We start from the raw sequence: 243,793 nt of genomic DNA, 5'->3' as shown, positions 1-243,793 counted from the left end.
TCTGGCTGAGCCCGGGCTCTTTCTGCCCAGCTCCTTGCCTGAGTCCTCACAAAAGCCCCCCACAGCCCCCATCGACAGGAAGGCCACTGGGACACTGGGTGGGGTCTCAGAGCCAGGACACGGAACCAGGGCCCAGGAGGGGGTTGGAGGGTGGGAAGGGAGGAAGGGGTGCTCTCTCTCTGTCCAGCAAGCCATCGGGCAAACACAAGTGGGCGCCGCTGTGCCCGAGGTTCTGGGGTACGTGCAGGTACAGGCACCCAGAGGCGGGGGGGCGGGGGGGCGGGAGGGTGGCCCTGAGGAAGCGGGGGGGGACCCATGGGAGCCCACAGGCCCCCACACCCGGGGGAGAGCAGCCGCCCAAGACAAGCGAGCACCCAGACCGAGGTTCAGCCACACAGCAGCTTTATTAGTGATGCTGGACTCTTTCCATACCGTACAGCGCGCGCCCCAGTATTCCCCAGGGTTTCCAGGGAATGCCTTGGGGCGTCGGGACAATACTGTGTAGCATTTACACTGGGATGATATAAATAAAGCTTTGGTGTATAGGTTTCCAGGAGAGGTTAACACAGGTTAACACTGCGAGACGAATACTTCACACAACACCAGCCGTCAACGTGAACTGGGTTTTTGGCCAAGGGGTAACTTCTAAATGATGAGACGCTGGGGGCTGCTCCAGGCCCCAGCGGTGGGAGGGGGCATCTAGGGCTGAGGCTCCGCTTGACCCTGTCGTTTTGCCTTCATCTGCAGGTACCGCCCTTTGCCTTCCTCAAAGCGCTTCTTCTCCTCCTCAGTCTCGGGCTGCGGACCACACACAGAGAAGCAGGCAGGTTAGAGAACCTGTGACTGCAGGCATAGCCTGGGCCCAGCCCGGCCCGCCCCGCCCGAGGGCACGGAGAAGCCGGCCCAGGCCCCATCTCCCTGACAGCCCACAGCGAGCCTCCCTCCCCGTGTCACCTTCCACAGCAGGCCGAAGCCTGAGCCCAGCGCCACTTTGGTAATGAACTTCAGCTGAAAACGCAGTTGGTGAAGAAACGCGGGAGGGGAGGCCTGAAGCAGAGCCGAGCCAGAGCGAGGAAGAGGGGGAGCCCCACGTTTGCACCACCCCCAGGGAATGCCAGCTGCTCCCCGTCTCTGCCGCGAAGGGAAGTGGGGGCAAACACCGTGCCGGCTGGGGGACCTTGAGAGGCCACTTCATCGCACCAGGAGTGCACGACCACGCTGTGGGCAGCGCGCCCTGGCCAGCACAGACGCCCAGGAAGTGGCCCCTGGCGTCCTCCTCACCTCTTCTCTGCTGCTTCCTTCCTCTGAGCAGCCCAAGGAGCCAGGTCCCCGAGTGACCAGCGGGACGTGGCCAAGGGCAGGATGGCGAACGGTGCCCCCTCTCGCTCTTGAGAGGGGCCTGGCCTGGCCGCTAAGTGGGGCGGCCCTGACCAGAGAGGTCCACTGCGGCAGCATCGGGGGGCCGCTTCCCAAGGCCCCATCTGTCCCACTGCAAAGTTCTCTCTCGCCGCCCGGGGCCAGGGATCCGGGCTTCAAGAGCTGTGCTGATTCCTCTGCGACGACACTGCCTTGCGACACTTTGCGGGTGTCTTGAAAGCCAAAGAAATGGCGCGGTCGCCCTTCACCCACAAGGACGCCAAGCCCTAGCAGCTATTTTCGGCCCAAGGGTTTTACAGACAAGTGGTACATTGGCAAAAGAGAGGACGACCAGCCAGAGGATGGAACGTCAGGTCGTACCAAACACTTCCTCCCCTTCGGCCTTCTCAGAAATTGTTCTCTAAATGCCACCGGGTGTAAACTGTCAGACCTCGCGGCTCAGAGCCAGCAGAATGTCGGGGTATCTGAAGCACTGGGGCTGTGGTCCTCATGGTGGTTCCGGCTCCTGTCCGAAGAGTCTCAGGGCACACGTGGAAAATGGTGGCTTTTCCAAGACACTTTATTGAGGCCCTGCTCTGGTTTTACCTCTGGCTGACTTTTTAAAAATAAAATTTGAGGCTACTCAATTTGACTTGAAACAGCACAGGGAGATAAACTGTTCTATCTCAGTGTCAGCAGGCAGTTCTAAGCGGGCAAGACCCCCGAGTCCTCCAGCCCCTGCTGCCCAAGGCACCCCACGAACACAAGTGCACATCCTGCTGGGCCCGGCCCAAGGTTTCTGCACACATCCAGGCAGAATGTGCTAGATTGGGGCCTCTCAAATGTTCATGTACGCACGAATCACTTGAGGATCTTGTAAATGTGGATTCTGACCCGGTGGGTCTGGGGGTCAGAGGCTAAGACCCGTTTCTTTGTTCTTTTTCATAAATTTATTTATTTATTTTTGGCTGAGTTGGGTCTTCGTTGCTGCACACAGGCTTTTCTCTAGTTGCGGTGAGCGGGGGCTACTCTTCGTTGCGGTGCGCAGGCTTCTCGTTGTGGTGGCTTCTCCTGTTGCGGAGCACGGGCTCTAGGCGCGCAGGCTTCAGTAGTTGTGGCACACGGGCTCAGCAGTTGTGGCTCGCGGGCTCTAGAGCACGGGCTCCGTAGTTGTGGCGCACAGGCTTAGTTGCTCCGCAGCATGTGGGATCTTCCCGGACCAGGGCTCGAACCTGTGCCCCTTGCACTGGCAGGCGGATTCTTAACCACTGCGCCACCAGGGAAGTCCTGAGACCTGTTTCTAACACGAGTCCAGGTGATGCAATGCTGCTGCCCGCAGAGCACTTTGGGTAGCAGGACCCTGGCCCCTCCCCATCTCCATCCCTGTTCCAAATGGGGGACAGCCAAAGCGGCCAAGAATGCAAGGTCAAGGCCACCAGGCTAGAACAGTGGGGGCTTTTTCCTCCCCCTCCCCTATATGGAACTTGCTTGGCATGGCTGAGGAGACATGTGGCTCCCATCCACCTGCAGCCCGAAGGCACAGCCCTTCCTTAGTGGGAGGAGGGCTGTAGCCGGGCTTCCTGCCTGCCTCACAGACGACCCCATCAGTGCCTATGGGGTCCCAGAGCTGGGAACCGGGGAGTCGGGGCCGGGTGGGGCTGGCTGAGAGGAGAGCTGGAGGAGGGCAGTGGGGGGTCTGGACCACGTTCCAAGGTTCCTGCCAGCTCTAAAAACCCGCCCCTCTCCGCTGGGGTTCTGGAGCCAGCCCTCCTTCTAGGTGGTGGAGTTGCCATCTCGGGGGCAGGGGAAAGAAGGCAAGGGCTTATTAGAAAGAAAAAGATTTCTCAGAAGCAAGAGAGTGTGAGCTTGGCCTGGGTAAGGCAGCAGGACCAAGAGGGGGCGGCTACCAGGCCCACTGCAGAGCCCCCCGGAGCCAGGGCCTGCCTCGCGAGACAGGCTTCCAGTTTCCCCAGCCCATCAGTGGTCTTGGAAACCAGCAGATGTGGGATTCGGGTGAGAACTGGCTCCCTAAGTGCCACGGTCATCAGCCAAGTGCTCTTGGGGCTCCAGGGAGCAGGGAGGGGACCCGGGGAGGGTGGCCAACGGCCCCGTGGAGCTGCTGGCGTGAGCTCAGGAGCTGGCGTCCCATCTGTCAAGCAAGGATGGCCCACGTGAGGCCAGGGCCTGGCGGTGGGGGGCTGGCGCTGGGACTGAGGAAGGGCTGCTGGGCCCGGGAGACGCCCGGGGTGCAGCCCACCCTCTGCGGGCACCTAGCCATTGACCCCTCGGGGCCGCCCACACTGTGCACTCGGGTTCTTTCCCTCGAGGACGCACACCACTGTTCCGTTTGCGTTGACACCACTGCCTGCGAACTTGCGGCCGGAGTGCGGGCTCTGTGGCCTCCTGCATCCCGGGTCTCTGTCTCCCAGCTCCAAAAGGGAGATGAAGCCTTCTTGATGATCTGTGGCCAAACGGGTCTGGAAACCTGAATGCTAATTAGCCTCTCCCACCTAATGATGCACACAGGTCAAAATCTTGAAGTCAAATAAACCTGTTCAACGGTGTTTAATGAGGGCTGTCCCACAATGATCTAGCCAGGGACCCCTTTTCCTAAGGAACCTCACTCTCCTCTTGGGGGGGTGGCCGAATGGGGAGCGCTGCCCACCCTCTCCTGAGGTCAGCTTGCGGTATACCCTCAGAGCTGGCCAACAGCCGGGCACAAAGGCCCACCTCACGTGTGAGCCCAGTTACACAAACGTCCAGAACAGGCAACTCAACAGAGAACACAGATTAGTGGTGGCCACGGGTTGGGGGAGGGATGAAGACTGGCGGTGCGCTGTGTCTTTTGGTTTTTTTTTTTTTTTTAAGTAATGCAAGCATTTCTTTCTTGCTTTTTCTTTTTAAATAATTTATTTGTGTATTTATTTTTGGCTGCGTTGGGTCTTCATTGCTGCGTGCGGGCTTTCTCTAGTTGTGGTGAGTGGGGGCCACTCCTCGTTGCGGCGCATGGGCTTCTCATTGCAGCGGCTTCTCTTGTTGCAGAGCACGGGCTCTAGGAGTGCGGGCTTCCGTAGTTGTGGCTCGTGGGCTTCAGTAGTTGCGGCTCGTGGGCTCTAGAGCGCAGGCTCAGTAGTTTTGGCGCACGGGCTTCATTGCTCCGCGGCATGTGGTAATCTTCCCTGACCAGGGCTCGGACCCGTGTCCCCTGCATTGGCAGGCGGATTCTTAACCACTGCACCACCAGGGAAGTCCCTCCTTTTTTAAAAAAAATTAACAAACTAATTAATTAATTAATTAATGGCTGCATTGGGTCTTGATGCTGTGCGCGGGTTCTCTCTAGTCGCGGCGAGCGGGGGCTACTCTTCGTTGCGGTGCGTGGACCTCACATTGCGGTGGCTTCTCTTGTTGAGGAGCACGGGCTCTAGGCGCGCGGGCTCAGTAGCTGTGGCGCACGGGGCTTAGTTGCTCTGCGGCACGTGGGATCTTCCCGGACCAGGGCTCGAACCCGTGTCCCCTGCATTGGCAGGCGGGTTCTTAACCACTGTGCCACCAGGGAAGCCCAGATTGTACATTTTAAGCAGGGGAAGTGTACGGCGTGTAATTATATCTGAAAAGCACCCCAGAGGTACAAGTGCCGTCCTCGTTTACAGAAAGTCAAAGGGAAGGTTCAGCGGGGCGGTGCCCCACCCAAATCCGGGCACATGAGGGAGGGGCACCAGGGCGGGGGTGGTGCTCACTGAATTAAACCAGGCACCTTCCCTGCCACGGCGCCCAGGCCTGGATGCACGCACTCCCCACAAGCACACAGCCCACCCCCTGCGGGACCCTGCCTTGGGGAGCTGACCCGCTAGCTGACAACACACGGGAACAGAGGTAGCCGACGCAGCACTAGGAACGGGACAAGGGCAGGGACCAAAGACAAAGGAGAGCAGAACCAGGTGTCTCGAGGGCCAGGTCCTGGGGAGGGTTCCTGGGAAGGCTTGCGGGCACCACCCAGCCCGTGAGAGTCTGTGCAACAACCCAGGAGGGGTCCAGAGCTGTCACGCTCCCCTGCCACCAGTGAGGACGCGGGGCAGAGGCTGAGCGAGCGGCCCAAGCGACAGGCGCCGAGTGGCAGAGCCTCGGTTTGAGCTGCTGCCGCCCTCCACACCAGCCTGTGCTGACGGGCTCTCGGGGCAAGCCTGTCGGTGGGCAGCGGGGCACACAGTGGCCCTCCCGTGTCACCCTGGTGACCCTCCAGAATGAGCCTGGAGCCCCCTGGGCCTGCAGCGGCCCAGCCCCCGTGGCTCTTCTCCATCCGGGAGGAGACAGGCCGGGGCAGGGCTGCGCTCCTGTCCCAGCCTTGGAGCCAGGCGCCTCCCCGAGGGGCTGCCCGGGCACTAGAGGCAGAGGGCAGACGGGCGCTCGCCTTCCCCTTCTGCCAGGTCCTGTGAGTGCCAGCGGGCCAGAGGCGGCTGCCCGACCGTGCCCCAGACCTCCACACACACGAACAAGAATGCCGGCCCTGCCGTCACATTTGGGGCCACGACCCCCATGCTCTCCACACGCTCAGGAAGAATGCCCTCTCGAGGTCATAAGCTCTGGGAGTGAGGGGCGAATGTCTGGGGGGAGCGCAGCATCTAGAAGCCAGGGGGAGGACCATACTGGGTCCTCATCAGGGCCACAGCTCTGGGGCAGCGGGCGGGGTGTCCCCTTCCGGGCCGTGCCCGCACAGGGTGGGCGCCTCGCCTGCCTCCCCTTGTCCCGCCGGGCCCTGATGTGCAGCTGTGACGAGCCCAGCCCTCTACCGGGTCGACCCCAGACGCCTGCAGCTACTCACCCCCTCGGCAGCCAACGGGCCACCACGTGTCCAGAGCGGGTGCACCAAAGGCTCTGGATTCTTCTCTCAAAGCATGACCTGAGGAGGGGCCGAGGCCGAGGTGCAGGTACAAGACAGGGTACGTTCTAGTCTCTGCTCAGTGGAGGGAGGGGCCCGCGCCCAGCACTGGGCCTCAGAGCTGCTGCCCCGAGTCTCTGACGTTCAATGTTCTGCGGCTAACTCGTCAGCCAGGAGCTGCCCTCGGACAGACCTCCCGCCGCCTGATGATGGATGTACAGGCAGCTGGCCCGCTGCAGGGCGTGGCCAAGCCATTTGCAAGGCCTGGGAGGAAGGAGCCAGACGAGGGCTCATCCCTCTTCTCGCCTCTGGGGACGGTGGCCTGTGCTGCACGTTCCAGGCTCTGACGACTCGGTGCTGCCACCCCAAATGCTGACGGCCCTCCTCACTGGCCTGCCCTGGAAGGTGCCCAGCGAGGGCACACGTTTATGAAGACAGGTCCTGGCCGCCACCCCAGGGGGAAACAGAGCCCCCGGTGAGCAGAGCAGCCTCTCTGCTCTCTGTGGAGGTGGGCGCCCTGCCCTGCTGGCTGGTGGACACTCAGCCTCCCCAGGGCCACGAGCTCTGATAAACAGCTCTCCGGGCCAAGTGACTAAGGGGGGCCACCACTTCCTGGCTGGGCACGGAGCTGACAGAACGAGACAGATGGCTCCCCGCCCACGGCCCCGCCCACGGCCCCGCTGCCACCTCCTCACCTCCTCGCAGCCCTCCTGCCTGCGTCCGGCAAAGTAAATAAATACATAAGTTGTTGGCTGTTGCTGTTTTTAATGGGGAGAAGGACAAAGCTCCTCCATGGGAAATCACAGTTTCCCCCAAGAGCCTGAAGCTGTCGGCAGGGAGGAGGACTCACGACCCCCCCGCAAGTGGCTCTCGGCAGCCATGCCCTCAGCCTTGGGGGGCCCCCTGTGGGTATGGAAAAGGAGAGGTGACAGCAAAGGGGCCCACAGGCTGCTCGAGGCATGGTGACCCCTGTTTACCTGCCTGGTGGAAGGGACAGTGGAGGGGTGGTGAGGACCACAGGGTCACAGGGACCTGCTGTGTGGCCTCAGGAGACGCTGCCCACCTCCCCAGGGCCAGGTCGTCCCACCTGTAAAATGGGTTCTCAAGGAGGTGACGTGGCAAAGGGTTTCCTGCAGTGCCAGCGCGGGCCGCTCTCCGCGCACGGCAGTGACACCGCGTGCGTGCGCGCGCAGACGCGCACGCTCGTGAACTACTGCCCTGGGAGGAGGGCGAATGGCCCTGGGGGTCACCTTAAGGCAGCTGGGCCTTTGGAACGTCACACAGCCCCAGGGACGTGGGGGTGAGGGGAGGGTCCCAGGGCCGGCCCCTCTGTGCTCCGGGCACCCCGCTGGCTCCCGCCAGCCCGCTGGCTCCGGGCCTCCGGTGTGCATCTTCTCCCCCTCCCGCGCTTCCTGCCAACGCTGTCTTCCGGGCTCCCGTCAGTGCAAACCAAATGTTTTCCATTTTGCATTTTCTGTGCTTCCAGAACACACATTTGGAACTTGGCAGAGAGGGTGAGTGACTAAGTTCCACCCTCAGTAAAATCAAGAGCTTGTCCTTTTTGTAATTAACGAACGTCTGGTGCGAAGAGGTTTCCCAGTGGTGATATAACAACTTCCTGTGAGCCTGAGGGACGCAGACCTTCTTAATTAGGAAGCCAGGCGGCACAGCCTCTCTGGTCTTCATAACAGGAGACAAGAGGGATCTCGGGACAATCATGAAGGCAATTAAGACATCCTCCAACTACTGGGGCCCTTCGGCGTGGCGTGGCGCGGCGCGGCGTGGTGAGGCGTGGCGTGGCGCGGCGAGGGGTTCTGTGCATGGTGGTGTCCAGGAGCCCCCAGCCCCGCAGGCAGCTGTGTCCCCCCAGTGCAGCTCCACCTGCATACCCCGACCCCAGGGGTGCTGGGCTGGGCACCCGGGAAGCCGCTTTCCGGGGGCCTAGTTCCCAGCGGCCGCAGGCTGAGTCTCACCACCACCGCCGCCAGCACAGGCAGCCCCAAGCTTCCAGTGATGGGACCGCCATGGGGAGTTGTAGACACCCTCGCCGGGGGCTCCCCTCACCCCACAGCACCAGCTCAGCCCCTGAAATCACTGGCCTCGTGTGCGGTCACGAAATTCCCCCGCGGAAGGGCCAAGCGGAGGCCATGGAAGAGGCAGGGAGCTCGGGCGCTGCCTGGGAGAGGGCAGCGACGGGTGCCAGTCTCCGCTGGGAGAGAGGACACAGGCCCTGCTCACAGCACTGGCCCCTGTACCAGCTGTGTGGACACGGCTGTCCCCACCAGACGACAGCTGTAAGGTCCTCAGCGCCTTTTTCTGAGCCCGTCCCCCCCGCTGGGCTCCGGGCAGGGGCAGCGTCCTCACTGCGAAGCCTCTGGCCCGGCGTGTGCTTGCTCGTGTCGGCGCCTTCCCTGCTGTCTGTCTGAGGCCAGCGCAGGGCCTGGGACACGGCGGGGCCCAGGAGGCGTTTGCTGAGTGAACGGGCAAACCAACGAAGGCCGCAGCAAGAAGGCCTTAATCCCAGACCCGTGCGGCTGCGTGTGTGCAAGGGTCTGCTCAATGGACACGTTCAGGCAACCTCTGTCCCCAGGCAACTCCAGAAGGCTCAGACCGCCCAGGGGCTCCGCAGGGGCCTGCGCTGGTGACAGAGACACGGGGTGGGGCGTCCGGCACACCTAGGGGTGGACAACCGCCTCCCGCCCCCAAGGAAGCATCTCCTCTCCCGCTGGCAGGGCCGGCGTGCTGCTCTCCGATTCCGTGTATGCCCGCGAGCGGGGAGATCCTTCTGCGTTCTTCCTCCCACTGCGGGGTCCCGGGGTCTGTTTCCTCCTTGCACCTTTGAGCACGGGGTCCAGAAGTGTCCCTGTCCCTGGCAGGCCTTTGCCAGGGGACTCCACGCCACCTCACAGAGAAAAGCACAAGGCCGCCAAGAAGCGACGGTTCTCACGTGGGGGGGCGGCCTTGTGGTCCACCCCAGGATGCACCGGGCATGAGCTCACAACCCTCTCAGGTCCTGCGGCCGCGGCCCTTGCCTGGGCCCCATGACCTTCAGTCCTCTCCCCAGCTTCGAAGTCACCTTCCAGGGGGGCCACAGTGAATCAAGGCTGTCCCGACTCCAGCAGCTGGGGTTCTCCTCTCTCCGCTGCACCCTCTGCCCACGGGCCTCTCTTCCTGCAGTCGTGTTTCCGGCACCATCCGGGGTCAGGCCTAACGGTGCCCCCGAGAGCCTGCCTCGGGCTTTCGCCTTTATAGAAATCACAACAGCTGGGCTCACCTGGATTTGGAGACACAGCACTGAAGTAACAAGAAGCTGATGTTCCAGAGGTAGAACCTACCAACGTTTTAACGAGAAGAAGTGTGTCTTCGGTGCACTGGGCCCCCTTCTGGGGAGCTGACTGTTGAACGTGAACTGAGTGCTCTCCAGAGCGCTGCTGTTCCACAGAGGCCGGCCCAGAGCCGTCAGGGACACAGGATCCTCGGGAGACGTGGAAACTGGGCGGGTTAAGATGGTCAGAGGAAGAGTCTGGGCTCACAGCAGAGCAGAGGTGAGAGCCGGGCTGGCAGGGGGCCGCACCCTCTCATCCACGCCCCCTGTGGTACCCACAACCCTGGTTCCAGGGGCAGGTGGGACTCGCAGGCCACTACAAGTTCCCACACACCACCCATTCAGGGGACAGGAGCACCTTCAGGATTCTGGCATTTTCCCAGGACAAGGCAGACTCCCTGCTAAGCATCCAAAGCCAAGGGAGAGAGAGAGAGAGGACACGGCGTCAGGAAGCTTCGTGAATATTCTAGTCCCCGCCTCGCTCCTGTGGACGGGCACAAGGGCACCGCCTCCCTCACTGATGTGGCTCCCGGACCCTTCCAGGAGCAGACGAGTCAATCCCGCTGTGCTCCAGTACGTCTGAGTTTCTTAAATCAGGGAGCAAGTAGAAATCTTTCCAGCACACCGATGTCTGGGACAGAGGTGTCTCTCCAGGCCGTAGGGCCACCTGGGGCCCCCCGCCCAAAACAAGCCCCGTGTGAGGGCCCCCTTCCCTTCCCTGGGGGTGGGATGTATGTTCCCTCCGCCGTATCAGGCTGTAAAGGGCAGGCCTGGCGATGGCTTGGGGGAGGTGGCAGCCGCCTCTGTTGCCGATGCTGCATCTCAAGGACCGGGCCCTGGGGAGCATTCGAGGCCCCTTCACCTCCAGGCTCGGCTCCTAGGATCGAGGAGCTGCCCTCTGCCGGAAGCCTTGGCCCCGTGCTTCCTCTTTGGTGCAAAGTAGCGAGGAGCTCTCTGGTTCGATCACGGAGATGGTGCCGAGACCACAGAGGACCTGCCGGCCCGGGGTGGCTCCAGTGGGGAAACGGAGGCTCAGAGGCCGGAAGGGGCTGCCATGGCCAAGGGGCTCAGGGTCCGCTCCAGGTCGACGCCACGTCAGGCCCGGCCACTGGACTCCGGGTGAGTCCCTGCCAATCACTGTCACTGTGGCCTGTCTGTGGGCTCGGACAACCCACCCTGACACCCACCGGGGAGGCAGGCTGGCGTCTCGTGAACGCTCGGCTGCCTCCCATGGGACCATCATTGCTGTGGGCGCCGGGGGCATCCACCCTGCCGGCCCCCTCCCAGGAGGCAGAGCATGGCCTCGCGGGCACCTGGCCCTAGGGAGTGGGCGCTCAGGAAACCTGGCGGCGACTGGCCCCCGAGGGTGCCCTGAGGTCCGGGTGCGACGTACAGCGGAAGCACCCACAGCCACGAAAGCGCAGGACGCACGTTTCGCCGCGTTCTTGGCGGAGCTCCACGGGCTGCGAGAGGGAAGGCCGGCCGCCTCCCCGATTTCCTCCCTGCCGCCGCTTTCATCCCGACTTGTCACTTCAGTGGCTGACGACGGAGGCCCCAGGGTCCAGGCCCCTGTCCTCTGCACGCCAGCTGTCCGCGTGGACCGGGAGGCGAGGGTCTACAAGCAGCGGCCAAGACCCCCGTGCCGCAGGCCACTCTGTGGTTTGGGTTTTCCGGGAGCCAAGCAAACCGGCTTCGGCAAGACCCTGCTCCGCTCGCGGCCTCCGCGTGCCGTGGCCGTGCCGCTTGGCTCTCTGAGGAAAGCATTCCGATTCCAAATGACCCACAGAAGCAGCTGTGAACGTGCTCTCTCAAAACCCACATCGCCTCCGTGCCTGCGATGGAGCCCAGGCCTCTCCCTTGGAGAGGGCGCGACCTCTCCCTCACGCCAGTCTCCTGGGGCCTCGGGGGCTGCAGCGCCCACGTGCGAACCAGAGAGAACGGAGGCCGGCCTTGCGCCCAGGATGGGCTTGCTCTGGCTTCAACACAGAGTCTGTCCATCGGGTTCTCACGCTTCTGGGAGGCTGAAAAGGCTTCCCACACCCGGGCTGGAAAGTCGCCCATGGGAGGTGCTGGGAGGTGCTGGGGCCAGTCTGGGGCCGGGTCCCAGGGAGCCACCTCGGGGCGTTCCCCCACGTCCCTCCGTACCACCTCTCCAGCGCTGGAAGGTGGTGTGGGTCTGTCCGCCACCCCCGAGGTCAGAGGGCACGGCCACAGGGAGGCCTTTAGAGGGAGGCAGGGCCTGGGCCTGGCTGGTTCCGAACCCCGCGCTTGCCTCCTCTAATAAGCAGCCTGGAAGTGCCCGCAGCTGCTGGGCGGGGAGCGGTGCAGCAGGCCCTCCCCGGCATAAAATATTCATCAAGAAGAACTCCAACAGCCACGCTGCCGCTGCGCTGCCTTCCGTGTCAGCCGGGCCCTGGGGATGGGAGCTATAAATAGACAGGAGGATAAGTGCTGACAGCAGGGGTGGGGAGGGCTGAGCCCCGACGCAGGCACACGCACACGTGGGCTGAGAGGCAGACAACGTGGTGTCAGTGGTTTCCAAGTGAGCGCCGCGGAGGATGGGCTGGAGGCTAGGGAGTCTGCCCCCCCACCCCGAGAGGCTATTTTCATCCACATCGGTGGGCCCCAGGACACCTCAGCGAAGAATCAAAGCCCATCTTTAATTAGCAACAATAGCCTGGATCGACACGCAGCCGGCCAGCAGGAAGACGTGGCCACTGCCGACCACCGGCCCCTCAGACCTGGGAATTCGGTCCCCCTCCCCCGTCCCCTTCCTTCGAGCAGGCGACTTTCCCTAACCCCCTGAAGCACCTCCTGCACCGACCCCCCGACCCCCAGGTCCCTAGGTTTCTGCAAAGGGCACAGACAGCCCCCAGGGTTCACAGACCAGCCCGGCCCCAGGAGAGCGTCCCAGCTCTGGGAAGCTCATGGGCTCCTCCACAAAGGGCTCTCTCTCCGTGTGGACTGGAGCCCAGGGCCGGAGGCTCTCTCCTCCCTGAGCCCGGACTGCTGCCCCTCTACCCTGGCTGCGGCACTGGTCTCCCCAGCAGCCCGAGCTCTGGGGTGCGGGCAGGGCAGAAGGGTAGCCATAGAGAGCTCCAATCAGGCCCGAGGCAGCTCCTGGGCTCCTGGGCGGGTGCACACTACAGCCGGCTATGGCCGGAATGCAGACCTTGCTGGGACACCCTGTCCACCGGCATGTGCTCTGTGGGAGCCTTTTCAAAATGAAGATGGTCCCGACTCCTTGGCTATCCTTGGTCTCAGGGCCAGTTGGGGTGTCCTGCAGGCCCCACTCTGCCTCAGCTGACAGTAGAGGAAAGGGCTCGGATGGCCGGAAGGCTGGTCTTGGGCCGGGCCTGCCCTCTAGCAGCTGGGGGGCCTCGGGTGTGTCCCTGCCACTCCTCTCCCGCTACAAGAGGCCAGCTCGGCCCCCAGCCCTCTGAGTTCCTTTTGCTCTCTCTTCCACCAACTCCAGGCCGGTTTCCAGGCCACGGCAAAGAGTCTCTGGGTGACGGAGTGGGCGTGGCGAGGAAGGCTTTATCCAGAGAGGGGAGGGAAGGTCACCAAAGGAGGAGATATCTGAGCAACGGCGGAAGGAGCTGCTGTCGTGACCATCTGAGGTAAGGTGTCCAGGCAGAGGAACAGCAAGTGCAAAGGCCCTGAGGTGGGACTGAGTTTGGGATTTGAGGAACAGAGGCGGCCGGCCGGGCTGGACCCCGTGCCGAGGGCACCGAGGAGCTGCTGGGCCACTGAGCAGTTCAGGCAGGAGAGGCGGCCAACGCAATTCTGTTCTGAAAAACTTGCCGGGATGCAATGCAGAGTCGGGGTGAGGGCAGCAGGAACGGGGGAGGGCGTGCAGCTTGGGGCTGAGCGGGAGGGAGGGGCCAGCCCGGTTCCCAGGCTCACCGGGAGGGAACCCACCAGGAGGAGTGGGAGGTTTTTTTTGTAGGGAGGCGGCTGGGAGACAACGGTTCGGATTTGAAATGGTTGCTGAGACCCTGTGGAGAGAGGCAGCCGTGGCAGCCCATGTGGCAGAGTAAAGCCAGGAGGCCCGGGCCGGTCCCAACCACCCAAGGAGGGCAAGGTGCAGGTTGGGATCTGTCAGAGCCCCGTGTTTCGGGGCCCTGGGGTGGCCATCTGGACACTCAGCAGAGGCCCCCTCAATGAGGCGTGCCAACGCCAGGGAGAGGCCAGTGAGATAAAGACGGAGAGTGTCCTTGGATCTGGCCACCCTGCTGGAGCCTGGAGGCTGGGGAGGCGGGTAGGACAGAGGTCAAGGGCTCGCCTGTGTGGGGCAGAAATTCAGCATCCAGGAGGGAGATGCTGTGGGCAGCCGTGCCGACAGGTGTCCCCCAGGGGCCCTGTGGCAATATGGAGAGAGATGGAACAAGGGTCTGGGGGAGAACAAGGGCGAGCCTGCACCTGGGGGGCCAAGACGAGCAGGTAAGGCTCCCAGAGGAAGGGGTCTGAGACCCAGAGACACGTGGTCGCGAAGGTCAAGGCGGGAGGAGGTCAGGCCTGTGGACAGAGGTTGGGGGGACGTGCGTGCATCAGCTGAGGGGCCGAGGCGGGGTGGAAGCCACCCCGCTAAGCCATCAGGACGGAGGGCGGGACGGGCAGCCCGGTCCTCCTGCTCCGACGAGGCGGCCCAGGGCCCTGCCTGGGGGGCAGCGGTGGGAGGTGGGGAGGAGGAGGGATGCGAAGCTGGTGCCACAGCGCTGGGGACTCGGGAGGGAGAGGCCGAGGCTGCCAGACCCTCCACCCCTCCCCAGCAGCCTGGGGTCGCACGTGGGGAGCTGACGGTGCAGAGCCTGCCTGAGGACAGTGCCCACCCTGGCTCCCCTTTCCTTCCTTCCACACGGTGGAGTCCCCCATCCTTTAAGGCCAGGTTCACCAACCCTGCCCTGTGCAGCCTCCCCCCACGCCCCCCCCCGACTCACTGGAGCCCCAGGGTGGGGACCCAATGCCAGCGAAGAGCGAGTGGGGGGCGGGGGTGGCCCGCAGAGGATGGGGGAGCGACAGGAGAGGGCCCGGCGGGCAGCCGAGGCTCCTCTGGACACGGCAGGGGCCTCGACGAGGCCAGACGGCTCCCCCACCAAACCTAGGCGCTGCCCCTGTGGGCCTGCGAGGCCCCAGAGAGGAGCGGGGCTGGGGCTTAGCATCTCCGCGGCAGGCCAGGCGGCCATGCTCAGCCACAGCAAGGAGCGAGCGGGGGCCTCACGCCCGCCTGGATGAGGAAGTGCTCCAAAGCGCGGTATGCTTCTCCTTACGGAGGCTTCCAGTACGTGCTCTTTGCCAGGAGGCACAGGAGCTGCGTGGGAGCAGATGCTGCAGGGGCCCCGGGAGGCTGGCGGGAGGCCAGAGTCGCCTGCCAGTCGCTTCCACACAAGCATCAGGCGCTCGAGACCCTAACCCCCGGCCCCTCCCCTGGCTTCTCGGCTCCGCACCCGCACCCGCACCCGCACCCGCACCCGCACCTCAACCACCGGCCACTGGCCTCCTCCTGGGCCCCTAGTGACAGACGCAGGGTCTGGCTCGAGACGAACCAGGAGCAGCCTGAACGGAGGCTTTCTCTACACCCAGGCTCCCGCGGACCAGCAGGGTGACCTTCCCCAAGCGCCTCAGCCTGGCTGGGCCGAGGGTGGCCAAGAGAAGCAGGCAGAGGACTCAGAACCTGCGGACACAGGGCCGCCCTCCAGGCGGGGGCACTTACCCTGACCGGCACAGGTAAGGAATGTGTGAGGCTCATGAAGCCTCAAGTCTTTACAAATAAATATAAATATAAATATAAATAAATATAAACATAAACATGAACGTGTGAGGCTGTCATGAGCCTCAAGGGGAATCTGGAGCCATCGTTCATTCGTTCACTCGTTCATTCCTGCATCCGACACACGGCCGCCCAGTGCCTCTGAGCTGGGCCTCCTCGCCACCCTGCGCCCCCCGCCGCGCCCCGCCCTGACGCTGGCCGCCTCGGGCTCCCCGACCCCCGGGCTCCCCGACAGCTAGCACGCGCCAAGGTGCTGGGATTACAGCTCCCACGACCGCCCAACACGGCCCCCTGCCCCACTGGCCTTCCTGGGGGCCCCTGCCCACTCCCCGGGCACCACTCCACGTCCACCCCAGGTGGAGGTCACCGGCCCAGCGCGCTCCCTGGCTCCCGCGAGCGTCCACGCCGCCTGTCTCTCCTCCTGGGATCGGCTTCAGGCCTCGCACACAGCAGGGTTCACGTATTTTCCCAACCGCACCCACTAAGTGCCGAGAATGCTCCAGCCCCAGGGAGCCACTAGGAGCACGTGTGTTCCAGTTCGTGAAGCTCAGTCCAGTGCGGGAGGGACAGCCGGCAAATGAGCAGCTCCCGCAAGCCGGGGCGCTGGTGCTTTGGAGAAAGGCGGCGCAGGGATGAGGCCAGACCGTGGATGGGGGTCTGGCGTGGGGCGGGCGTGAGGGGGTGGGAGCCCCAGAAGTCTCCGGGGATTGTGGCCTTGAGCGCATGGGGGCCTGTGGGCGCCGAGAGCTGAGGAGGGGGCCAGGGGCGAGAGGGAGGGAAACTCTTACATGTTCAGTGAATCCAACCTTCTCTTTTCCGAATTAAGAAAATGCTAGTGACTCACCTGTGCCCCCCCGCGCCCCCCTACCCCACAGCTCCAAAAGCAGCAGCCTCTTGGGTTGTGCAGCCCAGGACGGCAGCCGAGCAAACGCTGCTGGTGGCTGAGACCCGCCAGGACCCGTGCCTGGGCCAGAGCCCCCAGAGCTGCTCCAGGTGGCGGCTGCCCACCTGCCGCTGCTCTCTGCACAGCCAGGGCAAAGCCCGGCTGGGGAGCCAGGGCAAGGAAAGGCCGCGAGGCCCAGGCGCCCAGCCCCGAGGTGCAGGGCTCTGACTTGGCCCCATGATGCAGGACACGCAGACCAGGGCCTCCTCGAGAGCCCATCCTGGGAGGGTCCTCACCCCCACTCTAGCGCCTGTACACGGTGCCAGGACCCGCAAGGCGGTGTGCGTATCCCAAGGAAGGAGCTCATAAGGGGCGCCTCTCACCTCGTCTGCCCAGTCCCTCCCCCACAGTCCGCAGGGACGGGGCCTCACGTTTGACCTGCTCCGCAGCCAGGGTCGCTGGCCCCTCAGGAGCGGAGCGGACCCAGCTGCCCAGGATGGATTCATGTAGCTCGGTTTCCCCTGGAAGCCCAGCGAGTGCCGAGGGGGCCGGCCCAGCGGCGGGGGCAGCTGCCCCCAGGGACACACGGGCCGGAGGGGCCACTCACCACGAGCTGGGGCACAGGCAGAGACTTGCCCTCCTGGCTCAGGGACACATAGGTGAAGAAGGCACTGGCGGCCCGGTAGCGCTTCTGGGAGTTGTCCACCACGGGGTCGGAATCCACCAAGACCTCGATCTCCATGGACTTATTGCTGGTGAAGGTCACGCGCCCAGAGATGGTGATGACACAGCCTGCAGAGCACAGACAGAGGGTCAGGGAAGCCTCGACCCAGACCCAGGGCGGCCAGGCGGCCGGGTCGGGCTGGGCAGGGAGGGGTGCAGAAATCAGCAGTACCGAGGATGCTGGAAGCCACTTGGTTAGACAGCACAGACCAGCCTGCTCACTGCCAGGGCATCAGAACGCCGGCACATCAGAGCCCCCTCCCTGACTGTCCACCTTTCTAGTTAGTGAGAGGGCGTTTCCTTCGCTTACGGACGAAGGGATCTTGGTGGCCACCCAAGCGTGGGTCTCTATTCCCCAGAGAGGCAGCGTCTGCTGGAAGGATGCTTGCAGTCAGTCCTGCCCCTCCCCCGCGCAGCTTAAGGACAAATCTGCACTGTCCGTGCTTCGGCCTTACTTGTGCCACTGGAGCCACACGGCTGCCCCACCAAGTTGCTCTGAGCGCCACGAAAGAACCTTCCTCCACCTTCCCCGCCGCCCCCCACCCCAGCTCCCTGGCTCCAGCGTTCCCGACGCTGGTCTGAGGGCAGCGTCACATGCGCCGTCAGGCCGAGCTGCCACGCCGACGGTGGTCCTAAGTCCGCCTGGAGCCACTGTCTGCACTTCAGCCCACGTCCTCCTACCCTCTGCGCAGGTGGGACTGCGTCTGTCCCGTCAGGCCCCCTTCCCCGTCAGTCTTGCCCACCGGACCAGCGCTCTCCTCTGAGCTGCGGGTCTGCCCTCCGACAGCCCCCCGCGGCCCTGCTCACGGTCAGAGTGTCCAGGCGCTCCACACCAGCAGTTTCCCTTGTAGACAGTCACACGTTCCTGTAACACTGTCCTGGGGGTCCCGCTCTCCCTCCACCCTGCCCCAACCTCTCTGCACTTCCCCTGCCCCTGGGTCCTGAACATCTACCCTAGAGCATCTCCTCTGCCCCCGCCCTCCTGGTCACGGGCTCCCAACTACCACTGGCCTTGCCCTCCCATCCCTCGACTTCATCTCAGGGAGCCCAGCTTTCCTCGTATAAACAGAAACAAGTTGCCTCACGGGGTAACTACAGGGCTGGCGTGAAACGAGCCAGGTGCCGAGGCTCCTGCCTGGTGGTAGGAGGCATGCAGTGCGGTCATTACCGCCAACAGGGCCGTTCTGGACCCAGACGCGGCACTAATCCTCTCCACTGACATGTGGTCAGGACCACCATCCCAAATGCAGCCTGGTTCTGGGCTGGGCTCAAGGAAATCCCTGGCCAGGTCTGACCGGTGCTGACTGAAGGGACCTTTTAACACCCCGGAACCCCAATGTCCCAGCTCCATGGAGACAGGCCCCCACAAAACATGTTTAGAGACCAAGAGGACAGAGAAGTCGGGGCAGCGGGTGGCTCTTAGGGTGGGGAGCGCGTGGGCAGCCAGAAGCGGGAGTGGTTACCCGTGGCACACGAAGCACCTGGGCCCACCCTGGGAACAGCCCCCATACGGCCCACACGGGCCGCTTCCAGGGCAGCAGGAAGGGGAGGTGGGCATCCCCGAGGGTCTCCAGGCATCCCTGCCTGTCCCTATGGTACCAGTGCCAGCCAGCACCCTCTCACCCACGACCAGACAGAAGACTTGGGGCCCATGAGCCGAGAGGCAGGGATGCGGGGGCAGTGAATTCGGGGCATTTCAACACTGACCGTTTGTTCAAAGAACAAATGGAAACACATCCTTGCTTTGTCTCCTGTGCAAGCCCCCCTACCAACCACGTGGCTAATCACGTCTCATTTCGCGTAGAAATCCGAAGGCACTTCTAATCAAAAGTGATTTCAAAGAACGAAGAAGTTGATTATGAGCATTAGACACAAGAGGACGCCATCTTGAGTGTCACTCATGGTAGGAGACACAGCGATCACTTCTTTTTTAAAATTTAAACATTTTTTTGCATGCGTTGGGTTTTTGTTGCTGCGCGCGGGCTTTCTCTAGTTGCAGCGAGCAGGGGCTACTCTTCGTTGCGGTGCATGGGCTTCTCACTGCGGTGGCTTCTCTCATTGCGGAGCTCGGGCTCTAGGCGCGCGGGCTTCAGTAGTTGTGGCGCATGGGCTCAGCAGTTGCGGCGCACGGGCTTAGCTGCCCCACAGCAGGTGGGAGCTTCCCAGACCAGGGATCGAACCTCTGTCCCCTGCATTGGCAGGTGGTTTCTGAACCACTGGATCACCAGGGAAGTCCCTGATTACTTCTTAAAAGTCAGGAAAACTTCAATTATAGCCAAAACACCAGCCTCTTCACCTCTCAGAGATGGTGACATGTTTATTCTCACAGGCCACAGGCTTTATTTACCACAGGCTGGCCACCATGGGAAGGTGCTTGAAAGTTGAAAGACGGACTAGGTCGTTGAGGGGCTGGGACCTAATTTGAAACTGATAAGGAGAGACCCCCGTGCTGCTGAGGGCCTCCCCTTCCCTGACCCTCGGCTCAGAAAGTGCACTCTGGGGTCTGTGGTCACTCGCTGGGGATGGGGTGGTCAGAAGCACCTCAGGGCAGCTCCGGCCACGTCCATGGTTCGTCACCTCCCAGATGCTGGGAAGGCTCCCACCGAATCGCTCACCTCCTGCTTCCTCCTCTCCCACCGTCCACTGCAATATCACTAGGCTCCCCCAGCACCCAAGAGTGTACAGCGGCCAGCCCACAGTGGTGGAGGGTCCCCAGCAATGGGTCCCAGCTTTGTGGGAACAGACACCTCCACCCCACAGACCCCATGCCGCCCCTGCCCCATTGCCCGGCCCGGGCCACCCTCTCACGGCAGCTCGGGCACCCCCCTGTCACTCTCTTTCTAGAACAGAGCTCCTCTCCTTCAGGGTATCCAACCCGTTTGATGGCCTGTCTGATGTGTGCCTCCCTCCCAGCCTGGGAACCCCACGAGAGTGGGCGCCCCATCACGCCTGAACCAACACGTAGCCCTGTGCAGACAGCGGGCCACTGCAGACTCCAGCCGGACGGGGACACTTCTGTAGACGCTTCGCCTCAGCTAGCATCGTGGCCGCCCTCAGCCCGAGCAGCCCAGCAAGGCCGGGCTCCTTCCACCCTCCCCCAGGCACAGAGGTCAGAGCCGGGGACACTGGGGGCCCATCTGAGCAGGGGGCGACCCCAGCCCGAGTCTAGCTTGCTGGCTGCTCACTTTGCCTCAGAAACTGCCAGAGCAGGCACGACCTGCCACGTGCTCAAGGGCGCTCCGTGGGGTGGCGGTGAGATGCGTTCCGCCCTGACTGCGTGGTCTGAAGTGCTGAGACACTGCCTGGGGACTTTTCCACTAGGTCACGCGTCCAAATCCGCCCAGAGGACGACTAGTTTATTTAAGAGTGGGGTGGCTGGGGCTTCCCTGGTGGCGCAGTGGTTAAGAATCCGCCTGCCAATGCAGGGGACACGGGTTCAAGCCCTGGGCCGGGAAGATCCTGCATGCCGCGGAGCCACTAAGCCCGTGAGCCACAGCTACTGAGCCTGCGAGCCACAACTACTGAAGCCTGCACGCCTAGAGCCCGTTCCCCACAGCAAGAGAAGCCACCGCAAGGAGGAGCCCCACGCGCTGCAATGAAGAGAGGCCCCGCTCACCGCAACTAGAGAAAGCCCGCGGGCAGCAACGAAGACCCATCGCAGCCAAAAATAAATAAATTAATTAAATAAATAAATAAATAAATAAATTTATATATATATATATATATATATATATATATATATATATATATATATATATAAAAGAGTGGGGTGACTGGGGCTTCCCTGGTGGTGCAGTGGTTGAGAGTCCGCCTGCCAATGCAGGGGACACAGGTCCGAGCCCTGGTCTGGGAAGATCCCACGTGCCGCGGAGCAACTAAGCCCGTGCGCCATGACTACGGAGACTGCGCTCTAGAGCCCGCGAGCCACAACTACTGAGCCCGCGTGCCACAACTTCTGAAGCCTGTGCACCTAGAGCCTGTGTTCCACAACAGGAGAAGCCACTGCAATGAGAAGAAGCCCATGCACCACAACGAAGAGTAGCCCCCACTGGCCACAACTAGAGAAGGCCCGCGTGCAGCAATGAAGACCCAACGCAGCCAAAAATAAATAAATTAAACAAATAAATAAATAAAGAGCTTATGCTTTCTTTGTCAATATAAGCCTAATAAATTAAAAGTGGAAATATTAAAAAAAAAAAAAAGAATCATTCCAAGAAGGTAATACTAAGCAGTGACATTTAAAACAAAGCCCTCCCTTCCTTTCTCTTGTTCTGCAGCAAGCACCTTTACACTGGGCGAGAAGCTGCTTCTGACGCTGTCTAAATGAATAAAATGGGCGACTGTCTGCGCAAGGGAGTTCCAGCTCTTCAGCCGGTGAAGAACACAGCAACACACCCCCACCCCTCCTCCCTGGGCCCCCAGGACGTTAGCAGTTGTGCGGATCTGACACTGAGGTGTGACCACAGCCGTGGCGGGCCAGCAGGGGAAGAAGGCCTGGGTCACAGCTCAGCATCCCCAGCATGTGAGCCTGCCTGAGAGGCGGGTACTCAGCTGCGCTCACGGGGACCCCAGCTCCAGCGCAAATGCTCTACGAGGGGTGGGGACGGGCCTGCTGCCTCCACGCTCACCCCTAATGCCCGAACCTCAGAGGTGCCATGTCCTCGGCTGGGAGGCTTGGGAGAGAGGTGGGGTACTTCTTTTCATGCTGCCTTGAAACCCCAAGAGCCGAGGAGCCCCTTGCTCTCAGGGTAAGACACAGGGCAGGGAGAAGGCAAAGCGCAGAAGTGGGCTGGAGCCCTACCTGCCACTGTGTGTCAGCTGGAATTTACTGTGGCAGGTGGAACGAGGGCCCCCAAACATGTCCATATCCTAATCCAGAACCTGTGAAACTGTTACCTCACACGCAGAGGGACCTCACAGGTGTGATGAGGTTAAAGATTTTGCGGTGGGAGCTTAGCCTGGATCACCAGGTGGGCCCCGGCTCATCACAGTGGTCCTCACAAGAGGACGGGAGGGCCAGGAGCCGTGCTAGCAGACGCAGGGTCAGAGAGAGGCTGCCTGCTTCGAGGATGGAGGACGGGCCACAAGCCAGCGGACGCACATTGCCTCTAGAAGCTGGAAAAGGCAAAACACGGTTCTCTCCTAGAGCCTCCAGAAGGAACGCAGCCCTGCTGACCAAGGAACAGCACTTTTGATTTTATTTACTTTTAATTATAATGGAAACAGCCACGTGTGGCTACTGACCGCCGTGGGAGGCGGCCCTGGCATTGAGGGGCTCTTGCAGGCAAATGTGACGTAATCAGAGGACGGAGCTGCTGGGAGCGGAGACTGAACTGTCTGCCTCTGGCTGTCCGAATTCAGCAGGAAAGGGGGCCCTTGGGCTGAGGCCGACGAGGGGGGCGCTAGCAGAGCCGGGCCTTCCTTGGACTGGGCGCCCCGACTGCGAGAACCCTCAGCCCTGTTTCAAGCTGCTTGACGAAGGCAGGAGTTTCACACACAACTGCGGGCGGGGGCGGGGGGGTGGTGGGACGGCGGCGGCTCTGGCGGTCCAGTGCGGGCATCTAAGATGGATGGCAGTGCACTGATCAGCGTCACCCACCGAGGCTGACGTCCCCGGGCCCTCGCAGTGGACGCCATGTGGTTCAAGCCCGGTCGGTGGTGGGAAGGCACCAGGGCTTGGGGCTGAGAGCTCTGGCCCTGCAGCCGACTGTCCGGCCTCCCTGCCAGGCTCCCCCATGGACTGGCCCTGCGGCCGTGGGCAGCTCCCTAAACCCCTCCATCGGCAGTTTCCAGATCGGAAAAACGAGGATAACAAGAGCTCTTGTCTCACACCCCCAAGTGAGGGGTAATCGTAAAAAGCACTTTACTAGCACAAGGTCTGGCACTCGACAATGAGCCACGTTTGCCAGGGTTAAATTTAAATAGCTGGAGCGCCTGCAGTAAGCAGAGCTGCGAGCTCATCTGTTTCTAAATCACGGCCGAGCTGCCTGCAGGGGCACAACCCAGGAGGGCTGGCAGGTGCCCCACCGACTCCCCCAGCGCCCGGGACCTCTGCCAGGGCGGATTTCAGCAAGAGGACAGGGATTTGGAAAAGAAAACAGAAAAAGAAAACACTGTTCTTCCCAAGGCCACGTTGTCAAGTGTTGCAAACTTTAAGAACAGCTCAGCGTTTAAACTCCAGAGAGCTGGGGCACTGAATGTCCTTAAGAAAAGCACGTAATCAGCAAAGTAACTTTGGTATTTCTTTTTAAATTTTTATTTATTAAAAAAATTTGGGGGGGGGGCTTCCCTGGTGGCGCAGTGGTTGAGAGTCCGCCTGCAGAGGCGGGGGACGCGGGTTCGTGCCCCGGTCCAGGAAGATCCCACGTGCCGCGGAGCAGCTGGGCCCGTGAGCCGTGGCCGCTGAGCCTGCGCGTCCGGAGCCTGTGCTCCGCAGCGGGAGAGGCCACAGCAGTGAGAGGCCCGCATACCGCAAAAAAAAAAAAAAAAAAAGTTTTTTGTAGTTATTTCTGATATACTTTTAAAGTAATACCTAGAATTATGACTTATAACATTAAATCAGAACATATAAGCTTTTTAGAAATTTAATGTAATGTCTGAAACATTTATATTAACATATTTCCATACAAATAACCCAAAGAAAGTTTAGTATTAGTTGTTTTTTGTTTGTTTTTTTATACTGCAGTTTCTTTTTGAAAAATTTTTTTAAAAATTAATTAATTTTATTTTATTTATTTATTTTTTTATTTTTGGCTGTGTTGGGTCTTCCTTGCTGTGTGTGTGCTTTCTCTAGTTGTGGCGAGCGGGGGCTACTCTTCGTTGTGGTGCGTGGGCTTCTCATTGCGGTGTCTTCTCTTGTTGCAGAGCACGGGCTCTAGGCGCGCAGGCATCCGTAGTTGTGGCTCGCGGGCTCTAGAGCACAGGCTCAGCAGTTGTGGCGCACGGGCTTCGTTCTCCGCAGCGTGCGGGAACTTCCCAGACCAGGGCTTGAACCCTTGTCCCCTGCATTGGCACGCGGATTCTTAACAATTGTGCCACCAGGGAAGCCCCTGCAGGTTCTTATTAGTCATCAATTTTATACACATCAGTGTATACATGTCAATCCCAATCACCCACTTCAGCACACCACCATCCCTACCCCACCACGGTTTTCCCCCCCTCGGTGTCCATACGTTTGTTCTCTACATCTGTGTCTCAACTTCTGCCCGGCAAACAGGTTCATCTGTACCATTTTTCTAGGTTCCACATACATGCGTTAATATATGATAATTGTTTTTCTCTTTCTGACTTACTTCACTCTGTATGACAGTCTCTAGATCCATCCACGTCTCAACAAATGACTCAATTTCATTCCTTTTTATTGCTGAGTAATATTCCATTGTATATATGTACCACTTCTTCTTTATCCATTCGTTTGTCGAAGGGCATTTAGGTTGCTTCCATGACCTGGCTATTGTAAGTAGTGCTGCAATGAACACTGAGGTGCATGTGTCTTTTTGAATTATGGTTTTCTCTGGGTATATGCCCAGTTGTGGGATTGCTGGATCATATGGTAATTCTATTTTTAGTTTTTTAAGGAACCTCCATACCATTCTCCATCGGGGCTGGATCAATGTACATTCCCACCAACAGTGCAAGAGGGTTCCCTTTTCTCCACACCCTCTCCAGCATTTATTGTTTGTAGATTTTTTGATGATGGCCATTCTGACTGGGGTGAGGTGATACCTCATTGTAGTTTTGATTTGCATTTCTCTAATAATTAGTGATGTTGAGCAGCTTTTCATGTGCTTCTCGGCCATCTGTATGTCTTATTTGGAGAAAAGTCTATTTAGGTCTTCTGCCCATTTTTGGATTGGGTTGTTTGTTTCTTAAATATTGAGCTGCATGAGCTGTTTATATATTTTGGAGATTAATCCTTTGTCTGTTGATTCATTTGCAAATATTTTCTCCCATTCTGAGGGTTGTCTTTTCGTCTTGCTTATGGTGTCCTTTGCTGTGCAAAAGCTTTGAAGTTTCATTAGGTCCCATTTGTTTATTTTAGTTTTTATTCCCATTACTCTAGGAGGTGGATCAAAAAAGATCTTGCTGTGATTTACGTCAAAGAGTGTTCTTCCTATGTTTTCCTCTAAGAGTTTTATAGTGTCCGGTCTTACATTTAGGTCTCAAATCCATTCTGAGTCTATTTTTGTGTATGGTGTTAGGGAGTGTTCTAATTTCATTCTTTTACATGTAGCTGTCCAGTTTTCCCAGCACCACTTATTGAAGAGACTGCCTTTTCTCCATTGTATATCTTTGCCTCCTTTGTCATAGAGTAGTTGACCATAGGTGCGTGGGTATATCTCTGGACTTTCTATCTTGTTCCATTGATCTATGTTTCTGTTTTTGCACCAGTACCATACTGTCTTGATTACTGTAGCTTTGTAGTATAGTCTGAAGTCAGGGAGTCTGATTCCTCCAGCTCTGTTTTTTTCCCTCAAGACTGCTTTGGCCATTTTGTGTCTCCATACAAATTTTAAGATGATCTGTTCTAGTTCCATAAAAAATGCCATTGGTAATTTGAAAGGGATTGCATTGAATCTGTAGATTGCTTTGGGTAGTATAGTCATTTTCACAATATTGATTCTTCCAATCCAAGAACATGGTATATCTCTCCATCTGTTGGCATCTCTTTAATTTCTTTCATCAGTGCCTTATAGTTTTCTGCATACAGGTCTTTTGTCTCCCTAGGTAGGTTTATTCCTAGGTATTTTATTCTTTTTGTTGCAATGGTAAATGGGAGTGTTTGTCTCCATAATTTCTCTTTCAGATTTTTCATCATTAGTGTATAGGAATGCAAGAGATTTCTGTGTGCATTAATTTTGTATCCTGCAACTTTACCAAATTCATTGATTACCTCTAGTAGTTTTCTGGTGGCATTTTTAGGATTCTCTATGTATAGTATCATGTCATCCGCAAACAGTGACAGTTTTACTTCTTCTTTTCCAATTTGTATTCCTTTTATTTCTTTTTCTTCTCTGATTGCCGTGGCTAGGACTTCCAAAACTATGCTGAATAATAGTGGCGAGAGTGGACATCCTTGTCTCATTCCTGATCTTAGAGGAAATGCTTTCAGTTTTTCACCATTGAGAATGATGTTTGCTGTGGGTTTGTCGTATATGGCCTTTATTATGTTGAGGTAGTTTCCCTCTATGCCCACTTTCTGGAGAGTTTTTATCATAAATGGGTGTTGAATTTTGTCAAAAGCTTTTTCTTCATCTACTGAGATGATCATATGGTTTTTATTATTCAGTTTGTTAATATGGTGTCTCACATTGATTGATTTGCATATATTGAAGAATCCTTGCATCCCTGGGATAAATCCCACTTGATCGTGGTGTATGATCCTTTTAGCGTGTTGTTGGATTCTGTTTGCTAGTATTTTGTTGAGGATTTTTGCATCTATAATCATCAGTGATATTGGTCTGTAACTTTCTTTTTTTGTAGTATCTTTGTCTGGTTTTGGTATCAGGGTGATGGTGGCCTCATAGAATGAGTTTGGGAGTGTTCCTTCCTCTGCAATTTTTTGGAAGAGTTTGAGAAGGATGGGTGTTAGCTCTTCTCTAAATGTTTGATAGAATTTATCTGTGAAGCCATCTGGTCCTGGACTTTTGTTTGTTGGAAGATTTTTAATCACAGTTTCAATTTCACTGCTTGTGATTGGTCTGTTCATATTTTCTGTTTCTTCCTGGTTCACTCTTGGAAGGTTATACCTTTGCAAGAATTTGTCCATTTCTTCCAGGTTGTCCATTTTCTTGGCATAGAGTTGCTTGTGGTAGTCTCTTAGGATGCTTTGTATTTCTGTGGTGTCTGTTGTAACTTCTCCTTTTTCATTTCTAATTTTTTTTTGGTTTTCCAGTAAGCGGGCCTCTCACTGCTGTGGCCTCTTCCGTTGTGGAGCACAGGCTCCGGACCCGCAGGCTCAGCGGCCACGGCTCACAGGCCTAGCCGCTCCGCGGCATGTGGGATCTTCCCAGACTGGGGCACGAACCCGCGTCCCCTGCATCGGCAGGTGGACTCTCAACCATTGTGCCACCAGGGAAGCCCAATTTCTAATTTTATTGATTTGAGTCCTCTCCCTCTTTTTCTTGATGAGTCTGACTAATCGTTTATCAATTTTGTTTATCTTCTCAAAGAACCAGCTTTTAGTTTTATTGATCTTTGCTATTGTTTTCTTTGTTTGTATTTCATTTATTTCTGCTCTGACCTTTATGATTTCTTTCCTTCTGCTAACTTTGGGTTTTGTTTGTTCTTCTTTCTCTAGCTCCCTTAGGTGTAAGGTTAGATTGTTTACTTGAGATTTTTCTTGTTTCTTGAGGTAGTATTGTATTGCTGTAAACTTTTCTCTTAGAACTGCTTTTGCTGCATCCCATAGGTTTTGGATCATCGTGTTTTCATTGTCATTTGTCTCTAGGTATTTTTTTGATTTCCTCTTTGATTTCTTCAGTGATCTCTTGGTTATTTAGTAACGTATTGTTTAGCCTCCGTGTGTTTGTGTTTTTTACGTTTTTATCCCCTGTAATTCATTTCTAATCTCATAGCGTTGTGGTCAGAAAAGATACTTGATACGATTGCAATTTTCTTAAATTTACTGAGGCTTGATTTGTGACCCAAGATGTGATCTAGCCTGGAGAATGTTCCATGTGCACTTGAGAGGAAAGTGTAATCTGCTGTATTTGGATGCAATGTCCTATAAATATCAATTAAATCTATCTGGTCTATTGTGTCATTTAAAGCTTGTGTTTCCTTGTTTATTTTCATTTTGGATGATCTGTCCATTGGTGTAAGTGAGGTGTTAAAGTCCCCCACTATTACTGTGTTACTGTCGATTTTCTCTTTTATATCTGTTAGCAGTTGCCTTATGTACTGAGGTGCTCCTATGTTTGGTGCATATATATGTATAATTGTTATATCTTCTTGGATTGATCTCTTGATCATTATGTAGTGTCCTTCCTTGTCTCTTGTAACATTCTTTATTTTAAAGTCTATTTTACCTGATATGAGTATAGCTACGCCAGCTTTCTTTTGATTTCCATCTGCATGGAATATCTTTTTCCATCCCCTCAGTTTCAGTCTGTATGTGTCCCTAGGTCTGAAGTGGATCTCTTGTAGACAGCATATATATGGGTCTTGTTTTCATATCCATTCAGCAAGCCTGTGTCTTTTGGTTGGAGCATTTAATCCATTCACGTTTAAGGTAATTATCGATATGTATGTTCCTATGACCATTTTCTTCATTATTTTAGGTTTGTTTTTGTAGGTCCTTTTCTTCTCTTGTGTTTCCCACGTAGAGAAGTTCCTGTAGCATTTGTTGTAGAGCTGGTTTGCTGGTGCTGAATTCTCTTAGCTTTTGCTTGTTTGTAAAGCTTTTGATTTCTCCGTTGAATCTGAATGAGATCCTTGCCGGGTAGAGTAATCTTGGTTGTAGGTTCTTCCCTTTCATCTCTTTAAGTATATCATGCCACTCCCTTCTGGCTTGTAGAGTTTCTGCTGAGAAATCAGCTGTTAACCTTATGGGAGTTCCCTTGTATGTTATTTGTCATTTTTCCCTTGCTGCTTTCAATAATTTTTCTTTGTCTTTAATTTTTGCCAGTTTGATTACTGTGTGTCTCGGTGTGTTTCTCCTTGGGTTTATCCTGTATGGGACTCGCTGCGCTTCCTGGACTTGGTGGTTATTTCCTTTCCCGTGTTAGGGAAGTTTTCGACTATTATCTCTTCACATATTTTCTCTGGTCCTTTCTCTCTCTCTTCTCCTTCTGGGACCCCTATAATGTGAATGTTGTTGCACTTAATGTTGTCCCAGAGGTCTCTTAGGCTGTCTTCTTTTCTTTTCATTCTTTTTCCTTTAGTCTGTTCCGCAGCAGTGAATGCCACCATTCTGTCTTCCAGGCCACTTATCCATTCTTCTGCCTCAGTTATTCTGCTATTGATTCCTTCTAGTGTAGTTTTCATTTCAGTTATTGTATTGTTCATCTCTGTTTGTTTGTTCTTTAATTCTTCTAGGTCTTTGTGAAACATTTCTTGCATCTTCTCGATCTTTGCCTCCATTCTTTTTCCGAGGTCCTGGATCATCTTCACTATCGTTATTTTGAATTCTTTTTCTGGAAGGTTGCCTATCTCCACTTCATTTAGTTGCTTTTCTGGGGTTTTATCTTGTGCCTTCATCTGGTATATAGCCCTCTGCCTTTTCATCTTGTCTATCTTTCTGCTAGTGCTGGAGGGTCTCCTGCAGAGGCCGGGGGTGGCTGTGGCTCACCGTGTGGACCTAACTTCAGTATTTCTGACATGACACACCCAAAGCATCTTCTAGAGACTCCTCCCTTCCCACCCTGATAGTCTGGGGAGATTAGTTCTCCACAAGAGGACTAGGTCAGTTTTAGGTTTTCCTACCCAAGGCCTCCAAAACCACTATATCAAAGGCAACTATTTTCCCTTTTTAACTTTTCTTAGCATTTTAGCATCTCAGTTAAAAAACAGTTCAGAAATGGAGCAAGTGGAAGTAGGTTCAGGTCTTTGGGCTTCATCAGCTTGCCCTGAGTGACGCTGGCAGCCCCGTTATAAGGCGGGCACCTGGGGCCCCCCTTCCCCCCCCAACCCCCCCCCCCGCCCGCACAGGGTGCTCAGAACACTGCTGGCCGTGGACCAGTGAGGCAGGCGGCCTCACGCCATTACCCATCTTCTGATGGGTCACAGGGCCTGTGATGCTGGGATCCCACACAATCCCGGCTCGTGGACAAAGCGCTCCTCCTTCACCTCAACTGCCCAGCTTGAGTTTGATTCTGTGCACTACCGCCGAGGTCCCCGAACCTGCTGGCCCCTGGCGGGAAGTGGGGGGCGAGTCCTGGCGAACTTCCAGTGCCGGCGGAGGGGCTGGGCTCAACCTGGTGTGTCACGGGCAGCCATCGAGGCCGTGATGAGAAGGACAGGTCGCCAGCGTCAGAGACCGTGGACATGGGCTGGCCTGGGGGCAGGGGCCTGCCATGGTTCAGGCCGGCAGTGACGGCGTCCTAGAGGAATCTGATCGGTAACAGCAAACCTGCCACCCTGTGAGAGGGCACAGTCCCCACCCCTGCGGGCTGCCCCCACTGTGTCGTAAGTGCGGGTGCGGTAGGCCCCCCTTCTCAGCGCACACCCTTCGTGGCTGAAATTCAAAGTCATCTTCCGACCTTCTGGGGCTATGTTTTCAGGCTGCTAAGCTGCAGGCATGGCTTCCTGACAGACACCCCACCCGAGTGACAGGTGAGGCCACAGCCAGGCTGGCGTTTGGCCGAAAGCATACAAAGGACTGTCCTCCTGAGTGAGAAGTTTCACCAGAGGCTGAACGGAGATACAGCAAAGCATTTCCTGCCTTAGACCTGAAGAAGCTGGTCAACCTAAGGGCCTGGCTTCCTCTCCATTCCAGCTGTTTTTCTAATGAAATATGCTGAAATGGGTAAGTCATAAAGTCATATCCCATCTGCCAAGACACCACTGATGGTCATCAGAAGAATGGCCCCCAAAGATGCCCACGCCCTACCCCAGGGGACCTGTGAATACCTTACTTCACATGGCCAAAGGGACTTTGCAGATGGGATTAAGTTAAGGACCTGGAGATGGGGAGAGGATCCCAGATTATCCGGGCAGGCCCCCTGTCACCAAGCGTCCTTATAAGAAGGAGCCAGGAGGTCAGAGCAAGGGGAAGGAGATGGGGTGATGGAAGCAGAGGCTGGAGGAAGGGGACCCAAGTCAACGAATGCAGGTGTTGCTGGAAGCTGGGAAAGCAAGAAACAGACCCTCCCCTAGAGCCTCCAGAAGGATCACAGCCTGTGGACCTCTTTGAGACACCTGACCTTGGGAGCCATGAAAGAATGCTTTTTGTTTTTAACTCACTGGTGTGTGAAAATTCAAACAACAGCGATGATGGGAAACCCATACGGACGGCTTGTGCGGCTGGCAACGCATAGTAACTTCTGGGCTTTCCCCCACTGTGTCACAGCAGCCTTAGGGGGTGGGGGGCACCGCTCCCAGGACGACCAGGAGGAGGCTGCTCATGAGTGGGGGGGTGGGGGAAAGGAGGGGATCCCTGGGTGTGTGTCTGAGAGGTGGGATGTGACCAGGGTGACACTCAAGGATTTCCCCAACAGGACGGGTGGGCCCTGCCCGATGGGGCCGGGCGCTGGCACGGACAGCTGCTGTACGATGGCCACGTCCCTGGGTGCCCACCTGCTCAGCCACCTGCGTGTGCCCAGGACCACCTGCTGGCACCTTTTCCATGAAAATAACATGACTTAAAAAATAGTCCTCGCGCTAAGTTCTACCCTCGACCTAGGGACAAGTTAATCCTACGCCCCCAGAAGTGTGACCTCTTTTGGTGCACGCCATTGTGCTTTCCTGTCGTCACTATAAACACTTGCTTCTCGGCTCCTTCTTCTGCCATCTGGAGGAAAGCCGCCGGTCCCCTTCAGTGTCCCCGTGCCGGGAGCACACGGCCTCTCGATTTTGCCCTAGGGGGGCTGTTCTCTGGAGTCAGGTCCCAGGGCTGCCCCCCGTCCAGCTGTGCAACTGCCTGTCTCAGGACTGGGGCACCTCCCTCTGGACCCCTCAGAGCTGCTCCTCCTCTGGGCTGGCGCTGACCTGACCGCTGGCTCTCACCAGCGCAGGACCCACATCCATGTAGGCAACGGGACGGGGAAAGGGCGGTTTGGGGCACAGAAGAGACTTTACCCGCCTACAGTTTTGCAGAAGAGAAAGTGAGCTTGTGTCTACAAGAAGTAAACTGTAAGAAAAGAAAGCATCTGTAGCGAGTTGACGGTGGCCTCCCAAGAGATCAGTCCATTCAGCACCCGAGAATGTGACCTTATTCGGAATAAGCGTCTCTGCAGGTGTCATTAAGGACATGACACGAGCGCCTCCTGGATCACCCAGGTGGGCCCTAGATCCTCTGTAGGCAACCTCGTAGGTCACAGAGGAAGAGCAGAGAGGCAGGATGCGGCCCCGGGAGGGAGACGGAGGAAGGGCCACAGCCCAGGGATGCAGGAGGCATCCTCCCTGGAGCCTCTGGAGGGTGCGGACGCCTGGCCTCCAGAACCAGGAGGGAGCACACACTGCTGTGCTCCGAGCCCCCAGGGGGTGGTCGCGGCTGGGCCGCCCGGGGACCCCCCCACACACTCTCACTGCCCCGCACGCTCGCCAGCAGGACTGGGCGCAGCCAGGCGGCCTCACCTCTCGGCCCCTTCACGCTGGACCAGGACCACGAGGCCAGGGGCCAGCCCAGCTTGCAGGCTGCGCCCCGGAGAGCCCCGCGGGCTCACAGCCGTCTCAGCAGATTGGCGTCAGAAACTCAAAGCAGAGCCGCCAGGAGTGTCAACCCCACCCCTTCACCAGGTGTCGGACACTCTTCCAATGCCCAGGGCCAAGTACCCGGAGCCCACGGGGTCACCCCAGGCGCAGCCGGCCTCGCCCCGTGCTTCCCCAGAAAGGAGAGGACAGCGTGGGGGGAACAGGCGCCTCTGCTCCTCGGCGTCGAACACGGCATGTGACGTGGTGTGTGAGGCGGCCAGAACAGAGACCTCAGCCTGGCAGTGCCCGGCCGGGCTCCTCGCTGGAGCCGCAGCGCAGGGCGGAGAGGGGAGGAGCGGGGACACTCCTTGGAAAACAACAAATAAGGTGTGACACTGTCCACCGGCCCCAGGGGACTCCATAACTGCTACTTCAGTTTGGCCCGAATTCCTCTATACACAAAACAAGACGTGACCTGAGGAAGCAGAAGCAAGCTCTCTGCTCCCTGGGGGGCTCCCCGGGCCAGGAGGCCCAGCTCTGGGGCCCCGGGCCGCACAGGCCCAAGGCCAAGGCTGTGACGGCACGAGGCGCGTGGGGGCCTGCGGAGGGCTCGGCGCCATAGGCGGTAGCCGCTGAGCCCACAGCCCGCCCCCGCGCTCCCACTCCATCCACGGTGGAACGTTCCGCCAGAAGGTACGGCTGGTGAAAATGGAGGTCCCTTTCTGTGCTTTGGAATATGAGTAACGTTTTAGAAACAAAGTCCTCTCTGCACCCACGTAGCCCTGACGTCCCCCAGGCCCCTCAACGTACCCCTAGAAAAAGCGCTCTCCTCCAGCCGGGGTTCACTGTCTCCGCTCCAAACGAACCAACGCGACCCCTCCTTGACCTCTTTGAAAGGTAATTCTGGTCACACGAGGGACTGAGGGTGAAGTGTCGGGGGTGAGGGCTCTTCCATCGGCTCCTGTTCTCTAACGAAGGAAGGTTGACTTTCGCTCTTTGGGAGCTTCCCTCAACTGCAAAGCACCTTCGCCAACAGGGCTGACCTGGAGGAGTCTGGCGGGCCCTCGAGGAAGGCCCACTTTGTTTCTCAGCTGCTGGTGCTCAAAGGGCACCCGGGAGACACTGAACAAGCGAGCTCTGTGGTACGAAAGCGCATTTTGCACCGTGGGTTTTGAAGTCATGTTTAACAGTGGAGCTGTGATCACAGTAATTTACCCAGGGAGCAGTTCCAGAAAAGGAGAGGCCAGGAATCGTGGCACGACAGGAGTCTTCGTTTCCCAAACGTCCACACCACCACCACCACACACGGCACCGAGGCCCGGGGAGGACCAGCCAAAACAGACAAGGCCCACTTGTTCTGGGCAAATCCTAAAATGACACCGTGCTCTGTGTCTGAGGCAATCGCCTAACTAGCTGGGAAGGGATTCTGCAAAGCAGAGGAAAGCAGTGCTGCAGACCACCCTTGCCCTAAAAGCACCCCAATTCCAGTGTGGGTCAGACTGACGTGCTCTGTTAGGCCAGGAAGGGGAGGCACCCCTTCACCCTTCCGGTCTCAGGACGCTCTGTCCCAGCACTCAGGCGTTCAACTGACAGGCGTGTCTGCCTGCAGGAGAGAGCGCACAGCCGGGCTGGGACCAGGCCGGGGCCTCGGAGCCAGGACGGGGCCTCTGTGGCTCTGGACCCAGCACTGCTCCGCTCAGCGGCGCCCCTCGAGGCCGGTGGCTAGGAGTCAGCCTCCCTTCCTTCTCCTCTGTCCCCGTTACGGCCTGGGGACGGGTCTGACTCAGCTTTTCCAACGGCTGCCTTCCTGGTGAGCCTCCTTCAGAACCAGTCAGGCTCTCGCAGCCCGGACACCCCCGACCCCACGGTGAAGGGCTGCTTTCCGGGAGCGCACGGCCTCATCTCAGAAGACACGACAGACAGAAATCACCAGTGCCAGGAGGGGACAGTCACTGTACCTCTTCAGAGGAGCGTTAATGTGAAACAAGCACGGGAACCGTCCTGTTTCCGGGCGGGGCTGGGACTGGACCTCGGTGTCGGGAAAACCACCACCACCAGCGCTGCCCTGGATGGTGCAGGCGGGCTGGCCGAGGAGAGGGCCGGAGGCTTCTCTGCTCTGCCCCCGCCGCTGCGTACGGCACGGGTGACCTGTGCCCCCTCCAGAGAGGTTACGTGCCGCCCCGGGATCTGGTGGCAGTGGTCGCAGCAACTGTGCGCGTAGGGTCTTCGCAGGGCTCCACGCCTGGGGCAGTTTAAGAGGACGAGTTTACGCGGCTCCTCAGCAGGATAAAGGCCCCGATCACATCTGAGTTACAGAATTTACCAGACTGAAAAGTCAGTCAACCCGGCAAACCGTAACTTCACAGATGCATCACCCAAGGCAGACTCGAGGCTCTGGCTCCTGTGTCCTGGCAGATGGGCAGAGGCCAGGGCCCGGGAGAGGCAGGGTGAACCGAAAGCCAACCGTACACGGGACCCAAGCAGCCACGGCAGCGCCCCTCTTTGTGGGCGGAGTTCTCTTACCTTTTCGGATCTTGTCGTAGAAGTTAATGGCGTCCACGGAAGCCGTGACGATGTTGGTCTTGCAGTGACGCGCGGCCACAATCCCGGCGACCTCGTCCATGAGCTTCATGGTGACCCCTGCGGAGAAGCGCAGGCGGCAGGTTAGACGTGGGGAAGTGGAGCCTACTGGCCGTCCTGGAAACAAGTTACGGGAAACAACGCGCCCGTCCCCACCCGCAGGGCCGCAAAGCTGGCTTCCCTGAGAGCTCTGGAAGACGGCCGTGGCTGAGGTTCGAGGCCACTGACAAAGTGGCGACCGCTCTCCTCACCGCTACAGGCGCCCCCACCCTGCCAGGAAAGCCCTGTCACACCTCCACCAGGATGGCCGCAGCAGGGAGCCAGATGCCGGGCGCCGGTGAGAATGTGGAGAAATCGGAACCCTCTACACGGCTGCGGGGGATGGAAACGGTGCAGCCGCTTTGGAAGCAGTTGGGAGGGTCTCGCAAGGCTAAACGCAGAGCTGCCGCGTGACCCAGCAGTTCCACTCCTAGGTGTGCGCCGGAGAGAAATAAAAACGTGCGTTCACGCAAAGACTCGTACATGAGTTTTTGATCCCGTGAGAGCCTTACTCATAATAGCCCCAGAATGGAAATAACCCAAATGTGCACCAACCAATAAATGCACAAGGAAAATGTGGCATAGCCATACGATGGGATATTACTTATCAGCAGAAAGAAACAAAGCACTGGCGCAGGCTACAACATGGAGGGGCTGTAACAGCGAGACACACTGGGTAAAGGAGGCCAGAGACACCACAGACCACACATTGGAGGATTCCACTTATACAGAATATCCAGAAGAGGCAAATCCATAGATACAGAAAGTAGATTAATGGCTGCCTAGGGATCGGGGATTCGGGAGGAGTGGGGAACGGCTGCTAATGTGGTTACGAGGCTTCTCTTTGGGGTGATGAAAATGTTCTAAAACCGATCGTGGCGACGGCTGTGTACCTCTGAATATACACTAAACATCAATGACTTGTGACGCGAGCTGTACGGCATGTGAATTACATCTCAATAAAGCTGTTATACAAGAAAACAAACAAAACGAGACAAGCGGGCTGACGGAAAGAGCGCTGTCAGCCAAGGTGTCTAAAACCTCAGGCCGCAGACGTTTTCTTCCGCTCACGCCCCCTGAATTGACGGGATCAGGACGGCATACCTGCTGCTAACCCCCCACCCCCCGGTTCCTGCCCCGCCAAGGGCAACACAATATTCTTCTTATCTCATATTTAAAACCTTAAACCGTATCTTTTATTAGGTCAAACTACATGAAATGGCCAATATTCAACCGTTTTGACCTATAAAAGCAGCAAAATGATATTGATCTACCTGATAACTATCAGAAATCTTAAAAGTTATGGGGACTTCCCTGGTGGCGCAGTCGTTAAGAATCTGCCTACCGATGCAGGGGACACGGGTTCGAGCCCTGGTCCAGGAAGATCCCACGTGCCGCGGAGCAACTCGGCCCGTGCGCCACAGCTACTGAGCCTGCGCTCTAGAGCCCGTGAGCCACAACTACAGAAGCCCGCGCGCCTAGAGCCCGTGCTGCTCCGCAACAAGAAAAGCCACCACAATGAGAAGCCCGCGCACCGCAACAAAGAGTAGCCCCCGCTCGCCACAACTAGAGAAAGCCCGCGCGCAGCAACAAAGACCCAACACAGACAAAAAAAAAAAAAAAAGTTATGTACATTCACCCACGGATACAGAATGATTTCTAAAAATGCAGAGAGAGGCAGGCTCATAAAACCCTGGCTCCCAGGGAGTCATGTTTCAGGTGGGGCTCGTGGACTTCAGTGCCTGCAGGGCCAGGCAGGTGACGCCGGACAGCTGCTGGCGAGGAGAGCTGGCGGGGCCCCTTCTACAGGACAGCTGCTGCTCGGCCCCTCCTGCTGTGCCTCACCCCCAAGAACAAGGGCCCAGCTCGACCAGACTAATGATATTTCCAGAGAAGCCTGGAACCTACGAGTTTACGAGGCATCTACCAATTTTTAAACATTGGTGATTAATTAAAACTCTCTTTCCTGTGAAGGGGAAACAAAATACAATAAACTAAAAACGGGACAGAAGCCCCTTCTGTAATGGACCAGAGGCCTCGTACAGATACTACCTCAGAAGACACTACTTAAAAGGAACGTGGGAGACAGGGAGGGGCCCTCTGTCGGCAAGAGGCATACCTGGGGGGTTGGTATACTCTTCTCTCTATGTTTGTGTATATTTGAGCATGTCCATAATAAAAAAAGTTTTTAGAAGAAAGAATCTGGGTTGTTGATTTTAAAGTCATGTTTCTGTTACATGACCTTCCTCACGCAAGATCCTGACGATGACGGTGAAGCATGGAGACGATGGGGCAGAGCTGGCCGGCGCCTGCCGCCCTCAAAGCATTTTCCAAGATACTGCGTCATTTGGAGGCTCAGAGTCGCACAAGGTCCAATTCTAAAGAGAGTGCAAGTGAGAGGCTGGGGAAAGGCCCTTCGGCAGAAAACAGAACCACCGGTGCCAGGTTTTAACCCTGGGCGGCTGGCAGGGCGGGGAGGCTCCGGGTTTCAGGCAGCTTGGCGCTCAAGGTCTGAGACAAAGGGTAACACCCGGCTTTGCGAGGAGCCTCTGGTGGGCTATTTTACGTCACATTGGAAATGGCCCCCGGGAAGCCATGCCTAAGCCCAGCACGGGTACTTCCTGGCCTTTCCGCCCACAGTGAGGGAGGGGCCTTGATGAAGGCGGGGCAAGTGCTGTGGCAGCCAAGTCCCTCACCGACCTGGGGCTCCAAAGAGGTGAAAACACAGGCCAGCATACAGGTCACCTGGCGGGGGAGGGCACTGTCCCTCCCACGTGGTGGTGCAGAGCTGGGACGGCCTGGGCCTGAGTGCCCCCTGCCCCCGCCTGGCTGGGGACCCTGAGCGGGCATATCATCGTCCGAGCTTCGGGCTCCGGGTTCTGCAGCTGCAAATTAGAAGAGGTGGCAGCAGGGACACGCAGGTGACTGAGGGGCGAACAGGAGGAGCTGAGCGGCTACAGCTCAGAGACTCAGGGGCTAGTGAGCGTCACCGAACGCCACCCTGATTTAACTCGGGGCTTTGGGTAGAGAGCTGCTGCGGTCTAGGGGATTAAAAATCAACAGAAAAAGAAAGACAAGGGAAACGTCTCAGAAGACCAGGAAACACAGGGGCGACACACCCCACCTGCGGATGGGGCCGTGGGCCAGCGTGCGTGTTTGCGCCTGCGTGTGTGGGCGCGTGCGTGTGTGTTTGTTTCCTAGGGGAAGGGAGAGAGCCCAGACTGAGTGCTTGCTCCTAGGCTGACCTGCCTCATAAAGTTCACGTCGTTAGAGCAGCTGGACAAGTGGTTCTACTCTCGAAAGGACTCGGTGTGAGCTGAGGCTTGAATTCAGAAGGTGTTTCCCGTAGACTTACTCCAAGTGCGATAAGTGACCAACAAAGCTCATTAGGTGTCTGGGGTCGGCTGCATTTGCCATGAAACACAGCTGCAAACACGATAATTTATTACATTAAGAAAAGGCCGATCCAGAGTCTTGAAACAGTTGAAGGCAAGAAGGATGAAGAAACAGAGGAGATTCTGGTAGAAACTGTGTGCCTGTGTCACGGGGGAGGGGGCTTTGCGGGCATTTTAACCAGAGGATGTTAGAAATTTATGACGGAATGTGTATTACGTGCGGCTGTCCTGTTTTTCGACGGAGACACCGGCGAACTCAGCCACATCAGGGTCCTTCTGGGAACAGATGAGACAGAGATAGCCAGAGATTTTTTTCGAGAGAAAAACAAAGAAAGGCGACACTGGAGTCTGGTGCGGGATGGTGGTGGGAGCAGAGAACTAGACGAAAAACGGCGGGCGTTTACGGAGATCCAGGCGCAGGCGACGCCCCAGCGCGTGGCTCAGAGCCCCTCGGGCTGGAAGGACACTGTGCTTGTTCACTGATGCCCCCCAGGGCCGGCCCCATGGTCGGCTCTTAACACATACTGCGTGTAAGAACCAATGAATGAACGAACGAATGAATGAGTGCTGGCCCGCCCTGGACAGCAGCCTCGGAGGGGGAGGGGCCCTTACTGTCTCCGTTTTACAAAGCAGGAAGCAGAGGCTCAGAGAGGCATGTGGCCGTGGCTCACGCCCTCGGGCAGAGGCGGGGACCAGCCCCTGACCACAGGCCACCAGAGGCCACGCCACCTCTCGACCCAGATTCCCCCGGTACCGAGACTAAGACAGGACTGTGGAGAAGAGAGCTCAAGTTCCTGCAGCAACATCCGTGTGTGCAGGGTGGGGGGTGTCCCAGACCCAGAGCTCCCAAGTCACCGGGCGGTGTCTTCGGGGAGGGGTGGCTTGGAGGTCGGAAAGAAAGAATTTATATTGGGATTAATGTTTAGAACACAGAAAGTACCTACAATTAATCCCTTATTTGTAGGTCCTGAAAAGCAGAAGCTAAGAATGGAAGACTAAATGGAACGAGTAATAATCAGCTCCTTCAACCAACGTTTTGCCCCATTTATCCAAAATGCAGGGACTTCCCTGGTGGCACAGTGGTTAAGAAACCACCTGGCAATGCAGAGGACCCGGGTTCGATCGCCGGTCCAGGAAGATCCCACGTGCCGCGGAGCAACTAAGCCCGTGAGCTGCAACTACTGAGCCCGCGCGCCTAGAGCCCGTGCTCTGCAACAAGAGAAGCCACCGAGACGAAAAGCCCGTGCACCGCAGTCAAGACCCAATGCAGCCAAAAATAAAAAATAAAAAAAAAATTTTAAATGCAGGTAGAGGTTCCACGAGGGACTTCACTGTTACTAAATATACTGCAAGATCCAAAGCGTGTGCTAGCCAGGATGAGCTCTGAGCCCAGGGCACACGGGGTGGGGTGGGGGAACATGAACAGCTGGCTGAGCTCCTGGTGCCTGATGCCCCATCAGCCCGGTGTGGCACCCCCAGACCATCACATCACGTGACACGGAAGCTGCCACAGGGTGGGGACACGCCTTATTGTCCCCGTGTCCTGACCAATTCAGCACCTGACACACAGCGTTCAGAAAGGGCTGCAAGTGAGTTAGTGAATCAGGGACCAAAGGAACGCTGAATCGACCCCAGGAAGCAGCTCCAATAGCGAGTCACAGGGCCCAAACTCGGGTAACAATCACAGTTAGTCCAGGTGAGGCCAGGAAAAGCCAGGTGAGCTGCTAGGGGACGTGTCTGATGACAAAATCACTATTCATCTCACACTTGAAGAGACAGCCCCCTGCCGACCCCAAGAGCCAGCACACAAATCTGAGCTAGCAGACCAGGGAGAGAACTGCGATTGGCTTGAGACCCACAGGAAAGAAGTGGTTACAGTGACGGCTCCTGGACTGAGGCCCTGGCCTGCCAGTGCCCAGGTCAGGGGGCAGACATGACCCCACCACACGAGTCTACTATCAGATGATACTCCAAATCGGGGTTGATCCCGGGTACCGGGACAGCGATATACGGGCAGCTGGTGACAAGGCTGAGGAGGAATCCCAGCACTGAGGGACAGGAGGTCTGTTCCACAAGGAGAGGAGCTCCAGACGGGTCTCACCTGGACCATCTCGGCCCACCTCCGTTATCTCCACCTCCCGGGGACCACGGTGGGGTCAGTGGGAAGTGACAGCAAGGTAGATTTTAGGGCTCACTACACGGAAAAACTTTCTGGGGGAAAAACTTAGACTTGTGCAGAACTCAAGTGTTTGGCCTTCTACAGGCGGGGCTCCCGGCCCCCCGCTTTGCATGTGGGTAGCACAGGGTCAGCGCTGGAAGCAGAAACCTTTGCCCGCGGCTCCCGGTGGCCCCGAGTCTGTTCTCACAAACGCGACGGAGAAGCGTGAGGCATAACGGGGCCCTCTGGGGTCCTGTGTGCAAAGTGGACTCTGGCGGCTACTTGGAGGGAAGGGAACTGATCTCGTAAAACCGAGACTACAGGCACCTCGGAGACATTGCGGGCTCGGTTCCAGACCCCTGCAATACGGGGAAGTTAGAAATAGAGTTGGTCAAACAAATTTTTTGGTTTCCCAGTGCATATAAAAGTTATGTGTCTACTACACTGTAGTCTATTAAGTGTGCAGTAGCATTGTGTCTAAAAAAGCAATGTACATAACCTTAAATAAAAAAGAAATTATTGCTAAAAAATGCTAACCATCATCTGGGCTTTCAGCGAGTTGTAATCTTTTTGCAAAAGCAACTGTTGCAACCAAAGTCACTGACAACGGATCACCGTAACAAATAGAAGAATAATGAAAAAATTTGAAACAGTCCAAGAATTACCAAAATGTGACACGGAGACAGGAAGGGAGCAAATGCTGTTGGAGAACGGCTGCTGGACAGAGTTGCTCAACGCAGAGCTGCCACAAGCCTTCAATTTGTTAAAAAAAAAAAAAAAAAAAAAATCTGTGAAGCACAATAAAGTGAAGCTCAATAAAACAAGGTCTGCCTGTATAATAAAATGTTGATTACGGGCCCCTCTCTCCTCTTCCCGGTGAGGAACAACCCTGGACCCCTCGCGGCACGGGTCTGGGCTGAGACATTCCTGTTCTCTGTTGCTAAGAGAAAACGGCCCTTGCAGAAAGCAGACGATAACCTCCACATAATCTCATCCCGTTATGACATTTGTAAAGAAAGACTGTTATCACAAAATACCCTTACCTATGATTGCGGACACAAGACATTACAATCAAGGTGTCCACTGAGAAAAGTAAATTTTGCTTAAAAACAAAAACAACCAGAAACCCAGCTGCCCGGTTTGTAACTGCCCTTCCTCTTACTTTGCCCAGCCGGGCCCTCTGTCCTGCCAGAGGGAGCCACCAGCCCGCTTTGACACTGGAAGTCACCTTCTCCCCTTCACTTTTTTACGCTTTAATTTAAAATATCAAGTATCCGAGTTTTCGCAAAAATGCCCCTTTCCAGGTTCCCACTGAAAAACCTCATTAATTCCTTCCCATTTAGATATGAGAGGTGCCACCGACGACGGGAAGAGTACTTTGGCAAATGAGTCTGTCGTGAGCTGCTCTTATCGCCCGAGATTCGCCATATAAAAGATGACAACAAACCCGGAGGATTTGCTGCCCTTGGATACTGCGTTCATTTCAGGAATTACGGGAAGGAAAAAAGTAAGACTTGCGTGGCCACCAACATACCGATAAACGTCGGGTACCAGAGACATTTTGGAATCTAACACTTAACTGCTTACAGGTTTGCTTTGCTTCTGTTTTTAAAGTACTGACAACATGTTGACTGGCTTAAAAATAGAGGCTGAATTTTCTTTCCCCGGGCCTGCCTGGCTGCCTGGGTCGCGCCTGCTGCAAACCCAAAGCAGCCGTTAGCAGCTCAGAGTCCGCCCGGCGCCACCGACTGCGCTGTGGGGGGGCCAATCGTGATGCCCCCGTTTCTATATTTAATCCCAGCTGAAGGAGTGTGGGTGCCGGCCTCCTATATTAAGAAAACGGTAGTAAGTTCACCTTACTTTAACTAGCCCACCGTTTGGAAATTGCAGGGGGAGTTACTCGAAGAGCCGGTGGAGCGACAGCCCCCCGAGACTGTCTGGCTTCTCCCCCCTTCAGGTTCCAAAAGTACTTGCAGGTCTCTGGGAACCAGGACCAAGGGCAGAGGACTATTAATTAAGGTAGCTAATAAAGGTTGTTTTTGGAAATGAATGCACAGTGGGTGAAGATGATTGGTTTCTAATGACAAATGTCAAAGGTGGGATCTGGCAGAGGCCTCAGGCACAGCTGGGTGCGGCTCCCCCGCCCCCCGCCCCGGGGCGGCGCTGCCTGGCCATGAGGCCTCGTCTTACTTCTGCACGAGGGAACTGGAGAAGGTCACAACTAAGTTTGCTTACTGCTGTTTGAGAATCAATGCCTTCCCTGTTTTGAACAGGCAACAGGGCAAGTAGGGCACACGCGTTCCTGCCCCAAATGCCATGGAGAGCAGGGAAAGGTGGCAGTGGTTACGCGCGAGCCCCTCCCAGTGGGACGCGGTGGCCTCGCCGGCGTCCACACGAGGCAAGGTCACGCCTTTGACGGCCCACAACCGCTCTGGAGGGCGTCAGTTTCCTCCCCGGAGTCCAGGCTGCAGGCAGGGGTGAAGGCTAACGCAGAAGAATTCACGCTCCCGACGCTGAACGGGAAAGACACCGTTAGGGGACATCTGCCGTGCGTGCCCCAATGATCGCAAGCAAAGGGGAAGCAAAAGCTGATAAACGGGGCACCAAAGCCCCAAGCACCGGTCCGTCAGTAGGGAAGGCCGTGCGCAGGCTGTGGAGCTGACTGGGTTTCTCCAGCGAGATGCTTTGCAGTTCAGCAAGAAGCGGGGGCAGCAGCCGCGCGTGGCGACCAGCGCGGGCGGGAGGAAACCAGCTCCGGGGTGGGCGCCAGCAGGTCCTTTGAGCGGGGAGCCAGGAAGCTCAGGGGCAGCTCACAGCGCCCGGGGTTTCAGGGCTGTAACCAGCCCCCAGCCCCCGCCCTTCCATCCAGAGGGACAGGAAGCTGCTCTCTGGAGCCCTAGCGGCAGAGAATGGTATTTGCAGAAACAAGGATTCTTGGAAAGTGAGACCTGGAAGGAACGGGGGCCATTGCCTAACACAACTCGGCCTCACGATGAAGAAACCGGGGCCCACACCGGCCTTCACGCCCTCACCTCTCGACCCCGGGAGACCAGAAGCTCCTCAAAAGGAGGAAACGGGCCTTCCTGGCCTCCTTGCTTCCTCCCCGGCCACAGGGTGGACACCCACTGCAGCCCACAGCAGGGGCTCCGACGAAACGAGGTCACAGAGCTGGAGAGGAGCATCTGTGCCTCCTTCTGCATTCTTCCGTGAAATCGGATCCTCTTCCGGGTGCGGAGGACCGCCTTTGCGTAACGGCCCCATGAAACCCGAGCAGACACGAGCGTGGGTACAGGGGTCGCACGCCTCGCCTCGCCTCGCCTCCCAGGCCTCCTCCTCTTGGCAGGGGCTCCTCTCGGCCCGCGTGCCCCCTGCCACCCCCGGGCTGCCGTTTCTGCCTCCCCCTCTTCCTTCAGGTCCCGCGAGGTCACCCGGCCCCGGGATCCTGGGGCAGCTGTGTGTGTCCCCTTGGCGGCTGGACGCTCGTGTGCAGGACGTGTTGCGGGAGCAGTTCTGCCTCTGGACGTCTCGGGCGGGGCAGTGCCTGCGTCCCCGGGCCCCACACGGGGCTGGCACGCGGGAGGAGCTGCCCGTTGTTCACCCAGGCAGGGGCCGTCATCACGCGTCCTCTCGGGGGCTGGGGGGGCTGACCTGCCATTGCCCGTCAGTTCTGGGGCCCCTCGGCCCACTCAGGGACCGTCTTCTCTCTCTCATCGTCTCTTTCTCTGGTCCCTTCACTCAGCACATGGCCCGTCTACACCGCAGGGGAGGGATCCGTCCAGGCCCGGGGAGCGAGCAGGCCGGGGTGGGGCCCGTTTTACATGGGGTGGTCAGGAAAGCCCTCTCCTTTTCTCCAGAGATCTGAAGACAGAGAGAGGTATCTGCGCAGCTGTTTGGGGGCCACCACCTAGGCAGAGGGACGAGCTGGTGCAAAGCCCGCGGGTGGAGGTGCCCCCCCGCTGCGTGTCCCGGGAACCCAAGGGGTAGGGCCCACGAGCTGACACGGTGGGGCGGGAGGCGTGTGGGGAGACACGTCCCGGAGGCCTTGCGAGCGGAGAGAGAGGCGGCACAAACGGAAGGCCGGGCTTCTACCTGGACCCAGACGGGAGCCGCTGAGGGGGCCGAGCAGGACCGCCTGACCTGCCTTTGGCTCTGAGTGGACCAGAGCACGGAACTCGGACCAGGTGTGAGGCCATCTCCACGGTAACGCGCATGTCCCAGAGGTGATGGTGGAGGTGGCGAGAACTGAGGTTCTGATGTTTTGAACGTAGAGTCCGAAGGACTGGCTGACAGATGAGACAGAGAGCCCTGAAGAGAGACCGAGCCCCGCAGGGCCGTGGGGGTTCTGGCGTGACAACAGGAGGGTGGCCTGGCTGCCACCACAGGGGTAGCAGGGGGGCTCCGTGCCTGACGTCAAATCGGAGAGGCCCGTCCCGAAGAAGCAGCTAGAGTCCGGGGCCGCTGGCCTAGGCTGGTGTGGGACAGAGGAGTCCTGGGGGTGCGGGGGGTGGGGGTGCAGGGGCAAGGATGCGGCCCCGGGACCCGATGCCGGGCAGGACAGGAGGGAAGGCGGAACGGCACAGGGACTGAAGGGGTGGCAGCGGGCGGAGGAAAGCAGGGAAGGGCGATCCCGGGCCTTGGGAAGGAGGTGGCAGGGTGGAGGGGAGCTGGGAGAACTGTGAGGGCCAGGCCCGCCCGCCGGCTTGGGCAACGGCAGGCCAGAAATGACCTTGACAGGGGGCACGGGCCGGAGCGGGCTCCCGGGAGGACCATGAGAGGGACTGGACCCGGGGGACGGGAGGCACGGGGTGCAGACACCCCAGGGCGCCGCGCGGAAAGCGCCGGTGCTGGGCATGGGGTGGGGGCTCGGGCAGACAGACAGGCGTCCCCTGCGGGAGCGTGGGCACCCAGCGCACTGTGAAGCACGGGCAGAGCCTGTCCTCAGTCTGAGGACATGGGAGCCACGTGCCCAGGTGGATTTACGGCCCGCGATTCTAACAGAGAACAGCTGCCAGTGGCTCAGGACACGGCCACCGGGCAGCGTCCACTCAAACCGTCTTTCCAAAAGATTTCTTTGGTTCACTCCGTGGCCGTTCACCAAGCTCCTTCTCTGCAGAGCAGCACGGGAGACAGGCAAGGGAGACGGGGACCTCCGGGAGACGAGCACCGGAGAAAACCACAACCGGCACAGGGGGCGGGGGGGGGGGGCAGGACGAGAGAGGCCGTGGCGTGGCGGTGGCGAGGGGCGTGCAGCTGCCCGGGAGGAAGGGGCTCAGGGGGCACCAGGGGGGCGCGGGACGGGGGAGGGGCAGGCAGACGGCGCCCGGTGGGAAGCACAGGGTGAACAGAGGCACCGACCGAAGCAGGAGAGCAAGAGGCGCCCTGAGGGAAAGCAAGCCGGGAGCCGGGAGGCAGCAGGGGCCCACGGCTAAGAGCCACACGCGCCGCCGGCAGAGCTGTGGCGCCGCCACCTCTGGGGTCTCCCCTCTCCGATCCGGCCCTCACGGCCAGATGGGCCTCGGCGAAGCGCAGCGGTCCCGGCTTTGGGGAGCACGCCTCCTTTCGCACCCGGCCAGTTGTGGCAGCAACACCCCCTCCGGGCTGGGAAACCCGCGTGGAAACAGCCGACAGAGGGCCGGGCGAGGAGAGTCCCCCAGGGAGGAAATCAGAGCAAAGGACATCTCAGGAACCAACACGGGAGAAGGGAACGCATCTTCAAGAAGACGAATCAAAGGTGCAGACGCAAAACCAACGCCCCCTTTTCGTCACATCATGAAAAAGTCCTGTTTCATGATCCGAGTGAAAATTCACTGACACAAAACACACCTTAGAAAACAAACAGACCTGCAAACAAAAACAATGAAAAGCAGTTTTTCTATTTCAGGCGAGCCCTTTTTATTATTATTCATTTTATATGCTGCTACCTTACTGAATTTTTAATTGAGTTACTTTTATCACTGAATCTCTTGGGCTCTCCAGGTATGTTACTGCGCCATCTGCAAAGCCAGGGAGCTTTCCTTCTTTTCTGCCACTTCCTGTGCCTTTATTGTTTTCCTCCTGTTTCACTGCAGTGGCTGAAATCTCCAAAACAACGTGAACTAGGGTCCCTCTTAGTCCTAACCTCAGGGGACGGTCCTCCGAAGAGCTCCCCTCTGAGTAAGATGGTCACTTTAGGGCTTTTATCACCTTCGGGAAGTAAAATCAATTCCTGCTCCGAGTGTTTTTGTCGAGGATGGGTGTGTGGGTGAGTTTATAAAAAAGGTCCTGCCTGTGGCAAGAACCTAAACACCCCCGCAGATAGCTGCTGGGTCACCCCTTTCAGCCGACCATGGGGGAGGGGAGAGAGGAGGGGAAATGGCCTTTTCCGGGCTGAGATCCCGGAACTACCAAGAGGAGAAAGACAGGACTGCACCTTGATCCATGCAGGACTCAGAAGGCAGAAGCCAAAAGCCCGGCCGGCGCTTCTGCACGGAGGCCCTGAGATTCCGAACCACGGAGGAGCAGCCAGCCCGCCTTCCCACACAGCAAAACAAGCATCCTCTGCTCACTCCCTGCATCTTTTCTATCCCCTCGATGCATTATCGGAGGCTCTGTCCCTGCAGCCAGGAAAGGAGGGAAGGCCCAGCATCTGACAGGAGTCCTGGATTCCATCTGTGATTTCCAACCCTTCCTACTACTTCTCTCACCAGTTCAGCATTGCCAAGATCTGTGTTGTGTGTGTCTTTCTTAAGCGGCAGGGTAGGAGCCAGTCCTCAAGATGAAGACTATCCATAATGTGTGAAAATCACAGAAAACAGGACGGGGAGGAGGTTTTCAAAGACCCACACCCAGCGCGGAATTACTGAATAAAAGCCAAGTTAGCGTCCACCTCAGTTCACCGTTTCCGCCTGCGAGTGGCATCTACGGAATGACAGTTTACAGGAGACTCTCACTCAAATGACGTGGACGCCATTCTTGCCCACAGTACTCTCTCTGTAGGAAAGTACGATACAGTCACAGTGCTCAGCGTCTTCAGTACGGTACTTATTTTGTTCCTTCATTGCCTGGTGGGTTATGAGGCACTATAAGAAGTGATAAGAGGGACGTACCTGGTGGCGCAGTGGTTAAGAACCCGCCCGCCAACGCGGGGGACACGGGTTCGAGCCCTGGTCCAGGAAGATCCCACGTGCCGCGGAGCGACTCAGCCCGTGCGCCACAACCACTGAGCCTGCGCTCTAGGAGCCCGCGAGCCACAACCACTGAGCCCATGCGCTACAACTACTGAAGCCCGCGCACCTAGAGCCCGTGCTCCGCAATGAGACAAGCCACCGCAACGAGAAGCCTGTGCATCGCAACGAAGAGTAGCTCCCGCTCGCCGCAACTAGAGAAAGCCTGCGCGCAGCAAAGAAAACCGAACGCTGCCAAAACTAAATAAATAATAACATAAATAAATTTTAAAAATAAATAAAGATGAAAAAAAGAAGTGATTAGGTCTGGTAAAATTATTAGGCATGGTGTTTAAATCATGAGCACAAAACCCCTACTAAAATGGGCACTAAATATTGTAAAGCCATTGTAAACACTTCTTTAACACACGTGAAAAAACACACTTGCTTTAAATGCAGTCGCACAGGCTCCGTAAATGAGCACGGTGTGCTGTAGGTTTCTAGGGAGTCCAACAATTCCCTCGCCTCCTGCATTTCACGGACGCCTCTCAGCATGTGAGGAAGGATCGGACAGAAGAGTATAAACTTTTTGCCAAGGAGACAGTGATGATGGCAACGCCACATTTAGTGAACTTCCAACATCCGGATGAAATAAGCAAAAATTCTAGCACAGAGTTTCACAAATTTCAGGTAGAGCGGAGCTCTATGAGGCTCAAAGACAGTTCTTAGCAGTTACAGGAGCCCGGCCTTTGGCTGGCAAGGGCTGGCGAAGAACAAGAAGGCTGGTAAGGCCACGGCTGCTCTCAGAGAAGAAAGATACCCTGCTTGTCACGACATTCACGGGGCTGGAAAGCACCCTTTGTTGTAAAGTAGAGCTTCCCTTAGGTAGGACTAAGTTAATCATATCTAAGGGCATCGTGAGCCGTGTTTAGTCGAAAGAGGAAAATAATCATGAAATTGAAAAAAAGAAATACACAGAAGAGGATTAGTTGAAAAAAGAAACAAACTTGAAAAATACGTCTCAGATCAGGGCCCATTCTCTGATTCTGACAGGTCCAGGGCCCCTCATCCCAAGCTTTTCAACCCAAGCCTGACCTGTGCCTCTTGTTCACGGAACAACCTTCTGCAAAGCACCTCTCTGGCTCTGTGTGAAACCCTGGAGCCAACACAAAGAATAAGGCTGAGCCCTGCTCCTGAGGCATCCCCTGGTAGAAGTATCAATGTAATCCTGCACAGAGTGGTACCGCTGGGACTGGGTTTTGAAGGATGAATAGGAGTTTTCAAGAGTGGAGAAGAAAGGAGAACTTGGCATTCCAGGTCACTGGAAATGAAGAGTGCAGAAGAATGGCATGTGCAAGTGCCAGTCACGCCTGGGGGACGATGAATTGCTCGGTACCCCCAGAGGAGCGGTGCCCAGACTCCACCACCCACACAACTTCTGCTAACGTCTACACCACTTTAAAACATTTCCCCTTATGTTTTTCTTTAGACTGACTGGTTTTTTAAAGTTTACTTTGATCTCACCTGAGATGATAATCTCCATTAAATTATGGGTTTGATGTGTTACTTATATTTTCCCTAAATCACACAAAAAAATAATTACACACTGTTAAAGTAAAAAGTGTCCCTCTGTGAGCCGGGAGCTAAGCCCCCTTGTGTTCCAGCCGTGGTTCCCAAGCTGGGAACTTCAAGGCCTGTATCGTCTGAGGTGGAATCTGATTAAAGGAAGAAACACATGCAAACGCCAGAGGCAAAAACGTGCTGAATTAAGCCCTCTTTCTCAGCGGGTCACACCGTCACTCCCTGGTGACTTCACTTCCCTGCCCTGACCCACGGGGCAGCCACTAAACATCTCGTGGCCATGGGCCCCCAGGGCTGCGTGTGACCCTCCCTTAGGACAGTCACCCATCTGACCTTCATTCCCAACTTTGAACACAAGCGCCGACAGTATTTCAGCAATTTGTTATGCAACCTCTCAAAAGTTTAAATTCACACTTCATTAAACACAAGAGCCTAAACTGGGTCAGATGGTGGCAGCATGGCCTCCTGGGGGGATAACGAGGAGCCGGGAGCAGGCAGGGGACAGCGGGAGTCAGGGGTCCTTACCTCCGTGCACGAAGCCGTGCAGGGTGCAGTCGGAAGGCCCCACCAGGTGGATCAAGCTGGACTGGCTGTAGCTGACCGTGTTCGGCTCTGGAACCACAAAGGAGAGACATTAGGCCACGGGAGGGACCGCTCAATTCCCGCAGCCACAGGGCCCAACAGCGGCGACAGCGCCCTGATGTTCGCATGGTCACCGCGGGCTTCCCACTGCCATCACCTTAGGCGGGATTTCTCTCAGGAAAACCATGGTCTCAAAATGCCCCGGTCCGTGGGAGGGCAAGGCTTTCGAGGATTAATTAGCCACTCTGCTAGTGGGTCATGACACTACTCCCCGGGGACACCAGTGTCCCCAGCGAGGCCCTGCCCTGACTCCCCGAGCAGCCACCGAGCACCTCCTGCCTATAAGCCCCCAGGGTTGGTATGACCCTCGGTTAGGAGACAGTCACCCGTCTGACTTTCGTTCTCAAGTTTGTAAACAGGCACTGACAATGTTTTAGCAATTTATTATGCAGCTTCTCAAAAGTTTAAACTTCAACTTCATTAGACACAACGGTAGGTGGAAACTGGGAACTGGACGGAGACGGCACAGACGTGCATCCCTAGATCTCACCCTGGGACTCCTGCCGGCCCTCGGTCCCCACCCGGCCCCGGAGACACAGCACTGGAAGGTGTGCTGGCCTTCCCTCCAGTGTCCCCGGTTCATCTTCCCAGAGCACCAAGTCTCTGGGGGCCTCCCTCACCCACGCGGCACGGCTGCTGCTGAAATATCTGTAAGAGGCTGCACTTCAAAGACAGATGAAATAAAGCCCCGTCTCCCTCCAGAAATCGATACTCTCCCTCGACACACTCTTCCAACGGGGCGGGTCACACCCACGCAGGGTCTTCGCAGCAGACCCCACTGCTGCGCCCGCTTCCACCTCCCCAAAGCCTTCCGGGAGGGGTGACGCCCGTGTTTCCTGCCCGGACAGCTGGTGCTCAGAAAGGGCGGCCCCTTCCTGCCCCAGCAAGACCAAGCTGCCGAGGAAGCCAGCCTGCCGGGCCCCCGAACGGCTGGGACACCCTGCAGGTGAAGAAAGGTCCTTCCTGTATTTGGCGGTAGACAGAGAAGTCTGTGCAGGAAGTAACGCTGCTCAGGAGCCAGGAGGGGCGCCAACCCAGAGGCCGGGGCCTGGGTCTCTTAAGCATCGACAGTTGCCTCCGAGACTTTTTCTAACGCTCCTCCACGTGGGATCTCAGACCGTGTGGTTGCCTGAAGGGGTCACGAAGCAGGAAAACTTGAGTTCCGGTGAGCCGGGGCCTTAAGGATTGACTTCCAAACTCAAGATATTTTCTATCTGTTCTCAAGCCTCACGGCTTAGAGAGATTTAGACTCAAGTTGTGAGCTCCTGTGTGAAGCGCCACCCGCTCTGAGAGGTCCCTACGGGAAGGCCTCAGGCATCTTGGGATGCTCCCAGCCGGAAGGGTCCTCGGCTGTGTCAGAAGCAATGAAGCGGCTCCAGCCTGGGGGGAGGGGTGGGATGGGGGGAGGGGTCTCTCATTATTATCCACAGTCAGTGCCCACCTCCGGGGGTTCTGGCGACCGGCCTGCTCCCTCTCCGCCTGCCTCCCTGGCTCAGTGTGATTGGCAGAGGCGAGCGCCAGCCACCATGGGAGGACCCAGCCCCTGCCTCGGGTGAACCCTCAAGCCGGGGACTTCGGCAGCCGCAGCCTTTCGTGGCGTCGGGAGCTGGTGGTCAGCAGCCGAGCGGAGAACTCTGGCCCGAGAGGCCGCAGTCTGAGGACTCCGCCATCCAGCCCAGCCGCCTGCGCGTGGGCCCCGCGGGAGCAGGGGCGCAAAGATGCTGTCTAAAGCCAGCCAGCAGATGACACCGACGACTCCAAAGGCTCTGGGAGGGGAGCTCCAGGGTCCCCGGGCATCCCTGGGGGCCTCGGTCAGTGCAGACGACCGGAGGGGGGAGACGCTTCCTCTCGCAGCTGCCTCCCAGGCCCCGGGACGTCCAGAATGGCCTGGATCATCCGAGACCACACTGGGCCTCGGGTAATGTCGCCCGACACGCTGCGCGGGATGAGAAGGGAGGCCCTGAGAAGGCGCCCAGAACTCCGCCCTGCCCGGTTCCTCATTTCACCCCAAGTGGAGAAGATGCACCCGAAACCCTCCTTGCGCTCGGGAAGTGCGGGTAACGGCCCCGGACGGTCAGGATGCACCCAGGGCCACGCCTATTGTGGCCTCGGGGGCATCTGAAGATGGCCTGGGGAGACTAGGGGGAGGGGCACAGCCCAAGGGCCACAGAGGATGCGGGCCAAGTCCCTCTCTGCCACCAGAGCCATCAGAGAGACACTCCAGGCAGCGCTGCCAGCCCACGACACCCCTGACCTCCAAGGACCGTCTCCCTTGGGCCTCTCTCTTCAAAGAACACAAAGGCCCCGAGAGCCACGGGGTGCCCTACTATGCTTTCTCTGCTTTGGGTCCCACTCATAAAAGACATCAAAGTGGCTGTTTTACAGCATGAATGGAAATGAAAAGCCTCGAGTTTGGCCTGCTCTCAGGAACTGCTCTGACCAGCTGATAGGTTTGCGCGTGCACAATGGCAAAAGAATTTTTTTTAATTTCAAACAACGGAAACAGCATACAAAAACCTTTGTCACGTCAACTATCTACTTATTCAAATGACAAGCCGCTTGAAATGACTATTACAACCTAGTCAAAGAGACGCCCCCGCTGCTCTGCAGTCATGTTGAAAATATCAATTAAGCCGCGTCTAATGATTTAGTGTTCCTGGAACTGGCACTGATGAGCTCTCAACGAGAGAAAACACCAAAATTCTGATGGGAATAAAAAATACACCCAACACCCAACACCCAGGTCCCTCCTTCCCTGGGCCGCGGCCCGTAACTCATGGGGCTCTGCAGGGTGGGACCGTGCGTCTGTGGGTTCACAGCCCCTGGATCAGGCGCTTCCCGTCCTCAGTGGCCTTTCCCCGGTTCTCCACGTCCTGTTTCTTAGGGGAGCTACAGGGAAATGCGAAGAGGATCTTCGAAGTTCAAGGTTGAGGAACAGACATCTGGGGGTTACCCGTGATCGCTGCCAGTGCCGCCTTAACAAATAGATGGTGGGGCTGGACAGGATTCCGCGTCGCTGTCTTTGAGGGTGAGGTATACCACGCGTGACCAGAAGGCAGGACTGGCAGCCCCTCTCCTCGCCCTCGCCCGTGCACGGCTGGACCACGTTTCCCAGCCTCCGCTGCACGGCTGCTCTCCTGCCACAGGAGAGTGAGTGGAAGTGCTGCATCCAGGCCCAAGCTGTCAAAACCCCCGAGAGGTGAGCCTCCCTGCTCTCTCCCCTCCCGACGTGCCCCGAGAGCTACCTGATAAAAGGTGCGGAGCTACGAGACCAAAGGGCCTGAGTCCCGAGTCCCCACCTCCTGGAGGAGATCCCCCAATTAGGAGTTTACAGGAAATAAACCTCTACTGAGCTAGGAGCTAGGATTTTAGGGTGTAAGCAGCTACAATGACCTTGACTAATGCAGTGCCTAATCTTTGAACCTGCGATTTCAAAATGAGGTCCAGAAGCTGAGTTAGGTCCCCAGGGCAGCCGGAGACGAGCACAAGAACCCCCTCTTCTGTGCTTGCAGCCGACGAACGTGGGGCACAGAGGGGCTAAGTCCCCACGGAGGAGAGCGGGGAGCCAAGCCCAGAGGTCCGGCTCCAGACGCTGTGCTCCTCCTCCTGCCCCCCCTACCTCTGCCCTCCCCCCCAGGCCAGGTGCTGCTGGGAGCGGGGTGACGGGGCCCGGCCAGACCCTGGGGAGAAGGCTCTCCCACCCAGCACAAGCCCCTAACGGGCACAAGCCCTCTTAGGGGCGGCTCAGGGCTGATCAGCCTGCGGCGGTGGCCGGGCACTGGCTGACCTCAGGGCGGCAGGGTGCAGGGCCTGAGCGGGAACGAGGGGCGGGTGTGACTCACCAGGACCCCGGCTGTCCTGGTCGTGGGGACCGGACTTAGAGGTGAACACTGCTTCAAACACAAAGGCCGGGGGAAGAGGCAGGGCTGATTTTTAAGATTTATTTATTATTTATTTATTTATTTTATTTACTTTTGGCTGCATCGGGTCTTAGCTGCAGCACGCAGGACCTTCGTTGAGGCACGCGGGATCTTTCGTTGTGACGCGCAGGCTCTTCGTTGTGGTGCACGGGCTTCTCTCTAGTTGTGGCGTGCGGGTTTTCTCTTCTCTGGGTAACGGCACGTGGGTCCAAGAGTGCGTGGGCTCTGTAGTTTACGGGACGCGGGCCCTAGTTGAGGCGTGTGAGCTCAGTGGTTGTGGCGCGCGGGCTTAGTTGCCCCGTGGCATGTCGGATCTTAGTTCCCTGACCAGGGATCAAACCTGCATCCCCTGCATTGGAAGGTGGATTCTTTACCACTGGACCACCAGGGAAGTCCCAGGGCTGATTTTCTCATAAACCCAACAGCTCCCAGAAAGGATGGTGGGTCACGTGGCCAAATAGTCCCTACACAGTTAAAGCTGAACAACTAATGGCCATGGGTTGAAGAATTCAGGGTGATTGTATTTTGTCTCATCAGATGGAGAAAACAATAAGAAAAACTGGGCCTCTGAAGAACTCCCAGACTCTCTGAAAAGACACCTGAAAGAGGAGGTCAGCCCCTCACAGGGATTGCTAAGCAACAGCCACAGAGGCTGAAATGTGACTCTGGTTTCAAAAGTAACAGAGAGCGGCAGGTCCAGAGGGCCTTGCAGGCGCGGGGCGGGGGGGGTGGCAACGCTCGGGCCAAGCCTGCCTCATCAGGGCGGGGTGGGGGTCCTCCCAGGAAGGGGGAGAGTGTTAGAAGACCCCAGTGACAAGCACACACTACAGTAGTACTCAAAAAGACCGGAGAATGGATATGTGACTTCCTTAAGAAGTGGTTAAAAGCCAGTCCCTATTGCTGAGAAAGGTGTGTTTTTATTAGGGCCAGAAAGGGAAAAAATAAAAGCTTGTAAAAATCTATCAAGAAATCTTGAGATTTAGAATGCCACTTTCCATTAATATCATTAGAGAATAACAGATCCTGAAAAATATCATGGATCAGATTTACAATCAGAGGACGGCAAACAGAAAATTATCTCATGAGTGAAGGAACTTAAACTGACTGAAAACCCTGAATAATCTTAGTTCCCCAGACAGTCAGTCAAAGGAGTAAACCAGGATGAACCTCATGGCTCTCAAAGCTCAAGACTGAGCCTTCGGCCCCGGCCTCCATCCAGCACCGGCCAGTAACCGCCCAAGGACAGGTGGGTCCGGCCCCCAGATGCCAGCCAGCGCCTCTTCCGAGCTCCCCTCTTTGATGCTTTTGGGCTGACACTGTCTCTACCCTTCTGTCTCTTACAAGTACATTGCTCGTTGGATTTGGGGCCCTCCCATGTTTGTGGGTGACACAGGACCACCTCATCTTGAGGTCCTTAACTTGATTCCACCTGCAAAGGCCCCTTCTGCAAAGAAGGTCACAGTCACAGGGCCCAGGGACTGGGCGTGGACCTGTCTTCCAGGGTGAGGAGCACTGCCTTTGGGCCCGCTCCAGCCTCTCTCCCAGGAACACCCCCCGCACCGAGTCTGTGCCTTTCCCGAGACCCCTCGGCCCCTCTGCTTCCCTCTGCAGTCCTCCGTGCCTTTGCCTGACCCGCCTCCAGAAAGCAGAGGCTGGGACTGAGGTCGCTGCCTGATGGTAGCATGTGCCCCAGGGCCTGGATACACTCGAGTCATCACAAGAGCTCACAGGTCTGTGGATTACCGTCTATTTACATTTTATTGTTCAAAGATACAACTTTATCAGGTTTCATCAAAACAGCAACATTCTATTTATACTGATAGGTTTTCCTTTTCTTCCTTTCTTTTTTTTTCTTTTTGGTGTTTGTTGAAAATGCAGAACAGTGCACTTCCTTGGTGGTGCAGTGGTTAAGAATTGGCCCGGGAAGATCCCACATGCCGCGGAGCAACTAAGGCCCTGCGCCACAACTACTGAGCCTGCGCTCTACAGCCCGCGAGCCACAACTACTGAGCCCGCGTGCCACAACTACTGAAGCCCACGTGCCTAGAGCCCGTGCTCTGCAGCAAGAGAAGCCACTGCAATGAGAAGCCCGCGCACCATGACAAAGAGTAGCCCCCGCTGGCCGCAACTAGAGAAAGCCCACATGCATCAGCGAAGACCCAATGCAGCCAAAAATAAATAAATTAAATAAATTAAAAAGCAGAACAGTAAAGACACCAACGTCCGGTGCCCTGGCCTTCACTGTGGGCAGGTGAGGGTGGAACTCAGGAAGGATGAGTATGAGGAGAGCCCCACACAAGCTGCACAGACACTGCCAGGGGCGTCAAGTGCACCCCCGATAAACGACAGAATTCGAAACCAGAAAGTCCTGTCCTAGTCTGCACGCCTGCGAGGTGTTCACCAGTCTCAGCCTCCTACACCCACCCTGATGCCAAAGGTGGGCCGCAGTCAGGAAGGCAGGTGGGCGGGCAGGCGGAGTTTCTCCAGCCCCTGCGCTAGAGCCCACCGCACTCCTCCCAGCGGTAAGGGCGCAGAGCCCGCGGCACGTGGAGAGGCGGCACCAAGAGAGGAGCGGGACGCCCTGGGGCCAGTGCTCGGGCGGCAGTGCAGGACCAGATCAGGGCCACAGCACCCGCGGGCCGGGCCCCCGAGGAGTCGCTCCGGGACCCAGCATGGAACGTGGACGCTCACCACAGGAGCCCGGCCCACGTGGGGAGGCTGAGGGCGCGCAGCCCGCTCTCCACACGGTAAGGCGTGGTCACTGTGTGCGCAGGGGAGGGTGATGAGCGTCACCAGGCCCCGCGGCCCCCAGGCCCAGCCCTGCACGGTGTCCTGGCAGGGACTCGGGAAGCCTCCCTCACCTATCTGGACTGTGGCGGCGCGTCTCGTTAAAGCCGACAGCCCAGACTTACAGGCACAAGGATGAAGGCTGGAAGGCAGCGGCCCCGCGGCCGGCCGGGCGCTCAGAGCCCGTCTAACTTGAGGCCGCGTCTGGGCGGCGGGCCGCGGAACAACAATGCGGGAAACGCTGCTGCCGTTCTGTCTTTTTCATGAACTGGAAATCCCGGCCAGAACACACTCTTGGGCGAGCTTGGGGGACAAGTTCTCCGTGGCCAGGAGTGTGTCCCTCTGCCTGGGCAGCGGGGCCTCTCCCCACGGGGGCCTCCAGGTCAGCGCTCTATGGGAGCGGACGCACCGAGGCCTGCGGGTTGTCCCCCCGTCCCCATGGTCGGCTGTGCGACTGGGAAGGGGCTTGCAAGGTGCAGGGCCAAGGGGACAGCGCTCCCGGGACCCCAGAGCCTGCCCCAGGAGACAGCGCCAGGGGGCGCACCGGCCCAGAAGAGGACGCTCGTGAAGTGGCCGCGCCGCCCCGGCCCCAGCCCACAGCCCAGCTCCTACCTGGGTTCAGGACGGGCTGGACGATGTCCCCATTCCGCCACGCGGTCTCCATGCGCTCCAGCTTCTGGGCCTCATAGCGCTTGCGGCCCTCCTCCTCCTGCTCCTGCCGGGAATACTGCGGGGGGCACGGGCGAGGGTCAGGTCTGGCCCGCAGGCTCGGCTCCTGCGCGCGCGGCCTTTCTGCGACCGGAACTATCTATTCTTTCTCTGACAGTGTATGCTCAATACAAATAACGAAAACACAGAGAAGGGGAAAACATCATGTATCCTTCCCCCTGCAAGAGTGCCTGGGTGACATGTCTGCGTTACGTCCTCCCTAGAATTATTTTCATGCCCGCGTATAAATAAAAGGTTCTGCCACGCTGTATGTGAAGTTCAAAGTCATGGGATTTCCTCCTCTCGCTGCATCCTCCTACCATAATTTATGTGATGGATCCATCATATCTGCGCCTTTAGTTTGCTCCCAATTTTTCACCATTAAAACAATATCAGGGCTTCCCTGGTGGTGCAGTCGTTAAGAATCCGCCTGCCAATGCAGGGGACACGGCTTCGAGCCCTGGTCCGGGAAGATCCCACATGCCGTGGAGCAACTAAGCCCGTGCGCCACAACTACTGAGCCTGTGCTCTAGAGGCTGAGAACCACAGCTACTGGGCCCGCGAGCCACAGCTACTGAGCCTGCGTGCCACAACTACTGAAGCCCACGCGCCTAGAGCCCGTGCTTCGCAACAAGAGAAACCACTGCAATGAGAAGCCCGCGCACCGCGATGAAGAGTGGCCCCCGCCTGCCACACCTAGGCAAAGTCCTCGCACAGAAACGAAGACCCAACACAGCAAAAATAATTAGTTAATAAACTCCTACCCCCAACATCTAAAAAAAATTAAAATCATACTGACAACCTCAGCCACTTACCATGTTATACCTACCCCATTCCTTCCTGGGATTCTTTCCTGGACATAGAACTACAGAGTCAGGGAGCCCCAGGAAGGCTGCACCCCCTCTCCCACAAACAGGGAGAGGAGGGAGCAGGTCCCCATGTGCCCCTGACACTGGGCAGCCTCACTCTGCTGACTCCTGGCCAGCTGACACCCGCCAAAGCTAAAACAGCCCCCCTGAAGCTTTCCTCATGGATCACGGGGGTTCTGACCCAAGAAGTTAAAAATAAAGGTGACAATCAAGGTTGGCACGATGGAGGATGCTGGGCCCTCTGGTGCCCACCGTGGGCAACACCCCTACCCTGGGGTCCATCAGACAGGCCCGGGGTCCACAGGTCCCCTGACCGGTCTCACCCTCGCAGCTGACCCCTGCCTGGGAGCTCTCCTTCTGAGGGGCTCTGACTGCTGCCCTTCCATCCGCTCTACCTGCGTCTCCCGCTGAGCCTGCAGAATAGCCGCCAGGCTCAGGGCCCCGTGTGCTCCTCTCTGCCCCGTGCACTTTCAGACCTTCTTCCAAAAGCCGCTTTTAAACTTCTTGCTTTTCCTGCTCGTGGCTCTCCTCCAAAACTGCCCAGGTCTGAACACATTCCGTGGCTTAATTACCATTATCTTGGGCTTGCGACCCCGTCTCTAAAGGAGGCTGTGAAAGGAGCTGACTGGTTTGTTCAAAAGAAACAAAGCATGGTGAGTGTTCAAGTCGCCGTCGACAAGTAGCCTCTTCCTCCATAAACAGATGGTTCCCCCACGTCCCACCACACAGAGCAATGGCTCTAAGAGTAGAGTTTGTGCTGTGCCTTTCTAGTAAAACTCAAGGATGTCTTATGTGTCCTCAAGAAATGCCTTTGTAAGAGATTTTTAAAAAACGAGCCCACCTCCCCAGTCTAAGAAATCCTCACGTCCAGCACACTCCTCAGGCCTCTGCAGTCACACGGGGACCGATGTGGGCCCCGGTCCTGACACGGGCGACGAGGACCAAGAAAACGCAGCCTGTTCACAAACAAACGCCTCCTGCTGGCTTTAAATCTGGGGACAACGTCACGAGAACATGCTGATGATGGGCTGGCACCCAACTCTCACCCGCAAGGACTCATCAAACCCAGCTGTTTTGAAGCAGGAGACAGCTCAGCTCAAACGTCCAAGGCAACAGTCAGTGCGAGCCTTTTTTTTTTTTTTTTTTTTTTGCGTTACACAGGCCTCTCACCGCTGCGGCCCCTCCCGCTGTGGAGCACAGGCTCCACGGCACGTGGGATCTTCCCGGTCCAGGGCACGAACCCGTGTCCCCTGCATCGGCAGGCAGGCCCCCAACCACTGCGCCACCAGGGAAGCCCAGTGCGAGCCTTTTAACTCGAGCTCATGTTTAGACACTGATAAAAACCAGTGTCCACCCTCCAATGGCCCCCAGCCTCTCGGGGGCCACAGCTGTCCCCAGCCACCGCAGGGGTCTCTTTTTCCATCCCAGGACCACTGAGGTCTCTGTTCCCTGGCGGAAGAGGTGGAGCAAAGTGACAAAGTCCTCACTGAGGGACACTGCAGGGGGAGGTGGGCTTCCCCCGGGGAGACGCACACACGTGGTCGGTCTACACACGCACATGTATGTGTGGACAGCGGGTGTGTGTGTGTGAGACGCGTGTTCTGTGTGTGAGATATCTACGTACGTGTACATAGACGTGTGTGAGATATACGTATGATCAACCTGTGTGTAATATACGTGCATGTGTGAGCCGTGTGTAAAATACACACGTAGACAGAAAGACGTATGTGTTCCTAATAAATGACCGCTACCTGTGAAGGGTCGGCAGGAGGATGCTGGCAAGACATACGGAAGTCTGGTGGTCGAGCCACAGCACCTGAGCGTAAACGCCCACGAGAGCCAGACCCGAGCTTCCCAGGACCGTCGCACGAGGACCCGGCCGGGCCGTGCCGATGAAAAGAGCGGAATGAGACATTTCAAATGAAACGATGAAACGAAAACAGTTCACATCAACTGAACGCTTATACGTGGGCCTGGCATGTGTAGGGGGAAGAAAGTGCACGTAAACATCAGCAATGGCTGCAGCCGGGAGCCGTGTGGCTTCTCCCATCCGGGGCTCTCTCTGCACCCGGTGGGACGCTTCCAACACTCCCCTCTAACACGGGCAGAGTGGATACTTATGTCTTATCAAACTCGGCTAAACAAAGGGAATGGGAAAGCTACCGGGGTCTCCGCCGGGAGGTGGGAGGGAGGGCAGGGTATGAGAGGGGTGATGCAGAGAGCTGCCCTGTCCCAGCAGGGACAGCGGAGACTGACGCTGCCCCCCCCCGACTCCCCGCCCCCCGGCTAAAAACCCACCGGCTCTCAGCACACGGGCCCCTGAGGAGCCAGAGGGAAACAAAAGCTAATGTGTCTGGCCCAGGAATCTTCCTTCAGCAGCAAAAACCCCTTAAGACCCACCATGTGGTGCTGAAACCAGAGATATGGCCGCTAGAGATTTCTAAACTGCGTAGCATCTGAAAATTAAATCAGTTAAATACTGTGCCTGAGTATTGACATGTGATGTGGCTAATTGAACACCAAGTGCTTAGTGGGAAAGAAAGCAGGGCTCAGCGTGCTCGTAATCTCTAAAGGGAACCGTCACTGCGCCTCAGACTCACGCCCACTTCTTGGGTTTGAAAACCCCTCAGTTAGTGCTGCTTGAAAATAATGCAATTTCCATCTTGCCAACAGCAGAAAGGAGAGCAGCTCCAGAAAGAACGGGGGCGGGGTGGGGGGGAAACACAGAGAGACAGAGACGGAGAGAGAGCTGGAGAGAGAGAGAGAGAGAAAGGCAGAGACAGGTGGGCTGGACTGAAGGCCAATGTTCTGGGTTGAACAGCGTCCTGTCAAAATTCCTGTCCACGTGGGACCTGTGCATGTGACCTTTTTGAGAACTAGGGTCTGTGCAGGTGTAATTAGTTAAGACATGTGTACACGCACACACACACACACGGGAAGACAGCCAGATGACAACAGAAGCAGAGGTTGGAGAGATGCAGCCACAAGCCAAGGAATGCCTGCAATGCCTGCAGCCCCCAGGAGCTGGAAGAGGCAGGAAGGATCCCCCCCAGAGCCTCCTGTGGAAGCCCAGCCCTGCCCATGCCTTGATTTTGGACTTCTGGCCTCAGAACTGGGAGAGAATGAACTTGGTTGTTGAGGCTCCCCAGACTGTGTCACAGCAGCCCCAGGAAACTCAAACAGGTGGGAAGCGTGGGAACCGTCCGGCCCACACCCTGGCCCTGAGCGCCCCTCTCTGTTCACACGTGGAGGGACAGGTGGCACGGATGCTGGCCCTGTGCTCCTGGCACTACCGCCCTGCCCTCGGGGTACCAAACCCTGGCCCGCCAACCCGATGCAGACCAAGGTCTCAGCACACTTCCCGTTCCGCATGGGGAGAGCTCCTGCTACCAAGATTCTTGTTTAAAGTCTAGACTCAACGGCAGCTGGAGCCCCGCAGCCGGCCGCCCCCCAGGAAACGCCCCGCCGGAGCCTTGACTGTGTCCACGGAGGCCCCGGCAGGGTCCCAGGTCAGACGTGAGCTGGCACAGGGAGAGGGCAGGGAACGCCCCCAGCTGACATCTGCAGCAGCACAGGAGCCCCCATCGCCCCAAGTGACCCAGGCCCGCAGGAAGGTGCGCAGGGGGGAGACGGGGTGGGAAGGGCTAGCAGTGGTGCGGGGGGACAGGGACCGTTCCTCCACGTGCTCTGTACCAGGGGTCCTCAACCCCTGTTAGGAGCCAGGCCGCGCAGCAGGGGGTGAGCGGCGGGTGAGCGAGCAAAGCTTCATCTACCGCTCCCCGTCGCTCCCATTATCGCCTGAGCCACCCATCCATCCCCCCTTCCATGGAAAAATTGTCTACCACGAAAATGGTCCCTGGTGCCAAAAAGGCTGGGGACCTTTTACTGCTCTATACAGTTCCCCACTGTCTGGTTCCCAGTTTTATTGTTCTTACAAGTTTCTTGGGGGCTTCCCTGGTGGCGCAGTGGTTGAGAATCTGCCTGCCAGTGCAGGGGATGCGGGTTCGAGCCCTGGTTTAGGAGGATCCCACATGCCACGGAGCGACTAGGCCCGTGAGCCACAACTACTGAGCCTGCGCGTCTGGAGCCTGTGCTCCACAACAAGAGAGGCCGCGATAGTGAGAGGCCCGCGCACCGCGATGAAGAGTGGCCCCCGCTTGCCACAACTAGACAAAGCCCTCGCACAGAAACGAAGACCCAACACAGCAAAAATAAATATAATTTTTTTAAAAAAAGTTTCTTGGGCTTCCCTGGTGGCGCAGTGGTTGAGAGTCCACCTGCCGATGCAGGGGACGCAGGTTCGTGCCCCGGTCCGGGAAGATCCCACGTGCCACGGAGCGGCTGGGCCCGTGAGCCATGGACGCTGCGCCTGCGCGTCCGGAGCCTGTGCTCCACAATGGGAGAGTCCACAGCAGTGAGAGGCCCGCGTACCGCAAAAAAAAAAAAAAAAAAGGTTTCTTCTACAGACATCTCGACCACGGAAAAATGCTCCCTGAGAGCAGACACTGCTAAGCCAGGCCCTCACAGGGGTTAGAGCAGAGAGCCAGGCCTCCAGGGAGAGCCGCTCAGGCGTGTCCTCGGGACATCCAGGGCCAGGGGAGCCACACGAGGAGGAGGGGGGTGCCTTAGGGAAGGAGCTAAATCCCTCTATCGGCCCAATGTGCCCCCTCCAAACGCCTGCCCCCCGAGCCTGCCTGCAGCGCGGACCCCGGGAGTGAACATGGCCAAGTCTCTTCACCCAGAGAGGCCTCTGTCCACAGCAAAACCAAAATGAGAGAAACCAAGGCAGGAAGCGGACGCGGCAGGAGAAGAGAGCGGGGCTGAAGCAGAGATGTCCCAGCCTGCGCCCTCAGGACTGGACGCCCGGCACAGCCCAGTCACCCGCCTTCCCTCTGGCCAGGCTCCTCCGGGAGGGGTGTCCGCGGGGCCCAGGCCAGCCCCCACCGGCATTCCCAGCAGGAAGGATCCCAGGAGGGACGCTCCTTCCCATCGCGCCTCCTGCTGCGGCCCCGCCCCACCCGATGCTGCTCTCCTAGGACCCGGGCCCCTGCTGCCCACCCGGAGAAGTGGGAGGGGCCTCCTTACCACCACCGGAGGCACCTCCAGGACCTTGTCCACGTTCTTCAGCGACAGGGGCACGTACCACAGGGTGGCCTTATTGGTCAGCTTTTTGGTACCTTCAGAGAAGACAGACACGTGAGTGATGGCTGGGAGCCAGCAGGGCACCGGGCACAGGGCAGGCAAGGCCGATGCCACCTCTGGCCCCCACCCCCGAGGCCTTCTTCAGCCGCGAGGTGCACGTGTGGGCACAGAGTGGGGAGAGGTGTGGCCCCCAGCCTGGGGACCCCCAACGCCAGCATGCTGCCCCCACCCTGAGGCTGCTGGAAAGACTGCAGGTCACGCGGTCTAAGCCTGGGGGGCCTGGGCCTGTCGGCTTTCTAGCACTTTCTAACTCGGAAGGCCAAGTTAGAAAATGGAGGGCACCGACTCCAGGCAGGCCTCCCGGGAGCCTCCGGAGCGAGAGGGAGGGAAGGGCTGTGGGGAGGGGCAGACTGGCCACCAAGAAGAGCTCCGGCTGGACAGGAAGCAGCTCATGGACCGGAGATTGGGGGGGTGGGGTGGAGGCAGAGCCCACCCAGGCAGCGGGGCCACAGCCCAGAGCACGGCCGTGGCGTCGGCTCATCACAGCTCCCGCCCCCCCGCAGCCCCGCCCTTCCAGGTGGGAGGCACCACACCAGACACTTTTGCTGCTGGTGACTCAGCGCTCCAATGCAGAAGCTTCCGTATGGGGGCTGGGAGAGGGCGGTGGGCTGCTGGCTTCTGCTCTGGGCTGAAGGACGGGAAACAGAACCTTCTTTCGGGCGCTGAGCCCAGCCTCGGGGCAGAGTGGTGCCGTCAGGGCGGGAGGCCTGTCTGGGCTGAAAACCAAGGGCCAAAAGAGCCTCGAGATCACTTGGTCCACACCCCTCACTTGTACAGGAGGAGCTTGAAGCCCAGAGAGGTCAAGGGGATAGCCTAGGCTCACAGAGCAACTCGACGCCATTCTGAGTACAGACCCGGACCTCCCAGGTCCCAGTAATTTCAGAGTAGTGTTTGCAAGGATGCCTTTTAAAAGTTGCCTCTTCGACACGGACGATTCCTAATGCAGCGGCGGACAGGAGAACTGCAGGACAGAGAGAGGAAGTGGAGAAGCAAGGAGCAGCCCGGGGCCGGGCGGCTTGCCCTAAAGCCCCCCTCAGCAACTCACTTCCTACCAGTTCCTTCTGACCTGCCTTCCCAAGGCGAACCTGGGGCTTCAGTTTCCTCCCCTTAAACGTAGCCCCAAGGGCCAAGCCAAGCCCTGGCGGGTCAATTAGAAAGAGGGTGAGGCCCCTGGCGCCCAGGCCTGCTCCTCTCGCCAGGATGTCCGCCGCCCGCCCGGGCTCCACGGCACCACCAGGACCACAGGCAAATAACATGGAAGAATATCTTCACTGCACTTTGACTGAGAGTGAATCTGACAACCTGCTTTGGGGAATAAAGATTTCCTGTTGGACTCACAGCTAGAGCCGGCCTGACAAGCTGGTTTCCATGGAAACCCCAAGAGGCCCTCCTCCAGACCCAAATGAACACCGTGAAGCAAATGAGGCAAAACACGCTAATTGTACTTTATCATTTAATAAAACCATCAAAAGACAAATGCAGCGCTAAAAACATCCATTCTGAAGTCTTGAGAGCTCCCAGCTATTTTCTGGAGTGATTCGCAGCAAATCACATCCCAGTTAGCTTAATATTTTGACAGTTGCCGGAGATGAAGGAGCAAAGGTTTGCTGGTCGCCTGCCTGGTCGCGGGGTCGCCCGGCTGCCTCACGACAGGCTGCGAGGCCCCGAGCAAGGGGTATGCACAGAACGGGGGTCTCGAAACACGGAGACGGCACACGAACAGCTTCAGGGTTCAGCCTGGTCTCCCCACCTGTCCGAGTCCACCCGCCCGCCCGGCCCGTGTTCACAGAGCACCTGCTGGGCGGCCCTGCCCCGGAACCAGGCGGCCGCATGGCCTGCCCTCGTAGGGCTCCCATCCTCGTGGACATGCGGGCAGAGATGCATCAAGACAGGAAGGCCTCGAGACACGGGGTCCCAGAGTAAAAGAGACTCACACCGATCCAAACATGGAAAGATGGAGAGAGTTTGTGAGATGCACAGACGCGGTGCTGAGACCCAGAGAGGGGCACCCGGATGTGAGAGTAAGGGAGGGGGCGCCCGGCCCTTCAGCAGGGGCTCCAGGGCAAGGCGGGCGAGGTGACTGAGACGTGTAGAGAAGACACAGCCCCAGGGCTCCAGGTCTCGCCGTCCCCATCCTGTGATCCGGCCCTGGGGTCTTCCCGGGGCCTCGCCCACCCCCCACCCCCCAGCCCACCCCCGTCTCAAAAGGCTGGGCAGTGCCGGCCGGCGCCCTCCTCCTCTGAGCTCGGTCCCTCTTGTGTGCACAACGCCCGCCCGCCGTCCCGGGAGCCCGTGCTCATCTCAGCCACTTTACTCCTTCTCGGGGCAGCTCAGGCTCTGCGTGTCCATCCTTCAGGGTCAGGGCAGCTGGGGACACTGGAGGGTGCAGAGCATCCTGACTGCAGGGCGGGGGCTGTCATCTCGCCACCACAGCTCTGGGCAAGCGCTGCCTGCCTCCTGCCCACTCCTGCCCCCAGAGGGGGGATCCCACGGAAAGTGGGCTGGAGCACATCCTCGTAGACAAGGCCCTCTGCCCGCTTCCGCTCAGCGCCGAGGCCCAAATCTTCCTGACTCCTCCACTCCTTCCTGCATTCGCTCATCAGCGACTGAGTCCGCGGCTGTCGTGAGCCAACGGGAGAGCACGGCCATTTCCCCTCTTGTGTCAGCAGCAGGGAGGCTCAACCCCCAGCACAGCCCAGGAGAGCAGGGCTGGGTCACGTGGAGGGGGGAGGGCGGGAGGGGGGGAGGGCGGAGGAGGGAGGAGGGAGGGGCCCGCCCCGCAATGGGCCTCCTCCCAGTGGGCTGCCAGCCCCAATGTGGGAAGTCAGGGCCAGAGGACCCCTTTCTGTACCACAGCCTGAGACCAGCATCCAAGGTCCCTTCGATGCCAGAGCTGCCTGCCAAATACCGGGCTCAGGCCACAGACACAGGACATGGGGCACAAGCCCTCTGACCGCTCCCCACCCACACCCCCCGCCCCAGGCCGTGGCTCAGCTAAATCGTTCACTGTGCAGTGGCTGGGCCTGCTGCGGTCACTGCAATGCTCCAGATGAATAACTGAGCCCCTGGCCCGTGTCGGGGAGAAGCCTGGAGCCCCTTAAAGATCTCTGAGCACAGAGCTCGGCAGGCAGCCACGGCCGAGGAGGCACAAGGACCCAGGCAGCTCCTTCCTCTAGAAGGAGCACGGACTCTCCTCTGGGTGAGACAGCGGGTGGCCTGGGAAGAGGCAGAGCGCAGTGAGAGGCCCAAGGGGCCTGCTTCCCTCATCAGCATCTCCGTTATAAAAAGCAGCTGACTGTGAACGAAGCCACACTCCCCTGCAGTGCCCAGTGGGAGGGTGAGAAGGGGTTTCCATGGTTACCACACCGAGGAAGAGAATATCCAGATCAAAGCAGAGTCAAAGGTTCGCCCAGGGAGCTCCAGCCTAGGCCTGGCTGGCGGGGGCCCAGGGGCGCGAAGCAGAAGCCAGGGCAGCGTCTTCCACGGGGCAGCAGCTCCACCGTGCAGGGAAGGGCAAGGCTGGGGGGCTGGGGAGACGGCAGGGGGGCCGGAGGGTGGCATGTGCCCTCCCAGCCCGCTCCCACCCTTCTGCCCAGACCAGCTGGCCGCCAGGCCCCTCCCTCCCCAGGAAGGCAGGGGGGCCGTACCCTGGGCTCGTTGCCTAACTCGTCTGCGCCCCCGTTTCCCCGTCTGCAAACAAAGCGAGGACGGCAGAAGTCCCTGCTCACAGGTGGCGGTGGAAATGCGGGGAGGTCACCCACAGGCAGTGTTAGGACCATCCAGGGGCAGCCAGCCCTCACTGGACGTGGGCTGCGGCTGCTGCCTTACTGCTCCTGTCACCGTCGTTCCCGACCCCACACGCGGGCGCAGCAAGAGGAAGTTACCTGTGAGGATGTTTTCGGACATCACGTGCACCTGGACCTCCACCGAATGCTTGGAGGTGTAGGTGATCTCCGCGCTGACGTGGGCCACCTCGCCGATGCACATGGGCGACAGGAAGTCCGTGCGCTCCACCTGGGCCAGGGCGGCCACACAGCACTCCTGCAAAGACCAGAGGCAGGTCAGCCTCCCACGAGCCCCCGCCCTGGACACGCTCTCCCAAAACGGCCCCTGGTTTTCTCCCCACTGGTAAAGTAACTCAAGTTATTGCCACCACACACTTCTACGTGCAAAACCAGGAAATGAAGCACCGCCCGAGGGCAACACGGCAAAGCAGCTGATCCAGGCGATTCTGAGTGGTGGGGTGCCGAGCGGCCTGTTTCCTTTTTCTGACTTTTCTACAAAAGATACGTATTACTTGTATAATGAAACGTGAAAAAAGGCATACATACTTATTATGGAAAATCTGGGAAGTACAGAAAAGGAGGCAGAGGAGGGAAGCTCACGCCTCCCATCCGGAGATAACTATGGTTTCTATTTTGGGATCTTTCTTTCCAGGCTTCTTGCCCCAAGAACAGGGTTTTTACTGGTTCACTTGTTTGGCTGTCGGGCTCCTTGTTTTGCAGTCTTAGTCATAGATAGTTGTCACTTACAGTCGTGTATAGTTGTCATATATAGTCTTACGTAGCTGTGCAAGCACTAAATATACACTTTCACAGTCTGCTTTTTTCACTCAACAGGAGGAAAAATAACCTGCCCGTGTTATGACAAGCTCTTAGCAATCACAGTTCTTTTTAAAGGTTATTTATCCTTCAAATAGGTAACTCATTCTCATGACTCAAAATTCAAAATTCAAAAGGAACAAAAGGGTATATGTCCCCGGCCACCCAGGACCGCTTGGTAACTGGATGGACGCAGCCAGTCAGCACGTGCACATGGGGTCCAGCTGGATCCACTTGGGAGCTCACATTCTATGAAAGTTCTTCTCTTGACACTTTCTACGACTGCCACTTCACAACACTCCGTCGCAAAGATATTTCTTAACGGCCAAATATTCTTCTCTTGCTAGATTTGTATCAGCCCTCAGTTGTCTCTTATTATAAATAACCCTGTGATGAGGGCCCTTTTAGTTGAGTCATTTTCAGTACTGGGGATGGTTTCCTGGGAGGAAGGGACAAACGTTTCGGTATGTGTTCCCGACGTGCTTCTCGGTAGGGCAGAGTGCTTGACGTGGCCCCCGCACTCCCACACCAGCACTGAAAATCAGCTTTTTTTTTTACGTTTAGTTTTTATTGAGGTAACATTGGTTTATATCATTGTGTAAGTTTCCTGTGTAACAACGTTGTATTTCTACTGTATACACTACAGCGTGCTCACCACCAAAAGTACAGTTTCCATCCGTCACCAGTCGATTCCTTTACCCATTTTGCCCCTGGGCCACTCCCCCACCCCACCCCTTCCCCTCTGCTAACCACTGCCTTGTTCTATCTGTGCGTTTTTGGTTTGTTCGTTTATTATTTTGTCTTTTATATTCTACCTATGAACAAAATCATCACGTATTTGTTTTTCTCCATCTGACTTATTTCACTTAGAATCATTCCCTCAAGGACCACACATGTTGCCACAAATGGCAACATTTCATCTTTTTTTTTTTACCTCTGAGTAACATTCCATTGTGTGTGTGTGTGTGCGTATACCATAATTTATTTATCCACTCATCCATCAATGGACCCTCAGGTTATCCCATGTCTTGGCTGCTGTAAATAATGCTGCCATGAACACAGGGGTGCCCATACCACTTCGTATTCGTGTTTTCATTTTCTTTGGATACATTTTCAGAAGCGGAATAGCTGGATCATATGGCAACTCTATTTCTAGTTTTTGAGGAACCTCCAGGCTGTTTTCCACAGTGGCCGCACCAGTTTACATTCCCACCAACAGTGCATGAGGACCCCTTTTTCTCCACACCTTCACCAACACTGGTTATCTGTTGTCTTTTTGATAACAGCCATCCTGGCAGGTGTGAAGGGGTATCTCACTGTGGTTCTGATCTGCATTTCCCCGATGGTCAGTGATGTTGAGCATCCTTTCATGTGCCTGTTGGCCGTCTGTGTGTCTTCTTTGGAGAAGTGTCTAGTCAGTTCCTCTGCCCATTTTTTAATCGGGTTGTTTATTTTCCGTTGTTGAGCTGTATGAATTCGTCATATTGTTATGGAATCAGCTCCCTTTTCATCCACGCTAACCGAATGACACAAAAGACAATCTTATGTGTGAGCCACGGGACCGTGGATCTTCACTGCCAAACACAGCACCTGGCACTTTTTTCACTTTCTACCAGAAACCAATCAGGGATTTTAGGGCACTGGACAGCACGGGTACCCCTGGGCTGGGTGGGGAGCAGGGAGCAGGAGACGGGCCCACTCTCGAGGGCCTGTCGGGGCCGTGCCAGCGCTGGGCTTCACTTTTCCAGCTGGTCCTCACAGCACCGCTCCTGCAGGGGTTGGAGATATTACACTTGTAGGTGACAGTCAGTTCAAGCTCTGGCATGTCTGCACTCTTCCCACGGGCCACCTGCCACCACCTGTGGCACCAACACACAGCTCTCCCACCTGCGCGAGAACTCACCTGACATCTGGCAAACATGCAAATTTCCTGACCCGCCCCAAACCCGCAGAACCTGCCTCTTTGGAGGGACCCTGGGGACCTCCATCTTCACCCCTTCCCCGGAGATCCTCAGACACACGGGGTTCCTCTGATGGTTTCTGTTCCTATAAATGTCCTGGAATCAGCTCTCAACGCAGCAGAGCACGAGTTGAGCAAGCAAGCGCAGCTTGTGGCATCCCCCCTCTTATTTGCCGGGGCCCTGTCCCCCCACCCCTGCCCCACACAGACGTGTCACCCCTGAAGCTAAAACAACGCGAGGGAATTGCTGGGCGTCACCCCGAGTACATTTGTGTGGCTACAGCTCCACCCACTGGCAGAAATCTGGAAAGGCAAGTGCGAAGCGAGGTGGGCAAGAATTCGGGGTCAGCCTCTGGGCCACTTCTGGAACTATCCAAGCTCCGCCTGCAAGACCCAAAACGAAATAAAGCAGCTGTCTCTGTTGAAGGGTGGCTAAACTACGGAATGGATATGTCCTCACACAGGTAATACTCCTATACGTTAATATTTTTAATGGAAATGCAGCTTGTTTCTTGTCCCTTTAAACACCTGAGCCTTAGATGGACTCCAGCTTTTTTAAGGCTACAGAGGCGTTCCTTCACTTGTGGCGCTATCTATGGAGCCAGGCCCTGCACTCGGTGCCTGCCCCTGGCCTGGGGTCTGGTTGGGGGAAGGATGACAGATAAGCACGTGGCAGGTGCTCTGCAGAATGCAGTGTGAGGTGTGGGGTGTGGGGTGTGGGAAGTGGGGTGCAGGTGCCGATGTGGGAGGGGCAGCTGCAGGTGAGGGACTGCGACCTGGATGCTGAGGTGTCAGGCAGGAGAAGGTGTGGGGTGCAGACACCCCGGGCGGGGGGGGGGGCAGGGCAACCCCGGGGGAGCTGGAGGCTGCTGCTGAATCCATGTCCAGCTGGGTGTGGACGGCACAGGCTGGGACCCAGGCAGCTCCAGCTTGACTGGGCGCTGTCGTTTCCTGAGACCTAGCGGGCCACCCCAGGCACTCCATAAAGACCTGTGTGACCCAGAAATTCAAAACACAGGCTGACAAATGTTTATTCAGTGTGAGCAACTCCGAGCTGTAGGTGTCTGTGGCTCCCAGCGGCTCAGACACACCCGTAAGTCCCTGCCTCGGGCGTGAAGTAGGAGGAGCAGCCCCGGCCCGGGAAGCAGCCGTGAGGGTTCTGACGGGCACCTAGCCCAAGAAGCGCCCTCTGCCGTGCTCCCGAAGGCAGCCTGAGTTGCACTGCCCATGGGGCACCGATGCCTGGAAAACCACAGGGCTGGGCTCCTGAGGGGCCATGGGGCTTTGAGCCGGGACGGCAGCTTCAGAAGCAGAGCCAGAGAAAACAGGTCTGCGCCCTGGACTCAAATCCCAGCTCTGGCACTAGCTCTTGACCTGGTCCCTCTGCAAAATACAGATAATAAATGGTACCGGTGCCGGCCGCCAGGATTCAAGTGGGTGCTGTGTGCAGAGGAGGGGTGGGCTGCCCTGCTCTCACAGAAATGTAGGGATCAAGGTCCAGAAAGTGTTAACTCTTACTGCTCTTGTTATTTGAGCTGCACCTGCCCCCTCACCCACCCAGGCCCTCTCGGCTGATGCCCACTCAGAGGATGCGGCTCTGTGGCCTTCGGGAGCCACATGACTTTTCCAGGCCTCCGTTTCCCCACTTGCAAAACGGGGTTAAGGAGATTCCCCAGGTAAGGAAGGTCAAGCACGCAGTGCGGCCACCGGTGCATCGTAAGTGTGCATCCAACAGAAGCTCTCCACAGACAACTACTCCAGACACACAGCTAATGGGAGCCCACTGCGTTCCAGACCTTGGCCTAGATGCTAAGGGAATCCAGCAGGGAAGTGATGGGCAAAAGTCCTTGCCCTGGTGGGGCTTACATTCTAGTGGGGGAAGCAGCCCTGAGCTAAATGAGCAAAGCACAGTGTGCCAGGAGGGACAGTGCTGTGGACAAGAGCTGGGAGCAGTGAGGGAGCCGGTCGTCGGGGACGTGAAGATCGTATTTACGCAGAGACTGGAAGGAAGGGGGAGCCACGTGGGTCTCTGGGGGAAGAGCGGTCCAGGAAGGGGAAAGGGCCAGTGCAAAGGCCCTGGGGCAGGAACGCTGGCGTGGCCCAGGGGCGTGACGAGGACAAGGAGTAGGAGCCGTGCCCTGACTTCACACAGGACGGGTTTCTCTGGCTGCTGCTGGAGAGCAGACAAGGGGCAGGGAGGCCTGTTAGGAAGCTGTTTAGGCAATCTGGGCAGGAAGCGACAGTGGCTCGGCCCAGATGGCGGTGGGGCTGGTGTGAAGTGCTCGGACCTGGAACTATCCACAAGGTAAAGCTGATAGGACTGGATGCCAGGGTCCACAGGTGGGAGGAAGAGGGAGTCAGCGGAGGCTCCAGAGGTCATTTACTGAGCAGAGGGAGGCCGTGGGAGAAGCAGCCTGGGAGCGGGCCCCGAGTGTGTTTGGGGGCCCATCCAGGTCAAGGGCTGATTAAGCATCCGGGGGAGCCAGCCAAGAGGCACCAGCTGGACAGAGGACCTCGGGGCTGTGTCGTGGTACTAAAGCCACAGGCTGGATGAGACCACCAAGGGAGCGTGGATGGCAGTGCCCCTGGCCCACCCAGAGTCCCAGCAGAGCCATTCAGAGGCCAGCCTCAGCCCCCTGGAGCTGCCTGGGGCTCACGCCCCCTTCCTGAGTCTGGGATTCCAGATTGCTATCCTGGGGCCACCAGCCCAGAGGCCACCTCCCAGCCAACAGGTCAGACCTGCACCCCAGGCTCACTCTGGGGAAGGAGTGAGAACGAACAGGGATTCAAAGCACAGGCTCAAGACCCAGATCAACCACCCACCTCCCCATGTGGTCTCGGCAAGTATCCAAGCTCTCTGGACCTCAGCTTCCTCATCTGTGCAGTGGGGATAATACAATAACCACCTTGACCTCTAAGGGGTGTCATGAGGACGACACAAACTAAATGCTACAGAGCTTTGCAAAACCCTAGGTGGTCACTGAACCCTGGCGCTTACCAGGGCATTGTCACCCACTTGGCCACCCGAGCCCCTCCTCCCCCCTCCCCAGTCCTGGGTCTCTTCCTTCCCAGCGCCCAGCCTCTCTTGCCAGGCCTGGCTGGGATCCTCACCGTCTCCCTCTCGGAGGGTCAACCAGGGGCCTGGCCCCCACCTCAGCCCCGGCCCCTCGGGCTCAAGACTGTCCTCACAGCCACCAGAGGGCGCTCTCTGAACGTGGCCGGGTTTGCCCCAGAACTTCGAGGGCGAACTCTTAGCAGGCGGAAGAGCCCCTTCCTCTCATGGAGGGCCCCCAGCCAACCCACTCCCACTCCTCCCCAGGCGGAGGCCCCCAGGCCCACGTCCACCCACACACACTCGCCCCAGCCCGGCTCATTCTACACACATACGCACGCGCACACAGTCTGCACGGGCGTGGAGCTGGCCTCTGGGCCTGGGGGACACTGACACAGCAAGTGGCTATTAGCCGAGGCCCCCAGGTGCCCAAGGCCTCAGGCTTCCTTGGAGTCGCTTCCGTGCCTGCCTGGTGCCGGGTTGGCAGCTGGGGCACAAGACTGACTCCTTCCCCCAGCACCCGAGGGGGGGCTTCAGGGAGAACGGCAGGTCCCACAGGCCTGGGGGCCGGGCAGGAGATGATGGGCCGCAGCTGCCCTGAAGCCTAAAGCCACCAGCCTGGCCCTGTCTGGGCGGCGGGAGGAGAGCCGGCACCACAGCAGGAGTCTGTGCTGGCCTGTGCGGCCTGGAAGCCACCAAGGGGAGAGCCCAGACTTGCCTGTGGACCCAGGGTCAGTGGAGCAGGGGAGGGATCCGGGTCCGGGCGGTGTGACACCCAGGATTAACTGCCACCCATGCAGGCTCTGGGGGGGCTGGGCCCCCAGGGGCTCAGGAAGCTGACTCTCCCTGAACACAGGGGGAGGGGCTGGAAAGGTGGCTCTGTCAGCTGGCAGCTCTCAGCTTAGTCTCTGGAGGTCCCCACCCCTCCTCGCTGAGCCCCAAACCAACTGCCAACCCAAGGGGTCCCCAGTCTAGGGCCAGAGCTTCCCAAAACCTCCAAGGCCCGGGAACCGGGGTGGGGAAGGCTCCAGGCCTGGCCTCCACCCAGACCCCCTTCCTGACCCGACAGTGGGCAGGGGTGTGGCACCGCCAGAGGGGACGCTGGGCCCCCAGGGCCCGGGGTCTTCCACGGGACGCTCACCCCATTCTGGCTGTTGCAGTGCCGGGTGCTGATGATGGCCCCTGCCTCCTCGATCATCTTCAGGATGGTTCCTCCGTGGACGTTGCCGGCCACGTTGGCATCATCTGGCCGCATGATCCTGGGGGGTGGGGGGAAGCAGCAGGGTGAGCCTCGGGAAGGACGTCACTCGTGAACAGCAGCAACCCCAGGGGGGGCAGAAGGTCCTCCGAAGGGCCCGATGGCTCCCAGAGAAGGAAACAGAAGTTCCCGAGTGTTTGCTCAGGGTGGGTGCTGATCTGTCAGCCAGACAAGGGGCTGCAGGGTCGTGTTTCCACGTGTTTCCACCTTCCTGCCCTAGGGCCGCAGGCACCCGGCCTGGCAGGTACCAGGAAGGGCGGGTGGCGGGGACCTTCCGCAAAGGCCGTGAGTGTGGCAGCAAGGCGACCCGGCTGTGGGGTGCCCAGCGCACCTGCCCCTCCTGGCTTCCAGGACTGCCGACGACCAGCAGAGCTGAACGACCACAAGGGCACAGGCTCTGACCCCTTGGAAAGCGGACAAATTCCCAGGACCACCACCTCCATCAGGAGTCCCAGGGGAGCTGGCCTCGTGCGGCCACAGACATTCTGAGAACTGGAAACAAGTCGCAGCGTCCAGACCCATCAGCAGGTGAATGCCCGCTCGCCACCTGCCTCTGGGCTCTGAGAAAGCACCAGAGGGGCCCGATTCCCTGGGATTGAGAGCTGGGAGCTCCCCAAGGTCAGGAAGGACTGAAATGCCACCCCATTTCCCCAAGAAGAAAAGCCCTGTCCTTGCCGTGGGCAGTGGGTAAGCCCCGTGAAATCCCCGGAGTCCCAACAAGCCAGCCTAGTGCCCCCACCTTGGGCAACCCCAGAGAGGCTGGCACTTTCCCAGACTCCAGTCTGGCTGATGAAATCTGCCTGCACCAGCCGCAGGCCCAGAGACGGGTACCAGGCAATGAGCAGGTATGCAGTTCCTGGGTGCCCAGCATCCCTGGGCCCACCCAGCCTGTTCCAACTCGCTGGCTAGCGTGGCCCCCAAGGCCGGATCCCCCACTCTGGGCCACGGAGCTCCACTGCCCTCCGGGTCTGGCTCCTTTCAGGCAGACTCGGAGATCGTTCCTGGCTCCCACTCTTACTAGCTGGGTGACCTGAGCAAAGCTGCCAAAACCCTCACTTCTCCACTTCCTTGTCTGTAAAAGAGGAACAACAGCACCGCATTTGATGGTGGGGAAGACTGAATCACTCGAGACAATGCAGATAAGAAGCTCCGTGGCTGTGCCTGGCACACGGTCAGACATAATCGTTCACCAGCACTTCTTCCCTCTTCTCTAAGTGTCAGCCAACTGACCGCAGGAAGGCTGGAGGCTCCAAGAAAGAGCCGTAGCTGCCATTTTCTGGAGCAAATGAGCATCGACATCCTGGGGTGACTGACAGGTGTCTGTACCTGTCGCCCATCCCCAAATGTCACCCCTTCATCCTGGGGTGCGGGCATTCAGGCCCCCTGCTTCTCGCCTGCATCACTGGCTCACCAAGCAGTGACCTGGGGAACCCCCAGAGCACAGGAAAGAAGCGTCACTTGGCTTCTCAAATTTTCATTTTAAAAGATTTTTGAATCAACTCAAAATAGATTAAAAACTTGCAAATAAGACCCCAAACCATAAAACTCCTAGGAGAAAACACAGGCTTTAGCGATGATTTTTTTTTAGATTTGACACGAAAAACAAAAGCAACAGAAGCAAAAATAAACAAGTGAGACTACATCAAACTAAAAAGCTTCTGCACAGCAAAGGAAGCCATCAGCAAAATGAAAAGATAACCTGTGGGCTGGGAGAAAACATTAATATCCAAAATACATAAAGAACTCATACAACTCACACAATAGCAAGACAAACAAACCACCCAATTGAAAAATGGGCAGAGGATCTGAATGGACATTTTTCCAAACAGGCACATGAAAAGATACTCAACATCATTAACCATCAGGGAAATGCAAATCAAAACCACAATGAGGGGACTTCCCTGGTGGTCCAGTGGTTAAGACTCTTCCCTTCCAAAGCAGGGCGTGTGGGTTCGATCCCTGGCCAGGCAGCTCAGATTCCATACGCCGCGTGGTGCGGCCAAAAAATAAAAACATTAAAAAAAAAACCCAACACAATGAGATTTCACCTCACACCTGTTAGAATGGCTATTAGCAAAAAGACAAGAAACAAGTGCCGGCAAGGATGTGGAGAAAAGGGAACCCTCGTGCACTGCTGACGGGAGTGTAAACTGATGCAGCCACTGTGGAAAACAACCTGGAGGCTCCTCAAAAAATTAAGACTGGGCTTCCCCGGTGGCGCAGTGGTTGGGAGTCCGCCTGCCGATGCGGGGGACGCGGGTTCGTGCCCCGGTCCGGGAAGATCCCACGTGCCGCGGAGCGGCTGGGCCCGTGAGCCGTGGCCGCTGAGCCTGCGCATCCGGAGCCTGTGCTCCGCAACGGGAGGGGCCGCGACAGTGAGAGGCCCGTGTACCACAAAAAAAAAAAAAAAAAAATTAAGACTAGAACTATCATATGATCCAGCAATCTCACTTCTGGGTATCAAGCTGAAGGAAATGAAATCACTCTCTTAAAGAGATATCTGCAGCCCCACATTCACTGTAGCATTATTTACAGTAGCCAAGACATGAAACAACCAAAGTGTCCACTGATGGATGAATGGATGAAGCAGACATGGGGTGTGTGTGTGTGGGTGTGTGTAATTCAGCCATAGAAAAGAAGGAAATCCTGCCATTTGCAACAACATGGAGAGACCTTGAAGGCAATTAAGCTCCATGAGATAAGTCAGACAGAAGAAGACAAAAACTAGATTTTACTTATATGTGGAATCTAAAAAGCCCAAACTCATAGATACAGAGAACAGACTGGTGGTTGCCAGAGGCCAGAGGGGTGCAGGGGGGATGGGTTAAAACAGGTGAAGGGGGTCAAAGGGTACAAACCTGCAGTTATAAAATAACTCATGGGGATGTAATGTACAGCATGGTGACTAAAGTTAACAACACTATGTCATATATTTGAAAGTTACCGAGAGAGTAGATCTCAAAAGTTCTCATCGCAAGAAACAAGAATTACAGCAAATGTGAGACGGTGGTTGTCAACTGAACGACTTACTGTGGTCATCACTCCACCACACACACGTATGCCAAGCCACCATGTTGTACAGTTTTATATGTCAATCATATATCCATAAAACTGAAAAAATAATTTAAAAACTTTTTTAAGTTTAAAAAATTCAAGCTTATACTAGAGTTGGGGGGGGTTTTTTTGGTTTTTTTTTTTTTTTTTTGCAGTACGCAGGCCTCTCACTGTTGCGGCCTCTCCCGTTGCGGAGCACAGGCTCCGGACGCGCAGGCGCAGCAGCCACGGCTCACGGGCCCAGCCGCTCTGCGGGATGTGGGATCTTCCCGGACCGGGGCACGAACCCATGTCCCCTGCATCCGCAGGCGGGCTCTCAACCACTGTGCCACCCGGGAAGCCCTAAATTGTTTTTTTTTTTTTAAGCTTGAGTTAAGAGGTAGCCAATTCAAATAACAAAACTGCTGTATCAGACTCTTTCCTTTGTATTTGTTTTCAACTTAGTAAAGACCAGACGGTGCATCTCTGCGTGTGGGAACCGGTGCCTGGTGGATGCCGAGGTGGGGTAAGGGCTGGATGGGGGTTCCAGACAGGTGAGGGCCGAAATGTTTTGACACCAGGAGTACCAGAGCCTGCCTCTGGTGGAGCCTGGTTCCTTTCTGTGGGTTTGCCTTTCCCGGTTTGTAAAGAGGGGCTGCCCATGTCAGGCTGGTGCAGAGGGATGCAGGGCCAGTGGGAGAAGTGAAGACAGAGGGCCCCAGGGTACAGGAGGAAGCGCTTGCATCCGGCAGGGCCCCGAGGAGGGTGGGACTGATAAGGAGGTGGCCTCTGAAATAGGAGAACAGGGGATGGCACGTGTGCCACCCTGCCACACGGGGGTCCCTGGGGACCCCACGCCATCAACATCCCACAGAGCCCCCGGGGCGCCTGGGCACTTAGGAGTAAATGCCAGGCGCTCCAGACTGCACACTCTCCAGCCCTCTCGTCCTGGTCACCCTGGGTCCTGCCCCAAGGACAGTCCTAACCCCCCAGGCCGGCCGGACACACAGGCAGGCGGCGCAGACACAAACCTTCCCCCGGGACCTGACCCTGACTCGGCTCTGCAGTTCCTGCAGACACAGGGCCTGGGCCAGAGCCCAGCTCACTCACCCCTTTCCTGTGGCCCCAGATCAAGACTCCTTCCCCATGGCCTCACCTGGCTCCTTCCTGGCCTCCATCCGCATGCTGAGCTGTGAGCCCACACCTGCCCGCCCTCCTTCCCTCCAAAGGGCTCAGGAGCTGCTGGGCAGGGCCCTCCTCAGCCCACCTTCCCCAGAGCTCCGCCCACGCCTGCCACCTCCAGGCAGGACCGGGAGGCACGAGGGCCGCCAGGAGAACACGTGTCCCCTCTGTGGAGCTTTTGTTTTCCCGCTTTTAGCAAAGACGTGGGTATGAAAGGTGCGTCACTATTAAAAAAGGAGAAAAGACAGCCCAGCAGACAGAGCACGATGCCACGCGCGCCTGCCCACGGGTGTCTGAGCAGGGACGCAGCGGGGCGGTACTGGGCACTCGCGCTGGCCGGCCGCGGCCGTGCAGGGGTCTGAGTCCAGGATGCCAAAGCTCTGGGTCTTCGAGAGAAGCTGGCCGTCCAGAGTCTAACGTGACATCTCCTGCTGTTTGACTGACCACGCCCGACTGAAATGTTTCAACCCCACGCAGGCCAGCTCGGGGGGGCGTGGTGGCGGGGGGGCAGAGCAGGTGGCCGGCCTGACCCAGTCCTGGCAGGAGACTCTGTGTGACCCGTTCTCCCTCCCACCTCTCTCTGCCCCTCTGCCCATGCCAACCTGCGACTCCCGCGCTCCTTGGACCCCAGAAACTTCAGAGGAAAGTGAAGGTCAGCCCAGGGAGCCCTTCCGGCTTCCTACCCCTCACGTCCTCTCGGCCGGCCGGTGGCACAGACACCGCCTCGTGAGCAGGCCCACACCCCGCGCGCCGCCCTCCCAGCAGCGGCGTCCCAATGTCACCATGTCCCCCACCGCCCCTCCCCTTCTTCTCCTGCCCCAGAGCACAGGGTGAGATGGCCAGGCCTGGGCCCATGGCTGACTGAAGTAGACACCACCCGGACCCCACTCCCCTCTGGAGCAGACACAAAGCTGAGGACAGAAGCGCGAAGGAAGCCGCACAGAGCCAGGTCAAGGAGTCACTCCCAGAAGGGGCAGCCACGCACCTGGACGCCGGGGACAACTTCGCAGAGGACGTGACACCTGGGCCAAGTCCCGGAGGGGGAGCAGGGCTGAGCCAGGGACAGGGGCAGGGGATGTTCCTAGAAGAGGGCACATCTCAGGGTAAGGCCCCAGCGCTGGGAGAGCTCGGTGGGTCCAGAAACAGATGACAACCCCCCAAAGCTAGCCAGCAGCCTGTGGGGGGATGGGGGTGAAGAGGGGAGCGGGACGACGGAGCTAGGAGCTTGTCACAAGGGCCTGGGGCTGGCTGGGGACAGCGTCTGGACTTGTCCTGGGAGACAGGGCGGCTTCGGTGAGACCGAGGAAGGGCTGCTATGTGGGGAGTCACTTGGGGACGAGGGGCGAGGGGGCTGCTTCGTCTGCCTCTTGCCTCCCAGCCCTAACCCACCGCCTATCCCACTGCCCCAAGAGTCCCTCCCTCTTCTTAAGCAGGAGTGCACTCCCCTGCTCAGACCCTCCAGGGCCCGTCCTACGGAATAAAGATTCAACATCCAACTCCCGGGACTGCCCCCCCGTGATCCAGTGACTCCTGTGCTTCCACCGCAGGGGGAGTGGGTTTGATCCCTGGTCAGCGAACTAAGATCCTGCATGCTGTGCGCGGTGGCCAGAAAAACAAAAGATTCAACTTCCTAGTGAGGCGTTTGAAGCCCTCAGGGATCTGGAACTTTCCTCTCCTGATCTCCCACTGCCCTGCAGGGCTCCACGCTGCACCTGCCCAGACCAGCGCTGCTGGCCAGGCACACCTGGACCTTCCCACCGCCCTGCCTGTGCCCACCTGTCCCGAGGGGCTCATGGATGAACCGGGAGCATGGCGTCCCGGAGGGCAACCTGGTGTCACCGTTATCCATCCAAACTCCAAATGCATAGGCTGCTCTAAGCCAGCCATTCCACTGAGAGGAATTCACCCTACAGATGTTTGCACACGTGATTAAACCAAGTGTGTTCAAGGTTACTCACTGCAAAGCTGTTTATCATGCAAAGACTGGCCGTGTCCTAAATGTCCACCAATAAGGGACTCAGATTAACTTACATCCACACAACACAAGAGTGCTCAGCCCCAAGCAGGAGGGACGAACGGTCTAGGAGAAGCACCGTTAGATGCAAAAAGGCAAAGCGCAGAATGATGGGAGCCAGGTGACGACACCCGCAGCCTCGTGCAGACCATCCCTGGAGGGAGGCCAGGGGAGCCCGGAGCTCCCATTGCCCCCGAGAGGGGAACTAGTGACTGGAGTCAGGGTGGGATGCTCTAAGGACAAAGAATACGATAAACTCAAAGGGCCAATATTGCCGGAACACTGTTACAGGACTCCCATCACTCTGTCACAATGGGACCATTGCCATGTCCCAGAGCCCTCCCCAAGCAACATGCCCTGTCCCTTTCCCATCCCATATAAGGAAAGACATTTACCCAGTTCTCCCCGCTCAGCACGCTGAAAGTATACATACTCTGCCCAGTCAGCAGACGACTCGCAGGTTCCCTGGCTATAAAAACAGAGAAGCAACCCACGCTCATTGTCAGCTCTCCCTGGCTACCAGGAAGTCGGCCCACTGTTCTTGCAGCGACCCTTCTCTTTAATAAACTCTTGTCTTCCTTACATTCTGCCTTGCGTCTGGAAATTCTTTTCCAACCTGCACTCAGATCACGACACGTAAATATCTCAGCATTCCCCTGGAAAGATAGAGACTCCATTTGAAAACAGAACCACAGGAATTCCCTGGCAGTCCAGTGGTTAGGACTCAGTGCTCTGACTCCTGGGGGCCCCGGGTTCGATCCCTCGTCAGGGAACTAAGATCCCACAAGCCGGGTGGTACGGCCAAAAAATAAAAATAAAAACAGAATCACAAAACAATTATCCCACCTAAAATACAAACTCCTTAATATAACTCTTTTCTAATTGGCTTTATTCAACAATTCGTGAATCGGGCAGCATCCCATCTAGCAAGCAGAAAGGAGCTCCTCTTTTTTTTTTTTTTTTTTAAAACTAACATTTATTTTTTTAAAAAATAAATTTATTTATTTATTTATTTTTGGCTGCTTTGGTTCTTCATTGTTGTGCACAGCTTTTTCTAGTTGTGGCGAGCGGGGCCTACACTTCGTTGCAGTGCATGGGCTTCTCATTGCGGTGGCTTCTCTTGTTGCGGAGCACAGGCTCTAGGCGCGCGGGCTTCAGTGGTTGTGGCACGCGGGCTCATTAGTTGTGGCTCGCGGGATCTAGAGCGCAGGCTCAGTAGTTGTGGTGCATGGGTTTAGCTGCTCCATGGCATGTGGGATCTTCCCAGACCAGGGCTCAAACCTGTGTCCCCTGCATTGGCAGGAGGATTCTTAACCACTGAGCAACCAGGGAAGCCCAGGAGCTCCTCTTAATATCATTAAATATCAAGTAAGCGTTCAAGTTTCCTCCATTACGTCCTAAATGTTTTGAAATCTGCAACTGTGAACTGTTTTCATAACTGCCCAAAGCTGGAAAGAACTCAAATGTTCACTGCCTGATAAAGAGATAATGAAGACTACTAGGCAACAACAGCAAGAATCACCGACACACACACACACACACACACACACGTGAAACTCACAAGCACTGTGCTGAGTCTATGACTCCATTGATGAAAACTTCTAGAAAAGGCAAAACTATAGTGACAGGAAGCAGACCTGTTTGCCAGGGGCCAGAGCTGGGAGGAAACCAACTGCAATGGGGCAGGAAGGCACTTTTTTTTTTAGAAATGTAATTAATTAATTTATCACTTATTTATTTATTTATTTTTGGCTGTGTTGGGTCTTGGTTGCTGCGCGTGGGCTTTCTCTAGTTGTGGCGAGCGGGGGTTACTCTTCATTGTGGTGCATGGGCTTCTCATTGCAGTGGCTTCTCTTGTTGTGGAGCACGGGCTCTAGGCTCTTGGGCTGCAGTAATGTGGCACGCGGGCTCAGTAGTTGTAGCTCACGGGCTTAGTTGCCCCACGACATGTGGGATCTTCCCGGACCAGGGATCAAACCTGTGTCTCCTGCATTGGCAGGCGGATTCTTAACCACTGTACCCCCAGGGAAGTCCCCAGGAAGGCACTTTTTGAGGTGATGGAAAAGTTCTATGTCACAACTGTGAACATTACACAGGTGTACACATTTGTCAAAAGTGAACTGCACATTAAAAATAGGTGCATTTTATGGCACATACATTATACCTCAGTAAAGCTTGTTTTTTAAAAAAGCATAACTACAATACAATTACCTCACCTTAAAAAAAAAGCAGGGGCAGAATTCCCTGGCGGTCCAGTGGTTAGGACTTCTCACTTCCACTGCAGGGGGCCCGGGTTCAATACCTAGAACCCTGGTCAGGGAACTAGTGAGGCAGGAGATAGATGGGCTCCAGGCTAGGCCTTTACAATTGGCCTCCTGTTTACTTTTCTTGGGGCAGGAAAAAGGTGGGCTTCAGGCTGGACACTTACAACTAGCCTCCTGTTTGCATTTCCTGGGACAGGAGACAGGTGGGCTCCAGGTTAGATATTTATGACCAGCCTCCTGTCTGCCCTTCGAGATAGAAATAATAAGAGGAACAGGGTAAATAGCTGGACTTTGTCTCCTGTGGACACTTTAAGATAACAGTCATGGCGGGAACAGAGAGGGGCTAAACTTTCTTGAGTAAAAGATCAAGACGTCTTATATTTCCCATCCTTGGGGCGAGGGAGACACTGCACCTGTTTAGAAAGGCTCCTTGGGGGTCAAAAATCACCCAGAACAGGTGATGCCAAGGCCCCCCATAGGCCTCTGGGCCAGAATCCATCTTAGAGAAAAGTTGTGCACACAGGTTGGGGAGGGTCCTAGGGCAGGGCAGGTGTGGAAAAAGAAACCAGATAACTGGCCAAAGGTAAACAAAGACCCGGAAGAACTGCCCCATGTAAATGACTTAACCGCCTCTTCACTGTTCCTCCTCATTAAGGGGGACGCCCCCACTCTTCCTCTCCGGGTGTGCGTCTCTGCCCTGCTTCTGTCTTAACTAAACAAACTGTTTCTCTGTGAGCTCTCCCACGAGTTGTGTTGTGTCTCTCATGATAAACTTTGTACCTGTTTTTACACTTTTCGCCTCCTTGAGAAATGCATTTTTCAGTGGGGGTAAGAGCCAGGGGAACTTTGCTTCTAGACTCTAGCCCCTGTTGAACTAGTGGCCAGGACTCCTGGTTTTCATCCAGGCTGCCCAGGTTCAATTCCTGGGCGGGGAACTAAGATCTCGCTTCAAGCCACCACTCACTGCTGCTGCCTCTCTGACATCACTAGGGTCCCGCAGGCCTCGTGGCAGGGCCAAAAAAACCACCAGAAATTCCTTAGTATCCCTAACTGTCAAGGGACTATTCACGTTTCCCCAAGTATCTCATAAATGTTTTAAAAACCTGCATTTTGGGGACTTCCCTGGTGGCTCAGTGGATGGGACTCCGCACTCCCAGTGCGGGGGACCCGGGTTCAATCCCTGGTCAGGGAACTAGATCCCACATGCATGCCACAACTGAGAGCTCACGTGCCACAACTAGGAACCCGCCTGCCACAACTAAGGAGCCCTTGAGTCACAAATAAGGAGCCCGCCTTCCACAACTAAGACCCAGTGCAAACAAATAAATAATTTTCTTTTTAAAAAAAATCTGCATGTTGTTGACTTTTCTACTGAAGCATAATTTGCATGCAGAAAATCAGTATTTATAATAAGCTTCCTCAGTTATTCAGATGTAGGTAGCCCACAGGCGGGGTGACCATATTATTTACCCACCTCCTCAGGATACCTCTGAGAGTGAAAGAAAGCGGACCGGGAGGTACAGGGCATAGTCACCCCAGGCTGGGCCCCACCCAGAGAAGCGCCACCCACAGGGGTAAGCAACTCCTGGCCTGACTGAAACCAGGGAGCTGGGAAGCAGTGGTGCCAAGGCGAGGGCGACGCCAGGCTGCCTGGCCCACTAACGGGGAGGCTGGACGGTGGGTGAGCACAGCCTGGCCCACCACCGGCTCCCTGGGCTGCAAAGACCGCATCTTCACCCACAGCTCCTGCATCTCCGCAGGAAGGGAGCCAGCACTGTGCATCGCGTTATGGAATGTGCCAGAATACTAACTCTGAGTGCTGTTTCTGTAACTCAGATTCTATGTTTTCACTGACTTCCCTGTAAACCCGAAGACAAAGCCCCAAAGAGAAAAAATTCCAAACGGGCATACCTTGAAGATAAAGCAAGTCACATGACTATTCTGGCTTTCCAGTGCATATAAAAGTTATGTTTACACTATTAAATGTGTAATAATTTTAAAAACACTTTATTTTATACCTATGACACGAGGAATACAGCCAATATTTTCTAGTAACTATAAATGGAGTATAACCTTTAAAAATTGTGAATTACTATATTGTATACCTGTAACTTATGTAATACTGTACAGCAACTATACGTCAATAAAAAAAATTTTTTAGTTAAAAACACTTTATCACCAAAACATGCTAACCATCACCTGATAACACAAAGTTGCCACAAACCTTCAATTTGTAAAAAAAAAAAAAAAAAAAAAAAAAAGCGATATATTCAAAGTGCAATGAAGTGAGACGCAATAAAACGAGGGTGTGCTTGTACAAAAATTCAAGTCCATGCCACTAATCTTTATTGGCACATCTACCAGATGCCAGGCACTTTGCTGGGCATTCATGGTACAGCAGTGAACAAAGCCATCCCTGAGCTGAAGACACTTCCTAGCGGATTTACACCTACAAGCAGGGCAAGCAAAAGGAAACTCTGCAGACCTCACACATCTACCTACAAAGGACTCCAGGGCATCTGCCCTGGGCCACGTACCTGCCAAGGTCCCCCTCCGTTAGCTCTGTTGTTGGGAGAGCTGCCTACAATCCCCAGAAAGCTTCGAAGCTTCCCTTAGGAAACCCTGCCCCTCCGAGGCCTACCAGGAATTCTGGTTTTTAAATTCCTCTACTTATTGCACTGTCCCATAAGGTAGCCACCTGCCACAGGAGGCCAGCCCGTATACATTTAAATAAATTTAAATGAATGCAATTAAAAATTCAGGGCTTCCCTGGTGGCGCAGTGGTTGAGAGTCCGCCTGCCAATGCAAGGGACACGGGCTCATGCCCCAGTCCGGGAAGATCCCACATGCCACGGAGCAGCTGGGCCTGTGAGCCATGGCCACTGAGCCTGCGCGTCCGGAGCCTGTGCTCTGCAACGGGAGAGGCCACAACAGTGAGAGGCCCGCGTGCCGCAAAAAAAAAAAAAAAAAAAAAAAAAAAATTCGGTTCCTCCATGTCTGACTGCGTTTCAGGCACTCATTGGCAACTTGTGGCTAGTGGCTAGCGTACTGGACAGCACAGACACGGAGCATCTCCATCACTGCAGAAAGATCTAGTGGACATGGACTCTCCACCAACCTGGTGTGGAACATGTCCTTCAACTTCACCGCGACCAACACCCAGGGGCCCCCACTAGGGGCCCACACTGATGCCATGATCCAGCCTCACAACCGGATGTGAACGTGAGACTGAGCAGTGGAAAAGCACGACAATGGAACACCGGACAGGGAACAGCCCACCAGCTGCCTTCGCTCCGTTGGCTGTCAGGGTCCGAGGCCACCCTAGGCCAAGTCTTTACCCTCTGAGAGCCTCATTTCCCCCGTTGGTAAAATAACAGAGCTAGGCTGGGGGTCCTAAGGGTCATTCTGATTCTGACATTCTAGAGTCCAACAGGGAAAAAAGCAATTTGCTAACGAAATGTGAACTAACATCGTTCAGAATAAACCAAAAGAAAAATGCTCTTCCGAGACTTTAAATGCTGTCCCAGAGCCTGCATCTGTAGGGCTCGACAAAAAGGAGGGACACGGGAATCCCCCGCAGTCCAGCAGTGGGACTCCACGCTGCCACCGCAGGGGGCACAGGAGGGTACGCACACCGCAGCTGTCTGGCTGTCCAAAGTTTGGGCTCTTAGGGGTAAACTCCCCCCTCTGTTTTCAACGGCCCAGCACCGTGCCAAAGGTGTTAATCCTCACAGCCACCATGAAACAGGCACTGTTATGATCTCCGACTCACAGACAAGAATCCTGAGGCCGAAAGCCCACGCCTGCAGGACGCAGAGCTGGGATTCGAACCTAGGCCCTTGGCTTCCTGGGCCCGGGTCCCACTTTTCAGACAAAAAGAGCGTCCGTTTACTTACAAGGTGCCAGCCATTCTGCCAGGCTCTAGATCCACTTTCTTTAGCACTCAGAACAACCCATGATAAAACGGGTCACAGAAAGTTAGGCAGCTTCCAAGGGGCAGAGGCCATATTCACACCCAGGCCTGGGACTGGAGAGCTGGCTCTGACCACTGCCCTCCCCAGACTTGAGGGCCCCTAGCCCTTCAACACCTCCTTCGGAACTGAGAGCATGGGACCCTCTTAATCGTCTAGGATGGTGGTGGGTGTGGCATCCTCTCCCTCCTAGACTGTGAACCTGCTAAGCTGGGGACTGAATTTTCCATGTCCGTGTCCCTCCCTCAGGGCACTTCACCCCTTGGAGGCGTCCAGCGAAGCTTGTTAAATTCATGGGCTGGGTTGCCCTAGGCCAGGAGGCTCCTCTTTCAACATGGGGTGTCAGCTCAGATGTCCTTAAAGGGCTCCCCACCCTGCTACATCCACTCCAGTGTCCTGGGGTTTCTCAGGGCCAAGTCGCTGTGCCCACGGGCCTCATCACAACCCCTCCAACTCCCTTGGGCAGTTGTGTTGGCCACCTGAGGCTCACCTCAGCCAGGTATCCTGCCCACGTGTCCCCAGTCAGAGACAATATGCCATTGTGAATATACGAGCTGCAGCCCAGCAAGCAAGCACCGTGGGTAGGAAGTATGCGCATACATGTGGACGTGTGCAGGCTGTCCAAAAGCCTATTAACTATGTTAGAGGCCGGTTTTTAAAAAGGTAATATGTATAGACGGGCTATTCATCATCCTGAGGAAGTAAATAAAAGCCCAGCCTTCCACGAGTAGATTGAAATCAGTATGTTCTTTTGTGGGGAACGCAGTGGAAAGAAAGTGGGTCTGGAGGCAGAAGACCCAACAGGAGCTGTGCTTCCCCACCCCCAGACCTGGGCCCTTGTGGCCGGATGACCTTACAGAGGCAATGGGTCTCCTGGGACCTCAGTTTCCTCTTCCCTGGCAAGAGTGGTGGGCTCCCTGCCATCCTCCCTCCCAGGAGTGCTGTGCAAACCAAGCGAGATGAGAGATGTTACGAGCCCTTAGCAAATCACGAACTGCAAGGTCACCCGGCCAATATGAGGCAGAGACCGATCCAAGGACCTGCTTCCAGGCCCGTCTGCCTCCCGATATCAGTTCCTTCTATTATTTTTGCCCTCGGAACCCGGAGTGGGTGGCGCCAAGATGGCCACCAATTACAAATCCATGGCGCAAGGCTCCCCCAAAGATTTCTTCTCCCTAGAAAAGTCAAAACTGACCTTGAGGTCAGGAAAGGACTTTGACGCAGTCAGAAGTGGAGGTGGGTTCAGGGCACCCCACGATCCAGCACTGTCTGCCCAGCCTCTGCCTATTCCGAGGAGATGTCACCATCCACAGGAAACTAACCTGGCTTGGACCCAAGGTCAGTGTGACGCCCGGTCTCCAAATCTGAGGCACCGGGCCCCAAACAGGAAGGCGGGGTCACTATCAACAGTGCATCAAGCAGCACAGGCCCTGTTGCAGGCCCCAGCGCCTGTTCGGCCTTGCCAGACTCCTCGCTCTTCCTTAGCTCAGGCTCCAATGCCACCATGCCTGCTTCCGTTCTTTCCGAGGGAATGGAAAGTAACCTTGAGGCTGCCCTCCCGCATCTGTCGGAAATGAGCCGGCTCGTGATCTCCGGCGTCCTCGGAGCCCTCTATATACCGGTGCCGGTGGCGGAAGGCAGGGATGGTCCCCTGACAAGAACAACCCCTTACCCCCTTTGTGTGAGATGCTTCCGGGCTCAATGGACCATCCTCTGTTCTTAGCCGTGAACTGTTAGAGGGGAAAGGTATTTACCGTTCTTCCTGTTTTCAGCCGCCTCCCGCCCAAAACCGCGGCAGGGCACTGAAAGGACCGCATATGTGCAGCCCCCGCCCACTCGGGCGCCCACCGATGGGCTCAACCGGCTCCGGCCGCCGCCCAGCGAGCGGGTTACCTGCGCCGCACATGTCGGGGGATCCGGTTGGCTTTGAACCACCGCCCGGATAACGACCCCGAATTAGAGGGCTCACTGGGACCTGGGCTGGGGCTCCGGGGCGCTCGGGCAACGGGCGGGGCGGGACGTGGTGGGGCTGCGCTCCGACCCCCGCCCGGGGAAGGGCGCCGCGCCGCTTCCTCGCGCAAACGGCCTGCGTGACCTCGGCGCCGCCCCGCAGATGCGCCGGAGGCCGGCGCGGCGGCGCGCGGGGAAGCTGCCGGATCTGCGGCAGCCAAGGCGCATCCCGGCCGCGGCGGGCGGGGTCCGGAGGCGACCGGCTCGGCGGGGGCGGCGACTGGGGAGGGCAGGGCGCGGGGCCGGTGGGGGTCGGCCAGGCCCGGGCGGCGACTCGGGGTCCTGGCCGCCCGCCCTCCGCGCGCCCCACTTACCGGCAGATCTGGATGGCGGACGGGGTCTCGGCGGCGGGGCCCGACATGGTGGCGGCGGCGGGAGCCTGAGGGAGCGCGCAGGTGTCTGGCAGGCCCGGCGCTGAATGAATTAGCCCGGGCGGTGCCGTAGAGGGGGAGGGGAGAGGCGGAGCCACTGCGCCGGAGAGGCGGGGCCTGTGCGCCGGCGGCGAATCGAACGCAGCCTCCTGCGAAGCCCCGCCCCTCGCACCCGTCCTCGTCCCGCCCCCGGGCCGGCGCCGGCTCCCCAGGCGTCCGGTTCTGGCGGCGGCGGGGCCGCCATGGGGCGCCGCTTCCAGAAGGTTCGGCGGCGGTTGGGCGGAGCCGGCGCGGGGCTGGGCGACCTCGAGGATCAGCCTCGCCCCGCGTGGCGCGTGTTTGTATGCGGCCTTTCCCTTTCCCGCTCCCGGCAGTTCGGGAGGCCGCGACCGGTACTCGCCTTCTCAGATCAGCCCTGAGAGGAAATTGGGGGCGGTTTCCCGTAAAGGAGCATTCATGGCCGAGCTGGGAGGCACGTGGGTGCACAAAACGTGGAGCCAGGAACCATCAGGCCTCAGCGAGTGTCTCTGCTGCAGGAACACGCAGCTGCTGGAGAGAAGCCAGGAACTGGGGTCCGTCTACACCGCCCGCTGTACACCACCTCTGGGTTGTTCCAAAAAGACTTCCTGAGAGTGCTGAGCGTTTGCTTGGGGGTGCGTGTCCTGCAGTGAGGAGCTCTAAAGATGCTGCTCTGTTCTGTTGCACACCCTGTGCCCAGCAGTGGAGTCCAGGCCAAGTCGGTGTCACAAAATCCACCCAGAAAAGAGGGGAAAGGTGATCACATTATGTGCTGTAATTTTTTTAAAATTATTCATTTATTTGGGGGGGGCTGAGTTGGGTTTTCCTTGCTGCGCACGGGCTTTCTCCAGTTGCGGCGAGCGAGAACTACTCTTCGTTGCGGTGCACGGGCTTCTCATTAAGGTGGCTTCTCTTTGTTGTGGAGCGCGGGCTCTAGGCTTGCGGGCTTCAGTAGTTGTGACACGTGGGCTCAGTGGTTGTGGCGCACAGGCTTAGTTGCTCTGTGGCATGTGGGATCTTCCCAGAGCAGGGCTGGAACCCGTGTCCCCTACGTTTGCAGGGGGATTCTTAACCACTGAGCCACCAGGGAAGTCCCAATGTGCTGTAATTTCGGAGAGCCGTTACTCCGTGTGAGACTTGACTTTCTCCCAGTTTTTTACAATATACATAAATTGCTTCTGTAGTCAGATTTTTAAAAATCAAAACCCATGGAACTCAAGCTCGCCCATTTATACTGAACTAAATAGCTCATCCTGGTTACTCCTGCATTACCAGATCAGCAAGGTGGCCCATCACACGTCTCTAAGTCCCAGGAACAGAGGGAGCTGACCGAATCACGTCTAGCATTTCCAGATTATTACACTGAAAGTTCCGTTTTCTAGTGTGCAAAAGCATCTAGGGTCACCAAGCCTATTTAACCACCACCTCTTTGCAATATGGGTCCTGAAATGGATGGATTTCTTATGATGGGACCCAGGAGCAACAGCCAGCTTTGGAGCCTTAGGCAAGGTGAATTCCTTATCTGTTAAATGGGTGTAATAATACTCACCTTCCAGACCTTTAGGAAGATTAAATGAGATAACGAAAGGAAGGGGCCCAGCACACGAATAAGTTAGGGCCTCTCTTCCTCTCTGTTCACCTTCCCTGTTCATTCTTTCTCTCTAAACAACGCTTCCCAGACAGTGCGATGGAACGGGGATTTACTGAGGCCCTGCCCTACTTGTATAGGTGGGCACGTCACCGGGAGAGTTGGAGACATTCTGTTCTTTTCTTTTTCTAATATCTATCTATTTATTTATTTGGCTGCACCGGGTCTTAATTGTGGCACTCGGAATCTTTGTTGCAGCGTGTGGGAACTTTAGTTGCGGCATGCGGGATCTAGTTCCCTGCATTGGGAGCATGGAGTCTTAACCACTGGACCACCAGGGAAGTCCTCATTCTGTTCTTCAGAAAGCTCAAAATCTGATTGGGGAACAATCCAGGACACAAAAAGCCTGGCTCTGACCACCTGCTGGACTAAATTCCTAGACTGAGTGGTTCCGGATTAAATAGCCAGGTCCCGGGACTTCCCTGGTAGCGCAGTGCTTGAGAATCCGCCTGCCAATGCAGGGGACACGGGTTCATACCGTGGTCCGGGAAGATCCCACATGCCGGGGAGCAACTAAGCCCATGCACCACAACTACTGAGCCTGCACTCTAGAGCCCACGAGCCACAACTACTGAGCCTGCGTGCCACAACTACTGAAGCCCGTGCGCCTGGAGCCCATGCTCCACAACAAGAGAAGCCACTGCAATGAGAAGCCCACGCACCGCAATGAAGAGTAGCCCCCGCTCACCACAACTAGAGAAAGCCCGTGCGCAGCAATGAAGACGCAATGCAGCCATAAATAAATAAATAATAAATAAATAAATACTTAAAAAAAATAAATTACTAACACGTTGTTTTTAAAAAAGTGCAAACTTCCAAACTGCCCCCAACCGAGATAGTAAATCAAAACAACGTAAAGGGCTTCCCTGGCGGTGCAGTGGTTGAGAATCTGCCTGCCAATGCAGGGGACACAGGTTCGTGCCCCGGTCCGGGAAGATCCCACTCCGCGGCCGGGCCCGTGGGCCATGGCCACTGAGGCTGTGCATCTGGAGCCTGTGCTCCGCAGCGAGAGAGGCCCATGTACCACAAAAAAAAACAAAAAACAATGTAGATTCCTAGAGTGGCAAGAATTAATGCCACACTTAAAAGACCTAAAGGATGCATCGCAGCTTCATTTACTTGACCAGTCTGGTTCCTGGGAAACCAGATGGATCCCAGAGGACCCAGCTGAGTAGCTGCCCCAATTCCAGATAAGGTATCTTTTAGTTTACTGTTTGGTGGTAAAATACACGTAAAATTTAGCATCTCAACAATTTTTATGCATGCAGTTCAGTGGTATTAAGTACATTCACAGTGCAGTGCAACCATGACCACCATTCCATCTCCAGAACTCTTCTTATCCTGCAAAATGGACACTCTGTACCCAGCTGAATGCTAACTTCCCATTCCCACCCCCGCCCAGCCCAGCCCCAGCTGCCCCCATACTCAAGAGTGGCCTCTTTGCTTCAGCATGTATATATACATATATATATATATATTTTTTTTTTTTTTTTTGCCTCACCATGGGATCTTAGTTCCCCGACCAGAGATTGAACCCCATGCGCTCGGCAGTGAAAGCGGCGAGTCCTAACCACTGGACCGCCAGGGAGTTTCTGCTCAAGCAGATTAACCCCCATCAGGTGAAAGGTATGAGGCTATTGACTCAAACACAGGGAATCAGAACCCCTGGAGGTGGGACCCAGAAATCTGCATTTAACAAGCTTTCCAGGTGGTGCAAACACATTGCCATGAATGATGTCAATGTTTGTGTGAGTCTATACCTTGTAATATTTAGCCTGAAACGGGTGGAGGAAGCAAATGGAAGGCATTTGTCTTGTTATTGTCATTGCAGGAGACCCAGAGCCCATTCTGGGTAGAGGTGGATTTACCATGAGGCTGATGAGGCTTAAGCTTGGATCGCCCACAAGCAAGGGCAGGTAGTAGAATGTTCTAGGAGGGAGTTCCCTCACAGTCCAGTGGTTAGGACTCTGTGCTTTCACTGCCGAGGGTCCAGGATTAAAAAAAAAAAAAAAATCTGAGGAGCAAGGGGAGGCCAGGATTGTCACCAGGAAGCATATTTATGGAAGCATGTTGGTAAATTGCTTAAGGAGAAACCAGAAGGGATGGGACATCAACCTGCAGGCACCACTAGTTTGAAGTGACTTATTTTTTCCTTCTGAATCAATATTCACTTCCATCCTAAATCTATACTCATAATTTTACATGTTTTCTTACAGAGGGCCTCAAAATATAGTCCCCGTAAAACCTGAATCTGTCTCTGATTTCTGAGGTCCAGAATGGTTCTTTGTTCTTTAAGAACAAATCCTGTGTTCCCGAGGTTTTTAATTCACTGAGCACCAAGACAGGCGGCTCTCAGGCCCTCCCTCCAAACAGAACCAGAGGCAGGCATATGTTCAGCTGGAAATCTTCCTTAGCCCCCAGGCCAGGGAACCCCTTGCTCACAAAGCCCGGTTCTGTGACCAGCCACCAGCCCTTGCTCCCTACTGCCCCCCAATGGCCCTTTGGTGACAAGACACCACGTGTGCACTTAGGATGTGCCCTCTAGCGCCTTTCTCACGCTCCTGAAACCATTCAGAGTTTTATTATAGCTGCTTTAAGTGGCTGGGGCTTTGCCAGGGCCTCTCAAAACCCAGAGTGAAACCAGTTCCTCACTGAGAACCCTCAGTGGGTGGCTGCCTTCTCCCCAACATCGAGAGCCCGGGCAGCTCTCTGCAGCGTTGCCACCTGGCTGCACAGGGACCCGCACGCGCACACAGGCACCCAGCACCCCAGGGATGCGCCCACACGGGGAAGGGGCCAGGCAAAAAGTAAAACCAAGGGAAATAACACCATCGGGTGGGTTAGTTCTCTGGACCGGCTATAGCAAGCTGGTGTGTGTGTGTTTTAAATAACCAATTATTGCTTTAACAATCTCTTGTCACTTTATTTTTAATTTTTTGGCTGTGCTGCGCAGCATGTGGGATCTTCGTTCCCCAACCAGGGATCGAACTGGTGCCCCCTGAATTGGAACCGCAGAGTCTTAACCACTGGACCATCAGGGAAGTCCCACCCTGGTGTGTTTTTAAAAAGTAAATATGGGGGACTTCCCTGGTGGCTCAGTGGTTAAGAATCTGCCTGCCAATGTAGGGGACACGGGTTCGAGCACTGGTCTGGGAAGATCCCACGTGCCACGGAGCAGCTAAGCCCGTGTGCCACAACTACTGAGCCTGCGCTCTGGAGCTCACGAGCCACAGCTGCTGAGCCCGCGTGCCACAGCTACTGAAGCCAGCACACCTAGAGCCTGTGCTTCACAAGAGAGCCCACTGCAATGAGAAGCCCACACACCGCAACGAAGAGTAGCCCCCACTCGCTGCAACTAGAGGAAGCCCGTGCACAGCAACGAAGACCCAACGCAACCCAAAATTAATTAATTAAAAATATTTTTTAGGGCTTCCCTGGTGGCGCAGTGGTTGAGAATCCGCCTGCCAATGCAGGAGACACGGGTTCGTGCCCCGGTCCGGGAAGATCCCACGTGCCGCGGAGCGGCTGGGCCCGTGAGCCATGGCCGCTAGGCCTGCGCATCCGGAGCCTGTGCTCCGCAATGGGAGAGGCCACAACAGTGAGAGGCTTGCGTACCGCAAAAAAAAAAAAAAAAAAAAAAAAAAAAAAAAAAAAAAATTTTAATTAAAAAAATTAAATATGGAGTCTTCCCTGATGGTCCAGTGGTTAAGACTCTGCACTGCCAACGCAGGGGGCACGGGTTCGATCCCTGGTCGGGGAACTAAGATCCCACATGCCTTATGGCAAGGCCAAAAAAAAAATTTTTTTTTAAGTAAATATGGCTGCTTATTGATGTTTCGAGTAGGAGGTGGCTGCCTGCACACGATGGGGACGTGCCGCCGCTGTCTCCAGAGTGGTCACCCCAAAGCACAGTGGCGAGGATTCTTCAAAGCCACAGATTTTTCCAGACGTTCCCCGCAGGCTATGTTCACTCTGATCCTATTCCAGATAAACCAGTGGAAGACTCTTCCTCCGAGTCTAGGCTTCACAGGCGGAGCAGAGTAATTTGTAAACGTTTATTAGAGGAGTCCTCCTTGGCAACCTGCTCTTTATCCTCATGGAAACGAGATCTGCCCTCTCCAAATTAACTGGTGCGGGGGGACAGGTGGGGCCTGGCCCCAGCCTGAGTCTCCCCGACAGCTCAGTGCTCTGACTGTCCTTAGGTCGTTGGACGATTTCACCCACTGGTTTATGAGACATGGGAGCCTTGCATCTAACCAAGTATGATAACCAGACAGAGTTAGACTCAGTCATGGGACCAGAACAGAGAGGACATTGCAAGAGCTGTTCACTGGACACTCTGGGAGCCTTATAAGGATCATTAAATGCCCCTGAGGCGGCTTCCCTCCCACGCAGAAGCAGCCCGCTCTGCCCTCGGCTCACCTTTGGCCAGGAGACGGGGCTCTGGGAATACCTGGGGAGCTGCCAGGGGGAGGCGCCTGCAGGGGCCCTGTAGGGGAGGGATGTGGGAGTCCCTACTTCACAAGCCCAACTCAGGGGACCAGCTAAGACCTAGGCAGCTCTCGCACGTCCCTGCTGGGAAACTGGCTTCTCGCCTCAGGCCCAGAGCGTCACCCACCCCTGCATGTCTCAGCTCCTTGCCAAGGCCTGGCTCTCGGCCAGCTCAGGTCCCCAGAATGCCTGACCCTGTGTGTCACCGGCCTACCTACATGCCCCGTCCCTGACTGCTTGTACTGTGGCTTGATTGGGGTCAGATCAACACGAGTCACAGAGCTGGGGACCCAGATGGGGCTCAGAAGGAAGCAGTGGTCGGAAGGAGGAGAGGGGCCTCTGGTTGGGCAGTGTTTACCGACTTTCGACCCGTGTTGAAAGTTCTTATTTACAGGGACAAGGAGTCTGCCCAGTTTGTGCCCATGGATGGGAGTCCTTGACCCAAGGGGGAAACTTGAACTCTGGCGGTGAGCGTGGGCTTGTGGGTTACGTGCCCCCCTCCACTCGTTCCTGGCAGCTCAGGAAAGCAGGCTTGCGTTTCCAGGAACCGCCCTCCCTACTCTCCACGCCCTTCCCCACATCTGTCCCGGGGAGCTCATGCTCTGGTGCAGCAGCTTTTCAAAGTGATATTAGGGCTCAGGGGATAGGAGCTGAGGCAACAGCCAGTCTGTCGGGGTTCAGTAGAGGGTGGGCCCGTCACATCACCCGTTCGTTGGCTTACGATGTTTACTGAGGACCCACCACGTGCCGAGTTCCTTGGGGACAAAGCAGTAAACTTAGCCCCAGCGCTGCCCCGCAGGAGCTTACAGTCCAGCCGGCTGGGCCCAGACAGGCGGTAGGACAGCCCACCTTGCCGGGGGCTCACCCTGCTGACTTCACGTTGACTTCTTCAGTGATGCCCACCGCTTCCCCACATCCTGCCACCAGAATCAGTGCCACGGTCATCGTGGGTTTCTGTGGCATAGCTCAATTTAGTGACCCCCCCCCATCAGCTCTATCTTCTTGCCCCTAGCGCCCTGGTCCTAGTGCACAGGCTGTTGGACCGGGGACTGGGGGGAAGGACTCGCAACCTCCCACAAATGCTCAGCGAATCCCCGCGAGATGCTGGGAACACGACTGAGAGTGGGCCACAGATGCTCCGGCCTTCTCGTGGGCACCCACTGCTGGGATCCACAGCACCCACCACCACCACTGGACCTTTGAAGGCTCTCCGGCTTCCACGGGGAAGAAAGAAAAGTCTTAAGAACAAGTTGCTTCTAGTTATCTGTCCTGACAGTAGCAGAGAGCAGTTCCAAAGAGAAAATGAGAGAGGGGGACTCTGTTCCTCAACCTGCCGTGCCACCCCTTGAATGTCTGCTGCTCCAGGACATGGGACCTGCTCACCTCACACTGGCACCAGCTCTGTGCTGGACCCGGGCCCTTCGAGGTGGCAAGCTTCCTTGAGGCCACAGGGCACCCTCATTCTTGTCCCACCCCTTCTTCACACCCCAAGGCCACCTGGCCTGGTGTGCGGTACACAGCTGTTAACCTAACGCTTAGGGAAATAAATCCTTCCCAAGACTACCTAAGGAAGCCCCACCCCCAGGGACACAGAGCCCTGGCTGCATCCTGTCCCTATAATTGGAAGCTTTAGGCAGGGAGCCCAGGAGTGGAGGACATGGCTCCCCAGCCTTCAGAGCCCCTCCGGCCGTTGCTGCTGTGTGCCCAGAGGTTACCAAGCTGAGCTGGCGAGAAGGCAGGTTCGGGCAGGGCTGGGAGAGTGGCGACCAGTCAGAGCAGATTGCTGCCCCTGGCTCAGGTGAGCTCCTGGCCCAGCCCCTGGGCTGGTGCCAGCGCTGCGGCAGGTGTGCGGGCTGCCCAGGCAGCAGTGGCTGGCCCAGCTCTAGAACCCATCCACCAACTGGGGTGGGAGGCCTTTTCTTCTCCCTGCAGCCACCTGCCCCTCCACCTCTAGCCCAGACACCCCAAGCTGGGGCTGAGAGTAGGCCTCTCCTCTTATTTCCTGAGCCCCCGTGGAGGTCAGTCTGCCACACAGCTCACAAGCATCCGGGTCTGGCCGGGCGGTAGGTACCAGTCTGGTCCCTCGCGGTGGCGAGGAAAGCCGCCACCAAGAGCTTCCTCAGTCTGTCCGGCATTCCTGGCCCCACGCTGTCAGCAGGGTCCCGTGGACCGGCCAGGGGACGACCAGGGCCGCCAGAGGCCTGGGTCCCGAAGAGGCGCAGGTGGCGAGGGCGCGGGCGGCGGGGAGGCCGCGGGCGGGCCGCAGGAGTCCCCCGCGCGCCCACCGTCGGGGGTGGCGCTGGCAGCCCTCCGGCGCAAGTGCTCCAGCAGGCGAGCGCTCACGGCGGGCTCCAGGACGCGGCGGGCGGGTAGCACGCGGGCCAGGCGCGCCAGGCAGGCTCGGTAGCCCTCGCGGTAGCTGTCGGAGGGCGCTGCGGACGGAGAGCGGCGTGAGGCGCGGGGTGGAGTGGGGGGCGGGGGGCGCGGAATCGGGCCGGGCCGGGGCGGGGCAAGGTCACTCACTGGGCGGTGCCGTCGGGCAGGAGGACGCGGGCAGCTCCTGCAGGAAGCGCACGGTCATTTCCAGGATGTCCGCTTTCTCCAGCTTCGAGAAGTGGGAGCTCTGGGCCCGGCCACGAAGGAGAGGGACAGAGAAAGGGACAAACAAGACAGAGCTCCGGCAGGCTGCCGTGAGTACCACGCTCCCAGGAGCTGGTGCCGGGCCTGCCGTAGCCCGCGGTGGGTCGGCGGTCCTACCCCGGGCTCAGCCGTGGGCGCCGCGCGCTGTCCCCTCGTCGGCTTCTCCGGCAAGGGCATCTCGGCCCGCCCGGCCTCCTCGCCCCGCGCCCCGGGACCCCCTACCCCCAGCCCCAGTGCGCCCGGCCTGTACCCGAGCGCCCCGGCACTCACCTCCCTGCCCAGCAGCGACAGGACGAGGCCCTCGAGCTGGCTCAGGCTCTCGTTGATGCGCGCGCGGCGGCGCTTCTCCAGCAGTGGCTTCAGGCTCTGCAGTAGGGCGGGAAGGCCGCGGTTACGCGGGTCGCCGTCCAGGCCCCCGCCCCCGCCGCTCTGCCCCCAGCCGCCAGGCCCCGGCCCCTACCTTGCGCAGCTCCGCCGGGTCCCCTGCCCTCCGAGGCAGCCCCATGCTCGGCGGGAAAGCGGCGCCGCTGCGGGGCCCGCGCGTGGGACACTTGTGCCCGCCCAGACACCGAGCGCAGGCCGAGGCCCGCGGGGAGGCCTGGTGCGCGGCCCGAGCGGGCGCCAGTGGAGCGCGCGCCACGCCCGCAGCCGGGCTTTAAGGAGGCAGCGCGCCCGCTCCGCCCCGTCCCGCCCTGCGGAGCCAGGCCGCCCGTGGGTCCCACCTCCGCCTTTGTTCCTGCGCGGGGTTGGGGCGGAAGCGGGGACGGCAGAGGCCCCGGGTCCCCGCTCCAGGCCTTCGGGTCCCAGCTGCTGCGAGCCCCGGGCGCCCTCCTCCAAGAGCACCTGCAGGGGGGTGTGTGGGCGCCATCGAAGCCCTCGCTGCCCTGACCCTCGGGCAGGAGGCGAGCGGGTGGCCCCAGGCCCTTGTCCCTTCTTGTCCAACGCCGGGATCACCGCCTCCTCTGAGCCCCGCCCTGGGCTTGGGCAGGTTACCCAGCGGCGGCAGGACCCCCAAGTTCCGGGCCTCAGGGGGCTACCACTGGGGTTTCTACTATGGGGAGGGGCTCGGCCCCCCAGTTGTTCTGCGGGGATGGAAGGGGAGACTGAGGCCCGGAAAGAGACCTCAACTTGCTCCGGCTCTAACGGCTGGAAACTGGCCAGGCAGAACTAGGGCCCCGGTGGCTCCATAGAAGTCTCCGGCCCTCACCGAGTCAGGGACCACCTGGTCCCCCTGTCCTCGGTTTTGAACGGGGAGACTGAGGCCCAGAGAAAACGAGGCAACCCAGGAGCGCCCGGAGCTCATTTTCATCTCACTGGCTCCAGCTCCGGGCTCCGCCTACAGGACAGGCGGAGCTCACGTGACGGGCGGGGCGGGGCACTCCTGGGTGCCTGCTCTTTGCTGCCCGTCTCCTCCCTCCGGGCCCGCCTCCTCGCCGCGTGGCCGCTGCTGCCGCAAACTGGCTGCGCGTCCCCCGCCCATCTGCTCGGGGCTGCCCTCCGTCAACCGGCCGGCCGGGCAACGGCCAGCACGGCGGACTGCCGGGCCGAGCCGCGCGCGGATGGCGGGCTGGACCCACCTAACCGGGCCGGGAGGAGGAACCACAGGGCGGAGCCGACCGGCGCTGTCCTGGGTGCTGGACGGGGCCCCTCCCCTCCGCCGCGCAAACCCCGTCTCCGCGCCCCACCTTCGACACTCCGCCTAAGTCCCCCCGGCCGCGTGCTCCCCAAGCAGGGCTTGAGAAGACCAGCGCGCCCACCGGGAAGGAGCCCGGAGCCTCCGGGCGAGCGGGAGCTCGCGCCACCCGTACCGGACCGGCCACCACTTATGGAGCACACGCTGTCTGTCAAGCGCCTTTCGGCCCTCTTTTCCGTTACCCCCCTAACAGTCCTAGCTGTGAGAATAAGTCAACACATCTAGTGGAGCAGGGGCTGGGCACGCCTGAGCCACTGTCTCCTCAAATTGCATTGTTGAGCTCAGGGTACCTCTGGGCCGCACTCCTCCGAGGTTATTAATTGTTCTCTCCCTCCCCCACCTCTCTCTCTCTCTCTCTCTCTCTCTCTCTCTCTCTCTCTCTCTCTCTCTCTCTTTTGGCCACACAGCCTGGCTTGCGATCTTAGTTCCCCGACTAGGCACTAAGCCCGTGCCCTTGGCAGTGAAAGCGCGGAGTCCTAACCACTGGACCACCATAGAATTCCCTCATTAATTATTCTTTAGGGGCTCAAGAAAAGGACTTCATGGATCCTCAACTGATGTCCCACATGCCACCCCTGGCCACACACACTGGCTCACTCAGCTCTGTGCCGACAGGCCCCCCTGCACCAACATCTGCATCCTTGCTGAGATACCCTGAAACTAGCTCCTGGGGAGGAAAGTTCTTTCTAGAACATCGCCCTCCATGCCTGTGGACCACGGTTTGAAGCCTGGAGGATGGGAAAGCAGACTCCATTTTCAGTTACCCCAGATTTTAAGTCTCTCCTGTCTTCTCCCATTGTTGTTCCCTTCAACCAAAGGATTCTGGGGGTTTTGCTGGTTACCTGGAGGAAGGAGTCGTTTATAACCAGGGGAACTTAGGTAAGACAACCGAGTGGACAGGGTATGGGGTTGCAGGTTTTAGGGAAGCTGGAACCACTTAGGGAACAGTGGAGACACACTCCACCTGGTTGCCTGCTCTTGGGTGGGGGGAGAGGTCTGAACAGGTGTTTTCCACATAACAGGTGGGCAGATGGCCTGATCCCAGCAGAGGAACGAGAGGAAGCCTCCTGGTGGGGGAGGGAGCCCCTCAACTGACATCTGGAGGGTGGTAGACGTTGGGGGTGCTCTGGGCAGGGGGAACTTCAGGTGCAGAGGGAAGAAGGGCACAGCAGGGTCAGCCCCTGAGCTTTGCCCCTTTGTATTTGAGCCACTGTGGACAAGATTCATTAAAAAAACGAAACCAAACAAGCAATGTAAAAGAATGCAATTAGAACATTCTCTAACACCATACACAAAAATAAACTCAAAATGGATTAAAGACCTAAGTGTAAGACCGGATACTATAAAACTCTTAGAGGAAAACATCAGCAGAACACCCTCTGACATAAAGCACAGCAAGATTTTTTTGATCCACCTCCTAGAGCAATGACAATAAAAACAAAAAATAAACACATGGGATCTGATTAAACTTAAAAGCTTTTGCACAGCAAAGGAAACCATAAACAAAACCAAACAAACAAATTAAAAAAAACACAAACCTCCCCGTGCCTCAGTTTCCCCTGCTGTAAAATGGGTATAGTGTTGTACCGCTCTCATAGCACGTAGCCCCCATAACTTACTAAGTCCCCGTTTTCCTGTTCTGATCACACTTGTCACTCTCCGGAACTGTGGTCATCGTTTGCTGGCTCGTGTCCCCAGCGCCTAGGAACTGGCACTGGGTGGATGAATCAGTTCGTCTGGGGGCTCTGCCCGCCAGCGCCTGGACGACGGCTCTGATCACCGGGGTCTGCTTTTTTTTTTTTTTTTTTTTTTTCTTAATTTTTTGGCTGCACGGCGCGGCCTGTGGGATCTTAGTTCTCCGACTAGGGATCGAACCCGCGGCCCGTGCATTGGGAGCGCGGATTCTTGACCACTGGACCACCAAGGGAAGTCCCCGGGGTCTGCTTTTTGACCGGAGGTAAATTTGGAGAGAAGTCCCTGGGCGCACCTCCTCTGTCGCCGGAGTCCGGCCCTCGGCGCGGCTGCGGAGGACGGGCGGGCGGGGGACTCGGACCGCGGCGGGCGGGGCCGGGCGGAGGCGGTGCGGGGGGCGGGCCCGAGGCTTAGGCTGGGCGCCGCGGGGGCCCCCAGCCCCAGAGCTCGGCGGAGGCGGAGCGGAGCGGGCGAGGCATCGCGGGGCAGAGGCCGGGCCGGCAGCCGCTCCGCCTCCCCACTCGCAGGCCCCGACGGTCGCGCCGCGGGCTCTCCCGGTGCCGGAGGACAGACGCATGGCGCCCCGGGAGCCGCGCTGAGCCCGGGTCGCGGCGCCGCGGGCGGCACCATGGCCCTGGAGCAGACGCTTCAGGCGGCGCGCCAGGGCGACCTGGACGTGCTGAGGTCCCTGCACGCCGCCCGCCTGCTGGGGCCCTCGCTGCGCGACCCGCTGGACGCGCTGCCGGTGCACCACGCGGCCCGCGCCGGCAAGCTGCACTGTCTGCGCTTCCTGGTGGAGGAGGCAGGTCTGCCCGCCGCGGCCAGCGCGCGCAACGGCGCCACGCCGGCCCACGACGCCGCCGCCACCGGCCACCTCTGCTGCCTGAAGTGGCTGCTCTCTCAGGGCGGCTGTGGAGTGCAGGTGAGTCCGCGCCGCGCACGGGGCACCCGGGAGGGCTTCCTCCCCAGGAGAGAGTTCTGGTCTGGAGCCCTCGGGTCTTAAGGGGCGGGTGGGCTTGGGAGCTCCCTCCAGAGGTCTTGGGGCCGGGTGGGCTCCCCGGGTTGAGAGTACCCGGGCAGATGCCCTGGCAAGCCCTGGCCACCGCCTAGAAGAGCATCTGGGTGATAGGAAACCAGAATGGAACGGGGCTCAACTGGGATAGTACTTAAGCTGGTGGGTGGGGGAAACGCAATGATCCAGGGCGTCCCGAGAAGTGGGCAGGGGAGGGGGACAAAGGGCCTGGAGTCAGAAGCCCATATCCTCCAGGACCAGGTCTGGGAAGTGGCAGGGGGCCGGGGTGGGGGTGGGGGGCGGTTTGCACAAAATCCTACAGCCCACCCCAGGCTGAGGAGTATGTGTCCCTAAGGCGAGGGGAGGGTGGAGGCTGGTAATGGGGGGGGGGCCTCCCAAGGACCTGAGCTGATCCCAGGACATCAGCGCCTTCTGGCCTCCCAGCTTCTTCAGCCCAGCCCGAGTCTTCCTGCCCTGAGACCCCAGTGGGTCTCGTTCAGTGGCCACCAGGCTGGTGTTAGCCAACCTGGCCTCTCCTGAGCTGTTGAAGGCAGCTCAGGCCCTCGTGTGTAGCCCTCTTGCTCAATCCTGCTGGACATAAAGTATCCAGCAGGTTCTAGGCCCGGAGATTCAGGGGCGCTCCTAGTGAACAGCAAACACACGGTCCAGAAAGTAAACCAGGCAACACCGGGTACTGCTAGGCCACGCGGTGGGGAGCGACATTTGCCGCGCGGGCAAGGTGGCCAGGGAAGGCCCCTCCGAAGAGTGACCTCTGAAGGGGGTCTTGGCTGATGGGAGGGAAGTGGCCAGGTGATGACCAGAGAATTCCAAGCCCGAGGAGCAGGAAGTACAAAGCCCTGAGGGGGACACATCTTGTCCTGTAGCAGGGACGGCAGGGAGGGGAGCATGTTTGCCGTGGGGTGAGGGAGAGAGAAAACAGCAGGGCCAGGTCCCAGAGGGTCTCATAGGCTGGCGTTAGGAATTGGCACGATACTGTGGTTGTAGGACAAAGCCCGTGGAGGGAGGAACAGAACTGATTTCCCACTTACGAGGACCACTGTGTTAACTGGATGCAGAAGGAGAGGAAGCAGGGCCAACTCTGAGCTGGCTGGCTGTGTCCTGGCGGTGCCCAGACCCCATCCCCCCACCTTTTGGCCTCAGGATGCCAGGCCTCCCATCCCACCCTTCCTGGGAGATGGCCCGGCCCCTTATCTCCGGGCTAGCTCTGTTATCAGGAGTTCCTGGCACATGGTCCCTGCCCACTCTTTTGGGAGGTGGCTTGCCTCCCCGACCCTGGTGTCCAGCCTTGGCCAGAAGCCTCCCCAGCACAAGGAGCAGGCGGCCTTGTGCCCAGCTTATCAAGTCTCCCTCCCTCTCGCCCCAGAGGGCTTGGGTGCTGGGGGCAAAGTGTGTGTGTAGGGGGAGGATGACCTAGATCCGGGGCCCTGCTCAGCTCAGGGAGATAAGCAGCTTTAGGGTACGGGCCATAGCACGTGAGGCTCCTGGGGCCTACGTAGCTGTTGGAGCTTGGGGACAGGTCATAGGCCTGTGATTCTCTCCTTACTGCCACCCTCACCCAGAGGCCCAGAGCCATCAGGACCCCCTGGAGCCTCAGACCCACAGTCCCCAAGGCCAGTGGGAAGTGAGGGCCTTTCTCAAGAGCTGGGGCGCAGGGCATACTTCACTATGGGCCTGTCTGGGTCACCTCTAGCCAGCCTTGTCCCCTGGGCTCAGGAGGACAGACCGCACCTGTCTCTGGTCTTCCCCAGGCGTTCCACACACAGAGGAGGCTCAGCACCGTCCTCCGCTTCCTCTGGACTCTTTCCTCCGCCTCTGTTCTTGCCCAACAGCCCGTCTGTTACGGGCTACACCCCGTAGCCCCTCACTGCAACCTCACCGTTGTGCCCCTGGGCCCCTTGCCCTCTGTCCCCTCTTCTCCCTGCATTTCTTAGAGGAGCTTCAGAGGTTCTCTTGCTACCTAGATTCACCTTCTTTAAGCTCAGGGTCTCTCCAGCACCCCCTGCCTTGGCCAAACCTGTTCCCATGGTGCCCTCTCTCTGGGCTGGGGCGGGGGTGGGCATGCAGAGCAGCTTCCCTTCTCTGACCCCGGTTACCCGTGCCCGCCTCCACGGCTGCCCCACCCCTTTCCCCGAGCCCCTGCCCAGCTCCCTGCCCACCTCTCCATCACCCGCGTGCTTGGTGCTGGGAGCTCATTCTATTCTAGAACCGGTGCCCACTCTCCCAAACTCCCAGCCTCTGAGTCCAGGCTTCTGGGTGTCTGTCCGTCTTGGCCTGCAGGTCACATAAACAGCATTTGCCAACCCCCTCCCGCAAGAGACACACACACCTGGATGTTCAAGGAAGACTCATTCAGCACTTCTGGGCCTAAACCATCGACCCGTCCCCTTTGGGGTGCCTGGGAGGGGTCTTGCCCAAGCCCTTCCCAGGGGCTGCCTCTATCCCACGCGTACCACCACTGGCTGACTGCCCCGGCCCTGCCCACCAGTAGCCAGAGGCAAGGACATAGCCTGTTCGGGGCGGGCTGGGAGCAGGGAGTCTGCTGGCGGTGGGGCAGTTCTCTGCACTGAGTTTGGGTCGTTGGAGATGCGTCAACCCGGAGGCCTCTTCCCTTGTGAGACGTGGGGAGGAGGAGAGGCAGGAGGCAGGGGTTGGGCGCAGGGGCTGCTCCCCCGACCCCTGACAGCAGGGCCCAACAGCCCGCTCTTCTTGGCCCAGGGGCTCCTTCAGGTGTTCCCTAAGCACCTGGGTGGCAGGCGGGTGCTCCTGCTGGGGCGATGACAAGGTGCCCTGCAGGCCTCAGAAAGCCCAGCGTGGATGGCACCGTGCTGCCGCTATGGACTGAGCTTCAAAGGGGGCCAGTTAGGTGCAGAACTGCCCCAGTGGCTGGTGGGATATGCAGGACGTGGTCTGAGCGAGGGATGGGGGCAGGGCCAGGCTTTAGGACTAACGGGCTCTCCTCCCACAGGACAGAGACAATTCTGGTGCCACAGTCCTGCATCTGGCTGCCCGCTTCGGCCACCCTGAGGTGGTGAACTGGCTGCTGCGTCATGGCGGTGGGGACCCCACCGTGGCCACAGACACAGGCGCCCTGCCTGTCCACTACGCTGCCGCCAAAGGAGACTTCCCCTCCCTGAGGCTTCTCGTCAGCCACCACCCTGAGTAAGGACCCTCCGCTTCAGGGGGCCTCTGGGTGGGGCGGGCCAGGGCTCTGGGGGGGGTGCCTGTGGTCGGCCGTGCCCCTCCAGCACGCCAGGGCAATTAGTGCTTCTGGGCCATCCCCGTGGCCAGGGGCCTGGCCGGAGACAGCTCCCACCCGAGCTGAAAGTTCTCCCCTCCTGGTGGGCTGCCCACACACCCATGCCCCAGAGCCCCGTAAGCGGACACCCCCCCAGTACGAGCTGCCCTTGAGCTGTAGCGGCTGTGCACAGACCCCTTGCTCGTCTCCAGGATGCTAACAGCCTGCAGCAGGTAGCTCTCTGGCTCTGACCTGTGCTAATTTGCAAGACTGTCCTGAGTGGGGCGTAGGGGTGAAGAGCATCTCCTGGACCCCCAGTCAGGAGGGAGGAGGAGCCACATCAGTTACCCAGCAGTGACGGGAGAGACCCCCTGCCCAGACCCCCACCCTGCCTCCTGGGCCCTCAGCCCCCGACCTGTCAGAGGGCAGCTTGTCCTCTCCTGTGGCCGGCAGCTCACTCCCACTCCGCAGGGGGATGGGGCTCCCGAACCTCCCCGGCCCTCGGCGAGCGGCCGGTCAGAGAACGCAGCTGAGCGGTGAGCTCGGCACGCCCCAGGGTGGGGTGGGCTGTGCAGAAGAATGGGGTGCACTGAAGAGCGTGGGAGTCGTGGGGATGGGTCCCGGGGGAGGGAGGGAGGGAGCCAGGTCACAGGTGCACCCAGGGGGAGGCAGGGGTCCTGGGGACCCAACAGACCGGGGCTCTGACTGGTGACCTTCGTCAGTCAAGGGGGTACCTGGGAAATAAGTGGTGACAGAGGACCCGGCCTCAGGAGGAGAGCAGTCACAAGGCGGGAGGGTCTGTCCTCACCCCTGGCTCCACTCCTAAGGGCGTCGGCCCGGCCGCTGGGCGCCAGGAAGCAGCAGGAGGCCAGCCTGGCCCCGTGGCCCCGTGGCCCCGTGGCCCGGTGGCAGCGTCCGGCAGCCCCTTGGGTGCAGCACGCTGCTGTGGATACAGGGCAGCTTAAAGTCCCGGGCCGGGACCAGGACGGCCGAGCCTGGCTCGTTCTTGCTAAGCTAGAGGTTCCCTGGTTTGATTCGTGGGCGACCAGCCGGGGGTCTCCTCCAGCCATCCCTGCCAGAGGCCACTGGGCACCGCTCTGGCGTGAACCCTCTGCTCCTGGACAAGCTAGGGTCTGGGTCACACCAGAATCGATGGGATTTCGAGGAGGAGGCCCCAAACACCCTCGAGTGCAGGCTCGGAACCTGCAGCCATCAGCACCCTGAGGGCCTGGTCCCAGACTCCACGTAGACTCCCCAGGTAGGGGCTGGGGCGCTGCCCCTGTGTGTGTCCCCACCCCCCCACCCAGGTGCTTCTGACACCACCCCCTCACTTGTCACTTATCACGGAGGACACTGAGGCCCTAAGAGGAGAGAGACCGGCGGTGGTCATCCTCTCGCACCCGCCGGGCTCCCCCGTCACGCATGATGGGCCCCAGGAAGTCAGGCTGGAGGCCATGCCAACTTAGCTCCAATGGTGTGAACTGAGGGGGCTCTGCCCCGCCCGGGGAAGTGCTGGTGGGGGGCAGGGGTGGAGCCCCAGGCTGGCCCCTGAGCCCCTCCTCCCTGAGAAGTCTGGGGCCTAGGATGAGCCTCCCTGGGCTGGGGTTCCAGCCTTAGGAAGGCTCTGGCTGTGCTGGGGACACCCTCGAAGGCTCAGGGCCCCGGCGACACAGATGCTCCCAGGCCAGGCTGTGGTGCTGGCCGTGATTGGGCCCCGGCGCCGACTCTGTGGCCAGATGGCCTGGGCTGATGAGCCACCAGCCCCCCGTGACTCTCAGGGAAGCGGACAGAGGCCTGGGGCTCCATTCCCACAGTGACAACGCGACGCGTGACTTGGCTGATAAGGAGGCACTTTTGTGATTGCCAGGCTGGGCTCAGGCAGGAGGGGGTGCTGGGAACTGAGGTAGGGCCTGCTGGCGGGGGGGCTTTGGGGGCCAGTGCCCACACCCTCACTCGGAGGTAGAGACTCCTGCCCCGCCAAGGCCGGGGACCCCAGGGCTGGGAGCTGGGGAGGGGCAGAGGTGCAGGCTGCCCCAGGCCGCAGGGTGCAGTCAGGGGACCCAGGCAGCCTGGCTTTAGAGGCCGCCTTGCCCCGCTCTCCTGAGCCTCCCTGGCCTGCTGTGAAACACTGTGAATTATTCACGAGGGCTCAGCTCTCCCTGGCGGCAGGTGATGGAGGGAGAGCTCCTACCGGTAGGAAACTTGATCCTGCCCGGGAGGCTTTGGGCAGCCATGAGCCCTGGCCATGACAAGCTCCAGAGAGGCAGGAGGGCTGGGCGGCCTCGGGGGAGGGCCCGGCTAATGCCGGGCTGCACCTTGGGGAGTTAGAAAGGACTGCAGGCATGGCCTGTACCCAGCCACCCCTCCTCCAGTCTCTCCCAGTCCACTGGGCAAGCCCTCCCAGAGGCAGAGGAATTGCCACCGTGACCTCAGAGGCTGCTGCCCCATGGGACCCTCCCCCTGAGCCCCCTGGGGAAAAGAGTCCTTCAGCTAGAGGCACGGGGGCTGGCAGGAGCTGGGCTGGGGCCGTCTCAGAACGTCTCAGGCCCTGGGTCTGAGGGAGGTAGAGTCAGGAGGGCCGGCCCTCCTGGCCTGGAGCGCTAGTGGCCGGTGAAACAGAACCACAAGCCCACATCCCCATTTGGGGCTCAGAAGGGACAAGGAGCGGGTAGCCCTCAGAGCTCCTGACCATCCTGCCAGCGGGGTCCGGGGGCCCAGGAACCACCTCATGCCTCGACCGTGTGCTTGCTGGTGTGTGCTGAGGTCCCCCGGGCAGCAGGGCCTGGTGGGGGGAGCCACCCTGGCACACTGGGCACCCTGCAAGGAGGGGCCTGGTGGAGTCACGAGAAGCCCCTCTCGGGGGGACAGCCTTCACCTCCACCGGTAACTCCTGGTCCAAGCCTGTCACGTCCCTGGGGCCCCAGCTGGCCTCTCTGCCCTCCCCCTGCCTGCTTCCTGTCCGGCTGTGCCCACCTTGGAGACCACAAGTCAGATCCCTGGACCGGCCACAGGCTCCCCTCTCACGGACAGGGAAAGCTGCTTCCTTACGGCAGCCCAGAGGCCCTCCTCGCTCCGGCGCCCCCCTGCCTGACCTGCAGCTGCGCCCTAATCACCTCCTCTACTCTACCTCCTGGCCTTCCTTGCTGCTCCTGCCCTCCGACCTTTGGCCTTTGACCAGGCCATTCCCACTGCCTCACTCTCTTCCCCAGAGAGCCCACAGCCCCTCCCTCCTCCCCTCCTAGTCTTTGCTCCATCTCCGCTTCTCAGTGAGGCCGGCCCCACGCCTCCCTCAGATCATCACGGGCCCCGAGAAGACACACGCCCTCCCTCCCAGTCTTCCTCTGCCTTCTTATCTCCCCGCACCCCCCTCATTCGCTGGCGTTACCTTCTGTGCGTCTCAGCACATCCTCTTACTGTCTGATGCAATGAGAGCATCTCTTTTTCTTCCACATCCTGTATGCCCAGGGCCTGATACTCAGTAAATACTCACCGAAGGACTGAGGAGCCTGGGATCCCTGGGTCTTGTCCGGCTCTGCAGGCAGCTCACTGCCCGTGACCTCAGACGGAACTCCCTTCTGGGCCTCCCAGGGCCCGTCTGGCAAATGGACCAGCTGAGGCCACGTGCGAGGAGGCGTCACAGAGCTCCGGGCCTGGCTGCCCACCTCGCTCACTCCCACATTCATCCACTCAACAACTAGCACCCACGTGTCCCCTAAGTGCCCAGCCCCGCTAGCGTTAGGGACGCAGTGAGTCCTCATGACTTCACGGAGACAACGTGGGGGGCTCCCAGAGGCAAAGGAGGAGCCAGGTCAAGAGCACGTGTACACGCAGAGACGTTCTTGCTGATTTTCCAGTGTGGCAGGGTGTGTCCGGCAGCCCTGGTGGAACCAAGCTTGAGAGGGCAGGTCTCCACTCTTTTCAAGCTCTGCCCCACCCCGGCATGTGGCAGCCTCGTGATATGTGTCCCTGGAATGCATGAAAAGAGTGCCAAGACAATTCAAGAGGGACAAGTGCTATGAAGTGGTATTCGTAGGAAGTGGTTGGAGGGTTTCTTTAAATTGAGGGGGTCCAGGAAGGCCCCACTGAGGAGGTGAGAGCTGAATGGGAGAGGACCGGCCGTGCCAAGACCTGGCCTGGGAGCGATGCAGGTGGAACTGGCCGGGCAGAGGCCTGAGGGGGGATCCCCCGTGGCTTCCTCGCAAGCCAGGAGGGCCTGGAAGGCTGGGAGAATTGCAGACCAGTGAAGGCTTCTGGGGATATTCCAGGCTTGCTGATGGATTGGGTGTAAAGCTGACTGTTCTAGAATCTTCCTCAAATCAGGGCTGCATTGCTTCACTAGGCCAGGCCTCATTTGGGTTCATTTCAAATTAGTCAGGAGGCGTGATTAGAGGATAAGAGAGGTAGAACCGCCAGAGGCTCCGAGTCTTTGTTCGAGCGGAGCGGACTTACCGCACAGCCAGATCTAATCCTTGTGGAGATCATCCCCTCCCGGACCTCCCTTGGGGCAGAAATTATTGCCAGTGGGGAGGGTCAGGCCGTTCTTTGACGGGAGTCTGCTTCTGTGGGCAGATCCCTCCTTGTTCCTAGTGGCAACGGCCACAGTAAGCTGGCACCAATCTTGGACGGAGATTTCTATCAAACATTTACGAGCATTCCATGTTTCTTTTGTGTCATCAGGGTGACTTGCTTAATAGCTACAGTTTGTCTATATCATCTTTGTTCCCAAGAGGAAGAAAAGTATCATTATGTGATGGTTGCTAGGGAGACTCAGGCTTGTAAAGAACTCAAGGGTCAAGTGTTGCCAAAGACTTCCAGAGCTTGGACTCAAGGGCGGCTGGCCTGGTGTCCTTTACTGAAATGGGGACAGTAAGGGGGGAAGGTAGTTTGAGGGAGAGTGTGGAGAGCTTTGCTCCATGTAAAAGCAGGTAAAGGAGAAACTCCCTGGCGGTCCAGTGGTTAGGACTCCGAGCTCTCACTGCCAAGGGCTCAGGCCGATCCCTGGTCGGGGAACTAAGACCCCGAAAGCTGCGTGGCATGGCCAAAAAGTTTTTTTGTTTTTTTTTTTTGCGGGCCTCTCACTGTTGTGGCCTGTCCCGTTGCAGAGCACAGGCTCCGGACGCGCAGGCTCAGCGGCCATGGCTCACGGGCCCAGCCGCTCAGCGGCATGTGGGATCTTCCCAGACCGGGGCACGAACCCGTGTCCCCTGCATCGGCAGGCGGACTCTCAACCACTGCGCCACCAGGGAAGCCCCAAAAAGTTTTTTTAATTAAAAAAAAAAAAAAAGGCAAGTAAAGTTCAAGAAGCTGCTCAATGCACAGATGGATGAGTGAGCTGTGAGCTGACGTAGGGGCCGCATGTACTCCAGGTCCCAGCTGGGGGGAAGAAAGCAGCACTGGGGACAGGTGACCTTTAACCCTAGGAAGTAGATGACCTCATCAGGGGCAGAGTGTGTTTAGAAAGGAGGTCCTGGGGCACCCCAACATTTGGAGATTGGGCAAGGGTCGAGGGCCCAGCAAGGGAGGCTGAGAAGGCCCGGTGTGTGCTTGTCCGTAGCCCAGAGGAGCAGGTGTTCGGTGGGGTGAGGGGCACCTGTTAGGGCGTGGCCACGTCAGTCGAGGCTGGTAGCGTGGAGGTGACTGTGTTGAGGCCCAAGGGACGGGTGAGTGAGGCTGTGGCAGCGGTACCAGGAAGCCAAGCCCTGCCTCCCCTGGGAGGAACCTTGCAACTTGCAAAGATTCCTCTTCTGTCTCTCACAAGAGGCTTGGAGAGGTAACAGTTGTGATGCCCATTTGCCATATGTGGAAACTGAGGCTGGCGGGGTGGCTAGAGAATGCCCCGGGGCCCTGCACAGTGAACCACAGTGAGTTGGGGTGGTGGGTGGAGGGCAGGGCCAAGGGCAGGGGCTGGGGCCGGACCAGTCACCCATGGCGCCACTACGGCTGGAACTCGATGGGGTGGAGCCGGGCGGGTCCTGAGGCCAGAGGTCTCCCGAGACCCCACCCCTCTGCTCTAGGCAGCGACTCTCCGCAGCAGAAATGCTGCCCGGCCTGACCCGTGCTTGTTGGGGCCTGGACACCCCAGGTCAGCAGCGCTCCCACAGAGGCACAGGCAGGAGGGATCCTAAAATACAGCGACGGCGCCAGGCCTTGCTGAGGGCTCTGCAAGCATGTCTCAGCGACGATCATTGTCCCCACGCGTGGACGGCTTTGTGAACAGAGATGGGAGGCAAGACACCACTTGCGGGTGGCACACACGCCAGGTCCTTCTCACACCGGGTCCCCCTCTGCCTCTCAAGTGATCCTCGCCCTCTGTGCCTCAGTTTCCTCATCTGTAAAAGGGGAACGATGCTGACACCTACCGGGTAAGGTCTTTAGGAGGGCTAGGTAGAGGCCATGTGTACTATGCACGTCCCAGTGCTTGGTACAGAGCGGTCTGTTCAGTAGACGGTACCCACCGTCACTGTTATCCGTTCTCGTCACCTCTACTAATATATAAATGCACTCTCTCTCCATCTAAATGCGTTAATTTAAAGACTAGTGTTGGGAATCGCCTGGCGGTCCAGTGGTTAGAACTCTTGGTGCTTTTACTGCCGGGGCCCGGGTTCAATCCCTGGTCAGGGAACTAGGATCCCACAAGCGCCACCAAAAAAAAAAAAAAAAAGGATGAAATTCATTAATTTACTTTGTTCCTGTGCTCATCCATATATATATATATGTTTTTTATGTTTTTTATGTTTTGGCCGTGCTGCACAGCATATGGGATCTTAGTTCCCCAGCCAGGGATTGAACCTGCACTCCCTGCATTGAAAGCATGGAGTCTTAACCACTGGACGGCCAAGGAAGTCCCTCCTCCATATTTTTAGAGTTTACCCCAGTGCGTATGAGGGTGCCCATTCTTCTTGCCTCCAGGTCGACACAGAAGAAAGGAACAAGACCAGGACCCCCTTTCCCACCCCGGCTCATCAGCGAATCTGCCCCATACTCGTGGGTCTCCCAGGCTGGGGGCTGTGACTCCTGAATGGGTTACCGAGCGCTCACTCCGTACCAGGGACGCCAGCTGGGGTTGTCAGCCGGTGGCCCCGCAGGAGGCTGTGAGCACAACGTCCCCCTCCTGCTCGGCTTGCTCTGTGCCAGCTTATCAGACCTTCTGAGACCTCCTCAGGCTGGCTGGGCACCCGTGGGTCATGGATCCCAGCCAGGCGGCGTGGACTGGGAGAACAGGGCCGCCGGCAGATCCGGCGCCCTGAGCTGTGTACGCTGCCGAGACAGCCCGGTGGGCCCTGGGCGGTGGCCCCTCCAGTCTCCAAGCCCCAGGACCCCAGCACTCGCTGCGCCTTGGTTACGGGGTGAATAATTCAGGCCATCGAGTGTCGGTCATGAAATATTAAACGGGCCGTTCCTGAAGCACCAGCTTGTGAAAGTGGGAGGGGGGCAATGCTGGCACCGGGGCGTGGAGGCTGGCGGCCGAGAGCCAGCGCGTTCCTGAGGTGCGGCGTGTGGGCGCGCTGTGTGCTGTGCTCCGCACACCACCGCGCCCCCGCCGCGGGTGGGGTAGTGGCAGGCGGCCGGGCACCGTCCCAGACTCGGTGTCAGCCCCGAAGTGGCAGCTCTGTGTCTGAGGAGGGGCTGTTCCCACGTCAGGAGGACGGAGAGAGCTGGGGCTGTGCGCCTGGTGGGCGCTGCAAGCCGCCTGGGGTCAGGGGTCAGGGGTCAGGCAAGTGGACAGGGATGGGGTTTTAGGGACAGGGAGGAGTCAGACGGGAGGCTCCGAGGGGCGTGTGAGAGCGAGGGGCCGAGTCGTGGGTGGCTGACAAGAGGGTGGGTGAGGGGGCACATGGAGGAGGACTGGGTGGCCTGGTGCCCACGGTACTGTACACGCGGCTGGCACTTAGATGAGGGAGGGAGGGCGTGGATGGTGGGGGTGGAGCGTGTGATCGAGGCGGTGAGCAAATAGATGGGAGAGGCGGGTGGGTGGTAGGATATGAAGTCGGACGAAGAACTGCGCTTCCTGGGGCCCAGAGGGCTGATCCAGCCCAGAGGGACTCAGCACCTACAGCCCACCCCGCACCCGCTGTGTCCTAGACCCGCTGCGAGCTCGTCGGTCTGGGCCTAGATTGTGGCGCCACCTAGTGTCTGTGTCCGGTAACTGCACCCTGGCCTCCACACCCATCGTGAAGTCAGAAAAACTGAGGCTAAGCCAGGAGCAGGGAGGGACAGCTTCCCTATTTCCCAGCAGCACTCTACTTCATGGGACTGATTCCCCAGTTAGGACCCTTCTGTGGGAGCTGGGGAGCAGGTAGGAGGGGCAGTGACAGCTGCACGCTAGGCCCGAGGGAAGGCTGAGGGAGTGAAGACGTGGAATGGCCCTTCCCCCAATCCCTCTCCTGGCTCCCTTCGTTCCTGCTGTGCGTCCGGGCCCGCATCAGACAGACGGATTGTGCTCAGATGCCACTTGGCCGTTGTGTGACCTTTGGCGAGTCACAGCCCCTGAGCCTCAGTTGCCCCACTGCAAAATGGGGATGACAGTAGGACCTTAGTTAGGACATGCAGTGAGGAGGACCTGTGCGCTAGTATCGTAGCGCATGGGAGGTACTCAGTGGACGGCGGCACCTGTCACGTTGCCAGGCTGATGACAACCACAACCAGAATATTCCACTGACTTTTAATTTCAGATAAACGACAAATAATGGTTTCGTATATGCACACCCCATGCCACATTGAGGGTAGACTTACACTAGAAAATTATTTGTTGTTTACCTGAAATTCAGGTTGTAACTGGGCATCCTGTGTTTTATCTGGTGACACTACCACTCTGCCTTCTGGGAATTCAGTCTTCTGGGGGAGGCAGAGGGCAAAATAAGTTATGATCGAGCATGACAGGCGGCCCATGGAGTGAGCCCAGGGCAGTATGTGGCACAGAGGTGGGAAAGGCCTGTTCTGCTGGAGAGATCAGGGCAGGCCTCATGAAGGAGGGGTCTGTACCGAGTCTTCAAGAGAGATGGGAAGGGCCTTCCAGACAGAGGGGTGACATGATCAAAGGCACAGAGGTCTGACAGCAGGTGTGAGGACTCACACTGACTGTGGGTCAGTGTGGCTGAAAAGGTAGGGGGAGGCCAGGTCACCACATCCCTGTAGACTTTGGTAAAAAGGTGGGCTATTTACTGAGGGCAGAGACTAGCTCAGTCAGATGTGCATTGCAGAAAGAAGGCTGCCGGGGTGGAGGTGGGGAAGCAAGCCAGAGGGCCCCCCCACCCCACCCAGGGAGGCTGGCACAAGACTCAGTCCAGAGGGAGTTGGGCAGCCGGGCCCAGCCACTAGGTTTTTCTCCAACACACCCTCCCAGCCCGCCAGAGCTCCCCGGAAGCGGGCGAGGGGTGAAGAAAGCTTTGGAGGGGGACGGACACTGAGAGCCCACGGTGGATGCTGCGTCTTCCGTAGGGGAGTGAATGCCCAAACCAAGAATGGTGCCACGCCCCTGTACCTGGCGTGCCAGGAGGGCCACCTGGAGGTGACGCAGTACCTGGTGCAGGAGTGCGGCGCGGACCCGCACCTGAGCGCCCACGACGGCATGACCCCGCTGCACGCCGCGGCGCAGATGGGTCACAGCCCCGTCATCGTGTGGCTGGTGAGCTCGGGGACAGGTCGGGGTTGGGACCCGGGAGAGGAGGGGCCTGTACGGGACGGGGGTGGGGCCAAGAGGGGCCTGGCGCCCAGCCCCCGCCCCTGTGTGCCCCGTCCGCTCCCCCTCCAGGTGAGCTGCACCGACGTGAGCCTGTCGGAGCAGGACAAGGACGGCGCCACGGCCATGCATTTCGCGGCGAGCCGCGGTCACGCCAAAGTGCTCAGCTGGCTCCTGTTGCACGGCGGCGAGATCTCGGCCGACCTGTGGGGCGGGACCCCGCTGCATGACGCCGCCGAGAACGGGGAGCTGGAGGTGAGGGCGGGCCGGGGGCGTGGCCGGGAGGCCGGGCGAGCGCGGGAGAGGCGGGCGCCCTCTGCTGGCGCCGCGCTCTCAGCGCAGCGCTGCCCCGGCGCCGGGGTCCTGGCTGTCGGCCGGGGGTCCTCACTGCGCGCCCCTGCAGTGCTGCCAGATCCTGGTAGTGAACGGCGCGGAGCTGGACGTCCGCGACCGCGACGGGTACACGGCCGCCGACCTCGCGGACTACAACGGCCACAGCCACTGCACCCGCTACCTGCGCACCGTGGAGAACCTGGTACGCCCCGGGCGCTGCTCCCCCGCGTTATCGCATTCCCCCCACAGCTTGCCCCCACCTCCTCGCAGGGGTCGGTGTTGTTACCCTTTTTAACGACGGAGGAAGCTGAGGTTCAGGGAAGTGAAGCCTCTTGCCCGGGGTCACATGAGTAAGTGCCGTAGACCACTACCCCACATGACCTCTCAGGCCAGAACCACTGACCATTGGGGAGTGAGGGTGTTCGGGCAGAAATGTCGAGGGGAGGAGGACCAGCCTCGTCCCGATGAGAACCAAGGCTCGGAGAAACAACGACATTTACACACCAGTGGGAACAGTAAAGTGCATTCATCTGCCCACAGGTATTAATTAGCTCATTTAGCTCTCACCACCACACTCTGAGGTAAGGAGTGCTCGTATCCCCATTTCACAGGTAGGTAAACCGAGTCTTGGGGAGACCCAATCACCCAATCATTCAATGGTGGAGCCCTGGTGTCCAGGCCTGGAGCTACCTGTCTTCACCACTACTCTGTATGTTTGCTCACGTGTGGCTACTTCATAATTGAAAACCTGTGTTACTCTTTTCAAATTATTTTATTACGGTTACAAAGCCATGAAGGAAGCCACTGGGACTTGAGCGCAGATGTGGGTGGCTCCCAGTCCTGGGCTCCGGCTCCTCTGGTGCAACGTCTGTCTTGGCGCAGGAGGGAGGAAAGAGGGCTGGCTTCACAGACATCTTGAGAAGGGGGGCAGCCTGGCCACGAGAGGGGCTGCGGAATGAGGCTGGAGGAGAGAAGGCCGATGACCTCCTGCCCAGAGCATCGTCTGCCCTGTCGTCGGGCATATGGGGGCACCCTGGTTCTGGGGACTCCAGAGCACAGCAAGGCCCAGGGGTCAGAGATGGCATCTGGTCCCAAGGAAGAACTACGCCCCCAGAAAGGGCCGTCCGGAGAGAGTAGTGGTCCACAGTGCCCCAGCGCCCTCTGGCGCCCCCTGATGGAGGCTTTAGCTGCAGGGAATGAGCAAACAAGCACCATTCCTTGATTCTGACCCCGGTAAGGTACCCTGCTAGTGCTTTACGATGTAATCTCAGTTCATCTTCACAGTGAATTAATACTAACAGTTGACACATATGGCATTTACTGGCTACCATGCCCTGGCGTTTCACTAACTTTAAAAATCTTTGTTATAACATAATGGGGCAGGCAGTACTGTTATACCCATTTACAGTTGAAGAAACTCAGGTGCAGACAGAAAGGACAAGTGACAGAAAGGTCATGTAGCTAGTAAGTGGAGGAGATGAAATTTGAAGCCATCCCCCCAGGCTGCAAAGCCTTTGCCCCTAACCTCTGTCGGGGCTGGGCAGGTACCCACTGCAGCCAGCCAAGGAAAGAGCCTGTTCAGGCTGCCCCCCGAAGCCCAGCTCCTATGGCTCCCCTTGGCTCAGGGGTTAGGCAGCAGGGCCTGCCCCCCCCGAGCTGGGTGGGGTGTGGAGGACCTGGCCCCCTCACAAGGCGGGCCCAGCTGCGGCAGTGACAGATCCAAGCCATGGAGGATACTGGCCCAGAAAAGGCAAACACTCCCGCAGAGCCCCTCATTACGGGGCCAATGAGCGTGGCCGCTGAGCCGTTACCTGGTGCCAGGCCTGCCTCCCGTTCCCGGGGGACCTGTGACACTTCTCAGGCAGGGAGGGGGCGCAGGGCAGGGAGGAGCCGGCCTGGGCAGGAAGCAGCAAACAGGGGAGCAGCAGCCTTGCCTGCAGCAGTGCCAGCATGGGCAACGTAAGCATGGCCCCCACCCCAGCCCGCTCCCAGGCGGGAGGGTCACGCCTGTGGGCAGGGGAGAGGCAGTGGTGGGGGATGGCTGAGCTCAGGTCGCGCCCCCCGCCCCAGCTCAGCTGGGCCACCCCAGGCCCCATCCTTTCCCCAAAGGCCCCATCAGGAGACAGGGGCTAGGCTCGTGTTGGGATTTGCCCCAGTCCGGCAAGGAGAGACGGGGTGGGTTGCTGGCCAGCTCGGGAGATCAGTCTTTCCTGCAAGTTGCAGGTGCTGTGCACCCCTCCCCTATCCCCAGCTGCTGCAAATGTTCCCACCCGCTGCAGCAGCGCCGGTGCCTCCTCGCCATGCTGGAGCCTGGCCCTCTGCCCATTGATGAGAAAGGAGTAAGGCTGGTGCTGTGGCCGCCCTCGCTTGGGGTCCAACCCAGCATCCTCTCTCTCTTCTGTTAGTTAGCCTCTCAGCCCCCCTGAGCAGAGACCAGCCAGGGCTGGGAGTTTCCCAGGAATCCGCGCTCCTGCCGCTGGGGGGCTAGGTTTAAATCTTAGCCTGGGGAGAACCTGAGAGATGATGGGGAAGGGAGCGCAGAGAGGGAGGTGGCTCGACCGAGGTCACACAGCGAGGGTGTGCCCGAGCAGGACCCTGGCCCCGGGTGTGCTGGTCTTTGGAGCGGGGTTGCCCTCATCGCCCCCTCTCCCGCTCAGAGCGTGGAGCACCGCGTGCTGTCACGGGATCCATCCGCTGACCTGGAGACCAAGCAGCCTGACTCGGGCATGTCCTCACCCAACACCACCATGTCGGTGCAGCCACTGAACTTTGACCTCAGCTCGCCCACCAGCACCCTCTCCAACTACGACTCCTGCTCCTCCAGCCACTCCAGCATCAAGGGCCGGCGCCCCCCACATGGTGAGTGGGCCTGGGAAGGGGGAGGCGGGAGAGCAAACTGGAGCCAGACCGCTGCACCCTGAGGACCACCCCTGGGCCCACTCTGCCCTCAGCTGACACTGGAGGCTGCCCAGGTCGCCAGGAGGGCTGGTTCTGGCGAGGACGGGTGACACTCACCCTTGTGGGTGTCCATCACTGACGCGCCTGTACATCCACAGGTACCCTCCCACCAACAAAAGCCGCATGCAGCCCACACGCAATTCAGTATCCTCACACACACACACAGAGTGTTCCCCAGACGTTACACACACCTACCCACACTCGAGTGCACACCTACACGTGTGTACACACAACGTACAGGTACGAATGCACAACCACACGTACAGAACCATACAGACCGCTACGCTGCACGTGTGCACTCACGCACCCCAGGTCCACAGACCAACGCGAACACATTCATAAGTGCAAAGAAGCACGTACACACACGAACACACACGAGTGCACACTCAGGCAGAAGCCCGGCACACGTGTTCACACATGCTGACCACGCCCTGAGCTTAGGTGTCTGTCCACCTGCGACGCCTGCTTTACGCCGCCAGGTGGTGGCGTGCAGAGCTGCTGGGGCCCCCTGCAAGGATGCGGTGTGGCCGTCCGTACTCGCGGCGCCTGCCCGGCCACATCTGCCCCGAGGAGCCACCCCTCCACCCTCCAGGTGGCTGTGCTCCGCAGCCCTGTCCTGGAGCCCGCGGCCCCCTGCCAGTTCCCCTCAAACCTGAGCACAGGCCTTTCCCCAACGAGTGCAGGGCTGCAGGTGGGCACGGCCAGGGCGAGGGTGGGCCCGGCCCCGTGGGGCCCACAGTGGGACCTTGTCAGGCTGCACCCGGAGCCTACCTACTCCCGTGGCAGGTCTTTTCCGGGCAGGAGGGGGTCTTGGGCCTGGGGGCAGCCTCTCTGCAACCTCCCAAACCCAGCCTTCCCTCTGTCCCAGGGCTTCCCAGCACGAGAGCTGCAGACATACAGAGCTACATGGACATGCTGAGCCCAGAGCCGGGCCTGCCCCGGAGCAGGATGGAGAGACCCAAAGCACCACCTCCACCACCCAGCTTCCTCCCACCGCCCTCACCCCCGGGCACCCAGCTGCCCCCACCCCCGCCAGGCTACCCAGCTCCCAAGCCCCCCGCGGGGCTACAAGCAGCTGACATCTACACGCAGACGAAGAACAAACTCCGCCATGTGGAGACCGAGGCCTTCAAGAAGGAGGTAGTGAACCCTCCCCAAACTGCCTGCCCTCCGGCCCCGGGAGTGGGCTGCCGGGGGGCAGCAGAGGCCAACATGTGGCCCGGCTCACGGGTACAGGGCGGGCGGCGGTGGTCCCCGGTCCAATGGCCTGTTCAGGAGTCAGAGCTTCTGGTCAGCCCCGTGGCGACTCAGGGCTGAGCACTGGGGACAGAGAGATGAGGAAGGCAAAGCCAGCACCCTTTGGGGAGTTGGGGGGCAGGGTGGGGGAAGGGAACATATACCCAGATGGCCGTGCCTCTCCGGGAGCTGGGTCCTCACCGCCTCTTGCAGAGTGGCAGGGAGCTCACGGAATGGGCAGAGAATACGTGCCTACTGCCTCTCCACACGTGCCCAGCTCCGGGCTCGGGTGGAGAAAGGGTCCCAGGGGAGTGTCTTCCAGGTGGGAGATGCAGGCAGTGTGGGGTGAGGGCGGGGAGGACGGTGGAGGTGGGGGGGGGCACCCGCAAGGGGAGGCTCAGCGCCCTCTCAGCATTGGAGGCTGCACGTTGGGGGTAACGTGGAGGCTGGCTCCCCGGTTTGGGGCTTCAGCTCACAGGTGGGTAGACAAGCCAGTCCTGAGATGGGAGGCCTGGGGAGAAGCAAGCTTGTAAGAAGGGGCCGAATCCGGTGCGGGCACTTTGAGGGTGGGGGGTGCCTGGATGCAGGGCCTGTAGGTTCCTGGCTGAGGCTTTGGGGCAGGGGAGGGGGCAGAGGGCTGGTCTGCACAGCTCTGAGGGTCCTGGGCAAGGAGGCCCAGAGGGTACCCTGGGGTTCTGGCCCAGAGGACCGAGGGAGGCTGGTCTGAGAGGGGTGGTCAGCCCGAGACCCCGGGCGGCTGAGGGTGGGGTGGCAGATAGAGCCCCCCTAGGGTCCTGTGGGAGCCCTGACCTCGTAGTTCTCCCTCGAGCCCCAGGCAAGCTGCTCCAGGGCCAAGCTCAGTAAACAGTTCCCACAGGTGACCCACATCGCAGGGCCGCCGGCTGGGGGAAGGGGAGGACACAGCCCCACTGCAACCCTTCTTGCTACCTCAGACCAGGCTCTCAATGGGTTCCTCTTTCATCTCCAGAAGGTGACGGCGGCCCAGGAGAGGCCTGCAGGGGGCCTAGGGCCAGCGGACTTTGCAGGCCAGGCGTGTGGGCCCTGCCCCAAGCCGCAGGACAGGCGGCCCGGCCTGCGGCCCCTCCCCTGAGCCAGAACACCAAGACAGTGAGGTCCCGTGCCTCTCCCGGTGTGTGCGTGCCCGGCGGCAGGCGCTGGGCCGCTCCACAAGGGCCCTTTGTGTGCCCCGCGGCCCCACCCCCGCTCCCCGGCTTTTCCCGGACCGCGGGCAGGAGCGGGGTCGCGGCGTCCGCGCCTCGGGGCTGCAGGGGGCGCCGAGGGGGCAGGCTGGCCCAGAAAACAAATCCCGCGGTGTCGCGTTTCCTTGCAACGTGAGCCTGGCCGGGTGGGGCTTGGAGGGTCCGGGGCCACCGTGGGGACGCTCGGACTGGGGGTGGGGCGGGGGACAGCCCCTGCCAGGTGACTTGGCCTTTGGCCCTTGCGCCTCCTGTCTTTCTTCCCGGGCTGGGCTCAGTGGGGGGCAGATGCGACGGAGTGGGCTGTCCGCGCTGTCACCCGAGCCCGGCCTGCCTCCCCTGAAACCCGAGGCTTGGGCGCGGGTGTCGGTGTCCCTTACGCAGCCGGCGATGGTTTCCAGATGCGGAAGGGAAAGGGCGGAGGCGTGACCCGGAACCCGGGGGGCCGGACGTGGGGGGCTCCACTGCCCGTGCCTAGGCCCAAATTCTGTCTCTGGCGGATGGAGGGGGTGAGTGGGGGGATGAAGCCCGGGGTGCTCGGCCCGGAATGGAGGGAGAGAGGCGCTGGGGGGCGGGGCCACATCTGGCCTGCAGGGTAGGCGCGGCGCAGCAGCCAGGTGTTGGCGGAGCAGTGGGCGCCCCCGCGGCATTCCCGACCGCTGGGGGTTTCGGCCCGGGATTGGCAGGCCCTGGGTGAGGTCGGGCCGACAGAGCTCTCGGGCGCTCATAGGCGCGGGCGGGCGGGCGGGCGGGCTGGGCTGTAACCCGAGAGGAAGTATCAGGTAGCGCAGGTGTCGAGTCCATGCCGCCCCCGCTGCCAGGTGCACAGCGGGGGGCCACCGGCACGGTCGCAGGTAGGAGCAGCCCCAGGCCGGGCCGGGCGGCTGGGGGCCCTGGGCAAGCAGTGGACTTCCTCGGGGCGGAACTCCCGCCAGAGAGGGTTGCGCGAAGCCCTGGTTTCGCGTGGGACCGTCTGTTGGCCGGGAGCGGGGTACGGCTGGGGCCTTAGCGCTGCCTAAGCTGGGAGCTACCCCTTCTCCAGCTCCCCCTGGCGTTTGGGCTGGGCCACCCCGCCCCTCGGCCCGCCCCTTCTAGCCACAGTGGGGGCCCCTGCGCCCCTTGGCCCGCGCCCAGAACCCCTCCCCGTGGGGCCGACCGAGAGTGCTCTTTCACCGAGGCCCGCAGGACCCTGGCCGCATCCCCGCTCTGAGAACGGGAGGGTCTGGGACCGCGGCTGGCCACGAGCCCCCGGAAGGTTAAGAGCTGGGAAGGGCGGGGAGAGGGACGTGGGGGGCGGAAGGGACAAGTGCCCGAAGCTCACTCCGCCCGCCGTCTTCCCGCAGCTGCGCTCCCGCGACGGCCGCAACGGGCTGCGGAGGCAGGACTCCAGCCGCAAGCCCCGCGCCTTCAGCAAGCAGCCCAGCACGGGGGACTACTACCGCCTGCTAGGCCGCCACCCCGGGGAGCCGCTGGCCGCGCGCCCGGGCATGGCGCACAGCGAGGAGGTGCGTGCCCGCCAGCCCGCACCCGCCGGCCGCCCGGGACCCGGCCGGGCCGCCCGCGTCTCACTCGCTGGCCCCTCCGCTCCCCCGCAGGCGGCGCTGCTCCCCGGGAACCACGTGCACAACGGCTGCGGCGCGGACCCCAAGACGTCCAGGGAGCTGCCCCCGCCGCCCCCGCCGCCGCCGCCTCTGCCCGAGGCCCTGAGCTCGCCGCCGCCCGCTCCTCCTCTGCCCTTCGAGGGCTCTGGCCCTGGCTGCGGGCAGCGTCGCTCCTCCTCGTCCACTGGCAGTGAGTAGGGGCGGGTTGAGGGGTGGGGGGCGGCGCTAGCCCTGAAGGGGGAGGGAAACCAAGACCCCCTCCTCCCCCATCCCACCCGGGCAGCTGCCACTGCCCTGGTGCTTCCTCTTTTCCTCCTTGATCTTTCTGCAGCCCCACCCCAATGAGGACTTGACCCTAAGGGGAGGCTTGGAGTTGCTTTAGGTCCTGCCAGAGCAGGACTGGGCTGTGTGACCTGGGGCAAGTCCCCTTCCCTCTCTGGCCCTGCCTTCCACCCAGTAGGCAAGGCCTCCCAGCTCTGGTGGCTGCTGTTTCTGATGAGCTGGTGCTAGAGGGAAGCTCAGAGAAGTAGAATGAGCTGCAGGGAGGCAGGGTTGCTGGCCAACCTCCCTCCTGCCCCACATCTATCCTGAGTCACCCTTCCACTCCTGGCCGCTTTCTCTTGTTCCCCCAAGCTAGCTACAGCCCAGGGCCTGGCTATAGGGTCAAGGCCAGTAACCCATCATACTCTGCCCTCCCCCTCCTGGTGAATCCCCTGAGCATCCTTTTTTTTTCTTTTCTTTTCTTTTTTGCGGTATGTGGGCCTCTCACCGCTGTGGCCTCTCCCTTTGCGGAGCACAGGCTCCGGACGCACAGGCTCAGCGGCCACGGCTCACGGGCCCAGCCGCTCCGCGGCACGTGGGATCTTCCCGGACCGGGGCACGAACCCACGTCCCCTGCATCGGCAGGCGGTCTCTCAACCGCTGCGCCACCAGGGAAGCCCTGAGCCTCCTTTATTTAAGAGCTAGACTGGTGACCAGGATTCCTGGGCTTCTCTTCTGAAATGCGGGACAGTCTCCTTCATGCCAGGGCTCCTGGAAGGCCCAGGAGGTGGTGTCTGGGTGCTGATGCTTCCACTCCAGTCTGGCAGGGGGTGGCCGAGCTGCCTTCCTCACCCAGCCACTCGGTTCAGGGACCATACTTAGTGGTAGCATCCAAAGCTTCATTTCCCTGACTAGGGTTGCAAGGCTGCAGTAGCATCCAGGGTGGGGCCAGCCTGGGCTCCTTGGGGCACCTGTGGTGCCGCAGCCCCTGCAGAGCACAGCCCATGGTAGCATGTCCACCGTCAGCTGAGCCCCCAGAAAGGCCCCCAACTTTGAGGTCAGTGTCTTCCCTTGGCAGCCTGGAGCAAGGCTGAAACTAGGCATAGAAGAAAAATAGACTCTGGGCTTCTCCAGACACCCCTTCGCAGCAGAGCCTGGGCTGGGTGCCCTATCCCATCCTAATGCCAAGATTGAGGCCCTTGCTAGGGGGGCCAGGGCCAATGGCAGCCCAGCCCAGCCCTCAGGGGCACCAGCAAAGCTGGGAACTGAGCAGACCACCCTTATGGAGCCCCAGAGCAGCCTGAGCCAGGGTCAGATGGACCGGAAAGTTCCTCCTCTCACACACACACACCCCCGCCCCGCCCACCCGGCCCCGCGCATCTCCCCTCCTCCTGCCCTCCCTGGCCCTCTCTTGCTCTCCGTGATGTCCTAGCCTCACCCCAGCCCCCTCCCTCTCCTAACTTCGCTGTCACTTCTCTCCTCTCGGCCCCTAGAAGTGAGAGTGCTGAGACACAGGAAGAGTGAGTAGCTGCGTGCGTGGCTCCTGGCTGAGGCGCGGGGGCGGGGCACAGGGCACGCTCAGGAAAAGCCAGGCTGGCGGGCTGGGGTCTTGAGGAAAGGACGGGACCAGGGGCTGGCAGGCGAGGGGTCCTGGACACTACAGGTTCTACCCGCATTCTGTGCCGGGCAGACGGTTTTGCCTAAAGAAATGAGCCCGCAGCCGGCGCCCACCGGCACTTTTCCCTTTTTCCCCTCCCACTACTGCGCTCTGGGATCCTCAGCCCGGGGAACCCAGAAGCTGTTGGCCCCCTCTTCCCCCCCCCCTCACCCAGCCCTGACCCCTTCCTTCCTCAGTCTCTAAAGACAACCCTCCCCCAACTCCATTCACCTCCGCCGGCCTCGTCGGAAAATGCAAACTCCGCGCCGCGCACTTGCATGTCGTCCGCCTGGCCCCTCGTCCTGAGTGCCCCCACCCTATATCCTTAGTAACGTCTCGGCTTTCCCGGGTCCGCCAGAGCTGCGCTGCGCTTTGCCATAAGTGTGCTCCGTCTGGGCTTGCAACCAGTGCGTCTGCGCGTGTGTCTGTCTGTGGCGGGGAGAGGGGGCCGGCTGGCTTCTGGCATCCAGGGTCCCGAGTCTATAGCCATGGAAGCCCCAGGTGACTCAGTCCAAGGGTCACTGGGGTTTGCTGGTGCAGAGAAATGGCCAAAGGGAGGCTCCACCCTGGCGGGGCCGGGCCGGGGAAGCCGGGACAAAGGTCGCCGGCTGGCCCCAGGTAGTGTTCTGGAGCTGGGCAGTCAGTGCGCTGGGCGGAGATAGTCGCTAGAGGCCCCAGGGCCGGCCCAGGAGCCATCATGAACTCCCAGGGGACTCCAGGCGGGGGCTCCACACCCCGTGAGTAGGGCCGGAGGATGGCGGGGCCGCGCGGGCTGCCAGCTGAGGACCCGCCTCTGGGGTCCCAGAGAGCGGCCTGCGGGACCCGGGACCTGGAGAGGTGCCCTCTGAGCCCAAGGGAAGGCCCCGGCCTGCGCTGACCTGGGGAAGAGGGCAGCAGAGGGCAGGTTGGGGACGGCGGGGACACGGGCCTCACACCAGGCCAGCGTGTCCTCTCCTGCCCCCGCGCAGGCACCAAGTCTTTCAACATGATGTCCCCGACGGGCGACAACTCGGAGCTACTGGCTGAGATCAAGGCGGGCAAGAGTCTGAAGCCGACGCCGCAGAGCAAGGGGCTGACCACGGTGTTCTCGGGCAGTGGGCAGCCGGCCTCCCAGGTAGGCGATGCGACAGACGCCCCCGCCCCTCGACCCCGCCCACCCGGCACTCAGCCCCGCCGCTTCTCCCCGCAGCCCGACTCGCCGCTGCCGCCGGCCTCGCCGGCACCGTCACGGGCCAGGAGCCCCACCCCGCCGGCCGCGGGGTCCCAGCCACTACTCAACGGCAGCGTGGCGCCGGCGCCGCCTGCCACCCCTGCGCCGGGCGTGCCGCTCGACGTGGAGGCGCTCATCCCCACGCACGACGAGCAGGGCCGGCCCATCCCCGAGTGGAAGCGCCAGGTGATGGTGCGCAAGCTGCAGCTGAAGATGCAGGAGGAGGAGGAGCAGAGGCGGAAGGTGGGCGGGGTTGGGCTTCCCAGAGGGCCCTGGGGTCCGCACCTGGGTCCACAGCCCATGCGCCACATCATCCCCCAACCTGCCCGGGACCTTTCAGCCTCAGACGGCTCCCATTACGTTTGGGAAAAAGCACGATTGGACCACCACCCCTCTCCTGGGACGGTTCCCAGTCTCCACCGCCAGCACCACCCCCCAACAGCCTGTCCTTTAATGCGATGGCAGTGTTGATCAAAGTCTAAGATGCCCTCAAATCGCCCGTGATCTTATTAAAATGCTTTTTCTGATTCAGGTGCTCTGGGTGGGGATGGGATTCTGCGCTTCTGACAAGCTCCCGGGTGAGGTTGACTCATCCAAGGGACCACATGAGTAACCAAGAGACTTTTGGTCGTAGTCAGACTGGCCTGGGCTCTTTCCCTGAGCTACCACTTTCCACTGATACTGAGCCTCATCCAGCCTCAGGTTTCTCATCTGTCGGATGGGTTGATCATCCCTGGCTGGCAGGATAGTTTGCCATTGATCTGCTCAGCAGACATCCCCCCCCCCACCCCGCCGCCGTTACACACTCTTGTCGCCTCTGGGGATTCACGGTGAATATGTCAGGGCGGGGTGGGTGGAGGGGGGGTTGTCAACCAACAAACAGGCACAGCACCTTAGTCGGGTGATAAATGCCCCCAAGGAGACAAAACAGGGCAATGTGAGAGGGTGAGCAAGTGGGGAGGTGCTCTGATGAGGAGGGCAGAGGACTGGGGCAGCCCTAAACCAGACCATCCTGTTTGGGTTTGGGGTGGTGGTAGGGGGAGAGAGTGATGTCTCAAGTAGACTTGGAAGATGAGGAAGAAGTGGACAGGGGAAAAAGTGGGTCAGAGCGAGCAGGAAGGACCGGGGAGGTCTGACAGTCAGAGTGGGCGTGGTAGCTCCAAGACAGTACCACGGAAGGGGGTGGAGTGGAGACGTCAGGAGTGGCCAGATCACTAAGGCCTGGCCTTGAAGACAATGGACTTTCTCCTGGAGTAGTGGGGAGCCTGGGAGTGGGCTTAAGCGGAGAAGTCGGCATCGTCATATTTGTATTTGGGAAACATCTTTGTGTGGGGGGCTGGGGTGGGCCAGGATGAACTGGGTGGCCTGTGAGGAGGTGATGGCGGCCCCTCCCCCCCACCTGGGCTGGAAAAACCCGGCACCAAAATGAGGAACAGATGAGACTATAAGTGCCTGGCAAGCCTAGCTCTGTAAGTTGTTGTATTATTCCAGGAGTCAGAGAGGGTGGGAACAGGGGTGGAAGCCACAGCTTCAGCCACGTTAAGGGCCTCTCATTCAGCAGTAAAACTGACAGCATGGACAGGGAGGTCTTGGGCCGCAGGGGAGTTTGATTTAGGGGTCGTCTGTCTGGGATGAGGAGAGGCCTCGCTGGGATCTGGCCTCGAAATCGCAGACCTTGGATGGGGAGGGAGAGGGCTGCCGTCTGTCGCAGCTTCAACGCCTTTTGCATGTTCCTTTGGTGGTGTAATGAGCGACCAAGCCAGGTGTGGAGATCCCATCTGCCGGCCCTGCCTCTGCAACAGCGCCCAACGACCGGCTGTGTCCCCGCCAGCGACCACAGTGGACACTGCCCAGCGCCTGGAGCAGCGTCCTGGGCCGAAGCCTCGTCCCAGTGTAATCGCCCGCCGGCCAGGCGCGGCCCGTCCCTGCAAACGCAGCCCCGCGGAGCCATTACACCACCCGGGACATGCAAAAGGCGCCCCCCGGCGGCCTCTGCGGGAGCCGGGCCAGAGGGAGACGCGCCTCCCTCCCCTCTCTTGTCTTCCCCGCCTTAGCTGACGGCCGCCAGCTCGTGCTGCTACCCCCGCGAGGGCTGGAGGTACTCCCGCGAGTACAACGGCATCCTCGGGCCCTTCGGCGAGCTCATGACCGAGGCCGACATCCTCCGCATCGAGCAGCAAATCGAGAACCTGCAAGTGTTGCACAAGGCGCAGAAGCTGGAGGCGCACCTGGAGCAGCTGGAGTTGGAGCTGGAGCAGCTGCTGCCCATCTCGGCCGCCCTATCGGCGCCGCGCTTCACCGTCGACCCGCGCCGCATGCACGGCCGCGCCGCCAGCCTGCCTGCCTGGTGCAGCAAGATCTCCACGCTGCTCAAGCGCATGGCCACGCTGCTGGCCGCGCTGGGCGGACGGCCCGCGCACCTGGCCGAGCTACTTGCCGCCGACACAGGCCAGCCGCTGCCGCCGCTGACCGACGCCCCCTGGCGGCCGGGCCCGCTCTGCTTGGGCCGCTCGCATTCTCTCAGCTGGTGCCGCGAGGCCGTGGCGCGCGAGATCCTTGAGTGCGGCGTCTCGGTGCGGCACCTCCGCGCCACCTACGAGCGGCGCGCCCAGGGCTCGGCGCCCGCGCGCGGCCCGCCCCGAAAACTCTCGCTGCCCTCCGGCGCCCCGCGCCGCGAGCCCATCCTTGAGGAGGACTACGTGGCGGCCGGCACCGGCGAGCCAAGCGCCGTCGTCGCCAACGGCCTACCGGCCGCGGGGGAGCCCCTGGGCGTCCTGGGCCCGCCCGAGGCGCCAGGCCGCCAGGCGGCGCTGCCCGAGCCCGAGCAGTTGGCGCGCAGGCCGCCACCCTCCACCGAGCTGCGAGGCGTCCAGGACTACATCGACATGCGCAAGGAGCGCATCGTCTACCTTTTCCTGGAGCACTGGCGCAAGTGGACCTTCCGCGGCCCCGGGCGCCACGCCCAGGTGCGCCTGCGCAGACTGCTGCCCCGCGTGGTGGCCGCCGGCGCCGACCCCGGCCCGGAGGCAGCCGACGCCTCCCAGCCGCCGGCGGGCGATGGCCCGGACGAGCGGCTGCTGCGCCTGCTGAAGCAGCGGCAGGTGGTCGGCAAGCTGCTGGGCCACTGGCGGAGCCTGCTGCGGCAGGTGCCGGCGCGCCAGCTTCGCGGCCCAGGCCTGGCACACGGCTTGTACTGGCCCGAGCACTTCTTGCCGCCCCTCGACGGCGGCGCGCCCCGGCGCTACGACAGCCTCACGCTCGACCTCTTCATGCTCGGCTACTTCCAGCTGCTCGAAATGGGCCTGAGCCGCGAGGAGCGCAAGTTTCGCCACCTGCTGTGCTACGAGATGTTCGACCGGCTGGGCAGCCACCCGTGGGAACTCATCCGTCTCTTCCACCGCGTGGTACTCGAGGAGGTGGAGGCCGGCCGGCGCGGCTGGAGCGATGGCTTCGAGGACCTCAGGCGCCATTTCTTCGGAGACACCCCGGAGGCTGAGCCGGCCCGGGAAGAAGAGGTGGAGAAAGAGCAAAAGGAAGGGACAGATAAGGAAGAGAGAGAGCTGACCGAAGAGGCCGCTCCAGCTCAGACGGGCGACTGGCCAGAAGGGCAGCCAGAGGCGCCGGCCCCTGCGCCGCAGCCCCCGTCCCCACCCCCGCCAGCCGCGCCTCCCCCGACGTCAGAGCCCCCTAGTTCCGAAGCCCCCACCGAAGAACCCCTGGAGCTGGTATCTGAGATGGGCGAGTTCAGCAATGAGGACATCTGCCGGTACATCGACCGCAGCTTCTCCTTCTGGAAGGAGAAGGAGGCAGAGCTTTTTGACATCTGAGCCGCAGAATTCGGAATTTACCCTCAAGCGTCTTAACCCGGGCCTGGATGCCTGTCTGATGCCCTCCAGAGGTCAGAATACGGCAGGAAGAAACCAGGACCGGACGAGTGGCCTTGGAAAAGCCAGAGTGCCCAGAACCAGGCTGCCTCAGCCTTTGAGATCCCATGGTGGCCGGTTGTGGGGTGTTGGCTGGAATGGGCAGGGCACGGCACAGAGCCAACCAGGTGTCCCCCTCTGGCTCTCCAGCGATGCCTGGCTCCGTGTGGAGCCAGGTGGAAGAAGCAGCCCCTCTGAGTGCGGGACTGTGGGTCCCCCTTGGGGCAGTGTGGCTCTCTTTCTTTCTTTGGTTTTTCACTGGAGTTCATAGCTACCTCTTTGGCTGAGGTCAAGGGAGCCACATGTGCAGTGTTCGTGTGACGTGTCCAGACCCTTTCTCCTCTGTAACATGCGAGTAATAAAACACTTTGCTGTAAGCTGCCTGTGTTGGGTGCCCCCACCCCATATCATTGCAGCCACACGATTGTAGAGCTAGCGTCTACCCCCTCTCAGAATAGGCCAGGCATAGAACAGAAGGTCCTTCACAGTGGAACCAGGGACCGGCCTGAGCCTCTCTGAGCAGGCAGGATCTGTGGAGGCCCAAGTATGAGTCTGACCAGATTCTGGGCCAGGGGCCTGGAGCCATCTATCCACCCCACCCCCCACCCCCCACCTTGGGGAGTCTCCCCCTCTGCTCCTCTCCTACACCTCCTACACTCAGCTCTGACCTCTCCGGCGCCGCCTGTGGGTCACGGGGGCCTGAGTCTTCATCCATTTGCCCTATAGAAGGGCATCAAAAGAGTCTCTTCCTGCGACCCCACCTGTGTCCCGTTGTCCCTGACTCATGCAGGTCCCCTGGGTGGGGGAACACCCCCGCTGACCCCCGTGCCCTAGCCCATGCTGGCCCTGAAGCCTTGTGCTGTGTTTCAGGAGAAGGAGGAGGAGGCCTGGCTGGCCAGCATGCCCGCCTGGAGGCGGGACATCCTGCGGAAGAAGCTAGAAGAGGAGAGGTGAGCTGAGGAAGATGCGGGGCTTGGCAGGGTGTCTTGATCGTGTCCCTGAGGTGGTGGCACCAACTAACACCGTCTCTTTTCTTCCAGGGAGCAGAAGCGGTGAGTGTGGGGCTGGGCCCAACCTGTGTCCCCTCCCCCCACCCAGCCACAGTCCTTTTGTCCCTTCCTCCAGCCCCATCTTGAGCACATCCCCTTGTCACTCAGCCCTGTTAGCACAGTGTCTTTGCTCCCAGTAATGCCACCAGACCCCTCTCCCCCAGGAACTTATCCACTGCACCTCAAAGTCTTGCTCTTACGCCATAATGACCTGTCCCCAATTACCCAGCCCCCATCTCCCGTTAACCTAGCCTTTCTGCCTTGCAGTTAACCCAACCTCAGTATCGATAACCTAGAGCACCTGTCCCTCAGATCTTTAGTTTCTGCCCTTAGTAATCTAGCCGAGTGCTGCCTGATAGATGTATAAGTTGAGCCACGTATGTAATATTAAATTCTTAGCTGCCACAGTGAAAAAATAAAAAGATGAGTGAACTTAATAGTCTATTTTACTTAACCCAATAATAATAATTATGAAAATCACGGAGATGTCTTACACTCTTTTTTAAAACTAAGTCTGCGAGATGCGACGGGCATCTTGCACCTGCAGTGCATCTCAGTCTGGACGTTTCATAGGCTCAGCAGCCACACGTGCTTAGCGGCTACCTCATCAGCAGTGCAGATCTAGCCATGGTCTAATAACCTGTCCCTAATCGCCCAGCCCGTGTCTCCCAATAATGTGGTCCCTCTGTTCCCCAGCAGCCCAACCCCAGTCCCCAGGAACTCGGGTCCTAGCCCCCGCACCACGCCCTCCTCACTCTCTGTCACGCTGTGACCCAGCACCTCTGTTTCCAGTAACACCCCCAGCCAGCAATAACCCAGCTACAGTCTCTCGCTTTCCCAGCTCCTGTGTGTCCCCCAGTGACCCCAGTCTGCCCGCAGTGAAGCTCCTCTGTCCCCAGCAATCCTGCCCACATGCCTCCTATCCTCCTCCCCTCCACCCCGTCCCCAGTCACCTTCTACACCTACAACCCGTTGCCCTGCCCACCATTCATTAGTGCCTCTGGCCCCAGCAACCCAGCCCCTGCCCTCAGTAACCCACTCCTTGCCACCGGTGGCCCCCCCCACGGGGCCTGGCCCACCCTCTCACCCTTGCCCGGGATTGTGCCCCCCGCCCCATGCCCAGGAAAGACGAGGAGCGACAGAAACAGGAGGAGATGCAGCGGGAGAAAGAGCAGTCGGAGAAGCTGCGGACGCTCGGCTACGACGAGAGCAAGCTGGCGCCCTGGCAGCGACAGATCATCCTGAAGAAGGGGGACATCGCGAAGTACTAGACGCCGCCCTCCTGCTCGCAGCCTCGCGAGCTTGGGGCCGCCCCCAGACCCCGCCCCGGCCTGCCAGGCCCGGGCCGAAGGGCTGGGAGGCGCGCCGCCCTCCCCTCCCGCGCTGGAACCCCTCCTTGACCCCTACCCCGGGCACCCCCCCCTTCCCCCGCCCCCGCATCCCCAGCCCCGGGCGACGCTGGGGCGCGCCCGCCGCCGCAGTCGCCCAGAAAAAGTGCCCAAGCTGTTGACGCAGAAAGACGCTGCTTCTTTGCATGCCTGCTTACATATATTTGCATGTTCGTTGAAGGTCAAAGTGTGCAGAGCTCTCCCCAGCCCCGTGGGTGGTGACTTTGTTTTCCTGCGGGTCGCGCGCCCTGCTGCCACCCCCTCCCCTGCACCCCGGAACCCGCGTCGCTGGCGCATCCTGGGCGGAGGCAGGCCCCGCGCTCGGGGAAGGGGTTTTCCTCTCTCCCTGACCCAGATCAGCGCCCGGCCCAGCCCCGGCCGCCGAGGGTTTCCTCTCAGTCATTTGTTTACCAGAAACGATGCAAACTGCCCGTCGGGACAGAGTTGCCGCTCCCGGCGCCCCACCTCCAAGTCTGCGCGTCGTCCCCAGCCAGGCCCCGCACTCCCCGGACGCTTTCACTGTCCTGGTGGAGTGAGTGGAGGACGAGGGGTCCTGAACCCGTGTCTCCCAACTGCTGCCTCCCTGGTCCCCGCCATCTCGCACCCGCATTAAAGCTCTCTCAGCCGCCCGGGGCTCACTCGTCGTCGCCGCGACTTCCTCTCCTCGGGATAACTGGGCCACGGCGGAGCCGGAGGGGCAGGCTTGGGCTAAGGGCCACACTGGCCTCCGCCGTGGGTGGCAAGACTTCTGGCCCCTTCGACGCCCCTGGGAAACCAACCCCGCGCCACTTAACATCCCCAGTCGCGCGGAAACACCAAGCAGCAGCTTTTCTCCATAGATTTTAATAATACCAAGGCCTCAGCCAAACACAGGCCGAGAAACGGCTGATGGTCGTTGGCGCTTCCTCGCCTTAACTGGAACCCTGGGGTCGCGCAGGGGTGAGGCTGGCTGGCGCTGCTACGCAGGGCCGCGCCAGGGGCTTAATAAGTGACATGAAATGTCTACACGCATAAGTAACCGTACTTAGGGCTTCTGCAAGGGCCACCAGGGCCTCGAAGTGCCGGGTGGGCCCCGGCGTCACGGGCCACGCTGCAGGCGGCTCCGCAGGTCCTCGGCGCAGCCGTCCAGCCCCATGCGCTCCAGGGCGGCGTAGACGGCGCCCAAGCCCGCGGGCTGCTGCTGGCGCCAGCGCTTGAGCATCTCGTACTGCTGGTCTCGGAAGCGCCCGACCTCCACCTCCACCGCCTCGATCTCCGCCTCGCGCAGCCCCAGCGTGCGCACGAACTCCTTCCAGCGCCGCGCGGGCACCGCGTCCATCACGTCGTAGAGCTGCGGGCCCGGCTGGAGCATGGCGGCCACCGAGCCTGCAGGGGGCGCCGGCGAGGGTGGGGGCAGCGGGCCTGTGGCCAGAGAGAGCCAATGGGGAATAGGGTCAGGGGCCAAGGGGCAGGGGCCAAGGGGCAGGGGACCCGGCCGGGCAGGGAGGTCCACCTGGTCAGTTAGGGGACGGGAGGTGGGCAAGTGGCCTCAGGAAAGCACAGCTTATCACCTCGGACTCAGGAGAATGGGGTCAAGGCCTCAGGCCCCTGAAATCCCTTACCAAGAACTCTGCTGGGCAGCTGGTCCCAGGACCACATCACCTCCGGGCAGGGCGCCTCCCGGGCCTGGGGAGAGCCAGAGGTCCAGCTGCTGCCTACCAGCTGGACACTGCAGACCTTCTCACTGCTGCTGGGTGTTACCAGAAGGGTGGGGCTGCTGTCCGGGGGTGAGAGGTGGCTGGCCTGGAAGCCAAGAGAGGCCCCAGGTCAGCCTCGCTTGCCTGGCTCGGGGGTCTCTGGCCAGGGGTGGGCATCCCTTGCTCAGTCAGCAAACATCCCCCGGTGGCACCTCCCCCTGGCCGTGCTCTCTCACTGTGACCCAGCAGAAGAGCTGTCTCTTCTGCCTGGAACGCCCTGCCCCTGCTGCCCTCTCCTTGTTCCGCCAATCCTGGTAGAGGCCTCACCGTGGTGACACTCTTCCTACTGAACTGTTGGCTCCCGTTTACCTGTCTGGACCCCCGTAGACTCAGAGCCACTTGAGGACGGGCCCTGAGCTGCTCTCACTCACTGATAACTCGGCACATGTGTTCGTGAGGTCTACTCCGTGCCAGCTACCAGGCGCCGCGCTGGGATCAGGAGTTATAATAAGGCCCAACCGCTCAGCTCCGAAGGCTTGCTCACTTTCATCCTAGAACACTACTGAGAGTCTTACCTGCAGGGGGGTCAGGGCCTCCACCCCAGCTTCACCTGCTGAGAGACACAAAGAGAGTCTAATCAGCAACCAGGCGAGGCTCTGGAACCTGTGTCCCTCTGCACCCACTCCCAGCGCCCCCTGCCTCAGTTTCCCCCACTGCATCAGGCTGAATGGGCTCTGGGCTACCCATCCTGACCCCAGGCCTCTAGGAACGTGGGCGCGCGCGTGCGCTTACCAGGAACTATGGCCTTGCAAAGCTGGCAGCGGCGGTATGTGTAGATCAGGGTGGCACCAAGCAGGAGTGGGGCCACCAGGCCTGCCAGGAGCACTTGGACCCAGAACACTGAAAGAGCAGCTGGTGGGTGGGGGGCGGCAGCCACCCCCCACCCTCCCCCCGGCCCAGCCCAGCTCTCCCACTGGCGTTTCCATTTCACCACCTACCCTGCCTCCAGCCACAGACAGCCACACAGGGCGCAGGACAGCCCCCAAGGGTGCTCCTGCAAGGGGAGGGGATGCGGTGGAGGGTGAGGGAGTACATACCCGGGGGGGGGGGGGTGGAGACTGCTCAGGACCACCTGGCATCTTCTCCATCCTGGAGGCCCCTCCCTCCTGAGAGCCTCACCCTACCCAAGAATGTTCCCCAAGTACTGCTGAAACATCACTGGTGTCCAAAACAGTAGCAACAAACACTACTTACTGAGCTGCTTCTAGACTAGACTGAGGGTCACTAGAATGTCAGCTCTGGGATCTGCCTGTTTTGTTCCCTGTTGTTCCCCCAGCACCTAGAACGGTGTCTGGAAATGACAGACGCTCAAGAAACACTTGTGGAGCAGATGAGTGAACAGTTAGTCACCCCTTAATCAGAGCCCTGGGGAGAGCCACTAACACCCACACGTTCAGATGGGGAGGCCACAGGTTAGAGAGGTGAAGTTACTTGCCCAAGATCCCTCCGAGAACAAGGGGCAGATCTTGACTCTCAGCCCATGTTTTGAAACTATATTAAGGCGACTCTCTGTAAGTGACACATCCTATCCTTAACGTAGGGCTGGAAGGATTAGTAAAGGAAAGTACGACACAAAGTGAAGATATGCCCCCTTATTTATCTGACATACGGTGAGTTCAAATGTCTCTTTACCATCCAGTGTTTGCCTGAAGCGGGACCCACTTACCATAGGCTCAAGCCCCCTCCTCCCTGACCCTCGACCCCACTCTGCTCCCAGCCTCCCTTCCCCCAACCCAGGGCAGCCAGGAAGTTACGTGGGACAGGACACGCAGCTGTTGCCATATTCATAGAAGCCGGGAAGGCAGGTCCCACAGTGAGTGTCTCCGCCGGAACCTGTGGTCCGGGAGCTGGTGTGGGTCAGGACGGGAGAGAAGGAGGCAGGGGAAGGGGGTGTGGGAGTAGACGGCCCGGATCGGGGGTACCCACAGGGGGCCCGCGTGCGGCGGTGCAGGGCCTCACAGTCTGGGCACGGGTGGCAGCGAAAGGGAGAGCTGTGGGGACACTGGCTGACGACGCAGTCCATGAACCAGCCTGGCTTGCAGCCGCAGTGGGTGTCCGCCACCGCCGAGCAGTTCTTCAGGGCCACCTGGGAGGCTGGCAGGGGCATTTGGGGAGACGGGGGAGAGCAGAGACTGTCAGAGCCAAAGAGCCCCGCAGAGAGGCAGGACAGGTCCCCTGGAGAATGGAGATGAGGAGACCAGAGACAGGGCCACCCCCAATGCGAGAGAAGTGTGCGGATCACCACAGACCAGAGGCTGGACGGTCACCAGGACGAGAGGGCACAAAGGCATCCTGAGGCAAGAGCAGGGTAGAGGGCCCCAGGGTGGGGTGGGCGCAGGGCTCTCCCAGCCAAAGGCTGGGCTCGAGCCAGCCACTTTCTTCAGAAGGACCCTGGCCAGGGCCTGTCCTCCAGAGCCACCCTGCCCCCAAGCACTAGGCAGCCCCTCACCCTCCTCATCACAGGTCTGGCAGCGGGCACAGCGGGTCTTGTGGTGGTTCTCCCAGGCCAGGAAGGTGCCCCGGGGGCACGGGAGACAGTTGGAGATGCCACAGGGCTTTGTGCAGGGAGCCTTCAGGTAGTGCCCTGTGGAACCCAGCCTGAGGTCAAAGAGGGCTGCCGCCTTCCCCTCCACCTTCCTATGCCGGACTCCCTACTTCCCTCCCAGCCTCCCCTAGCCCCCTCCCTGGCCTGCCTACCACCACTCCCCAGCCCTTCCGGCGGCCCCCGCCTGCCCCATCGGCCCTCACTTCCCGCCACGGCCCTCCCACCCCTTCAGACGCTCACCTGCTGGACAGCCCCTGCAGCAGACCAGACCACTCCTCTTCTGGAACTTGTGCACACAGTCACACCTGGGGCTGGGGGTGCTGCCCTGGCCCTGGGCACCCAGCGGCAGGAGGAGGAGGAGGGCCTGGGGGACAGGGGCTGCTGGCTCCCAGCCTGGTTGCCCAGGCCGGGGACTCTCTCTACCCGGTCTCCCCACCCTTCAGAGGCTTCAGCACTTGCCCACAGAGCAGCCCACTTCTCAGGTTCTTGCCCCAAAGGGGTGCCCATCGGTGGGGCTCTGGACTGACTTCCCCTGTGCACAGACCAGGTTTGGGAGGAGCAGAGAAGAGGGTTCCCGCCAGCCCTTCGCAGAAGGCTGGGCATCAGGCGGTCCCCACCCCCACCCACGCCCTTGCTAAGGTGGGGGACCCTGATCTATCTCTGCCTGGGGCCCCCAGATCCCTCCGGCCCCGGAGACGGTGTTTCCTCTCGGCAGAAGCGCCCCACCCCGGCTGAACCTCTAACTAGGTCGGAAAAGGGGCCGGCCCAGCCCCCCGCGAGGCCGGATCGGAGGCTCCTATCCCCACCCCCACCCCATCCCTGCGTCCCCTTCCTCCGCCGCCTCGGGGACTCAGGCGCCGGCCAGGCTCGAGGCCGTGCCCCCGCGACCCTACTCACCGCAGCCAGAGCCGCCGCACACGCCCCGGGCCGCGGCTCCATGGCCCTGGGCGCCACGCTGGGCCCTCGACCCGACCCTGGCTTCCCCGCTCCGCCCGCCGCGGGTGGGGCCCAGGCCGGCGCCCGCAGGCCCGTCCCGCCCACCTCGCGCCGCCCGAAGAGCCCGCCTAAGGGGAGGGGGGGGGAAGGGGGAGGGGGCAGGGCGGGGCCGCCGGTACCAGGAAGCGAGCCCCCAGGCCGAAGCCCGCACCGGAGCTCACCTGAGGCGGCTTGGTGGGCAAGGTGCGTACAGCACAAGGCTGCAGCCGGGTCCCGCGCCTGGGTTCTAGCTTCAACCCTGAGACCACCGCTTCCTAGGGAAGCGACTTCCCCTCTCTGGGCCTCAGAGCCCGCCCTCAGCCACGAGGGGTTGGGCCAGAAGTACCCAGGTGGGAGACCCACCCTCCCCACGTACTGCGTGGCGTCCGCCCCATCCCGCCCTGGAGGGGAGGCCATGGCCCACCCTGGTATAAGCTCAGAGGGGTGGCGCAGGGCAGGGCCCTCTAAGGTACCACGTCGGGGAGGGCACCTCGTTGGGGGCTCTAGTGGCGGGCCTCATGTCTGCGGCAGGGGACAGGGGTTGATCTTGGGAGTACTGGTCAGGCGATCTCTGCCCCACTAAGTCAATTCTGTTCCCACAGTCTCTTCCAGCGGGGCCCCACCAGAGGGAGGGGGCGGGAACCCAGGGAGGCGCCCAAGTGCACCTGAGTCCGGAAAGGGGGACGTTCCAAAAGCAAAGGACTCTTTCCGGTGGAGTATATACAAGTCTTTATAAAAGAATCAAAAGCTCAATAAATATGCAACTTTACACAGAGCCCAACCCAAGGACTGGGTGGGTGGGTAGGTAGGAGTAGGAGGGAGGGAGGGAGGGAGGGAGGGAAGGAGGTGAGGGCAGGGGAACCGTCCCATTTGGGGCCAGATGAGGGTGGAGGTGGGAAGGGCTGCCTGGGATCCCAGCCCTGGAGCCCAGCCCAGAGGCTTGGAGCTGGTGACTTCAGGGAGTATTGGGCAAGGGACCCTGCCTAGGCTGCAGGGCGGACGCACAGGCAGGTTAGTGACAGTGACGGCTGTAAGGGGGACCTGCAGCCTGGGCCTGGGCCTCTGCTGAGCCCTCCTCCACTTCCATCCAGTCTGGCAAAGTGCAAATTGGGCCCCGGGCGCGGTGGCAGGGGTCCTGCCCAGCACTCCGGCTGGTGCCCACGTGAGGCAGCAGCTGGAGCAGGGGCTGGCACACCCCAAGAGGCGTGCTGTCTGCTGTCCCTTGGTCCGTGGCACCCTTGGGAGCCTCCCTGTGCTCAGACCTCCCTGCAGTGGAGAGGAGGGGAGAGATGGTCCTTCCTTGGCTGAAGGCCTTCAGAGGGGCTCCAGCCACCCTCTCCTCCCGACCGGAATCCTCAGGCCTCTTCTTCACCACTGCCCACTGTCGCATCCTCACCAGGCGCTGAGGCTGGTCTCAGGCTCCCGCTCCCACACCCATCCCCAAATGCCATCTACTCCCCGCCATGACAGTGCCCCCAGCACACTGGGCCACCTGTCCCAGGCCAGGCCAGGCCACTCACGAGGCAGTGAGGGTGGAGTTAAGCAGCAGGGTGGTCCTGATTCGGTAGAGCTGGGCCAACGTCAGCTTCCTGTGCTGGGCAGAGGTCCCTGGGGGGGGCTCAGGCTGGACCCTGGGCGAGGCCCCCGAGGACAGCTCTCTGCTCCTCCTGGTGGGTCCTTTGGGCTCCCCACCTGGGCAGCCGGCTCTACCCTCCAGCTCTGACAGCTCGGGGCCACTGCCAGGGCCTGGTGCCCCCTGGCAATCCCAGCTGGGCCCAGCTTCCTGAGGGGAGCCCTGAGTCCTGGTGCCAGGGACGGTAGCAGCCAAGCAGAGTTCCGACAGGCTGCGGCTAGGGGCCGGGGGCGCTCCACGGGGGGTGGCCCCCGACAGCAGCTGGAGGAGACTGGCCTCAGATTTGGACTTGAGCAGTTGGGGCAGACAGGGCAGCAGCTGGACAGGAGTGCGTCGGCGGAGGCGGGGCGAGGGTGGGGGTGAAGGGGCTTGTGATGGCGCTGGGGGCCGGAGTGCTGGCTCCACCATAGGGGCTGGGGCCATAAAGTCTTGCAGGGAGGTCGGGGAGAGGGTGCCGTAGGCGGAGTCTATGGAGCAGGAGCGGCCATCCACTGGGCCCAGGGGCAGCAGCTCGCCGGTGGGCGTGACAGATGAGGCGGTGGTGCTGAGAGAGGTCTCGTCTGACTGGGAGCTGAAGGGGCCGCCCTCGAACTCGGGAGAGGACAGCATCTCCCCAGGCTCCACCACCACCATGGCCAGGGTCTCCGTGGAGCCATCCGAGACACTGTGGAGCCGAGAGGAGAGTCAGCCCAGGTGCAGCCCATGCTGGGCAATGCAGAAGTGTACGGCGTCTGCCCTCCTGGAGCTCAAGGCTCAAGAGATGGCAAGCAGGTGGCACCTGAGCCCGCAACACAGGTATCAATAATGGTGTCTGTCGTGACCACAGCACCTCCTGTTGGATACAGTCTAAGAATCTTCAGCTCAGCTCCAGGCAGCTACCACTAAGGTATCAGATTTGGCACTCAAGTTGAAAACCGTTTGCCGTCCTCCCCTGGACTCTGGTGGGAGGCAGAGCCCCCGTCCCCACCCCCCACCGGCTTCACATCATAAAGCCATTCAGAGGAAACGGATGTGTCCGGCCCTGGCCAGTGCTAATGGCCTCGGGTCAAGGGTCCCGGCTGGAGTACCTGCCCTGCTCTGGCTTGCTGGGCGCTCCTGGACAAACGTACCAGCGCTGCGAGTCGAGGCTGTTGCTGCTTTTGCGCAGGATGGTGGGGGAACTGGCAGCCGAAGTGCTACTCTCCCCTCCTTCCTCCTCCTCGTCTTCCTCCTCCTCCTCCTCCTCCTCTTCCAGGCTCTGCAGGTGCTGCTGGCTGCCTGGGTGCTCCTGCACACGCAGCTGCTGAAGCTGGTTCTGCGGGTGTAGGTGCACAGGGCCCCAGCGGGCTGTGGGCAGCGGTCCCCCACCAGGCCGCCCTGCCAGCCTACCCACCGCTCTGCTCTCACCTGGGCATCGTAGATGGCGTCCACCCAGCCACGGCACAAAGCCTGGCCGCTGGCCTGGAACGTGTAGGCCCCCACAGCGCTGTGGAACTCGTTCAGGTAGATGAGAAGGAAGGACCCTGGTTAGGAAGGGCTCGCCTCAGTGCTGGCTGAGACCACGGCCCCCGCCCGTCCCAGGCCCTGCCCAGGGGCGGCGGGGCCGGGCTCCTCACCGGGGTCCCGGAGCTCCCGACACACGATCTTTTCCAGCAGCAGCGGCGGCCTGATGACTTTGGTCCTCTCTGCCTTCTTCACGGCCTTGGTCACCACGAGCAGGTCGGTGAACAGGAAGCAGTACACGTCCACCTGGGGGACGGGAGGCCGCGGCAGCAGGAGAAGCCCGAGGTCAGGGCCAGGGCAGGGACCCTCAGCCTGTCTGCGGCAACACCCTCCCCTGGGGGTGCTGGTGTCAAACACCCCCTCCCCCCGAATCCGAGAGTAACATTCAAACGAAGGGCCAGCGGTTTTCTCTCGTCAAGCTGTATACTTGAGATTTATGCCAGTCAAAAGTTTACATGAAAGAGGAAAAGGAAGGTGGTTTTAAAAATCACGCTTTGTAGGCTCTGGGTTACACAGTGCCTGGAAAATTAATAGCTCAGCAGCAAGACTCTGGGCCGTTCCTGTCCTGCTCACGGAAGGTGCCCCCTCCTTCCCACCAGGAACACATGTGGCACCGACAAGTGGGCTGGAAGGGCACCTGCTGGGCTGGGACCCGGCTGCTGTCTTTGTAAAGAGTAAACTGACGGGCAGATAATCATCCCTCATACGATCATAACGTCACCAGTTCTTGAATTGCCACCCAAGTGACCGGACAGCTAAGAGTCACAAGCGGCCCCAAGGAAGGGGCGTCCGAAACCCACAGGGTGAGAGGGGGTGGGGCGAGGGCCCTGGGTGTGGGGTGGAGTCACCTTGCTGTCCTTCCCCTCCTTCATCCTCAGGCTCCCTTCCAGCAGCAGCTGGCGTGTCTCCTCAGGGGAGGCGCCAGGGATGGGTGCCGTCAGGTCCAGATGTAGAAATTCCTTCAGGAGCTGGGGGTTTGGGGGGGCGGGGGCAGGAGCGGTCAGAGTCTGACTCCTCATCTCAGCGGGGAGTCCTCCAGAGAGATTCCCAGCGTAGCCTCCCGTCCGTCTGCCAGTTGGGCCCTTCCTCGCTCCCAGCAGGGCCAGCGACCCCCGCAAAGACGGAGGCGCCCACCTTGTCCACCTCGTCGTTGCTGCCCTCCACCACCTCGTAGGCGTCGATGCGGCTCACCACGGCCGCCAGCCGCTGCCTCTCCTGTCGCTGCCGCATGCACGCGTTCACGTGGTGGATGAAGCGCTCCACCGAGCCGATCTATACGCGTGGGCCAGGGCAGTTCAGGTACAGAGCCGGGAGGGGCCGCAAGCCAGGGAGGGACCCTGCCCGCCGCCCCAGTTACCATGGTGACGACGGCCTCCTTGGCGCGCGGCTCGTCCGTCTTCCTCAGCACCGACTTGAGCAGCAGCGGGTACTTGGTGAGCCGCTGGTGGGGCTTGGCCAGCATGTCGCTCAGCTTCAGCCGCTGGCACTGCTGGTGCTTCTCGGCCCACTGCGGCGGGGAGGCGGGGGCGGTGCTCATGGCAGGCCACGCCCACCGCCAGCCCCCCCTGCACCTGCCGCCCAGGTGGGCCCACCGTCCTGTGCCCGGACCCACCAGCGAGCCCCACCCGCCCTCACCGTGACGTAGGCCCGGAAGAGGTCGTTGTCGCGTAGTAGGCCCCGCATGTACTCCATGCAGCCCTCCTCCTCCATGCAGTATCGGATGTAGGGCTTGAAGAGGGAACCGAACTGGCGCAGGGCGGAACAAGCACAGCACGGGTTACCGCGCGCTCCCCGCGGGCTGGGCCCAGCACTCGCTCTTCCCCACTGCCTTTCGCGGCAACCGCAGGGGGCAAGCTTATTATCCCTGTTTTCCATGTGAGGAAACTGAGCCTCAGCGAAAGCGATCACCCTCGGCCAGGTAGCAAGGGTACACGGCCAGGTGGCGTTCACGCCAGGGCAACCGATTCTGAATTCCACGCCTCTGACCACTAAGGGTCATTCGGGCCATCGATCAGGGGGAGGCTGGGGTGATGGGCAGAGAGGGTCGGCGCCCCAGCCCCGCCTCAGTGTCCCTGCCTGCGTCCGACCCGGCCCGTACCATTTTAAAGCCTTTGAGGAAATCCCCGGGCTGCAGTAGCGCCCGCGTGCGCCGCGCCTTCTCCAGCACCGGCGCCATCACGCTGCCCCACAGCCCGCGGTGCAGCCGCGCGATCTCCGGGACGTTGCTGAACAGGCGCTCCGCCTCCACCTGTGGGTGGGTGGGAGGTGCGCTAGGCCCCGCCCCCTACCGGGCCCCGCCCCTGACCACCCCCCCTCCCCTCCCACCACCCGTTGGCCCCGCCCCCACCTTTCTTCAGCATGCCCCCCCCATCTCCACCCCCTGGTTCCAGGCTCCGCCCCCTCACATATGCCGTCGTTGGCTCCGCCCCCCCCGGCCGCCCCACCCTTTCTGCAGCCCCAGCCCCACCCCCTGAGGCCAGGTCCCACCCCTCACCTACTCCACCAGTCAGCCCCGCCCCTGTCTGTCCCCTCCCTTGCTCCAGCCCCTCCCCCCTCCCCGCTACTTTCTGGTACTGTCCGCCCCCACCCCCAGGCCCTGACGCACCTCACACAGCAGCCCTGACTCTTGCAGATTCAGAAGGCAGCACAGGAACAGCTGTGGGGGGCAGGAAGCACTGCAGCTGGTGGAGGGGTGGGGGGGGGGTCCCAGTCCCGACGCCCCACCCAGACTCTTAGACTCCCCCCTACCCCTTCCCCATCCTGGGAGGCCCTGAGGCAGCCTGGGACAGAGAGGGTTCACGCTTTGAGAAAAGACGGCCCCCACGGCCCACCTGGGGGTGCCCCTGCCCAGGCCCCTCCTGGAGGGAAGCTCTGGGACACTGCTGTTGCAGCCACACCTGGAACTCTCTCCTCCACCTCTGCCCGGGCTCAGTCTGGAGTTTCTGCCCCGAGGGTGCCTTCCTTGAACCCACAAGCCCCGGACAGGTGCTCCCCCAAGGTCGAAGTCCCTGCACACATCCCCCAGTGCCTACCCATTCTCCTCCTCGTCTAGAGTGTGGGCTGCTGGGCACCTGGCACACAGCAGGTGTTTAGAAACAGCCGATGAAAGGCTGAGTGAAAGGAGGAGGTCTGTATGAATCAGCTCAAGCTCGCAAACTCGCCCCAAGCCCCCTCGCAGGTTCCCCGGGGCCCTTGGGAATCACCTCCACCCCAGGGTGTGGCCCTTCTCCCACTCTCCTTCCCCTCTGTTGCTTGGCACCTGCTTCTTCTGCAAAGGCCCAAACTCTGCTCAGGGGCACCCAGAGGAGGCCACGGGGGGCGGGCAGGCGGAGGGGCTCTGGGCCCACCCCATACTCACGTTGGTGATCACCCTCAGTTTCTTAATGTAGGAGGCCTCTGTGTGCAGGAGCTCCCACACCGCCTCCTGCTGGTGGCACTGCCGCCGGGTCAGCTTCTGTGGGAAGGGCAGGGTGTCTCCAGGAGCCCCCGCGTGTGCCGGGATGGCCGGAGCAGGGGGAAAAGGGTGAACGGCCCGCACGCAACCTTTCTCCCGGCTGAGACACAGAGGTCCCCCAGGTTCTGGGCCAGCCACATTTTCACCTCGCCTGAGTTCCTCCAAAGTGGGTTAATGGTGAGAGCAGCCTGGCAGGGCTGCCCCGTGGAACATCCCGTGACCCTAGCAAGGGCCCCGTGGACAGGGGATAACGTCCACCTCTCCCTGAGCGGGGAGGGGAAGGCCACGGGCGGCACCCACCTCGTGCCCGTCGATGAGCTCCCGCCAGCTGTCCTCCAGCCACAGGCAGGCGTCGTCCTCGTCCTCCTCTTCATCACCTTCCTCCTCCCACGAGTCGTGGTCAAAGCACAGCCTCCGGGGCAGCCTGGGCAGCCCGAAGAGGCTGTAGGCATGCAGCTTGCCCTCCAGCTGCTCCAGCTTGTCCACCTCCTGAAAGGAGGCCTGCGGTCAGGGTCAGGGGTCCAGGCCAGCCAGCTGCCCTGCCCCAGGGCCCACGGGCCCACATACCCGGCCGAAGGCACTGGTGCTGGGGCCTGAGCTGAAGAAGCCGCTGAAGCGACTGGCCGCCCGGTTCTTCCAGCTGTCACTGCCACCACTGCTGCTGCTGCCACTACTGCTGCCGCTGGGCAGAGAGCAGCTGGAGGGCGCTGGGGGCTCCTGCCCAGGGATGCTCGCCTCCCCCAGGAACTCCGACATGTTCTTGCGTCGGCGGCCAGGGGCCTGGCCGGGGAGCAGGCGTCAGGGCCAGACCCCCACAGCCCCACCCCATGGTGGGTTTCCAGGACCTCGGCCAGCCTGGGAGGCAGGAGGGTCTCTGCACGCCCCCGCACCCTGGGGCGCCGCCTCTCCTGAGACCTACACGTGCTCTGGGGGCTGGAAGGTCCAGACAGACGCAGCTGGATCCCCCTCCCGCCTGCCGCCCCAGCCAGCAGCATGAAGCAGGTGAGGAGAACACAGAGTCACACACACACTCTCAGACACACTCAGCAGCCCAGGTCCAAGTGGATCCCCGACACACACTCATGAACACAACCAGTGACACACAAAGTCTCGCTCCCCACGCAATATCTTCTGCTTAGACACACACACACACACACACACACACACACACACGACTCCTCGGGCACAAGCAGACTCTCAGATATGAGGCCCATCACCGTGGGGTACGGTTAGATCCAGAGAGGGCCCCGTATCTTCAAGGCCAGCCCCATTTCCCAGAAGCGGAAAGTAAAGCCCCCAGAGGGAGCAGCGAGGCGCCCAGGTGACCTCCCCTCTGGCCCCTCCCCGTCCCCAGCCCCGACACAGCCCCTCCTCACCAGGATGTCCAGGCTCTCCCGGCGGCTCTGCAGGTCCACGCGCTCCTGGGTGGGGGGCCCGGCCCCGGCTGGCCGCAGGATTGGCAGACTCAGGGATTTAGAGTCCTTCACCCCCTGTTCCACCTTCCCCTCGTCCCCTGGCTTGGCTGGGGTGGCATTAGAGACAAGTAGAGGTCCTCAACGCCCAGGCCCAGTGGAGAAGGGGGCCCCAGTACCCTCTCCCCCAAGGATCCAAACCAAGCCTTGGCTCCCCTCCCTTGAAGCCCCGCCCTGCCAACGCTTGGCACTGCCGCCCAGCAGAGACACCTGTATGGTAATGAGCTTGCTCAAGGCCATGGCCAATGGGAACCTGAGCCTGGGAAGAAGGACCCTCCCCAAGGGACCCAGCCAGGCCCCAGCTACCCGGCCCATCTAGTCACCTGCTCACCTTTGACCCGCAGGTAGTGCCCCCCGAACCTGTAGGCCTCAAAGGTGAGGGACAGAGGCGTGTTGGACTGGTCCAGGTAGATATCCACTTTGCCCAACGCAATGCCCTTCCTTTCAAATACTGGCAGCAGCACCTCCCTGCCCGGGACAGGAGGTGCGTGTGGGCTGGGGGCAGTCACGTGAACCTCCACCCTGTCCACAGCCCCAGCACCACCACGCCCACCCAAAGGAAAAGGGAGACACCCAAGGTACCACACACAGGTCCGTGTGCACAGACACACCTGCCCACAGAGGTTCATGCTCCTGCGTGCGTCTCCACGCCCCTGCCCTCACATGTTCACGTCTACACACCAGGGCAGACAGACACCGTTGCCCGTCCATCCACACCCGTTCACCCCCGCAGGACTAGGCCACGCGCAGGGGCTGGGATACAAACACGGCACCGAGGCCCTCACTGCACGTGGGTGGGGTGCCCACAGGTGGGGGACATGCCTGTTCACAGGCCACCACACAGACACACACAGGCACACCTGCAGGAGGCCCCACCTGCCCCCCAGCCCCGTTCTCCCCACCAAGCCCTACCCCAGCGACTTCTTCTTCATGGCTGGTACGATCTCTGTCTCGATATCCACGTTCAGGTCAAATTTCAGCGTGAAGCACTCCTTGCTTGGGTCCTGATAGGACAGGGGTCTCAGTCCTGCACCCCTTGCCCCCTAGCCTCCCCAGCCCAGGGTTCCGGATGGGAACCCCAGCAGGGAAGTGGACGCAGGGATCTCCCAGCCCTCTTGTGTCCCAGGGAGGCACCCAGCATCCCTCCGTGGAGGCAGGAGCTCCTGGAGCACCCCGCACCCGGCTAAGGTAAGCAGGACTGGGCTACAGGGCTGGGTGGCGAGGGAGGGACACGTGCACTCCAGGCCCCATCCCTGGTCCTGGAACTTAGAGCAGACGGGCCCAGCCTCGGGAACGGAAAGGGCCCGGGTGGGGCAGAGGCCGTGGGCGCCTGCTCTGCCAGCCTGGGGGCTCCTTACATCTGTGTGTCTCCTCCAGGCTTTCTTCTTGGAGAGCTTCAGGCCTGTGCTCTTGCGGTCCCTGCAAGGAAGCCGGTGAGGGCAGAGGTTGGAGGCGTGGGTGGGATGTGGGCGGGCCCCAGCTGGCTGCCCACCCCTTGCTGGCCCTAGGTGACCAGGTACCTCGGGTTCCCTCCAGCCAGCCAGGACTCACGAGGGGCTGTTCGCCCTCTGGTGGCCGACCCGGGAGTCACACCCAGCGGTACCTCGTCAGGTAGAGCCTGATCCCAGAAGCCCTGGAGGCTCACCCTCCAGGAATCCGGGCAGCAGCAGGGGCCAGGCGGGCTCTCCAGCCGGCCCTTCTGAAGCCTCTGGTCCCTGGCTCTGTGATCTGAGACCCAGCCCTGGTACCGCCCCAGGTGTCTGCCGTGCCCACCAACCCCTCACCTACCCCTTGCCATCCACAGAGCTCTCCTCCTCCTCCTCCATGTCCACTGCAGGGCTGGTGCGCGGGGGGCATGACCGGGTGGACACATTCCGAGCCAGGACAGAGCCTTCGGTGTAAAGTGGGAGTGGGGTCGTGCCCGCTCCCTCCCTGGCCCCCTCCTTAGCTTTCCAACACGGCCGACTCCAGAGGGACCAGGGCCTGCTGCCGACCTTCGGACCCCACCCCAAACTAGCCAGGGCCCCTCAGTTCTGTGAGGGGAGGGACTCAGTCACTGCTTACCATTTATCCACCCCCAGACTCAAAAAGACACAAGGGCCCTGGGATGACACCCCGGGTGATGCCCTGCCCCCAGTACAAGTCTGCCTCAGTTTACCCATCTATTAAATAGAGATAAAGAAGCCCTGCCTCTGGGATCGTTGCAGGAAGGAACCAAAGTCCACGGCTCTTTCTTGCAGGCGTCCCCTCCCCCACCACGGTGACCACACCCAAAGTCCCAGGAGGCCCTGGCATAGGGGACGAATCCTTTGGTCGCTCTGACCAGCTGGGACAGACCAGAGCCACCCCAGCACAGCCAGCTGGTGGTAGGCCTGGGCCAGGTCCCTGTTCCGCAGGAGGGGTTTCTGGTTTCCTGCTGCAAGTTCCTTCCGACCTGCCCATCCCCAGCCCACCCTCTGCTCACTGGCTGCCTGGCTGGAGAATCTGCCCAGAGGTCCCCTGCCCTGAGGACAAGAGGGACGGGGACCTTGTCCGTGCTGGGCCGGGCAGGGACAGAGGCAGGGCAGCTGTGGGCGGTGCAGAGCCATTGAGAAGGACCCGGCACCTGCTGGAGACAGACCTGCCTTCGAGCTGGGCCAGTCCCCAACTTTTTCTCTTGCTAAAAAACTTGTGGAACAAAAGGGACGGCAGTGGACTTGGGTTTCATTGTTTACAGTCAGCTCGTGCCCTTCCGATGGCCCTGTCGCGACGCCGACAGTTAGCAGGACACTGTGCCCCCAGGCAGGGAGCTCCAGGGGCCGGGCCCCCGCCCCGCGCTCACCTGGGGGGGGCAGGTCGAAGCGGACGTGCCCATCATAATGCATGGTGCTGTGGAACCTGCTGTCACAGGCCTCGCAGAGGCTGAGGGGGCCCCGGCGATGCAGCTGCTGGCAGTCGGCGTGGTGGCATACCTGTGAGGGGAAGGACGGGGCCGTGGGGTGGACCCAGACCACCGCAGTACACAGGGCTCCTGGCCCCTACGGGGGCGACTCTTCAGGTCCAACCATCCACGTCCCACAGAGCGCCCGTCAAACGCTTCCCGAGCCCCTACGAGGTGTCCATTCTGGGAGATGCAGAGAAAGCAAAGCCTTGCCCGCAAGGAACGCAATGCCAAAGGGGAGATTTCAAGTAGGTAACCACGAGGCGGGTGCTACCGGGGCCTCTTCTGGAGCGAGGAGGAAAGGGCACCAAAAAGTGGAGCTGGGGCGGATGTTTGGTTTGCCCAGCTCAGTGTCTGAAACAGAACGCCTCCCCCTCCTCCCTGCCCAGGGCCTCTGCCCTCAATGCCATGACCTGTGTGGCCCCCGAACAGCTGACCCCGCTGGATTTCTAAGTTAGGGTGTGAAGGGGGTTATGGAGGAGTCAGGGAATGCTGTTGGCCTCTGGGTGCCTGTGTGGTACCCACGGCCCATTGCTTAGTGACAGGATCCCAGACTTACCCAATCACCCCAGGCTACTCTCATCTCTACCACCATGGATGACTGTCCTATCTTCTCCATCCCCCAACCCTCCCTAACTCACTCCCCACCAACCCGACTGCCTACTTTTCTAGGGAAACAGAAGCCATCAGAAGGTGGTCCATGAGCTCCTACCACCACGTCCACCCACCTGCCCCGGGCTGTGGGGGCCTTGCCCTGCTCCAATCCCAGGCCAGCCTTTCACCGAGACCCCCCTCTCCAGCCTAAGAACCAGGACCCCACTCAGCATTCATCCTTCTCAGTGGATCATTCCCACGGGCAAACCAACCTGTTTCTCTCCTTCCCTTTACAGCTAAACTCACCCCTTCCTGTTCTTTCCTCCCATTACCCTCTATTTTCTTTCTCCCTGACTTTTTGTTTCAAAATATTTTAAACCTACAGAAAGTTATAAGAATAGTACAATGACATCCATACACCCTTCTGGCTTCCCCAGTTGTTCACATTTGCCACACTGGCTCATGACCCCCCGTCCCCTGGGGAGGAAATCACGACACCACCTGAGAACACAGACCTGCTCGCGCAAAACCCCAACACAACCATTACACTTGGGAAACTGAGCGATGATACTTAGTCCGCCTAGAGTCTACCTTGGCATCTTCCCAACTGTCTAAATAATGTCCTTTATAGATTTTTTTTCCCACATGAGATCCAATCAAGGTTCACACGTACATTTGGTTTTGTCTGTTTATCCCTTTAAGAATGGGCTTCCCTGGCGGCGCAATGGTTGAGAGTCTGCCTGCCTATGCAGGGGATGCGGGTTCGTGCCCCGGTCCTGGAGGATCCCACGTGCCGCGGAGCGGCTGGGCCCGTGAGCCATGGCCGCTGAGCCTGCGTGTCCGGAGCCTGTGCTCCGCAACGGGAGAGGCCACAACAGTGAGAGGCCCGCGTACCGCCAAAAAAAAAAAAAAAAAAAAAGAATGAATGCCCAGGGACTTCCCTGGTGGCACAGTGGATAAGACTCCACACCCCCAGTGCAAGGGGCCCAGGTTTGATCCCTGGTCAGGGAACTAGATCCCACATCCATGTTGCACCTAAGACTTCGCATGCCACAACTCAGGAGCCCGTGTGCCGCAACTAAGGAGCCTGCCTGCCACAACTAAGGAGCCGGCGAGCTGCAACTAAAGAACCCACCTGCCACAACTAAGACCCGGTGCAACCAAATAAATAAATAAACATTAAACAAACAAACAAAAATAAGAATGAATGCCCAGGACTTCCCTGGTGGTCTAGTGGTTGAGAATCCGCCTTCCAATGCAGGGGACGCGGGTTCGATCCCTGGTCAGGGAACTAAGATCCCACATGCCGCAGGGCAACTAAGCCGGCATGCCGCAACTGAGACCCGATGAGCCAAAAATAAATAAATATTAAAAAAAAAAGAAAGAATGAATGCCCTACTTTTTCTCCCCCGTCTTTCATGACACTGATATATTTGAAGCAGCCAGGCCAGCAGTCTGGCAGAAAGCTCCTCCACATGGACTTGTCTTGAGGTCTGGGATAGTTTCAGGCTGAGCATTTGGGCCAGGACGCCAGAGGGTGGACTGTGTCCTCCTCAGTGTGCCCTGGTGTCAGATCACCTGGGGGTCTCGCTGTACTTTGTAAAGTCGCATTCTCTCTTTGTAATGAGGAAGTCATCTTGGGGTGACACTTCGAGATACCCTGCTCCCCAGAAATCGCACACTCCAGGGCTTTAGCCCTCGTTGATGGCTTTTGCCTAAATCAATTATTACTACAATGGCTGTAACTGGAGATTTTCTAATTCTTCCATTTTCCCTCAGACCCTCTCCCATCAAGCTTTGGCGCCCTCCCCAACTCACTCTTCTCAGGTCCCCAATGATGACCACGTTTATGAGTCCTCTCGTCTGTTCTCCCAGGACCCAGCATCTGACACAGGTGGTCTCTTGGGAACCATTTCTTCCTCGGCCCCCAGGACCCGTGCTCTGCTGGTTCCCTCCCCTCTCAGACCCCTTGCCTGCTTCCTGCTCTCTCGCCATCCGTGGACCCCTTCTCATTTTATCCACATCCACCCTCCAGTGACTCAGTCAGTCTCATGGGGCGGGCTCCCAGAGTGAACTCTCCAGTCGGGACCAAGCATCTCAAACTTAATACGTCTGCACAGGGACTTCCCTGGTGGCGCAGTGGTTAACAATGCACCTGCCAAAGGAGCCCTGGTCCGGGAGGATCCCACGTGCCTCGGAGCAACTAAGCCCATGCGCCACAACTACTGAGCCTGCGCTCTAGAGCCCGCGTGCCACAACTACGGAAGCCTGTGCACCTAGAGCCCGTGCTCCGCAACAAGAGAAGCCACTGCAACGAGAAGCCCACGCACCGCAACGAAGAGTAGCCCCCGCTCGCGTAGAACTAGAGAAAGCCTGCGCGCAGCGACGAAAACCCAACCCAGACAAAAATAAATACATTTATAAAAAAAATAAAACTTCTGCATGAGCTCCTGAACTTTTCCACCCAGCTCCGTCCATCTCAATTACTAGCAACGTCTTCCGGCTGTGGTGATGTTATGGGTTGAATTGTGTCCCTCAAAAAGACAGGTTCAGTCCTAACCCCCAGCACCACAGAACGTGACCTTACTGAAAAGACGGGCATTGCAGATGTCATTCGTTAAGTTGAGGTCATACTGGGGTCTGCAATCATACAGCATAGAGTATGGGGTAATCACATGACTACTGTCCTTAAAAGAAGAGGAGAGAAGAGACACAGAGATGGGACACACAGGTTCCCCCACTCAGGCAAACACTTCTGCGGGCTCCACCCTTAATATCCGTAGCTTCGACCCGGCCACCCTCTCCAGGCCACCTCAGGCCCCGGCCCCAGCCCCCATGGCCTCTTAGCGGGGTGACAAGGCCTCAGAGCTGGTCTCCCTGCTTCCGCCCTTGACCCCAGTCTGCTCTCCGTGAGCGGCCACAGTGGGCCCAGGTCACAGAGGAGTCACACGTACCTCCTCAAAACCCCGCAGCGGCTCCCCATCTCCTGCCGAGGCTGGTGACCTCAGGGGCCTCCGGTCCTGCTCTCCCATCCTGGCTCTGTCCACCGCGCCCACCGGCCTCCCGCCTTCCGACGTGCTTCTTCGGACGTGCTCCACCGCTGAGCCTTGGCTTCTGCTAAATCTCTCAGCCTGAAATGCTTTTCCTCAGACGCTGAGGTAAGCAGCTGCCTCCCTTCCTGCAGACCTTCACTCAAAAGTCCGCGTCTCACCCTTCTAAGGTTTCATGCCTCCGCGCTCCCCGCCACCTCCTCCGCCCCGCCGCCCTCCTCTCCTTCAGGCTTCCCACTGGTGGACAGTCTGTGTGCTCTACTTCGTTCCCTCCACACCGCCGGCACTACAAGGACAGCAGTTTTGGTCCGTCGGGTTCGCTGCCTGGTTGCCAGTCCTAGCCGCTCAATAAACACTGGTTCAATGATTAAGTAGCGTGATGGAGGATCATTGGAGATCTTGGCTGGAGAGAGCCCGATCAGAGATTTTCAAGATGACAGACAGGGTGAGGATGAGTTAGACAGCAGAGAAAGTGGCCCGAGACAGGAGGAAAGAGGGAGCTGAAAAAGTCTCATCATTGATAACGTGGTCCTCATGCGCCTGGGGCTGCACTGGGGGGCTCCTCATCCGAGAAGGTAGGGGCTACGATTGTCCGTACTTTACAGATGAGGAAAGTGAGGCTCAGAGTGGTTAAGTAACTTGTCTAAGGTCACACAGCCAGTGGAGTCAGGACTTGAACCCAGGGTATGTAGCTTCAGAGCCCATTTTCACCACATTTTCACCACATTCACACCATCTCTTGGGTCGTGGAGAAGGGAGAGAGGAGTGGGCGAGGCTGGCTTCGGGTCAGCCTGTGGGGCTAAGGAGACAAGAGGAAATCAATTATATTGAATAGTTTTATGGTTGCTGTTTTGGCTCTTGTGTCCCTTCCACTCCTCCATCACACAGAAAGGGAACATGGACACAGAAATGACAGCTGGCAGCAGGCAGACTACAGAAGCCACTTGCTCCAGGGCGGTCTGCCTTCTGGGGGGCTGGGCCCTGGGCACTACGGCCCATATTCCCGATGGCAGCCTGAGCACCAGGCGCCCCGCACTTCCACACCCTTCTTGAGGGGTCTTCAAGTGTGTTCTCGGTGCTGGAGGCAAGGGTGAGGGGCAGGCACTCGAAGCAGAGCAGCTGTTTCTATCTTCACTTGATCTACTGCTAAAGTGTGAGAACTTCCCCGGCCGTCCAGTGATTAAGACTCCGCGCTCCCACTGCAGGGGGCACGGGTTCAATCCCTGGTCGGGGAACTAAGATCCTGCATATGCCGCGTGGTGTGGCCAAAAGATTAAACAAACCAACCAAAACATTTTTTTTTTAAAGTGTGAAAACCCCTATTCTCCTCCGTGGCTCTGCGCCCCCCCCCCCGCTCTCTGGCATGCCCGGGGCACTTCTGTCAGAGGGCCTATCTTTGCAGATGCTGGGACCCACGTCCGTGAGCATCACCTCTTGACAACAAATCTGGGGAAAGCACTTGTCTTTTCCTCCCAGGAGTCCCGCAGCCTGCCAGCTCGGCAGCCCTCTTGCCCTCTGTGTCCAGCCTGGCAGCCAGGTTGGCACAGGTGCCCCCCTGACCCCTTCCAGGCCTCTTGCCATTTCCCTGACAGCTTCATGTTTCTGGTTCCAGGCTTGGCATTGGGCGGTGGGACTGAGGACCTACAAGCTGCCCAGGCCCTGGTCTCCTGCCTGGACATGGCAGGAGCCATGCTAGGTTGTAAGGGTTTGCGGGGTGGAGGTGAGGGGGTCTCTGGGACCCTTCCAGCCCAAGTCCCTGGTTCTGTGCCACAATCTCGTTTTTAAACCAATCCAGTATATAGATGGCAGATCTCACAAAGATTCACTCTTTAAGGCAGATTTAGCATTGGACAAATATTTATCAAGCACCTACTATGTACCCTGCCCTGCAAAGACATTGGGCTGCAGAGACCCTGGAATATTCATTTCCCAGCACAGTGGTGGGCCTTGTTTAACTCCTTCACAGCTTCTCCTTCTCCTCTTGCTACTACTATTACTACTAGGCACTAATGCTAATACTAACGACGGAAACCCAGCTGGTGGTGGACCCCCTCTGCTCCCACCCTCCCAGCAGCCCCCAGGCTCAGGGACACCAGGGGCTATGTGAGTCGGGCCCAGGATCTGAAGCAGGTGAGTATTCAGCAGGTTTGGTTGAGGATGAAGTTCCGAGAACCCCCAGCCCAACTGGGAGGCGGAGGCTCGGGTGGGCAGAGCCCACACTGTTTGCTCCCCACCCCCTCTCTGACCTCCATCCCCTTGAGGGCTGAGGGTTTCCCCAGCACTATAGCAGGGCAGCCCCTTCCCAAAGCCAGACGCTGGGGCCTCTTCTCTCAGACCCAGGGTCCACTCCCCACCTCCTTGCTGTCTACCATATGCCCACCCCAGCCGGCCAGAGACGGACAGCAGGGTCCAGGACCAAAAGTTCCCAGGACTCAGCCAAAGAGGGGCGAGCCCACCAGATGGAACAGCCAGGTCACGCTGCATCTCCAACGGCAAAGAATGGACCACAATTTTACAAATAACGGGGGGGCCGGGCCCTTTGGGGATCATGGTCTAGGCTGACCCCCAACGGCATGGGGGCACAAGAAGTCAGTCTTCCCTGTCACACCAGGGTGTTGGCCAGAGGCAGGAGTAGGAGGGGTGTGGCAGGGCCCGGGCAGAGGAAGGAAAGGGGGAGGGGTGGCCCAGTCCAGGGCCTGGGACCCACAGGTGTGTCCGGAGTCAGACACAAAAGGCCAGGCGTTGGCGGTCTCCTCCGCTGCCTGGCACCCTTGGTGCAGCGGTGGGGGACACATCCCATGCCCCCAGCCCCTCATCGCCCCCCGCACCCCCGCGGTGTGCACCCGGGGCAAGGGTCTCGGCCGCCGCCTGCCCATCCGCTTAGAGGCGCGCGCGGACGAGGGCGCGCGCACCCGCCCCGGCCTCCACGCCCGGCCCCCCGCTCCCCTACCTGGTCTTCCCCGTGGCGGCCGCGACCGCCCGCCCAGCCGGGCTCGGAGTCCCGGGAGGGCAGCCCGGGGCTCGGCCTGGAGGCCGCGCGGCGCCCGGAGACGCCGGGCCCCGTCCCCATGGCGGCCGGAGGAAGCGGCGGTCTGCGCCGCCCGCCGGACAAAGCGCGGAGCCCCGCTTCCTGCCATTGTGCGGCCGCGCCCGCCCGCTGAGCGCGCCGGGACCCCGGGGGCGGGGAACACCCAGCCTCCCGCCCGCAGCCCGACTCTGACCCCCAGCCCAAAGGTCCCGGGCTCAGAGGGTCCCTGCCGGACCTCCTCCTTCCTCCAGGGGGGCTCCTTGGATGCTGGGGGCAGGGGGCCCGCCGGTGACAAACGCCCCCGCCTTCACTGCGGAATCCCGGCCCCCGCCCGGTCCCGCGGGCGCCCCACTCTACTCAGACCTCCATCCCGACCCCAACGCAAACGGCTGGGGCACAGGAGACCCCTCCCGGCCGAAAGGGCATCTCAGTCCCCTCCCTCCAGCCCTGGGGACCCCCGCCCCAGAGCCTCAGCCCGGGGGACCTCTTCCGCCTCCCCTGAGGGAGCTCCCTTAATGCTGGCGGCAGAAAAGTGGGGGGGTCGGGCCAGGGACACATCCCCCTCCGGGTCCTCAGACCCCCGCTCCCTGTCCAGCCCCGAGGACATCTGTCTCTGCTCTGACCCCCGACTTCCCCCCTCAACCACAGCCGGCGCTCAGAGGCCCTCCTCAGGGTCATCTTAGTGCCCGCCCACAATCCAAGAGGCCCCCCCCGCGGAGCCTGAGCCCGGGGGACCCCCGCTTCCACTGCCCAGGCCAGTGGTGCCGGCAGAGGAGCAGAGGGGCGCCGGTGACCACGGCGGGGGCGGCGGGCGGAAGGCAGGCGCGCGGGGCGGAGAGGGGAGTCCTTGGGGAGCATCCAGGAGCACAGTGAGACGGGGGTGTCGCGGAAAACCCCGCAGCCCAACTCAGCTTCCGTGAGGCCCCTGCTGCTGCGGGCTGGTCCCTCCGGGCCAGGGGCCACGCGGGAGCTTCCGGGTGCCCTACCGCCAGGGGGCGCTCATCAGAGACTGGCGAGGACGCCGACCAGGATTGGGGTGTGGTGCCGGGGTCCCCAGGGTAGGTTGTCAAAGCGCTTTTACACTCATTCCCGGGAGGCGGAGGCGGGCCCTGTTATCTTCCTTCATCGCGTGGTGGATAAACGGAGGGAACAGTCCACAGGCAGGACTGACACCCAGCCTTTTGACTCTGGGGTTCTGGAATGGCCTCCCTGGGGAACTCCTCAGGACCCATGGGGGAGGGGGACATGCTGTCATCAGCCGCCCGCATCCCCTAGTCAGCGCGCCCTCAATCTGGTTCTGGGTGGAAAGAGGGTGGGAGAGCAGCAATTTATTCAGGCCAGGAGGTTTCCAGGACCCCCTCTGCTCCCCAATCCTGAGCCATCCCCTGTCCACACCACTGGCAGATCTCTTGTCAACTAAAGCCTGATCATGTCACTCTCCCACAAACCCTCCTGTGGCTTCCCATCTTGCTTAAAATAAAATCCCAACTGTGGCCTGGCTCCTACCGTGCCTTCTGGCCAGTTCCACAGGGTGGTCTGCCATGCTGGCTTCCTTCACCCCTACAACTCACCAAGCTCAGAGCCTGCACCTCTGCATCCTCTGTCTGGGACACAGTGTGCCCCTGATCTTCCAACAGCTGGCACTGGGCCCCACCTTAACTTCTACCTCCCAAGGAGGCCTTCACCCTTCTCTCAAGATAAATAGCCCCTGACCCTGGAACTCTCAAACCCCTTACGTTGAATTATTTCCTGCAAAGCAGCTATTACTACCTGAAATTATTTTATTTCTTTGTTCACTTCTTGATTATCACTTTTCCCTGCTAGACTATCCTCTCCAGTGGCCAGGAGTCTTGGCTGTCTGGCCCACGCTTCATCCTCGGCACTTAGAATAGTCCTGGCCACCGTAGGGGCTCCATGCAGACGAGATGATAAATGGATGAATGAAAGCGGAGGGAGGGGCTTCATGCCAGAGAAGGCCACTGGGGCCTGAAAGGTCTTGGCCAGGATGTCCCTTTCTGTGGCCAACAGTCAACAAAGCTTTCCCCACTGCCTGTCCACAGGTTTTCTCCTCCCTCCTAGCATCCATGACCTTGGCTCGCTGGCCCCAGGCAGGTCAGTTTCCACCTCAAAGCTTGGAGGTGTTGCACATGCCCCTTGCCCGTACTGCTGCCCGCCCCCCCGGCCAGCCGCTGAGCAGTCCCAAGTGCCCAGGCCTGTGCCAAGTCCTGTTCACTCTTCTAAAAGACCATAAGGAGGAAACACTGGTACTACCCCCATTCAACAGACAAAGAAACTGAGGTTCGGAAAGGTAAAGTGACTTGTACTAACAGCAGATGCCCACTGGACCACTATCCATGTGCCTCAGGCAAAGGGAAAGCATAGGGACATGAAGACCAGCCAAGCTGTGGTTTGGGCAGCAGGGCCTTGAGGCCTACCCCCTTGGGGACAGGGCAGATCCCCAAGCCCACTGGCCTGGGGTAACCAGGTTGCATCAAGTGGAGACCATCAGGGCTGGGCCAGGACAGGTCACCAGAGGTCACCTGAGTGACCAGGTTCTGGCCACCCTGAAACATGCTCCTGCTTGGGTCCTCCATCCAGGGCTGGGGCTACTCCTTAGAAGGCCAGGGCCCTGCTGCCCCAGAGCCAAGAGTGCAGGGTCAAGGAACCTGCAGAGCAGGGGAGGAAAGGCACCCCAGGCCCCTGCAACAGGGGAGGGAGGAGGCCTCAGCAGGCTCTGAGGTTCCCACCTCCTCTCTACACGAGAGAGCTGAAATGGCCCATGCGCAGGCCCAAAAGGTCCCGGCCCCTGACTCCCTGGGGAGGGGGCCCCTCCCCAGACCCAGCCGCAGCTCCAGGCTCATGAGTCAGGACTGGCTTGTTGAAACTGATACCCAGAAACCAGATGCTGGGGCTGATGAATAATGGAGTCACCAAGGCAGGAGCCCCCCTCCCACTCCCGCCCAGCACCACCTCCCCAGCCCCAGAAAAGCAGAGGCCTGTGGGCATCCCCTCCCCCACAATGGGCTGAGGCCCCAGCCTGGTCTACAGTGGGAGAGGGAACTCCTTGTCTAGGAGAGGTCACAGGTCTGGGCCAATGTCTGGAGCCAGTTCTGTGCTCTGTCCACAGAAGACTGGCCTAGAACCAGGAGTTGGGGCTCCCTGGCCAGGGGGACACCCCTGCCCAGGGGCTCCCTACCCGAGCTAAGCTCCCCTGGGAGCCTACCAGCCCCAGGGCCCCATCTGGTACCTTGGAAACCCAGGGGCAGAGGCTGTATGCGTGGGCACGTCAGCCGGCGGGGAGCCAGCTCTGCCAGGCTGCTCTCCTGCTTCCAACGGTCCACCTGGCTCCTCCCTTCCTGTAGGCCTAGGCCTCACCTCTCATCCTTGGGTTCTGGGGTCCACCTGGACGCAGAGCCTGCCCTAAGGCCCTGCCCTGTGCCGGGCAGACGGCAGGGGTGTAGAGCACCTCTCTGCAGGCCAGCCCTACTGCACCAGCTGCAGAAACCAGCAAGGCCCCTTCCTCCCCAGGGAGCCGAACAGCTGGGACTGGTCGGTGCTAGGGGGAGAAGGAAAGGCTGTGGTCTACGAACTTCACCTCCTGCCCAGTCCCTGTACAGGTGTGCCAGATCCTGGAGCCAGGACCCCAGTGTGGCAGCCTGTGCCCTTCTCCTGGCACCTTTCTTCAGAGGCACACAAAAGGCTCCGTGGGAGGCAGTGGGGCAGAGAGCACAGGCCTGGGCTGAGGGAGACCTGCTTCTGGGGCCCATCTTCCCCTCTGCCCTTCCCCACCTGTGTGAAGAGGGCACTGGCCAGTTCTCTAGAATTTTCTATCTAGGGATGGCTGTTGGGTCCTATTGCGTGCCTGGACTCCGGCAAAGGGGCAGAGGAATAGTGAAATCCTCCTAGAGCCCCCCAAACCTGGGGAAGGCAATGGAGGAATCTGTAGGGCCCGGGGCCCCCTGGGCCTCCACGTCCTCAGTCTTTCATCAAGGTGGGCCAGGGCCTCTCCTGGCTTCATGGGTCCTGTCCCTCTCCCTTCCCCCTAGCGGGGGCCAGGCTTGGCCCAGGCTGCCTGAGGTGCAGACTCTCGCGCCCCCTGCCGGCCTCGAGAGGGCTTTCCGCCTGGGACATACTCGGACGCCCAGATGGGGCAAGGTCGCCGAAACCGCCCAACCAAGCCGCGCCAAAGCCCCTTCAGATCCCCTCGCCCCACCAGCAGCCCTCACACCAGGGCTGGGGCCCTGCAGACTCCTCCCGATGTCTGCCAGCCGACCGCACCCTAGAGTCACTGTGGAGGCGGGCGCTGGAGCCCATTCCACTCTCAAGTAAGCGGAGGCAGGGCCAGTGGTGCCCATCGACACCCACCTGCTGGCCTAGGACTGTGCGGGACCCTCCACCCAGGGTTCTGTCCATTCATTCAGGGAGAGTCTTGGCGCCCGGACCCACCCCCCCGTCCGGACATCAGCTTCCCCGTGAGATTCACCTAGGGACAAAGGTCTCCTCCCCAGTGGCTGGGGCTCGGGCCAAGGCTGCCAAAGCTCCGACGGGCCCGCAGGGAGAGGGGGACCGGAGCCGCCGGCCAGGGGCGCCGGGCGTAGGGGAATTACGGTAGGCCGGCGCGGGCGCTACCACCTGGGCGGGCCGGGACGTACCATCGGCGCGCCCGGCTGGGACGGGGGAGGGTCTGCGGTCCCGGGAAGGGCCCGGCGCCCCACCCGGCGGCCCAGGGTGGTGGCAGGAGGGCCGGCCGGCGCTTGGAGCTAATCTAGGGTCCGCGCTGTGGACAGAGGGGAGGAGGCGCTTGTCACTGTTTCCGAGGGGGCTGCCCTTTACAGACCTGCGGAAAGTTCAAAGTCTGTAGTCTTTAACTTGGGCTTGAAGACCCGAGCTCGCCCGCCCCCGGCTAGGGCCCACGGCGGGACGCTGCCCCCCGGGGTCCAGGCGGGGGGGACCCGCAGGCCCAGCCCGTCCCGGGAATCGCCCCAAGCCAGGCTCGCTTCCGCTGGATTCTGAACGGCGCCCTCCACGGCGCCTGAGAAACTGGCCCGCCTTGCTCCGTGCCTCCCTCTTTTTTCCTGGCCCACGCCTAGCAGGTCCTGAAAAAGGGGGCCATTCCGCCCTTTGGTGGTTCCCAGCATCTTGAGTTTAGAATAACTCTGCGCTCAGGACTGGAGGTGGGGATAGTGTCTGGGGACACGGGGATCCCACTGAGAAGGCAGGCCACCCAGCCCCAAGCACACTTCCCTGCTTCCCTAATTACCGAAGCTAGCAGATGGGCGTGGTTGGGCTGGGACCCCCGCGGGAGCCTCCGGGTTCAGGCCTACCTGCATTTTCCCAATTCTAGACCACCTCCGTCAGGCCCCTCACCAGGCCTGGGTCTCCAGGCTGCTGGAGCCCCCTCCTAATGGGGGCTACCCTCCTTGTCAGGACTGACCTTCCTGGGGCTGGTCCACACCAGAGCAGCTCATCTCCGCCAGGTAGCGTGAGGTGGGTCCTCTGTCTCTGCCTCTTGGGCACCCCAGGCCTTCACCTTCTCCCCTCGAAATCACGTAGCCAAAACCCCCAAATTCGCCTTGCATTACTCCTCTGGTCCTGCCCCATTCTCCAGCTGCACACTGGACTGCCCCCTGTCTACAGCTGACTAGTATCTCCACAGACCAGCCACCTCCAGAGATCCCCAGAATCTGGCCATTCTCAAGGGCACCCTGGCTGGCCTCCTACCTCTTACCCCCAAAGCATTGCCCAGGAGAATAGGCCACTCCCTCTCCCATTATTCACTACATCCTGCCCATTCTTTCTCCACAAGGACCTCAGATCCACCCCTTCCTCTGCCCTGTGGCCCCTGGTCTTCATCTGACAACCCCTCCCCTAGACACACACACCGCCCTCCCGACTCATCCTTGCCACCTCACAGCCCACTGTTAAGCTGGAAGAGAGCTCTGAAGTCATCAAATTGAATCTCCACTCTCTGCTTAAATGCTTCTAGGGATGGGGTACTCACTATCTATACATCAGGGAGCAGTTTCAGCTGTTGGAAACTCTTGCCTAGCCTGAACCAAAGCTCACCTCCCTGCCAGGCCCCTTGGGACCCATGCAGAAAAACTCACCTCCCTTTCCTCCTGACAGTTCCTTAGAAATGGTAGGCTCTGAGGACAGACAGACCTGGTTGAGTTCTGGCCTTGCCTGGGCAAGTCACTGCACCTCCCTGCTTCTCACTGTCTTGTCTCTAAAATGGAGATAGGGTGGTCCCTACTGCACAGGGTGGGGGTGAGGACTAGAGGAGATCCCTGTGGTGAGGCACTAAAGCAGGACCTGGCACACAGTAGGTGCTGAGTAAATGGTGGCTGCTAGAACTAATACCTTTAAGGATGATGCCCTAGGGTCCCATCTCCAGGATAAACACCCCCAAGTCTTCTGTCCCCTCAAATGTGGTCCTCTAGGCCAGTGTCAGCCCTCCTCTATGTCCCCTTGTGACCTGAGGTACCCTGTAGAGACTTTCATCAGACTGCCCAGCTCCAGGGAGCCCAGACTCTGCCCTGCGGTTAACTTGCGGCAGGGCGAGGTCACCACCGTGTCATCACCCGGCCCCCTGGGACAGAGGGAGCAAACACTTCCTCAGTCTCCCCGACAGAACACCTGCCCTGGGAACTGGACAGATGTGCAATAAACCTTTGTCTGGCTGGGTGGGGTTGGCTGGGGTCTGGGATGGAACCCAAGGAGGTCTCAGATCTCAGGGAGGGGAAGGAGGACATGCGCGAAGTCTTGGGGTTTCTCTCCCCCTGCAAGGAAGATGGACACGTGGTTGCAGACAGCATCCTCTTGAACACCTGCAACAAGCCACACTGTGCTAACAGTTCACATGTGAGCCCTCTTTTTCATCCTTGTTGCAACTTGAGAAGCCTCAGTTTCCAGTGGAGGAAACTGAGGCTCAAAGAGGTGTAGTGACTTGCCCAGGGTCACGCAGCGGGAAAGGGGTGGGCTGTGACCCTGGAGCTCCCAGGTGTGGGCTACTCTATACATCTTCATCCTGGGGAAGCGTAGGGACACACCTTCCCTCTGGTCCTCCCAAGGCAGGTAATCCAGACACCTCACCTGGACATCAGTGTGTTCCCTCTTCAGCTTTGCCTCCCTTTCCCCATCCCCTCCTCAGCCCCGCTCGCTCCTTACATCCTCAGAAAGCCTCCTGGCTCACTCAGCTTTCTTCCTGCTCAATACCCCCTCATTTCTCTGGACACCAGCAGCCTCTTCCAGGAAGCCCATCCTGGTTATCCCCATCCCTCTAGAGTGAACTCCACGGACAGGAGGTAGGGGTAGGGTGGCTGATTTATCTCAAAATCCCCAGCACCCAGGAGAGGCTCAAATAAAACCTCAAGGGTGGGGCTTCCCTGGTGGCACAGTGGTTAAGAATCCACCTGCCAATGCAAGAGACACAGGTTTAAGCCCTGGTCCGGGAAGATCCCACATGCCATGGAACAACTAAGCCTGTGCGCCACAACTACTGAGCCTCAGTTCTAGAGCCCGCGAGCCACAACTACTGAGCCCATGTGCCACAACTACTGAAGCCCACGCACCTAGAGCCCAGGCTCTGCAACAAGAGAAGCCACCACAATGAGAAGCCTGTGCACCACAGTGAGGAGTAGCCCCCGCTCACCACAACTAGAGAAAGCCCGCGCGCAGCAACGAAGACCCAACGCAGACAAAAATATAAATAAATAAACAAACAAACAAACAAACAACCCTCAAGGTTGGGCCCAGAAGCGGAAGGGTCCAGCCCTGTTGGAAGATGGCCCTTCCCCAGGGTAGCCTGGGGGGCCAGTTTGACAAACCCAAGTCCTCACTTCCCTCCTCCTCCCAGTGGGGCTGGGATGCAGCTCCAGGAGGCCAGAACCTTTGTTCCCTGGAGATCTCCAGGGCCTAGAACCAGGTCTGGCACAGCAGGTGCTTAAAGCTGATTTGGTGAATGAATAAATGAGGTCATCTCCTTCAGAAAGCTAGTCACATCCTGCTAGCCGTTCCTCGAACGGCTGGGGAGGACAGTGAGAACGACGCTCTCCGTCTCACTCCAGGCCAAGCGGTGCCAGTCATGCTGTGTGACGTGGGCAAGTTCTTTCGTCTCTCTGAGCCTCAGTTTCCCTACGTTTCACGTGGGACTAATAATAATGCTTTTCTTCTGAGGTTCTCTCGAGGGTTCAGTGAGACGAGCGCGAGGGCCTAACAGCCTGCCTGCTGGTTATTATTATCACCAACAATAGGATATTCTGGAACGTCCCTGGCGGTCCAGTGGTTGGGACACCACGCTCCCACTGCAGGGGCACGGGTTCGATCTCTGGTCGGGGAACTGAGATCCTACGTGCCACGCGGTGCATCCAGAGAATAGAAAACAACAAGAGGATGGTCTTCTCTCCTCCTTCTCACCAAACCTGGGTGTCACTCACCTCCTCTCACCCTCTGCCCCAGCCTGCTCATACCCTTGGCAAGACCTGCCCCCCACCCCTTCTTTCCTGCCTCTGCACTTCTGCCTGCGGCAGTCCCGCCTTCCTGGAGGGCCCTTGCTTTCTGCGCTGCCTATCCACGTTTTCACTTCCACCAGAGGTCACCTCCTCCGGGATGTCCTCCCTGACTAGCCCTTCTCCCTCTGATGGCTCAGGCATCCTTGTCCCCCAAGTCTGTGTCATTTGTCCCAGAGTGGGTCCCACCAGTGATAGGACTTGGGCTCTCCCCCTGCAGGCTGGGTGACCCTCTGGCTGCTGATGCCAATGTCAGCCATGCTGAGTTGCAAGCAGCCCAGAGCTGGGACCTGGACGCTGCAGAGGGCCCACACATGCTCTGACACGAGCTCTCATCTCACAGGCCTCACCCCTGGCCCTTTCTGCGGCAGCTTGTGGGCCCGCCCCAGGAGGAGCAGCTGCCCACAGGAGAGGCTGGGACAGCGTGACCTGGCCCCCTTTGTCACCCCTGCGGGCCAGGCAGAGGGCCCAAGGCTTTGCGGGCCCCTGGCAGGATGTAACTGAGGATAACTGAGGCCAATTTGTTGCCAGGAGCCCCCATCTGGGGGAGAGGCAACCGGCCAACACCAGAGCCCCGATGCCAGGCACCATCCGTGCCAGCAGATTGCATCTGACATCACAGCCACCCCCTTGCCTGGTGACCACGGCAACTGTAAGCCTCCCCCTCCTCTCCCCCACGGAACAGTCCTCCACGTTCCTACTAACCGTGGTCTTCCTGTGCAGAATGTAAGCACGTGTGTCTGGAGGGGGGTAACAGGGTGGCATTTTTAATTTCCTGCAGCTGGCAGAGCTGAGTTACACGGTGGTTAGGAACAGGGCTGTGGCACCATACAGATCTGGTTCTGGGTTCAAATCTCAGCTCTACCACATCCTAGCGATGTGTTCTTTCGTGGGCTGCTACCTCTCAGCTATAAATGAGAATAATGACAGGACAGATGTCAGAAGGCCAGAGGGAGGAGACAGAGTCCTCAGTGCCCACAGTGAGTTGTGGCAGTTACAGCTATTGTCACCCAGATGCGTGCTGGGAGGGGCCAAACCTGGGTTCAAACCCTTGCTCGGTCTCTCCTGAGCTGTGGGGCCTCCTCCAAGTCACAGGACCTCTCTGAACCTTGGTATCTTCATCTGGAAAACAGGGCAACGACCGACGCCTTCCCAGCAGAGCTGCCACAGCACAGAAGGCACAGAGCCCAGCACGAACCAGGCAGAAGTGCCCCGCCGTCACTGTTATCCTTATCCCTCTCGTTTCGTCCACTCGTAGCTCCCAAGCCCTGACACTCCATGACCAGCTGGTCCCTTCTTCCCTTTGTCAGCCCCAGGCCCACAGTCACTATCACAAAGTCCCAAAGTGTCCCTGACCCATGCCCAAGCCTGAAGAGTGGCCTGGTGCCCCAGGAAAAGTGCCCTTTGGGCACTGGAATGGAAACTTGGTGGGGGGGGCGGGAGGGGGGGTGTCCCTTCTTGCTGATTCTCAGTTTCCTCATCCGTGACATAGAGCGGCAGCTCCTGTCACCTCAGGGCTGTAAGGACTGCAGTGCAGGAGAGGGCTCTGGGGCACCCCTGCTCCAGCTGCCCTTGCAGAAGTCCCCCCCCCCCGCTCCACTGTTTCTGAACCGGGGTCAGCCCCTCTGCCTCCTAAGCCAGCCACCCTGCGGCCCTGCCCACCCCTGAACCCACACGACCCTGTAGCCAGGCCAGCTGCACCCCTGCCAGGGCCCTGTGGATTTCCGGGCCTGGACAGAGAGAGAGCGGTTAGAGCCCTGTCCCCTCTGCCCCCAGCTGCTCCCAGGCCCTGCAGCCACCCTACCTTAGCCGCCCGCCCCTTGTCCATGCAGTCGGGGTTCTGACAGCACAGCCCCTTCTCTTCAGCCAGGCTCCGGTCTTCTGCAAAGGAGAGAAGAGGGTTACTAGTCGGGCGGGGCCCAGGGAGGGTGAGCCCCAGGCGGGGGCACCCAGGCTCCCCGGGGCCCCAGGAGCCTCCTGACCAGAGGATGGGTGGGGCTGTCTCCTCAATGCACCCTTCAAAGGAGGGCAGTGTCCCTTTCTCTTTTAAATGCCAACTTATCTGCACGGGAATCTGTTAGCAGAGCCCTTTTCTTGTAGCAGCTCCCCAGGGAAAGTATCCAGATTCCAGGGGGAGAAAACGTCTTTGGAAATGAGCAGCTCCCTCTCTCTGTACCACTAGTCTGGGGAGGGGCGGTGGCTCAGTGACCTTGGGGCCCCAGGGTTCCTGGGGGATCCCTTCAAGACTACGGGGGGGGAAGGGGGATGCCAGGGGCCCAAGATCCCTTCCTACCCCAGTCCTCCACATCGCTGCCTCTATTGATGGTCTCCCCCGCAAAAGCCTGGGGTGGTCCCCCTCACCCGCTGTCCGTCTTTGACCCAGAATTTGGTCCCCTCCAAGCTAGCTGTCTCTCTTCCTGGGGCGCAGCAGCAGAGGGGGCAAGGGGGAAAAGAGGCTGCCCGCCCCGGTCAGCTTGCAGGGACAGGGGAAGGGGTGATGAAGCGCGCCCCGACACGGGGCACAGTTTGGACCCCCGCATCCCTGATTGCGAGACCGGCGTCTACCTCCCCCCCGCCAGCAGGCCTTCCCCAAAGGAGGCGGCAGGCTGAGCCCCCGCCTGCCGAGGGGAAGGAGCTGTGGCCCTGCCCTCCCATTGATCCTCCCCCGCCCCAAACTCCCCGGCCTGCCCGCGATGCCCCTCGCCCGCGCCCCTCCCCGAGCCGGCGCGGAGGCGGCCAGGCCCGCCGGCCTGCATGGCGAGGCCCGGCCGAGGGCCCCGCACTCACCCATGGAAGAAGCGCCGGGAGGCCGGGAACGCGGGTGGTGCGGGGGGCGCCGCGGGCCGGCCGGGGGCGAGCGCAACGGCGGCGTGGGGCGGACGCCGGCCGAGCGCCGGGGGAGAGGCCGGAGCGCCGCGGCCGCGGGACCCTCTGCGGCTAGAGGCGGGGCGGGGCAGGTGGGCGGTGGGAGGAGCCTAGAGGCGGCCCCGCCTGCGGAGGGCGGGACTCAGCGCCCCGCCCCCTGCGCCCCTCAGCCTGGACCCCCGCTGGGCAGAGCCTGCCCCCGGGCGCGGGGCATCTGCCGGGAGGACGCGACCCATCCTCCCTCCCCGCAACTGGAGCCTCCCCCTCCACTCTGAAAAGTCGTGGGTGTGACCAAAGGCCGTCCCCTCGCTCCCCAACTCCCTCAGCCTCCCAGCCACCTCAGAAGAAAACACCTCTGTGTTTGATGTGGTCTGGAGACATTTTCTCAATCTCCTGGAAAGTGGGAATGAAGGCATTTTAGACAACTCTGCTATTTCTCCTGGCCCCAAAGGTACCGTCTGAGTGGAAACGATGCCTTCTTGTAGATAGGCATGCACCCTTTGTCCTCCACCCCCAGCAGAGGACCCTCCCCTCATTTGGAGATGCTGTCAGCGGCGGGGGCAAGGGTTCCATAAATGGAGCGGGCTTGCCGGCTACTGTTGGTTTTTTTTTACTATCGTCTCTGTGTTGGTTAGCATTTTAAAAACTTTATGGAAGTATAAAATAAATATATACAGAACAGTGCAGCTCTCGTGAGCACACAGCTCAGAAAATTTTCACAAAACGTATTTTTACAAAATAACTGACACGCAGGTTAAAAAGCAGAGCATCACCAGCCCCCCTGCAGAAGTCTTCCTCATGGGAGCTGCCAGCCACTCCCCACCCCCCAGGGGATGCTGTCCTGACCTCTGTTTCAATTAGTTTTGCCTGGTCTGGTACTTCATGTAAATGGCACCACGATATACTTGGACAACATTTTAATGCTTACAAAACACTTTTCACTACAGAAATGGAGCCTGGGGGAGGTGGCCAAGACTCTCCCAAGGGACTCAGAGTTCTCCTGAGCCTGCGTAGACCCCATCCCACCTGCAGGTTGGTGCTGGGAGGCTCTGGGTGGATGAGATCCAGGTATGGAAGACCCATTTTCCCACGGGACCCGGGTCTCTCTCCCAAAGTCTCCCCTGGTCCCTTCCCCAACCAGAGTAGGGTGCCTGCCTTTCTACGTGCGTCTATTTCATGGGCTGGCCCTGGGGACTCAGGGGTGACCAGGACCCCATCCCTGCCCTCAGGGACTCGTGACAGAGGGAACAGATGGACCCCAAGTCTTCTGGGTTCTCTGGATTCACTCAGCAAACATACAGCAAGGGTCCTCTGAGGGCCCACCGTGTACCTAGCCCCAAGCTGGGCACTGGGGACCCATTGGTGAACCTGACAAGTCTTGAGGGCCTCGTGTGGGCCCCGGCACGGCTGAGGCAAGGAGGCTGAGGGAGCAGCTGCACGAGAGACCTTGCTTGGTGTTCCGAAGCTTGCAGGCTGAGAGGGAAGCGACAGCACAGTGTCCCCCAGCGTCCCCCCGTGTCCCCTAGTCTGCTGTTTGTGCAGTGGGAACCTGGCGTTCTGAGAAGGGCCGCTGCTAATTCTCAGGACTCTCGGGCGGGCCCTGCCTCACTCAGTTCACAGGATCGCACAGTTCTGATTTCCCTCTCGGAATCTCAGCTGTCTGAAGGGCCAGGGATGCCTGTCCTGCCTCTAGCCCGGAGGCAGGGGCAGCTGAGGGGGGGAAACAGCCCTGTGAGGACCCTGATGGGGTCCCTGGGGTCAGCGATCCTGCTGGTCCTGCCCCAGCCCTGCCTATCAAGCCGTAGCTGGCTCAAGGGTCGGGTGGGAAGCAGGGCTCTTCTCCACCACCCAGCAGCATCTCCTCTACCATCTGGGTTTCCAGGGACCTGGAGACCTCAGCCAGCTTTGGGGGAGTTTCCCATGCACCCTACCTGAATCTGGGGAACTCAGCCAGATGAGGTCTGCTTGTAACCCTGAGTCCCTGGGTTCTTACAACTCAGGGCCTGGGGTTGGGTTCTAACACCCTTTGTCCCAAGACTTCTGGATTCTGGTCCTAAATTCAGCAGGCTCTGGGCTACTTACTCCACCACAGGGTCCTGGAGCTGCCGTGCCAGCACTCTGGGTCCTGCCATGACCGCCCCAGGCCACGGCTACTCCAGGGCCAGACTCCCCTCGGCCACCGCGGGGTGGTCGTAGGGTCTGGAGTTCTTTGTCCTCGTTCTTCCAAGCACTGGAGTTCTACCCGGCTAACCTCTCTGGCCTCTAGCACCCCCCCCACCCCCGCTGCCCTCCCGCCGCCCCCGCCCCCCCCATTTCCAATTCCCTCAAGGTGCTCAGTCTGCTTTCTAGACGCCCCCTCTGCAGACCGCTCAGTCCCAGCCCCTCTGGAATCTAGTTTCCCTGCACTCCACATGAAAGCTACAGCCTCCTAGGTATGCTTCTCTCCCCAGAGACTCCAAACACAGGAACGTCGCTGAGGACCCTACTAGCTCTCAGGGCCCGGAGACAGGCCTCTGGGGTCCAGGGAGGAATCAGGCATCGGGACGGGCTGTCCCCACCCCAGGCCTGCCATGGGCTCCCCTCTGACAAGTTGCCCGGTTTGCAGCCCTGCAGAACGGGTGGGCCTGGTAAGGGGGAGATGTTGTACCAGGTGGTACATACCCTGGACACAGTTGATTGGGCCAGAGGTGGCCGCCTGGGCCAGCCTGTTCAATTCGACTTGCTCTCTTGAGCATTTGAATTGAGACGGGCAGCTCTTATTGGGCCCTGGAGCCCCGAGGTCACAGAAAGTCAGTCTTGAGTGGGTACAGAGCCCCACAGCTGATGGGGAGCAAGAACAGGGGGCCCCGTAGGAGCACCTGGTCAATGGACACGGCCCTAGAGCAGAGAGGGAGTGCAAAGAGCAGCTCTGTGACCGTGGGGCAGCTCCCAGGGGCCGCCTCCACCACCTGCCCTCGCTCCCCCCAGCGTCCCCGCCCCGGAGCACCCCTCTGGCTGCTGGCCCTTGGCCAGCCCCAGGCAGACCTGGAACCTGGAAATTGCCCACCTCCAGCGTACCAGATGTTGTCTCTCCAGGTCTGAAACAGCCGAGCTGCCCTCCTGGCCTCCTCGGGCCCCTGCGGCTCCCAGCTTCCCGGGGAGAGCCAGGGCCCCTCAGCCAGGCAGACAAGCCCACATGCCAGCGTCCCCCACCCTCTATCTTAGTCACACGATGCCGTTTTTCCTTCTCCAACACGATCTCTACGACAACTGGCCGACAGGGCGCCTGGGCAGAAGCCGGCCGGCAGACATGTTGTGCTTGGCCAAGCACAGTGCTTCAAAAGAATTTGAATTGGTTGCCAACTTTGAAAAGTCAGATTTCACATAAAAATCCAGATTTCTGGCTTCCAGGGACAAACCAGAGGAGCCTGGCAGCTCTGGGCCCATATTCCTGATGTCTCCAGCTCCCCATTTGTGTCTGCCTTAGGCTGGCACACACCCTTCCAGCCTCCGCAGTCCCCACCACTCCCTATTGCCTCACCCCAGCGCCCTCCCTCTGTTACTCACTACCTCCCCTGGGACGGAACTGAGTTTCTGACTGCGGCCCAGCCCTTCCTGGTTCTGTTCCTCTGCCTCTGCCACATCCTTCCCATCGCTGTCTACTGTCAACTGACATCCTGCCCACTCTCTAAGGCCCAAGTTGAAGGCAGCGACCTTCCGGAAGGCCTCTTGATCTCAGAATATCCAAATTCCAGATGAATCGCTCCCTCCTAGATCCCACTGTCCTGGGATGGGCCTTTGTGAATTGACCTGTTATCTTGGACCTATCTTCCCCGCCAGATTGCTCCAGAAACACCTGCCTATAACCATAGCTCTGACCTACTCAGCACCTGCTGGGCGCTCTGTGCTTTTCACACATGGTCTCGTTTCACCGTCAAACCCTCTACAGCATGGTCTAACCCCAAAGGGCAGCTGCTGGCCACTGTAGCTACTGAGCATGTGCAATGGGGTTCATCCAAATTGAGATGTGCTATACATGTGAAATGCACAGCAGATCTTGAAGATTTTGTGCAAAAAACCCCACAAAAAACAGAATGTAAAATCACACTGATGTGGACCTCCCTGACGGTCCAGTGGTTAAGACTCTGTGCTTCCACTGCGAGGGGCGTGGGTTCAATCCCTGGTTGGGGGACTAAGATCTCACATGCCATGCGGCATGCGGCACGGCCAAAAAGTAAAATAAAATAAGATCTCATTGATGATTTTTTTATATGGATTACATGTTGAAATGGTAATATTTTTGAAATAGACTGGGTTAATTAAATATATTCTAAAAATTCATTTCACTTGCTTGTTTTTAGGTTTTTTGTTTGGTTTTTTTTTTTTTTTTTTTTTGCTTTTTGTTTTTAATGTGGCTAGTAAAAAAAATTTAAATGATGAAGATTCTAGGGGATAGCACTGTTCTAAACAACTGAGAGAAGGAGGTATGTTGATTGTTGCCCATTTTACAGATGAGGAAACTGAGGCCCAGAGGGTTGGGCGACTTGCCCAAGGTCATGCAGCTGGGGAGTGATGAGGCTGGGACTTGAGCCTAGGACTGCAAGACTCCAAGTCTGTGCTCCTAGCCAACAGGCCACACTGCCCCCACGGTGCCCCTGGTTCCAGATTTTACAGGAATCCCATGGTTCCTGGCATGGTTAGGTGCTTGGCACACATAAAATGATCCCCCCATTGTCACATAAGACCCCCTTTCCCAGCTGGCTGCAGACTGAGACAAGCGTACAAGAAACCACCGTTGTCATTCCTCAGGGGAGCCCCTCACCTCTGAGCACCCCCTGGCGTAATGAACCTCAAGAAGGCAGAGCTTCCCTGCCCATCACCTCCCAACCCCAGGCCTGGCCAGGCAAAGTCTGCCCCTCCCAGGAAGCAGCTGTGGCCTTGAATGCACCCTCCCACGCAAACCCAGCCCTCCTGGGAGCCTATCTATGGTTGGGCAGCTGCTGCGGGCTGTGCTAGGACTGAACCCCGTCATCAAGGCAGCTTTGCAGAGGGGCAAGATTTGACCCAAACCTGCCCAAGAGCCAGAGGGGTGTGTCCTGGGCAAATGGCTGCTGACCCCAGGAACCACCCGCCTCTCCCTACCCCAGGCTCTGGTCAGAGCACCCCAGGTGGCCTGGGAAAGAAGTGTGGTCCCCTTCCCAAAGCCCCATGCAGCATTGTGGGGTAGGGCCGTCGAGTGGGGACCCAGCTGGAGGAAGGAGCCCGGACCCTGGTCTCTGATGCTGTGCCTGCCTGCAGCCCAGACTACAGATGTCATCGTCCCCTGGACCCTAGAGAACCCCAAGCACTGCCCTGCCCACCCACAGGCCTCGGACTCAGCAAGAAGAGGCGGGAGGACACATTCAGAATTCCTTTCTGGGGCCCGAGAAACCATCCACACAGTTCCCGCCCACAGGCCTGGAGCCAGCCGGCCACTTCCTCTGGCTGAGGCGGCTGTGGGCACCTGCCTATTTGCCCACCACCACGGGCTTCCTCCCCGGGCTCCTCGGAGGAACAGAGAGTCGCCAAGGGAGGAGCAGGACTGCAGAAACGGGAGTGAGATTCCAGTTCAGGACAATCACGCTCCGGGCACGAGCCCCACCCCATGGCGGGGCTGGGCTGGCGCTGGGGCCCACCACCCACCCATGCTGGGCCCAGGCCAGGGGCTGGCTGGGTGCCGAGGACAGGGCCCACACAGACAGCTGTGTGCCCGGCTCTCCCACCCGCCTGCCTCAGCTCGCCCCCGAGGCCGGCTCACGCGCCGTGACCCACCCACTGTGTGCCGGGACCTCTTTCCCAGCCGGGGCCAAGAGGCACGGGGTCGTGATGGTGGGTGAGCAGGCCCTGGTCCTGTGGCTCCGAGGCCGAGGACGGGAACTGTGGGTCTGGGTACCGTCACTCACCCCCCCCACTGAGCCCAGCCTTCCCTTCCAGAGCGAAGGGGACACCAGGAATGGTCCCTGCCTCCAAAGGTGGGCGTGAAGATGCAAGGAGCCATGGGAAGTCTTGCCACGGGGCAAGGCCCCTCTAAATGTGAGCTGTGAGGCCCCACAGGTGGCAGGCACTGCCTTGCCTGGAGAGGCTGGGGGCAGGGGCGGGGGAGTGGGCTTCACAGGGCTTTTGCTCCAAAGCCCCGGGGATGGGTGAGGGCCCAGCGGCAGGAAAGCTTGGCGCTTTGCGGTGACTGAGATGAGGAGGGCAAATAGGAAGAGGGCGACAGGCCCCTGCTTGGCCTCCCTGGCTTCGCTGGGGCTGGCTGCGTGACCTCCTGCCGGACGTCAGCCACCTGCCCTGCCTCAGGAGACAGGAAGCTGCCAGGTGAAGCCGTACAAGCAGACAGGACTCAGGCTGCCCCCGGGGCCACTCCCCCAACCCACCCTCTGGTTCCAGAACAGTACCCGGCTGCAAGAGAGGGGGAGCTTTGTGCCAGGCTGGCCTGCGCCTGCCCCGTGCACCCCTCCCGCTTTCCCCACTCCACGCCCTGCCCAGCGTCACGGGCTCCTCTCTCCAGCCTCCTGCACAGGTGGCCGCTGTGCCCACCCCACCCCTCCAAGCAGCCACATGCCTCCGTCCACTTTGGCCAATGGGACAGGTTGCCCAGAGGGGCCTCCTCTCAGGGTTGACAGCTGTCCTTTATGCCCACCAGGCACCCATTCTCCCTCTTGAGAGCGTTCGTTGCCTGCCCTGCGTTGTGGAACCCGCGCCCCACGTGGTCTCTTTCCGTGGTGGATCCTGGGTCTAGCCATCACTTTCCGCGCCCTCTGGCTGCAGGGAGGGGTCAGGGAAGGACCACGCCAGGCTGGGAAGTTGTGCCCCCGAGAGGCTCCTGCTTCTCCAGGCCTGCGGCCTGGGGGGGCGTGCGTGCCAGAGCCTGGGGCCCCAGGTGAGGCCGACAGAGGAGAGAAACGAGGCCCGAGACGTCGCACCCTGCTGGCTTCCGCCAGCCAGGCCTGGGCTTCCATCACTGCTACTGGTGTCCTGACAGAAGCGGAGTCGCCAGCCCAAGGCTGAACGTTCTGCTGGGCCCCTCATTAGCGGAGCTATGATAAAACAGCAAGGATGACAGCCAGCACGGACCACGCCCTTGCTCTGTGGCGTGCGGTGTTTGAAGGGCTCCACGTGTCACCCCAGCAAGTCCCCTCAGCCACCGCACGACACCACCTGTATCTTTATCCCCACTGACACGGCCAGGTCATCATCCAAACACCGGCCTCCAGGCTCAGCATCCCGCACCACCTGTGCTGCCTCTCGAGGGGCTTAATCTCTCTGTGTTTCTCTTCCCTTCCCTGCCATGGGGATAGTACGAGAAATGGCGCATGTCCTGGGGCCTCAAACACGAACATTCCAGAAAAACTCGTCCCACCACCTGGCCCTGATCTTGGAAGCAGAGGGCAGAGGCAGAGCCCAGGTCTGAAGCTCAGAGCCAGGCCCTGCTGCCCTGCTCCCAGCCCAGCTGCGGGGCCCACGCTGCCTGGCCCGGCCTGCCCTGTCTGCCCCTGAGGCCCCCAGGGTCCTCATTCTCAGGCCCCTCTCCTCCACCAGCAGCGGCTCTCAGGAGGGGCCTTCTCCCCCCCGCTGCTGCTGACATGACGGGCAGCAGCACGTGCACGGCGAGCGGGCCGCAGGCTCTGGCCAGAGGGAGGCGGCCGGGTAGACCAGCTGTCCGGGCCTCCTGCAAGCCCTCCCGGGAAAGCGGGACTGCACCTACCCCCGAGGTCCTCGATGATGTCCAGGGTGGAGCTCCAGGAGAAGCGCTCCACGGCCCCCAGCTCCAGCTCGGCCAGGGCACCGGGCAGGGCCTCCAGCGCGTAGGCACCCCGCTTCTTCCAGTAGAGAAACATGCTGAGGCCCCGGGAGGCCTCCCTGCCGGGCCCGTGCCCTCAGAGGCTGGGCGGCCCCGGGGACCCGGGTCCCCGAGGCCTGGACACAGTGGGTGCGGGGACAGCAGAGGGGCTGCAGAGACCCTGGGGCTGGCCACGGGCCGGCGAGCACGGCCCTCCCTGGGGAGGGGAGCATGCTGGGAGAGGCCGGGGGCCTCGGAGCTGACCAATGGCCAGGGCCCCAGCCCCACACAAAGCGCCTTTCTTCCCCTCCTACAGACATTTTACAAATTTCAACTTCCCGGCCCCCTCGGAGTCCCCCCCAAGGGGATGGGCTGGCCGTCTGGGGACGGCAGAGGCCCGGAAAAGAGTCCGATTGTTCCGTGATCTCTGTGCTAAGATAAGTTTTCAGAGGAGAAAAATGTGCTGCTCCAGGAGCAGTTCCAGCCCCCCACTCCTGACCTCTGACCCCAGCCCCAGCTGGGCCCTGCGGAGTTTCTCAGTGAGGAGTGGAAGCACCCATGGGGTGCTGTGGAATGAGCCCAGAGCCGTCTTCAGCTGCCTGGCTGGGCCCCCTCCCCAGGAAGCACGAGGCGTGGCTCCCAGCTCCCCAGAGCAAAGGCCCCAGGGAGGCCTCCAAGGGTCAGAGGGCAGGAGCTGCGGGCCAGGCCTCAGCCTCAGCTGCCAGCGAGGCCCAGCATCTGTCCTCTGGGCTCTCACCAAGGGCCCTCCCTCGCTGGGCTGGCCAAGCTTCCCCAGGCTGCCCACCCACCCCACCTCCCTCCGCAGACTGTGTCACCTACACCAACGGCTGCACCACACGTGAAGCCCTGGGCAGGCCTCAAAGGCCTCGGGCATCGTCACGGAGCTTCTCAGCCCCCTGCTCAGCGGGCAGAGGGTGGGCTGTGGGCAGGGAGGTCGGGAGGCCGGGGGCTGGTGCAGAGCGCAGATGAGATGCCGAGGGAGACAGCGGCTCAGCTGATAAGGGGCAGGGCTTGAATTTGAACCCAGGACTACCTAGTCTCAAAGCCAGCTTGGGGGCCCGGACAGCTACCTGGGGGAGAAGGCCCGCTGGTCGGACGGCCAAGGGGTGGCCCTGTGGGAATCCAGCCCGGAGGGGGCAAGGGCACCTTGCCTGGCCTCCCGGCCAGCCTCTGCCGCACTGCTGAGCCCCCTCTGTGTGACCGTGCCACGGCTCCCCAACCTTCCGGGGTCCCGAAGGAGCTAGCCTGGGTGGGGGCAGAGCTGGCCGCCCCCCACCCTGGCCCAACCAGTTGCCTGGCGACAGAGAGGCACGAGGCCCAGACAGGGGTAACTGGCAGCAGGAGGCCCGACTTTCGGGGTGGGGGGCGCCCCGGGGCTGTGGCGGGTTGGAGGCTGGTAGGGGTAGCGGGCCAGGCAGCCTGCACACCCCCAGCTGAGGGCTAAGGTGCCAAGAGGCAGCCCAAGTAATTCAAACCAGATGCCTGCCTGCCTGCCTGCCTGCCCTCCTCCTCCTCCTCCTCCTCCGGCCCAGGGCCGGGGCCAGACGAATGCGGCCAGGCCCTCTGGTCCTTGATCACTGGCACCCACGTAGCCTGGGCCCGCACGAGGTGGGGGGCAGCCTGGCCCGCGTTTATCGGCAAGTGGCCGGGGTGTGGGTGCCACACCAAGCCCGGGGGAGTGAGATGATCTGTCGCCGGCGGCCATGGCTGGTGTTGGCGCCCACCCGGAGGGGCCGGGCTTGCAGAGTAAGTGGCTACCTAGTCCAGATGCCTCTGTGTCTAGGCCTGGAGGGGCTACCCTTGGCTGTGTTTTCAAAACTGCAAGCCCCAAAGCCAGCCCGCCCGGAGGCTGGGGGGACACTCCTCCTAACCTCTGCTTTGGGTGCACGCGGGGGGGCCCCCCGACCACACACACCTGCGGAAGCCCCCCTCGGTGGCTGCCTGCGCTCTAGCCCCGGACGCTGCAGAGCTGAGCCCGGCTGTGCCCCTCCCGCCCCCCTCTCTGGGGCACATACAGCCTCCTCCCAGAGCTCCTCTCTGTCCCCAGATGGGCCTCCTGCCTCCTACCACCCTGCCCTGGGTCGTGTCAGTCCTGCTGCCTGGCGCCCTCCTCTGGCTCCCTCGAGAGCCACCCACACCCCTCCTGTCCAGGCTAGGGGCCCGCATCCCCGACCTTGCCTCCGTCCTCCCTGTGCAGGAGAGCAGGGGGCTCCGGGCTGGTAAAAGGGCCCCCAGAGTGTCCCAGGGGGGCCCAGCAGCCCTCACCACCATGCGGGAGGCGTCAGAGGCAGGTGGACACACCTGGGCCTTTTACTGGGCCTGGGGGAAACCAGGAAGCTAGACAACTAGTGAGCCTGCTTCCGGGCGTGGGGAGAGGGCTCTTCACCGCCTCTGAGGGAGCTGGGGTGCGGCACGGCCATGGCGTATGTGCTGTGCGCCCAGCCCCGGGTGGACAGGGCGATGAAAATTATTGTGCACCAGATGCCACACTGAGCACCTACATTAGCGCCTTGAAGCCCCACGTCAGCCCCATGAGGCCTCACGTCAGCCCCAGGTCCGAGATGGAGAAGCTGAGGCCAGGGGCCACTTACTTGCCCAGGGCCACCCAGAGAGGGCAGGGGGCAAACCAGGGTGAACTCCAGAGCTGTGCTCGCACGGCACTCTCTGGCCCCTGTTGATGCAGTCACCGGGTACAGAGGGGGACCCAGGGCCCAGAGGGAGGCAGGGCGGCCCCGAGCTGGAAGCCCATCCTCCCACCGTCCCAGGCCCACCTCTCCTGCCTGGCTCCTCCTGGAAGCTCATGACCTCTGGACAGGACGATCCCAGGGAGCCAGGACACCAATGGCTCGTGCCCTCCTCTCGGCGTGCCAGACCCCAAACCCAAGGGTTTGTCCCCACTGCCATGAGCTCCCACCGGCCAGGGACCAGGGCTAGGACGGGCAGAGGGCCGGGGAGCTGGAGACCCGAGGCAGCTTCATCCAGTTCCTGGCAATGGCCTTGGACATGGGGAGGGGGTCGAGCCCTCCGCAGACTGCAGCTGCTTCCTTGAGAGCAGAAGTGCCACGTGAAGGCCGAGCAGGAGGCCCGAGAGGCCCACTGAGTAAGGGGCTAAAAGAGGCAGAGGAGCAGGTGGCCCAAGCCGGCCATCAACCCCCATGCCAGCTGCCTCCCAGGCAGCCACGGCCGACAAAGACCTTGGCCTCGGGGGGAACCTTCGCTTCCTGAGCTCACCAACCGGGGGTCCCTGGGTCCCCTAGATGCCCCTTCCCCCTTCAGCCCTGGCTGACCCCTTTCCCACCAGGATGGCTGACGGCAGCTCCCTGAGGAGTAGGCTGGTCCAGATTCCTGCCTCTGACTCACTAGCTGGGTAACCCCGGGCTTGACACTTCCTGAAGCCTCAGTTTCCACATCTGTGAAACGGGGTAAGGAGAGAGGCCGCCCCCACCCCTCGACCACTGTATTGTCTCCAAAAGACCCCCCACACCTGGGGCTAAGCAGAGAGCAAGTGCTTGCCCCACGGGGATGAAGACCTGGGGGGGGCCCTGCCTTCTGCTAAGGGGCCCTGCCCCGCCCCCTCACCAGGTAAGGTCCTCCGTGACCCTCTGTGGTGCCCTGAGCTCCCCCAGCAGCCGGTGACCACATCTTTCCTCCACCTTCCGGAGTTGGGGGAGGACTGTCTGGACCCCCAGGGCAGCCTGGGAGCACCATCTTTGCGGGGGGAGGGGGTGGCCTGTAACAGAGCCGACACGGCCGGGCGGGGCCCAGTGCCAGCTGTGCAGCTTGCGTGAGAAACGGCCGCACGGGCTGTGCTGTGCTTAAGTGCTCCCAGGTCGGACTGCAGAGCCTGTTAGGAATTATGTCTGGCCGGCCAGCCAGAGGCCCGTTATATAACGTGGCACGGGGCAGGCAGTAGCCACCCCTAACCCCCGGCTCCCCAGCTCCCCAGCTGCTGCCCCACTGGCCAAGCCTGAGAGGAGACGTGTCCCCCTGACCCCCTCCAGCCCGCCCCACGCACACAGCACACCAGACCTCCGGCTCCAGGTGGAGAGAAGAATCTGCTCCCACCTGCCAGAGCACACGCCGAGGACCTTCCAGGGCCACAGCCCCGTAGGGGCCCCCTGTGCGGTGGAGGCCACCCCCAGCCAGCAGGCACGCACCTGCAGGAGGGGTGAACAGTGGGGCCTGGCATGGGGGGCACAGACCCCCAGCCCCCTGACACACACACGCAGAGCAAACCATTCTGAAGGCTGGATACACGGGCCTGAAGCCTCAGCCGCCTGCGGGTCCATCAGTTTGGAAGGTGCTGGTGGAAACCTGGGCCGAGGCCACCTGGCTGAGAGCCAACCTGGCCCTTAGGCCTCTGCCAGGCCGCTGCCCCAGGCCCTCTCCCCAGACACCTCCTCACCGCCCACAGCCACCGCGACCCACCGCCCACCAGAGCAGGCTGCGTGCACCACGCCCGGAGGGGCCTGGCACAGTGTGGGTCTCCCCACACCCCTGCAGGGCCCACACAGCCCTTTCTCAAACCCTCGGGGGCCCCAGGGGCTGGGACTGAGACTCGTGAGATGTCGGGCATAACGGGGCCCAGGATTCGGGATGGGGTTTGCAGAACCCGGGACTGAGGCGGGAGGAGCCCCGCGGTGGGCTTCCTCCCCCCCTCCCCAGGGTGGGCGCCACGGGCAGCTCCTCGGCGGTGCCCCCCACAGCTGGGCTGTCCCAGCACTCAGGGTGTGGATGTGTGTGAGCCGTTGCCGTCACCACGGCCAGGGGACAGAGTTCTGCCGGCAGGGAGCCCCGTGCCAGGCACAGAAGAGGCTGGGCCCCATGGCCCTGGGAGGGGATCCTGTGCTGGCACTCCAGCACGAACCCCTCAGAAGCAGGGGCTCCCGCTTGGCCAGGGACCCTGTCTCAGTCCTGGTTCTCCAGCTGCTGGCTGGGCACATAGTAGGGACACTGACATTAGCCAAGTCCCCTTGTGTGCCGGGCCCTGGACCCAGAACCTCCAAGATGGAGCTCCTTTAAGTTGCCTGACGATGCTGTCATTGTGTTACTATCCCCTGCGTTGTCCAGAGCAGGAAGCTGAGGCGCAGGGGGGCCTACAGACCTGACCAGGTCAGCTGGGAAGTGGGGGGGTGCTACTGCCAGAGCCTCCTCACCACCCCCCAACTCCCTGCCACCCTCTGTTCTCTCTGTGGCCAAGATACTCAAGTGCCACGTGCCACGAGGAGCCAGTCAATAAACAGCCCTCCCTGCCCATCACTGCTGGCATCCCGAGCTGAGCCACAGGGGCTCGGGGGGCCCACCGCAGTGACCCTCCGTTCCCCAAATGCACCCCTGCCTCAGGACCCTGGGGGCCCTTCAGGCTTAGACAAGCCTCCCTGACCTCTGAGCCCACGGATCATGATCCTCAAAGTAAATGGGCCCCTTCCTGGGCTCCCCTGAGTGTGTATGTCGGGGGGGAGGGGGGACAGCCAGACAACAGGCCCCTCAGACCCAGGCAACTCCCCAGAGGCGACGAGGTGGGAGGTCTAGTCACTGTCCAGCATCTGGCCTGACCGTCCTCACCCACCCATCTACCCACCACGGCCTGGGGACAAGCACAGCCTGGGTCGGGCTGGCCATGGACCGGCTGCCCACGCCATTCTCCGCTCCGCCTCTAGAATGCCCTGGCTCCTCCTCGGGCTCCCACCACCACGTCGGGGGCCCCTGCCTCGCTCTTGACCCTCCAAGCTAGCCTCCAGGATGCAGCCTGGCACCTGGGTTCAGATCCCAGCTGCTGCTCGCTGTGTGGCCTTGGACAAGTTGCTTAGCCTCTCTGGGCCTCAGTTCCCTCATCCAGCCAGTGAGGGTACTCACAGGACTACCTCCCAGAGTTGCTGTGGGGATTAAACGACTGAATCCGGAAGAGCGGCCTCCACACTCGGGTCCCTGCTGGGAGCTCCATGGACCGTGACAATCACGGCAAGAATACAAAGCAAGGGGGCTTCCCTGGCCGTCCAGGGGTAAAGAATCCGCCTTCCAATGCAGGGGACGTGGGTTCGATCCCCGGTTGGGGAACTAAGATCCCACATGCCACGGGGCAGCTAAGCCCGCGCGCCACAACTACTGAGCTCGTGTGCCTCAACAAGAGAGCCCACGTGCCGCAAACTACAGAGCCCATGTACCCTGGAACCCTCGCGTCACAACTAGAGAGAGAAAACCCGTATGCCACAACTAGAGAGAAGCCCACGCACCGCAACAAACACCCAATGCAGCCAATACAATAAAATAAATAAATAAAATTTTTTAAAAATAAAGAGTACAAAGCAAGGGGATTCCCTGGTAGTCCAGTGGTTAGGGTTCCGTGCTTTCACTGCTGAGGGCCTGGATTCAATCCCCAGGTCGGGGAACTAGGATCCCACAAACCACGTGGCGTGGCCAAAAAAAAAGCAAATCTGAAAATGTCCCTGCTTTGATTAACAATCTGCTCCCCACCCCCTGTGGGGCAAGGCCACCCTCCCTGGCACGGCTGCCCAGGCCTTCCCGGACCTGCCTCCGCCCACAGCTCCCTGGAGGACTGATGGCGCCATCCTCCAGCCGCAGAGCCAGGCCGCCCTTTGCTTCTGCCTCTGCTGCAGGTGACCACACTGAAAGGTGCAGTCTGGATCCATCTGGACTGGGAGCCCCTTGAAGCAGCTACTGGCTTAATTCTGCCCTGAACGCAGGGCACAGGCCAGCCTCGCCCACAGCAGGTGCCAGGAGAATGCTCATTGACTTGAACTTGGATCAGTCCATAAGCAACCATCTCTCGCAGGGTCGATTTCTGAATACCTCAAAACTCAGTCCAGTAAAGGTGGCAGGGAGGATCCCAGCTCAGAGGGCAGCCCGCAGGCCCGGCCCCCTGGCCTGGGGTCTGATCTGGCCGCACCGCGGGAGGAGCAGAGACCCCGGCTAGACCCAGGCACTCTGTCAGCTGGCGCACCAGGGTTTCCCCAGCCTGGGGAGGGGGGAGAGGAGGCAATGGAGGTCTGCCTGTATCCCCAGGGCTGTCTGTGATGATGGCAGGATGGCCACATTCCAGTCTGGCTGCCAGCCACTGGCCACTGCAGACTTTTAAACCTGGCCAGACAGTCTGAGAGGCTGGGCCTTCTTGAGGGCCAAGTCTGTCCAAGGAACAAAGGCTTTTGAGCCAGGCTCCCAACCACAGAAAAGACTGGCCAGCCTTCCAGGACAGCTGGAATTTCAAAATATCTAACCCACTGTTGGAACACCAATCCCAATCGTTGGAAACTATTGTTGCTGCCCCCTTGGACACCCCCAGCAGAGACCCAGGTTGCCTGGGACAGGTTTTGTCTCCCTGTTGGCCCTTGGAGGCCAGAGACCCCTCCTTCCCCCAAGCCCAGGATGTAGGCCCAGCCCACAGAGGCAGTTTCTGGGCAGGGTAGCTGCTGGGTCTTAGGCTGTCATGGCTTTGTAGTGGATAATGGTGCTCAAGAGCCTCCCAATGGGCCTGGAGAGGTGTTGCCTGGGTCCTGCTCATTTGTATCTCAGAAAAATAAAGCAGGTAATGGACAGAGAGTGACCATGCGTGTGTGCGTGCGTGTATGTGTGTGCACACGCGTGCACGTTATTTTAGATACTTCTCTCTGAGGAAGGTGACTTTCAGCAGAGACTGGAATGATGTGAGGGAGCTAGCCATGCAGATATCTGAGAAAACAGCAAGTGCAAAGATCCTGGGGTAGGGACATATATTGTGTTCTAGTTAAGGTGACCAATTGATGCAATCTGCCTCGCCCAGACTAAGAGGATTTCCGGGACACAGGACTGTTAGTTTTAAAACCAGGATAAGTTGGTCACCCTAGCGAAGGGACTTCAAGGAGGCGACTGTGGCTGGCGCAGGGTAAGCACGGGGTGGAGATAAAGTCAGAGTGGTGACAGGGCATCGGGTCCTGCACAGTCCTGTGAAGACTTTGCCTTTCATTCTGAGGGAGACGGGACCATCGGATTTGTGGGGTTTGGGTTTTTGTTTTATTTATTTTTGGCTGCGTCGGGTCTTAGTTGCGGCACGTGGGATCTTCGTTGAGGCGCTCAGGCTTCTCTCTAGTTGTGGCGTGCGGGTTCCATATCGCACATGGGCTCTGTAGTTTGCAGCATGTGGGCTCTAGTTGAGGCGGAAGCCCAGTAGTTGCAGCACGCGGGCTTAGTTGCCCCGCGGCATGTGGGATCTTAGTTCACCAACCAGGGATCGAACCTGCGTCCCCTGCCTTGTAAGGTGGATTCTCTACCACTGGACCACCAGGGAAGTCCCATCGGAGTTTTTTTTTTAACAGAGGAGGAACATGATCTGACTTAGATTTTAAGAGGCTATTACCACAGAAGTAATTACAGGTGAAATACGAGGAACTTAGGAACATGAGGGGATTCTACGAGGGTACAAGGGACCTCCCGACGCTGTTGTGGCTCTGAGTTGGCCACAGAAAGCCTCTGCCTTACCTCGTTATGATTCTAACAAACTTTAGTTTCTTGTGCTTTAAAAACACACAGTGGGGACTTCCCTGGTGGCGCAGTGGGTAAGGCTCCACACTCCGGATGCAGGGGGCCTGGGTTCGATCCTTGGTCAAGGAACTAGATCCCACACGCGTGCTGCAACTAAGAATTTGCCTGCCACAACTAAGGAGCCCGCATGCCGCAACAAAGACCTGGAGCAACCAAATAAATAAATAAATAAGCAAATATTTAAAAACACATCATGGGGAATTCCCTGTCAGTCCAGTGGTTAGGACTCCATGCTTGCAGTGTAGTGGGGATGGGTTCAATCCCTGGTCAGGGAACTGAGATCCTGCACACCATGTGGCACGGCCAAAAAAAAAAAAAAAAAAAAAGATATAGTTCATACAAACAGTTAAAAAAGAAACCATCAAAACACACCGTGGTTTGGGAAACAACAGGTATAAAGAGACAATATGCTAAATGCTTTGAACATTTAGATCCTTCAGTGGGGACTCTCCTTCCTACAATAGCTGATTAGGTAAATCAGACCAAACTTCCCTCTTGGGACAACCGAAAAAGATGGATGAAAAGAAGTTTTTTTAAATCTTAAAAACATCAAATCCGGGCTTCCCTAGTGGCACAGTGGTTGAGAGTCCACCTGCCGATGCAGGGGACACGGGTTCGTGCCCCGGTCCGGGAAGATCCCACGTGCCGCGGAGCGGCTGGGCCCGTGAGCCATGGCCGCTGGGCCTGCACGTCCGGAGCCTGTGCTCCGCGACGGGAGAGGCCACGACAGTGAGAGGCCCGCGTATCGCAAAAACACAAAAACAAACAAACAAAAAAACACATCAATTCCCATGAAACACAAAAGAGGAGGATCTAGGGAGATAAACAGATGGTTTTGCTCTCAGGGTATTGACGCATATTCTGAAGAAAGAGGTGGGAAACGGCTTCACTTCTAACAGCTCTATGGAGCTAGGGGAAAAAAATCAAAGTCCAGGGAACCTCAGGCCTGAGCCTGGATCAAAGCCATCCCAGACTGGTAGTGTTTCCAAGCATATGGCAGAAGCATATGAACATCCTGTATCATCCTAGGCCTCAAATTTTTCTTGCATATAAGTTTAAAAACACAATGTCCAACACACAGTCAAAGATAACCAGGCACACAAGTAACTAAGACCCATGTCTGAGAACCAACAGAAACACAAGAACTTGAGGTACTGGAATTACCAGACACAGACTCAAACACTGCCTCCTCTGAGCTCCACAAAACCCTGAGTGGTAGATACGGCTGTTGATTCCACTTTAAAGATAATGAAATTAAAGCTCAGAAGGCTAGTGACTTGCCTACAGTCATCCAGCTAGTAAGTAGGAGAGTTGTGACTGAATATAGGTCAGTTGCTTCTGTAATCTGTGCTGTTAAAAACTTACTACATAAGAGGGTCCTTAGGAGGACCATGGGGTGCTCTTGGTGCCCCCCCTCCCATGGAAGTCCTAGAGGCATGATGTCAGAGACTGCAGCTGCCCTTGCACCTTGGCCAAGAGCCACAGCATTTCAGTAATATGGGTAGACAGAGAAGAGAAGTGCCTGAGACCATGTAAGGGGACACCTGCCCAGCCACCCACCCTCATGTGTCAGGGACGGGCTCATGGAAAATGATGACCAGGAGACATAGAAAGAAGGACTGAAATACTCTGCTGATGGGGGAATAATTGGCTTTTCTGGATGACAACTTGGAAATGGCCATTAAAATGCAAAATTCTCAGCCCCTTCCACCCAACAATTCCACTTCCAGAAATTTATTCTATAGATACTCTTTCACAGGTCCACAGAGATACAGGTATAAGAATGCTCACTACAGCATCATTTACAGGAGTAAAAAACTGGAAACAACCCCAAATGTCCATTCATAGAGAGCTGGTTTATTTATTATTTATTAAAATTTTTTAAAAATTAAGTGCACTTTTTATTTTATTATTATTTTTAATTCATTTTTTTTTTTTGCCATGCGGCTTGTGGGATCTTAGTTCCCTGACCAGGGATTGAACCCATGCCCTCAGCAGTGAAAGCAGGGAGTCCTAACCACTGGACTGGAGGAATTCCCTAAACAGATAGTCTTTTTTTTTTTTTGGCCTCACCGTGTGGCTTGCAGGATAGATTCCTGACCAGCGATTGAACCCAGGACACGGCAATGAAAGCCCGGAATCCTAACCACTAGGAAACCAGGAAACGCAAGGACTAGTTTAAAAATTAAGGTATAGGGACTTCTCTGGTGGTGCAGTGGTTAAGAATCCACCTGCCAATGCAGGGGACATGGGCTCAAGCCCTGGTCCGGGAAGATTCCACATGACACGGAGCAACTAAGCCCGTGCGCCACAACTACTGAGCCTGTGCTCTGGAGCCCATGTGCCACAACTACTGAAGCCAGCATGCCTAGAGCCTCTGCTCTGCAGCAAAGAGTAGCCCCCGCTCACCGCAACTAGAGAAAGCCCACGCACAGCAACAAAGACCCAACGTAGCCAATAAATAAATAAATTTATTTTTTAAAAAAATTAAGGTATATCCATATGAACCATGAAGCCATTAAAAAGAATGAGGTAGGGCTTCCCTGGTGGTGCAGTGGTTGAGAGTCCACCTGCCGAGGAAGGGGACGCGGGTTCGTGCCCCGGTCCAGGAGGATCCCACATGCGGAGCGGCTGGGCCCGTGAGCCGTGGCCGCTGAGCCTGCGCGTCCGGAGTCTGTGCTCCGCAACGGGAGAGGCCACGACAGTGAGAGGCCCGCGTACCGCAAAAAAAAAAAAAAAAAAAAAAAGAATGAGGCAGATTTTCATGTATTGGCATTTTTAATGTCCAAAATATAGTATTAATTGGCAAAAGCAATTGCAAAAATGCATATTTTCTTCAATTTCATTTCAACATTTTACATAGACTCATATTTAGGTATGTGCACTGTGTATATATTCATAGAAAAAACTCTGAAATGCAACTGGAAATAACAGAAAATCAGGACTTGTATCTTCATTATTTGTGTACTGTTTGAGAATGAAAATGTATTATTTGTATAAGCAGAACAAAGTAAACACAGGCACACGTGTGTGTGCATATGTGTATATATATATATATATAAATCCATACACTAATTTAAAGGGCTTAAACAATCACCTTTCACCTGCATTGTTGTAAAAGCCTCCTGATTCTTCAGCTCTTTATTTGCCATGTTCTCCTTCTCAAACTCCCCCAAACCCACTCTCCAAACTGCTATCGAAAAGGATTTTCTTAAAATGCAAGTCAGAAAAAATGCTACCTACCCTGCTGAAAATGCTTAGATGCTCATCAGCCCAAGGATGAAATCTGAAGTCGGCAAGCTGCTCGACCGCCCTTCCCTATGGATTGAGCTCTGCACCGTCTCTTTAGAGCTCTCGCCTACAGCGGCTCCTACCACCCCTGTCACCCCACTGACTGTTCCAGTCAGGCTGCACAAAATGCCCTTCCTAGCTCCTGTTTTTCTCTCTTCCTGAAACGACCTTCCCACCCCTACTCTTTACCCAGCTGACTCCAGTTTATCCTTTAGGTGACGTCACTTCAGAAAATCCCCGAGATTGGTGGGATCTTACGTGTGAACGTGGTGACCCGCAATCGCTCTACTTCACACACATCAAACTACTTTTCAATTTCCTGCCGACACGCCCGTGGCGCTCATTAGTGAGATTCTAGAAGGACGGGCGTGAGTCTTGCTCACAACCATCTCCCCAGCCCCTGGCACAATGCCCAGTGATTAATGTGCTCAGTAACTATTTGGCCATTGATTACATGAGGAACTATGACACACTGAAGCTTATTAAACTTTGAAACTTGGAAATACAGCAAAAGCAAAACTAGTTGTCATTTTTTCTTTTCTTTTTTGGCTGCGCAGCGAGGCTTGTGGAATCTCAGTTCCCCGACCAGGGATTGAACCTGGTCCCTCAGCAGGGAAAGTGCAGAGTCTTAGCCACTGGACCGCCAGGGAATTCCCACTAGCTGTCCTTCTACTGTCAAAGAAAAAAAAATAATAATAAATAAATAAAGGAAGAAAGAAAGAAAAAAAATAATAAAAGGCTTAAAGACACAATCAGGGAATTCCCTGGTTGTCCAGCGGCTAGGACTCCACACTTCCACTGCCACGGGCCAGGGCTCGGTCCCTGGTCAGGGAACTAAGATCCCACAAGCCGCATGGTGTGGCCAAAAAAAAATTTTTTTTAATGACACAGTCAGGCTGAAACAGCACAGACGGCCATTCTCTGATGTCCATGTGGCAGCCGTGATTTGGGGGACCCCGCCCCCAAAGGCCTAGAGCCCATATTTCACCCAAGCCTGGAGACAATCTCCCCCGGGTGAGTGAGCCGTGATGGACCTTGAGTTAACTGGACATCGTTCACTGGGGTTCGTGTATTAGGGCGACAGGTCCGCTAAGGTGCGTGGCACACGTTCGTCTGACTCTCTGGCCACTCAAGGCGGAGACCCCAGCGTGGTAGTTAAGCTTCACTTGGGGGCGTGGGCCGGAGGAGGGCTACATCAGCGGCGCAGACCCTTCCTGGGGCGGAGACAATCCTGCAGTGAGGCCTGGGTGGGTGCTAGTTCTGTGTGACTCACCGTCTGCTTTTCCTAAATCTGTCTTGGGCCGACCGTGGGGTTGGGGAGGAGGGGGAGACAGATGAAGGTCCGGAATGAGGGCTCTTACGGGAGCGCAGAGGGGTCAGTGGCTCACACACCCTCAGGCCGCTCCTCTTTGGCCGGGAATGGGGTGTTTTCCAGGCCAGGGCTCTGATTCTGGGGCGCTGGCAGGCTGTTTGATTCCATGAACGCCATTCCTGACCCCCTCTGCCAAAACGCGTCATGGCACGAATCAAAAGCGAACTTACAAATATTGACGGTTTAGGAGGAATCTCACGGCCCTTTTTGAGAGAGGTGCAAAGGCACGGTTGGGAACCTATCCCTGACCATCCTGGCAACGGGGACACAACTTTAATGCACAAAACTGAAGGTTTCAAGGTCTGGGGGCCCCTTTCCCCCCCGACCTTCCACCTCCCAGGAGAGGAAGCTGGGCAGCAGCTTCCCCCGCTACCCCGACCCCGCCACTGGCCCCTCCGCAGCAGCTGCCGGCGGAATAGCTCTTCACTTGGGACCTGCTCTTTCTTCTTGCAGGGCTTAGAAGGCTGAAACCGAAAGCCTCCTTCCTCTGCCTTCTCAGAAGACAGGACACTATCTGCGCCTAGATCAGAGATGATGGCTAACGCTCACTGGGCGACCCCTGCCTTCCGTGCTCTCAAATTCATTAAATCACCACTGTGAAGGAGAAAATGTGGCCAGCCTGCAGGAGGGGTTCTTAAAGGGCCCAGGCAAATTCAGCAAGCAGCCCCTCCAAGACCCACAAAATCTCCTCTTTTCACTCTGTCGTGCACCCTCCTTTCTGGACCGAAGAGGAAGAAAACACACTCACCGCTTCCTGGACGAAGGTTGGGCCAGTCGCGAGGTGGAGACCCGTATTTTGTCAGGACTGAATTCACCTTTGACCTCTGGGGTGGTGGCACCTTGCCTGGCCCTTGAGCCACGTGCTCAAGTCCCTGTCCCTCTCTGCCCAGCTGCAGTCCCAACACTGGAGGGCTTCTCCCAGACTCAGCCCCAACCGTAATTTCTCCAGCTGTATCGCCTGCACAGAAAACCACCGAGCTCTCAGCCCTGCCAATTCTCTTCTCCGACACAGGCCCCCTGGGCACTGTATATTTTAACGTATGGACTCTGTGGCCGCGGTTTGCACTGTTTCCTTGCTGGTGGTTTCCTCCCCTTGGATTTTCCATCCCCAAGTACCCATATGCTCCCTGGCACGCACTTCTCACACCGCTGGCTGCCTCAGAGGGTGCCTTCCCTCCTTTCCCAGAAAGCAGTGCCACGAAGACCCTCTTCTCTGCAATGCCAACAGCCAGCAGCAGCCCCCGGCTGGAATCCTCGGTCAGGAGGAAGGCCTGAAAGTTCGGTGGCTTCTTCCTGCCCGGCCGACATTCACAGCCCGGAGACGAGCCCAGGTCCAAAGCATTAGAAAAACCCAAGCCACAGTCCGCTGAGCAGCACAGCAGCATCGGGGCCAGTCGCCATGGCAACCCTTGGCTTCCCAGCCCAACACATTGTCTGCCTGGCTCGGCTGTTTGCCGATTCCCAAGACTGCTTACTCAGCTCCCGGGATCTCCAGATTGGACCTGCTGCCCCTCAACTCCAAGTGCGGCTCCTTTCAGACTGCTCCCTCACCCCGCGGCCCACCCTCTGCCCCATTCTTTTCCTGGCAAAGCCCTGGAAATAACTTTAACTCAGCCAAGGCTTTCTGGAGGCCCTACCTCACGTGGCTCTTCCCCTACTGCACAGATGGCCCCCATATTTATTTTAGCCACTGTTCAGGCTTGGCCTGTCAGCCAAGTCTCGTTGCCTCTACCAGGCCCCACCCTGGGAGCGAGGGCCGAGGGGCTGAGCTCTCACTCTCCGAGAGGCGGTTACAGACACAGACCCCCGGCTTGCTGGCTAGCTTTCTTTCTATTTGAACTCTTCTGGGAGCAAAATTCTTTTCCTTGCTAATATCCTCTCAAAGATAGTCCAGAAACGATTTAACTTACATACATGGGCCCAAAAGGAAAAACGAAGATGAACTCCCACTGGAGTTTACCCCGCTCAATGCTGAAACAGAGAAAAGGTGCCGGGCACTTGCTGGGGTTTCCTGTCTTCCCCACTCTGACACCCAGATTTCACTACCCCCTTTCGATGTTTTCCCCATAATTTCTCCTAAACATTTAAATAATTTCCGAGAATAAAATGGTCTATCTATATACGTAACAAAATCACACAATTAAATTCACATTCTCAAAAATATTTAATGATACAGAAGTTCACATATTAAGTGAAAACAGCTAGATAGAAACCATACATACAGTTGGACACCAGTTTTATAAAACAAACACACACGTGCATTTTAGAAAAACACTGGACGAGACAGCATCACAGCATCAACAGTGATTCCGTGGTGGTGGACTTCAGGATCATCTCCTACATGGGTGAACTGGTCACACAATTTTAAGGGCAGTTAGTGGGGTTTATGAGAAACTCCCAGGCGCGGGTGACTGGTGGAAGCCCTGGGCAGGACCCGCAGCGGGAAGAACGGTGTTAAGGTAAACCTGCCCGGGGACCGCCGGGTAAGACGGTTCCCGATGCCGACAGTTTCTGCTTCGTCCCAGTGTGACCGTGAGGGATACGATCGTGGTCCTGCCTTCTGGATTTACAACCCTTAGAGACAGGCCACATGCTGAGAGTTACTGCTTCGCCTGCTGTCGACGCGCCTCTCGCCCTCCTCACGCAGGGGCCCCGAGGGAAGCGCTATCCTCCCATCTTAGAGGACGCCGGCTCAGGTTAAATACACCCTCAAAGCTACACTGCTGGCCAGTGGCCCAGCCAGAAGGTGAACTCAGAGCTCCAACATCAAAGCCTGCTGCCTTAACCACTACATGGCCTCAACCAAATCTACAGGAAACAACTACCAGACGCTCTAAGAATCACCAGCCCACGTGTCCCTTGGTCCTCTCGCCGTCGGTTGGTCAGAAACCCGAGTGCCCGGGAGGGTGAGGACCCGCCTGTCACAGGGACCCCAGGGGCGGCAAGCGCCTCCCTCGCTTCAGCCGGGGTCCCGCCACCCCCAGGTCCTCTCTGGCCAGCTACTTCCAGGATTCGATTTTTCAAACACCAAGGCGCCTCAAGAGGCAGTTCACCGACCCGCCTCCCCCTTCCTAAGTCCTCAGTTCTAATCTGGGGTCTCAGAGGACACAGTGGTGTCTGCCCCCAAGGCCTATTGGGGGACAGATGGAAACAGAACTACCTTTCTTCACAAAATAAAATCAACCCTAGAATTGGAGAATCTTTTCATTTTCATGTCTATCTGTCCTGGAAACAGATCTGAAGAGCTGACTGTCAAGAACCACAAAATCAGTGACTAAGGGTTCTTGTTCTAAGTCATACGTTCCTTTAATTTTCTTAAAATAAGCATGTACTGCTTTAAAAATCACACACAGCAAAGAATGAGGTTTTGTCACGAGTATCTCCAACGCAGAACTCTCACTACCCATCCGGAGCCATCACAGACAGTGGAAATGACAGAAAGCCCAAACCACCGCCATTGAGAATCAAACACACCAGGTGGGTGCTCCGTTGCCAGTCTGACTGGCACACCTGGAGCTGACAACCGCGCCCTGTCTCCAGCATCTCTGGATGCTGACAAAGGCCTAGGCGGGCTCCTCGGCCATCTCCAGCCTCCGTATGGCCAGCTGACCAATGGCTGACAGCTCCCTCTAGCGGCAACGTTTGTTTTCTTTACCGATGGGGACTGAAGTCCGCAGCCTTAAAGGCCAGCAGGAAACAGGCTACAGGCGAGACTGGATTTAATGAAAACGCAAATGACAGGCCACCACTTGCTGCTAAAGACCCACAGTATTATTGTAAAGGTACAGGAACTTGGGAAGGAGGCAAAAAGTTGATGGTGGATTTTGTCTGTTAATAGTCTTTGCCAGGCCAAGAAAGGAAACCATGTACGAGTTAAATTTAGATATAAATAAGGTGCAACTAAGAAGCTAGACATTAGGGTGGGGGGCGTGGGATGAACCGGGCGATTGGGATGGACATGTAGACACCAAAATGTATAAAATGGATAACTAATGAGAACCTGCTGTATAAAATAATAAATAAAATTTTTGTAAAAAAAAGAAGCCCTTCCTGCAGGGCCCCCTTTGTTCCTCCGGTAGAAAGAATCATGGTAAATACGAGTGTCCGTGTGCAGATTAAATGGTTCCCACTGCAAAGAAAAAAAAAAAAAAAAAAAGCTAGATATTAAATGGTCTCTAGGGTATCACACCTGATCCTGGATGGTGACAAGGGCTCTACAAGATGAGAAGCCACATGAGTACTTAAGACAATGAATGACAGTCAACGGTTTAAATGAACGTAAACGTTAAAACCCACACATCCTAACAGTTGTCCTTCAACACATTCTGCTAGGAAGCTGGAATTCACACCACCAGTTTGAAAGGCTGCCTCAGTGTCTAAACGCAGAAATGGTGACCTGACCTGGCTGTCCTGATTGTTTACCAAAACCACTTCCAACCTGGGAGGTTAAAGGATCCTGACCACCAGGGAGAAGATGGAGTTCCATCGTTGGCCCCCAAACCCCTGGGAGAACAGCAGCATCACCGACACAGAGTTCAGGTCCAGCCACCAAGACCAAGAGCATGAGCTGCTCCCCTGGTCCTTCTTCCAAACAGCCGTGTCCAGCTCTGCCCATTGTGTGTGGTTTTTTTGTTTTTTTGCTTTTTTTTGCGGCACGCGGGCCTCGCACTGTTCTGGCCTCTCCCGTTGCGGAGCACAGGCTCCGAACGCGCAGGCTCAGTGGCCACGGCTCACGGGCCCAGCTGCTCCGCGGCACGTGGGATCTTCCCGGACCGGGGCACGAACCCGTGTCCCCTGCATCGGCAGGCGGACTCGCAACCACTGCGCCACCAAGAAAGCCCCACTGTGTGTTTTTAATCTCAGATACGAAGTCAATTAGGACAAATCTGGTTTTAAAGAGGCCCCAAGATAGGCTTCCTGGATTTGAGAGCATTTTTTCAGCATAAAATTTTTCAGCATCAGATTTTAAAAAGGAAGAAGAAGGGCTCTGGAGTCAAACTTTTATCTCTGAAACCTTGATTAACTTTAACAGACCAAACAGAGGCTTAACCCTTGGCCGACATGCATGGAAGGGGTTGGAGACCATCCAATGAGCAGGGATGGGAATGCCCCCCCGCCCCTGGGCAAGGACCACAGGGCGCCACCATATTCCGTTATGCTCTCCATCCTGCTGGCCAGACTGCCTTCCCCCTTGGGACGTTTCTGTGGCTCCCGTTACTCTATTTTTATCCAGATGCCAGCAACCAGGTCCTGGAAAAACTTTACGAGGAATCTACCATGTTCTTTCTGTTTCAATGGCGCACAAACTTTTCCCTGCTGCTTTACTCTCTTAGAAAATAAAACAGAAGACTAGGGCAAACCTCTGGGTCATGTCGACTTAAGAACAGACTTAAATGCACTCTAAACATATCCACAAGTTACGCAGCAAACACTGCACCATTTGCTACGTAAGCGCGCCGTTCCGTTCGTGCCCACAGAACCCCATCAGTCCGCTGGTGCTAGCCTGGAGACAGAGTCAAGCTCTCGGTAAAAAAGGTCCTCCCCTTATTAAGAACATCAGGATCAGTTTGTTTTTCGATAGAATTTAGGTTTGGGATGTACTTTCTCTTTACGTGTTTCCTCAATTTCTCTTGCTCCAATTTTCTCTGATGCTCCAGGAAGTTTAAAATTATAATCTGTTGTGACGTAAGGTATCGTCCCTTCGAGCCCACGCTGAAATGGAAACACGGAGAAAATACTTCAAATCCAGCCAAGACGGAAGACAGTGTTAAAAGTGAGAGTCTGAGGAAGGTCCTCTCACTCCTAAGACACTCGGCTCCCCTCTCCTGGAAGGGCCCACTTACAATTCAACCCCACAAACACATCAAACAGCAGGAGGATGAGGGGGGACTTCTCTCTCAAACCGGCAGAACGAGCCGGTGGGAGGGGACACTGGTGCCTCCCCAGCTGCCTGCAGGTCCTGCCATTTGGTTTGGGACCACACGGATGCCCTTGGCCAACGTGACCGTCCGTGGCCTTCCCGCGGGGACCCCCGAAGACTGTCTTCAGGGAGGGCTCATCACGGGGACGCCACCTCTGCTCTTTTCTCGCACGTCTGCAGTGACGGCTCCGTCACGGGGCTCCTGGCCGTGCGTGCTGGCGACTCTGGGCCCCGGGCCTTTAGGCCACGCTGACACACCACCACGGAGTGTAAGCTTCCCAAATAATAACCTGCTCCCGTGACTCTCGCCCCGACCTCAGGCCCCCACTCTCTACTGTGGACACGGCCAGCGAGCTCCAGGGCTGCCACCGGGGGCCGTACTCACCTGGCTCTTGAGAACACACTGTGGAATGGAAATGGTTCCAACCAGCAGACAGTTCACGTTTCTTAGCTCTTCCGGGGGCACAGGCGTAAGGATGTGGTAAAGCCTCTTCTCCATGTCGATCCCTCTACAAATTCCTTGAAAGACACAAAACACACAAAAATCACCCTTTCTGGAAGATATCGAACTTCCCCACCACTCAGAATTGTAGAATGGCTTTTAAAATAAGAGCTTCAACTTCAACTGCGTTTTGCTTTGAAAATACAAAGTGGCATCTTTGAATATCTGAAGACTCTTTGTACCCTTCTCCTTGTTCAGCTGTGAGAAACCAAAGTCCTACACTGTCTTAACTAAGGTGCACCTGGGCCAGGGAGGAACCCCCCCAGTGGGGAACGCAAAGATGACTCAGTCTCTCCCCATCACCAATCCCTTCTTTACGGTCTGTACGAAAGCATACGAGTTCTGTGGAAATGCTTTTGAGAAGTTCAGCACTGTATAAATCGAGAACACATGTTAACTAAGGGTTTTGCTAATCTTGAGGTGTGCAGGCCCAGCCCCCTTCCAGAAGTGTATACACTGCCAGTTACTGATCTCAGTGAGCCGGGGGCCGATCCCGTGAGGCAGGTTCGACGAGGGAGGCAGGGGCCCAAGGCTGCCGGGCGCCACGGGGCTGGGTCCCCACGCTGGACCTGTGCGAAGGGATGCACCAGGATGCAGTGTGATCTCGTATGTGCTCCGATCACCCCTGACCGTGGGGAGTCCAGTTACACAGCTTTTCCACTAGTCCAGGGCAAGAGATGAGACGGGCATGGTGAGAAGAGATGAGATGGAGGAGTGTGGCATTCTGAAAACGAAACTACCAGGCCTGCGAGTGGGTTGGATGTGGAGAATGAAAGCAAGGGGGTGCCAAGGAGGACCCAGGGGCCTGACCCAAACACCAGAGTAAATCTTCAAAGGACTGTTCATGGCCTGGGAACTGGGGATGGTGCGGGCTAGGAGGAGGAGATTTGGGGAGAACATCAGGGAAGGGGTAGATGGACGTATCGGGACTCAGTTTGGGACCCAAGTCTTAGGTGCCAGTGAGACATCCTAGCAGAGAAGTGCAGTGGTCACGTGGGCTTGGAGCTCCGATGCACCATTGTGCTGGAGAGACCCCACGGATGTCAGCCTAAGATGGACTTAGAGCCCCAGCAGTGGGTGGGAGGGCCCACGGAAAACATGTCAGATGAGAAGGAGGCCGTGAGCAGTACCTCAGGCATCTAGGAGGAGCTGGCAGTAGAAGCAGAGAAAGAACCACTTCCTTCCTGCCCCCCAGCCCGCAAAGCCGGCTATACAGAAGACAGAGAAGCTCTCTGGCCACTCCAGCCAAGTGACAGCGACAAGGTCAAGCCCAGCCATCTACAGTTGAAGAAGCGCGTCAGTTTCAGTAGGTTCACAGACAGGTGTCCCTCTCAGACTCACCAAACCCCAAACAATCACAGATGGGCGTCTGGGCAAGCAGGATGGGCCCACTTGCATACCCTCTGACATCATCCAGGATCTTGCAAAGCCCAACCCAGCTGGCATTCACAGCGTATAATATGTGGGTCGGAGCGACATCAGCGTGGATAATCCGGAGTGCGACGGCATTGAAAGGGACCTGAAAGATACGTGTGCATCCCCCTCTATGAATTCTACTTGAGAGACTACTTTTCATTTTTACAAGCTGACTTGCCAGCTATCTGAAGATCTATCTGCCAAACCACCTACCAAGAAATATCTAAACAGAATGGAAACACCAACCAGCGTTTGTTTAGTGCTTCACTGTTCTACAGAGAACCTAGGACACGTACACAAAGCTCCTGTACACCAGCAATACCTGCCAGAGATCTAAACTGAACGCCTGGAACTCTGTCTACACAGACACATGAGATGCAAGTTTGGAGACATCCTACGTGAGCTGAAGTTGAGGGAGGGAGACTATGGAAACCTGTCATTGAGAGGTCTCCTGATGGGAGAAAGTAAAAATCCATTCAGTGAGAAAAAGCCTCCATTCACTCCCTGATTTAACTATTGCAATAAGAAAAATGATTGCATTCCCGGAGCATGAGGTAAATAACTACCTTTAACATGTAACTTTCTGGGTAATTTCAAACTTTTAAAGAAGAAAACCTTTTACTTTTTAAAAATTTATTTTTTGGCTGCACTGGCTCTCTGTTACTGCACATGGGCTTTCTCTAGTTGCAAGGAGCGGGGGCTACTCTTTGTTGCGGAGCGCAGGCTCAGCGGCCACGGCTCACGGGCCCAGCCGCTCTGCGGCATGTGGGATCTTCCCGGACCGGGGCTCGAACCCGTGTCCCCTGCATCGGCAGGCGGACTCTCGACCACTGCGCCACCAGGGAAGCCCCACATTTGTTTTTGAAGCCTAAATAATATGTATAACAAAATGCTTTTCTGGGAACTTCCCTGGTGGCACAGTCATTAAGAATCCGCCTGCCAATGCAGGGGACACGGGTTCGAGCCCCGGTCCGGGAAGATCCCACATGCCGCAGAGCGGCTGGGCCCGTGAGCCGTGGCCGCTGAGCCTGCGCTCCGCAACAGTGAGAGGCCCACGTACCGCTAAAAAAAAAAAAAAAAAAAAAAAAAAAAAAAAAAAAAAAAAAGTTAAAAAAAACAAATGTGAATTTGTAACAAAAGGCAGTTTAAATTACTGGCAGGTAGGTTTCACGTTCAGTTATAGAGCATCACCAAGTGAGTAAATTGCAGTAAATCAACCAAAACTCCATTAAACCAACTGCCTTAGGTTCTTCAGTGGAGGTGACTTGGATGCCTGGAGCCAATCTCTCCATCAGGCTCAGGAAACGCATCCTTGCCCCCCGGGTCACGGCCCCTGCCTGTGCGGCCTCAGGCCCACGCGTCCACCTGGCTGTGCCCGGCCTCCTCCGCTGTGAGCGGGGTCTGTAGCAGCACCTCCCCAGCAGGCTGCCAGCCCAGGGAACGTGCGCTGCAGAGCGGGCGGCCCAGCGGGGCTCAGCGCTGCACAGGCCACACGGCCGAGCGGAGCAGCCTGGGCTCTGGAGCCCGGCCGCCTGGGCGCCGGTCGCGGCCCAAACTTCGACTGTGGCCCTTTGGGCAAGTTGACTCCGTGCCCCTGGCCTCAGCGCTGCCATCTGTAAAGTGGGGACAATAACAGCACCTGGGTGAGTAAAGGAGTTAACCCAGGCTTAGAAGAGAGCACAGCACAGGGTGAGCACTTAGAAATGCTACCTGTTGCTGTTTTATTCTGTCATCATTTGGAATCCTAATGTTACGGTAGTTTCTTCCCAAATGAATTCTTCAGAGGCTGGGATCCAAGATGCATATACCCTAGTGCCCGAATCTACTTGTGACGGTATCTGAAACGGTTTAAGAGTGTTCTCCGGGCGCCAGGCCCTGCTGTGAGCGCTCGTGAAACCTGCACAAGCGTTCTGTGAGGTCTGGCACCGCTGTTTCCAGGTGAGAGCCCAAGCTGCACACAGCCAGTCAGCGCAAGGGCGGAGATGGGCTGCCAGGGTGTAATACCAGCGCCACTTCTGGTATTAGGAGAACATTCTTCGCCAGGACGGAAGCAGAGTCGGGCCCAGCACAGCAGTGAAGAGCCCAGCTCTGGAGCTGGGCTGCCTGGGTCTGCGGCCAGCTGTGGCACTCATGCTGGATCACCCAGCGCCCATCTGTAAAACGGGGACAGTCACCAAACCTACACCATAGGGCTGCCCTGAGGACTAAATGAGGGAGGCGTGCTCTTGGCACACAGGAAGCCATAGGCGTGTTTAAGTAACCCAAATAAAGAAAATTCCAAGAGTTCAGATCACCTGATAGGGTGTCAGACCATGTAAGGGACACAGTGGCTTTGGCACTGGGGGCTGCAACTGGCCAAGGTAACTCAGCACTGCCAACTCGCGAAGGACTTTGTTATGTGATTCTCTGAAAAGTAAATCACAACGAGGTAAACACAGATTTAACCTTACAGGCCCACCTCCCAGTAGAGACATCACACAGATCCTATGCACACAGCCCACGTTCCAACCTTGGCATCTGCAGACCCTGCCCTTCCATAAACCCCCTGGAAATCCTTCAAGTCAAAGACCCTTGCAAGCACACCTGAAGGCCAATTCTGGATGTTTCCACTGGGAAACTAACCATTCAGAAAATAACTGACTCTCCTTCATAAGTAGACAGCTATGATGGAGATCTGAAAAATTTTAGAGGACTATTCCTTCGAAGGAATTGAGGACAGACGGCCTTGTAAGACTGAAGAAAACTGACTTCTCCAGCCATGATGCTTTGCTTACCTATTTCTTGGAGTTTTTCCAGACACAAACTCCGACTTAACGGACATCAGTTTGTATCCAGTACACAGAACTGGATTCTCCTTTTCTTCGTCAGCAAATTCCAAATTGTCTGCAAATTCTGCCAGGTGGAATCCTCTGTTTCTGACTTTGGACGTGCTCTTGGTGTACAAGCCGTCCATGTCGTCCACGTAGCTTGGGCTGAGGTCTGGCATGTACCTACCCCGGTCGGAGCTGAACTGAACGACGTGGCTGGGTGACAGCAGTCGGATCAGGTCAATGAGAAGCAGGAGACCCTGGTCTGTGAGGAAGGAGACCACGGGAGCACAGTCGGTGCACAAAGAGGCGACACACTCCTGCAAGAAGCTGGACTGCTTCTGAGACAAGGAATCGCCCAAACACCGGGCTTCGGCACTAATGTCTGGAAGCCACGCACTCATCCCCACTGCCCAACCCTGCCGCCCAACCCACGTGCCTCCGCGGGCTTACCTGCCACCCAGCCCATCGTGTTGACGATAAGAGGGGACTCTCTCTTGTAGGAGCTGAACACATACTTTATTATCTCAATATAATTTTCAAAGTTGTTTTTACAAGAAGGCTTCCCATAATAGACCATTTTCTGGGGTGTCCTCTGGTGGGTGAAAGGTGGTCCTAAGAAGATAAAGATGAGAGTCATCGATCCGGGAGAACCTAAGAGGTGGCGAGGGTTTTGGTCCAGCCACCGTCACTGACAAAGCTCCTCAGGAAATCCGAGCCCGTCCTACCACTAGGAATAGCTGTGCTCCTACTTTCGGAAGTCTTTCATACGAAGACACGCTCACGATTACATACACAGTGAACCCCAACTAAGTCCTAATACAGCCACTCATTCAACAAACATTTACTGAACACCTACTGAATGCTGGGCATTGTCCTAGATACTTAGGACATTTCTGTGAACTGAACAAACATCCTTACAGGGCTTACACCCTAAGGAAACGACGATTAATAACAGCAGCAGTCACCTGTTGGACTACAGTACTTACTATGTCCTACGTATGCTAAACACACAGTCTCTAGTTTTCACAAACACCCCGTGAGACAGGTAGCATTACTTTCCCTTTTCACAGACAAGGAAACTGAGAAAGAGATTAACTTGACCAAGGTCACACAGCTAATAGAAATCAGCTGGACTTGAACTCAGGTGGTCCAGCTCCAGAGCTGATACTCCCTAATCACAACAGCAGTCTGTCCATCCCCTCTGGCTGGGGCCAGCGCCCACAGCAGACAGGTGGCCAGGACGTCGCAACACAGTTGGCGGGGCAAGGGCCTCGGTCAATGTGGTTGGGGTGAGGCCACCTGGGAAAGAGCTGGCGAGGCTCCCCTCCAGGTCGGGGCCAGGGGATTCGGGGAAGCCCACAACACAGAGGGTGGGCTGCGTAGTCGAGGGACTAAGCAAATACCAGGGGAATGAGCAAATATGTAAACATACTGAGAATAACGGCAGCCAGGGTTCTTACCATCAGAGAAGGAACTTATAAATATGGAAGGGGGAAGCCTAACTAGAACGAACCCTGGGTGCTAGATCAGAATCGGAATGATCAGTGCAGGGAACCCCCTGGCGGTCCAGTGGTTAGGACTCCACGCTTCCACTGCAGGGGGCCCAGGTTCGATCCCTGGTCGCGGAACTAAGATCCCGCAAGCCACGTGGCGTGGCCAAAAAAAAAAAAAAAAAAGAATGATCAGTGCACACTCATGGCTCTTAATAAACAGAAAGACACAGAAATGTGTGTGTATATATATGTGCACACACACATATTATATACGTACATACAGGACATACGTGGGTTTAAGCATATGCATATTCCCTAACTCTGTCCACGGAGGGGATCTAGAAGAAAAGACACCCAGAAGAAGATAAAAATAGCACACCTAGTTAGAGTGGAAAACCCTGGCAAACACTATCTTAACCACTTGATCAAAGCTAACACGTCTGGCAACAGGACAAACTGACAGCATGTTGATACGACACACTGAGAACAGCGTCACTTCTAAATCGAACCACGGGGGAGCCTACAAACGTACCCGTCGAATTGTCAAGGTCATAAAAGATAAGAAAAGCCGGAGGAACTGGTCCAGACTAAAAGGGACTAAAGATTTGTAAGTACACACTGGGCCTACACAGATAAATGGAACAGTGGACAAAATCGAGTAACCACACTGTAGCAATGTTACTATCCTGATTTTGGTGGTTGTATTATGATTACACAGCAGTGTCCTTGTTTTTAGAAATACCCACTGAAATACTAAGAGATAAAAAAGGAAAAAAAATTAAATGAAATAGAGAAAATGTAAAAGAGGAACAATGAAACCAGCTAAAGAGCCAAGTCTAAACAATTTGTTTTTTTTTGGCTGCGCCGTGAGGCTTGCGGGATCTCAGTTCCCAGACCAGGGATGAACCCAGGCCATGGCAGTGAAAGCCCAGAATCCTAACCACTAGGCCACTAGGGGACTCCCCTAAACAATTTTTTTAAAACATCTTTATTGGAGCATAATTGCTTTATTATAATGGTGTGTTAGTTTCTGCTTTATAACAAAGTGAATCAGCTATACATATACAGATATCCCCATATCTCCTCCCTCTTGCGTCTCCCTCCCACCCTCCCTATCACACCCTAAACACGTATTTTTGAGAAAGCTGTTAAAATAAAGTAAATGTGTTTAAAAATTTTTACTGACTAAAAGCGTGTTAAATTGCTACTATATCTAGCAACCTAATGTGATACTGTCTGCTTCCTTTAAAAATCAACTTAACAAAAGTCACACAACTATCTGAACAGAAACAGAAAAAGTACTTGACAAAATCCAACATCCTTCCATGATAAAAAACATTCCAGACTAGGAATAGAAGAAAACTTCTTCAACCTGACAAAGGTAAACTGAAAAAGCCACAGCTAACATTTTACTTAATGGTAAAAGACTGGATGCATTACCTCCAAGATCAGGAACAAGAAAACGATGTTTACTTTCTATTCAACATTGTATTAAAGGTTCTAGCCAGAGCTATCAGACAAGAAAAAGAAATAAAAGGCATCCAACTTGGAAATGAAGAGATAAAACTATCTCTATTCACAGATGACATGATCTTATATACAGAAAATCCCAAAGAATTCACAAGAATGCTACTAGAAGTAATAAAGGAATTCAGCAAAGTTGCAGGGCACAAGATCAAAACACGAAAGTCAGTTATGTTTCTACACACCGGCAATTACCAATGTGAAAAGGAAATTAGAATAGCAATTCCATTTACAATAACTAAAAGAATTAAATCCTTAGGAATAAATCTAACCAAGGAGGTAAAATACTGCTTAAATAAATTAAAAAGGGAGTTTCCGTGGTGACACAGTGGTTAAGAATCCGCCTGCCCATGCAGGGGACACGGGTTCGAGCCCTGGTCCGGGAGGATCCCACATGCAGTGGAGCAGCTTGGCCCGTGCACCCCAGCTGCTGAGCCTGTGCTCTAGAGCCCGCGAGCCACAACTACTGAGCCCACGTGCCACAACTACTGAGCCCGCGCACCTAGAGCCCGTGCTCCGCTACAAGAGAAGCCACCGCAATGAGACGCCCGTGCACTGCAACAAAAGGCAGCCCCCCCTCGCCGCAACTAGAGAAAGCCCGTGTGCAGCAACGAAGACCCAACGCAGCCGAAGATAAACAAATTAATTAATTTAAAAGATGGGCAAAGGACTAAACTAGACATTTCTCCAAAGCAGATGTACAAATGGCCAATAAGCACGGGAAAAGATGCTCAACACCATTAGTCATTAGGGAAATGCAAATCAAGACCAAAAAGAGATTATCACTCACATCCACAAGAAAGATCATAATTAAAATAACAAAAATTGGGACTTCCCTGGTGGTCGAGTGGTTAAGAATCTGCCTTCCAATGCAGGGGACACGGGTTCAATCCCTGGTTGGAGAACTAAGATCCCACATGCCGTGGGGCATCTAAGCCCGCGCGCGCTCCACAGCCTGCAGGCCACTACTTTGTTCAAGATCACAACAGGCAGAAAATGAAAACAATCCAAGTGTCCATCAACAGTCAAAAGGATAAACAAGGGCTTCCCTGGTGGCGCAGTGGTTGAGAATCCGCCTGCCGATGCAGGGGACACGGGTTCGTGCCCCGGTCCGGGAAGATCCCACATGCCGCGGAGCAGCTAAGCCCGTGAGCCATGGCCGCTGGGCCTGCGCGTCCGGAGCCTGTGCTTCGCAACGGGAGAGGCCACAGCAGTGAGAGGCCCGCATACCGAAAAAAAAAAAAAAAAAAAAAAAAAGGATAAACAAAATGTGATGTAATGGAATAATTTTCAGCATTAAGAAGGAATTACTTTTGACATATGCTACAATATGAACAGACCTTAAAACCTTTATGTTTAGTGAAAAAAGCCTGACACAGAAGGACAAATATTTCATGATTCCACTTATATGAGGTGCCTAAATTAGGCAAATTCATAGGGACCGAAAGGAGGCTAGTGGTCCCTAGGGGCTGTGGGGGACTGGGCTGGGGAATGGATTATTGTTTAATAGGCACAGCATTTCAGTCTGGGACAGTGAAAAGGTTTCGGAGGTAGACAGTGGTGATGGTTATACAACACTATGAATGTACTTAATGCCACTGAACTGTACAAATGAATAGTTAAAATGATAAATACCACATTACTTATATTTTTGTATTAAAAAAAAGCAGTGTGGGAGTTCCCTGGTGGCCTAGTGGTTAGGATTCCAGGCTTTCACTGCCGTGGCCCGAGTTCAGTCCCTGGCTGGAGAACTGAGATCTTGCAAAGCCTTAAGGCAAAGCCAAAAAAAAAAAAAAAAAAAAAAAGGCAACGTGGGACTCTGATTTGGATTCTGAAACATAAAAAGGATATTAGTAGGATAACTGATGAACTCTGAAAAAAGATCTATACATTAGTTAATAGTATTATATCAGTGTCAATTTCTTGATTTAGATCATTGTATAGGGTTATATAAGATGTTAATATTACTGAAAAGTGTTTCCAATTTACATAAAATAAAATGGATGGGAGTTGCATTTACCAAAATGGAACCCTAGAAAGGTATTATTGGGTTTTGGTTTTTGTTTTTGGTGAGGCTAGAGGAATAGTTACGGGAAGACCATGAGTTTGGGAGTGGAGGAGATTGTTCTTTTTTTATATTTTATACTTTTGTATTCTTTGAATTTATTTTTTAAACAACAGTTCTTTTTTTTGATTTCTTATTTATTTTATTTATCTACCCTTGGCTGCTTGGCCCTGTTGGGTCTTCGTTGCTGCGTGCGGACTTTCTCCAGTTGCAGCGAGCAGGTAATACTCTTCGTTGTGGTGCACGGGCTTCTCATTGTGGTGGCTTCTCTTGTTGCGGAGCACGGGCTCTAAGCGCGCGGGCTTCAGTAGTTGTGGATCGTGGGCTCTAGAGTGCAGGCTCAGTAGTTGTGGCGCACAGGCTCCGCAGCATGTGGGATCTTCCCGGACCAGGGCTCGAACCGGTGTCCCCTGCATTGGCAGGCAGATTCTTACCCACTGTGCCACCAGGGAAGCCCTCTTTGAACTTTTCGTATCATTACTTTCGCACTGTATAAAACCAAGACGTTTAAGAAGTATATGATACATACCTAGAACTGGTTCCGTAACATTAAGTAGAGAAATGCAACCCGGCGGAGTAAATTCTGTCTGTCCCAGATCACATTCCAAATAGTCAATGCAGGATATACTGAAAATTTAAAAGAAAGAAAAAAAATCTTAACTAGTTTTACTGCACCCAAAGGGTAAATCAGATTGTAAAGAGTTTATGCGATGCACAGGCATAATCCACCCTATGCCGCCTCGTAGGTAGAACGCTCCAAAGACGACAACCAACAAAGAAGAACGGTAAAGAGAAAATGGGGCGCAGGCAAGGCCACAGTGTCCACTCATTATCTGGATAAAACTTTGCCTTTCTTAGCGTTTTATTTTTTAAACACAACAGAATTTATCCCTACCCTGACTCTCTGGATTTGGACAAATACACTTTCAGAGACCAAGTGACAACTCCCATGAGCTCACCGACAGGCAAGGTGGGTACACCCGAGAGCGCCATCTCTTCACCCCAAAACCCGGCCTAACCAGACCACCTCACTCAGCTGAGGGGCTCTGCAGGGTTGTATATAATCTCTACTTAGGAGTCAGGATGCATTCCCATCTAGTTTCTCAAATCAAAAATCCTACTTCCTGCCAAAAATCTAGCAATATGTCAAAAGTACTCTTACCTATTTAACAACTGGTTAATCAGGTATCTAATAAATGTTGACTTTCCAATGTCCTGAGAGCCACAAACCAGAATGACAGGGCAGCCGTCTGCTTCTTCTGGAGGTGAAAGAAACATTGACCCCTAAAATTAGCCACATCTTCTTTAGGATGCTAAGCATCAACAGTAACCCTCTGAGGCTTTGGTGGATAAACGCTAGACTGCCTGGGTACGTATTACTCACCACAAGAAATGCTGACTAACTCTTCCATGACTGAAAAGGCACTCTCGGTTAAACGAAGGCCGTTTTTTTTTCTCTCTCTTCTAATGCCAACAGATTTCAAGGCGAAATACTCAGAGTTAATCTGGAAAGTCGGAATCTGAAAGTAACAATGTAAACTTTAAGAAAAGATGAAAACAAAACAAATACACTTCTTTTTCTTCGGTACTAAATTAACAAGCCTCATATAGTTGTGAGCTACAAAAGATAAATCTCATCCCTCTCTTTCTCTCACCCCCCAAACCCAACCCTCCGGTAAGTCTTGTTGACTCCCAAAGCCGTCCATGTCTCTATTTTCATAGCTTACGCTCACTTCCAAGCGGCCACCACCTCTGCGGGAGACTGCAGAGAAAAAGAAAATGCATGGAAATTTAAAAGTGATGGCCACAAGAAAAATTCAACCACCAGCTGTGGAACAGGTTGGTGATTTGGAATAAAGTCAAGACAGGCTCCAAAAACATCAAGCAAAAAGACAAAGAGTTGAAAGGAGGGACTCCCCTGGTGGTCCAGTAGTAAAGAATCTGCTCTCCAATACAGGCGATGGGCGTTCGAGCCTTGGTCAGGGAACTGAGAGCCCACATGCTATGGGACAACTAAGCCAGCACGCCACAACTACTGAGCTCACGCGCCTCAACTAGAGCCCGCGTGCCGCAAACTAGAGCCCGCGTGCCGCAAACTAGAGCCCATGCACTCTGGAGCCTGCGTGCCACAACTAGAGAGCAAGAGGAAAAAAAAAAAACCCAGCGCCACAACTAGATAGAAGCCCGTGCACCGCAACGAACCGCCCACGTGCTGCAACTAAGACCCGACGCAGCCAAAAATAAATAAATAATAAATAAATCTTTAAAAAAAGAGAGTTGAAAGGATGTGGAAGGTGGAGACATGAAGTCCGATGGCATTCTAGCAGGAGTAGCAGGAAACCACAGGAAAGCCACCGGAGGAATGAGAGCAGGGCCCTGGCAGAAGCCAAGTGGGTCTCAGATGGAATAAGGGAAGACCCAGGAAGAGACCGTACCCACGATCACATCCGCATGCAATTCATCAACCCTGAGAAGAAGGACATCCTAAAAGGAGCAAGAATCAGCCTGGGGTGGGGATTCCTAGCAGCTATTCTGGATTCGAGAAAACAATGGAGCAAGTCCTTCAAGGTTTCGAGGAAAACTTCTTTGAACCTGTAATTCTACACTCTGCTCAACTATCAATCACTGAGGGAAAAACAGGAACATCTTATAAAATGAGATAAGCTAAAGTTTACTATCTGCCTCACATGAAAGTATAATTCCAGAATGTATTAACACGTAAGCGTGGAAAGGAAAGTTATCCAAGAAGGATCATAAGGAATACAAACAGTGCTGGTTGGGTAAGTCGCAGAGACCAAAGAAAAAAAAGCTGAAAATAAATGAAAAAAGAATGAGTTTGATCGTGGCATCTGAAACATTCACTTGGTAACACGGGATTTCCATTCCCTTCTCTATGGCTCCGACCAAGCTGCTGGATTCTGTACTAGATTAAGTTTACGTGACCACAGAGCCCATTCATTTGTCCTGCCCTTGTTTCATATCTTCCAGCCTCCAACCCCCTCCTACTCCCTAGGTGATAACCTTGAACCATTTCACAGCATAAGGGGAAGCAATCAGAAGAGACCTTCCCCTTGCCCCTGGCTCTGTCCCAGGCACTGCCTTCAGCCACTCGGAAGGAACTGCCTCTGCTCCTAAGGCCAACCCTCCACAGACTCCCTCGAGGACCTCGCTCCAGCCATCCTCTCCCTCAAGCACCAGCGGGCTCCCTCCGGTGGATCTTTCCCACCTGCTGTGTTCAAAGAGGATTTTTTCCATCCCCCTGAACAAAACCCAGAACTCTCTAGTGCATGTTCACTCCTCCCACCACGGTTTCATTTCTTTCTTCCCTTTACAGCTAAACTCTCTCAAAGCAAAATCCCTCACTACTAAACCCTGGAGTTCCGCTCTTCCCCAGATCTTGACCCCATTCCAGTCAGGCTGGCCCCCTCAGCAATGCAGTGAAACCACTCTTGTCCAGATGGTGATTCTGCACCCAAGTTCCCTTCTCAGGCCTCATCTCACCGTCAGCTGCGTCGGGGCCTCCGCATCCTTCAGCAGCTCCCTGACCACACCCGCCTGCTTTGCTCAGTCTCTTTGTTGCTCCTCGGGCTCAGACCCTGAACCTTCTCATTTTTACCTGTATCAACTCCTTGGCGTTTCTATCCTGTCTCATGGGCTCCAGAATCCTCTTCTGCTGAAAGCTCCCAAATTTACATTCCCAACCTCCTCTCTGAACTTGACTCACACATTGAACCTCCCACTTGACATCTCCAACTGAATGTCTAAGAGGCATCTTTAAGCTACAGATTTAAGTCTCCTCCTGCAGCACCCTGTCTCCGTGCACCCAAGCGGTCACACCTCACACCCAGTCTGTCTGATGTTCCTACAGAATTGACTCAGTCTACTGGCTTGTGGGAGACAATTATAGTGACCGACCCGACTTCAGAAAATTAATAATAAGGGCAGAAAAAATTTGGAGATGAAGAAAGAGAGAGATGGGGCTTCCCTGGTGGCACAGTGGTTGAGAGTCTGCCTGCCGATGCAGGGGACACAGGTTCGTGCCCTGGTCCAGGAAAATCCCACATGCCACAGAGCGGCTGGGCCCGTAGGCCCTGGATGCTGAGCCTGTGCGTCCGGAGAGAGATGGGAGAAAGTGTAAGCACATTGAAATTACTCATTCTCATTCAGAGTTTAGAGAAAATTCATACTGTCTCAAGTTAGTAAATCAAAATATAAAGATAACCATTTAAAAAAATATAAAGATAACCACTGAAGAAATATCAAAAGGCATTTAACCACCTATAGTAGGAAACGATGACTTTCTCTGGGGAATGAAGCTAAGGGGGGTAGAAGAGACAATTTTCACGATATACCCTTCTGTACTGACTACTTTTACTTTACACACATGTCACAATCTGTATGACTTACAGCACAATGTGACAGACAGACTGATCTTCCAAGGGGGCATCCTACATAGTCATCTGACTGTTTTGGTGAAAGTAATTAGCAAAACTCTGAATGAAAACTGGTTCTACCTCTTGTACGAAAACGTAAGATAAACCTGGATGGCTGATTATGAAGTTCACAGTGGAGGTTTTCAGACGTTCCAGCAACAGAATGGAACACAGAGGAGAAAAATTCTTCATCAAACAATATCTGTCATCTGTAAAGAGAGATATAAACTACCTTAGAAATAGCACGCCATTAAACTCTATGCCCTTTAGGACCTCCGTCTCCTCTGCTTTATTCCAAACTTTTTGAAACTAGGAATTATGTTTGAGAGACTTTTTCAGGAGGCCACGTTGCATGATAGGAACACACCAGAGTGGAGAAGTCAATCCAGGTTTGCTACCTAAACGCTGTGTGGCCTTGGGCAACTTTTCTCATCTGTAAAATTGTGAAAACAACAGCTTAACTCTCAAGACCCTGGTGAGAGTTTAAATAGATACAGTAAAGAGTACAAGTTCTAGGCCATAGTAAGCATCTGAAAATTATTCGCCTTGGGATTTCCCCGGCCGTCCAGGGGTTTAGACTCTGCGCTTCCAATGCAGGGGGCACGGGTTCAATCCCTGGTCAGGGAACTAAGATCCCACATGCCGGGCAGCGCAGCCAAAAAACAAATAAATAAATTATTCACCTTATTATGATACATCCTTAGTAAATCATGCAGTTTTTTTCATTACCTTGGTTCAGATAAGATCTGAGCAAACTTCGGGCTTCCCTTTTCATCTCTTTCTTGCTTTTCTCATGCACTGAGTAATGAACTGCATTGATAGTCAGGCGAGAGTGGGTATAGGTAGAGAAGACATTTTGGGCAGGTTGGCCTTGGCTGATGGTAAAACCAAACACCTGCACCTGGCCATAGAGGCAGGTCACACGACAGATCCCGCTAAAAGTAAAGCCCTAGAGGGAAAGAAAAAAGAAAGGAAGAAATAAGGTTACAGATTCTGTTACCAATGACAGAAAATTTCTAAGATCTTAACTGGCTACTCAGACATCAAAAGGAGGCTGATTTCCAGGTAACAGAATACCTTGTAGGTGGCTATCTAGTATTTTAAACTAATAGATTAAAATATTAATATCTTTAACCTAAGATCATATCCTATGGCAGCTACAGGGACAGAGAGTCTGGTGAACACTGACCCAGGGGGGGCCCCCTGAACTCAGCTCTGCTGTACTCATGGCTCCCTGTTCTTACAAAGGTCCAGCGCCTGCCGAGTCTCTCCCATTCTTGGATTTTCACCTCCCTCCTGTATTGCGGGGAACCTCCCAGACCAACGTTCAGGTGAACGTCAGGGGCCCTGCAATCAGGCTGCCAGGGTTTGACTGCTGGCTCTACCTCTGCTGTATAACTTTCTGGCAAGTTACGTAAGCTATATTCTTTCTTTCTGTAAACATTCCTAGCGGTAATGACTCCGCAGAGCATGCATGAGTACTAAATGGTTTCATATGCCCCAAACACTTAGAGCCTGACATTTCTAAGCACTCAGTAAATGCAACCTATTATTATCATTACTATTAAAGTCCCTCCAGCCGCGAAGACTTAGAATTCCCTCGGGAGGGTCCTTGTTACGCTCTGCCCAGCACCACCGCCCGAGGAATGCGTCCAAAGAACCCGCAGGGGGACACGGGCCTCTCCCAGCCTGCAGCTCCCGTGGCTGCGTCCCCACCCCTCCCGCTCTGCCCTCCCGGCTCCCCGGGCGCGACCTACCTGCCCCAGCGGCAGCAGCAACACGGCGCGGCCCGAGCCGGCGGACCGCACTGGCGGGATGGGGAGGATCGTGGAACAACTCGGGGCCGGATCCTCGGCCGGGCGGGGGCTGGGGGCCGCGGTCTTGGGCCTCCGGGACGCCGCCGCGCGCGACACCAGGCAGCCGCCCTCCCGCCAGTCTGCGCCGGCCGCCTGGGCCTGCAGCAGTCGCCGCCGAAACCGCCTTCGGCCGCGCCAGCGCAGCCTCCCGAGCCGGCGGCGGGGCCGGTAGCTGAGGATGAGGTGCGGCCGGGCCTTACGGGCCCGCAGCCACGTGGAGCGAGAAGGACCCCTCTTGAACAGTAGCAGCGAGTCAGCCATGCTGCCCACCGGCGCCTGCTGTTCGACAATCTCGCGAGATCCCGTCGCTCCGCCCCGCGGCCCGTCCAGCGGCCTGGGAGCCGCGGGCGCCCTCTGCCGGCGGCCTCGGCAGCGTCCCCGGGCCTCACCCGGCCCCTTGGAGGCTCAGGCCCTCTGGCGGTGGGGGCCGGATCTGGGGGCCGCCTGGGGCGACACCGGGGCCGGGTGTCCTAACGAAGACTCCATTTACATTATGCAAAAGCCCCACCCCGGCCGCCTGGAGAGGGAAAGTCAGATACCCGGAGTCCAAGGCCACCTCTCCGGAAATCCACCTAGGATTTTTTTTTGTCCTGCAGAGAAAGCTCCAGGATTGACGTTTTAAACAAAACCGGTCTATTTGAAGGGAGCAACCCTGTTTGTAACAAGGCGAAATCGGGATGATTTACTCAGAATTTCAATTTCAGGATACTGAGGACTGGTGTGGCTGTGTGGAGTTGCAAGTTTAACTCAAGGCCTTGTCTCACTGGGTAAACTGAGGCCCAGGTAAAAGGTTTTACAATCCTCAGCTCCCAGAGAGCAACCTTCCACACCCTGTTCCTCAAGACCCCCAGAGAAGATGTGTTCCAGCCTTCCTCTGCCCGCCCCCAAATACCAGGGCTCCCTTTCTGAGCCAGGTGAAGCCACAGGCAGCAGTGCAAGGACAGAACCCACAACCGTCCAGAGGAAGGGCCAGTGGGTGCCACCTGGTTTGCACCTGTGCCTTTACCCTGCCCGCTTCCTGAGGAGGACTCTGCAGACCCAGACGGTGGAGGCAAACAGCCCGGTTCCTACCACTGGGTTCCAGTCCCACCCCTTTCAAAGGCACGAAACTGGGAAGCATCTGGGCAGCTGCCGACCATTCGAATTAAACGGCCCAGCCTGGTCCCAGGGCGCGGCGCGGCCATGCCAGGCGCAGGGAGGTCTGGCCAGCGTGTTACTCTGGGGGTTGCGCCTCATCGGCCTGCAGCTTTCCCTCTCCTGCTGCTGGGCTTTCAGCTGCCACAGCACCGCGTCCTCCTCTGACTTCAGCCTCCCTGGGGATTACCTGCTGGCGAGCCAGTTTCCTCTCCACGGTGACCACCTAGGGGTGAGACGCGGACCCACAGTACCTTCTGTGACAGGTGAGTGAGGGGTCAGCAGAACTGTCACCTAGGGGGGCCCATGCCTACGGGCCCTCTGCCAGCCCCCCTCAGCAAGACTCTGCGCAGACAGTTCTGCCTCCGGGCTGACCGTCTGAGCTCCCTCCAGTCCCTCCCCAACCTGCAGGCGCCACCTTCAAGCGCTAGCGAGCCCCTTCCCTGGCACCTTGTAATACAGTTTCCACTTTGTAATATGTCCTTATGCCCCGGCTGTTAGAGTCCTTTGTCTTTTAATTCCATGCCAGTTGTTTCCTGGCTCTGTGATGTAACTAGATGGCAGGGGTTAAGCAAGCATGGCCTTTCCCCTCCTCCGTCTCCTCCCCCACCCCATTCCTCCCCAAGTTCACACTCCTTAGTCTCCCAGATGGCAAGTACGGTCCTCCAGGGGAGGCTTCCCCGCTATGTGGGGACACATAGCAGTAGATGCTTCAAGAGCTTGGCAAAGATAAATTAGGTTGGTGTCTTCATGAAGTCAACAGTCTAGGTAGAAAAAACAATGGCTTTTCTTCTGAAGAAGATAGTTGCTTGCCATTCATACAAGTATTAGATTCGGGCAGCTTGAAGATGTATCATGGCTCAGCAGTAGGATGCCCGAAACATGAAGCACACCGACAGCCAGCCCAGGAGGAAGGTTCTGGAAAGCCTGGTGCAGGAGGACTGGCCCAAAGAGCTACAGGTGGGAGCCTGGGAAGAAAAGACTTGAGGGAGGAGGAGACGTATGAAAACCAGCTTCAGATAACTGAAGGGCTGTCATGGGCAGGAGGTACTGCATTTCCTTCCAGTGACTCAAGGACAGAAGTGATAGGAACGGGTGGGAGAGCGTAGCAACAAGCAGAGAGGCCGGGCAAAGGAACAGCCTGGCACACTCCCCAAAGCAGGGCTGAATCATGTGCCCAGTGTGCCCTTGTCAGTGTTTCCCAGAGAGGCCGTGAGGAACACAGGCCCTCACCACAGGCACGAGTGTCCCAGTGAAAGGCACTAGTTAAACAAGGTTAAGCACGGACTGTGGCTAATTTAATGTGTCACCTTGGCTAGGGCCTGGTGCCCAGTTGTTTGCTTAAACACCAGTCTAGATGTTGCTGTGAAGGTATTTTTAGGCTTGATTAATATTTATCTATTTTTCTTTAAGATTTTTTTGGACGTGGACCATTTTTAAACTCTTTACCGAATTTGTTACAATATTGCTTCTGTTTTACGTTTTGTTTTTTTTGTCCAGGAGGCATGTGGCATATTAGCTCCCAGCCAGGGATGGAACCCACACCCACTGCACTGGAAGGTGAAGTCTTAACCACTGGACCACCAGAGAATTCCCATAGACGTGGTTAACATTTAAATCAATAGACTGAGTAAAGCAGATTGCCCTCCATCATGTAGGTGGGCCTCATCCAAATAGTTGAAGACCTTAAGAGAAAAGATGGAGGTCCCCGGAAAAAGAAAGAACTCCACCTTCAGCCTCGACTGCAAAATAAAGTCTTGTGGAAATTTCTAGCCTGCCCTGCAAATCCCAGACTAGCCAGCCCCCATAATCCCATGGGCTAATTCCTTAAAATAAACCTCTCTTGTTTGCTCTCTCTCTCACTCTGTCTCCCTCTCTCTATATGTATATATATATATATATATACATATATGTATGTATGTATCTCATCTTGGGTTCTGTTTCTCTGGAGAACCCTGGCAAATATAGCAGGTTTCTCTCCTGCAGGACTTGGGAGCCTTTCAGTGCTAACATGCTCATTGGGGGGGGAGGTGGGCGTGGTCTGTGTATTTCTCCAACTTGTCCCCTACCTCTCCGAAGGCCTGTCAACAGAACTGTGTGTGCCACAGGGTCCACACTGAGGTCATGGTTGTAGGGGGCTGAACAGATGACCTCAGAGGTTCTTTTCTACCCCCCAAGCCTGGGGTTTCCGGAGACCAGAGGGTCTCAGCAGGGCCTTTCGCCCTTTTCAGCTCTCAGCCTGGCTTTCCCTACAGGCCCAGCACCTTCAGTGGCCACGGCCGCCACCTCTTCCAGGCCACGCAGTTTGGCGTCGAGGAGGTAAACAACGCCACCATCACCCTGGGGTACGAGCCGTACGACGGCTGCTCGCAGTCAGCCAACGTGTTTGCCACGCTGAGCACGCCAGGGACGCGCTACGTGGAGAGCCCAGGAGACCCCTCCCACTACTCCCCCGCGACCGTGGCGGTGATTGGGCCCGCCGCCAGCCACCGCGTCGCCACCACTGCAGCCCTGCTGAGCCCCTTCCCGATGCCCCTGAGAAGCTGGCGCCCTGGCAGTTCGCTCATCTCCCCTCCTGCCAAGTCCAGTGTGGGCTGGGCTGGGTGGGCAGGAGCTGCCGTGCCTGAGGCCAGCCTGTGCTCCTGGACCTCCTGGGCGGTCACTGCTCATTGGTCACCTGCCCGGCATTCCTTCCTGTCCAAGCGCCGCTTCCGGGTCTCCCTGCTCAGTGCTCACTGGAAAATCCATTCTCCTCGGAAACCTCTGCCTGTCTTTCTCCTCCCGCTGTCTTATCACCTTTGTGCAGAACTGAACACCCTTCGTTTCCCACCCCCCCCCAGACTCAGGCTCAGAGGCGTGGCATCTGTCCCCGTGCGGGCCGGTCCCGTCCCTCCCCTCCTCTGCCCACCGACCTCTCCCTGGGCCTCCTCCTCCACCCACACGCGTGCCCTGTCCTCCTCTACCCTGCAGGCGCTTCCCCTCTCAGACCTGGCTGGCTGCCCTGGCTTCTCCAGAGTCCTCCATTGCTCTTTGCTTCCCCCTCTCTGCCTTTACTCCTCCCTCGGCCGCCCTGGATCTGCCCTTCTAGCCCGCGCTGGAAGGTGCAGGCTGGGTAGGGATGGGACGTGGTTCAGGTGGCCAGTCCGGAGGTGGAACCCAGCACCGTCTTGCTCAGGTGGGCTGCTGCGGGGCTGGAACCCGTGCCCCCTGCATTGAGAGTGTGGAGTCTTAACCACCGGATGGCCAGGGAAGTCCCTCCATTTGACCATTTTGACACTTTCCCTCAGCATTTATGACTCTTTCACTTGGGGCACTTCTTTCTTGGTCTCCTTTAGAGAATTCTGCGCCCCCCCCCCCATCTCCTCTGAGAAGGTGGTGACTCCCTAGGGCAGACCCCTCCCCTTCCCAGGCAGGCCGAGGACTGGGCTGAAATTCCCATCTCCACCTTCCTTCTGACTCCTGAGCACCAGCCTGACTTCCAGGTGCTCGCCCAGCACCCAGCGTCTCCACTTCATGGACCCAGCAGGGCCCCCGATGAACTTCCCTCCCCACGTAACACAAGCCTCTTGTCTTCCTGCGTCCCCTCCCCGGCCCATCTGGCAGAGTGACCTTCTCGAAGGAAGCCAGAAACCCTGCAGTCCTACTTTCACTCGCTTCCCTGCCCCGACGTTTAGCTCATCTCCACGGCCTCTGCCGGGGGTCGGTGAGGGAGGGGGCCCTCACCGCTGCCAGCTCTGTCCCTTCTTCTCTATGGCCACTGCCGCAGCTTTAACTGACCGCCCTCCCCTCTCATCTAGATGATTCCATCAGGTCCTAGGAGTTCTCCGTGACTCTGGCCTTGAGCCTTTTTTGTTGTTGTTAGTTCCCTGACCAGGGATGGAACTTGTGCCCTTAGCAGTGAAAGCTTGGAGTTCGAACCACTGGAGAGCCAGCGAATTCCCCTGGCCTTGAGCCTTTTTAGACACGTTCCTCACTGATCAGAGATACACTCCTAAAACACAAGTCTGATGTCACTTAGCCGCCTAAACGCTGAGGCCTCGGGATAAAGCCCCAGCCCCGCAGCAGGGGGCTAAGGCTTCCCGCCCTGACCAGACACACCTGCTCAGGCTCTCCTTCTTCCAGGATCCGACCTCCAGCCAAGTGGAAGTCCCTCAAGGGCCCCCCCACACACACACACGAACCGTTTGGCTCCCTGCACGCGGTTGTGGTCCCTTTGTCCACAGGACAGGTTCCCATTCTTCTCCCAGAAGTCTCCCTGGGGACCTGCTCCCTACCTGACGTGTAACCTGTTAGCCTCGTGGGTCAAGTGGTGCGCTCTGCTTGAGACCCTGGGCCAGGACCTTGTCTCCATCCTCCCCGTGTCCCCGCGCCCAGCACAGGGCTGGCACTGGGGGCCCTCATTCGAGGCTGATGCCACACTGAGCTTGCTGAGCTGAACCCCAGAGGGCAGCTATGATGCCAGCAGCGTGACGCTCGGTGTGAAGCGGCTCTCCCCCTCTTTTCTGCGCCCCTTCCCGTGACAAGCCCCGGGTGGAGACCCTGCCGCTGCCGCTGCGGAGGTTCGGGTGGGTCTGGATCTCCACGCTGGGCAGCGAAGGTGTCTACGGGCAGCTAGGGGTGCAGGCGCTGGAGGACCAGGCCACCCAGCAGGGCGTGTGCGTTGCCTTCAAGGCCACCGTGCCTCTCTCTGCCCAGCCGGGCGATGAGAGGATGCAGAGCACGACGAGCTGCCCGGCCCAAGCGAGGACCACGGTCGTGGGCGTCTTCTCCGGCAGACAGCTGGCCGGGGTGTTCCTTGAGTCCGTGGTGCTGGCCAAGCTGACTGCCAAGGTGTGGATCGCCTCAGAAGACTGGGCCATCTCCAGACACATCAGCAATGTGCCTGGGATCTGGGGCCTGGGCACAGTGCTGGGTGTGGCCATCCCACAGAGACGTGTCCCTGGCCTGAAGGCGTTTGAAGAGGCCTACAGTCCTGGGGCAGACAAAGGAGCCCTTGGGCCTTGCCTCAGGGGCTCCTGGTGCGGCAGCAACCAGCTCTGCAGAGAGTGCTGGGCTTTCACGGCACAGAAGATGCCCACACTTGCAGCATTCTCCATGAGCTCTGCTACAACGTGTACCAGGCTGTCTATGCCGTGGCTCATGGCCTCCACCAGCTCCTGGGCTGTGCCTCTGGAGTCTGTTCCAGAGGCTGGGTCTACCCGTGGCAGGTAAGGCACTTAACCTGCCCCTGGTACCCTATATCAGGGTGCTTTCCTGAGGCAAGCAGAGTGGTTCCTCTTCGGCTACCCTAAATGCAAGGGGTGGGGAACAAAGGTCCCCGACTGGAGGCTGATTCCTTCTCTGAGGCTCGTGTTCATCTTCTGTTCTCTGAACTGTGCCCCCCACCCACCCACCATGCCTCAGATCCAGGGCTTGAAACCTCTGCAAAGGGCTCCTTTGTTAGAGACTTCCTCTCAGGAGGCTGGATAGGAGGGTGAAGGGGCCTCCTAGGAGGGGAGAGAGCCTGAGGAAGGGACCAGAACTTCCAGGTGGGCTGAAACCACCCAGATGGAAGCTCAGCGAGGCCCCGTGCACTTGCTTCCTGGGCCATCTGGGTCCCGGTAGGTCCTGGAGGAGCAGCCTGGTCAGCTATGGCAGCGCCGTTACCCCTGTTTGTTTCAGCTTCTGGAGCAGACCCTCAAGGTGAATTTCCTTTTACACAAGGACATTGTGACATTTAATGACAACGGCGACCCCCTCAGCAGTCATACCTGCCTGGGACTTGAGGGGCCCCAACTGGACCTTCAGGGTCATCGGCTCCTCCTTGTGGTCTCCAGTTTGGCTATAGGCATAAATACGCTCAAAATCCAGTGGCATGGAAAGGACAACCAGGCATCAGGGACATGGTCACTCACTGGGTGACTGCCTGACAGGCAGCTTGGAGCACGGGGACAATGCTGACACAGAGCAGGAGAGGGGATCCCAGGTATCAGGCCACTGTGACTCTCCCCAGCCCTGCCAGGAAAGCTCCACAGGCTCACAGACAGAGGCCCGGTCGTCGCTGGTTCACACAACCAGAGGCTCTGCCCTGGGAGTAATCCGCGAAGGCGGATGCCCAGAGATCCAGTTTTTCATCCTAAGAGCGAGTGCCCCTTGAGCTGGGCCCCTCCGCACGGTTGCAGAACACCTGTGGCTTCTTGCAGGTGCCTCAGTCTGTGTGTTCCGGCGACTGTCCTGAAGGGCACCAGAAAGTGATCATGGGTTTCCACCACTGCTGCTTCGAGTGTGTGCTCTGTGAGGCCGGAACCTTCCCCAACGAGAGTGGTGAGTGACCCAGTGATGAATGGACAAACTGCCCAGCACTCCTAGGGTCTGTAGAGCAGAGGAAAGGACCTCCCTTGGGCCACACGTGCAGAACCAGGGCCCTGGGTCACTTTGCTGCCAGTTACGGACAGGTTGGGGGACACCTTCCATCAGACTGAATTCTGATGGAGCAGAAAGAAACAAGCAGTAGAAGGCCTCATATGTAGCTGAGTTTCTTTCTTTTCTTTTCTTTTCTTTCTCTCGGTTTTGGCTGCACTGGGTCTTAGTTGTGGCATGCAGGATCTTTCGTTGTGGCCCATGGGCTTCTCTCTAGTTGTGGCATGTGAGCTCAGTGGTTGCAGCATGTGAGCTTAGTTGCCCCGCAGCATGTGGGATCTTAGTTCCCTGACCAGGGATCAAACCCGTGTTCCCTGCATTGGAAGGCAGATTCTTAACCACTGGACCACCAGGGAAGTCCCTACCTGAGTTCTTTATTAGAGAGCTCCCAACCCAACGCCTACAAAGGCAATTTTATCCTAAATTCAACATATATATATATATGTATATATATACATGTGTGTGTATATATATATATACATATATATACGTATGTATGTATATTTTGTGTGTGTGTGGTACGCGGGCCTCTCACCTCACCGTTGTGGCCCCTCCTGTTGCGGAGCACAGGCTCCGGACGCGCAGGCTCAGCGGCCATGGCTCACGGGCCCAGCCGCTCCGCGGCCTGTGGGATCTTCCCGGACCAGGGCATGAACCCGTGTCCCCTGCATCGGCAGGTGGACTCTCAACCACTACACCACCAGGGACGCCCTCAACATATATTTAAAAAAATATTTATTTGGCTGCACTGGGTCTTAGTTGCAGCACATGGGATCTTTGTTGCCGTGTGCAGGATCTCTAGTTGTGGCACGTGGGATCTTTTAGTTGCGGCATGCGGGCTCTTAGTTGCGGCCTGTGGCATCTAGTTCCCTGACCTGGGATCAAACCCAGGCCCTCTGCATTGGGAGCTCACAGCCTTAACCACTGGACCACCAGGGAAGTCCCCCTAAATTCAACCTCTTTATCCAAACAGATGTGGCTATCTTTCCCTTTGTGCCCTCCCATGTTATCTGTATGAAGCCCCTTCTGTTGCCCACGCCAGTGACAGCTGACACCTTGAAGAGCTTGGCCTGAATGCAGATACTAGCATGTCTGCAGCAAGACAAAAAGCATACTGTATCCAGTGATGCAAGATCAAGACCAGAGAGCAAACGGAGGTAGCTAAGGGCTCAGCCCAGAGCTGGACTCCAGGGGCCACGTGCCTTCCTTTTACTTCCTTTTACTGTCTCTGCAGGCGTGGGAATGTAGCTCTTCTATCCTGAGAGTCAACTCAGAGAAACCACAGAGCAGCTGCTCAGGCAGGTGGATCTGGCTAGTGGGAGTGCTGGGGAGAGATAAAAAGACCCTTCTTTTGGGGCTGGCTGCTCACATTGGATCATAGCCTCAAGGTTATGTGGGTTAAGGCCCTCTCTACAGCCTCTTGGTTTGCAAACCCCTTCTGGGTTTCATGGGATCATGAGCCATACAGAACCCACCCAGGTGTCTTCACAATCTGTAATGAATGCAGGCATGTTGAGGAAACACTTGGCCTGGGGGCCCTCACTCAGGGCTACCCCCATCTTGCTGTGCCCGGCAGAGCCCAGCTCCTGTGCTGCAGCCCTCCCAGAACCTTGTGGGCTTGCACGGTCTCCCTTCCCTTCCCCATTCCTGCTTTGCTCACCCGGCTCTCAGGAACCCTCTCTGCCTTCCCTTCCAGACCCCTACAGCTGCCAACCTTGTGGGAGAGAAGAGTGGGCACCTGAGAGAAGCCAGACCTGCTTGCCATGCACCGTGGTGTTTCTGATTTGGCATGAGCCCATCTCTTGGGTGCTCCTGGCAGCTAATATGTTGCTGCTGCTGCTGGTGGCTGGGACTGCTGGCCTGTTTGCCTGGCACCTAGACACGCCTGTGGTGAGGTCTGCTGGAGGCCGGCTGTGCTTCCTCATGCTGGGCTACCTGGTGGAGGGGAGCTGCGGCCACCGTGGCTTCTTTGGGGAGCCCACGCTGCCCACACGCCTGCTGCGCAGAGGCCTCTTTGCCCTTGGTTTTGCCATCTTCCTGTCCTGCCTGACGATCCGCTCCTTCCAACTTGTGTTCATCTTCAAGTTTTCTGCCCAGGTACCTACCTTCTTCCGTGTGTGGGTCCAAAACCACAGTGCTGGCCTGTTGGTGGTGATCAGCTCAACAACCCAGCTGCTTATCTGTCTAATGTGGCTTGCAGTGTGGACTCCACTGCCCACCAGGAAGCACCAGCCCTTCCCCCAGCTGGTGGTGCCTGACTGCACAGAGGCTAACTCACCGGGCTTCATGCTGGCTTTCACCTACGATGGCCTCCTCTAGGTCAGCGCCTTTGCCTGCAGCTACCTGGGCAAGGACCTGCCAGAGAACTACCACGAGGTCCAATGTGTCACCTTCAGCCTGCTCCTCAACTTCGTGTCCTGGATCGCCTTCTTCACCATGGCCAGTGTCTACCAGGGCAAGTACCAGCCCACGGTCAACGTGCTGGCCGTGCTGGCAGCCTGAGTGGCGGCTTCAGCGGTTATTTCCTCCCCAAGTGCTATGTGATCCTGTGCCGCCCAGCTGGCCTCCACCCAGGACTACACCAGGCGCTGTGGCTCCACCTGACCAGTGGGTCGGGCAGGGTCAAGCCGGGGCAGGGTGGACTGGAAGTCTCCACTGCTCTCAGGGTTGAAGGTGGAATGGGGGGCGCCCAGGACCTGGGGTGTCCGGGAGGCCTCTGGGCTCCTCAGCCTTGGCTTGGGAAGCGTAAGCCCACGGGAGAGCTCAGTCCGGGCTGCGCTGGCTGCCAATAAAGAGGTGAAAGGTGCATCTTGGCTGTGCTTCCTCTCTAGGGCGAGGGTAGCGCGCTGTCTCTTCAAGCCTGAGGGCGCTGCGCGGCCGGGCTAACCGCAGCCGGAACCTCGGGACTCCAAGCGGGGGGGTAGTAGACTCAACGTCCAGCTTGGCGTTGCTAGGCAACCCAAGGAGGCGGGCCCAGTGACGAGGGAACGGAGCTGGCCCCGCCTTTCCATGCACCCCATTGGCTGTTATCTACGTGGTACCGCCTCCAGGGGCCGGAGGTAAAGGCTAGCGCCTCCGAGGCGTCCCGCCCCGGCCGGCGCGCTTTGACGTCACGTCCGGCGGCGGCGGCGGCGGCGGCGGCGTCGTCTCTGCACGGTCGGCCCGGCACTTACCGCCGGGGCAGTTGGTCAGTGGGGGCTGTGCAGGCGACCTGGCTTGGGGCCGGAGGCGTTGGCGTAGGGAGGACCGGACAGGGTGAGGAGGTCGGGAGGAACAGGGCGAGGGAGGGGGCGCTGTGGGCCGCGGTGGCTGTTGACGGAGTGTGACCGCGGCCGCCTTCCGCCCGGCCGCTCCGGACGTGTGGGCGCGGCGTGGGCTCCGTTCACCTGTCTGCAGCCGCCACCCTCCCCTGCGTCGGGCCCTCTCGCTGTGCCGGTCTGATGAGCTCGCGCTTATCCTCCGCCTCTTTTCTCAAACTTTTGATTTCTTCCCACAAGCACCCTTCCTGATTCTGTCCCCACCTAGTCCGCCTGCGCCTCCGCCACCACACTCTCTGGCCACCCCCGATATGGGCTGCTTACTTGGCCCCGGCCCCCAGGGATGCTTTCAGTCCGTTCCTGTGTCAGCTTGCACTTTCTAACCTTGGTCTAAGCCCTGGTTGTAATAAATGTGACTGAATAGAGTCTGCCTCCCCTTACCCTCTTCTCAGATTCAGGGGCTTTCTCTTACTACCCTTCGGTTGGACTGGTCAGGGGGTCACTGCTGCCTTTCTCCCTTTCAGACGGACCATGGACGGCTCCTTCGTCCAGCACAGTGTAAGGGTTCTGCAGGAGCTCAATAAGCAGCGGGAGCGGGGCCAGTACTGCGATGCCACCCTGGACGTGGGTGGTCTGGTGTTCAAGGCGCACTGGAGTGTCCTCGCCTGCTGCAGCCACTTCTTCCAGAGCCTCTATGGGGATGGCTCAGGGGGCAGTGTCGTCCTCCCTGCCGGCTTCGCTGAGATCTTTGGCCTCCTGCTGGACTTTTTCTACACTGGCCACCTCGCCCTCACCTCGGGGAACCGGGACCAGGTGCTCCTGGCAGCCAGGGAGTTGCGGGTGCCAGAGGCTGTAGAGCTGTGCCAGAGCTTCAAGCCCAAAGCCTCAGTGGGGCAGGCCCCAAGTGGCCAGAGCGGGCTGGGGAAAGCCGCCCCTCGGGATGTGAACAGCCACCTCAAGGAGCCGGCAAGCTTGGAGGAAGGGGACGTCTCGAGGACGCTGGGTCAAACCCCCAGGGATCCGGAGCTCAGTGGGAGTCCCAGCCTCCAGAGGCCCCAGCTTGGTCTCCGTGCTCAGAGTGAGAACCCCGCCTTCCTCCGTGGGAAACTCAAGCAGGCTCTGAAGCTTTGTCCCCCTGAGGACAAGGAGCCTGAGGATTGCAGAGTGCCCCCAAGGCCCTTTGAGGCTGAAAGTGTCCAGCTGCAGGGCGGGAGTAACGAGGTACTGTGCCCAGGATGCTGGAGCAGGGGAGGCAGGAGTGGGGAGGAGAGACTGGCGCTTTTCCGGGATAATCTGGACCCTAAGGTAGAATCTGTTTTGTGGGTTTAGAACAGATTTCCTCCAAGTGTAGGAAAAAAGCTCCATCCTGCCTCCTCAGGCTGACCTTTCTGCGCGTCGTGTTCTTGGGGTCGAGTGGGCGGCCTCAGGTGTTGCCCAGGATAGTGAAATCCAGGCGAACTTCCAGTTACCCACAAACAGAGCTCCTGCTCTTCAAACCCGAGACACTCCGATGCTGCCTGCCCTGGGACCCTGAAGGGAACCGTCACCGATGAAGGGACTTGTCTGGGGATGTGCCTGGGTGGGGGCTTGGGATGGAACTGGCTGCCCCGTAGACCCGCCCCCAGCACCCCTGCTGATTAATTTGGTGACCTCGCTCCTTCCTGCTGCCTCTTCTGCTTTAGTGGGAAGTGGTGGTTCAAGCTGAGGATGATGGGGATGGCGATTATGTTTCTGAGACTGAGGCTGTGCCGACCAGGAGGAAATCAAACGTGATCAGAAAGCCCTGTGCTGCCGAGCCGGCCCTGAGTGCAGGTTCCCGGGCAGCCGAGCCTGCTGAGAACAGAAAAGGTACAGCGGTGCCGGTTGAATGCCCCACATGTCATAAAAAGTTCCTCAGCAAATATTATCTAAAAGTTCACAACAGGTAAACGTTCTGTTTTTCTATTTTCTTTTCCCATCTGCTGTTCCCGTGTTGGGGGAGGGGGCCTGCATCCCCACTTCTGGGCCGCGTAGGGGCCAGGGGCTCCATCTCAGACCCACAGAGCGCCTGGCATTGGTGTCCTCTGGCCTTCGGGGAGTGAGCACCTGACCTTGGTTGGCTTCCTTCTTCCTCGCCCTCCTGCGAGCCCTCTGCTTGGAGCGGGTCTGTGGACACCTTAGCGACAGGTTCCATGTGCTGTGGACATGGACCTCCGTCTGGCTTTTCCCAGGGGGGTGAGAGAAGGCTGTGGCCCCGCGCTGTGGCTGTGGCCTGGCTGTGCGGGCTTTGGGCCAAGATGTCAATCTTTAGGGTTGGTGCCACCCACATTCTGGGGACAGGTTAGCTCTGATGTGTCAGCAGAGCACGAGAGACCATTCGTCTAAAGCTGCCGTGTCCCATAAGGTAATCAGATGCCACACGAAGCTATTTTAATTTAAAATCGAAGTAATTAAAATTAAGTAAGTTCATTTCCTCAGTCACACTAGCTGCATCTCAGGGGCTCAGTAGCCACGTGTGGTCCCAGCTGCCGAATGCGACAAGATGGACATAGAACGTTTCCATCCCAGAGCTTCCTTTTGGAAGGTGCTGCTCCAGGGGCCTTGCTCTCTGCGGGGCCTGCAGGGGCGGCAACTAGGTGACACACCTTCTAGTCCCGCCCCTCCTTAGCCCAAGATATCACTTGGTGTGATTTCTTGCCAAGCCAGGCTGGGCCATACATGTTTTCTCAGTATGACACTCTCAGAAGCCACTGGCGACCGAAAGGAGTTGGAACTGGGGCTGAAGCCCATTCGCTGTCCCTGCTCTGGGGGCAGCTGCTGCCAGTGGAGCCTTTGGGGAAGTCACCCTGGGGTGAGCCGTGTCTGCCTGGATACTCTCCCAGTGTAAGACTTGGGTGCAGGCACCGACCCCATCCTTACCTTGGGCTGCAGGCTGCTAGACCGGCCCTGAGAACTGGGAAGGGGTGATGGCCTCCTGAGGTCTTTGGGACGGGGGACAAGGACAGTCAGCATCGCAGCAGAGGATAAGAGGAGTGGATGGCCCCTGGCAGGTTGTCGGCGCTCTCCCCACGCCTCTCCCGGGCTCTGAAGTCAGGGTTCATTTAGCTCATTCAGTGAGCTGCCTGCCCGGTGGCTGGGAGCACGGATACCTTAGTGAACAGAACAAAGAGGCCTTGTGGAGCTTGCCTTCCAGCAGGGCGATGAGATCCTGAACTACCAGATAAGAGACTCTGCAGTGCGATGAAGGCCACGGGAAAAAGAAAAGGACAGAAGGACAGCGGTGCCAGGGGGCTGGGGAGTTCAGGGTGGGGTCAGGTCGTGTTTGTAAAGAAAGGAGATAATCCAGCAGACTCAAAGGAAGTGAAAAAGTTTGCCCAACGGATGGCTGGGGAGAGCGCTCTGGGTCAGAGAGGGGCCAGAGCAGAGGCTCTGGGGTGGGAGGGAGCCAGCAAGGTAAGGGGCAGGCCAGCAGTGCCCTCACACGCCCCTAGGCCTTTCTCAGGGTGAGATGCCAAACGTTAGAGGGTTGTGAGCAAAGAGGCGATGCGATCTGGTTGTACTGAGGGCCTGTCTGGCTCCTGAAGCGGAAACCCAACGGGAGGTAGGCGTGGAGCACGGGATGGGTAGGAGGCCCAGGCGGCGGCGGCCCAGGGATGGCATGGCCGCGCTAGATGGTAGCATGGAGGCCAGGTGAGGTGGTCAGCTTCTGGCTGTGGTTTTGAAGGCTGAGCCTGTGGAAGTTCTAGGCGGACTGCGTGGTTTCTCCAGGGAGTCAGGGCCCCGGGATCATTTCTGTCTTCGGAGAGATGCTGGTGGCTGGGCGTCCCCATCGGCCTGTGGCTCTGGGGCGGCCCCTCCAGCGTGGAGCTGTGCCGTGCCCTCCCTCGCAGAGTCTCCGGGAGGGAGGAGGGTTTGTGCGCTCACCCCTGCAGCTTCACCAGCTGGGCCTGGCCGAGCCTCGTGGGGAGCCTCCGGCGTCGGCCCAGGTCCAGTCTTCCTCTGCTGCGGAGCACAGCGCTGTCGGCAGAGGCGCTGGAGGGGGCCTGGGGGAGGGAGGGCGGCAGGCCCGCTCAGCCCCGACACCCCCCGTGGCTTCTCCCAGCAGGAAACACACTGGGGAGAAGCCCTTCGAGTGTCCCAAATGCGGGAAGTGTTACTTCCGGAAGGAGAACCTCCTGGAGCACGAAGCCCGGAACTGCATGAACCGCTCGGAACAGGTAGTTGGGGGCCGGCCCGGGTCCTGGTGGGCAGGGCGCGCTGGCCTCTGTCTCTCTGCCACCTGGGAGGGGCCCCCAGGGGACTGGCCTAGACGGGACTGTAAACTCAAGAGCTGCAGGGTGCTTGGATATCATCGGGTCCACTTCCTGGCACAGGTGGCCGGGGACACAGGTCCCAAGGGCAGGTGGCACAAGCCCAGGAGGGACTTTGTAGGAGGCAGTTTGGGTTTGCCTGCCTGGGCCCCTGGGCTTTGGAGAAGGGGTACGTCGGTGGGGGGGTGGCTGCTGAGAAGGGCCACCTGGCCACCTCCCCCCACCCCCCTGGCTGGCCTGTGTGACTCCCCGCCCCCACCTCTTCCTAGAGGCTTGTCGCCTGCAGGCTGCGGCCCCGTCCCCAGCCTGGCCCCCAGCCTGGCCCCCAGCCTGGCCTGGTGGGCTTGCAGCGTTCAGCGAGGGTCAGCGTCAGGGCAAGCAGGTTACGTGTTGCCCTCTTCCACCCTAGCGCCGCCCCCCCCCGCCCCCCCGCCCCGGCAGACTCCTCCCGGCAGCGAGTGGAAGCCCCGGCCGAGGCTGCCGTTGAGGCAGAGGCCCCCGCTGACACCGGTCTCGCTTGCCCCTCACGCTGCCAGGTCTTTACGTGCTCCGTGTGCCAGGAGACATTCCGCCGGAGGATGGAGCTGCGGGTGCACATGGTGTCCCACACGGGGGAGATGCCCTACAAGGTCAGGTTCGGCTTGTCCCCAGGGCTGGGGGCCGAGGGGCGGCCCCAGGGTCCCTCCTGCCTAGCCCTTTACCTGGGACGGTGTCGGGGGGCCTCCGCCTCGCCAGCCGTCGAGGAGCCCTGCCTTCCCTGCCCGTGCCTGGTGTCTGGTACTCCCGTATCTCTGGGCGGGGCTGCTGTTTCTTTCCGCAGAGGGCAACCTCAGCCTCGGCGTGGGTGCAGCACCAGAGGCCCTCCGCAGTGTGGCCTTCACACCGGGTTGGGGAGCCTCCCGCACCTCGGGCTGTGCCCTGCCCTTGGGTTCCCGCCCTGGCAGCCTGGGGGTGACCGGGGCTCTGTTGGTGTCGGCGGCCTCAGAGGTGATCGTGGCCTGTCTTGCAGTGCTCCTCCTGCTCGCAGCAGTTCATGCAGAAGAAGGACCTGCAGAGCCACATGATCAAGCTGCACGGAGCGCCCAAGCCCCACGCGGTAAGTGCCAGGCCGTGCTGAGGGCCCTGAGCACCGGGGCCGGGCACGCCGATGCCGGGCGCCAGCACGGTGAAGGCGGCCGTGCCTGCGTCCAGAGTGGGCGGGCAGTGCGGTTTCCGCCGTGAGGGGCCCAGGGGGTTCCGTGGGGCTCCGGGCAGCCCTCCCTCCTGACTCTCGCCCTGCTCACCCTGTCCCTTAGTGTCCCACCTGCGCCAAGTGCTTCTTGTCCCGGACGGAACTGCAGCTGCACGAGGCTTTCAAGCACCGTGGGGAGAAGCTATTTGTGTGTGAGGAGTGCGGCCACCGGGCGTCGAGCCGAAATGGCCTGCAGATGCACATCAAGGCCAAGCACAGGTGGCTGTGGCCCGTCTTCCCCCAGGGCCTGGCCCTGCTGCTGCCCCCAGGCCCGCGGGCGGGCTGGGAAGGCAGAGTTTGCCGCCGCGCACCTGGAGTGCCCCCCACCCTGAGTCTGGTGCCGGCAGCCTTTCTGGGTGGGGACGCCTGCGGGATGAGCAAGCCCGCGGGGCCGCCGAGGCTGGGGGGCGGGGATTTCAGGCAAGACCAGGCTCCCTACCCCCTCCCGGGGCAGCTTCTCAGTTTCCCGATGCAGCTCTCCCAGCCCTGCCCGAGCCCTTTCTCCACCAGGCAGCTCGCAGCAGCCCGGCCCGTTCCCAGAGGCTCAGGCCGGCCGGCTTCAGCCTTGCCTGTTTCCGTGGCTCGGGCCGGCCGTGTTCCCAGCTGCAGTGGCGCCAAGGGGGCCGCTTCCCTGGGTGACGCCTCTGCCTGTGTCCCCACCTGGACAGGAACGAGAGGCCGTACGTCTGTGAGTTCTGCAGCCACGCCTTCACCCAGAAGGCCAATCTCAACATGCACCTGCGCACGCACACAGGCGAGAAGCCCTTCCAGTGCCACCTCTGCGGCAAGACCTTCCGCACCCAAGGTAAGGCAGGCCGTCCCCTCCCTGTCCTGGGGCGGAGGCCCGGCGGCTGAGCCCTCACCTGGTCCCCGCAGCCAGCCTGGACAAGCACAACCGCACCCACACCGGCGAGAGGCCCTTCAGCTGTGAGTTCTGCGAGCAGCGCTTCACGGAGAAGGGGCCCCTGCTGAGGCACGTGGCCAGCCGCCACCAGGAGGGCCGCCCGCACTTCTGCCAGATCTGTGGGAAGACCTTCAAAGGTGCCTGGGCCCGTGGAAGGCCATCGCCCTTGGCCCTGCCCCGGGTGAACCCCGGGTGGGGGAGAGAGGGCGGGAGGGGCTGTCACAGGTTCCTCCGGAGGCCCCTGGCAGCAGTGACCTCAGGGTGGCGCCCGAGAGCCTGGCAGGGCCCAGAACCACTGCAGGCTGTGTCTCCTCTCCGTGCTGGAGCCCTGCTCCGGCCCCGACACTGGACCCTTCCCTCCTGCAGCCGTGGAGCAGCTGCGTGTGCACGTGAGGAGGCACAAGGGGGTCAGGAAGTTCGAGTGCACTGAATGCGGCTACAAGTTCACCCGGCAGGTAGGCCTGGGGCCGGCCTCCTCCCGCCCCCGCCCCCGCCCCCAGGCCCCTGAGCCCCGCCCCCAGGCCCCTGAGCCCCGCCCCCAGGCCCCTGAGCCCCGCCCCCAGGCCCCTGAGCCCCGCCCCCAGACGCCTCTGTGCCCCGCCTGATCACCCCCTCCCTGCTAGGCCCACCTGCGGAGGCACATGGAGATCCACGACCGGGTGGAGAACTACAACCCACGGCAGCGCAAGCTCCGGAACCTGGTCATTGAGGACGAGAAGATGGTGGTGGTGGCGCTGCAGCCGCCCGCCGAGCTGGAGGTGGGCTCGGCTGAGGTCATCGTGGAGTCGCTGGCCCAGGGCGGCCTGGCCTCCCAGCTCCCTGGCCAGAGACTGTGTGCGGAGGAGAGCTTCTCGGGCCCGGGAGTCATGGAGCCCGCGCTCATCATCACGGCCGCCATCCCCGGGGACTGCGACACGTAGTCCTCCCCTCCTCGCCAGCGACCCCCGGCCTGCAGCCCACTTGGCTCCATCCCCCAATAAACCACATGGCTTTGGACTCGATGGTTCTGGCCCATCCAGCGGCCCGTTCCCCGGGAACCTGGGCTCCAGGGAGGTGCTGCTTTCCCACCTTGTCCTCTAGAAGAAACAGTGTTCTGCCCGATGCTGCGTGCACCCCGGAGCTCGGCCAGCAGGAGACCCCAGCCAAGTGAAACGTGGGCAGGTACCTTTGGGGGACAAGCCTCTGGCCCAGGGCGCTCTCATCTTTCTCCATCTGGCTTTTAGAACCGGGATCAGTGGCCAGGGCCCTGCCGATGGTGGCTGGCCCAAGACGGGGGACCCCGTTACTCTGCAGCCAAGTGGGTCTGGGAGCCTGAGGACAGTCAGGCTTGTGGCTAAGCGTGCTCTGGACCCTGGCTGGTGGCATGACCACGGACACGACCTTTCCCTGGGGGAGAAGCTTGGTTTGCTTGTTCAGGAGGCTGGCTTGGCACACAGCCAGGGCCAGGCCTAGAACGGCGAGAGGCCCCGGTGGTACCCAGGTCCTGCAGCCTTGGGAAAAAGCGCTTGTGGGCTCGGGAGGCCAACTGCCTGCATCCCTGTTCCTTCCCAGCTTTTTGCTTTTTTTTTAAATTTTATTTATTTATTTTTGGCTGTGTTGTGTCTTCGTTTCTGTGCCAGGGCTCTCTCTAGTTGCGGCAAGTGGGGGCCGCTCTTCATCGCGGTGCGTGGGCCTCTCACTGTCACGGCCTCTCTCGTTGCGGAGCACAGGCTGCAGACGCGCAGGCTCAGTAGTTGTGGCTCACAGGCCTAGTTGCTCTGTGGCATGTGGGATCCTCCCAGAGCAGGGCTCGAACCCGTGTCCCCTGCATTAGCAGGCAGATTCTCAACCACTGCGCCACCAGTGAAACCCCTCCCCCCCCCATCTATTTTTTAGAGCTGTGACCCGAGGCAAGTGACTGAATGTTTCACTTCCTTACTTTTTAATGGAATTAGTAAGAGCGCTTGCTTCATAGATGAGGATTAAATGAGAAAGCCTGCTGTTCCAGTCCACTGCCGGGTAACAGATGACCCCAGAATTGCCCTCGGGGCCGGGGGCCAGATCTGCTCTCAAGATGGCTCGCTGGTGTGTCTGGCTAGTTGGCAGTGGCCGTGGGCCGGGGTGCCTCCCCATGGGCTGCCTGCACTCCCGCACAGCATGGTGGCTGGGTGCCGGGAGGAAGGTCGCAGCAGGCCAAAGCTGCAAGGCCTTTCTGTGACCTGGCCCTGGAGGTCAACAGTGCCACCCCTGCCGCGTTGTATTGGTCCAGGCAGTCACCAAAACGTCATTCCTTAGGTTCGAGGGGAGGGAGGAGTGTCAAAGAATCTGCACACGTTTACAGCTGCCCCCCCCCCCCCCCCAGAATAGTAAGTGATTCTGCCCTGTGCGTGGCACGGGGTGAGCGCAGAATCAGGGGCGGTGACAGCTGCGACCCCAAGAGCTCGCGTCAGCCATCACTTAACGCCTCATCGCTGGAGGATTCTTGAGGCACCGGCCCCGCGCTATGCTCAATACCTCCCAGGGTTCGAGGAGGAAAACTCCACCTGAGACCCAGAAGCCCTCCAACCATCTTTCTTTTCACTCCTTGCCCACTAGGGAGCTCAGATGTAAAGACAGGTAAAAATATTCTAGTGTGGTAACTGCCAGCCAGGTCAGGAGCCACCTCAGATCTGGCAAGGCGACCGAGGTAAACCATGGCCTCCCGATGCCCCCTTCCCGGCCCGGCACTGGCCGCTTCCTCGGGTTCCGTGGGCTTGCAGATGTGAGGAGTGCTCCGTGCTTCACGGCCTCTTCCGGGAGGGACGCTGCTCTATTTTAAGCGTTCAGCCCCTCCCGCCAGGTCCAAGAGACAGGGATCTCGTCACCTTTTAGCACCACCCCTTCGCGGGGGGGCGGGGGGGCGGGGGGGCGGGGGGGGGAGCAAGGCCGGGCACAGTGCCCAGAGGTGGAGTCAGGAGGTTGACACAGCTTTTGGGCAGGTGAGCCGTGGCCTCAGCCACCCACGTTTCTCCCACCTCCAGGGCTCGGCCTCCTCTCTTCCACTACCTCCTGCCTTGTGATGATTGAGACAAGAAAGGGCCTTAAAGGGTTTGCCCCCAAAACCATTAGCATGAGCCCTGGACGCCCCGAACTCTGCCCCTTTCCCTGCTAGCACAGGGGCGGCCCCATTAGTTAAGGAACATGAAGCACGTGCTCCTCAATACTACTTTTCTCCCCTCCCCCACGCGCCTGGCCTCAGCCCAAAGGCTCCAAGACCCGGCAGAAGCAGGATAGACGCAATGACTCCAAATATATAGGAAACATTTTTATTTCAAAAAGTTAGCGTACTGAAGGCATCCTAAAACCTTCAACAGGATCCTGGACACGTAAGCCTACCGAACGGACAAATAAATACACAAATCTGCCCCAAACTCTGGGGCTGGCACTGGATGTCGGACGCTGGAGGGAGACCGTCCTAGTCCAGAAGAGTCTCTGAGGTCATATAAATATAGAATACTTTATAGCAGTAGGTCAGCATTAAATACAAGTCACTGAACTTTCATAACTTGTCTCATAGGCTGAAAAAGTTGTGTACATCTGACGTGTAGAGACAGTCCCTCCCCGGCTGGCCCAGCCCGTCAGCGCACAGGCCTGCGTGAGTGATGGGAACCCGTGCCTACGAGGAGCGGGCAGGGAAGGGAGGAGGTGTCTCTCAAGGGCCGTCCCCAGTCCCGGACCTCCAGGGGGAGCCTGCCGTTGTCCAGGCTGCTGCGTCCCCTTCCCGTCTTTGGTCTTTTAACCCAAAGACAGGGTCTGCGGGGTGGGGACCTGGGTCGTTCTAGAGTGAACACCACTGGCCCCCTGCCCCCCCAAACCATCATCTGAGCAGCCACCAGAGAGCGGGGTGGTCGGTCAACACAGTGAAGTACCAAAAATGCAGGAAAGACCAGACAAAGGCCCGGGCCCAGGCACCAGACCTGCCGCGGTGGGTGACAAAGGCTTGTTTATATGAGAACATGAGTGTCTGCAGCCCCCTGGTCCCAGCAAAAGCCTGCCCTGCCTTCTGGCGCTGCCAGGGCCCTTTACAGAGCCGGCACCAGGAGGGAGTCTCTCCCGGGAGATCGAGCTCCCCCCACCCCTGCCCGTGACGTGCCACAGAAGTTATCACCACACCTCTCTGCGTGGCCTGTCACACCCACCGGGCGGGGCACAGTCTGGCACCGCGCTTGGTGACGGGCATATAACCGGGGCTCCATCAGTCCCGTGCAGCCCTGCCTTGTCGCCCCCCTGCCACAGACAGGAGTCGAGCCATCACGCCTGGGCAGCATCTGCCTGCGGGGAACCCGAGTCGGCCACCCCATGGAGCCCGGCGCCTCTGGGTGGGCTCAGCTCGCCAGGCAGCCCCCTGGCCTACAAGAGAGGTCTCAGTAACCCCTGGGAAGTGAAGTGAGGGCTGTGGAGAGGGAGCAACTAGGGCTGCGACCACCCTAGGGGGAGGGGCAGGCGAGCCCCAACTCACCAAGGGAGGACACTCAGACCAGGAGGGGTGACCTGGGGGAGGGTCCCCAAGGGAGCAGAGGGCCGAGCGTCCACCCTGGCCAAGGCCTGAGGCAGGAAGTACCAGCCCCGCACCCCCTGCCTTCCCCCTGCCTGCCACACCGGGACCTCGGAGTGGCCCGCTGAGCCACAGCACAAGGCCAATGGAAGCGCTGGCTGTGAGCTGTGGCCGCTCCAGCAGGGGTTCCAGAGCAAGACGGCTGACCTGACAGCGGCGGCCCCCCACCAGGGCTCCTAGAGGGACGAGGGATGCGGGAGGGAAGGCAGGGTCCGGCCCGACAGCCCCAGAGCTTCTGGCCAGCCAAAGGGTTTTAAGTGCCACTTGTGAACCGATGGTGAGAAAACTCTTTTTCTTGGTAAGCACACACTGATGAACGTTTACCTAACAAGGAAAACGTAACCGCCCTCCCCTCTGCAAGGGAAGGAGGACAAATTCAAGCAAAGGCTACTTTGGAAACCGTGAGAGGACAAGACCACCAATTCACACTCCTCAGAGAAAGAAAACCAAGGATGTGACACCAGCTACGGGGGGTTCCCAGGAGCTCCCCTTGCCACCCTCCTGGAGAAGCCTGGGCTTCTGAGGAGCTTCAGGCACCCTCCCACCCTGCAGAAAGCTTCGGCAGCGGGATGGGGAGAGGTTAACAATCAAACCAACCGCACCCTGTTTCTAGCTGCCTCCCCCGCTTCTACGGAAGGGCCAACTGTGTCTGAAACCTTGTGACCACCTGCTGAGGCTGCCCCGGCCCGGGCTTCCTTGAGAAGCAACAGGACCCTCCGCTCATGGGCCGCAAGGGCGCAGGCGCCTGCAGCTGTCTGCCTGGCTGGGCTTCAGCGACAAAGTCCCCAGGCCTCCCGGTGAGGAGCTATGACCTTGCACTTTCGTCCTCTGCCGAACTGGCCTGGGACCAAGGGCCTGGAGGCCCCCAAGCCAGGTGGGGCTACACCAGCTGGCGGGTGTGTGGACAGGGACACCCAGCACGCGCGGCGGCCCAGGTCCACTGGAGACAGAAAACACTCAGCAGGTCCCTCTGGGCCCCCATCAAGGCCACACGCCAGTCCATTCCCACTGCCCTGTGCCCCCAGGTCTGAGCTCACTTCCAGGAGGCCCACCCACGAGGGGTGTTTTGGTGCGAGACCCCAGCAGGGGCGAGGAGCTGGGCAGGCAGAGCCCCTGCATCTGGGGAGCTGGCTCGCCGGGTCTCTGGCACTGGCCATGGAGGATGGGAGCCCACTGCAGCCATCATCTGCCTGATTCTCGGTGCTCTGGGACAGCAGGGCCTGCAGGGAGGCCACTCTCACACTCTCCTGAAAGGACCCCTGCCCCTCCACTCATACCCAGAAGTGGCCCTCCTCTCCCAAGGGGGGAGCAAGTAGGCACAGGTGGTGGCTGCAGGAGGGGCACGTGCCTGCATTGGTGAGGTGGGCCTGCAGCGGGGGTGACTTACTGGAACCAGAGACGTGGTGGCGGAGGCAGCTCTTCCTGGACCAAGGGAGCGGCATTCACAACTGGCCTTGGCCCCGGCAGCTGTGACTCAGGCTCTAAACGCACGGAAACTCTCCAGCTGTCAGATCCTGAGGCTCGCTCGCTCGCTCGCCAGCCCCTGAGCCCACGCTCCAGCCGACCTGTCCCGGTGCACGAAGGATGGGGGTGCTGCCCCCTGAGGTGCTGGGTTACCTGCACCAAGGCCCTCCGCGGGCCGGGCCGGGGCTAGTGCAGCTCGCCGGGGTTCTGCGGCGGCCGGGGCCGGCCCACACCCATGTCGCTGCTGCCACTGTCCAGCTCAAAGCCACGCCCCCCCAAGGGCGTCTGGGGCATAAACTGGCGGAAGATGCTGACGCTGCCGTGCCAGAAGGTGGGTTCTGGGAGCCGTCCAACCACGCTCCACGCCCGGGTCTCTGGGTCGTAGGCCTCCACCACGTCGGAGAGTTCAAAGGTATTGTCGTAGCCCCCAGAGACGTAGAGCTTCCCTCCAAGGACGGCCAGGCTGCCCCCGACATGCACCTGTGGGCCAAGGGGGGCGGTGAGTGGAGGCTGGCAGCCAGGGCAGGGGCGAGCCCCAGGGCCCCCCTTCATGGGGAAGGTGCCTGGGGCCCTTGGGAGGGGCAGCCTTGGCACTTCCTACACCCCAGCTAGGACACAGGCGGCTCCATCCCCGGGGGTCACACGCCACAGCAGGTCTCTATGGTGGTCAAGGGGCCATGGAGGCACTCTCCCCGTGAGCAGCAACAGCCCTGCAAAGCAGGCATGACTGTTCTCCCCATCTTCCCCCACACCCAATTATTTATTTATTTTTGGCTGTAATGGGTTTTTGTTGCTGCACACGGGCTCTCTCTAGTTGCAGCGAGCGGGGGCTACTCTTCGTTGCGGTGCACGGGCTTCTCACTGCAGCGGCTTCTCTTGTTGTGCAGCACGGGCTCTAGGCACGTGGGCTTCAGTAGTTGTGGCTCGCGGGCTCTAGAGCACAGGCTCAGTAGTTGTGGCACATGGGCTTAGTTGCTCTACAGCATGTGGGATCTTCCCGGACCAGGGATCGAACCCGTTTCCCCTGCCGGTGCAGGCGGATTCTTAACCACTGAGCCACCAGGGAAGCCCTGTTCTCCCCCATCTTACAGATGGGAAAACTGAGCCTCACACAGCTGACAGCAGCAGAGCTGGGACTTGATCTAATGCCTGGGCTCTGAACCACGAGGCTGGACTATCCCATCTTTCCCAAGACTGCTATAATGGGTATGTGTATCTCATTATGGGGAAAACCAAAGTTATATTTCCTAACTGTTAAAGATGTTATTTATTTTATTAAAAAAAATTTTTTTTTTTTGGCGGCTGTGCTGCGTGGCTTGTGGGATATCTCAGTCCCCTGACTAGAAATTGAACCTGGGCCCTTGGCAGTGAAAGTGAGGAGTCTTAACCACTGGACTGCCAGGGAATTCCCCTAAAGATGTTAAATAAGCTGTAGAGGTATCAGGACAGCAGGTTTGGAAATTTTTTTTGTGTTTTTTTTTGGCCACTCTGCACAGCTTGCTTGCAGGATCTTAGTTCCCTGACCAGGGATCAAACCCATGCCCCCTGCGGTGGACATGCTAACCACTGGACCACCAGAGAACTCCCAGGTTTGGAAATTTTAAGGAAGACAGAAAATAAAGATATAGGCGGGTGTAGATGTGTATCTGGGACTAAGGAGATTGCTCAGGTAGCCAAAAGCCACCTAGCCTTCCTGGCTCTATCACACTGTCAAACTCAGCACCCTCTTCTCAATCAGCAAAGAGAGGTGAGACCCCATTAAGCAGCAAAAGTGTGGGTACACAGCAGGTGCTAAATAAGTGCACTCCCACGGTCAATCCCCAAAGACCTCCTTGTCTGACCTCACCCCTCTGTCGCCCCCTCGTTCACTCTTCTTCAGCCACAGTAGGCTGAGGGCTTGTTCCATGAACACACCAGGCATGCCCTGCCCCAGGGCCTTTGCACTTGCTGTCCCTCTGTGGAACACTTCCCCAGCGTGCTCTCTGGCTCATGGCAGGTACTCAATGAACACTGGTCCGAATGGATGAACTCACTAAGCTGTGTGACCCTGGCATCTTATTTAAGGTCTCTGTTTCAGTGACCCTCGAGTACAGGTTGAGGACAATGCCAGCCCTCTGTTCAGGAACGCAACACCAGGAAAGGGCCCGACACAGGGCCCTGCCCACCAGGACTACACCCCAAACTTACGCTGACACTTTGGTTGGAAACTAGGACCAGCCTGTGCTCCCATTGCTGGCGTGTCTGCAAACTTACCTGATTCATGGATGGGATCTTATCCCATTCGTTCTTGGTGGGGTTATATACGTCCACCTCAGCAGAGTCGTCCCTGGGGAGTGGAGGGGGGGAAGGAGGAGGAAGAATGGGTCAGAGTGACTAGGCAGCACCTGAGTGTGAAGGGCTGGAGGGAAGGGTCCTCCGGGCCCATCTCCTTTGGGGACCTCTGTGATGCTACCTGGTAGCTCACCGGCCAGTGGGACCCTATCCCTGGTTTGCAGCGGCTGATTTCAGGCACCCACACCTATCTGACCTGGGCTCTGAGGCCTGAACCCAGCCACGCTCCACAAACCCAAAGATCGTGCTCTCGGGTGCTGCAACGCTTCCCCACAGCCCGGCACCCACACAGCTGCCCCTCCCTTCGCTGTGGTCACCCAGCCTGGCCTCAGATCTTGAACTGATAGTGGGCCCTCCCACCAGTCTCAACTCACCCTTCCTCGGCTCACCTGTGCCACCTCTCAGGACAGCCTTCCATGGCTGACCAGTCTAGGCCAGGCCTCCCGGCCCACCGCACAGCCCCCGTGCCCTGGACCGCTGCTCGGCCACTGCCCTCCCACCACCGTCAGTCCTTCGATCCCACGCCACTCACTGCTGCACCCTACGTGCCCGGCAGGGTGACCAGCGGCCCAGGAATAAGGACACCAGCACTGCCCTCCCCTTTGGGCCCAGGCTCCTTCCATCCTGTCTGACAGGCTCCCGATCCCTGCAACACAAGGCTCAAAGGCACAGCCTTGAAAAACAAAGACACTACCCCCCAAATAGGAGTACTGACCGTAACGATGGTCACAGGTCAGGGGTCAGCAGGAAGGCCAGAGAGTAAATATTTCAGGGCTTGCCAAGGAGACAGTCTCTGTAGCAGGTCCCCAGCGCTGAAGCTGAGAACAAATGCAGCCACAGTCGTATAAACAGAGGGGCTGGCTGCATCCCCATAAAACCTTAGTTATGGACACAAATTTGAATTTCACATAACTTTTCACATGTCACGAAGTATTACTCTCACTTTGATTTTCTCCTCCCGCCACAGAACGTAAAAGCCATCCTGAGTTTGTGGCGCATAAGATGCTAATTGATATGGGAATCCGCTGGGCTGCCCCCCGACCCCTGCAGAGACACAGGAGCTGCAGCCAGAAGGTGCCAGGCTGGATGAGGCTCTCTCGGCTTCTGCCTCCGCGGGCGCCAGCACAGCCCAGCCCGGGAGCCACGTCAAGTGGGGACCGAGGCGGAGCGCCGCTGGAGGCGGGGGCCGGCGGTCGCTGCTCACGGCCCAGGGCAGCGGCAACCCACAGGCTGACGCCCCCGCGCAGCGTGGACCCTCCCTGGGGACCGGAGCCACCCCGACAGGCGGCACTCTGAGCAGTGCGATGCGGCCGAGGGGCCAGCGTGCGTGGACAGGGCGCGGGGACGCCCAGGCGCACGAGACCCAGGCCCCTGGCCTCGCCCCCACTCTCAGCTGAGGCCAGGCCCCCACTACTCAACAGGCTGCCCTTCTAGACCACTCACCCTCCCGGCCGGTCTGGTGGTGGCAGTGCGCAGTGAGCAGGGCTGAGCCCACCTCCCGGGGCCCCCATGGCTCAGGCGACCCTGTACAAAGGCTCACAGGGGACCTGGGGGGGCACCCTAATGCTCACACGTGGGGCCGTTCAGCAGCTGACCAGTGACCCCGACCAGGAGGGGGAAGGCACAGGGGCCTTCCCTCCAAAGACCGGTCCTTGGGCACCTCTTGTTCTAGGACCACAGCGGAGGGGGTGGGGGATAAGGGGAGGACGTTCTCGAAGTCGCACAGCCTGGAACTGCCACGAGGGGCCGAGGCCCAGGTTCAGGCACCCTCGAGTTGTATTTATAGCCATGTCCACCCCCATCTTTGAAGACACGGCTTGGGGGAGGGAGAGCCGAAGGGTCAGATGATGTTTTATGACGGGACTGGGAGCGGGCTGGGATTCTGGGGCTTTCTCAGAGCAGATCTTCACTTCCTAGGATACGGGGAGGCCTGGCCCCTTGGCCACCTGCGTGACAAGCCACACCACCTCAGTTCCAAATGTGTTCTCCCCGAAAGCCTGGGAAGGCGCCTCGAGTCTGGGGGAGGGGCAGCTCAGACAGCGAGGGGCCGTGGGCCGAGAAGAACAGTGTCCCCGTCCTCAGAGGCTCCCAATTCAAAGTCGCAGGCGGAAAGGGGACAGAGGGGATGGCCGTTCACACCTTACCCTTCCCTCCTGGTCCCGTGGCTTCAGGCAGGCTCCAGGCCAGGGAGGGGAGCAGCCCGCACACGCACCTACAAGCATGTATGTACGTGCACACGTACGCAGGAGCTGCGAGCAGCGGCTGGGAGCCCCTAGTTCCTTGGACACCTACTGGCCCATCAGGAGGGGACGTTTCGCTGTGACAAGCCATCGAGGCTCACAGATGCACGGTGACCCATCGGCCGCCCAGCTCCGCTGCAGGCTGCCGAGGCCATAGCCTGGCCCAGGGAGGCTGTGATGTGCTGACAGCACGTGGCACCTGGGCTGGATGTCCTTGGTTTTAACCGTGTGCCACGACTTCAAGCCTGTGGCTGTGAGCAAGTCCCTCACCCCTCTGAGTCTCTGTTTTGCCACCTGTGAAATGGGGATGCCAGAGGTGCCCATCTCAGCAGACAGTCAGCTGTGAAAATGCCCATGAAACAGGCAACCAGAGCTCGGTCCATTGGGGACCCCAACAGGCTAACTACTGTCATTGTTCCCACAGGCAGCTCTGTGCCCGCTCAGTGCCAGGCTTCTCCCTGGTCCTGGGTGGCTGCGCGATCTTTGGAGAACAGCATTCTTTCAGCAAGACTCACCAGCCCTCCCTGTGCCAGGCCATGCGGAAAAGGAAAGACAGAGCCTGCGGACACGCACTGAACGTACAAGCGCTGCTTTCTGCAGAGGGGGCGGGGCTGATCCCTCCGCCTGGCACCAGCCCGCTGGTGAGCAAGGGGTCCCGCTATCAAGGCCACCCCACCCCAAAGACTCAAGTGTCCAGAAAGCTCTCCTCTGGTCTGTTTAAGATTCAGACTCCCTCTCAGGTGTAGGTGTGGCCTTTTAGTAAAGGGCACGTGAGACAAACAAGGGCTTTTAGTGGGACCCACCAGGCGAAGTCCAGCCAAAGAGACACAATTGATTCAGCTGCTATGAATCTCAGAAAGTTCTCTGCGAGGACCTAGCTCCATCCCACTTGGGATCCTCAGAGGCCACAGAAACCGTTCTAAAGAATGGGGGGCAGAACAAAGGCTCCGGGTCAGACAGACCCAGCCCTAGAGCCCAGTGTGGCCTCAGTTTCCTCATCTGTGAAATGGGGAGAACAGTAAAGATGAGCTTAGCACAGGACCTGGTAAAAAAAGATCACGCAGTGGCCTTGGCCCCCAAGGACTCACCTGATGAAGTACATGAGTCCATTCAGAGTCACTGTCTTGGGGGCAAAGGACCAGGGCGGGAGCTGGCCGCAGTCCACCAGCGACCATAGGTCCACGTCTGGGTTGTAGCACTGCATCACCATGGTCTCCTTGCCGGCCAGGGAGCCGATGGCGTAGAGCCGGCCTCGGCAGGCCGTGGTGGAACAATTGTCCATGGGGTAGGTCATGGGCTGCAGGGCCTCCCAGGAGTCGGTGGTGTGGTCGTAGCGCTCCGTGCTGTCTGCGGCCACCACGTACAGCAGCCCATCCAGCACGGAGGAGCTGTGGTACTCCCGGGCCTTCAGCATGGGCGCCACCTCCGTCCACTCGTTCACGCTTGAGTTGTACCTCCACACGCAGTCGTAGAGCCGGGAGCCATCGGACCCGCCTGCCGGGGCAGACAACGTGCAGATGGTCAGCCCACACGGACTCAGGGTGATTCACGCACCCGCGATTCCCTGGATTTCTGAGAGGGGGAAAGAGAGCCCTCTCATCTCGGGGGAGGAATAACCCTCACCTGACTCCAGGCAAACACGCATCGTCTCCCACCAAGGCTGGGCCAGGGGCCCCAGCAATGCCTAGGCTGACCGCTGCCCAGGAGGACGGCCATAAGAGCACCACCAAATCTCCACGGGCCAAGCCAAGGCCCAGGGGCCGCCATTCTAAGTAAACAGCAATCTCAGTCTGGACCCCCGCACAAGCGGTCAAACACCTCAGCTGGACTGGGGCACCAGGTCTTAGGGTCCATGCTCCTGGGAGCTCCACAGAGCATGTGGGTGGGGGGCCCGGGGACTTGTTCACCCAATTCTAGGCTTCCCGGGCAGCCCCGAGCCAAGGCTGTGCCAGGATGAGTTGGGAGGAGATCTACAGCACCCTGCAGGCAAGAAACCTAACACAGAAAGTGATGCTACGGGGACTTCCCTGGCGGTCCAGTGGTTAAGACTCTGCACTTCCACTGCAGGGGGCCCGGGTTCAATCCCTGGTTGGGAACCAAGACCCTGCATGGTGAGGCAAAGAAAAAAAAGAAAGTGATGCTATCAGTGGACTTCTGGGGTTGTATTTCTTGATTTATAGGCAAGTCACTGACATGTTTTGTTTGGAAAAACTCATCGAGCTGTACAAGTATGATGTATGCTTTTCTGTCTATATTTCAAAGAAAAGGCTTAAAACCAACCAAACAAAGCCCAGTGGTACTGGCTATAGCCACAAATTAAACCAGGCTCACACTAGAATTCCCACAGTCTGAAGGGACCCCAGGAAGCCTGGGGGTTGTGTTCCTCTACTGCCCCCAAGGCTGGGGCCACAGGGCAGAGCAGAGCCGGCCTGACACTCTATCCGGTTCATAGCCCTGAGCTTTTAGAGGGAGACGGCAGGGTCCCTGTAAAGTCCTCTCTGCCTGCCTTCTTCCTTCTAAAGAAGAACTGTGTCAAAGGCAGCTGAAGCCTTCTTCCTTCCAAAGGAGAACCGTGTCAAAGGCAGCTGAAGTCGCTTTCTCATCCCCCTGCCCCGTGAAATTCCCTGGAGGCAGCTGTAGGGGCCGACTCAGCCACCTGTCTAAATCCAGAGGATTAGCTGCTCAGCTGAGACATTTATGGAAGGGTGTGCAAAGTTGGGGCGAGTCTGACCAGTTCTGGGAGTTCACCGGCCAGACTTCTGTGGTGGGAGGGTGGGGATGGTGGTCCCCAGACAACACAGGGCCAACCTCAGGTTGGAAAGGGACTGATTCTGGCAGATTCCCGCAGAGGCTGGACCTGGAGCTGCAGGCCCAGGAAGCTGTGGCCACAGAGCCGAGCCTGTCCTTAGGCCGGGACGCGCCCCACTTGTCAGCTCAGAGCCGGCTTTCTCTGGACCGTGCCAGGCTGGACACAGCGCTGTGATGGCACAGCCGGGGCCTCCCTGCCTGATCCAGCCCTCTGCAGGCCCCAAGTGCAGGCTTGGTCGGTTCTTTCCTTATATAGCCGTCACACAGACCGCCCCTCCTCACCCCACTCAAGGAGGTAGACTCATGTTTGAACTGGGACTTATCTTTAACGAAAAATGTGGGAGATGCCCAGGACTAGGGCGGGCTGGGACACGCCCAGCATGACTCGGCAGTGTTTTGGGGTTTGGGCCAAGTAGCTGGAAGAAAACCGCTTAGCATGTGACTCTGTTTACAGTCGCTGGGCAGGGAGCAGCCTAAACACCACGTGACCCAAGCGCGGGGCCTAGGTGCAAGCCCTGTCACTGGTGATCAAGTGTGCTGCTCAGCCATGAGGGCGAAACCCCCCGTGGGGGGCGGGGGGGAGAATGGATGTATCCCAGGGCGTCAGTCCCTGGCCCGTCCCCAGATTCCTTAGGGAGAAAAAGAAAGCACTCATTGTGCAGGGCGACTGCCCCACTGTCCTGCAACCTAATGGGGGCACCACCCGGGCAAGGAGGCGGCTGCCTAGGCAGGTCCTGCGTGCTGGGAAGAGACCCACGAACAGCTACTTGTCCCACTCACACAAGGGGTTCTTCTTCTAGATCTTAAGTATCAACCTTAGAAACGTACGTGCGTGCCAGCCTGGGGGAGGAGGGGGAAGGGAAGTGGCCTCTTGCACCCAGCTGCGGTCTCGGGGTTCCAGGTATTGTGGGTTCTCCTGCAGGTGGATGTATTCCCCCAGCGGGGCGGGGGTCCGGGCGGCCCAGAGTCCTCCTGACCAGCCCCCAGCCCACTCACCCGTCACGTAGATGTCGTTGCCCAGCGCCACGATGCTGTAGCCCCCGCCCAGGTGGTCAGGGAACTCGGCCAAGTAGCGCCACTGGCCCGTCTGCGGATTGTAGCAGTCGACGGTGACCAGCTCGTCGCAGTCCTGGTCGCAGCCGCCCACCAGCACGAGGATCTCCGCGAGGCCGGTGGAGGGGCGCGGGCGCATCCGGGGGCAGGGCCCGCGGTCGTGGCGGTCGTAGCGCGCCGCCTGGAAGTCGCGCGCCTCGCGCAGCAGGCGCAGGCAGGGCGGGCAGCGGGCCACCAGCGGCTCGGCCTCGACGTGAGCCAGCAGGTAGAAGCGGCGCACGAAAGGCAGGCGCACGGCCTCGAGCAGTTGCGGCCAGTGCCCGGCGCGCCGCGGCGGGTCGGCGCGCACCCAGCGCAGCGCCAGCTGGTAGGCGGCCTCCTCCTTAGGCACGCACAGCCCGTCGTCTCGCAGGTAGCGCAGCAGCCGCGCCAAGGGCAGCCGCTCCAGCTGCTCGGCGCCCAGCTCGCCCACGTGGCGCAGGATGAAGCGCTGCGCCGCGCTCGCCAGCCCCGCGCAGCTGAAGGCCTCAGCGAAGTCCTGCATGTCCAGGCAGTTGGTCAGGTCGAGCTGCTGCTGCAGGAAGGCGCCGCACGCCTCCTTCACGGCCGGGAACTGCAGCAGGTCGGCGGCGCGCAGCAGCGGCTCGGCGTTGTCGCCGCTCACCGCCACGCGGCCCGTGTAGCTGAAGTCGAGCAGCAGCTGCAGCATGTCGGGCGGCACGCCGTGCAGGCGCACCCGCTCAGCGCGGCTCTCGCGCAGCTGCCCGGCGAACATGGCGCGGAAGTAGGGGCTGGCGGCCGCCAGCACGGCGCGGTGCGCCGGGAAGTCGCGCCCTCCCGCTGCCTCCAGGGTCACGTCCAGGAACTTGCGCTCGGCGCGGAGCTGGCTCAGGCCGCGCAGTAGGCTCAGCGCGTGCGCAGGGTCCGAGAAGGGGAGTACGGCTAGGGGCGCCGGCCGCTCCATGGCGCCTTGGCTGGGGGCGCGGGGCCGCTGCGCGAGCGCGGTGCTCGGAAAATCCGCCGCCAGGGCCTGCGGGAGAGACACTGGGATCTGGTCACCGCGGCTATAAATAGGGCCGGGCGCCTCGGCCTCCGGGGGGCGGGGCCTGGAGGGCGGGGCGTTGCCGGTACCACCCACTTAACCCCTTCGGGCCCGGCGCTGCCGCCCGCCCTGCCACCCGGCTGAGCGCGCTGACTCGCCTCCCCTCGCTTGCTCCCGCCCCCGCGCTCCAGGCTGAGTCACCGCAGCCCGCGCCCGTTCCCTGTCTCCGCCCTTCCGGGGCTTCCTGCGGCCTCCCGCTGACGCCCGAGCCGGGGACACCGGGTGACAAGGGTCCTCTCCGAGGGGCGGCCCTGCCGTGCGCTGGGATCGGGGGCCTCCGGGGCCTGCCCACCACCCACTCGGGCCCGGCTGCTGAACAAAACCCGGTGGTGGCGGAGGAAGCCACCCCTTTCGCGCCAGACTTCCCAACTGCTCCCGGGCGACTCGGTACAATGGCTTTTTTTTTTTTTTTGAATTCCACTAGTTCCAAGGATTGCTAGTTAACCCTATCTCGGGACAGGTTTCAAACGACAGAATTTCTTTTTTTTTTACAATTCAGGAACACAGCAGGAACAAGTATAAGTTTTTTTAGGTGACGTTTTTTTCTTGGCGCATCCGTAAGGGACACGGGGCCAGATGCCAGGAATCTGCTCCACTGTGTTCCTGCAGGAGTTTCAAACTTGACTAAAGCGGTCGTTAACTTTCGTCAGCACAGAAGGCGCAGTTTTAGTTTCCGAGTCATAGAGACTCTTTCAGGCTCCTGAACTACCCTCTGAAGGGGTCATCCTGGCCTCCTCGCCCTTCCTCTCCTGGAAATGGAAGTGGGAAAAACAGAAATCAGGGTAGGAAAAATCCCTGAGGATTCGTCAGCATATACTATTAAGCTGAACAAAAAGCTGAAGCACCAGAAAATAATTCCAGGGAAAAAGTAGTTTTTCCTATTCCATCAGAGGGGCACTAGGTACCTGGGGGTCAGGTCCCTCAGCTCAAGGTCAGACAGGGGACTGCCTTAAAAACCAGGGGATGTGGCTGTTCAGAGATGTCACAGTCACGTGTGGGGTGACCATGAAGAAAGAAGTCTTCCTTGCTTTCGTTCCAATAGATAACAATGCCAGGACTGTGTTTTCACTGAAACCATATGAAAAAGTTCCCTCACTTGGAAGCCATTTTTTTCTTTAGTTTAATGTATGCTTTGCTCAGTTTTAGAAAAGACCCTTAAATGTATTGTTTGTAATGATAAAAATAAAGTTATATCTAAGTGTCTAAAAAAAAAAAGAAAGAAAGAAAAGGAAAGACCTTTATTCCACTTCTTGTGTTGCAGATGAAACCTGAGTTTCTGTTATTGGATAGCACCCCCCATGCCCCGTGGGCTTGGCAAAGACATTCCAGACAGCAGCCTCATTCCGCCCACGTGTGTCCCAGGGCAGGGCAGGCACACCAGGAGTTGCTGTCATTTCTTGGTTCCAGCTCAGTCGGCACAGCCTTTGGAGAAGACATCTTGGTTTTATTCCATCTCTGAGATGCAAACTGTAGGCTTTCTCTTCTACTTGTGAATCTCTCATCACCTTGCCGGGAGAAGGTATCTAGTCTAAATGTCAGCATGGGAAGCACAGGCCTAAGTCAGAAAACATTCAGGTACCCAGGCGGGCTGCCTGTTGCCCATAGATGGACTGTTCACACAGCTATTAACGGCAGCAGCAGCATTCCTGGGCCCAGGAGCCCGGCCAATAAGCTTACTTGCTCAGGCTTTGTGACAAGAAAGTCTAAGTAGCCAGGAAGTGGGATGTTTGTAGGGAAAAGTACTACAGTCCCTCTGGGTCAGAACTCATCCACCTGGTAT

At 58.5% G+C, this 243,793-nt stretch overlaps 9 protein-coding genes and 1 non-coding gene across 27 annotated transcripts; 4 read left to right on the top strand and 6 right to left on the bottom strand.

Moving 5' to 3' along the window:
* Positions 1 to 385: 385 nt before the first annotated feature.
* Positions 386 to 89,113, bottom strand: ACOT7 (acyl-CoA thioesterase 7). The gene is made up of 9 exons (XM_059039627.2): positions 88,910 to 89,113; positions 74,005 to 74,122; positions 67,135 to 67,291; positions 63,134 to 63,225; positions 57,084 to 57,198; positions 49,648 to 49,734; positions 34,751 to 34,867; positions 16,818 to 17,002; positions 386 to 798 (listed from the first exon to the last, which is right to left on the bottom strand). The coding sequence occupies exons 1-9, from the start codon at positions 88,954 to 88,956 to the stop codon at positions 700 to 702; spliced, it is 1,017 nt and encodes a 338-aa protein (XP_058895610.1). The 5' UTR covers positions 88,957 to 89,113; the 3' UTR covers positions 386 to 699.
* Positions 89,114 to 94,319: 5,206 nt separating this feature from the next.
* TRNAG-GCC (transfer RNA glycine (anticodon GCC)) lies at positions 94,320 to 94,392 on the top strand. The gene has a single exon. It is a non-coding gene; the product is annotated as a tRNA-Gly (tRNA).
* Positions 94,393 to 95,835: 1,443 nt separating this feature from the next.
* HES2 (hes family bHLH transcription factor 2) lies at positions 95,836 to 98,390 on the bottom strand. 2 transcript variants are annotated; one of them, XM_059039645.2, is made up of 4 exons: positions 98,224 to 98,390; positions 98,034 to 98,129; positions 97,647 to 97,746; positions 95,836 to 97,555 (listed from the first exon to the last, which is right to left on the bottom strand). In XM_059039645.2, exons 1-4 carry the CDS (start codon positions 98,266 to 98,268, stop codon positions 97,275 to 97,277), a joined length of 522 nt encoding a protein of 173 aa, XP_058895628.1. In that variant the 5' UTR covers positions 98,269 to 98,390; the 3' UTR covers positions 95,836 to 97,274. The 2 variants fall into 2 exon arrangements, with proteins under 2 accessions (XP_058895628.1, XP_066874626.1); XM_067018525.1 differs by lacking the exon at positions 98,034 to 98,129 and having other exon boundaries at positions 97,180 to 97,555; positions 98,224 to 98,359.
* A 3,386-nt stretch (positions 98,391 to 101,776) lies between these two features.
* Positions 101,777 to 131,811, top strand: ESPN (espin). Of its 3 annotated transcripts, XM_059039325.1 has the most exons (15): positions 101,777 to 102,070; positions 105,147 to 105,340; positions 114,855 to 115,041; positions 115,168 to 115,350; positions 115,499 to 115,630; positions 118,086 to 118,287; positions 119,255 to 119,526; positions 122,183 to 122,344; positions 122,435 to 122,630; positions 124,195 to 124,221; positions 125,327 to 125,472; positions 125,548 to 125,811; positions 130,362 to 130,441; positions 130,532 to 130,543; positions 131,664 to 131,811. In XM_059039325.1, the coding sequence occupies exons 1-15, from the start codon at positions 101,777 to 101,779 to the stop codon at positions 131,809 to 131,811; spliced, it is 2,499 nt and encodes an 832-aa protein (XP_058895308.1). The 3 variants fall into 3 exon arrangements, with proteins under 3 accessions (XP_058895308.1, XP_058895316.1, XP_058895297.1); XM_059039333.1 differs by lacking the exon at positions 124,195 to 124,221; XM_059039314.1 differs by lacking the exon at positions 124,195 to 124,221 and having other exon boundaries at positions 122,183 to 122,630.
* A 948-nt stretch (positions 131,812 to 132,759) lies between these two features.
* Positions 132,760 to 137,178, bottom strand: TNFRSF25 (TNF receptor superfamily member 25). Of its 3 annotated transcripts, XM_067018490.1 has the most exons (10): positions 137,107 to 137,178; positions 136,450 to 136,573; positions 136,114 to 136,248; positions 135,591 to 135,758; positions 135,419 to 135,497; positions 134,603 to 134,658; positions 134,397 to 134,504; positions 134,180 to 134,217; positions 133,530 to 133,710; positions 132,760 to 133,329 (listed from the first exon to the last, which is right to left on the bottom strand). In XM_067018490.1, exons 1-10 carry the CDS (start codon positions 137,146 to 137,148, stop codon positions 133,007 to 133,009), a joined length of 1,254 nt encoding a protein of 417 aa, XP_066874591.1. In that variant the 5' UTR covers positions 137,149 to 137,178; the 3' UTR covers positions 132,760 to 133,006. The 3 variants fall into 3 exon arrangements, with proteins under 3 accessions (XP_066874591.1, XP_066874578.1, XP_066874585.1); XM_067018477.1 differs by having other exon boundaries at positions 135,419 to 135,758; XM_067018484.1 differs by having other exon boundaries at positions 134,180 to 134,214; positions 135,419 to 135,758.
* Positions 137,179 to 137,896: 718 nt separating this feature from the next.
* PLEKHG5 (pleckstrin homology and RhoGEF domain containing G5) lies at positions 137,897 to 166,194 on the bottom strand. Of its 9 annotated transcripts, XM_067018452.1 has the most exons (23): positions 166,112 to 166,184; positions 165,129 to 165,205; positions 151,694 to 152,588; positions 148,047 to 148,176; positions 147,014 to 147,116; positions 146,584 to 146,644; positions 146,138 to 146,229; positions 145,557 to 145,693; positions 145,130 to 145,275; positions 144,321 to 144,533; positions 144,054 to 144,242; positions 143,658 to 143,753; positions 142,905 to 142,955; positions 142,398 to 142,547; positions 141,935 to 142,045; positions 141,657 to 141,806; positions 141,434 to 141,571; positions 141,148 to 141,267; positions 140,413 to 140,545; positions 140,204 to 140,319; positions 139,927 to 140,111; positions 138,705 to 139,481; positions 137,897 to 138,450 (listed from the first exon to the last, which is right to left on the bottom strand). In XM_067018452.1, the coding sequence occupies exons 3-23, from the start codon at positions 151,769 to 151,771 to the stop codon at positions 138,441 to 138,443; spliced, it is 3,186 nt and encodes a 1,061-aa protein (XP_066874553.1). In that variant the 5' UTR covers positions 151,772 to 152,588; positions 165,129 to 165,205; positions 166,112 to 166,184; the 3' UTR covers positions 137,897 to 138,440. The 9 variants fall into 9 exon arrangements, with proteins under 9 accessions (XP_066874553.1, XP_066874550.1, XP_066874561.1 ...); XM_067018449.1 differs by lacking the exon at positions 151,694 to 152,588 and having other exon boundaries at positions 166,112 to 166,194; XM_067018460.1 differs by lacking the exons at positions 151,694 to 152,588; positions 166,112 to 166,184 and adding an exon at positions 165,686 to 165,700.
* Positions 166,195 to 192,195: 26,001 nt separating this feature from the next.
* NOL9 (nucleolar protein 9) lies at positions 192,196 to 209,532 on the bottom strand. The gene is made up of 12 exons (XM_059039346.2): positions 209,130 to 209,532; positions 208,102 to 208,321; positions 207,454 to 207,581; positions 204,324 to 204,459; positions 204,102 to 204,198; positions 203,469 to 203,566; positions 198,308 to 198,469; positions 197,822 to 198,119; positions 197,342 to 197,453; positions 194,973 to 195,150; positions 193,515 to 193,648; positions 192,196 to 192,921 (listed from the first exon to the last, which is right to left on the bottom strand). The coding sequence occupies exons 1-12, from the start codon at positions 209,487 to 209,489 to the stop codon at positions 192,772 to 192,774; spliced, it is 2,073 nt and encodes a 690-aa protein (XP_058895329.1). The 5' UTR covers positions 209,490 to 209,532; the 3' UTR covers positions 192,196 to 192,771.
* Positions 209,533 to 209,631: 99 nt separating this feature from the next.
* On the top strand, positions 209,632 to 220,087 carry TAS1R1 (taste 1 receptor member 1). Its single transcript, XM_067026400.1, is given in 11 exon segments — positions 209,632 to 210,628; positions 211,863 to 211,964; positions 212,471 to 212,483; positions 212,618 to 212,908; positions 214,813 to 214,878; positions 214,880 to 215,463; positions 215,466 to 215,569; positions 216,545 to 216,665; positions 218,458 to 219,252; positions 219,255 to 219,382; positions 219,812 to 220,087. Coding segments are annotated over 11 exon segments (3,024 nt in total). The 5' UTR covers positions 209,632 to 210,084.
* Positions 219,849 to 227,443, top strand: ZBTB48 (zinc finger and BTB domain containing 48). 3 transcript variants are annotated; one of them, XM_067018424.1, is made up of 11 exons: positions 219,849 to 219,948; positions 220,543 to 221,239; positions 221,701 to 221,942; positions 224,103 to 224,214; positions 224,844 to 224,936; positions 225,317 to 225,403; positions 225,603 to 225,757; positions 226,207 to 226,343; positions 226,415 to 226,579; positions 226,809 to 226,897; positions 227,066 to 227,443. In XM_067018424.1, the coding sequence occupies exons 2-11, from the start codon at positions 220,550 to 220,552 to the stop codon at positions 227,360 to 227,362; spliced, it is 2,067 nt and encodes a 688-aa protein (XP_066874525.1). In that variant the 5' UTR covers positions 219,849 to 219,948; positions 220,543 to 220,549; the 3' UTR covers positions 227,363 to 227,443. The 3 variants fall into 3 exon arrangements, with proteins under 3 accessions (XP_066874525.1, XP_066874518.1, XP_066874511.1); XM_067018417.1 differs by having other exon boundaries at positions 219,863 to 219,948; positions 224,100 to 224,214; XM_067018410.1 differs by having other exon boundaries at positions 219,863 to 219,948; positions 220,543 to 221,323.
* Positions 227,444 to 229,712: 2,269 nt separating this feature from the next.
* On the bottom strand, positions 229,713 to 241,970 carry KLHL21 (kelch like family member 21). 3 transcript variants are annotated; one of them, XM_059039524.2, is made up of 4 exons: positions 240,855 to 241,970; positions 238,139 to 238,544; positions 234,733 to 234,805; positions 229,713 to 232,959 (listed from the first exon to the last, which is right to left on the bottom strand). In XM_059039524.2, exons 1-4 carry the CDS (start codon positions 241,873 to 241,875, stop codon positions 232,666 to 232,668), a joined length of 1,794 nt encoding a protein of 597 aa, XP_058895507.1. In that variant the 5' UTR covers positions 241,876 to 241,970; the 3' UTR covers positions 229,713 to 232,665. The 3 variants fall into 3 exon arrangements, with proteins under 3 accessions (XP_058895507.1, XP_066874495.1, XP_066874500.1); XM_067018399.1 differs by lacking the exon at positions 229,713 to 232,959 and adding an exon at positions 235,526 to 235,628 and having other exon boundaries at positions 234,731 to 234,805; positions 240,855 to 241,948; XM_067018394.1 differs by lacking the exon at positions 234,733 to 234,805 and having other exon boundaries at positions 240,855 to 241,948.
* Between the last annotated feature and the right edge of the window lie 1,823 nt (positions 241,971 to 243,793).

This window comes from Kogia breviceps, chromosome 1, assembly GCF_026419965.1.
Source record: "Kogia breviceps isolate mKogBre1 chromosome 1, mKogBre1 haplotype 1, whole genome shotgun sequence".
Taxonomy (NCBI): Eukaryota; Metazoa; Chordata; class Mammalia; order Artiodactyla; family Physeteridae; genus Kogia; species Kogia breviceps.
The sequence above is the reverse complement of the archived record's forward strand: the minus strand, read 5'-3'. Positions and strand labels throughout refer to the sequence as shown.

Bases quoted from the DNA above. Each gene is read 5' to 3' on its own strand.
- ACOT7 (XM_059039627.2), bottom strand. From the start codon at position 88,956: ATGTCGGGCCCCGCCGCCGAGACCCCGTCCGCCATCCAGATCTGCCG. The intron at 74,123-88,909 runs GTAAGTGGGGCG...CCCACCCCCCAG, and splicing joins TCCGCCATCCAGATCTGCCG to GATCATGCGGCCAGATGATG. The intron at 67,292-74,004 runs GTGAGCGTCCCG...TGGTCTTTGCAG, and splicing joins ACTGCAACAGCCAGAATGGG to GAGTGCTGTGTGGCCGCCCT.
- HES2 (XM_059039645.2), bottom strand. From the start codon at position 98,268: ATGGGGCTGCCTCGGAGGGCAGGGGACCCGGCGGAGCTGCGCAAG. The intron at 98,130-98,223 runs GTAGGGGCCGGG...GCCCTACTGCAG, and splicing joins ACCCGGCGGAGCTGCGCAAG to AGCCTGAAGCCACTGCTGGA. The intron at 97,747-98,033 runs GTGAGTGCCGGG...GGCCGGGCCCAG, and splicing joins TGTCGCTGCTGGGCAGGGAG to AGCTCCCACTTCTCGAAGCT.
- ESPN (XM_059039314.1), top strand. From the start codon at position 101,777: ATGGCCCTGGAGCAGACGCTTCAGGCGGCGCGCCAGGGCGACCTGGAC. The intron at 105,341-114,854 runs GTAAGGACCCTC...CGTCTTCCGTAG, and splicing joins CTCGTCAGCCACCACCCTGA to GGGAGTGAATGCCCAAACCA. The intron at 125,473-125,547 runs GTAGGCGATGCG...TTCTCCCCGCAG, and splicing joins GTGGGCAGCCGGCCTCCCAG to CCCGACTCGCCGCTGCCGCC.
- TNFRSF25 (XM_067018477.1), bottom strand. From the start codon at position 137,148: ATGGAGCCGCGGCCCGGGGCGTGTGCGGCGGCTCTGGCTGCG. The intron at 134,659-135,418 runs GTAACTTCCTGG...CTCCCCTTGCAG, and splicing joins AGCTGCGTGTCCTGTCCCAC to GAGCACCCTTGGGGGCTGTC. The intron at 133,330-133,529 runs GTAAGGGATTTC...CTCTGGCCACAG, and splicing joins GCTGCCCAGCAGAGTTCTTG to GCCCGCTGCCCCCACCCTCG.
- PLEKHG5 (XM_067018440.1), bottom strand. From the start codon at position 154,859: ATGGGGACGGGGCCCGGCGTCTCCGGGCGCCGCGCGGCCTCCAGGCCG. The intron at 146,645-147,013 runs GTAGGTGAGGGG...GCTTCCTTGCAG, and splicing joins AGCTCTGTGGATGGCAAGGG to GGACCGCAAGAGCACAGGCC. The intron at 141,572-141,656 runs GTAACTGGGGCG...CCACGCGTATAG, and splicing joins AGGAGGCCGTCGTCACCATG to ATCGGCTCGGTGGAGCGCTT.
- NOL9 (XM_059039346.2), bottom strand. From the start codon at position 209,489: ATGGCTGACTCGCTGCTACTGTTCAAGAGGGGTCCTTCTCGCTCCACG. The intron at 203,567-204,101 runs GTAAGAGTACTT...TTAAATTTTCAG, and splicing joins ATTAACCAGTTGTTAAATAG to TATATCCTGCATTGACTATT. The intron at 192,922-193,514 runs GTGAGTACGGCC...TTTCCATTTCAG, and splicing joins AGTGTGTTCTCAAGAGCCAG to CGTGGGCTCGAAGGGACGAT.
- ZBTB48 (XM_067018410.1), top strand. From the start codon at position 220,550: ATGGACGGCTCCTTCGTCCAGCACAGTGTAAGGGTTCTGCAGGAGCTC. The intron at 226,344-226,414 runs GTAAGGCAGGCC...TGGTCCCCGCAG, and splicing joins CAAGACCTTCCGCACCCAAG to CCAGCCTGGACAAGCACAAC. The intron at 226,580-226,808 runs GTGCCTGGGCCC...TCCCTCCTGCAG, and splicing joins CTGTGGGAAGACCTTCAAAG to CCGTGGAGCAGCTGCGTGTG.
- KLHL21 (XM_059039524.2), bottom strand. From the start codon at position 241,875: ATGGAGCGGCCGGCGCCCCTAGCCGTACTCCCCTTCTCGGACCCTGCG. The intron at 234,806-238,138 runs GTGAGTCCTTGG...TCCACTCCCCAG, and splicing joins GGACTCATGTACTTCATCAG to GGACGACTCTGCTGAGGTGG. The intron at 232,960-234,732 runs GTAAGTTTGCAG...CTTGGCCCACAG, and splicing joins AGATCCCATCCATGAATCAG to GTGCATGTCGGGGGCAGCCT.